Source organism: Conger conger, chromosome 9 (assembly GCF_963514075.1).
Source record: "Conger conger chromosome 9, fConCon1.1, whole genome shotgun sequence".
Lineage (NCBI taxonomy): Eukaryota > Metazoa > Chordata > Actinopteri > Anguilliformes > Congridae > Conger > Conger conger.
In genome coordinates, this window is record NC_083768.1 from 38,223,855 (window position 1) to 38,466,884 (window position 243,030).

Here is a 243,030-nt window from a genome sequence, read left to right on the forward strand (position 1 = left end):
ATAATTTTTTTTTTTTAAATCTCCCTGAAAACAACCTTCAGTACTCCTCATAGTATTTCTAATCGCCCGAGAGAAAAATCCAGATATCCATGCGAAGTGGAGACTGCCCTGGGAAAGCTTCACGCTTGTAAAAGCAGAGAGAAAAGAAAAGGAGGGGGGGAAGGAGAGAGAGATCACTGCTCAATGGGCCGTCTGGCTGTTTCGTGCAAAGGCTGTGTTGCCACGGGTTCACTGGAAGGGAGTTGCTAGTGCTCTTATCACGCATAGCCTTTTGTTGCTGCTGCTGCAAGGTGTTTGACGGTAACCCAAACAGGTTATGTAGTAACTGTGATATTATCTCAGCGAACCTCACCTGAGGGGGAAGAGCCTCACCATCAGGGAGCTTTCCTTGTCTCTGTACGAACATCGCCCGCGGCACCAACGCTCTCGCAAGCAAACAAGTGGAATACCCGTCAGGGCAGGCTAGGCCATGCTAACACCTTTTTTTCATTCTCTCTCTCTCTCTCTCTCTAAATAATATTTTTTTCATGTATGATGGCACACACATACCTTGGTCTTTTGTTTACATAGCAGACTCATCAGGTGTAACTACATAAATAGCTACCATTTGTTTATTTGCATGTGAGTATTAGAGTATTAGAAATATTTATTTTAAGTGATGCTAAGGCATACATGAAAGATTAAAAGATAGCAATTAAGGTTACCTCATTTTTCCCCTGAAAATTTGAGTTAGCTTAATCTGAAATGGAAGCAAGTGGAATTAAATCAATCCAGTACTCCGGTTTCCTCCCACAGTCCAAAGACATGCAGGATAGGCTGATTGGAGAGTCTAAATTGCCCTTAGGTATGAATGTGTGAGTGCATGGTGTGTGTGCCCTGCGATGGACTGGCGACCTGTCCAGGGTGTATTCCTGCCTTTCGCCCAATGTATGCTGGGATAGGCTCCAGCCCCCCTGTGACCCTGTTCAGGATAAGCGGGTTAGGATAATGGATGGATGGATGGATAGATGGTTGATTTATTGTATATTGATTGATCGGCTGATTGACTGAAAGTTTTTAAAAGCTTTAAAAATGCTGTGCCTTGTTTTGGCAGTATGGCTACAATGTTAAAATGATTTGTTTTATGGGAGTATAGTACAGGTATCTATTGGCTGAGAGATGCAATTGTGTGACGATTAATTTTTTTGGGTAGGGGGGTATGGTTCCAGGCCATGAGTAGCCTGACTTCAGAGAAACTAAACAGAAAACACATAAACATATTTTCAAGTGTTTCTTTCACTAATTATACAGTGAAAAGGATTCAAGTGTTTTTATATTTTTCTTGTGGAGTATTCAATTTCCAGGGTGGAATGTCCTCCAACTGTACATAGAGTAAATGTCTATTCACGCTTTATAAAGAGTTTATACTGTTGTAATAAAGGTGTTACACAGGATTGTCTATATAACAGTGATGGACATGAAGGTTTTAAGAATGCAGAATGTATGATGGAAGGTGAATTAACTATTATCACTGCAGCATTATTGGATGGATGGGGGTCCCTGAAAAGGTTTGAACCCCCTGATTTAGCCAATACCCGTACACAAAGCATCTTAGAAAGACTTTAACATGACTTGAAGGTTCCACATATTTTTGCTCATATCTGCAGTTGGGCTCATAAAGACTAGAACTACATACCGAAATGTAATGCACAACCTGGACACTATCAGCTCATGTAAGCAGAGTCCAAAAACCATAGAGCAAAAGAACTGGAGCCCATTAATCACCAAGTGAAAGAGGGCCCAACATGAGAGATTAATGATAATACTATCATTAGCCAATCAGTAGGCTGAATAGAGAGAAAGATTTATAGCTCCTTCAGTGTGTAATTTGTCAGTGCAGTGATTACAGACTCCTGACCTGCTACTGCATGTTTAAATAGAGACAGGTAATGCGGTTGGCAGGTCCAACTTATGTAGATTTATGATTTAGCACATGTAAGGTGTAAGCATTCTGCTCCTGAAACTCAGACACCTGGAGGGGTGGGGTGGGGTGGGGGATTGGGGGTGTTGTGAACATAATTGACAACAGACCCCCAGCAGGACCCCTGCTGAAGACCCCCACTGGCTCCATAAGCCATAAGTAAATAAAAGACAAATAGCTTCTTTGCTAGAACACACAGGTCTCCACTGCCTGTGTACTGGACTTAAGTCAAAATCCCATTGCGTGCTTAAATAAGCAGAGTTATGTTGAGGTTGTAGATTCCATTGCCAGGTGGGGCATGGCAGTTGTACCCGTGAGCTAATTACTTAACCTGAAGTGCTTCAGTAAATATGCCTCCATGTAAACGTACTGCATGTAAAGAACAAGAGTGCCTGTTAAATATCCAAATGTCTGTTAAATACTCAAATGTGAAACGTGTTCTTCGTTCTGAACTCAATGAACAGAGAAAACTTGATCTCAAAGATATATATTTAGCTTTGCATATATGGTCATGTTCCCTTTTGTGCTTACCTTACCTCCCCTCAACCAACCCCCAAATCCCATGTAATATTTGAACTTAAGTAAATTAAGTTGTGAGTGTTAGATCGAACATGCCCAGCAGGCAAACTGCAACAACGAATGATGAACTGCAGGAGGGCCAGGCATGTCCACAGACTCAAACCAACAGTATGTGCCCTGCTCTGAGACAGCAAAAGGGCCCTTTTGGTTGAGGCTTTTTAAAAACGCAAATGCCCTTTGCCACTCCAATGACTCCCATCCCATGGTCCATGAACACATAATAATTATACAGCTCTAAAGTTGACCGGTGATCTAAGGTTGACCCCATGGTCTGAATCTCCACTGCGTTTTTCCTGGGACTGGTGAGATGGGATTGGCTTGCATGCCTACAGATGTGACAGGGCCTGGCTGCTTTACAAGATCCATTTCTGGAACCTTCAGCGTGATATAAGGTAAACTCACCGTGTTCCAAACATCAAGTTAGCTCACCATGTCCCGAACACAAAGTTAGCTCACCATGTTCTGAACAGTGCAACTTTCACGACAAATAATTCAAAAATTACTTCCAGATCAGCTTTGTTTTTTGTGTGTGTGAAGTATAATTCCTTCTGTTTTCATAAAAACTTGGTACGGGTCACATATGTGATCCATTTTGGCATACAGTGACATGGTAATAGAGCTCCACTGTGACTTTGTGGTGGGGAAGCTGTTGCAACTTTCACTGGTAGAAGCCACCTCCCTGTGTTCTGTTCAAAACATAGTCAGTTTACATAACGTTACATCCCCCTTTCACCGGGATCAGAGCCTGTCTACTGACACCCACACTGTGTGGGACAGGCAGACTGACTGATCAGAGCCTGTCTACTGACACCCACACTGTGTGGGACAGGCAGACTGATTGAGGACACGCCTCCCTGATTCCCCTCTGGGGGCTGGGAGGGGGGCTGCTAAAAATACGGGCAGCTCTGTGGAGTCCTGGCAGTCAAGTATCTCGTGCAAGGGGTATGCGTGAGTAGGGCTTAGCTCCTCCTTCCAAAAGAATAGAGGGAAATGGTGCCAAGTAAACTGTGGTTTACAGGTATGCATGGGGACTGTGAAAAAAGAGTGGGATTTCACACAAGAAAAATTAATTACACACCTTTTATAGATCATTTTATAACTTTGACGTTGATCTTTTCTGCTTGCAACTATAGTGGGAAAATTAAAATGCTTATATTTTGCATTCTTTTCTTATTTAATACAAATCTTTCATTACTAATTATATTAACAGCATCACAATTTGAGTGAATTGTTGAATCTTTGCCTCACAGCATGAGGTCCTGGGTCGAAATCCCCGTCGGCCGGGACCTCTCTGTGCGGAGTTTGCATGTTCTCCCCGTGTCTGCGTGGGTTTCCTCCGGGTACTCCGGTTTCCTCCCACAGTCCAAAGACATGCAGGTTAGGCTGATTGGAGAGTCTAAATTGCCCGTAGGTATGAGTGTGTGAATGAATGGTGTGTGTGCCCTGCAATGGACTGGCGACCTGTTCAGGATAAGCAGGTTCAGATAATGGATGGATGGATGGATGTTGAATCTTTGAAAAAATTACATTAATTTCAGAATTTCTCTGTATTTAGTATGTCCACCTTTAATGCTTAAATTATTGTATTGGCTTTATTTAACAGTTTTTTGCGTTTTTTAATCATTTTAACCCCTTAAGTGTCGCCCATTTTCTTGACACACACAGTTAAACAAATGCAGAACCAGTACACACTCTCTCACACACACACAGACACACACACACACACACATCCTACACTAGCCATTTTGTTCACACCTATAAATGGCATAAGAATGCCAGCTCCTCCTTGTCACCTGTGGATAACCCTCATACCTCATTACTTTAATTGACAGCTTTGAAGCCTTTGCAACTCATTTGGAAGATTGTTTGCTGTGTTGCTAAGGTAAAGACTCAACAAAACTAAAATAGCAACATCTCAGAGCCAAAGACAGGTCGGAACACGTGCTCTCGCTCTCTCGTGCTGTTTAATGTTTATCACATTAAACATTAGCCAGCAGAAATATTGAATACAGAAGTATAGGACATTATTTATTATCATATTCGACATACTATAAATATGACAACACTGGTGCTATGAACAATGCCGCATTGTGGCATTTTCGTACTGCGGCTGTTTGGCATGTTGAATTTATGGTCGTTCCTTGATGAATCTCCTCAAACACTGACCATCCTCATATTATAAAAAGACTCAATACAAATAAGAAAAAGTGTATTTTTTTTATTTTTTCATTTAAAAATAACGTTGGTTTTATGGTGACTAAGAAATGACACATTTCACTCTAAACTATAAAGATAAGACTTGGAGTGGAGGTTCGCAAAAACTGTTTAAAGAGAATCGCAGAGCTGTAATGATGGTAATTATCGTCTGAGATGTAAGCTGAATGGAACGTGACCTACCTTGCAGGTAAATGTACTCTACTCATTGTAAGTTACACAAAGAAATGTCTGGTATTAGTGTGGAGTGCTTAACCTTCATATTTCCACAGGCTGACTCGGTCCGCGCTCCATAGCAGCTGAAGCGCTTCCATTATCGTACCGCTTTCAAAGGTGGAATCCTCAACAGAGAATTCAAAACATAACTACAGCCTCGCGTGCTTTTCGGTTCCTCCGTATTTCTGTGTTTATTTAGAACTCGAGAGGTGAAACCCTCAGCCCTAGTGAGAGACGTGTACCAACAGACACTGAACTGAATACAGACGTGTAGACAAGCCGTTTGACTTGTCAGTCAACAGATCTGAAAACGTTTATATTTTTAGACAGGGTGGGAAATTAACTACAACAGTTTATGTTATTAAAATACTTCAGAAGTCAACACTTAATCCATGTCTCTGCAATAGTATTTTACGATTTTAGCTGTTTTGAAGCAACACCAGACCGGTTTAGACATTCAGGCAGGTATGATTTACGTTTCCATTTATGCATAGAGCCAGATGAGGCCTTCTGAAGCAGTACAGGAAACGTATGCTGCTAAAAGAGATAAACACTGCATTCCACCTGGAATCTGAGCTGAAATAGCCTCACAGCTCTGTGAAAGTTACATTATGGCATGGCTTATATGGCTACTGCAGATATCATCTAAAAGATACACATCACATCATCAGGACAAGTCTACCATCAAAGGCAGGAGAATGGATGAATGCATTTCAAGGCAAGCAACCCAAACTATGGAATGCATTCTCTGTGGACTACTGATTTAGGTCTTTAGGTTTTTTAGTTTTTAGTTTTTTCATTGGAATGTTCCTTTGTCATTTCCAGAGGGTCCTGTTTACAATCAGTAGGGGAGCAACAGCAGCAATTCTTGACGTCAGACATTTTACTGAAGAGTGTCTGTCTATATGTGTGTGTGTGTGTGTGTGTGTGTGTGTGTACCAGCTTGAACCAGTCAGGTCTGACCAAGTCTCAGCTTCCTAGCAGAGGCAACCAGATTTTCTGCCAAGATTTCCTGCTTCTTTGTGAAATGTATGGTGCCGTTGATCTTAAACCCCTGGACCACTGGCAGCAAATCAATGGCCTCAACCTAAGTACATTGCAATTGACCCCTCGCATTTTTATTATTGCACTTACAGTGCTGAGTGGTATGTTTAACCATTTATGTATGTTTTTGTACCCATTATTTGTGATGGTCAATTACCATCTGTGTCTTCTGAATTGACAGTTCTTTCACTTTTTCCATGCTGATGTTTGACAAAGGAATTTTATATGTTTGTTACCTAAATTTTATACTCTAGTGAAACAGGAAGTGATGGAATGACACAATATAGTTATTTTTGACAGAGATTAACTAAATTAAAGTAAAATTGTATTGCCAATTTCACTTTGTTTGATTTTATTTATAATAAATGCTAGGGCAGCCAATCATTTAGGCACCTGTGGTTTTCAGAAAAAAGTAGTTTGCTAAATAAAAAACATTGGAACATGAGTGTAAATGTATTGAATGAAAATAATATTGTTTTCCTGTATGTTTGAACATAAAATATAGGGTTAGGGTTACGGTTAGGGTTATCGATGTTGTTTATTATGTGCAACCTTTTTTCTCCTTTAAGTTAAGGGTGCAATAATTCTGGAGCCCGCTGTATTATGTACATGTGTATGTTTGTGCATGTGCGTGCGTGTCTGTGCACATACCTGCAGTCATTGCACGCGATGCACCGTAATCTCCACACCCTGCGCCCTGTGTGTAAAAGGCCAGCGGTAAATATGTAGAGAGCCGTGGGCTCGACCGGGTCAGACCCCACAGGCCTGCGTCACCCCGCATCTCCTGTGTCAGTGCACTGCTGACGGATGACACACAAGAACTCTTATCAGATCAGCATTCTGGGAATACCTGCTTCTAATCTCCCAAACCGCCTGCTAGCAAACCAAATGCTGCTGGACTCCATGACATGGGGGGCGTTGGAGCCATGTTAATTGTTTATCTAAGATGAGAGAGCGCATTCCAGCTCTACCTGTCCATACTCTACTTCCTCTTGCCTGTTTCTAGGTCCAGGTGTTGTACAGCTGTTTAGCCATATCACTTGCTGTGAAGTTCTGTCCCCTACTAAACCCTGTCTGAAACTGCACCAATTATAATCTGCACATCTCCGCATGGGGACACATTCCTGTTTGTAATTCCTCAGGGTCTTTAACTGCCTTTTGTTTTCGTAATTGAAAAGTAAATTTACTGGATTAATGGTTAAACAGTGTGAGGAAAAGGGCTGTGGAAGCGTGTTTTGGGTGGGAAGAGGCTACAGGAGATTACATATAACGCGCAGATAATATGCTGACTCGGTTGGTATCAGGGTAGGTAAGGCAGAAGTGGGAAACCAAAGCCAGCGGTTTTCTCTGGTCCACAAAATTTACTTGAGTCCTTGGAAGCTGGCCTTGGAAGCTGGCCTTGGCAGCGGTGCTCTGCTGTCAGCTCTACAGAATGACAGCTCACCTTGTGGTGGTGACAGCAGTCATGACGTGTGCTATGCATTTGCTCTATGGGTTCCTTTAGAGAACTACATTTGGTATCAAAAGGCAAAACTAGCCTTTTTGTGAAGAGCTGTAAAAAGGTGAAGCAGAGTGTGATACGTAGGTGCCAGAGCATGTATGTTGCAAGGTGTAGGTAAAAAAAACCAAAACGGAAAATGTGGTGTCTTAACACCTGCAGTGCTCTGCCCTTTCTCACCCCAGACACAGCCGGAATTAAAGGATCAGCTGCTGAAAGCCTTAGCATGCGCACCGATGCAGCGCACGTATCATTTAAGCCTGAGTCATTGTCCCCTGGGATTAGAGCGAATCGGTAGTAAACATGGAGATCTTCAAAACAGTGACTTCATCTGGAGATATAGCCTGGCGTGTCACAAGAAGCGTAAACACACTATGGCATGGAAATCCTACACGTGAAATAACCGCACCTCCATATACAAAGGAAGCTGAGGAACCGGGGATCTGGTTCCAACATTTTTGGGTCCCTGCCCATGTGCAAGGGGCGGGGCTTTTTGCAAATTGGTACATATGAATATCAGTTTGATATTTTCCCCCCATTTTGCTGAAGGCCCCCTGTGATCCATCCTGAACCCCAGTGTGGGATCCGCTGCTAAAACAAAGCTCTCAAAGAGGCATCTTACTGCGCAAGTCATCTCAGATAATCCCCACCATATATATATCAGTTAAAAAAATATTACACACTAGACCAATCCTGCCAGTGCCAGGCTGATAATTGCCCTCATCTTGTCTCCTAGATTCCAGGGCACAGGTGTGCTTTGCTTCATGAGAAAAAAATGCAGAAGGACTTTGGATGGAATGTAGACAACCTGTGCTAGGACAACAGGTGCATACCATCACAAACGATTTTCCTGTGCGCTAATGACACGTTACTAAAACGGTGCTATTGACAGATCAACCCTTTCTCAAAGCACAATGGAAAGTGTGTAAACCAGAGTCAGACTGTACACTCCCTACGGAGCTCAGCGGAGCTGCAATAGAGCAGCATACTGTAGGACCTAAAGACCCTGCTTACAAAGGAGGAGGAAAGGAATAGGCCAGCGGGGGGAGGAGAAGTGCCGACATTGTATTGTGGGAAAGGCTGCACAACGGCAGCCAGACTGGGGCTGTGTAACAGTGTGTGGGTAAAATTTGCACATACCGTTCCGTTGATAATGTTAGCACACGGTACAATTATGACAATTATCACATAGAACATGTACATGAAGTAGTATTCATAAGATGAACAAACACAGGAGCCTCCTTTTTTAAAGTTAGCATGTACAGTGCCACCACAGTGCAAAATTATAATTTCTCTGAACACTGTGAACCAAGTAGATATTCATAAGTGCTTTCCTTTGAACATAAGACAGTTAATCACCTATCCATGGTTGGCACAAACTACAACAAAAATGTACTTCGGTCCCATTGGTGTTACTTTCTTTTTCTTGACATGTTCGTTTTGGATGCAATACTAATGGCATTAGAATGGAAAGGTATTTTATAAAAAATTTGGCATCATACAAGTGTCTTGGTTGACATGAAATTTTCAAAAATATATTTCATTTCATTTTAATTGAATGTCCCTTATGTTAAGAGAAATACTATAGAGCTTGGGGAAGCCAGAATTGAATGTTTTCGTGTAAAGATGCAGGGTCTAAGGAGGCTATATTAGGCACCTGTCCATTCTTTCACTCAGACGTTCTCAAATTATGTTTTCCTCTTGTATGAACTATTCCTCTAAAATCCTGTCACTCAGCTCAAGTAGAAAATGTTGTACATAGCCTGCAATGTAATTCGGGCCCAATTCACACCTGTATGTCTGTTCTCTTATTACCAGCTTCCTGAAGGTCATCCCACTCAACCTATTATTAATGTTTTAGTGTCACGTTGGTGTTGTCCCAGCATGAATTCCCTGTTACAAGAAACATCATGGAACGCAATTACATTTAACAGAAGAAAAAAATGGAAAGAAGTAAGTTCATTAGCAAACCAGCTATGGAAAGTACCTCAAAGAACATTGGTATCCTTCATGGTTATTGTGTTTCAGAGAAAACTTTCTTATGGCTACATTTATTTTCAAGTAGGCTAATTCTTCTTCTTTTTGTAGGTGAGGGAGAATACATTTTCCTTGGCTGCCACTGATGCTTACAAGCTGAAATAACCTTTTACGGTATCTTTGCATTTATGCAAAAAGTGAACTTGAACGTACTAGATTGCGTTTTTTAAATGTATTATCTTACAATTAGCACATAACATGTACGTCTTCTTTGGGACTTCTGATTAGCCTGATGTTTTCTGTAAAAAAAAAAGAAAATAAATACATTCCGCAGAATGCTTATGAAAATGTCATGTCATTTTACCCATCAAGTTTAAATTTCTTATGGTACAAAAGTTATACATGCTTGTGCAAGCAAACACTCCCTTAAACTTGTTTCTGTACGTGCTTAGGAGCGCTTTCAACTAAATCGGCCTAAGAATGCTAGACTTACCCCTCAATAGGATAAACATTCATATTTCATGAATATACCAATGGGAAGCTATCCAAGAATAATAGACTATCTCACGCGAAAGCGAACCTTTAGAAACTTTAGCTGTAAATAAATAAATAAAAAGCAGGTGTTTTAAATGAAAATAAAGACTTTGGATTATTAAGTCATGTATGATAAAATGTATAATTGTGTCAGAATGTTTATATACCCAAACATTCCAGCGTACCTTGGATTCCAACCATACAGATGGATTGCGTTTTGAACGGCAAGCAGTATTTCATTTTGTTCGTAGGCAAGCAGATTAACGTTAGGAAAGCTTTAATAAGACTGCCAGCGCGCAGGCAGTCTACGGGGGTATAGTCAATCCAACGGCAACGCACCTTATCATTTCAGAAACGAAGAGAAAATTATTGGACAACTTCCAGGTCTTTCTCGAGGTATCGAGGTATCATGAAATGATAAATAAAAGAATAGCCTTCATGAAGAAGCACAGCGTTTGGGTCTTGTAGTGTGTTTTAATGATTATCGAATGCATCTGTATTTATATTAAGGCTTATATAACCGGATTTACATAAACATAACCGTTAGTAGCTCAATTGCATGTTCTTAAACTCCACATAAACAGTTGTAAATATACAAGAGATTGGCAGCGAATACATTCGTTTTGTTTTTGTTTTTTAATTTTATTTAAAAAAATGTTGTGTGTGTTTAAATATGTGATTATAATTAATTATTTTCGAGAATTTAACCTAAACGTTGTAATCATACTTTGGTAAGTGACAATAAACATGCTTTCTAAGAAATGCGAGGGTTCCATATTTTCAGATTTCTTCAATATGTGATTCGTTCTTGAAAGAGACAATCCTTTGAATTCCAGCAGAAATGACAGGGTATAAACACAACCGGTGTCTGATAAATGTGCGCCACCTGGTTGTCTCGCACGAAGTCTCGCCGCCGGTTGCTCAGGTGGGACGTCTTGTTTTCAAACAGGTGAGTGGAGAATGGGGGGGGGGGGGGGGGGGGTTAGTAAGGAATCGCGCAGCCCTTAAACCCGTTCACTGAATTTAATTTAATTCAAGTTGGGAGGAGAGGACCCGCCTCCGTGGGCAGGTCTTCCTAGGTCATGATATTTTAACAGGGCGCTTGAGTCTCAGAAAACAGTTTGAGAATTAGCACTACTGCAGATATGACGCGAGTAGTTTGATTCAGCTGTAAATCGACAGAAGTGACAGCACCCACCACTTTCTTTCTGCGCTGGAAAAAGTTGTCTTCCCGTTTTCACTGGACTCTTCGGGCGATTGCGAACAGTGGGAACAGTACAGAGCTTGACTCGGACTGACAGTTAATAAAAACGACTGCAAGCATGAAACTGGAAGTATTCTGCGGAAATCACTTCACAGCCAAGCCACTGGAGGTGTGTAGCGATGGTGAGGGGAGCATGCTCTCTCCGCTCTCTGGCGAAGAGGAACTGGGTTCGGATGGGGATTGCGTCGCCAACAGCCCCGCACCTGCCACACTTGAAACTGACGGGAAGGGTAAGCCTTACACGAGGAGACCCAAACCACCCTATTCCTACATCGCCCTGATCGCCATGGCCATCCGTGACTCTTCAACTGGACGTCTTACTCTGGCGGAGATCAACGACTACCTGATGAAGAAATTCCCCTTTTTCAGGGGTAGCTACACCGGCTGGAGAAACTCGGTGCGTCACAACCTGTCACTGAACGACTGCTTTTTGAAAATTCTACGGGACCCTTCTAGACCCTGGGGTAAGGACAATTACTGGATGCTGAACCCACACAGCGAGTACACCTTTGCAGACGGGGTGTTCCGTCGCCGGAGGAAGCGCATTAATAAAAAGCCTGGAAAGGACGACGTTCCAGGACGCAGAGCCAGCGAAGCAATAACTGCCTCCATCACAACAGCACCCTCCAAGAAAGACGGCGTGAATGCCAAGTTTTCCAGCTCTTTCGCCATTGAAAGCATCCTTAGTTCGCCGTTTAAGGGAAAGGACGATAGCAAGGCCGAGACGAACATCATCTCCGGGGACAGAGCGCGGTGGTCCGGCATCGCCCACGTGATGCCTTACGTCATGAGCTATCCAAATGCTGGCCTGAGCCAAGTGCAGCCGGTGTTCCACGGCTATCCCAACGCTGCGCATTTTATGCAGTCATACAGGTGTGGCTACTCCGACCCGGCAAGTGGCGCGTATAAGCCCCAGGACAGTTTCACTCCCGTTCAGCTGACCTTGAAGGGCGTACCATTTTCTGAGACATGTTCTTCTGTTCGACTGGCTCCCGCTGTTAAAGAGCGCAGCTACTCCCCGTTCAAAATTGACTATTTGCTTTCATAACACATGTTACTGTACATGACTGTTGTCGTGAGCACTTATATATGCACTGTGTAGATATAACAATATTAATATATCAGCAGTGACTTCATTATTATGATGATAATTCGCTGAATATTGAAATGTTCTGTTGTGCCACTGGCAGGAATATATTTTATGTTCTGGGACTGTAAAGACATCGACGGCACTGTTATGTGTACAATGTTATTTGATTTATCGTGCAAACTGCAGCAGCATCCACGTGCTGAAATGTGGACAAATGCTGCCCAATAGCATATTTATGTCTTAGGCAACATTTGACTTGAACAGTTTAAGGTTTTAATACATGTCTGGTATTGTGACAATGCTCGAATCGAGCTGTACCAGAATGTAAACACAGGTTGCAGAAACTGACAATGTATGTACATTTGTATGTTTTCTTTTTAAAATATTGTTTTATAATAAAAATGATTAAAATATAAATGTGTGTAAAGCATCGAATTGATATGACATGTGTTTCGCAACAATTACGCATTTGTACACACCTCCTATATGCAGGGCTATATTGAACTCATTGTACAAATTACTCATGTGAGCACACACCACGCTCTCTCGCTCTCTCTCTCTCTCTCTCTCTCTCTCTCTTTGGAAATTGTATTTCCTTAGGCAAGTGCTAATGTGATATTTCCTTCGGTACGTGCTTATGTAGAAACTCTTCAGAGGCATGCAGTAAAGGATTAAACTCTGAACCATAAGGAGAAGATTACAGTCATATCCTTCAGCGTGTCCGTGTCTAGTTTTTCTATATACTGTATACTGTTCCAGCGGAAATCAAAGAGAAGCAATTGAAGAGCATCGAGGATTCCACCTGTATACGGGTTTTTTTCATGGCATCTGCAATAGGGCAATGCATGAACGCGTTTGAAGTCGTTTAAAGCTCATGGGAATACCATGACTTCGATGGCAAATAATGCCTAGACCAGAAATAATGCTGCATACAGTAACACTGTTTAAAATAATTTGTATGTATGTATGTATGTATGTATTGTCTGACTATATGTAATTTTATGAATTCTTGAGTAGTGTGACTGGGGTAATGTTCCACGATAATGTAGTATCATTTTAAAAAATAGAAATCAAAAATGAGTATTATAAAGGTTACACTATTAAAACATGATATTTCTATAGAACTCAATCGCTTACAAATGTGAGGCCTGGGTGCGATTTAATGAATGATGATATCGTCGTCATCGGTAGGTAAAAATTGAATAGATCGGTAATCCAACGATTAATGTAATATAAAACGAATGTAAAAGTATCAGTCCCCTGACTCCTAAAGCTGTCCCTTTTCTAAATAAACCATTGAGCTGTCCACGGTTCTGAAACCTTGACGTCTACGAACGACTTCAACACGTGTTCCTTCAGCTCACCGACCGCAAGGTGTAAGCATTGGCTATTTAGTATTGACAACAAGCCATTGGCTATTATAGGCCAACCCACGGTTGTAATATAATGATTCCAACTGACGAAGTCAAACAAATAAGACAGACATGCATACCTTCAGAAATGTATATTACATTTGATCTAACACACATGCAGAGACCAGAAGATATGGTCAATAGGAATTTATTATTAATATCCAACTGTTGACAAGATGGTTAAGGATTCGTGCTTGCAGACTGGAGTTGGCACAGTGTTCCCAAATTCCGGATCATACCATAAAAAAATCATCAAACAGAAAAAAAAGCGCAAAACACATTTATTTCAAACACATTCCTCGCAAATAACGTCACATTGCACTTACATGCTTCAGTTTTTGTGGTTTGCTTGTTTTACACCGAGAACCGGATTTTGTTGAAATACTTTTCATAAGATATTGACTGATGTGTCATGGCAGCTGAGATAGTGTAGATGCGCTGATCCATTCAGAGTGAAAATGCATCAGTGTTATCAAAACGCATTTATAACTTGCAACACTTAAAATTGAATAGAAGCCTATTGACTGGATGGGCGATTCTCATCATTTCGCAAAATGTCGCTCCTTAACATTCTTATTAAATTAATTAAAATATGACTATTCTTATATAATGAGCCAATCTAAACATTGACAAATAATTTTTGATTCACAATGATTTTGCAATCGTAAGCAATTAATGAGCGAAATATGTGTTCAAACAAACAAATTGTTGGGCTATGGACATATCATTCATTATTCAGTCAAATTAGGATAACACAAATAAGAATTAAATTAGGATAACACAAATAAGAATTAGAATATGACCTATTTAATTTACAAATATGTGTGTGTGTGTGTGTGTGTGTGTGTGTGTGTGTGTGTGTGTGTGTGTGTATGTGTGTGTGTGTGCGTGAGAAAATACAAAACGAAAACAGATTGTTCCAACAGATAAGTGCACTCTAAAAATACGAGATGTAACATAAAGCGAATTTCCTTAAAATTCGCGGAGGAATTTCCTGAGCCAGTAACACTAACACCCCCCGCTGGGCACGGGATGTATCATCCAGGGCTGAAACGGAAGCTTGACTGAATCAGGATGGTTTGAAGTCCCGGAAGAAAAAATACGTCCAGGTTCAGAGGAACCTATTTCAACATAACGCATTGTTATAATATTTCGTTCTCGTGTCATGGTGTATTATGGAAATGAACACGAGCCTCACGTTGTCATTTCAAACAAACTTAGTTGCATGTAAGGTTATGTTGTTCCGCATGCTTCGATATGTCAATATTAATTGGAAAGATATTACCGATTTTATGGATTTATGGAAACCCATCTCTTGTGACTGCCTCGTTAATTTGGATAGGATGTACGGGATTGTCTTTAATTACCCCTTTTAAAGCTTTACCGTGAATTAGAAGAAACATCCCTGTATGCTAATAAATAACATTTACTCACATCAAATTCTGAAAATTAGGCGAATCTTACAATTCATATGTGCCCAGCATACCGCAGACAATAATGCATTTAATGACGTAGTGTCCAACACATCATAAAGTACATAAAGTGCCCTCAACAAGTAGACTATGGGGACAGGAGAGATACATGTGTTATTCTTGCTAAATACTTAAGGCATGCATTCGATTTACATGCGTGCATGTCTTGCAGAAACTGGTTTTGTGTTGAGGCACCCCATTTTCTGCTACACAGACGTCGCTTTTACCTCAAAAGTAAATCAAAGCAATGAAGTCCATTTGGTTGGCATTTGGCTGCATCAAATCTGTCTATGACCCTTTGATTATCCAAATGTGTCCTACTGCTGCTATCCTCCAATAGGTCATTAATATTGACGTGTGAACCTGTTCCAGTAGCTGTTCATACTTTTCTCCACACTGTTGGTTGTCCATCATTTTGGTAAAGGTTTATTTTAGTCCAAAACTCTTCTTGCTTGTATTTCTGCTAATTCTAGTCTTGCCTTTTGATTCTTGCTGCGATGAGGTTTGCGTCTTGCAGCGTAGGCTCAATAATTCTGCTTTCTGCTTATGGTGGCTTGTAATATGTTCACCCCTGCCCTCTGGAGACTGCTTATGTCACTGCCTCTTATTTAAGGTTTTTTTTTTCCACAGCATTTGGAATTAATCTGTCATCAAACGGAGTTGTCTTCCTTGGCTGACCTGTTCCATGTTTATGTCCTTTTGTGATTTATTTATTTTTCAAAACTTTTCAAACTGCAGGGTTTGATATCCAATTTCTGTACTATCCTTCTTCATGAATTAGTCTGTCCTCTCAGCTTGCAGTCATAGCTAGACCGGGTTTGAGTCAGTCGTTAACTTATTATGCACAGCTGAAAATGGCGGACTCAACACAGAAACTGTTTCTGTAACAAGATAAAAATATATATGCGTGTAATTACCATGAAATAAAAACTGCTTGTCTGTACATTTCTGTCATAATCATCTTCTGATCTCAAATCCAGATTGTTTAAATATAAAACAAAAACAATATGTTTCACTCTACCATTCCCATAATTTTGGAGGACACAGTACAATAAAGATTGAGACTACTATTTGCATTCAATTGTATCATTGTTATATATTTGATTTCAAAAATATTATATTATATTAGTTTCAATTGTGTTTTTGTTTGTTGTTTTTGTTTAGTTTTTTCATATGGAGAAATTACCTTTGAATATACGCAGGCCTATTCAATAGCCTATTTGCGTGTGTGCAGTCCATTAAGGACGAGCTGTCGTCCCCCCGCCTAATTTAGGTTTTCTTTTCTCCAATTAATGTAGAGCTCAGGGAATTATATTCTTGCTCGGGACGGTAAACTGACACTCATACGCTGTGTGTGGTATCTAGGCAGCCTCTTCCACTCCAGACTAGACTACTTGCGCAAACCTACCCCCACACGTACGCCCTCTGAAAGTTCATCTTTTCACAATTACAGCTGTTTGTCTGTGCGTCGTTGAGCTGTTGTGAAGTCACGCGCGGTTGCGGTAGCGTTTTAGTCCACATGTTGTTTAGTGTTTACATTACATTAGCTTATAAAGTATTACATCAAGGCTACATTGAGGATACATTTTCACATTACGCAGACGCCCTTACTATAGAGCGTCGTACACACAAGGACAGCGCATCACAACACGGTGTGCACGTGGAAGAAAGATTCCAAGTTTAAACGCGTAGGATTGCGTTAGACATTGCTTGTATTGGAAATGCACCGGGGAGGGAAGAGTGTTGTCGGTCCTATTGTGTGACTGTGCGTAAGAGGATAACTGGACCGGGGCCAGAAATGGGAGGGCGAATTGTGTCTTTGGTTGCTGCTGATTTCTTTGGGGGGTTTAGAAGGGATCTACGGGAAAGAGAGATTTATGAATTGATAGGTGGTCGCGTTTTGTTTGGCGGAGTAGCTATACCCAAAAAGTCGAGGGGCTCTGTGTTTCCTCTACTTAAAAGGATTAAGTCGAGTGATGGACACCAGGTGGGGAGGAGAACAGCGCACCCAACAGCGCAGGGCAATTGTCTTGGAGTAAACTTTCCTGGCTGTGCATATTTTTCATGCCATGATAACGGATTTTTGTGCTGAGCGCATGTTCTCTCTCTATGTCATAATTCGTAAGCCACATCACGTAACCCACTTTTCGTAGGAAGCCGAATGCTTATTTATTTCTTTATTTATTTTTATTTGCTTTAAGTCCAGCGGTGGCGTTGATCAAGGCGTTTCTTCCTAAAGGGACCGTAGCTGAAACCTGAACTCTAAGCTTCTTCTTGCTCCAGTCAGCTGTCGATGCGAGCTCGCCCGGCACGAGATGACGACTGAAACTCCACAACAGCAGTTGGACCCGCCGCCAAATTTACGAACAAACCCGGAGACCGGTGTTTTAAATTCCGGTCTGATGAACCCACAATCCGATGCTGAGAGCGCAGCTACTACCGTCTGTACTAAAGGAAAAAAGACGAACTCTGGTCTAAGGAGACCAGAGAAGCCTCCTTATTCATACATTGCCCTCATTGTGATGGCTATACAAAGCTCCCCGATCAAGAGGTTGACACTGAGTGAGATTTATCAGTTCCTCCAGGCCAGGTTCTCGTTTTTTAGGGGATCTTACCAAGGTTGGAAGAATTCTGTCCGACACAATCTTTCTCTGAACGAATGTTTTATAAAATTACCAAAAGGCTTGGGGAGACCGGGCAAGGGCCACTACTGGACTATTGATCCAGGCAGCGAGTTTATGTTTGAGGAAGGGTCGTTTCGCCGCAGACCTCGCGGATTCCGCAGAAAATGTCAGGCTTTGAAACCCATGTATCGGATGATGAACGGAATTGGGTTCAGTACATCTATGTTATCGAAAAACTTCGATTTTCAGGCGCCCGCCACATCCATGGCTTGCCACACCAGTGGCTATAGCTTGGACATGATGGCGAATTTGCCACTGGGCTATGAGGGGCATAACGGTGGTCATCACGTTCCCCACTTGTCACCCAGTACAGGATCCACACAAATGGGAAGTTGTCCAGTAACGTCTAATGGAGACTATGGCCCTGACAGCAATAGTAGCCCAATGTATTCTTCCTTGTCCATGGGCAGGCGCTTAGACTGTCACACTCCCTATACAAGCACTACTACAAACTGGCCATCTCCCAGTGCTTCTCCGTATGTCAAGCAACAACCTCTGGTCTCTAGTAACCCACCAACATCCACCGGGTTACATTCCAGCGTGTCTAATTCGTTTGAACAAAGCTATCTCCATCAAAACGCAAGGGATACGGCTGATATTTCAGGTAACATATTTTTAAATGTATAACACTTGTGTTACACTTTTCTCATGTTATTTCTCATACACGATCGTTCATAGTTTCCGCACATAGTGTTGACATAATATATGCTACTAGTTATATACTGTTGTAAAGCGTAAGCCTGATTTTTCATTCAGTTAAAAGTAAATAAATAGGCTGCATTAATGTAATTCATCGGCATGCGGTTGAGAATTGCAAATTGTAAATGTTCTAAAGAATGAATTTAGTGCATGATACATAAACTCATACGATTGAGAAATAACAGCATACGATTTATCTGCGAAGCCAAAGAAGTTTTAATTTTTAAAAATCGTAAAAGATTATTTAAATCATATGCATCGTATTTGTTAAACCTTTTAAGATACTTGAAGTATTGAGATAGGCCTATAGCCATTTTTTCTTGGGCCATTTTAATTAATTGTTATTGCAGAAAATGAATATCATTTTTATTTTATTTTAGAAATAAGTCGTATTATTTTATTCCAAACACATTTTTATGTAGCGCGCGCGCGCGCGTGTGTGTGTGTGTGTGTGTGTGTGTGTGTGTGTGTGTGTGTGTGTGTGTGTGTGTGTGACGCAAATGCAACTTTGACAAAACGTCCCTGACGTTATAGGCCTATTTTGAAGATCCTTCTGAGGAGGTTAATTGAACAAAGACCTTCCTGGAGTTCTGTGAAAGGATTTCAGGCCCACGGGACACAATAGGTCTTATTAGTATTTGTTGGTTGGCATAGTTTGGATATTTGGACATATACGTGTGTTCCGTAATTCTGCATCTAAAAGGATTTTCCGTGGGAAAACATTTGAATCGACCCATCAAGCTTACGGTTGTTTTTAAAGGGCTATTCTGACCCCGTACTCCTGCACATTATCTGCAGATAATCATAATCAACAGGTGTTCCGATGTGCATAGTAACACAGTGTTTTTAGTGAAAGGTGACTAGAGTTTTATAATGAGTTTTATATTCGTGGTTTTGTAGACATTTCTCTAATTTTCTCTGAACAATGCGGTCAATCGCTTGCTTTTACGCATATTGCGGCACAGGAATGATTTTACATGCCATGTTATGAGATGCAGACTTCTTACTCTATGGATAATTCTAATCAGTCTATGTTTATAGGTTGTTCGTGTTAAATATTTTATATAATTCCGTTTCACGGTGCTCTGTGAAATATATTGGAAATTAATATTTCAAATTGTGTAAGCCTCAGAAATAATGAGAAGTCAACACGCATATGCATGCAAAACAATAATGAAACACATGAACGCATATGTAAATAGCATTGTCAATAATTATCAGAGTTTGCCGCCATCTAAATCAGCAAAACAAAATAGTTTCAAGAATAGCTACGCGTTTCATCGTACATTCTCGACACGTTATTCTTATTATGATGATGATGAGGATTATTATTATTATTATTATTATTATTATTATTATTATTATTATTATTATTATTATTATTGTTGTTGTTGTTGTTGTTGTTATTGTAGTTGTTGTTGTTGTTGTTGATGATGATGATGCTGTTGTTCAATTAATTTTTTTGTGGCTCATGGAAATTAATTTCCTATTTTTAACCTTTGTTTACAGAGGGAATATCTCAATACCAGACCCACTCCTCTCAAGTCCGTGACAGAAAAGACTTTGTTTTGAACTTTAACGGATTGTCTTCGTTTCATCCATCAACCGGTGGATCTTATTATCACCAGCAGTTACACCATCAGCAGCATCACTACCACAGCGTCTGTCAAGATGTCAAGCCTTGCGTTATGTGAGTCTGAGTCTTCGAGTATGAAAACGTAACGGAGAGTAATGGCGTATAATTATGTATACGCACAAATATTGGCGCCAACATATGAATCACTTCGCCTCCTATTCGTTCCAAAACTACATCCGTTATAGCCTACTTTAAATAGACGTATACGATTGTTAATTGTTCATAAATTGCGAATGTCTGTATCTGTACACCTGCACAAAGCTTTGACCAGAATTGTAGATTTTGCACTCTTGAAAATAAGAAAAATAAAGCTGATGGCTATATTTTAAATAAGTTACCTGTGTTTCACTTTGAGAGAGTGGAAACTCTTTCCAGTTTTATATACTTTTTTTTTGCATGGTCCTTTTTCGCGTAGTCCTGTAATTTATGTAAACGGTAATCTGGTGGACAATTTTGCACATCTGGTCACCTTGCAGCAGCGATTCTAGCTGTTTTTATACAGGGAAAAATATAAGACAATAATCTTTACATGTATTATATCATGCCCATGCAATATCATTTGTTTTCAGTTGTTAGCTGAAGATATTTGATATGATTTAATATGATATATACATAGTCAGTTGATTGAAATATGTCAATATTAGAAAATATCTGGTTTTAAGGGGAAGATGTGATATATTACAGACAATTTAACAATTTCACAGGATCCAAACATAGAAAATAATATAGGTGATGTGATTTATATGAACTGGTTAGGAAGAGAATAATTATAGCAAATTGTCTTTTTCAATAAGACTGCTGCTGCTGCTACTACTGCTACTACTACTACTATGAATAATAATGAAAAATAAGAATAAGAATAATTATAATCATAATTATAATACAAATATAGAAGACTATTCATTGCATATGCATGCAGTATTTTTTATTAAATATTATTTATTGACAGAATCTTTGACAGAAATTGTATTCAGTGTCTTTCATCCTGTGTTGCCGTACAATGAAACTCAAGTGACCATATTGTTTTGATTTTTTCTAATCAAGCAATGATGTACTGAGGAACAGTTAATGTTCATGATCATGTTAAACTATCACTTCCTGCCCCTTTATGCAAGTCATTGTTTACGTATTTATTCATTCGCAAGTCTTCAAATCAGTATTACATAATTTATCTATTTACGTATTGATTCTTAAAGTCTCAATTCCTTGGTTTTTCTTTGTACGGATAAGGTTCATGGCAAATTATACGCTCGGTATAACACACAGTCCTGCCATCTAGTGGTGATTTGAATGTACCAACATTGTTCCTTGACAAATTCATGAATACAATAAAACACATTTAGTTTCTAACCTTCATACAGTTAGCAGTAAAATGCCACCACATGTCTGCAAGATAATTCGAAAATTAATAAGACAAAGATTCGAGAAATATTTGGTTAGGGGAGTTGGGATATTTTAAAATTTGTAATATGAAGGATAATTCGCTTGAAAATTAGTAGGTTTTGATTATACTGTATTTCAATTCAGTGACCACACAATCCATGATGATGTGCATCTACAGAAAATATTTCAACCCTTAATTTAATGGCTCCAAATTAAATGTTATTAATAAAAACACATTTTAACCATGTTTTGCTTAAAGACACACACTTCAAGATTAATAGTTTATTCTTTTTAAATGTACAAATGAATTAAGCAGACATCTGCATTTAACAATTATAACACCAATGATATACATTACACAATTACCAGAGGATGGAAATAAATGAACTATGCAATATCATACATTTTCAGCAAGAAATCATCAAATATGTACTTGTATATTTAAAAGGAAAGTGTAAATAACAGGTATAAGAGATTCAAAGAGAAGGTTAGGTGAAGGACTGGATTTTATCAACCAAAGCTTCATAGAAACGGCATGCTAATCTGCCTTGATTATCACAAAATAGAAAAAAAATGTATTGCATATATATATGAATAATTCACTGATATATTAATGGTTATATTTGGCTATGTTCAGCCTTGTTCCCATGAACGATTTAATGCCATCGTGCATTGTCCGATTTTTTTTCTCCCTTTTTGAAGTGAAAGTGGAGTGTGTTTAAGAATAAGATAAATCCAAAACTGTATTCTCACTGAAAGGCTCTATACAAACCGTACCGTATGTGCCTCATTACTTGGCAATTTACAAACATCTATTGTGACAGAAACTATACAAATTAGCTGGAAGCTTTATTAGAATGGTCACATTTGTGCATGCAAGCTCTCTTCTTCTGTGGTTAAGATGCTGCTCGTGGCTGTATCTAAAAGCTTTGACCTAACTGAACACTGGTCAGTTAGGTCAAGTGGCGATGCGCACTTACAAACTGAGAATGAAGAAGGCAGGGAAGACTGACGTATAAGAGGAACCCTCTTCAGTTTCAAAGTTAAAATGGGTCTGTTTACGTTTTTACATGTGTATGACTGAGCCAGCACAAGTTGATCTTGGAAAGGGAAGCTAAGCAGTATCTTTTCAGCAGTGAAAATGCAGCACAGGATTAAGTAGGCACAGTGTTAATGCTGTATGTGTGATGGGACAGTGTTAATGCTGTATGTGTGATGGGACAGTGCTAATGCTGTATGTGGGATGAGACAGTGTTAATGCTGTATGTGTGATGGGACAGTGTTAATGCTGTATGTGGGATGAGACAGTGTTAATGATGTCGCTGTGATGGGACAGTGTTAATGCTGTATGTGTGAGTGTATGGTAATGGATATTTACACACAGGTAACAGTATCTCTGCACTGGCACACTGCAGTAGGATGCCCTCAGTGTGAACACTTTTATTTTGGACGCATCTTACCTCTTAGAAATGTTTACATCAGGTGATGTCACAGCTAACTTGGGAGCCCCCTTGTGGACAGTGTTGGCATATATAAATAAAAACACAAAAAACTTTGTACATATTTTACATGATCAAATGTCAAATACTGCAAACGGTGACCAAGGTCATGTAAAATGCAGTTTTAAAAAAGTGGGTTTCAAATAACAGGACACTACTACACTAAATAAGGATATCAAAAACACCCTACAGTTTTTTTTTCTATTTCCTTGGTAAAAAACAGAACCTGTTGGCAAAAAAACAAACAAAAACAGTGGCAGTCAATATACAGTAACAAACACACTACACACATTTTGTGAAGCCACATTTGATTAGCTTTTACAGCACTTTTGACAGGAAATCCGGCTGGAAGCAAGTTCTGGCAGTCAAGCCGCCTTAATCCACCTGGTGCCAACCGATGTCGCACCGACTAAACGTAAGATATAGAAAAACAGCTAGACCTACAACGGTGCGTTCCATCTGTCGAGGTGGCGACAACATGGAGGAAACGCCTGTGCTGTACCACTCCAAATGGCACACCTGCCCGCCCAAGCCATCTCAACCCAACGGATATCTCATTAAAACTCTATCCCTTCCCATGCTAAACTGCTGGGAGTGGGGAAACCCCACTCTGGTCTACGGAAAGCCTGAGAGCCCAAATCTCACTATCTGACTATCCAGCTCTGCTCTTTAGGCTATTGGTACAGCGGAAAAAGGCTCTCCCATAGTGCTGTGGAGCCCGGGGGCATGGTCAGTCCCTTTCAGCAGTCATTTAAAGACGCAGACGCAGCCCGCGGCAGCTGGCTGCGTAGACCGGGGGTCTAATCCCCGGGCCTTCCTGTGGGAGGGGCCGCAGGGGCCCGCAGACCCCATGGTCTTTGGGGGGGTCATGTTTTTAGTGGGTCCCCAGCCTGGGCAGTTTTGGCCACGGGGGGGGGGGAAGAGGAGAGAGGACAGGGAGGGGTGAGGACTGGGCAGAAACGCTGGGGAGGCAGCAAGGGCTCAGGTCAGCTGATTAACTGCCCCCTTCCTGTTTGCCCTCTTCTGACTCTGCTGGATCTGACGAACAGGCGTGGCTTTCCTCTGAGTCATTGCCTTCACCTGGTGGACATAAAAGGGAACACACACACACACACACAAGCCAATGAAATTGTGCCCTCATTATATAGGCCTAGTGCCAAACTGTCAACACAAAATGTCATTAAAATACTGACCAGTGAACTTAACTGTTAAAAAGTATATGGTAAACGCATATATTAACATATGAAAAAGACATATTTTGTCAATGTGTGAATACAGCAGGGGTGTAAATCGTCGGAACTAACCGGCTTTGCGTATGTTGAGTTGGGATAAGCTCAGGGATAACTCCCTCCCTTCTATATCGGTTGGACTCTCCAGAATATCGTGTAGTGCATTCCTTCTTCCGGTTCGACCAGAGGCGATGAAGTCCGCATACGTCGACTCCACATCAGTCATTGCTAACACGTTTCAACATAGCAGAGCCTGAAAACCAATCCATCCACAAAAATCAACGTCACAACTGTTGAATTAGTAAAAAAAAACAGGTCCTGCACATTGAAACTAAATGTAACACAAAAATGCACTAGCTCAAAAGTTTCCATCAATGTAAAGACTAAAAATTAAGAATATACACAATATATTAATATTTAGACTTATTAAGTGTTCTGCTGCTGTAGCCTATCTACTTGGAGGTTTTATACATTGGGTGTTCAGAGATGCTCTTCTGCATACCACTTTTGTAATGTGTGGTTATTTGCATTGCTGCCACCTTCCTGTCAGCTTTGACCAGTCTGACCCTTCTCCTCTGACCTCTCTCTGTCAGGTTTTTCTGTTATCTAAGTCCCCAGCGTTTTTGCCTTTTGTTAACCTCTGTGCTCACCGTAGTCTGTCTGTCAGTTCTCTCACTCCATTAATTTCACCTGTGCCCCATTTAGTGTCTCTGCCTCCCACACCATATATGGACTTCCTTCCTGTTTTCTCCCAGCTGTTTCTCATTATCTGTTCCCCAGTACTTACACCTGTTTATCGTTTAGTTAATTTGTTAGTCTATTTAAACCTGTCCTTTTCAGTTTCTTGTTGCTAGTTCGTCTTAGCTGTTATTCTGCTTCCTGCCCCAGTTCTAGCTTCCTCTACCCCACTCCTGTGCCCTGTTATATTCTGTCTGCTTTGTTGATTAAAAAAATTAAAAAAAATTCTGGTCTTGATCTCTGCCTGTTTTTTTTGCCTCTGCTTTGTATTTTCTGGATTTGTACCTTTGCTTGTCTGTCACCTCAGTTTCTGAACTCTGCTTGTCTCACGATTACACTCTGCCTGCCCCACCTGTACCTGTCTGCCTGGATCTCGACCATTGCCTGTTTGTGGATTACATTTTGGATCTGCCCTGTGTCAATAAAGCCTGCCGTAATCTTGTCCCTGAATCTGTGACTGGTTCCCTTTGTCTGATTCCTGACACTCTCATTAACAAGGCATTTCTGCCCACAGAACTGCTGCTCACTGTTTTTGTTTTTTTGTTTTTTGGCACCATTCTCTGCAAACTCAAAGTCAAAGTCACTTAGATCACATTTCCCCCCCATTCTGAAGGTTAATGTCAACATTAACTGAAACTCCTGACCTGAATCTGCATGATTTTTTGCATTGCACTGCTGCCACATGATTGGCTGACGAGATAATTGCATGAATAAGTAGGTGTACAGGTGTTTCTAATAAAGTGCTCAGTGAGTGTATGTGAGCCAATTGTTTTACCTTAAGCTTCTGTACTTGGATGAAGATAAAATACCCATCAGTTTCTAAATTCAGGGATCTGGGACCATGTTAAGTGCATCTTTAGCCAAATTCTAATCTAGTGTAATTTATTATTCAAGAATGATTTCTAAAAATTCTATTTAAATTCAAATGAGTCCAGTAAGGCTCTGTCTCATATATGTAGGGTGGCCTGTAGCGTAGTGGTTAAGGTAAATGACTGGGACACGCAAGGTTGGTGGTTCGATCCCCGGTGTAGTCACAATAAGTTCCACACAGCCCTTGAGCCCTTGAGGCCTTGAGCAAGGCCCTTAACCCTGCATTGCTCCAGGGGAGGATTTTCTCCTGCTTAGTCTAATCAACTGTACGTCGCTTTGGATAAAAGCATCAGCCAAAATGACACGTAATTTCATATCTTAAATTGGAATTGTTGAATAACTGGTCTGTAGGCCACCCTTGATCTGAAATATAAGGTGATGGAGCTATGCTGTTTTGCATTCTGAACATGATGAAAATTCTTATGCCAGTGAGAAGCTGAAAATATTTTTCTTTTCTTTTTTACAGATGTTAGTGAAGTGTGAACTGATGCACAATACATTTTGTATGAGTCTCTTTTGCCCTTCTCCTCTATAATTAATCTTGTGCTTGCATTTTAAATATGTCTATGTCCCTTCAAAACCATATACACTCAGTGAGGACTTTATTAGGTATTTATTAGACTTATTTTTTAGACTTATTGGTCTGCTACTGTACCCTATCCACTTAAGAGGTTTGACACATTGTGTGTTCAGAGACCAACCACTGTTGTAATGTGTGGTTATTTGCATTACTGTCACCTTCCTGTCAACTTTGGCCAGTCTGGCCCTTCTCCCCTGACCTCTCTCATTAATAAGGCGTTTTTGCCTGCAGGACTGCTGCTCACTGGATGTTTTTTGTTTTTCACACCATTCTCTGCAATCGCTAGAGACTGCTATGCGTGAAAATCCCAGGAGATCAGCAGTTTCTGAGATATTCAAACCACCCTGGCTGGCAATAATTTCAAGGTCAAAGTCACTTAGATCACATTTCATCCACATTCTGACATCTGAAAAATAGCTGAACCTTGACCATGTCTGCATGCTTTTATGCATTTAGTTTCTGCCAGATGATTGGATGATTAAATAGCTGGTGTACAGGTCTTCCTAATAAAATACCTCTATTTTTACACAGGGCACCACTTATGTAGAGAATATGCCTATATTCTCGCTCTTGGTACCACTTATGTTGGCAAAGCAGTTATACTGCACAATGACAAATCAGTCTCAACATTTCTATTACCTAGAATATCTAACCCCAAATTAACCATAAATCACAGGAAACAGTCCCAGTCGCAAAGACCTGAGCATGTCCCTGTCACAGCAACAGTCCCAGCCATGCTGGACCAGAGTATACCCCTGTCACATGAAATAGTCCCCCACAAATGACAGCCAGAGCATGTGCATGTCTGGGAGGAACTGACAGTTGACTGACACTGCCAAAGAGTGAAATCTGCTCTTGGAATGAATCATAGCAGATATACAGCACCTTTTATGGAGCTGTCAGAAGAGTAGGACGACAGTGACGATCCTTCCTGAACTCTCTCACATTCACACTAAGATTGGATTTGGGGTAACTAATTTCTATTTACAGTTAATTTCTACTTCTACTTACTAATGTAGTTACAGTGACTTCGGAAAGTATTCAGACCCTTTCACTTTTTGCAGACTTTATTGTGTTGTAGATTTAATTTTACCTGGATAAAATTGCCATTTTTGCCCATCAATTCAATAACCCATAATGACAAAGTGAAAACATGCTTTTATAAATGTTTATAAATATATTAAAAATGAAAAACTGTAATCTCTCATTTATAAAAGTATTCCTCTCTGTAATAGGCTGTATTCATCCTTCACTAAATTCTGCCCAGACTCCCTGTCCCTGCCTCTGAGAAGCACCCCCATAGCATGATGCTGCCACCACCATGGTTCACCGTAGGGACGGTATTATCCAGGTGATGAGCAGTGTCTTGTGTTCACCGTAGGGATGATATTAGCCAGGTGATGACCAGTGTCTTTTGTTCACTGTAGGGATGGTATTATCCAGGTGATGAGCAGTGCTTTGTGTTCACCGTAGGGACGATATTAGCCGGGTGATGACCAGTGTCTTTTGTTCACTGTAGGGATGGTATTATCCAGGTGATGAGCAGTGCTTGGTGTTCACCGTAGGGACGATATTAGCCGGGTGATGAGCAGTGTCTTTTGTTCACTGTAGGGATGGTATTAGCCAGGTGATGAGCAGTGCCTGGTGTTCACTGAAGGGATGATATTAGCCAACTGATGAGCAGTGTCTTGTGTTCACCGTAGGGATGATATTATCCAGGTGATGAGCAGTGTCTTGTGTTCACTGTAGGGATGATATTATCCAGGTGATGAGCAGTGTCTTGTGTTCGCCGTAGGGATGGTATTAGCCGGGTGATGAGCAGTGTCTTGTGTTCACTGTAGGGATGATATTATCCAGGTGATGAGCAGTGTCTTGTGTTCACTGTAGGGATGATATTATCCAGGTGATGAGCAGTGTCTTGTGTTCACTGTAGGGATGATATTAGCCGGGTGATGAGCAGTGTCTTGTGTTAAATTTTTGTCTCATCAGACCAGATAGTCTTTTTCCTCATGCGCTCAGAGTCCTTTAAATGCCGTTTGGCAAACCCCAAGTGAGCTGTCATATGCCTTTTACTCAAGAGTGGCTTCTGTCTAGCCATTCTACCATAAAGGCCTGCTTAACGGAGAGTTGCTGAGATAGCTGTCCTTCCGGCAGTTTGGCCGATGACCCTTGTTGTTTTCCAAACATCTTCCTTTTCACAATTATTTAGGCCACTGTGCTCCTGGGAACACTCAAAGCTTTAGAAATGTTTTTTTATACCCTTGCCCTGATCTATGCCTCCCCACAAATCTTTCGTGGAGGTCTTGACAAGAATTGTGAATTGTGGGACCTGAAATGCACAGGTGTGTGTTCTAAACTATGTACAATCAATTCAATTTGCCACAGGTGGGTTCTAAACACATCTCAAGGATAACGCAAACAGGATGCACCTGACCACAATTCGGAGTGCCACAGCAAAGTGTCTCAATAATTATGTAAATGAGATATTTGTTTTATTTTTCATAAATTAGCAAAAAAAATCTAAAAACATGTTTTTACTTTGTCATTATGGGTTATTGACTGTAGACTGATGAGAAAATGGACAATTATCTCCACTTAAATTTAAATCTACAACACAATAAAGTGTACCCCGCGATGGACTGGCAACCTGTCCAGGGTGTATTCCTGCCTTTTGCCCAATGTATGCTGGGATAGGCTCCAGCCCCCCTGCGACCCTGTTCTGGATAAGCGGGTTAGGATAATGAATGAATTAATGAATGAATGAACACAATAAAGTGTGCAAAAACTGGAGGGGTCTGAATACTTTCTAAAGCCACTGTATTTACATTAACTAACCCACTTATTCTTGGCCAGGGTTGCTGGGGTGCTGGGGCCTATCCCAGCATACATTAGGTGAGAGGCAAGAATACACCATGGACAGGCGGCCAATCCATTGCAGGGCACAGACACCATTCACTCACACACTCATATCTCGGGGCAATTTTGAGTAATATGCAATAGATACACTACAATATATTAAATGTACCTTAAGTATGGGGGTTTGTATTTCTAGGCATAGTTGTTAGAACTAAGGCGGTTCTCTGGGTGCTGGTACTGTAACTAATTCAAATTTAGATGTGGTGCACTCACATTACCCCACAGATTAAGACAGTATTCTTGATTAAGAGTTATTTAAAGCACACTCAATCTCTATCTTGAAGTGCTGTTGCGGCAAAACTGCAGTGCAAAGGAACCAGCTGACAGTGATATTCAGAAGTTCCTGAAACATGCCTGCCTGAAGTCAGAAACACCTGAGCCCACACATGCATTTTACATTTACAATTCAAACTGATTTTTCCTATGCATCTTCAATGTGGTTTTCTCTCTGCGTAGGCCTATATGATCCCATTTACAATAAATGTTTGACTGCTGCTCACTCACAGACACTATCCATAACTGAGCTCATTATTATTATAACGGAGCTTGTCTCCTGAAACGTCCCCAGCTTCACCACATTGTAAGTAATCATCTAGCTGCCATTTACTGTGTAAAGAAAAAGCTACAGCTCTAAGTATGAAATACCACAATAGAATTACAATTGGCTGCATGCACAATCTTTGATTGGACCCAGGGCACAGGCTAACTCTGGGCAGATTCCTTCGTTTCCAACATAGACTGGTTCTGAAACCTAGCTGTGGCTATATACAAACGGGGTTCTCCGTGTGTCTAATTACTGCTGCACGCTATGTCAACAAGGCATATGCACATAACGATTTTTTGTTTAATTTATTTTATTCAACCCAAATAACAAGCGTATTCGTATCCTACAGGCCCATCTCCAAACAGCTTTCAGCCATTGTTCCGAAATAGTATGCTGCAGTATCATCATAAAGAACACATAAAAACAATAGGCGCTGACAAACTGGCCCAATTCAAGCACCCACGATATACTCCCAAGTCCTGAACGAACAGCATTCATTTTTTTCAGCTATAATTTCTTATTCAAGAGCCTCCAAAAATGCATGCGGCAGACTCTCTTCCATAATATGATATGCATTAAATAATATGGCTAAAACTGAATAATAGCGACAAAGCCCTTACCCGTTACAAACTGTCACAATCACATTTTTAAAATATTCACAACCTAGATTTAAATCGGTTTGAGGAACGCAATGTTGAATCGCTGAAGGTTCCACTCATGCGAAAGAATGCTGCTACAGCACCATGGTTTGCGACATGACGTCTACTTAATCGAATCAATTTTTAACCTGGAATTGGGGCGATTCTGAATTACTTACCTCCAGTGTTATGACTGATGTCCACTGCTGTAAATGCAACATCTAAAGCGATTATACAACAAAGAGCACGTACATAGACTATGTAGTCTTTAACAGCAGTCGCGTCATGACAGGGTTTCCAGCATCTGCCATTTCGGCTCTGGTAATGATGTCATGTGGTATTCCAGTAGTTATTTATTTATTTTCCCCTACGGCAGGGGACGAGGGGGAGCTCGTCACTGTAGCTTATAACAATTTACCAGACGATACTGTAATAAATAAATAAATAAATAAATAAATAAAGCACAGGATAACAGTTTTATGATTGTGGTGATTGTTCTTGTTGATTATTATTATTATTATTATTATTATTATTATTATTATTATTATTATTATTATTTAATTTGTGATCCAAGCTTGCTAGATAAAATATTGAGTTATTTTGCATTTGAAATAACGCATCACAGACCATCTGTCAGAGGATTCTGCAGTACCCGGTTTTATCACATGGGAGCGGTAGTTTACCAAGTATTTGTATTCGCTACAGCCGTTGGCCAGCAGGCCTAACTTTGAGCCCTGTTTTGTGATTTTTTTTAAATATTCTGGTATCATTGTTAAACAATGTGGCTTTGTTCGATGACAGTACTCAATATTACAAATAATGCGTTATAATACAGTTGCCATAGCAGCATAAAGCAGTTTCCAAGGACAGACGATGGAAAGCCTTTGGGGTGAGCTGGCTAACCTTAATGTTAGCGATCTAAATATAACTTAGCTATAATTTAGACTTGCTAGCTATCTGTGTAAGTAACTTCTGCGAGCGTTGAATTGACGTTATACAATTATTGACTTCACATTCAACTATCTGTCTGACTTTGTTCTTTCTTCCTTTTTTTATTGCACTTAGAGACAATGAAATTGCTAAGATACTAGCTAGATAGCTAACGTTAGCTAGCTGAATCTAAACTGCGCAAGCTAGCTAGCTAACGTTAACTTAGCAATGTTAGCTACACAGTAGGGCACATTTTGTCATGCTATCAAACGAAATTGAGAAAGCCTAACGTTTACCTAGCAACCTAAACAAGTTACTCGCTTGACTCGAAGTAACTTAACTTGCTAGTCTAGCTAGCTAATTAGAACTACGTTGCAGCATCAGTCATTAGGTAACTGGTGTTCGCTTGCTACTGTGTTACTGAAATATAAGAGCAGGTAGATTTTATTGAAAAGTTTAAATGAACGTTTGGCTAAGTTAGCTAGCCTAGCTATTTTAGCTAGCTAATTTAGCTAACAATAACTGAGATTTATGTCCCATGGGGTTAGGTTAATCACAAAGCAGGATTAGTTCACAGAACCCGGAATACCAGTTTTGGAAGGGTTAATTGATTTACTTCGTGAACATCTAGTGTTAACTCGGTAATCCTTCATGATATCACTTTACCCACCTGTCCAAGCACCATGCAACAACGTTACATATAATCCAAATAAAATGCACTGCTGTTATTTGTTGGCAATGGTCAGCTGGAGAGTCATCGCATCAAAACGAGGTGCTGGAACCATGTGCAATATGCGGGAGAACTTTTCTGGCAAATGTACTGGTAAGTATATCATTATTATTATTAATTTAGATTATCTTGAATCTCCAAATGTTTGCCATGTTTAAAGCATAATGTGCCTACAGTCCATCACCTGATGGTTTTGAACTTCTTTAACCCCTTAAGTTTCTTGGGCTTGTGTGGTTTTTTGCATTTGCTTTTCGCGGCCAGGGTCCAGCAAACCAAAGGCATAATAATGCACTTCCAAAACGTGCTAATGTTCATTGTTTCTACTTAGAATTTCTCTGGAGGAATTATCATTGTTGCCTCTTTCACGGCTGCATACGTCTTCTACAAAAGTACTTGTACATATGAATGCTATTACGGTTTTTATAGGCTCTCCGCAACAAGAAGAGCCCACATACGAACTTCTCTGACCAGTATCAGTAATCCTGTTCCACAGTAAAGGGGCGTTATCCCCATCCGTAAGCAAAAAAATGCAATATAACCTCAGCTGAACCTAGAACCTAGTGGTAATTTGTGGTATTGAAGTAACGACTGAGAAGAATTATAGCAAATGACATTACGTTTCCAACGTGTATGGTTTGTTAGGCTTTCATAAAACAACGCAACTTTTCAATGAGACTGTTCCGCTTTGGCAAAAAATGTTCTTGAGATTTTATGGCTACAAAGGTCGACGTTTTGCAACAAATTAGCCTACGTCTAAATAGAGGACTTCCTTTGGGCGACTTCCAAGGAATCTCTAGCCTCTCGAGTATTCTGGAGTGAATATTTCTGAGGAAGGCAGTGAAAACACCTTTGGCATTATTATTCAGTATGCTTATAAGGAGCAAGCCTGCTTTTGAATAATAAATAGCATATTGAAATTGTGGAATGTGTTTGACTTGTTGATGGGGGTTGGGTATTTGACAAAAAAAACGTCAATCAGTGGACCTCAATGAATATATTAGTATACAAGATGTTATTATTGTGCTTATTTTTTTACAATCTCTTCGACCTGTTGCTATTTGAGGAGATCACATGGAGGGGGAGAGGTAGGGGGTGGGTGGCAGGCGGGGGAAGTACAAATGCTTTTTAGTAAGTTTAGTAAGCAAAATACAATATTCCACACATAAGACCATAATATAATTTAGTTTCCATGTGTCCATAATCCATGTGTCCATACTGAACATGGTTTGACCAGCTCATGCTATGTGTTCATAATCCATGTGTCCATACTGAACATGGTTTGACCAGCTCAAGCTATGGTTTGAAACAGCTGGTAGCTGTTCATTCCAAGCTGGTCAAAGCTGGAGTTTACGCCTGGGTATTGCCATGTAGCAATAGACAGGTGGGTAAAATGCCAGTGAAAAGTTTGGAGCACCAGTTAATATGTTTTATTTGAACATTGTCGACATAGGAGAAGCACACACCAATTTGCAAGAAAACAGCAGCTAAAAAGAGGAAAGTCTTCGACTCCAGTCAGCAGAGGTCAGAGGGAAGTGATTCGTTATTGTTTCGTAAATCTAAGGTAAGGGAGTGCTGTTTTTTCGGATGTTTCTCTCCTGCTCTACCAGTTTGGCTCAAGAGTGCTATGGAGATTTCCTGAGTTCTGCTTCATACCATGGCAGTTTAATCGCTGGGTGCTTCGGTTCGTTGCTGAGCTTCACCTTGGTGAAACGGTTCATTCCAGGGGCAGGAGCCGGTTCAGAAGCAGTCAAACTGGCGCTGGAAACACCAGGAATTGATCAGGACCATCCATGCCACGAAGGGTCTGGCTTGCGCAATGAAGGCTGGAGGCCCTCTGCCTCCACCTCCACCTCCTTTATCTAACCCAGGTACCTTCTCCTAATGTGCCGTTCTAATTCTTCTCTGGCAACGTTTCATAATATTCCAGTGTTCCTGGATACATTTTTCCCATGTCTTTTTGCAAAAAGTGGCCCCAAGTGCCTTTATCGGTTCGTATGAACTAGGCATAGCATAAGGAAAGTTGCCCCGTGTAAGTCCACGCTCAGAGCGGCTTTTCAGAAAGCTAACCTTGACTGATCGGTTCAGATTACATCCAGTGCCCGTGCTGTCTGCGGAAGTTCAATGAGGCTGCCGCAGAGAGGCACATCAACTTCTGCAAGCAGCAAGCCTTACGCCTGCAGAACCACAACAGAGGGAGATCCCCAGCCAAGCCACAGGTACACCACTACAGCGTTAGTGCGCTGGACACCAGAGGGTGGCAGGCTGAAGTCCCAGGCCACTGCAACAGCGGGCGCTTAACCCAAGCGGCTCCTGCAAATGTTTAGCTGTGTTAACGGATGTGTGACGAGGGTCTGCTATGTCAGCACTGTGTAAGGGCCATACGCGCAGGCACATTGTATTGCTAAGGTGAACAAAAATCTAATTAAATGGTTAACAGCAAGTTAGAGGCATGTAGGGTTTTTTCTTTCTCCTGCTGTTTGCTGAACTGTTTCTGAACTCTTTGTAAGGAAAGGGTTGTGTCTGTTTCTCTGTTAACAGTACAAACCTCCCCCAATTAAGAAGGCAAACTCTGGACAGAATGCTGGAGGTAAGAGTTTGGAAGGAGGCCAGCGCACTTCTGGTCCTGGTGGCCGCAGTGTCTGTTAGGCTACACAACCTGGGTTCTGGAAGGCTGCAGTGTTTATAAAGCTACTAAATCCTAGCCCTGAAAGGCCTCTCTGTTTATAAGGCTAATAAATCCTGGTTCTGGAGGACTGCAGTGTCTTAAAAACAAGCAAAACCTTGGTCCAGGTGGGCTGCAGTCTGCAAAAGTTGCATCTTTCTGCGACAAGTCGGTTCAAAAGCTTCAATACTGGATATTCAATTGATCACAAAGTGGCCAATGAGTGACTCTCCCCTTGTGGCATGACGTACGTCAGCATAGAGTACATATTAGCGGTGCCCAGTCTTATCCGAAAAAGCAGTTTTTGTTTTGACCTCACCTCATTTGACTATTTAATTAGATTGTATCAGGTGGTTTTGCAGCGATTCTCCTTTGTTGCTTTTTGTTTTTGACTTTTTATTGTTTCTGAACTGAAACGCACATTTCCATTGCTGCCTTTGCTTTAGCGTTTTGTGTTTGAAATTTGAATTCATTACTGGATTTGGAGGCCACCATAATTGCAGTACTCGCCATCACGGTGACGTATGCGTCCAAATAATTTAAGTCTCAAATATATTTAATTTCAAAAGGTAACTGTAAATATAATATGTTAAAGGTCATAACAGTAATGAACTGTAGGAGCTTTAGTTGTTGCAGCTCAGTGCTACAGTGTGGAGGGACAGTTTGTAGTGCTGAAGTGACAGGGCCTGTGCTCTCACTCTACACCTCTGTGTGTATGTGTACAGGGACCCCGGGAAGGAGGACGCCCTCTGCTGGATCGGTGAGGAGAAGTTTCTCCCCCTCCCAAAACGACTCCTCCATGACCAGCCCCACACCTGGGTGAGGCTGCTGTCACAACAAATTCTATCCCCCTTGCAAAACCTATCCCCTCCGGGGTCATGTTGTTGTGATGGCGTGTACTGGAGAATCACCACAGAAGGAGACCAGGAGAAAAGAATCACGGGAAACTGGTAGTGCAGGACAAGCCTTTCTATAATGAGAGAAAGAATACTTGTGATTTTAAAACATATTTGCTCATTTTATTCACTGTAAAGTGTGTTTTGATACTGAAAGGTTCAATGTAAATGCAATGCCCCCATATTCATTTATATTCATATGGTTCAGTTTATTTATATTCACTTTTACTTTACTTTTACTGTATGTGGGTAGCCTTTGACGCAATTACTAGTTATGCCAAGTCTATTTCTCATATTAAGCCAGTTGAATTCACTTCTGTCTCTCCTATATTGCAAGTGTCTCAGGATAAGATTTGATAAAGGAATGCAAAGTAATACATGTGAAGAGTGGAAGTATGATGAAATTGTCTGTCAGATGTAAAGGTACTCTGTCAGAGCTGATTTCACTGAACATTTTACCGTGTGTTTACTCTCAAAGTGCGGAAGCCAAGTGCCGCAGTTCTCCGGGGTCTGATCTGAACTTGCTGGAGGGGATTGGAGTGAAGATGACTCCGAAGGCCCACAATGCACAGCGCGCCACCCCCAGGTATGGAGCACAGCTTCTGTCCTCTGGCCCCGACGCAGGCATACATGGAGCAGCCTGTACAGTACTACTGTTCTCTGACAGCCTGGCAGGGTATTACTGTTCAACACGTTCATCTGACTGGATTCCAGTCTGTCGTTGAAAAAGGACTCCCAGGAAGTGCTTAGTTGGACATGGTGTTAACCAGCCCTTGTGAGGTTGATTGTGAAGCTCTTTACCTGGCCTGCTTTCTAATAGATATATGTGAGGTGCCATTTATTAGTGCACTTACTGTATGTTCTGAGAATAGGTGCCATTTTACACATTAAGATTCAGAAATGCAGAATCAGTGGGCTTATGTGGAATATTAAGTTATCTTAAAACACCATTACTCTTTGCTTCTGCCTTCATAATGTAATAATAAGTAAGAAAGTAAAAGTGACAACATTATCTGTACATATATGGGCAAGAAGGGCTTGGGTTCATCTCCTGGGGCTTGCCGGGTGTGATCTGAAGCCTGGAGGTTTAATAAGCTGGCCTTGGTAAAGGAGCATCTACTCGTCAGGCAAACAGTGTTCGTGTCAGACGTGCCTGACCCCGCCCTAATCTCCGCTCCCGCAGCGACGCGTGCTCAAAGCTGGCCAGGCCGGCCAACTTCTGCCAGGACTGCGGAAGCAGGTTCCCCTCAGCCCGGGCCCAGTTCTGCTGCGAGTGTGGACTGAAGAGGCTGTCCTTATGAGCCGGGAGGAGCAGCACTGAGTCCGTCTGTCTCAATGGCCACTTCCACCTCACCGGGTCCTCGCGTATTGTACATGTTGAGGCAAATTTGTTCTGAATAGTTTTAAAAGCTATTTTTGTTTTAACACCCACAAAAATGAATAGAAAACACAAAAAACTAAGGCACTGCCCTGTACATTAATCCAGCCTGGTCATTTAGGGAATGTAGAACATTGGCATGTCTCCAAGGTGTTCAGCCATAACAGCCCTGACCTTAGAAATATTATTTATGGTGCATTTCATTTCAGCTGAAAGGGTATTTCCCAATGACCGTACAGGAATATTAACGAGCGCGGCATTGTTCCCTGTAGAGTCCCATCGCTTGCAATTACTGTGTTGTATCCGATGACAGTGTAACATTCGGTGCTGACGTGAACATTTGTACCTATTACTTTGAAATCTATTAAATAATAAAATGGCCCTGAACAGACTGGGATCTGTATTCCGCCGAGCTGGGCTGCAGTCAGCCGATTAATAGAGTCTGCTCTTTTATTACATGCAATGTTTTTCATGAATTTCAAGGACAACCAAAATGATAAGTTGCCTTTCCTTCACCGTTTTATTTGAATTTAATTGCAATCTGCTCTGCAATGTGATTGAATACCCGTGGGGTTTTCTTTTTATTTATGTTTAAATGTCCATTTTTACATTAAAGTCGAAATTAGGTAGCTGGATTAGTATGAGGGAATTGCATTTGTTTGATTTAAGTACATTTCTTAATCTTTTTTTATGAGGACTACATTTAATAAGTATGATAGAACATTTATATTTATGGGTTGTTGAAATGCCATAATCTCCATTTCACGGTTTCTGTTTTTTGTACAAAGAAATCCCCCTTTGTATGGCCAAGTGGAGTCAAATTACCATATACATTTCTCTAGCTTGTATTCTGAGAGTACAGTACATATTCATATTTCATACAGAATGTTGCTTTGTGTTATTTCAGGGAGCTTGTAATTTATGCAGGATTGGATGCGTCTCAGTGAAATATCTTTGGAGCGAAAAGCACATTTCCTCAGTAAAAAGGCATGGAGGTGTCTGCTGTACCGAGGTTATTTTAGGTCATTCCCATGTTTTATTCTTCCTTTGATTCATTGTTATAATTGTACAAGGGGATTGTCTGTCTGTAATATGAGGAAATAAAGGAATTGAATTGTATCTTAACACCAGTGTTTGCCTAGGTGTCTCCGGTGTTAATCTAGCAGTTATGAAAAATATAAATCACAATCGGTAAACTGTCAACGAACGATTCAAATATTCCTCCAACATCAGTTGCGCAGTTTAAGGAGAGCGCTCTGGTTAAGCCAGATCGGAGCTTTGCAGTTAATTTCTTCCCCACTAGGTGGCAATCTATGCATAGCCACAGAACACCGCATCACCTCTTTCTCGGTGGCAAACAATGTCATTTCTTTTACTACTGATAAAACTGAAAGAATGTTTTAAAATATGATAGCATCTCCTTGGAAACCATTATTCCATTCGGGTGTCTAAAATGATTAATTACCTACATTATATTGTTTCTCAAAATATAATATAAAGAATTTAGAGATAACGAACTGGTAACACTTCTAAGTTTTTTTTTTTGTATTTAAGTTTCCACGTTTTAGTAAGATCACCTTTAAGCACCTTATTTTTATTTCATTGTGTTAAAGTGGTTCATGTTCCTCTATGAACTCTTCATTAAAGAAGTTAAATTCTATCAAAGACATCCGCTTACTTGAAATTAATTTGATTCTGAAAAATTGAAATTAGGTTTTAACTTCAAAAGTGAACTTTTATAAAATGCAAAGCCAGTGGATGGATGAATCAGCTGCCAATCCATGATTTGCATTTCAATTTCATACCTGTTCATTGTGCGTTGACAGAACGCAAAAAGAAGCAGTCAGGGGTGGTTCGAATCCGGTGAAGTACTCCGTCCCCACCAAACCCCATTAATTGTGCCTCACCAGCCCACCTCTCGCTGCTGTAGAGGAGTTAAATGCCAGGCCTCGGATCTTAATCTTTCGCTGAAGGTCACAAGCAAATGAGTTTCCCTGTGTCCTGCGAGAATGGGCCTTGATCTTCGCCGGAGACTCAGCTGTTCTGTCAGCAGGCTGATCCAGGATCTGCGGAAACGAGCGTGAAAGGGATTATAGAATTCCTCTGCTAGCAGGGGTGTCTCACATGATGTCTGGGCATCCCTGGCTGTGCATGCAGTCGTGTGGGAAACCCGCTTTCCCTTGTCTTATTCTATTTTCCCAGTTGAAAACAACTCATCTAACTGTTCTTGCTTGTGGGAATAAGAGACGCGGAACAAACAATCGATGCAGTGTATGAGAAGCTATAGTCATTGATTTTTTGTTTGTCGGTCTTCTGTTTGCAGTGGTTATCTTATGCAGGCGAGTAATGGTTGGATTAATTGTGCTGAACAAAACGAGCTTAGATCTATCTAAGAAGACTGTTGTTGTTTTACCACACACAGGTTTCTTGCTTCCTTTGTTCGTGGTCTGTGTCGTCACGCCTCCACCATTTTCATTGTACTTAAAAATTCCAGTACAATAGGACAGTATAACGGCAGGCAACGGCTGTCATATTTTATTAAAATTAAGTTTTAGGAAACAGAAATAGCTTCACGGTTTTACCTGTACTCCAGTACTTGTCTTCACAAAATATAACTACATTGACAAATTTATGTCTTGTTAATTGCGTCAGGCTCGCTACTTCTGCTGGGTTCACAAACATCAGAGAAATGTAAAAGAAAGCACAACGCTATCTCGTTACAACATTCGGCTAATGTTCCACATGGAATTACAGTTGCAATTTACGTGGTTTAGCTACGTGTTCCCCTACATACGTATTAGCAAGTTCCGCGTCTGAATTGTTTAACAGGTCATTCGGGCTGTTCATTGAAGTAGCCTACCGAAGACCGAAACCTGCAAAATAACAGGATAATAACCGGTAAATGCTGCGGTCGGTCAATTGAACGCATCCTGGAAACGCTGTGATGTCTTTGATTGACAGTTGGCAAACACAAAGGCGCACGGAAGACGGGTTTTCCCATTGCTTGTCGACAGCCTGACGTCTCCTTCTTGTTGACATTTAGCTTAGCGTCTGCTCAGAACATCTGCCTCAACTCTTAATCTTTACTGTTCTCCTGAGTCGGCAGCTGAATTAGTCCCCATCTCTGGCCCCGAGCCTTGTCACGTGACATTGAATTGCTCTGTACCGTAAGCACCACTCAAGCCTGTGCCCCTGTTCAGTGATCAGCGTTAAGAGCTCTTCTGAGGTCCTGGGCTAAGCCATAATGATTATAGTCCTCTGTTTTTCTCTCCTCCCAACAGATGATAAAACAATGAGCTTCTGTTTTCTAGACTTGCATTTGACCTTGCTGTTGTTCTTATCCTGACGGAATCAAAATGCATTTGCAGTGTTGGTCATTATGTCAATTTGTCAATGTGGGTCAGGGTATATACTATACAGTGTGTGTGTGTGTGTGTGTGTGTGTGCATGTCTATATATACGCACTTGGGGACACATGGAAACAGGAACTAAGCATTAATTTAATGTACAAGAATATATGATATGTCTTCAGTGTGACTTGTGACCACACTCATTATCCATCCATCGTTCATATAGTACTACAAATATGTTTGCTCTGTGCTATAGGAATAGCTATGATTATTTTAGTCCTATAGAAACTGAACACACAGCCCTGTGTATCTTCCGAGATCTGTGTCTTCTAGCATGGTATGTCTACGGAGTGGACAGAAAGATAGTCTGGATGCAGTGTTGAACTATTATTATTATTAGTTGTTGTAGTAGTAGTAGTAGTAGTAGTAGTAGTTATCACCAAGAATGTCCTGGCAGAATGCCTAATCTGGCTTTCTCAACCAGCCTCTTAAGCACAGCCCCCAGTTTAATTGGCTAAAAATGGTTCTCTCCCTCTCCAGATGGGTGCTACACATTGGTCGTCATTGGGTGGAACTTCACTCTCATCCCTGCAAAGCTATTTGAATGAAAGAAAAGGTGTTATGGTCATCGTAGTAGTAGTAGTAGTAGTAGTAGTAGTAGTAGTAGTAGTAGTAGTAGTAGTAGTAGCAGAATAATAAGTGGTGGTAGTTTATTACACAGTAAATCAAAGCATGATGACATGTATGTGACAATACTGTGGATATAGATATACTACCATGGTGACACACAGCATGATCTGTTTATTGCTGTCTCATATCTCATCTGTTGATCATTATTCTTATACTAAGACTCACATGCCTACTAGGTGGGTAGAATCAGCAACTGACAACACACAAACATAACAGCCACGCAGGATACCCCCCCCAACCCCTGACACATACGGTATGCGGACATGCGCTTTCATATTCTCTCCTGTCAGATGAACTGAAGCGAATACACCAACAATCCCAGCGAGCGGCAGAGCAAACGGCAGCGCAGCAGTGGACGGGCGGCAGGAGAGGAGCAGAGCCGCGCTCTGATCAACGGCACCGGAGAGGCCCTCTCTGTGAAGTCACATTTATCCCAGCTGTGAATAACAATGACCGAGAGCTTCAAGGAGCTGCCACGGGGGAACGCCACCTCATCTGTGCATACATGCTGTACTGTATATTACATATACATGTGCTACCGTACTGAAGATAATGACTGCACTATTATTTGAGCAGTGGGCTTTTATCAGCACATATTCCAGCAGCCCTAAACCAGGAAGCCTTGCTTTTCTGTATTGCATTGTCCATGTTTGTGACTACAGCAGTATGTAATTGCATATGATTCATAAACAAACTGATTGCAATCCAATATAGAATTTAAAAAAACACAATTTTACAGCAAAATCTGAAACTTAACAGAGGGACTTTAGCTAAAGTGAATAGCTGAACTTGAGTTTTATCCGGTACTTTAAATTGATGGGTAGCAAGAAACAATGCTATATCTCCAGTATTGAGAAGACATTAGAGGAAAGTATATTTCTACCACAGGGAAAGAATACAGGACACAGCGAACAGGCACCACCCCTCCTGCCCTCTGTCCTACTCCGAGAGTTAAATAGAGTGGTGCTAAACAGCCGGTCCGTAATCCACCATTTAATAGTGTGTTAAACATCGAAACAAATCTATAGATTATCAGGCTGGGAAGAGTTGCAATAGCACCCCTGCCCCCACCCCCCAATGATACAGCATACAGCACTGTAGCTGCTGTAAAAAGCACTGAGCTGTTTCGGAAAAAAGTAGGTCAGCTTCTAATGCTCTGGCTAATGCATTCACTTGTGCTGAGCAGCCCTCCTTGCCAGTACACATGCATTTATACAGCCCAGATACAGGACGGCACAGTGCCTTTCTGCACAAATGTGTCTTCTGCAACTCTCCTGCACGCGACACAAACACCAGCCATTTCACAATGCACACACCCTTCTGATTGACAAATGTTCAGCATGAATACAGCATGCAATGAAGAGGTTATATGTTGCTATTGTTTTGCTTTCACTAGCCTGGGTTGGCTGCAATTGGTACAGCTTGTTAATGGCTTCCCCAGGACCCCGATTCCAGGTCAGACGGTTGGGGGCATGCCATCTAGTAATGTTAGTACATGATTATCCAGCTGCAGCATTCAAAGAGGATTTGAAGCAGGACCCCACTGGAATATACTGTATAAAATATACTATAAAATCACGGTATACGATCTTGCTGACACATCACTCTGTAATCTACAACTAGGAAAATCCAAAAAAGAAGGAAAGGACAGGAAAGCTGAAGAGCATCAGGGGATCCATGGTTCAGACCTAAGAGCTGGGTCTTCAGAGGATGGCCAGGGTTTCCACAGTCCTGACCACAGTAGGAGTCTCATTCCACCACTGGCGGGGGGGGGAGTACAGGCAGGAGTCATGGCGACCATCACAGGCAGGAGACATGGCGACCATCACAGGCACACGGTGGGGAGGAGCCAGGCACCCAGAGCAGAGCTGGCAGAATGGAGAGGTCGCTATGACTACAAACCACAGCACAATTATGGCAGTAACCACAAACCACAATCTGTGGTTGTAATCCTGACACATAAGCAGGCTGTAACCATTAAATTGATGTAGACATAGCAATGTGACAAGGAAAGAAAAACAAACAAAAAATGAACGATTACTATTTATTCTTCTTACCAAGCCCTGACCCCCCTTCTAGCACCAACAGTTTGCATGCATTCCTTTGCATTAATTTTGAACTACAGTACTTATTTTTTCAGACACAAAATAATTTATTGTTGTAATGATTCAAAGGTTAATTTCATGGAACGGGCCCAGGTGCCCTTTAAAATGAGAGTGCATTCGGTCTGAACGTCTGCGTAACTGAGCAGCGTGGCCACTGTTGCGCCATGCTCGGGAGGGAGGTCAGCTGGGTACACCACATAATGTTCTGTTTATTAATCTTATTCATTAATTGGACGCTCATAAACTGTAGCCGTGACTGTTCTGCCTCAAGACGCGCTGCTTGGCACAATTGGCGTCTGAAAAGCGACAATTTGGGGATATTTGGAGTGACGTCACCACAACATAAGGTGTGGGAGGGAACGAGCACACCCGTGAGAGTCGAGAGCGTGCCTTGATTGAAAAATCAGCCAATAAACTTTCGCCTATTTGTTCTATTTTTCCGCTTAGTATCGAACGTTCATCTAATGGTGAGTTAAAACAACAATCTTAACGAATTTATGGCCAGTAATAATATTTTCGATAGTCCCTAGTTTGTTCCAGCAGAAGCTATTTTCAGTATTTTCAGTGTTTCCTACTTGCCCTTGGCACCCCAAGTTTGTATTTATTTTATTGTCACAGAGTGTTTTGACTTTAGGTTTGGTTTGAGATTTGATGGCTGACACATGACGCCACTGTTCCCATGGATTTGAAAGGATGGCAACCCGAGGAAAAAATTAAGGTCCGCCATTCTCCTTCGTAAACAATAACAGTTGCTTTATATATTTAGTTGCAATCATGTGTCTCAAAATGTTAACGTAAAATTTAGGCAGTCTAATTATGCGGATTCCGTCCTAGAACATGTGTTGACGTTACCTGGGTTGAAAATACTGTTCGAGCAACAGCAACTAGCCTACTACTATTTTAAATGTACCTATACAAAGCGAAGAATCTATAATAGAAAACAACACGAAGTAAAATAGTAAAATAGTATTGTTATAAATGTGGTTAGGCTGTTTTTGCATGGTATGTTTGCCAGTTATTGCACTGCTGTTGTTTATAAACATGAGCGAGAATGAATATTTTATTCAATTTTCGCTGAAGTAATGGCTGAAAATGAGCAAGAGAGAGATCCGTGCGTGGGATAGGGTCACTGTCCATCAGGCATTTTTGGTGAGAGGAGAGGAGGTGTCGATTTCTTTCGAGCATCTCCAGCAGATGTCGCTCTAGCCATCGTCGCGATGAAAGGCGCACACGGTCGGGCGCAGCGATGCTGCGTTTCCCTGGGAGCTGGGCTGGTACAGACCGGAGAGGAGCACGAGCGCCGCTGCTAACAGCTGCGCGCCGCAGTGATCCGGTCTCGCGTTCGCAAAGCTGTTCTTCTAGCGGATGCCTCCGTTTCCTCGCCCGCCCCTAACATCCAGCCAAAGGTGCATTTTCGACACCGACTGCGGGGCATGAGCAGACAATTCGGTTCTTTCTAAGCAACGGAAAGGAAACTAGGGGAGTCGCGCTGAGCGTTGTTTTCCCTACGATTGTATTCGGTAAGTGCAATGTCATTCCTTCTGCTTTATCGTGTCCCACCTTCCCTTATGATGTGCGAATTGATGCCTTTTCCGTTTATAAGAGGAGGAGAAAAAACAGCACCATTAGGCTATGCCTTCACAATGGTTATTTACACGTTATTTTAGTGCAATGTATATACGTTTGGCATTTAATTTCTTTTAAAAATGAGCTGTTTGCATGGATAGCGTTGGTCATTTTCTGAATATGGATCGGAGTAGGCGCTCCTTTGATGCCGAACCCCCCACCCCCCATCTCAAGCGGGTCTATTGGCGTAGCAAACGCTTACCACTTTTCCTGCCTGGTGACCTAAATTTTAATGGTGTATTTTTAAGCTTCTGTGCATATTCAGGGGTATGTTGAATACACCAAGGACTACCATCGCTTCCTCGCCCAGCACAATGCAGCCTATAAAATGGACTGTTGTTTTGTCGTTGGTAATGGTGTATATTATGCTTTTTATATAATCAATGCCGGGGAAGAGGAAGCATCTCCATTTCTTACGCGTAGACTTTCTGTAATGTGGTTGAATCGATCGCTTTTCGCATTGGCCAGACAGGCAGGTTCACAATGGAGGCGCAACATCCTTTTTAAGACTAGAATCGGAGCGCTTTCATGGCCAGCTACCGTCGGAGGGTTATTGTACGAGCCTCAAAACCTCTGCAACGGTAGAACACAGCTGTTGTGATTACGTTTATGGTTGGATTCATGTTGTAAATCTAGCGTCGCTTTTGGTCAACAGATACTGACTGCAAATTGGTTTGGACATTACAATAAATATATAATGCTGTGTAATGTAAAACATGTTTTATTGTGTATCGCTAGTTCCTAATATCTTCTGTTTTTCCCTGAGATTAAAGTCTACATGATACAGAATTGAAATATAGGAATATTTGTTGCATACAGTGAGCTACAGTATTACACAAATCTTTTCATTCGTGTTTGTTTGTCACATACTCACATATTTTAGTAGGGCACATAGCACATTGATTTAATTTTAAGGTGTAATATGAAGTGAAGTTACATCTTTACTGAAAAAAAAATGTCTAAAGTGTGCGCACTTTTAAGGACCATGGATGATGTCCAATGTTAGACCCCATTTCCAAGAGGATTTGCAAATGGCACTTTTTCTTCCTGCCAGGACATAAGGAAGTTATTTTGTCAGGGTGAGGTGCACCTTGTGCTGTGGGATGATGAACATGTTATGGTAGTAATGTTTTGGAAAAATCCTGTTATATGGTTGGAAATTCAAAGATGAATGGTGAATTTGTGTGCTGTGAGTTTATTGCCCATATGAATCATCATCTGTGTATCTGATTTTTGCACCTGTCATGCTCTTCACTACAATTGCAGGCCTCCTGAACTCTGAAGGACCATCCTAATGTTGCTTGCAGTGTCTCCCACATAACATGTCATTTCCTGTCTCCAGATTCTGTGTCAATTTCATATCGCTTGGAAAATCAGGAACCAAGTTTTAGTGTTTTTTTTAAACAACATGATGAACATGTTTCAGATATCAGTGATGACATTCTAAATTATGTCACGAGAAATTTTTGATGCAACGTGAGTGTAAGCTGCATTGTCAAACATTGCAGCGAGGGGCACTATAGCAGAGAGTCACAGGATGAAGCCATTTTCGTCCATTTGTGCTTTCTTCCTCTCAGTCTTTCACAGCTGTCCTGGTTCGCCCCCTTGAGGACCTAGGTTTATTACCTCCACAGGGACATAAGAATGCACGTTGAGCATGTGAAACCAGAACGTGCAATCACAGTGGGTCAGCCTGGTGTTGTCATTTGTGTTAACTTCTTGAATCTCTGCTCTGGAAAGGGGCTATATAAATTAAAGTATTTTTAATGATTATTTTTCATTTTATTAAAAAATTATTATTATTTGTATAATTTTTATTATTATTATTGTGTTTAAAAAAAACTACGGATTGCACTGCACACTGTTCCTGATAAGGTGCAATATTTTAAATCGGAATTGGGATGAAGACCTTTAACCTCCTATTTCATTTTGGAGTTTTCTACTTGATCTTTCACATGTGCTTATTGACATTTGATGAGGCAAGATTATAAATGCCATATCAAACAGTCCTGAATGAACTGGATGAACTGAAAACCAGCAGGCTTAATGGTGCTTCACTGGTGGGCTCTGGGGTGGGGCATTTCTGTTGGTGGCAGAGTAAGGCAGGGACTCTCATTTACCCCAGTAACTCTCCAACCCTGTAAAGGGACCAAAAACACCAACCTTTTGGCACCTAAAGCATAACCTCATTTTAAATCCAAAGATTGCACCTGTTTTACAACACTGTGGATTACCGCTGAGAATCTGGTGCTCCCCACGAGGGATTCGCAACACCTGGAAATGTGGATAGCTACTGTGTAGACGGCTATATTTCCCTTTGAATGGATGTTTGCCACTCAACATTCATTCTTAAAGCATATGGCAAGCAATATTGCAGGAAAAAAGTCTATTCAGTGGGAAAACGCAAGCCTCCATTCCAGCAGTCAATGCAAATGCAATGCAAACACTTGTATTTTTATTCTTCCGAAGTATGATCTTCTTCCAGTAAGCACACGGGAGTTGCTAGCCCTGAAATGTTGTATGTCAGAAACCATGGCGACCCTGGAGTATGCTCATTGGCTGTAGCCACTGAGGGCATAATGTGCATTATTTTTGAAGCTGCCTTTCTCACTCTCCAGAGTGTTCTAGTTTATGCCTCATGTGCACGCACAATAACATGTTGTCTGCTTGCGTTAGCCGAAACGAAATGCATAACAGTGGTTTGTGTTTCACTGGGCCTCAGATGATCTGTACATTTCTGTACTGTATTTAATTTTCATTATTTAGATCAGTACATAGTGTATACAGTCATACCATTTACTAGTTTATATGATAAGTATATTTTTATCATAACTGGTGAGAATTTAGCTGACTTTCTTTTTTTCCCTCTATAAGCAGTAATATATTAATATTTCACATAATGGCAGGGACCTGATGGCGCCATTTGGATCATATAGATGAACATTGGGGAGTTAACATAGACTTTTATGATAATAATAATAGTCACAATAATAATCATAATCATAATAATAACAATGTAAAAACATTGTTGTAGTGAGAAATTATTTATTGAAGAGAAAAACTATCGATCTTGTAATTTCATTCGATGACTGTTAAAGGCATACCATGCAGGATTTTCACCTTGAAAATATTATAAAACAATCATGCTCAGTTATTACTATGATACACTGGAAACCAGTGTCTGTGTTCACTTCTGCCCAGTACCTTGCTTGTCTACTTGTATTTGCTATTCAAAAAACACTCGTCGGGCCTCTTCTGGGTGTGGCCTTTTTATTTCTGTGTTGTATCTGAAAAGCATGTGCCCAATACCCTGAACTCATATGCTCTATGATCCAATAGAAGGAGGAGGGGGGCAAGAGGAGATGATTGCCTACTACAGTGGTGAGCTGGGTTTGCGAGAGATTAGCCTTGGTCGCTAACCATTAATCAAGTGGCAGGCCAGCTTTCAGTAACATTAATTAGCTGCCGCGTAAGCTAACTACTTTCAGTTTTGTGCATCAGCTGGCTGACCGTGATAGCTGGGTCCCACTCCACACTATTAATGTCACTGCTTATATTTTTGGGAGATTCTACCAGTGTATTTCCTCTCCGGGGCAGGGAGCTTATGCCTAAATCCAAAACCCCTGGACTTTCAGAAGACTTGAGTCTTGAAAACTATTTAAAGTGACAATCAATTTATGTTACAGAATTGTGTTGCAGGCTAGACAGCAGATTGAAATCCATGGTGTCTCCAACTTTTAGCTAAAGCTAGCTAACTAAATACAAACACACGTCAGTTAAATAGCTAGCTAATGTTTTATGAAACAGTTTTAGACTGCAGTTTCTTAGCTCATTGCTATTATGTCACATAGTCATCTGCAAAGGAGAGGCGGGGTTGAGAATGGGGCATATGCGTTTTTTGTGTACAAACACAGAAGCGAAGCAATAAATTTCAGCATAGCCTGCCTTTAAATAATAAGGTTATTGTTGTTATTCTACATATGTCTTTGATATTTAAAAAAAGAAAAACTGAAATCCTGAACATTTTAGTAGTAGTTGTACTAGTACAGCAGCAGCAGCAGTAGTATTAGTAGTAGTAGCAGCAGCAGCAGAAGTGCTAGCATTATAGCCTGTAGCATAGTGGTTAGGGTAAACTTTGAAATGGGGATTTCCATCCATTCTCCTACACCAGGGGTCTGCCGGCCTGTTCTGGAAGATCCATAGAACCATCGTTTTTTTATTTAAATGTTTCATGCTTGGCCTGTTGATTACATGCAGTTAACTCAACTTCCCTCACCTTGACTTTGAATTGGTCAATGCTTATAAGATGGATACGAAAGCCTGGAAACCCCGTTCTACAGGACCAGGGGTGTGGACCCTTGTCTTGCGCAGACCGTTGGGCAGTGATAGGCTCATCTAAAGGCATGCACAGCTGAGGTTGGTCCGTAATCGCCCCAGGTGTCTCCTTGTCACAGTAAATGGCAATACAGTCATAGGCCAGCTTCTGTCTTCCCATTTACCCACTGTCCTTCCAGCTCAGTGAACATGCCTACCCATGCAGTCCCTGAAACTGCAGGCACTTACTCCCCTACCACTTGCTCCTGTAATAGCTGTAGCACATGATGATCTTGACACGTTTGATATCCCCTTGTGGTTCACTCTCTGGCTGCACGATATGAGGATATGTGATATGTGATAACGTTGAGTATTGCGATGACTATATGACTTTTGATTTATAAACAAATATTGAAGCGTGTCTTTCAGCTTTAGGTACACAGCTAAAATAGACCCCAGACAACGAATAGCCTATGCCCACTGAATTAAAAACATAAGCATTTCCAACATTCTTTTATTGAACAACTTGCACATGAACAGCCAATCAATTGGCAGAACATCGATTTAAATGAGTACTATTCATCTCAGTTCAAGCAGTCTTTTGCGATATCGCATGTTCATATGCCACCGAGTTTTACTCTGTTATAAATTTGACTGTTTAATACCTCTTAGGCCTATATACAGCGTCCTGCTGTTGTTTTCTGTTGTTGTCTACAGTTCCATGTTAACTGATCCAGTTATAGCTCTCCCATTTCTGAATTGGGCCAGTGCATCTCTCAGCTGTCACCTCGTTAATTTATTTAGCTTCTGTTGACAGATTTTGCGAATGATTCATTTTTTTTAATGATGAGGTCTCAATGAGTATACTTCCCCCAGTGTATCCCATCTGTTTTTTTTCCAGAATATTCTGTGTTCGGTGTGAACATCCTGTTATGGTCTGTATCGTATCGTACTGTATCTACGATGAGAAACTCTTTGAGAGCAGAATTGCATGACTCGTACTTGAATTTGATTGGTTTCTCCTGGCCATTCCCCCATTTGTACTGGCGTTATTCTCCCCATTTGAAGAGGGTTGCTATGTTTTGTAAAGTTTGTAAAGTATTTTGAAGCTCAATATTACAGCTTGATATGAGATGTTATGTGGATTTTCCTAAACACTACAGACTGTTTTGCATGAAAATCTCAGGAAATCAGCAGTTTCTGAGACACTCAAACCACCCTGACTGGCACGAACAATCATTCATTTTCTTCTCAATTCTGACATTTCTTCTGAAAAACAGCTGAACCTCTTGACCACATCTACATGCTTTTATGCATTTAGTTGCTGCCACATGATTGGCTGATTAAATATTTGCATTAACAAGCTGGTGTGCAGGTCTACTTAATAAAGTGCTCACTGAGTGCACATGGACACACACACGAACACACACACTTGGTGTATAATTGAATTACATTTCAGATGAAATTGTAGCTACAGAGTGGTTAGGAGTGCTTTGGTAGCTCATGCATTATTCATTAAAGTCAGCTACAGTCAGCTCGTCTATTTTCTGAAGCAGAAATCTAAATATGAGCACATCCTTCCCCGTGATGCAAGCGTTATGCAACACTTGCATTTGACCCGGAACCATTTTCCTTCTAGAACCGTGCGGAACACGGATCAAGGTGCTTAAAATGGAGCCTTCCCGGGACTGTGCTTGATCAGGTCGTCCCGCTCACATGGCGTTCCTGTGGGATGGCGGTAATGATTCCAGAGCCTTGTCCATGAATGAGCTTTGTGCAGCTGTGTGTGCTTTCTATGGGATTGAGACACTGTTGAGAGAACCTGGGGCAGAAAAGACATTTTTGTATGTTCACAAAGATCTGTATTATAAGTATCGTATGTGGTAAAACTGTGTGTATACACACATGCTAACACGGGATCAAATCAGACTTGCATGTATATGCACACACATGTTTATGCACACAAATACATGCGTACACACACAGGGACACAAGTAGTGTGGACAAACACACGTGTACATACATGCATGCGTAAGCACACACAGATATGTGTTTTACTCCAAATTCAAGTTTCATTGTTTTGGATCATTTTAAAAGTGGGAATTGCTAGATCGTTCTTGTAATCCTTCCATAATTTGGATATTATCAATTACAATAATGGTATTGCAAAATGTAGGTATCGCATAATGATTAGTAGGCTATATTTTTAGCATTTGTCTTTCCATAATGTGTAATATCTATTAAACTGCAGCATCATTTAGATTTTGCAGTTCATTTGGCCATGGATACAGAGATGAACATGCCGCTGTTGTCACTTGACATTTTGTATTAACTGTTGAACATTTCTATTCGGTGCTGTCCATCACTGGCCTAATTGTGGTGTAGCATCCCGAGTTTTCTCATTTATTTATTTTATTACGCATTAATTGGTCCCCGCGCTGTGGTGGCGTTCCGAAGCTTTTCCGTCTGACGGTTCTCATGGCAACGATTGAATGTGGTCTCGGCAGTTGATTGGCTGAACGGGCGAGTGGACAGAATGGCTCAGCTGGGGCCGGCTGGCCCTTAACGAGGCGCTCTCTCCAGCCCCAGCAGTCGCATGCCTTTTGGACCAACCACGGTGAGAGTCACTGCGACTCTTGCCCAACCACGGTCAGCTCTGTTGCTTCTGATGACGGACGTCTGAGTAGGCAGTTCTGGGAAGGGACCTGATGTTGATGCTCACCTCTGTATATCTGGGCCTGATGATTCTGTCTGGTGGATGGCTGGATGCAGGGCAGAATATCCATCATTTGGAGCTGCTGTGTTATTCACTGTCCGAAGTGCATTTACATGCAGTTCAGCAGTTGTTAGAATATGATGTCAATATACATTCAGCCAAGATATACTTGATATACTCAGATATACTTGATTTACGGTTTTACACCTGAAAGATATTTCTACATTTGTGTTGCAAATTTTATGTTGTGGCTGAGTTAACTCCTTTCATAATTAGAAATGTCAGTTCATTTCCTAAACTAATTTCTCGAAATTCTTGGGGGATGATTTATTTCTATGTACTGTCATGTAATATTTTAATATCTGAAATACTCGTACAATGTACAATATTGCTTCTTTTCCTCAGAGTGAAATTAATTAACGTAATATTTTCAGGTTGTATTGGTTCGATTTGAGAACCCTGTTTTGGCATTGTCACCCTTTTGCATACTTTATTATAGTGGATCCTCGTTGCTCTTTCAAAAAACACCCTATCCTGCTGAAAATGACAACATAGTTTTGTTACATTTGCATGCTTTTTTGTCACCATGGTCATTTTCAATAATAATAATATATTTTGTGCTACACTTTTGTGCTCTGTGACACATCATTTGTCAGTTCAGTGGAAGGACATATGTTGGTCAGTGCTGTCCAACCAGAGCCAAGCAGACAGAAAACCAAGCCTTCTGTTAGCAGAGGTATTAGTCATGAGGTGAGGTCATCACCGCTTACAGGCTGCTGTAAAAAAAGTCGTAATGTCTTGTGCAGTGCAGTGATTGTCATTAATTATTTAAAGGGATGGTTTTGTGGCTACTTATGGAATGGAAAGCCCTGTTGTGTCGCACGCTAGTGTAAGCCTTGGAGCCAAAATGTCTGAGGTTTGCCCCTATGTGCTAATTAAACTGTTCAGTAAGAAGAAGATGAGTCTGACTGTGATATCTAGTGTGTAAGTTTCTTCCCACTGTGCAGCACTTGGTACGTTTCCTGTCCTCTGCACCTGGCCTGTTTTTATTTATGTTTTAACATTCTTGAGCGGAGCAGTGAAAATATGTTTTCAGTGACACTTTTCACAAAATGGTCTGTAACTTATATTGTTAGCGAAGACTTTGAGTGATGATGAAGCAGCCTCTTCCAGTCATGTGTCCTCTTCCCTTACACTTGTGCTCTGGTTTATGAGAGAGGGGCGCTTTAAGCCCCGCACAGGAAGCTGTAGTCTGGCTGCTCCGTGTCGGACGTGAGTGCCTTCATTGACGGGGAGGCAAACCTCGGCACTCATCACTAGCTATTCTAAAGGCTGTTATGACAGGGGCTAATCTCTCCCTTTCAGCCTGCCCGGTCCCTGGCTTTCCCAGCGCAGGGCGTGTGTGCGGGAGACGGGCGCGTGGGGCGGACTTATCCACGCATCATCAGCGCACCGCAGCAGAATTCGCAAACGAAACGATCGCTATCGGAGCGCTGCATCCTTCTATGTGAAGCCCCTTGCTGCCTTTGCCATTGTTTATCATGTGAACGTTTCAGAGATACTGTGGTTTAATAGTTAACGTTTACCATCAAAAAAGTTTGTAGAACATTATGCACAAAGTACAAAGTAGAAATATCTCTGTCTGTATGCTTTAATGTATCAATTAGGCCCTTGGGATGAAATAAAACCCCAAATAAAAACCGGACATAAACAAATAGCCGAGAATATTCCGCATCAAGGTTTTTGTTGTATGAGTATGAAGACTGTGATAAATGATAAATGATGAACCTGTTGTTTCTTTGTTATTAAATCTATAACGCAAATGTGAATCGTTTGCTTTTTTGAGTGGCTGTAATTTGCTGTGTGTGTGAGGAGACGGTACTGTAGATCCAGCCGGGTTGCATCAGGGATTATTGGACTGCGACGCGTCTCTCCGGCGAGCTGCCGCTCTCTCTGCCATTGTGGTAGGGCCCTGGAGTGGGCCTGCAGCATTAGCCTGAATGGAGTCTGCTCTCACCGGAGTCTCCATTAGCGAACGGAAATGCTCAAACCGTGCGTGACCTCATGTTCACAGGGGAGTTTCGGCCTGAATGCTGAAATAAAGAACCTGGAGGGTGCGTCAGAGATGGCCAACCAGCAGGCCCGCAGCCCTTTTGTGAAGGATTCAGCACAGACAGATTCTCTTTGGCAACCAGATAACCAACTCCTGAATTCCTTCAGACCTTTTTCCTCTTTACTTTGTGTGCTCCCGAACTACAGGGGATTCTGAGTTTCTGGAACAGAAGGACAGGGTAGCGGCATTCGCAAGGACAGCATCCATTGCCATTGGCTCTGGTCACACCTTTTTAGCAATATTTATAACGTGCATCAAACTGGAATATTGTAGCTGCAATGGATGTCCGTCTGGTCAGCCTATAGAACTCACTGATGTGTTTCATCTCTGTTATATATGAATGTTGACTTTGTGCATGCCACCTCATGAATATGGATAAGGAGAGAGTAAACTGGAATACTTTTAGCAACAGCAATGACAACAGGCAAAAGGCCTTTTCATCTTCAGTTGAGTTATACAGTGTGGGGCTCAGTGTGTCGTTCATTCATAATGTGCACTCAGAGTATTCTCATTAAAGATGAGGCTAAAGATGAAAATGTTTTGGTGCACTGCTTTCATCACTAAAATGACATCATAGAGTACATTGAGAGATCCAAGCCAACTATACAGTACATCTCTAAAATGTAATCTCAGAGTTATTAATCGGTGCTTAACTTGTCTATGCAAATCCAAAAAGGCATCTACATCTACAAAGTGAAGGAAATTGTGCTCTTATTTGAAAATATAGTCATTGGCAATTCCACTCCAATTAACCTATAGGCTTTGGTGGTGGTTTGGAGTTAGGAAATGTTGAGATTGTCATCGGCATATAACACCATTTTACCGATGATTCAATCTTTGGCTGTGTCTTCACTGAAAAGACATTGAGGGCTAATCTATTATGAATGTAACTGCTGAACCATAGATCCCAGCCTTACTTTTAATGAACAAAAAAAAACATTGTGTCTGATTCTTTTATGAAGGTAGTTGTATAATTATTTCTGTCTAAGCATGCCTGTTTTAACATAAAGCCTGAAAGCATAATCCATTAATACTTAAAATCAGCTATGGCCTCATTCTTTAAAGGCCCTTGTTTCTGATCATTTCTGTTCTGTTCTCTTCCAAGGAGAGTACTGCCTCTGCACTGGTGTGTGTGTATGTGTGTGTGTGTGTGTGTGTGTGTGTGTGCGTGTCTGTGTGTGTGTGTGTATGTGTGTGTACTTGTGCATGCGTGTGCATGTGCGTGTGTGTGGGACATTTGATTGTGTTTTATTTCTCCCTTTTGTTACAGTGATTTGTCTGGGCAATATCAGTTAGATCCTAGGACATAAACATCCATTGGCTTTGCTGGGTTTAAAGATGGAGGTCAGGAGAGAGGCTTTTTTTCTGAATAAAATGCTGAAATGTGAAATATGAGAGGAGCTGAGCTCCAGCAGCCTATTTATGGACGTCTTAAAGAAAAGAAGGAAGCCCTACACTGCAGTCGCCTGCGTGTTTCTCTCCCATTTTATTTTAACTTTCTTCATTCTTTGGTTTCCATAGAAAGAATTTGCTCGAGGTATAACAGTACATAACATTCTCTGTTTGGTATGTACCTTGGTTTTGAAATGCTTGGTTTTAGAAATCTAAAATTGCTTTTCATTATGAAAATATAAATGGTGCCCAAAATTTCTTGCTGAACAAAATAAGCCACATTAACACAATTATCAAGGGGACCTCGTATGTTTGTTTTTGTAGGTTTTGTTTCCCACAACTTACTTGTGGGACAGGTATATTTCAGTAAAATTGGAATTAATAATGATTATTTTTGCGGGATTTAGCCCTTGGGAGGTTATCCACTTCAGTTAAGTTATTCTTTACTCTGCATACAAAATACTTTCTCATGCACGATAACCTTGTTCTTTTTTCTGTTTCTCTGCATATGTTTAATCTGAATACGTTTTTCATAACATTGAATTATGAACCATTATTATATAGTCTCATTTTCAGTCTAGCCCGTGATAAGGACATTGAGTGGAGGTTCAATTCTTTTATTATCCCACGGAAATTAAAGGAATGAAACAAAGAGGCCGGCCTGCTATTGACGTGGGGAAATATGTCACTGTGATCCACTGTGAGCCTTGAAAAAGTGTGTGCAGAATAAAACCAGATGGACAGCTGGAGAGAGAGCTTGGGTTCGTACGTTCTGTACAGCGTATTCTACAGACAGTGACTCAGAGTATTCACATTAGAGTGTATATAATGGAAGGCACTGTGAGACACAATAACATAAGCAATTATATTGCCTATCCATGGAGTTTGGCCTTGAATGTTTCTGGAGTAGCTGGTTTCCAGGCAACATGCAATGATAAGGAGAAAAATTATTCCAGGCACCGGAAGGAGACACACCTGGGTCCCTGGAAAAATAATTTAGTTCTTTTTTTTTTTTTTTCAAGCTGGTGTACTGGTCTACCTAATAAAGTGCTCACTGAGTGTATGTATACACACTGCTCAGTCAGTCATCCATATCAAAGGTAAGGCTCTTGGCAAGTCATTCATGGGGTTCATGATCTGGTTATTGAGAGGGGCTGTCTGGAAAGATGCCTCCATACAACTTGGTTTAAAACCCCATTAGGCCTTAATGCACTTTCCTGTAATGTTTATTTGGCAATAACCAGTGGGAGAGAATTGGGATTCACCCCTCTTCAATAGGTACAGGATTATAGATGTATGGCTATGTGAAGGTGACTTTATGTTCCGCTCTTGGCTGGTATGAGAGAGTGCTGTAGGCATTAACTCAGTCCTTATTGAGAGACATATTCCCCTGCCACACATCCAGTTCCTGCAAAGGTTAAAGTTTACAGTTTGTCCGCCAGTCAAAATCAAGCTTAAGGTTAGTCTGAGCCGAGTGTCAATTATTTCCTGTTTTTTAAATGTTAGCTATAGCCCATTTCATTGGTTGCGACCTTACTGATTCCCAAATGGTTTGCACCTCAAGGCCTCCTGAATTGGCTGACAGGACAAATACATGTCTCCCACCTCAGGAAAATGGTTAACTTTGGACATCTGGATCCAACACCCACTACAGTCTGCAGTGTGGTGGGTATTTGACACACTAGTAAATGGCAATATGCCACAATCGTGATATCATTTGGCATTTGAAGGCTAGAGGGCAGGGATGCTGCCAAGTTATATCTGTGGTCCCTGGCCTTCTCTGATTCTGTATATTTCATTAAAGAAGTGCTTCGGTTTCAGGCCCAGACAGTTTTCTGTTCAATGTAAATAGGCTTAAATAAAAAAATATACACTTTCTATGCAAGATCAAGTCGTACAATATTTAATTACGATTCATTAGTAACGGCATATCAAATGTGGTGACATTTAAGTGTTTATTTAAACATAAATGCCATTTTACAACTACATATATTCATTTTTAACATTAAACATCAAAATTGCCATACATCAACAGTGGTTGGAAAAAATCCACTGAGCTGTAATTTCATATGCTGGCCGATAAATTTGCCCTACTTATTCCACTTTACCAGACAAGCAAAGGCTGGTAGATTAAACTACAGTAGATTAAAAAGAAGCCAGGATCTCAAGCCAGGATTTGCATAACTTGTTATTCAGTGGGACACACTTTTTCAGTGAGACCACCTCAAAGACTATCACTAGTCCACAATGAAGTCACCCAAGCCAGGATTCTCACTGAGAAGAGATGTGCTTAACTTGAGCACAAATCAAGTTAAGGCTGTGTAGCTCAAGCCAGGATCTGGCCTCAAGAGTTTCATGTCAAATTGGCATTAAATACACCGGCCCAATGATATATTTTTTGGATGGAGTTGTGATATTACGGTGGGGTCCTGTCTAACGGTACAGTAGTAAAGTGTATTGAAGACAGAATGGGGTGAGAAGCAGCAGGCTGCTTTGATCGCAGCGCGTGTTGAGTAATTTATTTTTATGACTTTTTATCATCAAGGTCACGCCTAGACGTCTTCTGAGGATGTTATTCTGGGATATATTTAATTGCCCCAGGCCCCTCGCTGTGTAAACCGAAACTGGGACTTTTGTGCTCTGCGGAATTCCCACAATGCCGTGCAGACCATGGACAAATTGACGGTGAATTGCTTGTCAACATCCCTCTTCGATATTTACTTTAAGAAAGTGAGTGAGTTTTAGCAATTGTCCTCATATTTTTGTTATTTTTCTCCTGATCATCCTAGGTCTTGTCGGCCTGTTGCACTGTTACGCTGTCACCCGTTATCTCAGGTGTCTTTATCGAGCCTGTATTCCGCCAGCTGAGCTGCGTGCTCGTGCAGTCAGAACAGCGCACTTCCTGTGTAGCGTGTGCCAGTTGATTAGGAGATCTGTGATTGGGGCCACCGCACCGACACAAAGATAATGGCCTTGGAAAAAACTGACTTCTTATTAGTATCTCCAAAAGAATCTTTTCCTCGCAGAACCAAAACCATAGCAGGAGCCTTTTTGAGCTGTCAGGACATGCAGCACACAAGTATCCACCTTTAGGCCATTTAGTAAATTGTGCTGTAATATCTTGGGAGATGGTGATTGTGTCAAAGAAGCCTCAAGATGTTTTCTGTTTTCCAGTGCGGGTCTTGGAGGCCCTGAGGCACATTTCTGTTCTTACTCAGCACTGACACACCTGACTCAACTAATCATTGAACCATCAAGCCACTGATTACTGGGCCTTCCCCGTGTGTTTGATGGACCAGGACTGGGAAACAAACTGGTCTACAGTATGGACAGCTCTTAAGCATGACCATACTCTGTTTCTGGAGATTAAAAAATCTTCTTCACTCCCTGATTTCATTCTGTATGTTCCGACATTGTTGAAGTGGTGACAAGTAGTAAACACACACACACACACACACACACACACACACACACTTGGTTCAACAACATTTTTCCAGGCCCATAGCCCCATTTTTCTTACAATCTGGGAAAGAGTCAAGAAACATACAACGGACATCTGCCAATGACATTTAGCCACACACACATTTTTCATAACTATACACTTTTAACAGACTCCCATCCTTTCTCATTTCCGCATACAGGATATTCATACCTTTGCTGAAATTTTTTAGCAAAATGGCCTCCGCACATTTCAGGATTTCAAATCACAATACGACCTACCTGGTACATCATTTTACTTTTACCGACGTTTGTGTGTGCCAATGAAAACCTATGCCCTTTACACATTTCTCCTTCTAGCCTATTACAATAAATTTGGGATAAAGATCGACAGTATCAACTAAGGATTGTGACATTCCTTGGGAAACCATTTGCAGCAATCTTTCATGCACTACAACTTTATTGAACATAAATAACACCTAGAAAACATCACAAAGCTTGATCACTAACTGATCTGTGAGTTTTGTCCTAAGGGGTCCGTCAGCACCTTCATGCATATGTCTGGTATTGCCCCACTGCAGATCAAGTGGCTGCAGTTTTATCCAACATTATTAACAGAGATATTTGATGTTGTCCCAGAGTACTAATTTTGAATTTTGAAACTTGATTTATGCCTACCTCAAAAATGCATATGGTTGGCTGGCCTCAGTGGGGCTAGAAAGATGCTTGCACAAAGGTGGAAGCCGCCACACTCCCTGTCTTGGTCTCCTTGGGTAAATAGCTTTCTGCAAATTATTTATATAGAAGCATTGAACACTCAAATTCACGGCGCTGGTCACAAGAAATGAAATGCCTGGCATTCAGTGGCTGCTGGTGTTGACTCTCTGTTGTGATTTCGGGTGTTTTGCTGTGCTATGTTCCGTGGCCTGGAGAGTGGGGGGTGTTGCAATGGAGGGTGGGGGTGGGGGTGTGGGGGGGGGGGGGGTTATAGGGGGGAATATAAGTAGTTTAGTTGAGATATTATGTATTGAAAATCTTTTTTGAACGAAAATAATTGAAAATAAACAGCAGGCAGACCTTATTTGATAAAAGAGAAATAACAGGTCTATTGGACGTGAAACACCACTGTCATGGATATATGTATATTACATTAAAATGTTTAAAAGGCATTTAAGAGATGCTCTTGTCCAGATATGCTCAACATAGTGTACAATTTATTTTTGCCTACAATGCATTCTGGCTGCTGGATATTTACTGAATTTCCTGGGCCTTGTTCAAGGGAACAGCATCTGTGCCCCACCTGGGAATGAAACCTGCAGCCCCTGAGCAACAAGCCCTGTTCCCTAACCTCTGCGCTACACTGCCGTAAACACTGTATTTGCATATTCGCGCATTCCTTTGAGAATAGTTAGCCTCCTCTACCAGCCCACCTGGGAGCCCTCTGCATTATGTAAACCCCTCTCTCTCAACAGCCCCGTAACCCATCCTCAGGTCTCCTGCTATAGCAGTGAGGTGATGACAGATTACTGTCTGCCCACTTTAGCCGTCACCGCGACAACCGATCATTGTCACTGGCATCTCGCCACTCACAACGACAAACATGGCAGCTACTTTACCAGTGCAGTGGAATAAAATGGTTACTTTACCCAGCGCATTGGAATACAATAGCTAGTTTACCCAGTGCAGTGGAATAAAATGGTTACTTTACCCAGCACATTGGAATACAATAGCTAGTTTACCCAGCGCATTGGAATACAATAGCTAGTTTACCCAGCGCATTGGAATACAATAGCTAGTTTACCCAGTGCAGTGGAATAAAATGGTTACTTTACCCAGCGCATTGGAATACAATAGCTAGTTTACCCAGCGCATTGGAATACAATAGCTAGTTTACCCAGCGCATTGGAATACAATAGCTAGTTTACCCAGCGCATTGGAATACAATATCTAGTTTACCCAGCGCATTGGAATACAATAGCTAGTTTACCCAGCGCAATGGAGTACAAGCCAAAAGCAGGTATACACATGAACAGACACATTCACATGCTTCTGTGTATTGCGTATGTTTTTTTCCCCACACAAGAATAAGAATGACCCTCCCATAATCTCATCTTTTATAAGGGTAGCTTGATATTTTTATAGAATACCATCTCAGTGTTGGGGTTCAGAAATTTTTCTATGTATTTTGAGACATAATAAATCTACAATTACTGTAGTAATTGCACGTTGTAGACCCACATAGCATTTTCATTGATAACACAGCAAAACTGTGCGGTAGAATGAAGTGGCAAAGTGCTTGCCTTAAAGTGCTGATTCACCATGCAGAGTTCACTGCTTAATATGATGATAGCTGTGCTGCCTCATATTCATGCGTTTAAAGCAACAACAGTGTGAATCATATTTGATGAATGCATAAACATTCATTTAATCTCTGACTGTTGCTCAGTTTGTACCAATAAACATAACTTGACATCTGACACCAATTTCTTAACCCTCATTTTAGTTGTTTCAGTTTCATTGAATCCACACACAATGGCAGCAAACAACAAAGAAAACACTGAATTTCAGGGCAGGTCTTGGAAAATAAACAGATTTCCCTACCAGAGACCCTTATTGACGCTGACATATATACATGACAGTTTATCCATTTATGTAAAGTTGTACCCTGTATCCTGAAAGCTTTGCCACAATATTGACTAGTATGCATGTAAGCTGGTATGTAATTGTTGCATAGGATTGCACCAGTGATTCAACCCCACTGTGTTCTCATTACAAGTCAGGTTCCCATTATGATCATAAGCACTTTGATTATTTTGCAAATAATTATTGCTGAAACATCTCTGTCACTCAAACTTGAGAACTACAGCACTGTGCTGGTGTCTTGGCTCCTCCATCACTATAGAGACCAAGGTAGCCCAGTATGTGGTCTCAATCTAAATTCACACATAGACGATGTTCCTTTGGGCTGAAATTGAAATTTCAGTGAGGTGTGCACCCATCAGCCCAGGTAATGTCAATCCAGCCAGTACTTCTGGCTGATAGGACCTTCATTTGCAGGTTGCACACCTGGTGTGTGTGTGTGTGTGTGTGTGTGTGCGTGTATGTGTGTGTGACAGTGTGTGTGTGTGTGTATGTGTGTGTGTGTGTGTGTGTGTGTGTGCATCTGTCTGCGAGTGCATTTTTGTGTGAGTGTGTGCATGTGTGTGTGTGTGTGTGTGTGTGAGAGAGAGTGAGAGAGGGAGAGAGAGATGGAGAGAAAGTGAGAGTCTGACTACAAATATGTTTTTATCATTTATGGGGGGAAAAAGATAGCAGTTTGGGAAGACAGAACTGTATCCCCAAATGAATAGCAAATGAATAGCCTCATGCTTTCTTCTATGTAAAACTGAGATTACCAGAATGTCTTAAAGAGAACAACAGAAAGTCACACACTGTAGAAAACTATTGGAGAGAGACTGAGGTAGAGTGTGTGACGTGTGTGTGTGCGTGTGTGTGTGTGCGCGCCTCTTTGTGCACCTGTCTGTGGGATACAATCTTGTGAATAATTTGTCTGCTGAAATCTCAGCCGTATACAGGGCAAGGCATCTATTTAATGGAAAAGAAAATTCATTAAAAATGAAAATCCCAGGGCTTGAAGTGGAGATAACGATAAATCTGATAAGCGCATGTGTGGCCATATGTGAAGGTTTTGTTAGAAACATGAAAGAGCAGCGACTTGAAAAAAAACCATCTCAGGTCTGTGTAAGTAGCTGGAGAAGCAGCTGACATCACAGGAATGGGTTTGTTCTGCAGGCAGAGTGTGATGTTGATTAACAAAATAAACCTATGTCATCCTGTACAAAAGAGACAGCGCCTCACTGATAAGATGGACATGTGCTACTCAGGATTGAGGAGAAGTTAGCTCTGTTATGCTCCACCATTTTGTTAGAACGTAACCAATCGTTTGCAAAGGCACTGCTCTGGGAGAATACTCGCACCTGTAGAAAAGAGGTGTGTTTTTGGGCTGCAATGCAGTTGAGCATGAAATGGCAGCCTTGATACGAGACGTGCTCACGTGCTGGGTGCCAGGCTGGGAGAGAACTGCGGTTCTAGCTGCCCACAAAATGCATCATGGGCGACGGTTGGGGAGGGGTCCCAAATAGTGCTTTGTCTGGAAGGCAAAATGATTAAAGGGGGAATTCTAGTCCCAGTGGCAGTCCTGTTCTCAGTGCACAACCGGTATATCCACTGCCATGGTCACTTCTGCAGGATTCAGTGTTCAACATGTCATCACTGATGGCCATGAGCACAAAGACATTAGTCTTTCAGTCTAATAGGTGTGGTTCCTAATGATATTTGTTTCAGGTAGCGGCTGTGTAGCACTGGAGACCTGTATTGACATTGCAGAGTTGTAGGTGTTGCTGTTGTTGCTGGTGTTGTAGGTGTGGCTGCTGTTGGACCCTGCGCAAGGTATCTAAACTATACTGCTTCAGTTAATGTTCAGCCGTACAGATAAAGTAAAAGACTGTAAGACACTGTTTGTACGTCACTCTAGATAAGAGCATTCGCTAAATTCTGTGTGTTTGACTGTTTGTTTGCCAGTTTTTTTTCTCACCCTAAGTGTGATTTTTTATTTATTTAGCTTCTTAGCCTAAAACAGGTGCAACTTCCAAATTTAATGAGTGTCATATTGTGTTTAAATGGATTTCTAGCACAACAGGATAATTGCATCTAAAATTACACACGACAGCAGTTATATATTCAAACCCTGCCCCCCCCCCCCGTTCTGTTATAGATATAGTTATGATGATTAATGTCAAAATCACAATAATAGCACGAATTGGCTGCATGAGACTAATCTCTGATGCGAGTCTGGACCACACAGACATTTTGAGAGTTGGAACTCATTTTTCCAGTTTTGAGCAGAAGTGTAGAAGCTCTACAGTCTTTCACATTCGTATAGTTCCATGCCATACTCTGCACGACAGCTTGGTAACTGTTATGGGGAAGTAAGCATGTATTCTCAGCGAGGGCCTGCTTGGCCAGGCTTGGTTCAGCTCAGCTTGGCATGGTTTAGCCAGCAGGAAAAGTTAGTGGCTCTAGTGTTTCATGGCCGGTGGCAGTAAACCTGCTGAAACCAGGATTGCATTGATGAGGGGGGCTTCATCAAGACTCTACAGAAGTACACTCCACTCTGACCCAGCATGGAGGAAGCGTCTGAAGGATGTGTAATGAGAGAGATTTTGCCAGCTCATGACAGGTCACATCTAGGCCCTGTAAGGAAACAGAAGAATGGCATGATGGGAATGTGTACTGTGGAACACGCAGCCTTGGGCAGTGCTGCCATGGAATCAGGGAGCTTGCTGCTGGTGACCATATTGTATTGTATGTGAGGGGGTCCAGTACCCTCCAGAAGAGATGAGAGGGAGATGCTGGAGCTGATTATAGATGTTGATGGAAAAATGAAGTTTGCCCCTGAGATGTAATTATCACGGAAATCAGATAAAAAATTTTACTTGCTAATATGAATTTGTGAATCCTATTCCCACTTATTTATATACAGTAGGTGATGTGCTTATGAGAAGAAAATGTTTACATTTAGGCTAAGTAGGCTAAACAATACAGTTGCGGTGCCTCTATCAACTCATTTACAAATTCGTTTTTTAATTAAAGTGAATATTTGTCACACCTATGATTGTGTTTATGAAGCAGTGATAGGTTATATAAAAGCAGTGCACCTGAGAGGTTCCGTGCACGTGTTCTGTAGCTCACAGCATTCACACATAATCTCCGCAGCGAAGGGAGCTCTCTCTGAGAGGAGAGAGGCCTGCTGGCAGGAGTGATTGAACTCTATAGGAGGTCCAGGGATTTGGCTGAGCCTTCACTGATTACACCACAAGGAGCTGTGCATAGGGTATCAAATACAACATGCGCACACACATACACACACACACACACACACAAACATACACATGCACACACACAAACATACACATACACACACACACAAACATACACATGCACACACACAAACATACACATACACATACACACACACAAACATGCACATGCACACACACACACATACACACACAAACATACACATGCGCACACACAAAGATACACATACACACACACACAAACATACACATACACACACACAAACATACACATGCACACATACAAACATACACACACACATAAACACACACACACAAACATACACATGCACACACACAAACATACACACACAAATACACAAACACACACGCAGATACATTCAGACACTCACATAGACACACATACACAAACACACACGCAGATACACACACACACAAACAAACATACACATACTTACTAATCCACAAATACACACACCCACATGTGCACACACACACACACACGCACAGACACTCACATATACACACTAACCCACAAACACACACACCACATGCACACACACATACACACATACACACACAAACACACAAGCAGATACATGCACACACTCACACATACGCTCTAACCCATAAACACACACACACCGACAACCACTCAAACACACAGACACATACACAACAAACAGGCATACACACACAGGAGAGAACGCAACACATTTTTAACCTGCCATAATAACAATGTAATTGCACATTTTTAACCTGCCATAATAACAATGTAATTGATGAACAGACAGGTTAAGGTTAGGTTTAGGTTTGGAGTTATTGAAAACCACTTGTTTGATATTTTGGGAGATATGCTCAGGTAATGGGCAGTTTGATAAACCACTATCTATTACCACATTACTAGCTGTGTGATTGTAGATATGTACCTTCTTTTCTTTATAGAAAATTGCAATTATTCACATAATTGCATATGTACAATAGATCTTCAGTTGTGAAGTGTTCTTCCACTTTCTGCTATTTCAGAGGAGCATACAAGTAAGCATTACCTTTTGTACCTCTGCAAACAAAATGATTGGGTGCATTGATGACCTGCCAGATGCTCAAACTCTTTGGAGAATTAGATGCTCATTTGGCCACGCTGTGAGTTTTTTAAAAAAGTGAAGAAAAGACAGAAAGCATTACAACAACCATGACAGTTGCCAGCGTTCTTGATTTCTGGCAGCTGGGCTGCCAGTCTTTTGAAAGGTTTCCCATTTGGGCGGTAATGGCAGATTTCCTGTCACTCATGGAGTACCGCAACCCCCATCAGTAGCCCATGGTGAGAGAGGAGAGGGTGTGGAGGTTCTGAGAGACATGGTTTATGTGTTTTCCCAGGGGTGTGTGCGTGTGCGTTGGGTGGACAGTGTGTGGTGCGAGCACTCAGTATTCAGGGACATCAGTTCACCTATAGGCCGCTGCGTTTGCGTGTGGCTGTCACCATGGAAACAGTCCCTGGAAGCATCTCCCCCGTTTTCCTTTAGCACAGTGTGGAGGTTTTTTTTTGTTTTTTTTTACTGTCTGCTTGTGATTATGAAAAAAAAAATATATATATATATATATATATATATATATATAAAGTTACACTTACTGCAGTTATTCTCATCAGGTTCTTCACACCTTATTCCTGGCAGAGGAGTACATTTTACAGGCCTTCCTGGTTATGCCTTTGCTTGACAGACGTGCGGTGCAACGAGCCTATTGGCAACTTCATCAGGTTATTAGCGCTAATTAAACTGTGCCTGTCTGAACTGCACGGGTAGTATTTGACCCTTTCCTGCCTTTTTTCATACACTTACCGCTGATCCTTTTTTGTAGGGATGTAAGATAACATCAGAGTTCTGTTTTATTGGCGATGGCTGCTAAACTAATGTGCTGGTACTGGCCTGATTCTAGGATTCTCGATGGGCACGATGGGTGGGCATGGTGCAGCAACATGAGTGCGTCAGAGTGATGTGTTTCATTCTCCGCTGATGCTGTGAATTAAGTGCAAACGTCATGCTCAAAAAGTAGCCTGTTCATATTCACCGGAACCTCTTTTACTTATTCTTTTATTTTCTATCCATCTGCTGTTTATCTGCCTTCTGAGCTACACATACATATAAACAATCATGGTATTTTAACCCCTTTATTAACCCCAGAGAGAGTGCTTGTCATTTCATTGGAGGGATAAGTAAATAAACCGAGCTGTTGAATAACTTGAGTTCATGCAAGGAGAAGGGAAATTGAGGACAAGCCAATTATAGTGGCCAACGATAGGGGAGATATTCTGTCTGAGAGGGCCTCCATCTGACAGGCAGTGAGACTCACACTGTTAAAGTCTGACAGCTATTCAGATGATGTCTGGATCTTGGTTGGTATCAACAGGATCTTGGTTGGTATTAACAGGCATTGGACAGGAGGTGTGGACAGTGTTTTTGACGCTGCAGTTGAAAAATGCATTACAGTATATTTAGTTAAAGTTCTGTGAACTAAACTTGCCATCTGCTTTTGGAGTGATTGCAATCTTTCAGTCTAGCTCCGCCTACTGCACAATTTAAAAAAATGCATTGTGGGATGGGTGGAGCAGATATGTCCATCATAAAGTATTCTTGAATCATTCAGGTGCCTGCAGTGTTCCATTCCATAGTAGTACTGATCTGTAACCGCTGGCTTTTCGACTTGTGTTAAAACGTGTGTTAAAAAGTAAATGGTAAACCATTTCTATTTGAAGTGGAGTTACATCCAAAGAGGAACCCTGACATCATAATTAAGGTTAGGCCAGAGGGGAAGAAAGTGTTTTTCAAACCTTAGAGGGTAGCAAAAAACAAAGATTTCCAGTTTTTTACTGCCAAAATGTTGAAACAATGGTGTGTGTTAAAATGTTTCATGATAAAGTTGGCATACAAGCATGTTTACAGCTAAACAAATGGGATCTCGAGTGTAATTACCTTTTAAACTGCTGGAATAACGAATTAGCTTTGTGTCAGCTGCGTTTTACACCGCTCTGTCTAAGCCATTTTGCATGCGCTTCAATGTTAATAGACCCTTCAGTTTCTGCGGTCTTTCGTGTAAAATCTTTAGCGTTAAATAAACTTGAGTATGTTTTACTTTGAAAGAGTATATTCCTCTTGGACTCATAAAATCCCTATTGGAGTTAAATTACTCTGTCAGTAGAATGGTAGGCCTATAGCTCATACTTAGAAAGGTAGTCTTTTTACTCAGAGTTTGGATACTCCTGGTAAAGCATTGCAGTTTCAAGTTTCTGGTACAGCAAGGGCTTGTGCACTATGTAATGTTTGAGGACTTTATCAGGGAACATTTAGTTTTAAAATACTTCTGCCACTCATTCTGATTTCTCACTGCCTGTCTGTCTGTGGCCCTTAGCTTGGCTACCGTCGCTCCGTTCCTGTTCTGGCGTGAATGTGCCATGGCGGGGTGGAATTAGGATTCGGTGTGGGCAGGAGACATTGGCGGCTGCCAGCCACGCTCTCCGGGTGGAGACATGGCGTCTGGCGGGAAATGAGTCAATTGCCGGGAAGACGCGGCGGTCAGGCTGAGAAGCTCTCGCGGGTCCCAAAAGCTGCCGAGCAACGAGCCTTACTCTGTAATTTCCCATCAGACCCTGCTGCCATATCTGAACGGTGGAATGGCGTGTCGGGTTTGATAGTTTTATCGGATGGTAATGCGGAAGCAGAGGGAGAGAGAGAGAGAGAGAGAGAGAGAGAGAGGGGGGTGAAGACTCTCGAGCACCTGCCTCGTTCCCCAGGACGTTGTTGCTTGTCTCTCTTTGAGGGATTTTGTTAGATTCATCCTGTCAGCTGGCAGTGACAGACATTTGACATAAACTCATCTCACATCACTCACCAGGACCAGGTCACTCCCTGGTGTGGGGAAAACAAAATCAGACAGACCTTAAACTGCAGCGAATCCCACATCAGATCATTTCCAATTATTTCTACACAGCGGATCGGGTGGAAATACTGGTTTGTTCTGGCATTTGACAACAAAAAGCGAGAACGCGGGCCTTTTTTTCCCAACAAGCTTCGGCTCATGGAATCCGTGCCTTCTCCCCGTGGTCATTACCGAGCGGAGAGGAGAGGAGGGCGGTTTTCGTGGAGGAATGCGGGCGTGACGTTCTCATCGATCCCTGTCGGAGCTCTGTGGATGAACATGACTGAGGCTTAGGGAGGAACCCGCTCTAAAACGCTCTGAAATGCCAGAGGCTTACAGCCGCCCGTGGCGGAATCGATGGAAATTCACACAGAACTGTCCTCCTCTCATCTGGCACTGGGGCCCTGTCAAACAGAGCCCAGCTCAAATCATTATTTCAAATGCTTCTGACACCCATTAGGCACCAGGAAACTCCTGCAGCCTCCCAACCACCTTAAAGTGAATGTTTGTTTTTCTATGGTTTTTCCCAGCTAAATTCTCTGCAGGAGCCTATTCAAATGTTACTGCCATGTAAGAAGTTTACATGCACATTTGGCCCAGGTCTGAGGTGGTGAAAGCTGTTGTTGTGCTCGTGTTGGCTCACTGTTGCTCCTGTTTTATACAGGCCCATTTAAGAAGCAGGGCCAGGAGCCGGAACCTTCTGCCACGACACAGATGTCATTTATGAGCAATTATGGAAAATTACATCCTGTTACATTGTCATAATATGAAAAAACACTATTCACCTGGAGCATATGTTTATGCATGAACATGTATTTTTCTAGATTAAGCATGATGGCAAGAATGCTATATAAATAGACACTCTGCTTTATCAGACATTGGCGTAGTGACGACCTGGTTGGACTATGTTGGTGTGCCCTGGTGCCTTGTTAATCTTTGATTAATTTGTTGCATTTGTCCTGTGCTGTTTGTTTTTGCTCTGTGGTCCGTCTGTGAAGCTGACAGTCCGACTGCTCGACAGACCTGATAGGTAAGAGAAGTCAAAATCAAGTTATTTTCATCAAAGGTGGAAAGTCCATTGGCCAGAAAGTAAAAGTCTGGCCATGTGTTCCTTTCACCCCTGAACTCGGCCAGCTGTTTTCACTAATTAGGTCTACCTCCAGGTGGAAGAATTGTGCTAATTAGCAAATCCAGGTGATTGGAAGAAAATCCTGGGAAGAACCTGGATTTTCCACCTCGGATTTTGACGGTTTAAGAGACATAGCTTCTGAGTGGTTTCATGTAACACCATATGAAACCAGGGACAGCACTGAATATGCTATCTGTGAGTCCCTTGGCAGCCCTCTTTATGACAATGTCTCATCGCACAACAGCACCTCCTCTGGCCGTTTGGATCCCTGCAGACCGCCCGTGCCAGCTGCATGTGACGGGTTCTCTTCCAAGCCGATAACTGCACAGCTTGGCTGGCGGAACGCAGAGCGGAACGCAGTGCCGGCTTGCTCTTTATTTCCGTCCGTGTGCGTGTCTGCGCTCCTGTGAAATGACAGCGGCTATTACTGTAATGAGACTGCCTTTTCATTGTGACTCACCAGTCAATATTATGAGAAAAAGCTCCTAAAATAGACAATATGAAGTGGAAACAGAGTTAGAATGTGCGATTAGAGTGGATCGATTAAAGAAAACCTCAGGAAAACTACAGTTTGCAGGGAACAAGCGTCTGTAAATCAGCCTCCTGAAGGCTAATGTGTGAATGGCTGCGTTTCCAGAATGTTCCTGTAAACTGTTACATGGGAGTTCACAATCAAATCTTATTGACCTTTTTCAGAAAGCTTTTTTCAAGGTTTAATGAGAAGCACACTCTAAAGTAGAACAGTGAGGTAAGAGCCTTAGGTGCTCTTTAACACAGCAATTAGTTGAATCAATTTGTCTGTTCAGGATGAAGCGAACCCACTCTCAAACACACACACACACGCACAGACACATACTCACACAAATACACATACAGACACTCACACACATGCACACATGTGTACACACACGCGTACACACACACACACACGCGTACACACAAGCTAAGAGCACAGAGTGCACACTGAGCTGTATGGGGCCAGTGTCTCAGTGGGGGCTAAGCTAGGGGCTAGGCAACTTGGCCAAGGGTGTTAGCTAAAGAAATAGCAGAGAGAATTTTAAGCGTGTGAAAACAGGGCATGGATTTCCTGTTTCTGAAAAAAGGAGGAACAATAAGCAGTCGTTGAGTTTCGGCGAAGTCCGTTTCAGAGAGGGGAGCAGTGGCGTGAAGGCTGTTCGGAGACGGATGGCGTGTCGCCTCAATTCTGCCTCCCCCAGCAGGTTCACACGCCCGCGTTTGCAGACTCTGCGTTTCTGATCTGCGGCGCCTGTTTGTGATGCGTTTGGCGATGCAGACCATGCATCACAGGAAGAACTGTGAGCAAGGAAAGAGCAAAGCCCCCCCTTTACAGCAGCTCTGACTGACATACGACCTGGTGCTTTTCGCTGCTCTGTGTGACACGGTCTATGAGTGACTGAAATGTCCACCTCTGAGAAGTCATATTCTATATACAGTACTGTACTGTAAGGTCAGAGACCACCCTTTTGTGTATTACATTTCCAGTCAAATCAGCCATTTGTATCAGTGTCAGGCAATAATGCAGGACACTTTCTTTTAAAAACAGATTTCTTTGAAAAACTCAATGCAAGTCTCCTGAAAAGAATGGGCGCTGTAATAAAGGATGGACATTAAATGCTGAAAGATTTGATATTGTACATCATTATGGAGATTGTTGTGTGTTTAATTTTGAGTTAAATATATGTTTTCTGATGCTGAAAAATAAATAACTTGCACATAATGGCTGTTTTAACTGGAAAGTAAATAAAAGAAGGGGGCGGTCTGTTGACTTTTGCACCGTAAACTTAAACTGTAATCCAGGGCTTTGAGAACTGCCTGGAAGTCGGCTCACTAGGATTCCCACACTTCTGCAGAAATCCATGAATGTCCTCAAATTTCGAAACCTCTTGAAAATAGAGTTTTGATGGTGATACTTTAAAGTGCTTGTGCTTTTGTTGAGATACTTTAAAGGGATTGTTCATTTTCTGGCTTGGGTATGCTTTCGATTGGCCCACTTTTGTGTGCGATCAGGCATATGGCTTTACAATGGCTGCAGGGGAATTGAAGGGTTTGGGGTCGAAAGCAAGAAAATTCACTTCCAAGTGACTGAAGTCACAAAGAAGTTTGTACAGTGACACTGCTTCCAGTGATTGTACATGTGTTTATTATGCAATTATGTTAAAAAAAAAGAAATTGTGGCATATATTTTGCCTGGAACTATTTCCAATAGCATGTCTAACCTAAGACCACTGCGTTAATGGGAAAAAAACATGAGCAGAATATAAACTATATCTATTGTGTTATACCTATGCATTTTCTGACTAAGTGTGTGCCCACTTACACACCAGCCATCTCCATTTAACTGGTCATTTTCTAAAGCAAAGCTAATTAAGTTCCTTGCTGTAGGGTAGGACAGTAATGTGTCACTCGGGATTCAGACAGCTTAATGTTATATTCCCAGATCTCAGAACCGTGCTCCACATTGCAGAGGAAGGCTGACCTAGCTGAGGTCTGTGAAAGCAGGCAGCAGTGCAGTGTTGCGGTGGCGAGACTGGGCCCATCGCTGTGTGGTTGCAGGTTTGAATCCCACAGGTAAATGGCTGCTTTGCCTTTGAGCAGGTATAGTCTACCTCAGTAGCCATGGTGAACATCTACCTTGGAACCATGTTAAAAATGTACTGCAGGCTATGACACAATAAATATTCCTTCTTTACTTTGACTTACTTTTACTTTTGTGTTGGTTTTATTTTCTGGCATAGTGTGGTTATTTTTGGCTCGTCTGTGAAAATGAGCAGCTAACTCCTGCTGGATGATAGTTACCTATTCAAGCCTTCAAAATGTCTGGGTCTGTGATTAACCTTACCAATTGCTGTGGTAACCTAAGTGATCACAGCATTTACCCCACTCACATACTGTAATAATGGAAATAAGAAAACTAAATGAATAATTAAATAATTAACTACAAAACCACATGGCACAATCGGCACTATTTCCTCAGTTGCTAGACGTGTGTTCTCCTTGCTGATAGGCACAAAATGTTGCGTGGGGTCTTGTGAATCTGTTCAGAAGTTGCATACCTTTTTGTGAGTAGCCACATCCACTTCCGAACAACCATTGGCCATCTGGTGTGAAAAGTTTATTGGTTCGTCCTTGCATCATGAGTCATGAGCAACACTTCCAGAAAGTTCTGTGGTGTTACGTGAGTCCATTCAGGAGTTACATGCCTTTTTGTGAGAATCCACTCCTACTGCCACTCTCCCCTTTGGCCTATTTGTGTGAAAAGTTATTTAAAGTGATTCTTCTTTGCCCTCTGACCAAGCTTTCCACACAATTTCATGCAAATCCGTTTGTGAATCTTGGAGATATTTTGCTAACAGTCAGACAGCCAAACACAGACAGAATCGGGTGAATCATAACCCCTGCCAGCTTTGATAATTTGATTGGAGACAGTTCCTCATTCTTTGCGAATAATTATAACAGGTGATTGTGAGCCTGATCTTCAAGCCCCAGTGAGCATTGAGCTTTACATAAACAGTTAGCGGTGTTTGTCTGAAGTATGTTGTTGCATCAGAGCTGGCTACCCATGGAAACCGTGACCTGGCTGTATTCCCTTTTATAAAGCCAAATTACTTCAGTGAAACCTTGCTGAACACACATCGTCACTGTTTCAGTATTTCCCGGTGGTGCACAGACCATGAAGAGAGAGAGCTGTGTCCAGACAGCTTCATGGATAATTAACGCTGGAATAAGCAGTGTGTTGCATTTTAATGAGGCTTCTGGGGACTGCTGTTTCCATGGCAACATATTGAAGTAATATGTGGTATGATCAGGCTGTCAGATTATGTACACTGCCATTTTTATGATGGTAAAATATAGCTTATATCTTAATATATTAAATCTAGGTATTGCTCTTTGAGGAAAGGCAAGAATGGTGTGAACAGGTGCACAAGTAGAATGCTTCTTTATTAGTTGTTATACTGTTTGTTATACTGTTGTTATAGTGCTGTACTAAGAACATGTTTATAAATGAATATTTCTTCTGCCAGTATCCTGTTTCATTTACTTTTTTATGCGATATTTTATCAACTTTGAGGATGGTTGGAAGGGTATCAAATTAAACAAAGTAATGATGTATAATATACTAGTACTGTAAAGTAGATAATAATCTCATAGTAACAAATCGGCTAATTGAGTTCAATAAAAAGTTTCTTGAAACGCTGTTTTGACCCCATCTAAATCTGTGCAAGTGTTCTTATGATGACCTCAGCATTGCAAAGGACACTCCATTGGGTAGGCTGGTGTCTAACTTTTAGTTGCCCACTAATGTGAGAAAGATAGATGAAACTACGTTAACACTCAGAGAATAGAGTCTTAAGTGGCTATAATTACATTTTCTCTGAAAGCACTTGTCTGCTGTGGCCTCTTGTCTTCTCCAATAATGCAAGTTGTCTTTATTAATGGTTGCACAGACTTGGCCGAGTCAGCCATTTTCATCTGCCCGGACATTGTGCCATGGACTCAGCTTGTCGTCCTTGTCAATTCAACACATTATTCCCTGTTTATGCTATATACCTATAGTAATGGCCAGGGTGTTTGACGTGTAATCAATAAAAAATGGTCTGAATTTGTTAAATGTACAGTAACTTTGTTCATGTAAAACTCATTATGGCATACTTTTTGAGATTATGTTTGCACCTGAGTAATTGCTTTGGCTGAACGTCAGCTCACAGTACTTTTTTATGTTAAAGGTTCCTGTAATATAACGGTCAGACATAAATCTTTTTTTTTTTTTTAGACACATTAAAATCTGTGTGAAAAATACGAGGTCTATGGACACTGCAATTGAGTACCTGCAAGAATGTCAGAATGGAGAAGAAATGTGATTTAAGTTACTTTGACCGTGGAATGATTGTTGTTGCCAGACAGGGTGGTTTGAGTGTCTCCTGTGATTTACATGCACAACAGTCACTAGAGTTTGCAGAGAATGGTGTGAAAAAAGAAAAGACATCCAGTTAGCAGCAGTTCTGCAAGCAGAAATGCGTTGTTAATGAGAGCGGTCAGAGGAGAAGGGTGGTACAAGCACAAATAACTACGCATTACAACAGTGGTATGCAGAAGAACTCTCTCTTTAAACACACAATGCATCAAACCTCTTAAGTAGATACACTACAGCAGCAGACCAATAAGTCTAAAAAAGTCTAATAAATACCTAATAAAGTGCTCACTGAGTGTATAACACAACATGCGTATCATACTGGGCCCTGTAGACTTAATTCACACCTGTGTTAACCATGGATTCTTCCAGCCAGATGTGAGGGTTAATTTTGACCGTGGTTGCTTGGGTTACCACTACATTAGATGTTATCCAATTCTGCTTTCAGATGTAAGATACACACCACTCCTCCAAGTGATAGCTTTCTCCTGGGGCTTGTTCTGTCTCTAGAATGTTCTGTGCCATTTTGAACATTCTGACTGTAGAGTGGGAAGGGAACGGAACAGTCTGTTTTTGCAAGGAGTGAGAGTTTTGAGTTATTTTCTCAAAGATGTACGCCTGCAGATAATTGGCTGCCGTTGTTTGGGAGTTATTAATTGCTCTAATTAGCTTTGCAGGTTAATTGGTAACAGTTTGCTTTGAGAAATCTGTCTATCCATCTGTAAAAGAAAATGCACGTACAAAACTTTACAGAATTAGCACAAGCCCTGTCTACTCGAGAAAGGCATGTACATGGGATTCATAGGTTGTTGCTAATTGAGCTGTTACTTCTGTGAAGTCGACAGAGGACATTTTGCTTCGCATTCTTTAACAGACTTTTTTTATTTTCTTTTCTTCCTCTTCAGGAGCTATGCCAGTTCCTGACCAGCCGTCTGAGCAGGAAAAGACCGGCATGTTGAGCCCCGTTTTGAACGCCTCCAACGGCGACGGGTCCGAGACAGAGACCACGTCCGCCATCCTGGCCTCCGTCAAAGAGCAGGTAGGCCCCCACAGTCCTGAGCGGTCCACACCAGTCTCATGGTGACGGGTGCAAAAGTGCCCTCTTCATTTCTTGTTCTTATTGTCATTTGTTTTGACTACCAAATTTGTTTTGTAATATTCAATATTGTCTTTAGTTTTCGGGGGTGGGGTCAAATGACTGCAGAATCACGGTTACCCTAGTATCACTAAAGACTACTTCAATGCTTCACTGCTTGAGTGCTGAAGTCAGTCATTAAAACATGTAAATATGTAAAAGTAAAAAATTAAAAAATTAAAAATAATAATAATAATAATCAGTGCTTCAGTGGTGTTGCATATTTGTGTGAGTAATTTTACCCCATTCCAGAAAAACAAATAGCATGTACTGTATATGGAACTAGTTGGCAGAAGCTTTTAGCTGAAGTGACTTACAAGTGGGGAAAGTGTCAGTGGGCAAAAAAAGATTTCTGCAGTGTAAAATGGGTGTGATATTTCTGGGAAAACAAATTGGCCTGGTAATCTATGGCAGGCTAAACAGAAAATACCATGTGGCAATAATGCTCTGGAACATCCTGTGTTTGCTAACTTTAATACAATTTAAATAAAATAACATGTCTCTCACTCTACCTGTGTTTTCACACCACTCCTAATGTTCCGGCACATTCCCATAGTGTCTGTGCACATTCCTCACTTTAATGTTAGCATCTCACAGAGCAGCAGCCTGATTATGAACAGAATGACTACAGAAAAATTGGGCCTTTCTGCCATTCTGTGGGTCCAATCTGTTTCCAAGATGCTTTCAGTCCCACAAAATAAAGCTCAAGATTGTGAGAGAATCAGATGTGTATAGTCACCTCAGAATACCAGATTGTTGCAGACAAAAAACCATGAATATGAAGGGGTTTTGCTAATTTGCAATATGGAGGCAGACATCTTCTCTTCAGCCATAATGAGTACTGGCTTGTTCTGACCAGTATCACAAATTCTGGGTTGGACTAGTAGTCTGGATTTTCCAGCAGAATCAGACACATCCACTTTCAGTAGCTAGGTGGCATTTGCGCTATTATTAGCCACATCATATAAATAACTGGCTTTCTATTTCTTGAAATATATGGGGTTAGCTTGGTATTTAAGGGGATAAAAGGATGGAGAGGAAGGATTTTCTTTTTTCTGACCTGTGTGATAAAATCTGCTCTATGATAAGTATCCTGGTGTATATAATTTCACAAATCCATCAGATGCACATAAATCGGATGGATATAATTCCAGCCCTGTGGCCTTCTGAATACATACATATTTACACACCAAATACAGATGGCTCTCTCCTTTACCCCAGTAAAATAAAAATAAATGAAAAACATTTATATTGTTCATGTTGTTTAATAAAATCACATATATTGCATATATCATATCAATTCAGCCATATGTGTTAGTTTTTTTATGTAGGTAAACAGTATATTTGCCTCTCAGTAGTCATGTTTAACATTAAATGTACTTTGCGGTGATAAATGTCACTGAAGACTGCAAATGTTTCCATAATTGTGATTGTGTTGCCAAGTCTAGAGACTTTTGCAGTGACCTAAAGACATCGGCATTGACAAGCTGACCAATTATAATGATTTTCTAAGTTAAAAGAAAAACTACATTGTACATTGTGACTACATTGCAAATGAGAAATTAACTCTGTGAAACACACGCACACACACACACGCACACACACACACACTGCATACAGTATCATCCCAATGTCTACACACGGGGCCTTATAGAGGTTCCGGCAGAGTTGGTGCCTTTCCCATGTAGATCTGGCGAGCAAGTGCCAGCAGGGTCTGTGCCAAACTCTACGGGCCTTGGCGGTTCCACTCCACAGTTCAGCGACGCCCCGCGTGCGGAAACCGCGCTCTCCAAAACGTGGCAGCAGGTTCATAAATTCACCCCAGAGCTCCGTTCGCTGTGAAATGGGCCGTTTGCCCCGTGAAATACTAAAGTGCAGACCGCCGGCTTTCCACATCCGACAGCGCAGCTGAAGAATTTCAGACTTTACATACTTTCCTCATAAATGTTCACGTGTGATTTTCCATATGAATGAATGATAATTCATCAGTTTGTGAGCTATATTGTGAGTTATCTAACCACTGTAATTTCACGGTCTTAAAAAACTATTCTTGTTATATTCTTTGTCAGAGACTGGCAGCTATTGATGAGTGAACAATTTTAGATGGCCACGCTCAAGGGGTTGGCTTATCCTGTGTGCTGAGTGACAGGGCACATTTGAAAATTTCATAGAGCATACAAGCAACATCATATGGTTGGACCTCCTTACTGCAGCGTTAAACCTGACCACCACACTAACTATGATAAATAGCAACACTGTCTAAACAAAGCAATGATACCGGTTGAAAACAGTCATTTGTGTCTACACATTTCAAACATAGCTCATTGTATACAGCGTACAGTGGTATATTCCCTCTGGGAATGTTGTAATATACCTGTAATATACAGGCCTGTAATAGTCAGAATATGAATGATGAGGTTGCTAGCTTGTTAAAGTCAGAAAGCGTGGTCACATCCAGAGATGGAAAATTGCATCAACACTTACAGAATCATGCAGTTTGCCACAGTCGTGTTAACACACCATTGTATTTTCATCTTTTCATTATGGACGTTTGCCAAAATGACTCACTAACCTGGATTCAATCTATATAACATTTTTCTTTAATTCTGACTTGCAAGTAAAAACAGGAGTCTCTTCCCCTACAGTTTGCCAATGTTAGTGATGGCCACAACTAAATTACAAACTTTTCCTGTGAAGAATAAACAGCGTGAGAAGTTTTGAGGAGTGTGAACACTTGTACTTACCTTGCGGACACTGAATAGAGATGTAGAAGGGATTCAAGGTTGTTCATGCGGGTGGGCAGATAGGCTTTACAGTTCTGTGAATTCATTTTGCGGATGGCAAGGATTTTGTCTAAACTGATAAACGGCTTTGAACCTGCGGTCAGAAGGTAACGGGTTTGAATCATGGGGGGGAACTCGTTGAGCGAGTTTCAGCCTGAGCTGTTTCAGTAGACGCACACTGAATGTGGTATATTTTATGCAAGTTGACGCAGATAAAGCTGCCTTCTGGGCATGCGGGATTCTCACACATTGATTTGTTCTTCTTCTTTGTTTGTTTGTTTTTCCTGCTCTCTCCTTTTTTCCTGCATCCGTGTGACCTGTTGTTAAGAGATTAGAATGGGTCTGCACTGTCGGTGTTGAGGAATCCTTAAACAAACACCATATGCTGTGCAAATATTATATCTGGGACTGCAGCTAGTATTTATGGCACACTGCTTTTGGGATTACATTAATTTTGTGCTCTGATTTACAGCCCCGGTCAATAGACATTTCGGAAAGTAAAAAAAAAAGAACGCTTGGATCAAATGAAATATGATCAGAGCTACAAAATGTGACATTTCAAATCAGTAAAAACATGTTTTCCAACATATTTATTGACAAGTAAATATAGATTAATTTAGGCTCCTGAGTGCAGAGATGAGAATAGGATTACAGGGAATTGATATGTACTGATATATAAGATGCAAATGACAACCTAATTTATACAAAGGTCTCTGAGGTTTAGAACTCCTTGAAAGTACGATTATACAGTCATCAGTGGAATGTTTAACCTTGAGAAATTAAATAAATTCAAGCCTAGAGCATAATAAATCATATGTATATTTTTTATTTCACTTCAAAATGGGGTCCTCAAATCCCAGAGGGTGACAGTGCTCAACACAAATCTAGTCCCTAGGGGCCACAAGTACCTGCAGGGCTGCTCCAACCTGGTCCCTGAGGGCCCCAGTACCTGCAAGGCTGCTCCAACCTGGTCCCTGAGGGCCACAGTACCTGCAGGGCTGCTCCATAATTGTCCCTGAGGGCCCCAGTGCCTGCAGGGCTGCTCAGATCTTACCTGAATGATGCCCATGCTACTAACCCTGGTCCAGTAGGTGTGCAAGGTCCCCAGGCTTCCAGTCCTGTGAAGCAGTGACACAATCACCTAAATTAAATGTAGTACTATTTAAACAAATTGAGCTTTGTTGCACCTTGAGCATGGTTTAAATAAATCTGGAAAGCCAAATTGGAGAGTTAGAGTGTTGCTTTCAAATTGGCGACTTGCTGGCTAGAGGAAAGTTATTTGTTTCAAAATCTGGTCCAAATGAAACCTGTTAAAAATATAAATATAAAGAAAATGGAGCCCACTAAGCAGACGGAAGCATAGAGCATACAGTTTTTCATTCGCTGATTAAAGCTTACCTGCTAGGGCCCACTCACTTTCTCACCGACCGCTGAGAAATGATTCAGACTGACACCACACATCACTCCACACTGACCCTCACTTTCATGATTACCCCCACATTTCCACCTCACTCAATGGAGACGGTCACGCAATTTTGCCCCGAGTGTGCCTTCTGCCGGTTTGTGTGAGCATTTGAATAAAGATCAGTGTAAAACTAATCGGAAATGAAAAGTTGACGGGGCCGTGTCCTGCAGGCGTAGCTAAAGGTGTTCCTGATGGGTGCTCGCCCTGCACCCAGCCGCATCCTGGGGGCCCGCCGTGGGAGGGCTGTGGGGCCCAGTGTTCGGGGGCGGGGGCCTGGGAACACGTGTCGATGTGAACAAGGGCTGACAGGCCGTGCAGTTCGTATGGCCTCTGCGGCCAGCTCTGCTGACTTTAAGCAAGGAGAATAAAGAAGCTCTTTCAGGGAGGAAATGCGACAGTGTGCAGGGATATAAGATTAAGCCAGAATGACCCGGAGTAGTGGCCTGGCTGTCAACCTGCTCCCGGCCAACCCCAAGCCAACCTGTTGTGGACTGCTTGCTTTCACTGCTCGAATGCTGTTGGGAGGTTAAAGTCAGGAGGCTAAAATGGCCGATCCAGGGGACTACCTCTTAGTGGTCTTCAGTGTTTTTGGTGTATATCAGCCCCAATCAAGACTGCACGTGACTGTCAATAGAACAACCACAAAGATTCTGTATCACTCGTATGAACAGATGAATCCCTGTTAACGTTTCTGCTCTGAAAGTTCTATCCCTACATTGTTAAGCTGGTCCTGGAGCTACTACACTGCAAAAATCAACTGGGACTGTAGCTTGTTAACTATAACAGGAAAGAACACCATGTATATATTCTCAGCAGTGATAAACAGTTTCTGGTCACCGCTTCTGAACTCTTGTGCTTGTGCTCCCTGGAATTGTGTGCATTTTGCCATCGTGGGAAAGGGCCCTGGTGTAAAATCCAGCTGTGACCAGCTTGAAATGACCAGTTACCAGCTGTTACAAAACCTAGCTTGAGCTGGTCAAACCATGTTGAGTATGGAGCTGGTCTAAACTGGTCAACCGGCTACCAGCTGTTTCAAAACCTAGCTTGCGCTGTTTTTTTTAGCAGGGGGCTTTTCTACAAATGTTCCAGCTGAACCAGGTCACATTTACCAGGGACAACAGAAATAAGAAAGGCTATTTCATCAATAATATAAGCAAATGCTTACCCTTGGGCTGTTCTTATCTTTTATTATTTTTATCTCTTGTGTACTTAGCTCAGCCAATGTCAAATACCAGGTCAGGAAAACCGCAATCCTTGTAATGGGTCTTCCACACCATTGTGTAATCACAAATAGAGATCTAGTTGAATTCATTCAGAATGCGGATGAGGAGTTTCTACAGAAATGCAATTATTGGAGAAAATATTCAATCAGCTGTATGGCCTGCTTTGAATCAATTAGAGCAGAGCTGGACCAAAGAGCTCCATACTCATACATTTGTGCACCCCCGGACATGGATGGAAACAGGCAGAGACCAAATCTTCTGGGCCCAGGAAGCCTGTATGTTTTACCATTTAAACATGAGGAAATAGAAAGCATTGACTTTGTTTTATGGAAATGAACTCTTGGCTTTCTCAAGATCTGACTGATTGATTAGGGAAATCGGCCTGGATTCGTTCAAGGATTATCCTTAACCTTGACTTGCAAATGACTACAAATTAAAATGATAATTTGAAGAGTTAGGCACTAAAATTAACATGGAGTTTAAATTGGAGTTTTTCAAGAAATAAAGGGACACTTGCATTTATTTATCGAAGACGTAGGTTGAGGTCAAAATAACAAATGTTGATTTTAGCAACAACAAACAACATCAGACTGTCCCTCTCCAAGGAACATCAAAGCAGTATGCTGGGTGTGCAGATGCTTCCTGTACGGCATACTGTATGAATAATCCTCACCAACCTACTCAGATCAGCTCTTAGTCTGGTCATCTCCCATCTGGACTGCTGCACCTCCATCCTCGCTGGACTCCCAGCCTCCACCATTGAACCTGCGCTTCTCATCCAGAACACTGTTTCTCGCCCGATCCACATTTCTCCCCAGGCTCAGTCAGTGAGCTCACCCTACATTAGCTACTTTCATAGTCTTGCAGACATTCGCAACCATACTACTAACCTGTGGGCTGATCTTTATTATATATTCCAAGGATCACCAGCCCCTACACATCGACCAGGCCTCTCTGTTCTCCTGCCCCTTGGCACCTGGCCCCTCCCTCCTAGTCTGGTGTCAGTTCTGGACCCCTGGTGGTGAGTGAGGTGCCTCCCATTTGGGTGAGGAGAGCAGACTGAGCACCATGGTCCACCATGGTTCCTCCCTTCTTATAAGTGGAAAGGGGAAGTGTCTGTGACAATGTCCAGGCCTTTCCTCTAACCTCTCTTACCCTATCTACCAAGTGTCAACTTAAAGTATGATGTTGCGGCTACTTTGGAACTATATACTTTCATTGTTATTTCCTTTTTTTTAAACTGATAAATGCTGACATTTGTTTTACAGTCTTGTAAGCTGTTTCTCAAATAAATCAATCACCATTTGTCCTCATTTTACCTGCAAAGGTAAGGGTTACGTTTCTCACAGCAACCACATTTTTTCATTAATATTAGTGTTCGCTGCTGGTGTCAAACTCTATTTGTAAAGTTTATTTTTCTTTTCACTTGCAGCTACATGTTTCAGAGTTTACGACACAAGATTGATTCTAGCCCAAAGCTACAAAAGCCTTTTCTTTCCTGTGAATTAAGATGCTAGCTTTAGCCCCAAATGAGAAATTCACATTTTCGTGGCCATGTGAATATGTAGAAAATCATTTAGAGATTTGTTATAGGGGAGGGTTAGTAATCATATAGTAATAGGCAATAGCCAGACAACTTGTGGTAATTAGGGTGAAAGGATTAGGTGGGTAGAGGGGGAGGGGGGTGGCAGGGTTGGCAAGCTGTTTACAATGGCAAAAAGACAAAACAGCCCCCCCCTGTTCTCTGTTCCAGAAGGTTAATAGATTTGATGTGTATCTTGGTTGTAAACTGTCAGCGTGCACGTGCTCCTCCAGTGCTAACAGCGAGCAGCCTGCTGTCCTTTCATGATAAGGAGGGACGACACAGGCAGAATGATGTGTATTCGAGGGGGGGGCGGGGGTTTGGGGCCCCCCTCCGCCTGTGACAGAATACAGCCAGCTGCAGGAGACAGTCTCTTTGCCAGAAGCATCTTATATGCTACATGCATAGCGCTTAGCGTTCCCATCCAGGAAACAGTCCATCATCCTCTGCTCAGATGTCATTTATTGGTACTCCTTCGACTCCTTTCGCTGCTCTTATCAAAGGAGTCGAAGTAGCCTGTACAAGGTTAACATCAGGGAATACTGCTTGGACAATGTTATACTCACACTCTTACTCCCTCTCTATGTTAATATATTTTTTCCTCTCTCTCGTGCACACACACACACACACACACACACACACACACACACACACAAACATTCTCTCTCAATCTCTGACTCTCTCTCTTCCTGTCGCTGTCTCTCTCAATTTGTTTTCATTCATACTGTGAGTTTGTGCAAAAGTATTCGGACAGTGATTATGTCTCAATGGGGACATAAAAAGGCCTGTAATTCCTATGTGCATCACTGGATATGGATTTTGTGCCACTGTCCCAATACTTTTGCATTTAACTGTATATGATGATGATACAGTAGCACAAGTCTGAAATGTAATCAAAGGTTAAAGAAAAAAATCTGACAATTAAAATAATAATTAAATGAAGGAGACACATTGGCAAAGTGCTCATCATGCTATCCTGTTCTGTATGGCAGGGAATCATAACTTTATCTGCATTATTGTGGGAGAGTACACGTCTCCTACGTCCCTGTACACAGTTTTTGATGGAGTGTGGCTGTACTGCAGCACCTTCATAGCTGCAGTGTAGGCAGCACATGTCCTCTCGGGCCAGCCATGGTTTGTGCTGTCAGCCGTGTCTGCAGGCTACTCTCCTGCAGTCTGATCCTATTTCTTACCTTAATATTTTTCACCACTGACGGGTCATCGGTCATAGTGCAGTGTATTTTAAGGGCTTGGTAGCACTGACGTATCTCTCTCTCTCCTCTGTTCTTTCATGTTCTACCGTGCCTCCTCTATTTTCTCTGCTCTGCATGTATTTTATAAAACCTTTTGTAGGAATAAAATGAGTAATTTCTAATTGTGCCTCTGGAGTTGCTGCTCTGACAGCTGTTCAGACAGTAGCGCTGTGCACTATGCTAATGCGCTGTCAGGATAGTTAGCACCAGTGAGACCAATGTTTCTGACTAGAAGCAACAGACTTTACCTAGACATGTTATCTTAGTACAGTGGAATTAGGAAAATAGAAATAGAAAATAGAAAAATAGAAAATTCAAAAATATAATTGCACTCACTGAGCACTGTATTAGGTAGACCTGTACACCAGATTGCAAACATTTAATCAGCCAATCATGTAGCAGCAAAAAAATGTATAAACGCGTGCATGTGGTCAAGAGGTTTTTTCAGACCAAATGACAGAATGGGGAAGAAATGTGATCTAAGTGACTTTGACCATGGAATGATTGTTGGTGCTAGACAGGGTTGTTTGGGTATCTCAGAAACTTTTGATCTCAGAAACTATTCTCTAGAGTTTGCAAAGAATGCTGCAAAAAACATTATGTAAAAAAAACACATAAATGAATCAATATATACTGTAGCTATACTTTGTTTAGTGTTAGTCTGGTTTCTTTGGCAGACAACATTTCTGATATGGTGTGTTGGCATTGATTTTCATTACTCTATGACAGTGAGACAGTGTAATTAGCACACCTATTTTTTAAAATCACTAATGCGCAATCACCCCTGCCTTATGTATGTGGGTCATGAAGAATGAAAATGGCAGAAGGGGACAGAGTCATTCCCCTCTTGGGTGATACGGTGGCAAACGATGTCATCATCACTACTGAGAGGCTCCTGTCGTACAGTAGCCTGTAATTACAGCAGGCAGGGGTGACCGTGTTTAGCCACGTTATTTTACTGGGCTCAGGATGAACTCTGACTTGGTCAGGTCATGTATGTGACCCTTATTTACAGCACAGTTGAACCGGACTTCTGCCTTAATTCCGTGCTAGTTATAACAGTGGCTATATATAAGGTTTTCAGCCCGCAGTTGCTCTCCACGTAATTGATTCCAAAAGAAGCCAAATTAGCCACCTGGATGGAGGGCCAGTGAAAGCGTGCCTGCTATGTTATTGCTGTGTAAGGATATTTTGCAAATGTAAATTGATATCAAAGCATATGAAGCAAGGGTTTAATTTTTCTCCCAAAATGTGAGAGTTCATAAAAAAAAAAAACAGCAAAGCTTTCTCTTTACAAAACACAAAAGGCTGTGGTTCAGTTGAATGCCTACATTTTGAAGTGACATTTTGATTATGTTCAGAAAGCATGTAAGATATCTTACGATACCTTAAATCAAGGATATATGACATTGCTTGATGAAGCCTAATAACTTTTGCAATAGCCTTTAAAATACATGTAGTATTCATTTTTTTGTAAATGATTAAGTAATATCAAATAACAGTTTGCATCTCTTATGATTAGGGCTGAACTGATGTGATGTTTTAAACAACTCCAGCTCACATGTACTGTACAGAGCCCCCCTGGTCACCCTTGTTTAAAAAAAAAATCTGTACCCTCAGTTTTGCAAACTGTGCACTCGATTAGCTAATCTATACCCTAAAACACACAATGTAGGTTTACTCGGGAGCATTCGTACAAATGCAGTTTTACATCTAAAGGAAAAAGAATCCAAACACAGTCCTTGTCAGGCTAATAATAAAACAACTGATTTCATTTTGCAGGCAGCCTTTTCTCCCAGGTGAATTCCTTTATAAATGCCAGTACATATTGTCTCTGTTTGCTATAGTATAACTCACCAGGTAGGATGCAGTGCCATATCATGTTGAGATGGACTTTATCAGCTGAAGTCAATAAATGAATACTGTTGTGTCCTGCCAAGTGTGGTTCATCAACTCTTGGTCTGGCCCTTACAAACCTCTATTTTAGTATAGAAGATTATTTTAAGGGAGTCAGAATTGCTTAGGTTTGTATGCTATAGCCCAACTCCATCACAGACTGACCTGTTTCCTGAGGTAATACATCATTACAGAACCGCAGCTGTATCCAGCAGGGTGTTTTGATTGTTTTTTTTTTTTTAAGTTCTGAATATTGTGCTGCGAACGGGCGTTCATAGATGGTATTTATTTTAACCTCACCTTCGCTTGCCTGAGGTCCACCAGGTCGCCGGCGAGCAATAATGCACTCCTAATACTCTCCAAATCAAATGTTAATCAAACCTTTCAATCCGCAAATGCATTTAAAAGCTGAGATTTTCATGGAGCCGATGGTTACACTATCAAGTTTTTTCTAGTAAAGCAAACCAGTCCTTTAGGCATGGTAATGGTGGTGGGGTTTACAATACATCTACCAATACAAAGCAAAGCTGCTTCTAAACCACTCAGAGCTGTAGATACCCTATCAAGAATGTAGGCAGTCCAGCTGCTAAGAGTCTCCTCTGCCAAAGGAGTTTGTGGAGTGAGGGATGTTTTAGGAGTATATATTGCGTGTATAGTACTATTGCGCATATATTTGGGGAGTTACGCTAGTTGTACATGGTTTAATACTTGCCACAGTTTTGTTTTCCAATTTCAGCTTTTAATTATAGGAATATTTTATGCTTTCTGGGATGTGTGATATTGCTTTTGGTTCTTTTCTCACGGCAAGACCTTGGAGTGACAGATATATGAATAAAAAGCCTAGGAACACATTGTGTTGGCTGTATGTCATTAAAACCAAGAAATTCACTTTCATTTTTCACTTTTTGGGTCTTTCATTGCAGTTCACAGACACATAATACAACAGAACGGCTGTTTCATGGTTTGTTCATGTAAGTGAGCCTGTTCTGAAAGAAATGAGGAATGGCTTGATGCTGAAGGTAAAGGCAGGCTAACAATATGAGTTAAAAACTAAGAAAGGGGGAAAATATCCTTAGGTCTTAGAGTTAACAAGATTAGTATGCAGTAGATGACGTCTAGTTTGACGTGTAGTGGCATGGTTTTATTTTCACTAAATTGTGATTTGTGATTCACTGTGGATAGAGAATTAATTCATGCATTTCTACGTGTGAGGTTGTTCCTAAAATGATAAAGACATGCCCAAACAGCGCTACAATGTATATTCAGTGCTGTATGGGTGTGAACCTATCACTTGTTTAAAATTCATGGGTTACTGTATTGTGTCGACAAATCTATCCTGTTTTAAATGCATATCAATTCTGTTGAGAATCACAAAAAAAAGTTATATCACTAAATAATAAATTTTACCACTAGTAGACAAAGAAGGTGCACTCTAGCCCCCTTTCACATTTTTTGAAAAGATTTTGAGAAAGTTTTATGTTTTTAATTCAATTCAGCAAATGGCAAAATGACAGTCTTTCATAAGAAATGGCAGTAAAATTTGAACATTTAAATTCTTCAGTAACTTCAGTAGGAAGATAAACTGTCTGGTTTGCGATACTTGCTCTTACAGCAAATCCTCTGCTTTTGGAAGCATTTATGAGGCTCCTCAGGGCCTCTTTAAAAATAGTTTTATGTTTCTCTATGCTCTCTAATGAAAAACTTGGCTGGCCGCAAGGCTTGCTCGTGCTATCGACTACAGGAAGAGGATCAAATTGGAAACAGGAAGTTCATATCATGGATTGTGAATGTCATGGATACAGGAACTTGATCCCTGTCGTAAAATGCATCAAATTCAAACTTGACATACAATATCCAGGCTACAGAGGATGGCCATTCTGGGAAAAAATATGAAACTATCTCTATTGCAACCTTTTGTTTTTATTTGGGGCATGGTTTCGACAAAAGTTTCAATAAAATATTGTCATTGTTTTCTGTGACATACGTTTGAAAGGCCTCTATTTTTCATGAAATCTGCTTCATTAAAGCTGTCAGGAGAGCCGTCAATTCCATTATCCTCGGCTGATGAGTGAAAAGTACATGCGTCGCTCAGCTGTCAATCAACACAGGAAAGAGATAATGGAGGGTGCAGTATTTACAAGATCCTCAGGTTTATAAATTAACTTTTACCTTGTCCCTCGGAACATATTTATGCAAGTTTTTATTTATTTAATTCTAAGCACTTTTTTCACTATTTGTTTTGGTGACCACTAAATGCTTATTGTACAAAGATTGATTTGTCACTTAAAATGGAGGACAGAGTGGTTTGTGGATAGGTGGTGTACAGGCCTAGGTGTTAATGGCTTGCAGCCCTGTCGGGGGCATGATAAATTCAGCCAAGTGGAAGAGGTATGGAATAAAAAATGAACCGACTCCTGCTCTGCTCTGGGCGTATAGACCCGTCTGTTCTCTAATTGCTTTCATTAGGTGTGAAAAAATAGGATAATTTAATACTCATAGTAAAATGGACCTTATTTGATAGGAGTAGATGCACTTTTACTTCCATTAAAGTAAAGTGCTAAAAGGCTGATTTTATTTCTTAGGTCCTTGGTGAATTATATTAGCTGTTGAGTGACTCAGTTACTCTTGTTTGCACTCATGTCTGGCAGATTCCAGACACTTTCATTGTTTTTTGTTCAAAAAAAAAAGAAAAATTGTTTTCTTAAGCCTACCCCTTTCTGGTATAATTAAATAAATAGACTGGAGTGAAGCACAATTTCAAACAGAATGTTTACGTACTCGAGCAGTCTAATTGTGGATATCAAACCGTGGACAAATGGAGCAGGAATTTGGGAGGGCAGAGGTTCTGGGAATCATGCAGAAATGCACCGTGTTTACCCCCCTGTGTGCACTGGCAGCAGTCGCTAACGCCATTTTCCACACATCTCTCCTCCCCTCTTATCTGCTTTCGGAAGGAGGTGTCAGTGTCGTGTCCAATTTTAAACAAGAAAGGCACAGCAGCAGGCTAGCATCACTCGGTTAAATTAAAACTGCCACGGGCCACCTATCAGTGTCATGCTTTCATTGATGAATTAGTCTTTGTGGGTATGAGCGGATCCCACAGTGACAGATTTTGGGAGGAAGCAATGCGTTCTACTGCCTTTTGGCTTAAGTGATGATCCCAGTCTGATTTGCAATGAGACTGCTCAAATGCCTGTTTGCTTAAGTGGTTTTTATGCTCAAAAAATAAATAAATATGAGATTCAAATTAATAAATGATAAATATGCATTAACATTGAGTGTGCAAATATAATTTTAAGTTTCGAAAAATAAACTTTTAGCTTTGAAGGCAACTATCCAAGATTGTGTGCAGTGTTCGGAACATCTCAATCTAAACAGGTCTGGATTCAGTTCAATATTTGTTGTGGACTTCAATATATTAATTTTGAAGGTACAATAGGTAAGATTTTTGTATTAAGACCATTGTAAATCCCTTCCTATCACTGAAAAAGGCTCACTGACTTGTTGACTCAACATCTGCCTGTGTTTATAGTCCTTAAATTCGGGTTTCAAGGTGTACATTTGTCACTCTGTATTAAAACATTGTACAGCTGTACAACAATTCAAGCTCATTGGTTGAAAATTGGTTCTAACTGCAACAGCCAATGGCGTGGGGGCTTATTGTGATTGTTCGTGGAGCTGCCCAAATTGCACTCCAGACAAGCGATCACTGAAACTCTGTATACGATTGCTTAGTATTCAAGCAAATACTATATATCTAGTTATAAAGCAATACCAGTTTGTTATTGATAGCAACAAGCTAATTAGCTGTAGTAAGCTTGATGAATTTACAAATATTCACTCACTATAAGATATAGGCAATACGAACATAGTAGTGATTGCACAAGCGTTGTGCTTCAGGTGGATATTTGTAAATTTGGGAAGCTAACTAGTAATAGCTTGTCATATTTGCTTGTCGTTACTGATAGCGAACTGGTATTGTTTTCTAATTTGATAAGCAATAGTATACAGAGTTTCAGTGATCGCTTATCTGGAGTGCAATTTGGGGAGCTACACGTTCCTTTTATCTCTTTACGTGTTCAATCATCCGTGTTTAGCCAAACCTTTATTTCTCTCAAAACTAAGTTACAGTTGCATAGTTTTTGGTAGACTATCATATCTTAGATATATAGCCAGCTAGTTACGTAGCCAAATAACTTGCTCACAATATAGTTGGTTAGCTTTTTTTTTTCAAAAAGACAAAAAATATAAATAGTGTTCTATAGCACACCAAAGTCAAGATTTCATAGTCACCTGTTTGGCAAACATTTTATTACTAGAACACTACGAAAAGACAGCAGGTTCTGCTGTGTTTGTCACTGTCAGATTTCCAAAACAGTGCAGGAGAACATTTAACTGTATAATAACGCTTTATATTATGTGTTATATTCATAGATTATGGGAAGCGTAAACAGTGTTGTGAGTTTTTTTGTTGTTGCAAATCCGTTAGGAGTCCAAAATTACCTATTGTCCCTTTAAATGTACAAATAAATAAGTATCAATTTATTCTCTTCACAAATAGTTGGATGCGATACATGTCTGCATCAACAAAATTGCCAGTGCTGCTCTGTGTATGTGAAAAGAGCTTGACCCTTACAGTCAGGTTTGAAGATGATTGTTGTTGAATACTTATAAGGTGATGGTGAATGCAAATGAACTCAGAACATCTGAATTCTCTCCTGCAATGAAACAGTGCTAGCACAGTGGGCCATTGATACGTTTGGACAGTGGGGAGTGACTGTGGTATGACTTTGCACTGTGCATTTCGTTGAGTTTGCTGTCAATGAGTAGTGCCTATTCCCTACACCAGCCATTCCGTCCATGACCATCCATTAATCCCTTATTCAAATATTAAATGACCTTACAAGTGTTTTTGCTAATGACTTCCTAATTACAGATAAAGGTAAATCCATTGATGTTTTATTCAGCAGGTATCATGAGGTGAATTGATGCTGTTATACAGTGCTGCTATATGTCTGCTAATTTATTAACTCCCCCCCTTTAAAAATAATGAACATGTAAGCCATTGCGAATGTGTGCCCTTTGAAATGAAATATTTTTAAAATCTGAGCTATTCCATATAAATGCCATTCTGTGTTTCATATGTGGACTGTCAACTTCAAGGTCAGAAACACTAATGTGACCGTATTGGCAAGGCAGGCTCAACTTATTCCTGTATTCAATCTTTCTGGTTGAAGATAACTCTGCTTAAATCAGACTGTAGATCCAGGTGCTCTGAAGTCATCTGTGAGGTATTCTGTGGAGTTTCTAACAAAGTAAAGATTTTGTGGAGGTAATTCGGGGCTCTTGCCTCTTGTGTCACCGTGTGTGGAAGACATCTTCACTTAAAGTGGAATTAATAGTGCCTCCGCTTGTTGCCGTGGATCTTGACACTGTCTATCAGGTTGTGACAGTTTATCGATTCGCTTAAATTTTCCCTGGCTGAGCGTGGTGATTGCAGGGCTGCATTAAAGCAATTGATTGATCGCAGACGGGCTTGAGATAAATTGGCTGATTACACGGCGGGCATCAGACTGCTCATTTCTCCGTGTCTGTGGAGTGCTCCGTTTACAAACCCTGCAGTGTCTGTGGCAGTGTGAGCAGAGAGCAGGATATTTCGCTATTACTGCCCCGTGCTGCTTTTACACGGTCCCGCCCTGTTCCCAGCAGATGTTTGAGGCCATTAATCAGCGTGCCCCATGTTAGCGTCACACCTCCGTACGAATAATCCAGCCTCCGTCACGCCCGCTAAGTACCAGCGCCTCTCCCAAATACAGATACAGCCTTGCTAGATGCATTGATCATCGCCACTGTCTTCTGTGGAAAGAAGACTCCAGTGGGAGTTTTGCAGGACTTTTTCAAATTGGAAAACCCATTACTAAAGTTGATAGTTCTGCAAGCTGAACAAAAATGCTTAGGCAATATGTTGCAAATGGCACCCGGGCACACAGTATACCTGTATATACAATATAATAAATGAATAAATAACAAACAGTATTTTCCTGTTTACTAGTGTATATGCATTTATAGGAATACCTATTGGTAATACACATGTCCAATGCATTGGTAGAGACCAATAACTGCCCGCACGGCTGTTTACAGTATGTTCTATGATGTCTAGCATACAGGGCACAGAGCAAGCCAAAATAATGAGCTGGAAAGGTATTTGTTAGGTCTGTGGGTAGATACCCTGTTCTTAGACTGACTGAAAAATGGGATGCAGACAGTTTCAGTGAGTGTTTGAGATATTTTGTTGATATTTATTAATAATTTACAATTTCAGTAATATGCTTAAAATATAAGAATGGACTAATTTTGAAAAATTCTGGCAATAACAGTTATCTTTACTTTAGTTTTTTCATATTTTGTCACTGAACTTAATACATTGACTTTTCTCACACATTGTAAGGCTCAATAAAGCAACGGTTGAGATGTGTACAAAAGGCAGAGAGAGTCCTTAAAAAATTTAACCGAAAGCATTAAGGGAGATGCAGTACAAAGCACAATGTTTTGAAATGTGTTCAACAATCTCCAGACTCCATCTCCCATCAGCCCCTCGCTGAAGCCCCCTGTGGCACACTGCCTGTCTAAACAGTACCTGTCTAAATAACCAAAGTTATTTTCAGTGCATAGTTTGAATAAACTTTTTCACCCCATTATTATATGCCTTTTTTGAGTTTCGGTTCAAAGCATGATTATTTTTGACTGTATGGAAGTACATTGTTCATATTTACAGTGAAAATAGTGCCTGTAACTGGAATTATATATGATTGATGGTGATTGAGTATGGGAAATGGCAGCTATACCCTGTGCTGGATACCTCATACTGCTTAGCTTGCCTCCCAGAGGGGGAGAGCTCTTCAGCTGGCTGTGTTGCAAGCTCTCATCTTCACACATGGGAAAGTGAAAGTCTTTCCAAAGAATCATTGCTCCCTTCTCCAAACTCTGCTTCCTTTCTACTTCAGTTGATGTGTGGAGTTCTGGCACAAAATGGCTGCCATGCATCACCAGTGTATTTTGCTGTGTTCATAGGGAACTTTTCCTTTCTATTTTATGGTTGCTATCTTGGCCATGAAAAATTGATTTTTATCTTAAGAGACTTCCTGTTTTTAATCAATAAATAAATGAAAAACAAAAATAAAAAAACACATTGGCGGTGAAGGTCAGTTCACTCTCTTCACTGTGAATCACTCTTGAAAAGTGACATATTAATGCGAGTTCAGGATATATAGAAAACAAGATGGAAGTGAAGGGGAAAAGCCTTTGTATCATCCACCGGGGTGGGTCGGAAGGGGCAGTGGACTGTACCATGTCTCTGAGTGGGGGTGCGTGTGTGGTCGGGGGGCTCAAGAAGCAGGAAAATAAACGCATGCCCATGAGATTTCTTTTGGTAAAGCAGAGACTGATTTTTGTTTCTTGTTATGCCCATTCACGAAAAAGGAATATGGGTAGATGGGTATTTATCAAATATAAAAGATGAAATACGGGTTATATGTCATATGTAATTGCCAATTATTTTAAATTAAACAGTTAAGAGAACATGGAAAGTACAGCATAGGGTTTACAATATGGTATATTCACTCTAAAGGTGAAACAAGCAATTTTATACACATTCTGTATATACAGGAGCATTTACAGTATAAGGAATATGATTATTATATAATTATCAGTAATTATTGTGTAATTATCAGTCTAATACATTCCATTCAGTACACACATATTGGCCAGTCAGTATACTGTACATTCACAGATTTTTGCAATGATACTATATCAACCATGAATACCAAATCAATCTCCTCAACCACAGCTACACTATAGTTTCTTTAAGATTGAATATGTCAGAGTCATGTAGGAAACTCTTACGCAACAGCATACTATTTTGCTAATGTGTCATTAAAAAGTAACCCCCACAGCTGAATAAAGTTAACATTAGTATTCCGTCCCACGTTCTCTTTGTGAATAGTAAATTATTCATCGATTATCAATAACATCTTGTTTACTATCAGCTCCCTTGAAGAATTACTAAGGAAAGCAGGGCCTGTCGTATAAATCTTCCCCTTCAACCACACGACCGAGCATGCAGATGAGCTTAAATGAGCAACACACGGTAAACATGGAGGTGGACTCCGCTCTCTGTGTGAGTCTCCTGCCTCTCTGCTCCTCTCTCCCTCTCCCTTATATCACTTCATCTTTTCCCCTCATCTCCAGTTCCCCCCCCCCTCCTTCCTCTTTCTCGCTGTTCCTCACAAATTCATATCCAAACCCTGTTGTGGTAAAATGTCTTCCCACTAACACATGCCTGCACACACACGGCACATGCACACGTTTGCCTGTGTCTCAGAACACACACACACACACACACACACACACTCTTGCCGGTCCCAGAAGAGCATGCATTCCTTCTCCCAAAAGGACGGGCTAAACACAATCCTGTGATGTTATATTGAGGAATTAAGCTCTTTTTCACTCATGTCCTATATTTCTTTGCATTTGGAGTAGGCAGCAAGGCCTCCCAGTCACCGCCAGTTCACGCAGAATTCACCGCACTTCCCCGACAATTCTCAGCTCTCCTACTTTTCTTCTGATACCGTAAAGCTGAAGCCACTTACCCGGCACTCTCGCTGTGAGATCCCCCCCCTTCCTCTCTGTGAGACACATCTCAAGCACACTCCTCTGATGTCGGCCATCTCATGTATGGGTGGGTGCTAGAGCTGTTTATTAGCTTCTGTTTCTTGTTTTCGGTGAAAATAAATAAATAAAATTAAAAGTGGCTTTTGTGATGAAAGGGAATATGTTATTTCTCACCCTCTTGTGGTACTCTACTGGACCCAGTTGCAGTGGGCTGAGTGTGTAAGCATTCGTTTGATCTGCGGGAGTGTGTTCGGAGTTGTGTTGTGTGCGGAGGCGGAGAAGGCTCGTGGAGGCATCCACTCGAGCGGAGAGGCAGCCTGTGAAGTGCCGGTCTGCGGATGTGTTTCCATTCTTCAGCGTGCTGTCGCACTTCCGGAAATTACCCCTTCAATGAAGATTCAAATCAAATCTCATTTATTAGCAAAGCACATTTCATCAAACATTGGTGATGTACTTTTTACGACAGACCTTCAAAATCCCGGTGGACCACTCCTCACACTGAGTTACTCAACTTGGGCTGCTTCATTGAATATCCTGCGGTATCAAAATGAAAAATATATGACATGATACGTATAATTTGCACAGCATACTCATATGTTGTGTACTGTGGTCACTCAGATCACTGTGTGCCATTGGATTATTAATCCAGTGAATCATTTGTTATTTGGTGATCTGAGGAGTGCTTGCGAGACAGAGGCATTTTTCTCTGAGGTTAGTCTACTCCCGTCAAACCCACTCCGATTGCACCCCCTCAAAACCTCTGGCCATTAATGTTCTGAAGGTTCATCAGCCCGATCTTCTGCACAAATGTATATTTTTTATACAAAGCATATAGTCATAGGCATTTCTATTGGACTGCTGACTATTCAGCAATCATATATCCTTCATCTTTTATGTAGAGCCAGTTAGAGAATCCCCATGACTGCTTTTTACGTGGGCTAGTCTCTACTGTTCCTGACATTTAGTGTTTAAAACAATGCACTGTTGATCTACATGGAGGTTGAAAAGGTATCCTTCAAATGTTGCCAGTTTAATTTTCACTGCTATTACAGTTTTCCTGATGAAGCGTTACAGTGGTTGAGTGGAGGTTGTTCTCTCTGCTCTGCTTACTATTTTTAGTAAAATCTGGGTAGTTACACATTTGTGTGTGTTTTTTGTTTTGTTTTGTTTTGCATGTTTGGGCATGTATACTGTGTAACCCTGCTGGGTAACTTAAGACTGCAATAATACAGAGAGCTCACATATTTCTCCCTTATTATGTTTTGGAACATTATTATTGAGTTATCTCTGCTTCTTATATCCCTGTACCCCTTGCTGTGCAATTAGACATATGCAAATACAGTACTTATACAACGAGTACAAGTACATCCACACATACACACACACACACACACACACATACGTATACACACATGCACACAAGCATCAGAGGTGCAGTTATGATGACGGTAACTCCTGCATAAGTTCCATCTAATGTCAGTCACATGTGACATGGCCCAGTCAGCTAAACAGCATTGGACCAGTATATGTGATGTAGTGTTCATATCCATAGCCACTGATGCTTTTCACTTTCATGCACTGTTCTATCCTTTCTGCCAAATATTTAATGGTCAGTGCTTCAGAACATTTTTTCAGGGTGTGGTTTGTTGAACCGATAAGATACAGTCACAGCCTTTAATAACCTTTGAGGAAATGGAACTACAGCCAAACTGACTACCATTGCTTTCGAAAAAGGAATTTACTTTATTTTAATGACATTTAGGTGACGCAGTGCAAAGATCAGCGATTAAAGTGCAGCAGCTCAGCTTGGGCGGGGAAATCTTGACCCATAATAGGCAGTAAGAAGTGCGGACTTGGTTCACAATTCAAAATATCCTACTGAACATAAATTGTTAAAATTGCATTAAGTTTAATTGCATTAAAGAGCTACCACAATTACCATCTACATGAAACACATTTAAAAAAAGAATGTGGTTAATGTAAAAAAAAAGATTTTAAAAAGAAAAAAGAACATTCAATCTGGTGTGAAAAGACACAATCCATTTTCCAATCCAATCCTTGTGCTGTCTATACTGATGCAGACCGAGCAAAATTGTATTGTGACTGATGGCGCCTGATAAGAATGAAGAAATATTACAATACAGTGTTATTTATTTAGAAACTCGGACAGCACAGAGGTTATACCAGCATGCCTGAACACAGTCATTAATCAATGGACATGCTTTCTGTGTGTGTGTACGTGGGTGTGTATGTGCGTGTGTGTGCATGTGTGCGTGCGTGTTTCTATAATGCGCATGTTTGCGTGCTCAGGTGCATGCATGTGTGAGTATATGCATCGTGTGTGGGTGGCACGGACATGCATTATGTACCATCATTTCAGATTGCAGCTCTTTCCATTGCATTCACTGGGGTATTCAGAAATGAGAATGAACAGTTCAGATCAGGCCCATGTTACACGGTGGTTATACATTATAATGTTACAATGGAACAAAATGAAAAGAGGCTCAGCTTGTCCTCAATGCTGAAAGCAGCCTTATATAATCCGCACGTCCGATGATATCTTTATTCGAAATTTGAACCACAATCACGAAATACAGTGTGAATCTCCTCTCAAATTAATAATAATAATAATAATAATAATAATAATAATAGTATTTCATTGCATGCATGTGCACATTTCATCAGAGGACCTCAATGGCAGTTCTGTCACCTGCCACATAAGTGTGGCCCTACTGTGTGACACACGGCTCTCGTTCTGGGGGAGAAGTCATAACTCATACACTGATGTGGACAGGGATGGTTTGCTCCGCCAGTTACACTGCAGCCTAATTAGATGACCAGGATGAGAGAGCCAGGTTGGCGGGATATACCGCGCACTGGGGAACCCCTAACTCTTCGCAATTAGTGCCAGGGGATCATTAAAGAGCGCAGTAAGGGCCTTTGATTTAACATGTCGTCTGGAAAACCAAGTGTCCTACAGCACAGTGTCCCCATCAGTCTTTTTTTTTTAGAAAGTTTGATTCTTTTTTTTTCTTTTTCTGTGTCATCCTTGAAGTGGTTCTGGCTCATCCATCTTTTTAAAACAATACATTTCTGGCTTCCATTTCCAAAACTCCCCCTTGGGCCATTTTAAGGGGAATTGGGGCCCAAAAATAACTTCATCTGCGCACAGCGTGACATTCATCTAATAAAATGTACACCCACTGCCTCATGAGAAGAGAAATGTCAATCTATGTCTGCAGGCAAACTAGACTACTTCTGAAGAGGAAAAAATGCATTTGTTTGTTGTTGAATTTTTTCTTCTTTGTTTTAATTAAAATCACTGTCTGTGCCCGTATTCCTGTTCATAGTCACAGTTTAGTGATGTTGACTGAAGCGTCGGAAAAGCCGCTTCACTTCGCCGGGGCTCAGAGCACTTCTCATATGGCACAGATTCAGTTCTCAGTCCTCAGCCTCCTTTATAACCTCTAATAGCAATTACTCCAACTGTTCCCCTTTTCTCCCACCCTTACAGTCCACATTGTTTAACTGTCACTGTGAGTAACAAACAGCATCATTTACCCTAAATGGCATGAACCAGTAAACTCCTGAACTGTTAAGGACAAACCCCAGTGTGGCTGGGGTGATTCCTGGCCCCAAATGAACAATGTATGTGTTAAAATTACAGGAACTGCAGGGAATTTAACAGCCAAAATTACATGTGCTTTAATACCTCTGTAAAATCAACATTTTGAAAAACCTTTTAATAGAACTTTACTTCTTACACTCTCAGAAAGGTTCTTTGGCTTGACTCTGTAGGGGGGCCCTTTTTAGTTCTGGAACCCTCTATGGTAGGTGTGAAAAGTGTGAAAACTCCCATATTGAACCATTTTACCAAACAAAGAACCCGTGAACGAGACACAGAGGAGCCTTTTGGAACCCTTTCTTCTGGGAGTGTAGGTCCTGCTGTACGGAAGAAGAAAAGGACTTGCTTAATTTGGCAGCTGAGTCCCATGACCACGTGAACAGTAAGCTACTTACACGTACAATACCACAAGCAGACGGACCCAATAACCGTATTGCCAAAATGAATTACAATGAAATGCCAGCATCAAAGAGAATAGTGTATGTGGAGGTACGTATCCAGGAAAGCTTGGTGGATCAGAGGATACTGACCTTGTACTTAACTAGTCTGTTTTTTATCTCTCAATCTGTCATTCAATACCATTCCACTTGCAAAATATGTAATGTATCATTTTGTGTAGAACTGATAAAACATTGCAATATTATTATTATTATTATTATTATTATTATTATTATTATTATTGACTACTTATTATTATTAACTGGTGGTGAATCAACAGCTGTGGCATTTAAAGCTTAAAGAGTACCTTTTTAATGACTGCAATTGAGTCCCATTCTACAGTATAGTATTACAATGCCTCACCCGGACTCTTTTAAGGCTATTGTAATGTGCCAAATAACAGTCAAATAGCTGGGAACAATACAGACAGTGCTTTCGATTGCTGTGCTTGAACACAGTAGTTAACTATTAATTTGCCTGTAGTTGTCTCTCTGTGGCTTAGTCTGGTCTTTATATCTTTAAAAAAGGGAGTGAGATGAAAATGCAATAAAATGAATTTTATCTTCTGAGGGAGTAGGCAGAGTCATTCAATCAATCAAACTGATCACCTTTGAACAGCAGTGGCCTCACAACACAACTGTAGGAGGATATATCCTTTCCCTGCCATCATGGAAGCAATTTCCTGTCCAGTAGACCAGGGGCCACATCTGAAAATGACTAAAAATGTTAATTTCTCAAGTAAATTACCTTTTTTATTTTTAATCTGGAGTGGCCAGCCATTTTTGTGAGTCATGTAATTTGCTCTCTAAATTCAAGAGTGCATACCAGCACACTCATGACTCATCTATAGATCAACACTCCTTTTTGAAACTGGACTTGCAACTCCATGGTTTTAGGGTTTACTCTCAGTTGGGACTCAACCTTAATTGCTCTATAAATGGGCATTTACCCTCCTTTAAAACCTCTGTTTTCTGCAGTGTCGTGAGCTGTGCTACTTTCGCTGTGAGAGGGAGAACACATCCACGGATCGTTTAACTGGAAGTGGATGCCCAGACTGATCTGACCAGAAGGTCAAACGCTGTTGTTTCACTGTTATCAATAACCCAGCACACTGTCACCATGTGGCGTTTTCAGAAATGTGAAGGGAAGCTAAACTCAATTAATCAAGACTGTGATTAGTAGAGCCAGAATGATTGGTTCAGAATGAAGGCTGAAAGGCACTGTGGGTTTGTAGGACCAGGGTTGAGTGTGCCTGCAGGCATTGGATTTAGTTATTCACAAATTAGTTAGAAACCACGTCTGGAAATGGCTGTCCTACTGCTGCATTATTTCACATTATCGTGTACAACGAGACTACTGCATGCTACAGGGCATTCAATAACATTGTGTCCTGGTAAGGAGCCTTAGGCAAAGGAGAAGGAAAGCAATTTGGGTTTCATGAATTCACTCTGAATTGATTCCAGCTACTCTGGAACTCCTGTCCTCACGTTTTAACATAAAGAAAAAGTCATCTTTCTTAGCAGAATTCATCGTTCACGGTTATGGACAGTGCACTTTGAGGATAGATTGAATAGGTCTGAGAATTGAGTCTCTCTCCAATGTGTATGGGTGAACAATCAGGGGCTGGTGGTTACCGTGGCAGCCGAGGCATCCTGTTCCTTTGCGACTGGCCGATCTCAGTGGCTTTCAAGCTGAAGGTCAGTTCCATTTTCAATTAGTGTTGTTATTTGTTGCCTGTATCTAAAGCCCAGGCGCCCAGTTCTGTTCCATTTGGATCGTACTCCGGCAGCTCCCCATTCCAGGGAAGTCTAATTGGATCCCTGAAATGCTTAATTCCCAGCCGAGAGGATGAATAGCAGGGTGTTTGGTGAGATCTCTGTCAGGGTGGAGATTGTTGCTCTTGGCAGAAATGGCATCTGCGATTCTTTCTCCTTTCAGTTCATCTCGATTTAATCCAAATTCTGTTTTATTGGCAGAACAAACCAAAGCAGTAATGCCAATTTTGTCATATACAATATCAAATATTCAATATGGAACTACTCTCTCTCTCTCTGTATCTCTCTCTCACTCTCTCTCTGTTTCTGTCTGTCTCTCTCTGTCTCTCTCCCTCTCTCTGTCTCTCTGTCTGTCTCTATCTCCCTCTCTCCCTCTCTCTCTCTCTTTCTCCCTCTCTCTCCAGTTCTTTCTCTCTGGCTGCCTCTTTCCTGTCAGTCGCTCACTTTTTCTGAATCTCTTTTTTATTTTTTTCTATTTCAAGCTGCTTTGATAAAATGAACCCCATATAAGCTTGTTGGCAAAAAGGTAGGGAAAACTAAATTTGTGCATTTAGCTAGAGACCTGTTTATGAAATATTTTTCATTAGCTGAAACTGTTAACCCCTCTGTAGGAAAGACATCTAATAAAATATGGTGAAGACAATGCACACATATGTACATTTATATATTTACACACAAACACACACACACACACACAAACACACGGGCACACACACACACATTTTAAAACATGTTTCACTCTCTCTCATGGCTGACACCTCCTTGTCATTCTCTCTGTATGAGCTATATATAAACACTTCCATTATATGGGCACATCAGTGGTCCGAGCCTCAGCCTCTCAGGCGGGTGAAGCCATACAGCATCGCTGGAGCAGAAGAGTTACCCAGCATCCCTTGGGTGAAACCCGCACAGACGCATCGCCAGCCAAGGGGAACACAGTCACTGTTTCAATCCCAAAAAAATAACACTTGCCATTCTCAGCCAGTCTCGTGGCTTTTCCCCTCCCCTCTATTCCTGCAGAGCGCAGATGGCTTTTGAAACAGGAGAAGGGGGGGTGGGGGGGGAGGACAGAGGAGCGATTGGAAAGGGAGGCAGCGGATTTGGCAGGCAGGCAGTGGGGCAGGCTGGTGGGAGGGGCCTTTTTTGTGATGAAATGTTGCATAGATAATGCCAAAGAGGGTCTAAGTTCTCCGTTTCCATGGAGACCTTTGTGCCTGGCTGAGCTTCTGTTCTCTGCAGCGTGATTGAGGGCAGTTGCTCCCAGGCTCCAGCGCAGAAATACTCTCAGAGACGACCAGGCAAACCAAGGTGGTGGAGTGGTAGAAAGGGAGGGATGGTAAAGTCGCGCAAAGTGGACTATTCTCAAAGCGGTTGTGGTCTGGAGCATGGTTCATGTGCCGGTAAATATAACTCGTCTCCTAGCGTACTTGAGAGCGGGGTTTGGTAACAGGTGTTTTTCTGGAAATCGTTGAAAACAGGTTGTAGATCTGGAGTATTGTCTTTCACTGGCTTTCTGTGTGACAGAGGCCTACTCCCTTGGGCTTGTGAGAGAGAACTTGTGACCAGCTGGTTGACTCAATATTTTTGTGTTTTCTACATTGTACTCCAGGTTTTCTATAGTTTTATTATATTTTTTATAATCTAATCTACAAAGTTTGATATAATATAAGATAATATCATTTCCAGAGTACAATAAAGATATATGTAATATGTTTTATAAATTCAAAAGTTTGGAGCTCCTTGAAAGTCTAAAGGTTTTTTGCTGGCTTAGTCAGTTGGGCCCAAACTTCCATATTGTCATCCTGCAGTGGGGGATTGATTTTGCCTCAGTCCAGAGAGTTTTAAACAGTCACAGAGAGTGCCGGCTTCTCTTATGGGGGGTAGGGATTGTGGGACTGTGGGCCACGATCATTTCATTCAGTCCGTGACTGGATTTCTGAAGAGATCGATAATCCTGGCAACTTGGGGAAAGTCAAAATTGGCAGAGATCAGTCCTGCTATCGACCTGTTTGACACTCATTAATTACCAAATTAATCCAAATCTGAGGGAAAATATCGTCCGAGACAAATTCCCTTCGGGGAAAGTCCATCTTATCTTTTTCTGAACTCACCTACTTCCTTATTTAAATGACAGATATACTTTTTGTAGCAAACGCATATACATTTATATGGGTAAGCTTTTCATAAAACTGCTCAATATGGGTTAGCAGCTCAGTTGTAGCTGTGGCTGGGCATCTCCGCAGTGTGGTCCTTTATTTATAATCGCGTTGGCCAGGCATGCCTGTGGCATCCATCATCTGGTCCCTTGCCCAAAATGACATGCGATGTGTCTGGGATCCAGATTTCAGGTTAACTGCCCCACAGAGTCTCTTTGACCCCTGGGGCTGAGAGAGCTAATTCCAGTCCTGTCACATTTGGGTTTTAATTGACAGGTGTCGTCCTGGGTGCTGCGGACCCTTCTGTCGCTAGCTCGGCCTGCATATTAACGCTGATTACCGCCGCTGAGTGCTGGTCGCCGGATTAATCGTCGGATTTATTGCCACTGCTGCTCTTACACTTTGACTTCATGCAGCGTTTTCTATCAGCCTGAATTTATCTTGACGATACAGGCATTAAAAGTTATATATTTTTTCTGCTTTTGCTACCATTGTAATATAATTTTAATTTACATGCAAAAATCAAGTACAATGAACCATTGATGTATGTATTATGTTCCTGGACATTGGGAGTTATTAACTCTTTGATTAATGTACATGTGGTCTACCTGAGAATGTGTTGTTATCACTTTGGATTAATCCCTGTTTTTGATTGGTAAGGACGCTGCATAATTTGATTCGTCTATAAGATGACAAAAGTTAGCTCCAGCAGGAATGGTGACGGTGTATAACTACAGTTCTGACTGTTCTGTTGTGTCAGTGTTTTGGGAACCCCTGTTCGCAGATATAGCTACAAAACAGACATACTGGGTCCAGTATCTAGCAACCTTCTTCCATCGACACCAACTGTGCAGTGGACTATTGAGTGTCTCATTTCACAGTGAATGGGAATGCTCCATTTAACTTTAATAAGTTACTAGGTGGGGTCCTGTTGCTTGGTTAATGATTAGTGACTCGCCTACAACCTTGGTGTCTTAAAAAGTGACTGTTTGGTTTAAAACCTGCATGTGCTTGTAGGTACTGCATGTAAGGATGTTTTTATGGATGTAGATGTCATGTGCCGAGACATTTCAGAGGCTTCATCTTGCCCTCCCACCAGCTAGTTTACTGTATAATGTCAATCAATATATAATGCTATATTTTATGTAACACTAAATACATTCCTACAGGGTTGTCTACAGGGTAACCATTCCACTGGAACGTGTGGTTGTGCTATTGTACCTTTTTCTTTTTGCTTGTGAACAGTCGCTTTGTCAAATTAAGATTTTAAATTTGGACTCTGCGTGCGCCTCTTGAATCAGCAGAGTGCACTTAGCAGAGACGTAGCCGTGCATTGTCTTTGCTCAGTCCTGCTGTGTGCTGATGGGGGTTCCTGGTGCTTTCTGTGGAGGAATGCTGGCTGTGGACGTTCTGTCTCTGACCACAGCTCTGCTGGAGTTTTCAGGATAGGAAAATAAGTAGCACCATCTATCATAACGCAGGACTAGGGCTGGGCCACAAATGGTGGAAGGAAGCAGGATCATCTCCCAACCTCACACGTTTTAGTTTAAAATAGTTTTCACCTATATGTTATTTACAGGCCTGTTATTTAAGGTATTTTGTAGATGCATATGACAGAGTTGTATTGATAGTAAGTAGTTAATGGAACTTCATTAGTCTTAGTAAGAATCATTTACTCCAGACAGAGAACATTTCCTTGGTGGAGTTTGTTCAAACCTTAACAGCGCTTCAATGGCAAACATGTTCTTTCCTATGTCAGAAGCGGTTTTGCTTCGACGGTGGCTCTAAACGCAGAGCTCCGTGTTGAGTAAATGTCGTGCGTCTCTCTGTTTGCCCACAGGAGCTGCAGTTTGAGAGACTGACCCGCGAACTGGAGGCTGAACGCCAGATCGTCGCCAGCCAACTGGAGCGATGCAAGCTGGGATCTGAGACCGGCAGCATGAGTAGCATTAGGTACGTCTGCTGCTCCCTGCCCCCACCCAAAATGGCCCCCTCCCACCACTCAGTCTGTTTCCCCTTCTCCCGCTATCCGAGTCCAACACCATACATCCAGGCATTATGTCACACGCCAGGCCACATATGTGATTTCTCCCAAACCTGGAGCAAGAAGCCGGTGCCCTGGACCAATTTGTGCAGTGTTGTGCTCAATTCAATAACTGTAATAAAGTTGTTCAGTTCATCCAGGAAGGTCTGAAGGGTGCAGGTTTTTTTCGCTAATGAGTAATAGAACACCTGTTGGAATATAGTAATGAACTAATCATAGTCTAATCAAATCTACAGCTTAATTAGATCAACCAGGTGTTTAGTGCTGGGCAGGAACAAAACCATGCACCCACAATGGCCCTTCTTGGACAAAATTGGGCAGCATGGTAAAAAGGTTATATTATTAATGTGTGGGAGTGTTTGCGAGTATTTGAGTGTGTATGTGTAGCAACATGAGGGGAGCAGGTGGCTTCCTCAGTGGTAGAGATTATAGGCATGAGTGGACCACACCTGGGACCTCATTCATCTCCCCTGGAGACAGGGAGAGAGAGTATCTGCACAATATTTATTCATGAATGCCTTAGCTTTCATTTATCCAGGTTATCCAATTAACATGGAAATCCTTTTACCTGAGACACCATAGCTAAATAGTAGCAGAACAAATGGTGATGGACAACTGACATCTTGTTTATTTTCTGGATTTGAATGAATTTCCGACATTAAAATTCAAAACATACAGACTCATTTGAAATTTGGTAATTTAATAGATAGAAACGTAAACAAAATATAATTACATAGTATAATTGATAGCCAATGGGCAGAATTAAGTGCTTTCCCCCCTCTTTATCCAGGAAGAACCAGTGCAAAGTCACTCTTGTGCAAGACTGAGTGTTTTATTTTCGCATTGGTAAAGTAGATGAATGTGGTTCACACTCCATACACCTATACAGTATGACAATTTGTGTTCTTAGCAAGCATCCAGATGTGCATAACCTATGTTGATAATCTTATGTGTTTCCTGGTGAAATTCAAGTAGTTTGGAAGAGAGTAAGGAAACATTAAAATATGTTTGATTTTGAGTCATTGTCCCAAATGTCTGGTTCAGGAGTTCAGTTCCTTTACTCTCAACAACAGTTAACCTCAGTGGAACTAACCAACAAAATAGTTGCATTACATGTTTTGGTAGAGTTCCTGAATTTAACTTTTGACTAACCAGAAAAAGTAAACATACTAGCAACTACTGTAATATTCGAACAAATTACTTTCACCGTCGATGCTAATCTACGGCTAAGCATTGCAGGCATTTTTTGTTTAGTCTAGTAGTGTTGTAATTGGGAGTTTGCTGACTGACTTTGGACAGTGAAAGGCAGTGAAAGTGGCATTTACAGTGGAAATGTACATCTTGGGAATGTTTGTTTGACAGGTGGTAGTTTCGGCTTGACTGAGACAGGGGCAGGATCCTTGCACTTTTTTTAGCGTCTTGGGTCAGAGGGAGGCCCAGAATCTTGTGTGGAAATAGTTTGGTAAGTCTGTAGGAGCCAGTAATTGCATTAGCTCATTTAATCAACTATCCCCTGGGTTTAGTCGACATTTGTCCTTTAGTTTGACTTGCAAATAAGGTTTACTTTTCTCATTAAACAGCAAACACGCTCTTCCATTCATGTTGGCAATTTCTGAAATCGCCAGACTGGGTTGTGAAGAAAAATAGAACAATTACATTTAATTTTGAGTGAGGGTGAAGGACAGATGGGATCATGGGAATTGTACAAAGTGGTATTTGTGTACGTACACCATCAGTGATGATTAGACATACTGGGCTATATGTCATTCTGATGGAGTCAACAACAGTCTTTCGCTTTGGAGGCATGGTACTGGGATTAATCGTACCGATTAGATTTAACTCGTTAAGCATTCTTGACAGTGCGAACAGTGGAGAGTCTGCCATTTTGATTACCCTTAATACAGGCCCACTTAGATATGCACAGTGTGAATTATCAGGAGAAACTCAGCAGAAAGAGGCATTCAGCATGGAAATGATTGCCAAGGGTGAAAAGCAATTACGCTTTGCATGATTTACTGTGCTTTTTCTGTTATTAAAAATATGACTGATAGCCACGTGATTTATGTTTTTTCCAATGGTGAGATTGATGTGATGAAGAGGATGTTGATTCTCAGTTTTTAACTGGCTCATATGGCAAAAAATTTTCCCACAATTTTTCCCAAAGTGTAAAATCTCAAACTGTGAATTATGCACAAACATGAACATTTTCACATTTAACTGTTTTACATTTTATTTCCAAATAGAAAATTGGATAATTAAGCTATTGCTACTATCAGCTACTGATAAGCAAAAATGTTTTGTTAGAAATAAAGAGCAATGTATATACCTACCTGAGGCAGAAGTTCATAAATTACTTTTATTCTGTGTACTAGATTTAGGGGAACGTCTGGGTACAGGCCTGGTCTGGAATGCTATAAAACATGAACTGCCTCTTGCAATTGTGTAAGTAATAAAACACGAATGTGCTATTTATTATCTCAGCCCAGGCATATCAAGAATGCTCCAAGACTGTGCATCCAATCATGCGCTTGCTCATGGTTTAATGAAGCAGAGAAAAACTAAAGGTAGGGCACGTACCTCCATGGGGCATGTGCCACAGAGCACTGGAACAAGCCTGAATTGTGACTTTCGATCTGGTCTTGGCTGGGTGGAGGTTTGACCTCAGGCGGTGGCAGTGCGCACCTGGTTCCTCTCTGAGTCGCTCTTACAGTGGAGTGGCCCCGGGTATTTCATTACCCTGACTGACAGCTTTCAGTTTGGGTTGTGCCCACTGTCGTCTGCTGAGTTTGTGGGCTGCCAGTGACCGCGCACTTTCACATAGTGTAAATATCAAGACATTAATTCTCTCCCTGCGTCTGTGTCGTTGATAGATCTGGCTGAAATATTCGGGGTGATTGAATGACCTTTAAAAGTCATGCATCAGAGCAGAATAGGCCTTGTTATTCAACAGCCCTTAGAGACGATCACGACCATCCTGTCTGAAATGCAGGTTAGCTAATGACACTTCTACCAGATGAGGCAGCTATGGAAACAAGGAGCCTACATACCTCACTGGTTCACTCGCTCACACAGTCACCAGTAAGCTTAGTCTCTCACTTTATTTCTTCCACACTCACTTCTTCAATCATTCATTTCCCCTTGCTCACTCACTCACCCACTCAGTCGCTTGCTCGCTCACTCACTCGCTCACTCACTCACCCACTCACTCGCTTGCTCACTCACTTGCTTACTCACTCACTCGCTCACTCGCTCACCCATGCCCTCACTGACTGACTGATGGAGAGAGTGAGATACAGAGAGTGAGAGCATCCTTGCGTATGAGCGAATAAGTGACTGAGCCAGTGATTGAGTGAGTTAATATCACTGATTCACTGACTCACTCTCCCTCACATTGACAAACTGACTGTACCACTGACCAGGAGACCATGCAACATGTGACCCAGATGAGCCAGTGATTGAGTGAGTTAATATCACTGATTCACTGACTCACGATCCCTCACATAGATAAACTGACTGGACCACTGACCAGGAGACCATGCAACATGTGAGCCAGATGAGCCAGTGATTGAGTGAGTTAATATCACTGATTCACTGACTCACTCTCCCTCACATTGACAAACTGACTGTACCACTGACCAGGAGACCATGCAACATGTGAGCCAGATGAGCCAGTGATTGAGTGAGTTAATATCACTGATTCACTGACTCACTCTCCCTCACATTGACAAACTGACTGTACCACTGACCAGGAGACCATGCAACATGTGAGCCAGATGAGCCAGTGATTGAGTGAGTTAATATCACTGATTCACTGACTCACTCTCCCTCACATTGTCAACCTCTGAACCCATAACTATGATTTGCATTTGAGCTCCTGTTTCTCTTCTAGACATGCACACTCAGAATTTTGTGATACTGAAGCATTCAATAGTTTCCAAGAATTAATATATAAATAATCAACCACTTTTTTGTCAGTTTATATATTCATTTTGAAGAAAAATCTCCTGTTCTGAGGAAACAGTGAATCACTGCAAAGACATCTGTGTTCAATCACTCTTGCAGGCAGGGAAATTAAAATATCAATCAAGTGTGTGTTTTGAGAGGGTTGTCATCAAAATGAAAGTCACCATGTCAAACAGATGGTTGCTGCTCACAAGTTTATTATAAGTTCAAGCAAATATTATAACTAAACAAATATACAGGCGTGCGTTTCCCGATAATGGTCTCTCTTAGCGCTTTACGAAGACTCTCTAAGGTATACCTTACTAAAGTTGTTTACTTTTCTAAGTGTGTTCCCTGAACTATCACTTAGGGATAGCTTCTATGTGCGACCTTACTAGGCCCATCGACTTGCTCTAAGATCGATTATTCACTCCATGCAGCGACTGTTTGACTGTGTTATGAGAGAAAGTAGTGTTATTTATGAATAGAATACTGCAGGAATACTAAAAATATTGTATTTATCATGACTGGTGGGAACGTAGTAATAGAATTTAAAAAATACAAACAAAATTATCCGTCCGTATATATAAGAAATAAGCAGTCCAACAGCTTCACAGCAAATGAATTGGAGATATTGTTAGATTTGGCGCTGAATAAAGAAACATTATTTTCCAGTTTTAGGACTACGGTCTCCAACTAAACAAAGAAAGAACTATGGTTAAACATCGCTCCAGCCCACAGAGAGAGTAAGTCAGTCGTCAAGTAAATCGTCCGTTTATGAATTTCATTTAAAAGGCAATTAGGCAACATGTTCAATAAAGTGCAACATGCATCCTTCGTAATGTACAATTTTATTCTTTGCATAAAAACAGTCCCATTAATGTGGTATTTTAGTAATATTATTAGCCAACTACAACTGTAGAATTATTTGTGTAGATATTGGTTAACAGATAGAAATGTAACTAAGTGCAACAGCTGATTTTAGAGGCTTGCAGTTGTAACAGTGGTGGCCACTAGCGGAGTGAGCTGACAACATCGCTAAGGTAGAGCGAAGAGTGGTCCAGACCAGCCTTACGAAAGTACGATGTACAGAAGGTATACTTAGCTAAGAACGTTTCGAGAAACACGCTGAAGCGTTAAGGTAGAGCTTAAAGTACAAATTACGAACAACGTAGCGTAAAGAAGGCTTCGGGAAACGCACCCCAGACTTCTAGCCATAATCAGTGCAGTCAAATTTTGCGCAAAATGTCTGTCTGTGGGGTATGTTCTTGATCTTTGAGGAAGCTGAGAGCGCACTATGTAATATGATTAACTTGTTCTATGTCATTTATGCTGAATTGGAAGTGTCTTTTGATATCCTAAACTTGGTTCAGAATCACAGAGGTTTCAATTGTGGTAGCACTCTCTCAAGGTAAGCTTTGACAGACTGCTCTGCTTTCCGTGCTTTTTGGCTCCAGGTGGTCACTGTAGCACACGTGCTCACGCGGCGTGGGGATCTGCGGCTAATCGTGTGTAACAGAGCCGCTGTACGCTACGCCTGGGGTGTCGCCCGGAACATCTGCTCGCGCAGCGAGCTAAACGCAGGGCGTGTGGTGAAGTGCGAGTCGCTCCCTGGTGATGCCCCCCCCCCCCCCTTTAAACGCTGACTGCAGAGCACGGCGAGGGGGCATTAAAGAAAAGCTGTCAGACAGTCCTCGCACTGCCAATTTGGCTTCCCCCGTTAGCCGTATGTTAAGTTTGTAAATGTAGTGCCAGCACTGCTATGATGCATTATTACTCACATGGCTTGAGCGAGCGGCTGCGGCCGGTTCTGGCGTGATGTCTGGCAAGGACATTTGTTTCCGTGGCGATACCGGTGCGGTTACCATGGGCACGATGAATGCCACTGCCGATGTCACTACAAAACTACAAAACTACAATGCCCTGCAGCCCTCCAACGTTGGTCATCCCGCTTCCATAAAATGGCTGCATTTTCCTCCTGTATCTGATGTCATTTTCACAGAAAGTGTGTGTGTCTCTTAAAGCTTCCATGTCGGCTGATATGCCAATAAGTCATGAAACAGCAAGCAGACAAAAAATAGTGAAAGGATATGAGAAGACTTCCCTTTTAAACCGTGAGAAGCCTCTTAAATGCCTGGCTATTTGGCTGTCATAATGAGCATGTGTGGCTTTACGTTCAGATGAACAATGGCATTACCAGATTATATTAAACCCCTTTGCTATTTTGCTTCCTCGGTGATGAACAGAGGCCATGATTTTTAATTATGCATATTCCAGACACAGTGTGATATAAAGACTAGGCATTCAATAAGATAATAAGCATGAGACTTTAAATCAAGCTACATCTTTTATGGCACGTAGACTATATTATGTAAATATATCGTTTCCTATTTCCATTAAGATTACAGAATGTGTAAAATTATGACTCAATTAAATTCTCCTGCGCTTTGCTGATAATATACATTATAGCTTTCAGGTCAGAATTACTGTAATAATGTAGCTGTAATAAATAATGAAATGTAACATAGCTAAATTTCACCCCCAACAGGAGAAACACATAATTGTGGGCTTAATTTGCTCACCTATGCTCATGTCTGTTAAGAGAACCAATCAAAAATGGCCTTGTCTGCTGACATATACATCTCCCCCATCATGCTCCACCCCGAGTGCCCCATCGGACAGGATTAGTGACAGTATCAGATAAAAGTCTACAGTATATGGTCTGACCTGTCTATCCAAGCAAGGGGCAAGGTCATGACCTTTAGCCAACAGTACGTTCATACTTGAGCAAGTAAATGTTTTTGAATAAGACTTTTTCTCAGCACACAGTAACACTCCTGAATGCATGAGCTGTGCTCTCGTCTCTGATGCTATCTGATGTATCAGCTGTCGTGAGAGGGTGTGGCCATTTCCCAATGTGCTACAAGAGGAGAGGGAATGCTGATTGGTTAGCCTATCTGTCACCATGACAACTCAATATCAATGTCAATGTCAAGGCATGTAGCCTTGTGGCTAAGGTGCATGACTGGGGCCCAGAAGATTTGGCCCCGGTATAGACATGCTGTTGGGCCCTTGAGCAGGCCCTTAACCCCATATTGCTCCAGGGGGGATTGTCCCCTGCTTGGTCTAATCAGCTGTAAGTCGCTTTGGATAAAAGCGTCAGCTAAATAACAAATTATTATTATTATTGTTATTATTATTATTATTATTATTATGTACAAAAGCACCGAAAACTAGCAATGGGAAAGCAAGGTTTCATGAAACCCACACATAGAATTTTCATAGACTCTCTCCTTCTGATTAACACCACCATAATATGAGCTTCATCAAGCCCCATCGCTACCACAAACTCTCTGCTGGTTTTTGTCACTTTAAATAATAGTTGCTAGTTTGCATCACACTGATTATTATAATTAAGCGCAGGGTATAATAAAATGTGACAAAAAGTCCTGAAACTGAACAAGGTGAGCTGTGAATAATTACCAAGTAGTTTTAGGCCCATTCTCTTAACTGTTCTACTCAGAAGCCCCCTGCTTCTCCTGAGAATGTCGTGTCCGTCACTGGCTTCCATTCTGGTTCCCCTGAAGGAACTCAGTGTGCCTTGTGCCCAATCACTGTGCACATGGTTGTTGCGTATGCAGCAGTGTGTATAAAAGGGCTCTGTTGGACACATTTGGGGTAATGTGTTATTTTACAGCCTGTCAATTGCCTAGTATTTACTGGGCAAATACCAGGTATTTACTGTATTACGTAACTATTTCACAGGTAAGTACTATGAAACGGGCTGTAAAACATATTTACATAGTACTTGCACTTACCAACTGTGTTTCATAGTCTGTGATACTGAAATCAGAGCAGTTACCTCATAGCTACACAAGTAGCTGTGTATTTACCCTGTAAATACTAAGTAATTAACTGGCTGTAAAATAAAGCTTTACCAGAATTGGCACAGTATATTTCTTGAGGCGAGATGTATATATATGTATATATATATATATATATATATATATATATATATATTTGTCTGGCCTAGGGTTGTGTACTTTATTGTTCTTCAGACATAATGCTTGCGACACACGTAGTAGTATATGACTCATAAACCAATATGAATTTTGGTGGTGGGTGGAATTCTTGCATTTTGTTCCTTGTGCTTTTCATAATCTGACAAGAATGGCTGTCTGATGTAAGCGCATTTATGCTTGACTTTCTGCTCTGGGGCTTTTGTTTAAATAAGACAAGTAAGCTGCATTGAGAGGCAGACGAGCAAGACATCGCTACGGGCAGAGCACCAGGCCAATGCGTCACACACACTAACTGCCTCAGTTAGTCTTCCTCTTTATGGCCCATGACTGAAACAGAAAGGCGCCATTTTGCTCACACCTCATGCTAGGACAGTTCCTTCTTACCCGGGGGCAGTTTTCTTTACCCTGTGAAATGTTCTGTTTGTACGGCGTTCACTGGCCAGCCAAGGACAGGAAAAAAGAGGAAAAAATATAGCCTCTGTTTAAGTCAATTATACCGATCGATTGTGACCCAGAGTTGCCCTCGCAAGCGGAAAGCAAAGTGGCCATAATCACGCGTTCCCGGGTTCTGAAAGATGCTGACAGTTTGTGTACACATTGTCCACTTAGTAATTGAGGAAGGGAACCAGAGTCTCAAACTAGTTTTTTTTCTTTCAATTTAGTGTGATCTCTGTGTCTCTCTCTTTCATTCTCAATTCAGTTGCATGCAATTATGCTATTTGCCAAGACATTCAATACCAATGTAACATTGCCAAAGCATCTATGTACAGTACCATTTCTGAGCCAGAAAACATAAAGAGATGTTAGAGGTGAGTGTAATATTTGCATAATCTCATCACAAAGAACCCTGCAACCCCCTACACCCCCACCACAGGCGATCCAAATGCATGCAATTGCATTTGGATTTCCGAAATGTCATGTTTTTGGGGAATAATTGTGTAATATACACACATAAAACCTCAGGAGGTTTGTAATGTTACTGTACACACTTTTTCTGCCAGGATAATGAGTTTGTGTAAATTGCGTAATGAAGTGAAAAGCAGCAAGAACAGCTGTATAAATAATATGCTGCTGATGGGACTTACCTTGTGAAAGGCAAAACAGAGTGAGATGATGAAAACCTGGAATAATATCAAAACACCCAAGAAGGTGAAGTATCGCTCTAAGTGAAATCATTGGCAATGTGTATGAGCAAAGGATTGTTGTTCCTGGACTGAAGTACCTCATGTATGTTTCTGAATTATTTATCACCTGTCAGAACAACACAGTGAAAAAGACATGTCAACTGCTATATAAAGAAACTAGTTTGAAATACATTGTGCTGTGTAAAATATGAATGTTACTTATGTATGTTATGCGGATGTCATGGCTGCAGTCAGGTTTAGGCTTATCCCAGTGCATTGATTGGCTCCCGGCTGGCGTTCACCATGGTGTGATTTTCATTGTAATGGCAGGCCATCCCAAAGTTACCACCTCAGCAATCCATCAGGAAGCAGGTCATCTGCGGGTGATGTGGGGGGAGGGCAGAACAGCCCACCGGAGGAGACGTTCATTATATCTGTCAAACGGGCAGGGCTATGGAGGTCAGCGCGCTGACCCTGATTGTGAATGCAAATACAAGAGCTTATCTCCTCCAAACACTGCACATGTACTGAGCCCTGATAACTGCTCTGCCAGACTGTGTGTGTGTGTGTGTGTGTGTGTGTGTGTGCGTGTGTGTGTGTGTATGTGCTTGCATGAGAGGGAGCCTGGTTGTGTATGTGCTGTATGAGGCGTGTGTGTGTGTCTGTATGTGTCTGCGTGTGTGTGTGTGTGTGTGTGTATGTGCGTGTGTGTGTGCTTCTGTCTGTGCTTGCATGGGAGGGAGCCTGTGTGGGCCCATGTGCGTGTTGTGTTGTGTGTGCATGCTGTATGAGGCTCTGTGTGTTTCTCTGTGTGTGTGTGTGTGTGTTTCTGTGTGCATGCATGAGCGTGAGTATGTGAAAGTATATCTGTGTGTGTGTGTGTGCTTCTGTGTGTGTGTGTGTGTGTGTGTGTGTGTGTGTGTGAGGGTATGGACAGCACCTGCGTGAATGTGAGAGTGTATGTGCATGTGTGTGGTGTGTATATGTGTTTCTGTGAGGGTATATCTGTGTGTTGTGTGTGAGTGTGTGTGAGTGTGTGTTAATCTCACTGCAGTAGCTGATGTGAGCAGCAGTCCCTGTCTCCTTGGCTTGCACTGCCTGTGACCAGGCAGCAGGGCAGCCTATCAGTCTTAGGGTGGGCTACTGAAGGTCTGTGGGGTATGAGATTTGAGGAGATGTTGTGTTGTGCTTTTGAAAGTTTTGTTTTGTGATTTTATGAGGTGCAGAGTATTGGCTTTTGGTGATCTGTGGTGATGGTCCGTTATGTTGGTTGTATCATATCGTGTTGAGTTGTGTTGTGTTGTGCTGTGTTGTGTAGCATACTATAGCCTGGTCCCCTCTGTCCTGATGGACTCAGGTTCCAGCACACAGCATTAAATCCACCCTGCACTATTTTAACAGGCACTTCTCTGATTCCTTCCATCACAAAGCTCACACAGTACCAGAGCAGAGATGTCGCGCTGCTCGTAGGAGAGCGTGGAAAGTGTAACTCCGGGAGCCCTGGAAACCCATTCTACCACTGGCTGAACAAAACCAATTGTGCCGCACCAGTGATTAGATCAGGGATCTCCTGTCCCAGTCCTGGGGGGCCACAGTGTCTGATGGCTTTTGCGCTTTTCTGTCAATCAGAGGCCGGGTCAGGTCTTTGAAATGCGGCGTCCAACACTGTGTCGAGCGGCGAGTAATCACATCGATGCTGAAACGTGCCGAGAACCAGCGGACGGCGCGGCGAAAACCAGCACGCCCCCCCTCCCCCCCGGGACAGGAGCCCGTTCCCCCCGGATTGGACGGCCGGCGGCTGATTACATGGGCGGCGTGAAGCCCGCGGCGGCAGCGGCAAGCCCACACTCGCTCCGAGCCTCTTCTGCCAGCCGCTCGGGAATCAGGGATTGCAATCAGGAGGCCGCGGCTTTGATTTCCAGACGGCGTGGAGGGGTCAGGGCACACCTACGCTCTCTCTGCCTCCGCGCTCCGTGCTGCCCGGCTGTTTAAATGGACGGGATTGTAAGGAAGAGGTGGGCTGCAGCCCCTAAATGAGCTTTTAAATGTGACATCCATCCAGCCTGCACTAATTACAGACCGGACCAAAGGGAACACGGTACAGACTTAAGCTCTGGCAGTTATTTATTAAGGAGAGCACATTTAAGGCTTACATCACAGATTTAAAGGTTCGTAATGAAGCGAAGTCAATTACCGACTCCGTGTTGCGCATTTAAGTATTTTACTCGACTTCCAATTTGGAACGGCCGCCTCTGTTCCTAAGTCTGTGACGTCATCGCTTCCATTCCAGTGCTGTCAGACGAGTGCTTCCTTCCCTCCGGAACATTCCACCAGACGCCACTCAACGCCCCCTCAGTAGCTGCGCAGTCGCTGCAGCTGAGGACTATGCTTTCTGAGCATGTCGCAGAGAGACTCCAGCCATACCGACAGCTGATAAGAGCTGCCAGTGCATGAGGAGTCAAGGAAATCCCACCAGTAGAATGGTAAAGTGCAGTACATATGATGCTTTTCATTCACCTATTCATACGCACACCAATGGCGATTGGCTGCCATGCAAGGCACCAACCAGCTCCTCAGGAGCATTTGGGGGTTAGGTGTCTTGCTCAGGGACACTTCGACATACCCTGGGCGGGATCGAACCTGCAACCCTCCGACTGCCAGACGACCGCTCTTACCGCCTGAGCCAATGTCGTCCCGAAATCCTCCCTCCATGACGACCAACCATGTGCCGATCCCAGCTGCATGGCCGAGGATGGATACCAAAGCACAAAGCTGCTCTGGAAGGCAGTGTTTGAGCTGACCGGCCGCGTGTGGCTGCCTGCTGTTGTTCCTCTGTACAGGGAACGCACTGTAACCATGTTTGTGTCGCTGTTTTACCACCGTTTAGATCAGCCATGGGAGCTGTATCTGCATGCCTCAAACTTCACGCTGGGTGAGTGACTCTGACATTAATCAATTAATCAGTTAATTAATTAATGTCAACCCAATGACCCCCTTCACCTGATAACACAGATTGGCCTGGTGTCGGACTTCAGTTTGACCCATTGCTTCCAGAACATGACTAATTTTAGCTGAAAATTTAATAATTTCAGTTTTATTAATATAACAATTGCTATGATTTATGGTCCTCTGCGCAGTATGACATATATACTGTATCTGTTTGACAGCTCTTCTCTAATTAGCCAGAACATGTATGAGGAGCCTAATGAGCCCTCTTTAACCATCATAACATTCAGGGTTTTTAATTTTACATTTTTATCATGTATGGGTATGCTGTTATACCCATGGACTACTCTACCGGTTGAGGTAGTAAAGTCTGTACAGTATGTTTTAAAACCTCTCACAAAAGGTTGACCATTGATTTGTTCTAGGCCAATGCGAGCTATTTCTGGCTAATGTTGTCGTTGAAAACGACTGCTTGTAACCTTCTGACCTGGGAATCTTCTGGTCCTTATTCGTTAACCAGCTCCATCCTTAATTTAATAAACATAATTTAATGTTGTTTACCGGATCTTTCAATTCCAGTCTGCGCATGGTTCACACATCACGTCATCTTCATTGTGTTTCTGTGGTCCCTGCTTTGTGCACATACGTATGCCCGCTTGTCTCTGCGAAACATACTTTTCTTCTGTAAAAAGGAGGAAGAGCGTGAATCTGCATCTCTCGTTCTTATTCTGGTCTGTGACCTTCTCCCCCACCTTCAGACAGAAACCTTTCTTCCTCTGTTTGAAAACCGCATGAAGAGAGTATCAAGGATGTGTTTCTCCTTTGTACCTCTGTTGCTTCTCCTCTGAGTGAAAGACTGTAGACCTCCTGGTCCCCTACCCCCCTGCCTCCACTCTTCCTTTCCAGACCAAGTTTCATAAGGACTTTGAGCTTCTTGCCAGCCCCACATCCTTTCGGCCATTTTGGAGAAGGTTTTATTCATTCATGCTGGTGCCAGGCCTGGCTGGTGCCTTCCTGGAGGTGGTTTGATATTGTACAACAATAACAACAATGATGACATCAGCAGCACCTGCAATGCAACTGGGGGAAAAGCAAGTGTGTGACTTGCTGATTGGACCTATCTTTGAGGGGGCAGGGCTCGGAGGGTATTTGGCGTGTGGACTAGTAACGTGCATGTATTATTATATTAGTGATTTCAATGTCTTTTTTTATTGCAATTTCAATTGTTGTTCAGGCCCAATGTAAGGAAGTTTGGATTCAGTCCTGTTTCTGACAAGATACTGAATACAGACAAAATAAATGAGTGAGTTTAAATTCTTATACTTACTCTATAAAGTGCATATTATTTCAAAGTAGAAGGCTCTATGTGATTTCAAAGCCGTATTATTTTTTCTAATTTATTTCATCTTGTGTCTTAATATATATAAAAGCAACAGTGAGGGATGTCTTCTTTACATATTATCGTGCATATTCTGTTTTATTTTCAGTCCAAACCCCCCTCCCCTTATATCAAAATATAATTTTTCCCATAATGGGCAGCAGATTTGTGTGGGAGAATTGAATTACCTGGGTCAGTCCATGACTCTGCCTTTGCATATTTAAATAGGGGTCCTCTTTGCCTCCGTTGTGAGGATATGAAAATGCATATCCGCGGGGGAAATATCAAGCTCTGCCGCTTTTATTTTCTCTAATCTAGCTCTAACAGTCTGACAGCTCCCCAGATGGGCCGCGCTGAACCGCCAGTCTACTGGGAATCCGGTGGAGAGCACGCATGAATGGGGCTGTCAATCACAGGGAAGTGACACATGAGGAAGAAGCGTTCTGGGAGAGCGGGCTGTCCAGCCGTAGAATTAAAAGAACCCTCCCTTGTGATGTAATAAAGAGAGATGAAGGACACACAGTCCCCTCTGTTAAGGAGCCGGACAGTTTCAAAATAAGAGCGCAGAGCCGCTCTGTGGCTTGGCGTACCTCTCTGTACGTTCCTGAAGGGTTTTGAGTCTCAGGATCAATCGAGAGGCATTTCATCAGCATCTGTTTTACCTGAAACCTGGACGCAGATTAATCCCTGTTATCCGTCTGCACACAACACACTTTTTTCCTTGAATTTGAGGAAGGAATTAAAGCAAGCTCTGTGTTTGGTCATTTCCTGCAGGGCTATGCACTGTTGTCTGTATCCAACGGTTGTGATCTTTGAAGTAAAATGTTGTTAGATATAAAATATGTAGTGCTCACTGAAATTGGAAAAGGGACTTGAATACAGGCCTTTTTTCCTCCCCAAGGTTGTTATGAACATCATTCAGATATTCCATTTCTATCAACTGTAGCATTTTAAAATTCTGGATTTAAACATGAGGAGCTCACCAGATCCCATATTATTCATGAAAATAGTAATGTTGCCAGATTTGGAAATGTTGTAAATGTGCATTACAGATGGAATAATTACCTAGTGCCAGTATACCTTGATATTATTCTTTGTTATTTTTCAGTTAACATCACTATCGCCTGTGGGCACCTTGCATTCGGCTCCATGTAGCCTGTCTGTCCTTCTGTCTGACTGACTGAACTAAAGGAATGAAGTAGCACTTGTGTGTAATGGTTGCTGTTGCAGTAAAGAACAGAGACATTGCAAAAAGGTTTTCAGTTGGATGGACTGAGCCTAAGGCTCTCACTGTGTTTCTCTCTTGTGCGCCCAATCAAACACTGTATTCCTTGTAATATAAGGGTGGGTGTTTTATAAAATCTCTTAGATTCACACAGACTGGTCTTTCCCCTGTACCCACATAAACCGTGGTACACCCATTCTAAGCAGATTTACAAACCTGCATAGCTTTGATGTGCTGAGCAATGGCTAATACCCCATTGTCGTACACCAAAAGGCTTGGCTAGATTAAAGTGCTTTTTGTACGCCAATTATTGTCTTTTAACTGGAGGAGTCATTAGGGGGACTCTGAGCACTCTTGTGACAGCAGGGTAGAACTCCAACAGGCTGGCGGCAGCCTCCTCTGGGGCCCAATGATTGGCTCATATTTCTGGCTTCCAGCACTATATCTGACCTTCGTCGTTCTGCTTGAGACCAGCTCTGCTGCAGCGAATCGCCTGGCTCTCCGAGCCATCATTATTTTATGCCGGTGACTTGCTTTTCTTTTTCATAATTCATGTGGTGACCAGGATTGATGCATTCTTAACCGTGGACACTTGAGAGTAAACTTTTAAAGGGACACAGCCTTTGTACCAGAAATACACACACAGAGAGTAGTACACGACTAATATGTAGACTGAATGAGAAATAGCACAACTCACATATTGCAGGGTGTTAACACACAGCTGCCAGCCTAACTGCAAGTTTGTCCTCTGCAAATAATAGTTAATTAAAGTTTTGACTTTAGTCTTAACTTGCTCAGATTTCTTCAATATAAATCAGTAATTCAGCTATGGGGATTTCCACCATGACATTTTATTTGTGTAAATGTAAATACCATTGCCCTCCCCACTGTTTCTAACATCTGCTGGAGTAAAGGCACTGTTTATTATAATTCATTGTCACAGCCATAAGCATGCTGACTCTTGTTTAAATGTTATTAGCTCAACAGCTGGATGGTTATGACTCACGATAAGCCCCTTGCTCAAGGGTAACAGGAAAGAGTCCCACATACAGTTTGACCAGTGCCCTAAACTCTGCTCGATGACCTAGCCTCTGCTGTATACCCATGGCTGCATGGCTATCTTACTGCTCCGGTCCATGTACTGCATCATCCATGTACTTTTCACAGTTAAAGTGCTTTATTGGCATGACAAATATTGTATTTGTATTGCCAAAGCATGGCAGGGAACATGCGAAACAGCAGGTCTCTCACCCTCTCTTTCTCTCTCTCACACACATATACACATACGCAATACGGACACACGCACACACCCACACACACACACAGAAAGCTGAACAGTTCCACCCAGAGGGAATGCAAGGGAAAGTGAGTCTCAGGAGCACAGCAGCACACATCTTGGGGGAGGGATCCACTGTCAGCTGTTTGTTTTCTTGTTGATTCTCAGAAACTGGGGATGGATGCAATGGGAAGCAAGGAGGAGCATGGTTGTGGAGGCAGTTGCCATGGAGACCATTTAATGGGCCTCCCTCTGGTACTTCGCAGAAGTGCTGTTGTTTCTGTGTGTGTGCGTGTGTGTGTGTGTGTGTGTCAGAGTTTGTGCGTACGCACACTGCACTTGTGTGACCATTTGAAGTGGACACTCCAGAACCTCTTTTCTCAGTGCAGTTTAGTCAGCAGTTTGTCCTTGTGTTTCTCATATCACACAGTAACCTGCCTTTTATTGGTTTGCTGCATCAAGCAAACACACAGGCTCAGAAAGAACCCGTCGAGTGTGTCAGAGGAATCGCTCCCTGTTGAGACGTCACCATGGTAACCTCCTACAGTTCTTTCCAGTGCAGGGGGAGAGCCCATCCTGCCCAGAACCCTTCATTCCCTCACCTGCAGTGTTCTGCCTCGTCTAATCCCGCCAATTAAACTGACTTGTTTTGTTTTGTTCTGAAGACGATGCCCCTATAATTAGTTGCTTGGGGTGAAAGCCTACTTGAGTTCATTTCAGCAATCCATTGAATGCAGGCCTGGTAATCTCCCTAGTTTCACAGAAAAAAATCTCACCGTGGCATTGTTGTGGCCTTTTGTTTGGTAATCCGTATTAACCCTGCAATAACAATCAGTAACAAAAGCACAGGACAGGCCTGAAACAGGACATACATTACAGTACAGAATATTGAATCTCTCTGTCTCTGAACACTCAGTAGCTGAATTTAATCAACATATTTTGACGGTTGACAGGCATCAAGGTTGTAGCCAGTGGGAAGTGTTCTCTAAGGAAGGTTTGAAATGAAAAGCTACACCGTAAGTTTGTGGGAAAATACAGTAGGTGTAGGTATGCAAGGCATCTCTGACTGTGATACAGTAGTTCCCTAGCTGAAACATTAGGGTTGTGTTAGGGAAGTTTGATGTGGTCTGACGTGGAAGAAACTTGAACAGAAATAGTGGGCCAGTTTTGAAATACCCAACTGTTCCTGTGGGCTGTAGATCAGACTCAGTGAAAGCTGCATTGGTGTGTCTGCCGTGGCATATGTTACAAAAGATTTGTATTCCTCTGTGCAACATAAAAAGAAACCTTTGACAAAGAGATACAAAGATGCTATGGGCATGTGCTTTATCATTCGTCTTATTCCATTTTGTAAACTTTCTGAAGCAGAATTTAAATGGCAGCATGCAATTCTGTTTTCTCCTGAACCAGCTTTTCTCATTTGTGGATTACAGAATATTAACTAAAAATAAGGGCTGGAGTACTGAAATACATGAATATAACATAATGTGAATGTTATATTGTTATATTGAATGTTTTCGATAAATGTTTTCAGAGGATTAAGAGTTTTCAGATATAATGAGTGGATTAAAATATTCAGCTGAGATTTTCAGCTGAAAAGTATATGGCTGCTATATAAAAATGTATTAGTGATCATAAGAGCAGTGGAATGCATGGTTAAGGTTAGCTAAACTATTAGAATGGCTCTCCATGAGAGCATAGGATGCATTCATAAGCAGTAAATAAACTGCAAATTTGTCAATAAATCGTTAATCGTTACCACTTCTGTTTTCAAAATATGGCTATATCACCCTCGAGCCAAAATGGTAAGCATGTAAAATAAGTGCCACGTGACACACACCATATGCCTATTTGGAGTAATTGACATCGGCATTTGTGAATATTGTGAATTGTGAATGTACAGTATGTATTTAGTAATGGCTATGAACGTCCAGTGTTTGTTCTATAGCTTGTGCAAAGGATAATTGTTGGAAAGCGCCCAACATTTGAAATGCGGTGGTGCAGATGCAGATTACATTAATCAGTCTCTACGCCGAATGTTGTGCTGCACTGTTTATCTGATTTGTCCTCCGCATCATTGCTCCCGGCTCTGTGGAGTCACGCTGAATTCAGCAGCAGGCCCGGAGACAGGACCTCTGCACTTCTGCTCCACTTAAGGCTGATGACGTAGCTTGCGGCTACCCTCTCCACCGTGCGCAGGCAGCGAACTGACAGTCTCTCCCCGTTTCTTTTTCCGCCCGGCGTCCGTCATCAGCGGCGCAGCCAGCTTCGCTTTCTCAGGCATGCTTCTCAATCGCGAGTCTAATTAAGCAAAGCGCTTGAGCTCACGGTAATCTCCCAGGCAACGATTACGAGTCAAACTGTACGGCGCCATTTCACACGGAGGTGTGGATCTTCATCGCACGTTGGGGTGTGATGTCATTACCACCTGCGCCTTAGCCGCGCAGCGTTTACGGAATCTGACTTCCTGTACGTGGGCAGAATTTGACTTTGAAGAGTAGCCTACGCTGGGACCGTCGATGGAGGTTGAAGAACATGGAGTAAATCGAGAGAGGGCGATAGAGGGAGATAGAGAGCGGTGGATAGGGACTCCTCCTGTCTTTCTGTGGGCTCCCCCATAAGGCCCCGCTCCTCGGTCGCTCCCTAAAGAGCGGGTGATGAACGAGCACTCCGGGAAAAATGCGTTACGCCGCCGTTAGCATGCAGAGCTGGGTTTTCCCTGGCCATCCGTCACTGCCCCATGACCAGGGAGCAGGGACGGGGGTGAATCTGGGCATTCCGCACACATTGGGTAGAGGAGCAGGGGACAGGGGAAATCGATGATAGCCACTGGGATGATGAAGAGGCCAGCAGCCGGTCCTACAGGGCAGCTGGAAAGGCCCCTCTGCCTTTCTCACACTTCGGCCATTTTGTTGGGCAACTGCCACGCAGAAACACATCTGGAATTAACAACTGTAAGGCACTGAACCTGGGTGTTCCTGAATTTCTAGCTTGGACAATCTCTTAACTGCTCATGCTAGGTTTTGAAACTGATGGTTTTTTGTCATTGATACTGTACAGAGTTTTGTGTTTGCTGGATTACATGGTTGTTTGTGTGAGAGCATCTGCCTCATTGCTATTCAGAGGAATTTTGGTTCTTTCATTTAAGGCAGTGAGAGAATATGTTATTTATATTGAATTATTATAAATGAATGATAAAGTACTTTCGCAAATTATAATGATGGCAGTGCATCATGGGCAAATTTGCTGTCAGTTTTGGTCTTGTGGTCGTGCCAGATACATGCAGGCCAAAAGGGTGAATACAACTGGTGGCTGGCAGCATACTGTATGTGCTTGTTCCACTGTAAAATGAAAATTATTATTTTATTACTGAGTGAGCTCTCTGAAATACACTGGGGAGTTTGCAGAAATACAATTACACATTTCAGATTTGGAGAAAAATGTAATCTGTTTTAGAAATGGTTAAAAGAAGATTTAAACCCACAACGCATTTACATTCTTGGCACATGCAACCGAACAAATTTATTGGGATTTGATTTCTCATTGAACCCCCGAAAGAGCCTTTTAAGTGCTTTTATCTTCTGCTTATGATTTTTATAGCTGTGATTATGTCTTGGATGGTGTGCGTTGTTCTGTGCAAGGCGCTTACTAACGGGAATTGTTTTTTTCATGTCTTGCAGTTCAGCAGACGAGCAGTTTCGCTGGAATAACCAAGGTATGTGTGTTTGTTATCTCTTTTTTATGTGTTGAGATATTACTACTTGTCTGTTGTTGTTTTTCCTGTTGTTTGGGATGAAAAGCTGCAGCACACTTGACCACAACTGCACAAACTGCTGCACTGAATGCCTGACCTCACAGCTTAGTAAAGTACTCCATGACTGGTCCATTTAGCTGCACTCCACAAATAAGACAGTCAGTGACTGGCTGAGCCAAGAACACTCTGTAGGAATAATCATCTTCAATACCAGTGCTTAAACAATGCACTGGATTTCTGATTTGATATCTGAGTTGATATTTTTCTTGGAGATTTTCATGCCTCCGAGAACTAACCACAAGCAGTTTAATTAAGCAACGCATTTTAATTAAATTGAGGATTTGTGGTTGTGATATGGTGCAATTGGATTTCTTAGCAGTTAAGGAGTAGGCTGAACATCAGGTGTTGTGTAGTATATGGACCTACAGTATATCATACATATCTTATGTGTATTATAATTGGTTTTCAGTTACTGTGTGCAGTGTGCATAGTAATTCTCTTCATTCCCAGTTATTACAAATTTTTGATTTATGAATGTTAATAATGACAAGACTTCCCCATCATTTATTAGCAATGTAAGGTTGTCTTCTGTCACGCATTGTTCTTATGACCCAAGCATGTCTGCTTTTAATAACAATGATTTAATTTCACTTTCATGAAAGGTGGTTTACATTGATAATTTGCACTTTTAAACCGTTTGTTCCTAAAAGTGAAATCTTCATCATCATTCATAATCTGGCATTTGTAAAATAATAAGGGCTGGGTTGTGAAGGTGGTGGGCACCGCCACACTGTTCTCTGACAGCCGTCAGCATCAGGCAGACCCCGAACGGCATCAGACCCGACCCTGTCACACACACAGTATGAAAGAGTTCAAACGGATTGACTGTTAAAGGGTAAAACATGACCTGAGAAACCCCCACTGGCTCCCTTAAACATCAAACGGCAGCGCTAAATGCGAGGATAAAGTGTGTGTCGCAGAGCGGCTAAAAAGACCTGCGGAACCATGGAGCTAATGCGCACTTCAGTCTCCAGCAGGCCAACAGAACTGTGAAGGAGAACATTTTAAAATGTCTATTTATTTACCTACTTTATCTCAGGGGGAAATGCATATCACAGGAATGGCGAAGACAAGCACAGACCTACGAATAACACAGCAGATTACAATAAAAAAACACGCTTCATGCACAAAGTGTGAACATGCAAATGCACGGCGCTGAATTTGTAGTTCTAATTTATATCTTGTATTCCTTTGATTTAGGTTCATATGCTTTGGCTTTTAAGCCAGAATGGATACATCGGGGACAGGGCGTGGGTGTACGCAAACAGCTGTTACTAGCTTGAGTTCCCTGACCATTCTCAGAGACGTGCCAGAATGCTGCCGGCTATTTTTGTCTCTTGATGCGCATAATTTAATTCTAAAATTACATTTCAAACATGATTATTGCACGGATTTGACCAACATTTCCTCATTCAACTTGTATGTACTGCATTCCATGGTCATTTCTATTGACTCTCGAACGATTACTAAAGATGAAAAAGACTATTATACCGAATTCTGCTGTTAGCTACGTATATCTGAGGAGAGTCTGTGCCAAGCTACTCACCGCTATACAAAGTGTGGGTAATTCCTGACTCCACACCCTTCTCCTGTGTTAACAGATGGAGGACAGAAAGACATTGAGGATGAACTGACCACTGGCCTGGAACTGGTGGATTCCTGCATCCGCTCTTTGCAGGAGTCTGGAATACTGGACCCCCAGGAATTTTCTGCAGGCGACAGTAAGGACAGAGTTTTTTTTATCTGGGGAGTCGGTACTGTTTGTGCAGGGAGGGGGCAGGCTTTAAGGACAAACATCGTCAACACTGGCTTTATTCCCTCTTTTGGTCTTTCCTCAAAGTGCCTCTAGTGGTAGAATGCTCTTACTGCACTGCAATAGCTACACATGCCAGTGACTAGTCTATTATTTTTTGTAACATTTTTGTAATGTTTCCTTAGAACCTAGGAAGTATAATCACACTGAATATTGTATATGTGGTATAAAATGTCATAGATGCACGCATCATCCAAATTGAAACCCTGGAACGATTTTGGTGAAGAATGAAAAACATGAATACACCAGTCCTACATTAAAAGATATATATCTGCCAAATTCATGGATGTGCAGAATTACACATTGGAAGTAAATTCCTGCAAATTGTGTCTGATTGAATATCAGGTGCATTAGATGCTCAAAAATCCTCAGTATTCAATGTCCTTGTTTATAGGGTTCCTCTCATTTCAAAAATGAAAAGATGCAGCTTTATAACTTTTTTGAATGGATTTCTTTGGCAGAATCCATTTGCGCACGTACCTGTCAAGACACATCAAGTGTCTGTCAAGGACCCTTTATGTAAATTATAGCTCACAATAGGCCAAGGTTTCTTTCATCCTCTCTAAAGTGCATCAAAGTAGGAAGAATAAAATCTCAAATAATTGCAACGAGGTAATCAAGTTTATATTCAGTCAGCTGAAAGGAGTGGGATAGTTTACTTGGAAATGGGCAAAAAATCTGAGGATTCTGAAAGAAAGATTTTGAAGCTGCCGTTTCTTCTGGGGATATTGGAAGGGATTCATGATAGCAGTCAGAACGCTCTGAACTTCTGAACAGCTCATTTGAATACAGCTACAGAGGATGCCAAATGTCTCATATATATGTTTTTCTGAAATTGATGATAAATGATAAAACGCATTTTTGGCAAATTTATGAGCCCATTTGTAGCTTCATGAACGGTTATACAGAGCCATACTCAGGGGTACAAAAAAAGGACGTGTTTAATCAGTCGTTTCCCATCTGGACTGATGGTACAGGCCATCACACTGTACACCAGAGCGTCTTTGGGGAAACGTTGTCTGACTCCATCAAATCAGACCTCTCTTCTCCTGGTGTAAGGTGGCCGTACCCCGCTCCCTGAAAGAGTGGCTGTATTTCTGCTGTTGACAGACTCATACATGCAGCGCCTTCCCATCAGGACGTGAAAATGAGGAGCTCGTTCCCAGGCCGGCGTTAGTGTTTAGCGGTTAGCGCCAGGTGTAAATCCAGTGAGAGGTGTGACCGCAGCCGGGCGGGGGGGTTGGTGTGGGTGACCGGGGGGGGGTGGGGGCTGTGTGCCGCGGGCTGCTATCCAGCGCTCAATTCCCTCCGTCACAAAAGGAGGTCATATGGGCAGCCTTGGTCTAATGCCAGTGTCATTCCCACACGGATATCTCACAGACGGCTTTAAAGGCACCAAAAGGTGCTTCTGGGAGTAAATAAAAGGCGGGAAAAGTGTGTGTGTGGATGAATCAAGTATTCACAGACGAGCCTCCCTGGGCCCACTGACCTACAGGAGTGTGTGTTTGACATTATTATGGATGGATGTATATATTGTACACTCAGTGAGCACTTAGGAATTCATTAGACTTATTTTTTTGACTTATTGGTCTTCTGCTGCTGTAGCTGCATACCACTGTTGTAATGTATCATTATTTGCATTTATGTCACCTGCCAGCTTTGACCAGTCTGGCCCTTCTCCTCTGACCTCTCTCATTAACAAGCCGTTTCTGTCTGCAGAACTGCTGCTCACTGGATGTTTTGTTTTTTTCTCACTATTCTAGAGACTAGAGACTGTTGTGCATAAAAACCCATGAGATCAGCAGTCAAATACTCAAACCACCCTGTCTGGCACCAACAATTATTCCACGATCAAAGTCACTTAGATCACATTTGTTCCCCATTCTGACATTTGGACTGAAGAACAGCAGTTTTGATGATTAAATATTTGCATTAACAAACTGGTGTACAGGTCTGCCTAATAAAGTGCTCACTGAGTGTATATACACACACATGCACACACACACACACACATACACATACACACACATACAAATCTCTGGGGACTCTACCAAGACTTGGTGGTTTTCATTATTTATCAAGGATTAATGGGAATATTGCAATTATGATAGTCCAATTACACATCTTTTTCAAGAGTACATTATTCAGAAGGGGAGCTCATTAGGATGACATTCCCACCACAGTCACCAGACCTGAACCCAATCGAACATCTGTGGGAGAAATGAATCTATGGGATGTGATGAGAAAGTGCAGGGTTGAAACAGAAGATGGCGTGTTGCAGAAGCTGTCTGACTCAATGACAAAATGAAGGTGGTAATCAAAGCGAAAGGCAGACACACCACATGCTAACAATTTCTGAGCTTACACATTTTTTTGGGATTATGACAAATTAATGTATTTTTAAGTATAAACATAGTATCATAATTGTATTAGCCCGTGGCCTTGATATACAGTATAATGAAAACAATAAATTCTTGGCAGTTTCCTGTGACCTTTGCTACCCACTGTATAGTCTCTATGTGTGTCTGTTATGTGTAGCAATGCCCTGTCCCTGGGTTTTATTAGCAAAGACCTTTTTTTACTTATGATGATGTCTAAAAAAAACTGAATTGAATGTCAGTATTTAATTAGGTGGCTATTTTCCAAGAGCGGCACGAGGTGCCCTTTAAGTAGGAGTGCACTGCGCTGTGAATTAATTGAGTGCTTTGATGAGGGCGGCCATTGCTGGGCTTGCACACTCCGCAGTGGGGAAACCATTATGAGCGTGTGAACTAATAGTGCAAGGCTTTCCCTGGGAGAGTAAGTGGTGTTAATTCTCACTTGGCACTGGGGTAAGCGATGGAAAGGGGCTGATATGAAATGGAAACTTTTTTGGCAGCAGCCAGTGATTTCTGATTGCCTTCATTGTCAGACTCGTTTGGACAACACGTGAGCGCTCTAAAAGTCTGTCTTTTGTCTTTGCTCCTTCTTCATTGCAGGGCCCAGCCTGCTATCCCAGAGTGCGCTGCAGCTGAACTCCAACCCGGACGGCTCGTTCCCGTACACAGCCAGCTACCACAGCAGCCAGACCCTGGCTCTGAGTGACTCATCCACCTCACAGGCCCCAGCGCGGAGCGGTCAGGCAGGCGGAGCGGTCCACAGCTACAACCAGGTCAGATCCGCGGTTCTGCTGCGGTCTCTCTGTGTGAACGGCTGTGGATGTTCTCAGCATGCAGCAGTGGGAGAGAGGGAGGAGGGGTGGAGGGCGAGTGAGGGGGGAGAGGGGGGAGAGGGAGAGTGAGTGGGAGATGGAGGGGGGGGAGAGAGAAAGAGGGGAGGGGAGAGAAAGTGAGAGGAGGGGAGGAGATGAAGGGAGAGAGGGGGTGGAGAGAGAGGGACAGAGAGAGAGAGAGAAAAAGAGACCTGAGTGTTACCTGGTGTTTCATATTTTCCTTGCCATGCTTTGGCAATACAAATGTTAATTTTGTCATGCCAATGAAGCAGTTTGAATTACAGTTTTGAGAGAGCAAGAGGGTGGGGGTTTGTGGGCACTTTGAGAGAGAGAGAGAAAGCGAGAGAGGAGGGCAACAGAGAGGGAGGAGAGAGTGACAGCGCAGAGACCCACTGGTGGGAGAGAAGGAGAAAGAGAGAGCTTTATAGATACTCATGGGAATGAGAGAAATATAGAGGCAGAGGGAGAGTGAGAGAGAGAGAGAGATACCAGGTGAGTGAGTGATAGGGAAAGAGAGAAAATTTGAATATCTTTCACGGGTAAATAAGCGAATCATAGCGAGAGGTTTCATTTATCAGCATGCAGTAGAGAGATAGCGTACTCATAAATCTAACGGACGAGGACTTTATTGGTTTATTTGAGTTTGGCTGTCAGATGCTGTTCAGTATTCCAGCAATTCAGCATGCATCAGTGAACGCCTGTGCTGTATTTTGTGTGTGTGTGCGTGCATGCGTGTGCGTGTGTGCGTGTCTGTGCGCATGCATGGAAGTCATTTTATACATTTCGTTTGTGACTTTTCATTGTTTTCTTTACACCCAGATACAGACTGTATTAGCTTTTGTATATTTTTGTAAGTTGGATAAGCTAAGCCTTTTGGAATCATAGTCATTGAAAAGCCATTAGAAAGGAGGTAGCTGTGGGTCAGTTATCATTTCCCTAACAGAGTATACAGACAGGCTGAGTCTAGAAAGAATTCAACAGTCAGCAAGATTCAATTCAGTATCCTGCCATATACATAGATCTTCCTCCTATCGTCCATCTGCCCTACACACATACAGTACACACCCACCCACACACACACACACACACACATACAGTACACACACACACCCACACACACCCACACACACACATACAGTACACACACACCCACACACACACACACACACACACACACATACAGTACACACACCCACCCACCCACACACACACATACACATACACACACACATACAGTACACACACACATACACACATATATACAGTACACACACACTAAAACACATGCACACATGCTCATACTAATGTGTTGCTGAATTGCCATTGCACATTTAGAAACACTGTAAGAATTAGCTCCAAATTTCATCAGCAAATAAATGATGAATGTGTTTTTAAAAATGTATTAATTCATCCACGGTTAGACAAATTGAATTTCAGGGTTTTTTTCCAATGTGAATTAGTGAAAATCATGTACTTTATAGGCTATATTTTTGTTGTCGAAAGTGCACCAAGTAACATTAATTTCAATTAAGAATTGTTATCACAATTTGATGCAATTTGACACTTTAATAAATCCATGCATCGGTGTGTGCAGGTGTGTGTGTGTTCTCTGAGTTATTTGGCATGATCTATTCCTCTCTCTCATAGTGTTCTGCCTGCAGTTTTGGAGACAGTAAGAAGCTGCTGACAGTCCATAGAGACTCCATGCCTCAGAGAGACTTGAAACATGTATTTTTATAATAAGGAAACATTAAGCTCAAGATTACCACAGCCGGAAAGGGGTGTGACTCATTTTTTCAGAGTTTCTCATAACGTTCTACATGCCACATCAAAAAACAGAGCAAAACAATGCATAACCACCCTGCAAGAAAAATATCATCTGACCCAGATATTCAAATTGAGCAGAGAAAAACAAAACCAACTTGACCTCTATAGCATTATAGAGTCTTCACATTAATTTCACCAGAAACGCATTTGCATATAAATACACGCTCTGAGGATTCCATGTTTATAAATGCATGCCTTCTATTCAGTGTTTTTGGGTATTCTGCTCCTCAATAGGATCAGAGTGGCATTACATTTTACTCCAGTGATGTCATCATATATCAGGGGGCAATAACCTTGGCATCATCAAGTCATTCCTCATTTTTTTGTCTGTTTCTTTTCGCATTCAGTCCACATTCATTCCAGAAACATCAACCCCTCGAAGTCAGAGACCTTGACATTTTTACTCAATAGGAATGTCGTTGAATTAGGAATACATGCTTTGTACTGCTCTGCTCTGCTCATTCGGGAATGTAAAGCGATACCAAAGGCATTCACTTCTTTGTAACCTCTGCTATAATGCGAAGCAGACCTTTTGAATCAGGGACGTGGTCGCCGCTTGTTTCCTAGGTGACGTCTAACCGAGCGGCCCAGCTGGCGGGCGGTGGCGACCCCCAGTCGCGCGACTCGTTCGCGCCCAGCCACGGGAGCGCCTTCCACATGCCGGACACGCAGCCCACGTCCACGCCCTACTACTCCTGCGCCACCCTGCCGGCCCAGCGCGTCAGCTCCCCCCTGTCCCTGCAGGCCACCGGCTCCCCCACCAAACTGCACCGGCTGGGCTCGGCCTCGGACGCCCCCGGCTACGCCACGCTGGGCCGCGTCTCCTCCTCCTCCCCCAAGCAGTCTCCCGGCCGGCTGGCCAAGTCCTACAGCACCAGCTCCCCCATCAACATGGCAGCCTCCTCGTCCCCGCCCGCCTGCGTCGCCTCCCCCCTGCACCAGATGAGCTCGGCTGTGGGCAGCTACGCCACGCTGTCCCCCACCAAGCGCCTGGTGCACTCCTCCGACCAGTACAAGATCTCCCACGAGCTGTACGCCAACGCCACCCTGCAGAGGCCCGGCAGCCTGGCAGGTGAGTGAAACTGAGCACCATTCCTGCTGCTGATCACCTGTACTCCAAGGATTCTGTGCTAACTGCACTTTCATACCATGCGTCTTATAGCAGAGCCATGAACAGGGGCTTCATTATAACAGAGCCAGGATCACAGGCTAAAGCATGTTGTTATAGCACAGCCATGAAGAGGGGCTAAAGTGTTATAGCAAAGTCATGAACAGATGCTAAAGTGTTATAGCAGAGCCATGGACAGAGGCTAAATTGGTTTAGCAGAGCCATGAACAGAGGCTAATGTGTTATAGCAGAGTCATAAACAGAGGCTAAAGTGTTATAGCAGAGACATGAACAGAGGCTAAAGTGTTACAGCAGTGAGCTGAGAGCACTGACCAGTCTCTAGTAAAACCTTGACTGTGGGTTGAGTATCTTTTTCTCTCTTTGTCTGCTTGTACTGATGTCTGCTGGCACAGAGTTAATGTGGGTCACGTATTGTAGATGACAAAGAAAATGAACGATAGATAGAAATACATGGAGGAATGGAAAGGAAGAGGCAGGCAAAGATGGCAGAGGAGACAAAAGCAAGGAGAGCCAGCAAGACGGTAACACAAGAGCAAGAGTGTGAGAGAAAGAGAGAGTTATAGAGAGAGAGAGATACAGACTGAGAGAGAAAAAGAGATGTATCGTATGGTTTCAGTGAGCTCTTAATTATCCCAAAGGATCTCCGCAATGCCAGAGGCTTGCGGTGAGTCTCCAGGAGGACTCTGCTGGCTGGCTCTGATAAGCTTATTAAAGGGAGAAAGGGGGTCCGTTTCCCACTGTGTGTAAATGGAGGAAATTACATTATGCTGAAAACAAATAGGTCCCGCAAGAAAGAGAGGGAAAAAAATCTCCTTCCTGGTGCAGAACACTTGCCGACAAGAGTCTCATTTGCTGCTTCTGTTGACTGCTGGTTCCCCCCCCGAAACAGAGCTCAGTGGTTTGTTCTCGTTTATCATAACCTGCAGTTGAGGGTCCCCGTGGTCTGTCACATTTTCAAGGTGAACTTTGACCTGTGTCTCAATGGGAAATGTCTGCAGTAAATGGTTTTGGAAAGCTCCGGTGTGGTATAGAGGTCCAGCGATCTCCTGTGGTTTCGCCGGTCCTTAATCTTGTGTGGGTGGAGAATCCATATGACCTGAATTCCTCTGAACTGCAGCAGAATTGGAAAAAAGTTAAATAAGAGTGAAACATTTCAAACTGAGATGAGTACATGTTTTCCCCAGCGTTGTGGTAAATACATACACATGGTAGTAAGGTTTTTTGTAGGTGCAATAATGATGAAATTCTATTTTCTATCCATTTTTCTTTATTATAAATAAAGCATATTTTGAAAGAAAAAAACATACCATTTTGTTATTCTATGTTGTTCAGAATTGAAGCATTAATATGGCATTTGGTTGTTTAGACTGTGAACGAACGCAGGGTGATTTAAAAAACTGACAGCACATATCCGCCTGGGGCCCCTGCTTGGGATACAGTATCTGTGCCCGGGATTTGAACTGGCAGCCTCCTGGTTATCTGCGATGTGGATACATGCTGCTGCTCTTTTCTCCGAACAGGGTCCAGGGGCTCGTACAGCAGCCAGCACAGTCACCTGGGGTCGGAGCTGCGACCCCTGCAGTCCCCCGAACACCACATCGACCCCATCTACGAGGACCGGGTGTACCAGAAACCCCCCCTCAGGAGCCTGAGCCAGAGCCAGGGTGAGCCACTGCCCCCAGGGCACCCCGGGGTCTACCGCACCAACACGGGTATAAGCACAGCTCATTTAACACCAGTGTGTACAGCACATTTAACACCAGTGTGTACAGCACATTTAACACCAGTGTGTACAGCTCATTTAACACCAGTGTGTACAGCACATTTAACACCAGTGTGTACAGCACATTTAACACCAGTGTGTACAGCACAGTGTGTACAGCTCATTTAACACCAGTGTGTACAGCACATTTAACACCAGTGTGTACAGCACATTTAACACCAGTGTGTACAGCACATTTAACACCAGTGTGTACAGCTCATTTAACACCAGTGTGTACGGTGTATTTAACACCAGTGTGTACGGTGTATTTAACACCAGTGTGTACAGCACATTTAACACCATTGTGTTCAGCACATTTAACACCAGTGTGTACAGTGTATTTAGCACGTAGGAGTTTTATTTATTGGTGTTCTGAGGGCAGCATTACATGTGATTGGTTCTATCAGGCAGCGAACGTATTATTCAACGGCTGGTTGGGGGCATTCAGGGATCTGTCAGGGATAATATCCTGGTTGCTTGAAATTAGTGCAATCTAGTGCCAAATGCAGAATTACGTAGAGAAAAGAACTGAAGTCGGTACACTTGCATTATGTTTCTAAATTACGTTAATGTATTTCTGTCACTATATATTACATTTCCTAATGCCTGAGGTAATTCTCCCAAAAACATAGTGCGTAATATATCTAGTGCACTGAACTTATTTGTGTTGAATAAATTGGTGCATTAGGCAAAAGATTTGGCCCTCACATCAGGGCCTGTTTTTATGTATTTAACACATTTATCCACTCTCTTGAAATTGGGTGGATACTGGGCGGTGAAGATCTCCTCTTCCTAACAGAAAGTCACACATTGCACTTTGGCAGGAGATTTTGAGCTGAGTGACGGTGTGAGGGCATTCCTGAGGGAGAGGCAGAGTGCTCTCTTACAGCTTAAATACAGGCCATCATTCAGTGGCCTTTTCTGAAGGCACAGGCAAACGCACACCCTGGAGACTCCATTTTGTTTCACATTTGCAGTTTCCTACCTGGAAATTCTGCTACCGTCAGGAAATCTGCTGTGGAGAGGCACTTTAGGTCTGCGTGGAGGCTCCAGTGTCTCCAGCCTGCCTGCATCCTGCCGTCCCGATGAGCTCGGATACTGACTCAACAACCTATTTTACAGACTTACTGCAATTAATCTTTCAGCTCTCAGTTACCCCGGCCTGCCCTTTTTGTGTCATTAAAAACAGAACAGCTTAGAGATTTTTCTTCGCTTGCTTTTGGTGTGACTTCATCTGCTGGCAGTAACAAGAATGTTTGATTGCTTTCCCAAAAGTGAAGGTCTTTTATTTTGATGGCCATGCTTAAAGCTAGACCCAGACAAATCAATGGTTGAATTACATAGCATTTAAGTAAGCATGGCTGGAATGTGCACCCAGACAAACGAGGTCGAGACTGATGGAAAACAGGATAAAAAAAAAAGAAAGTTGCACACTGCACTCTCCAGCGGAGATTATATTATTGGAATTGGAAAATCACCAGCTTTCCTTCGTCAGGGTGAAAAGAGCAAGTCTGTGTTATGAACAGACAAATGGCTCCTAGTAGAGAGCTGTCGATGTCAGTCACATGCGCAAATTAGTAGCAGGTGCTGAAATTGCTAACAGGTGCTCGTTAACATGATTGGCATGCTTTAGTCGCGCTCTCTTCAGGTAGAAACATCATCGATCACATCACACCACAAGTTCCTTCAACTGTACATACATGACGCGAGAATGCCCAGCCAGCGAACGCATGCAGCACGCTGCGATTTCATATACAGTGTGGCTCGCACTTCCAGGGCAGCCAGTGTGCTCTGATACATGAAGTGTGTTCGCACATTAAGTCGAAGCAGTGTGCTTTGATGCACAGTGCATTCGCACATCAAGTGCACACAGTTTGCTTTGGTGAGCGAAACGTGTTCACACAGCAAGTCTGTTATGCTTCAGTAGACTATGTGTGATAACGAGTTGAGTCATTTAGTTGCCGGATGCTTGTTGTTGCTTGTTGTTTGGGTTCACTGAATGTTTTTCATATAATTATTTTTGGCCCAAGGCAAGCCCTTGTTCAGAATTGTTTTTCTTCACCAACCACCAGTTTTTTCCACAAGATTAAAAACATTGAAATATGTTAGTCTGTTGAGTAAGACTAATTACCAATTCTTTAGGTTCATCAGATCCTCTCCTGGACGTTCCACCCTCTCTGTCTCTTAGTGACAGCAGGTTTCTTCTGTTGACAGGAGTTTACAGTGCTATATTACATTACAGAAATGAATTGTTATGGTACTGTACTTGGTCAAATTGTGCTTTGGTACTTTACAATTTGATGCATTTTCATTCTATTTGGCTTCAGTGGTAGAGAGACAGAACTTTAAATGGTAAGAATATGGAGCTGATTATGTGGTGAGCCACAAACTATCTGTGGTCTGAGCTCTGCGGAGTCATTGGGGAATAATATGTGAAAAGGTCTCCCAGAATCCCCTGTTCTTCCCGTGCCATCTTTGTACCTTTATACGCTCAATCCCTGAGAGCAAATGAAGGTGGTGTCTGCTGTCAAGCTATGGGAGTCAGCTGCAGAACTGTAAGTTACAGTGCGCTCCATAAGTATTTGGACAGTGGTACAATTTCTGTTCTTTTCGCTCTGTACTCCAGCACATCGGATTTTAAATGAAACTATGAATAATGAGGTTGAAGTAGAGACTGTTACCTTTAATTTGAGGGCATTTATATCCATATCATATAATTTGTGAAGTGATTAAATACATCTGACTATTCATAAATAGCTGAGAAGCCAACTGTCCCAATGCTTTTGGTCCCCTTATATGGGGGAACTATGTATTGTAAAAGGGATGTAATTCCTACACAAATCTCCTGATATGGATGTAAATAGCCTCAAATTAAAGGTGACAGTCTGCACTTTAACCTCGTTTATTGTTTCTCATTCAATTCATTGTTTCATTTCAAATCCGATGTGCTGGAGCACAGAGCCAAAAGAACAGAAATTGTACCACTGTCCAAATACATATGTACTGCACTGTACAAAAGACATAAGTCATATAAAATAAGAACCTTGCAGCATTGATCACAATGATAATGCTTTGTTTCTTCAGAGGGTGCGTATCATAATTTAAATTATGAATGAGTAATCAAAATTGTGTGACAGTTTGTTTTGGTTTTGTTCAGACGGTTAGGACTGATGGATTTCAAACTCTTCGCTTAGACTATATTAAACCCTCACAGTAAAATTGAAAGTGTTAAATCAACACTTACATGGTGCATACTATTGTACTACGTATATACTATTTACTGTTATACATTGTGCTGTGCTGTCAGTAGTTGTACAGCCTGTCGCATATGGTATGATGTTTTTCCTTTAGTTCTGTGTTCTGCTTTGTGAGGTAACTGAAGGTGTGGCACTCATGTAGGCTTAAAAATTAACGGTGAGTGGACTATTGGTCTGTTGGCTCAGACTGAAGAAACAAACCACCTTCTCATTCCTTTCAAGCACGTCTCTAAATTGCATGTGTACTTTGCTTTAAAACCCCACTTATACCAACACGGTATTCCAACAAAGTCGAGCCAGTCTGCGTGTGGATGCCAGTGAAAGTGAAAGGGTTTTTTTAAGTAAAGGGATTAAGACAGATTTTAAGTATATGAGGCTGTGGAGAATTACTAAATTAAGTGAGCTCTGTGGAGCAGCATATTGTCTGAAGACAGCTCTTTAAGGCACGTATTTATTGAGAATGACTGAATTAAGACGGCTTTGTAGAATGCTGTCCTGGAAGATGACTGGATTAAGACGGGTCTATAGGGCAGGCTATCTTGGACAATAACTGAATTAGGACAAATCTTAACCCTTCTGCCAAAGTCAAACTGTTTATCTGCAGCCTGACTCTGTCAATGCCTTTCCCAAGGGCTGTGTATCAAAGCTGTCCCACGCTTAGCTGTCTGAACAGGAATGAATAAAACATTCTCACACTGTACCTCCCTCTCTGCCGGGCAGCTGTTGTCAGACCTACTACAATATTTGTCTTTTATTTTAAAGGGTGTTTGTTTTTTTGTTTGTTTTTGTCAAAGATTGTGCTGTGAATGACAGATTTGGGAAACCTAGCCCAGTGCATGTTGCATGTTGTTCTTATCATGCATAGTTTAATATTTTTGGATCATGAAGAGGAAGAGAAGGAATTAGTGACTGCAAAGATACGGAACAAAGTTTATTTTTCTGATTAATGTGAAGCAGATTTTTGAGAATTGTCTACCATTTGAGCAAGCCTCAGTTCTATTTTGCTCTATTTTTCTCCAGAAATAACACGCTTACAGGCTTCCCTTGTGATTGGATTAGACTGACTGGCTGGGCCCAGTAGTAACAATTTATATTTTTCTCTCAGTTCTTTTGCACTGTTATTTGCTATATATGGCTATATATAAATCCATAACAATCAGCTAAATGTTGTTTCCCAAATCTACACAAAGACAAGCTGAATTTGGATTATTGGGCCTTTACCAGGTGAAGAATTGTTGTCCCTATTGGTTTATAGTCCTAAGGATTGGCCAATGATAAATGGCCCCGGTCTGAAATGGGCCAATGTTACAGCTTCATGGGTAGGGAACTGGACTTACAGCTCTGAGGTTGTAGCTTCAGGTCCCCGGGGGATAGTGCTGTTAAAGCCATCAACACATACAAATAGTGAATAGTGTCAGTGGTTTGTAAAAAAGAATGTCAGGTTGATCCGGATAAGAGTAACTGCTCTATTCCTAAAATGTAAATGCAACAGTGATGCTGTTTTTGGTCACATTTACTGAGCAGTTTCTTTGGAACTATTTTACCAACTGTTTTTAACAGATATTTTTCCATGAAAGATCTGAGAAATGAATGTAGTACAGTGATTTATATAAGTCGATAGAAGTAACTTCCTAATGGAGAAATGAGACATCAATGAGACATGTTTTAATGGCCCACAAAGTCATAAAACATAATGAAATGTTTTCAGCCCTGAACATGCACAAATGTGCCTTTTCTAATACATGATTGTTTAAAGGGGGTGCGTAGCCGTATGAAGAGTCCATCTAGACAAATCAATTTGTAAAAGTATTCTTTTTCTTGAGTACACCTCTTCAAATGCCAAAGAAAATGTTTTTTATGGGATTTATCAATTCCTAAATCTTCCTTCAAAGGACTTACCTGACTTTCTGTGAAGTTCATTTTCTGAGAATGTCCAGTATGGAAACAATTTCAAGGTTAGTGCTGATAATATTTCAGTATTATCATATTTCAGTATTGCCGCGTACCCTTTTGGCAGACTGCAGACAGCTTAGCTTGGAAGCTGTACTGTGGGTGAAGTCTGTCACAGAATATGTAGGATGGTGGATACAGGAGCTAGAATAACTGAGAGACCCTATATAATCCTATCATGTTTGAATGCAGTCACTGTTCACTGCAAAATTGAGAAAGTATGAATTTCTTTTGGCTTTTTTCAAGCAGGGAGGGGAAAGTAACACTGTGACTCCAATTTGGCATCAAATACACAATATATTTACTTCTTACTTTTTCTTTAATGAAATACATTGAGTTATTATCATTTATTATTATTTCCATGACACCATAAACCTTGTGTGTGAAATGTATTCACGACAGCAGACCTAGCTTAGCACAGCATTTTAGAAGGTCAGTAAAATGTAATGACATGACACAGCAGCCAAAAAATAACTATGGTAACCTAATTAAAACAATGGGAATTAGGCTTGTGAACTTTTGTAATGACAAGCCATCAGCTCTGTACGTGTAATGCAGCTGAATCTGCAGCAGTAAAATTGGAACTGATAAATATCTTGTTCCATAAACTGTGCACTTCCTTTCGGTGTTTTGGAAAACCTGCTGTCGAAGCACTATGCTGTTGTTGCCTCTTCTTTTGTGGGCATGCTCAGACAGATCTTCCCGATTGGACTGATTGGAGTTAAACATACAAATGTGTGTGTCATATTGCACCATATATAGTTTTACCTTACATGAAAGTACTTTTTGTTGAACTGCTGCATGGCAAATTGTTACTACAGCAACAGTGTCAAGTAGTGTGACTTGACAGGAAGCAGGAAGTGACATCGCACCAAGGCTCCCACTCAGCAGTAAATAAGCCCATTTGTAAAACAAACTATAAAAAGGTGATGTGATTCAGACTCATTTAGTGGTGTGAACTGTTGTAACCCCACTTCACTGAGGCGTGCATCTTAGCAATCAGTTGCAAATTCGGCTGCAAACACACACACACGCGCATGAACACACTCATGGGGATGACAGATTGAGGTGGTAAGACGATGTGAGGGCTCCTGGTGAGTCATTTGGGGGGGGGGGGATGCTGTAACTGTGTTTAGATTTATGGGGATGGTCCTTTCTCACAGCCAGCCTATCAGACGCGAGAGATGAGACATGGGTGCGCGGCATCCATCAGCGCTACTACAAAATCAGTGGCTAACAGCCCAGACTTTATTAGACTTCTCTGTGTTTAATTAGGGTGAATAAACCATTCCAATTGAAGTGTTTTATTTATTAATACTTTAATATATTTCTATTCTGATAAGAGCATGTGCATGTTAGCAACATAAATAGTATTGGAAATAGAGGCTCTAACTGGCAGTACCTTTCTAATTAATTGCACACCTGTGGTGATTTTTTTATAGTTAAGTAGGGATGTGATAGCTGCTGACAACAACCCCATTTTGCAGATGGAGGTGGCATGCGATGTCAGTGTATGCATTAAATCAGTGAAGAAGCTAAGGAGACAGACCTTTGATGTGCACAAGTACACTGTTCAGTGTAGGAGCAGTGTGCTTTGTCAAAATTTCTTAGACTACCGTTTCTGTTAGTGTCAGAGACTGCAGAATATATTACCTGCAGTAGCCTCTGCATGAATTAATCTCGTAAATTAATACAGTCCTCTTTTGGTGCATTCTTTTTCTACAGTCTCTCCAAAAGAAATACAGTTCTGAGCTTTATTTATTTCTTGTATGGTACATCATCACTGCAGTAAACACAGTCGAGTGTGTGTGTTTGTGTGTGTTTGTGTGTGTGTGTGTTTTTGGTGCGCTCACTGTACAGTGAATACGGCCCTGGGTTTGTGTGTGTGTGTGTGTGTGTGTGTGTGTGTGTGTGTTTGTGTGTGTGTGTGTGTGGATTTTCGGTGCACTCGCTGTCCAGTGAATACGGCCCTGTGTTTGTTTGTGTGTGTGTGTGTGTGTGTGTGTGTTTTTGGTACGCTCGCTGTACAGTGAATACGGTCCTGTGTGTGTGTGTTTGTGTGTGTGTGTGTGTATATTTTCGGTGCACTCGCTGTACAGTGAATACGGCCCTGTGTTTGTATGCAGTGAGCAGCGCAGGGTTGCTGTGGATGTGCTTGTGCGGCGTTATTGAGCAGTCTCCTGGTGTGGGAGATGCAGGGGGGTCAGATGGCAGTGACTCCTGGAGATGAGATGGCCTAATAGTGTCTGAAGGTCAACAGAAATATGCTCTGCTCTGGGCTGTCCCACACAAGAAGCTCTCGCTTAGGGACTCTTCCAGTCTCTGCAAACCCTACAAACCCTACAAACCCATCGGCCCTTGTTAAACCAAACCACAGTTGTGTCATTCCTTAAGAGGAAGTAGTGTACAGCATGTCAATACATGATTAAATATGCCTTGCTGAAGTATAAGGAATTTTCTTTGGGCTATTCAGTGCCTTCCAAAATGTCCTTGTCTTTGGCATTCTACTGTATAACATTAAACCCTGCATGGTCTGAACTCATTTACAGATTGTTATTATATATTGCTCACTAATATTAATAGATATGCCATGGAAGGGTCACGTGCTGTTGTGGCAGAATTACATTTTCAGGATTTTTCAGTTATCTGCCCCCATGTGTTCAGCTATCACCCTTTCCCTTTCATGCTCTTTTCCGTGTGCGATGAATTGGTCTTAATCATATAATTTTAATATCAATCTGAGCATCTCTGCATATCACACTCGCTTGAGTTCATACTCCTGATGGCTGCCATTTGTAAATGTCTTCTTCTGCAGTTTTAGGCATTCAGAGCTCTGACTGACAGTCCTATTGATCTGTCCAGGACTGAATTTATTCAACGTCCAAATCAGCCTCAACCTTGTCTCTGCACAAGCGTACCGTCCGGCTAACATTGTTGCTTTCTGTACACTATGTACAAAATGCACGCTGTTGAGCGAATTTGCATTTATATTGACACGGCATGCAGCCTTCCCTATCCAGAACAAATGGCGTGGCTTCATGGTTCCGTTTATACAGCCAACAGCTGGGTGTTTACAGGGGCTGCTCAGGTTAAGCAATTTACCCCGCCTGTCGGCCATACCCCGCACGACGGTGAAATGTTCAAACAAACGGAGAACGGACAGCACCCGATAAGATATTTCACATTTCCACTTTTACTGATGCGTGGGCTCAATATGCGTATGCGTCAATACATAACCGTGATCACCATGAGTATTTCTGCGGCCAGACTTAGTGAGCTCATCCATCACCACTGCATCTCTGTTAAATGTACCTTATTACAGTGTAGGGGTCAATTCAGTTTCACCTTATTACAGTGTAGGGGTCAATTCAGTTTCACCTTATTACAGTGTAGGGGTCAATTCAGTTTCACCTTATTACAGTGTAGGGGTAAATTCAGTTTCACCTTATTACAGTGAAGGGGTCAATTCAGTTTCACCTTATTACAGTGTGGGGGTCAATTCAGTTTCACCTTATTACAGTGTAGGGGTCAATTCAGTTTCACTTCATTCAATCCAGCAAGCAAATTGAGATACAGTTCATGACCTGAAACATGGCCAGGAAGATTGTATTGGGATTTCTCAATTAAGTAATTGAATTACAATGTATTTACTGCCTTGACTGAATTGGAATTGAGGCCACAACCCTGCTTGGTAACTATTCATTCCTTTAAGGGAATAATAATGGAATGGCTATTCTGGTGCATTTTGCTGGACACAATCGAGTCAATCATTTGTCCGTACCGGACTGACCAATATACAGTATGCTTTGAATACCCCGCCTAGCCACCTTTATATGTCATGACCTTTACATCTCATAACCTGTGTTAATGACTGCATTTAGGAGGAAATTGTTTAATCAATCATCAACTAATGTAGTCACTGAATAATTAATCCATGGAAGCACAAAGACAAATTAGTATTATTTATTTGTCTGCCTGCGTATATTTATGTTGCCGAATAAAAGAACAAAAGGATTCCTTTGTTGATTGTTGGGTTTTACAGCATAAAAGGCATCAATGGCAGTTCCCAGGGAAGGAAAGTCAATGTAAACTGTGGTTGTTTAATGTGTTCACGTGCTGATGGAGTTTGGGGTAGAAGCTGTGGGAAGGCTGCCAGACTGCTGCCTCACAGAGCTGATGTTCAGAGACACGCTGCATCCAGCCAGTGCAGTCCCAGGGTTTTATGATCTCATATAAGCACCTTATGTGCGTGTTAATGGACCTTTAAGCAAGCAGAAGCAGGCTTTAATTCCTGGTTAAATGTGGCTCCCGTGTTTAAAGGTGATGGAGGTGTTCTGCAGTGTACTGCTCTGTGATTGTGTGTTATGTGTCTGTGTGCTCTGTGCTGTGCTCTGTGCTCTGACTGTGTTTCTGCACCTGTTCTCTTCCCCTCTTATGCCACCATTTCCCTTATGTTTGGTGCGCCTCTGTGTGCCTGGGTGTGCCTGTGTGTGTGTGTGTGTGTGTGTGTGTGTGTTTGTGGATGCTTGTGTATGTATGTGTGTGTGTGTGTGTGTGTGTTTACACCTGCATGCCTGTGTGTGTATTTTTGTGGATGCGCGTGTGTTATATGTCTGTGTGTGTGTGTGTGTGTGTGTGTGTGTATACACCTATGTGCCTGTGTGTGTATTTTTGTGGATGTGCGTGTGTTATGTGTGTGTGTGTGTGTGTGTGTGTCTGTGTTTGTGTGTACACCTGTGTGCCTGTGTGTATTTTTATGGATGCGCGTGTGTTATGTGTCTGTGTGTGTGTGTGTACACCTGCGTGCCTGTGTGTGTATTTTTGTGGATTCGCGTGTGTTATGTGTCTGTGTATTGTGTATTATTGTGTACACCTGCATGTGTGTTGTGTGTAGCCTCTCCTCCAGCTCCAGACCCAGTAAAGCAGTTCTGTGAACAGGTCCTCAACTTTCTGCTCTGTCCCCATTTTCCTCCCGTAGCCCCGCCCTCCCCTGGTGTTGACCCCGTCCCGTTGCAGCGCACAGGAAGTCAGAACGCCACGGGAACGTACCAGAGGGCCAGCTACGCCTCCGGCCCCGCGGCAAACTACGCCGACCCCTACCGCACCCTCCAGTTCTGCCCATCTGTGGACTCCCCCTACAGCAAGTCAGGCCCCGCCCTGCCCCCAGAGGCCGCCCTGGCCCGCTCTCCCTCCATCGACAGCATCCAGAAGGACCCCAGGTGAGCGGGAATGCTGTTTACACACCAGCTCTCTCTCTCTCTCTCTCTCTCTCTGTATATCTACCTTTTCCTTGCTCTCTCTCTCTCTCTCTCTCTCTCTCCTGTTGAGACACGTGTCACTCTGTTGCCCTTGTTTTATTATGTGTCCTACTCACCAATCACCCGCCCCATCACTGGCACTGGCTTCGTTTTTTGTTGTTTTGTTTTTGTTTGTTTGTTTTTTTGGAGGGACGCACCGTTAATAACATTAATTATAATTATCATAATAATATTAACCACAATAAAAGCATGCCTTAGTTCTTTATGCCTTTTGGTTGTGCAGAATGCCTAGGATTATGACTGTAGAAGTGTTTTTACTGATGAAAGGGTGTTATCGGCATGGTTCCATACATGGTTATTGCATATTTATTCTATTTTGTTTGATTTAATTTGGATTTCATTATTATTTATGTAGGTTTAAAACAGAAAATAACATTTCTGTTTTAAAATGATTCCATTCATCATCTTCAAGCCTAAATGTTTTGACCACTTTTGTAACGTAATACTTTTTTGTTGTTAATATTTTTTTGACTGTGTTATTTTACTTTTGGAAAGTGCAATTAGAATGTTAAGTTAAAGAAAAAACATGAGCCACAACAAGGTGCAACACTTTTATTAGTAAATCTAGCTCAGGCTAAAATATTTCAGATGGCTAAAGGAAATTATTGGTTCCATAATTCAAACACATGTGAAGGGATTGTTCACTTCCTGTGGTGTTTTTAATATTATTTCAGTTTTATTGTATGGACAGTTATGGTATGTGATGAAGGATGTTTTATGTATTTACAGAAGTTTCTGCTAGCTTTGCAAGTGCTGATTTTGGGGTTATCATCCACTAATAAGGGGTTTAATACAAAAATAATTAAACAAATAAATACTTGTCAAGTGACTCCAGCTTGTACAGTGAAGTTATGCTTGCAGAGGCTGTACATGTGCATAATACCTGATTAAATTAGGAATAAAATAGCATTCATCTTATTTCTGGTTGGAGCGATTTGCTACGGCACATGCAGCCTGAGCCCAACACACTGAATGGCAGAAGTGGCTTCCTGTATCATCAGCGCTGCATGTGGAGAAAAGCACATTACTGCTCCAGAGAGAAGAGAGAAGAAGTGTGCGTCTGTGCAATTCCAAAAACAATGAAACCATCCTCATGACATTTTCGCGAACTACTACTTTAGACAACCTAGTTGTCCTCAAAAGGAATTTCACAATGCCGATATACTGTAAATTCCCTCTTCAAACTCACCGCCTTCATCTGTTGCAAGGCCTTACAGAAAATTGAATTGGGAGGGAGAGTAGTACTACAGGGGTGGCCAACTCTGGTCCCGGAGAGCCGTAGGGTGTGCTGGCTTTCATTGTTACTCGGCAGTTAATTGATCAATTAAAGCAGTTGATTACACAGTTAACTCACCTCACCTGGTACTTGGGTCTGAATTTGTTGCTGAGTTTAGGGTGAAAACAAAAGCTAGCACACCCTGTGGCTCTCCGGGACCAGAGCTGGCCACCCTGTACTGGCTTGATTTAAGAACCGATGTTTCTAATTCTGAATAAATTCTACTAGTATATGTATATAGGCTCATATGGTCATATGTATAGCTGCTGGAGTCATAATTTTGCTGTACAAGCTGCTAAGGAGTTAAATGATGTATACATGTTTTGCTATAAACCTCAAGCCTGCAGTTGTCCCAATAGCAGCCATTTAAAATCAGGCAGATCAGGAAAAACATCTTGGAACTGAAAATGACCTAAAATATCCTTCACTGGTCATACATCTGTCCATGCTGATCACTAGAACTGAAATAGACTTAAAAACTGAACTATCCCTTTCAATAACATGTTTTGGCACAGATAATGATTCACATTTACTTACATACTATACTATTATTAAATGTGAGCTCATCAGTACCCTTGCATTACATTTTTTTTAAATGAAACTTTCTCTTTACATTAGAATTTTTGCCAGGAAATTCATAAAAAAAGCATTTATTTTCCTTGCTAAATTTGCAGTTATGTTTAATTGACACAGTGAAATGACTGATGTTTTTATTTTATTTATACACGACATTAGGGAGCATGTCCCCCATCCTGAGCCTGTGTTGATCAGTGTTGAAGCACCAGAGAGAGCAGCCTTTTCTGTCCCTCCTTCTGTTTATCCATGTATTCTTTTTTCTTTACTCCACATTGCTTCCTGCACATTTCGCTCACATTGGCATCCAGTAGTGTTCAGTCAGCTGGGTGCTGTGCACTAAGCATGCTAATGAGAAAAGGCCTGCAATTAACACCTTAAACCCTGGCCCTGCTTCCAAATCCGCTGGCTGCCCCATATTTCACAACCAGCGCAGTTAATTATATATGAATTCATTTATTAATCATTGATTGGTTAGTTAATTAATATAGCTCATTAATTATATGTTAATTTCTATTTATCGCACCTACAGATTTCATAATGCATAATGCATGTCCAAAATCAAGTGTAATAAGAGCAGGAAAAAAGATATCTATAAAATCATTAATAAGTATTTTATGTTCAATCTCCTTCATGCGAGACACCTACCTTTTTCTTTCTGCCTGTCTCTCGATAGGTACGACCCTGAATTCCTTGTCTGGAATCAAAATCAAGCCGAACACAGAATGACAAAGTAATCAAACATTTATTTTTACATTCTATTCTGATCTTTTTTTTTCACTGTTGCTAGTCAGCTCAGCCATGTTGGAGCCCTACCTCTTTTCTAACTGCTGCTTTGAGTGATTGTATTGTAGATGGCCTAGCATGTTATTGCAGTGCTTAGCAGTGCTTCATTTGAAAGATGGACTGGTGAATTATGGGGTGTGTTGTGTCTGACTGGAGGTGGTCCAGGTGTCGGAACATAAAGGGCCTTCTGCTTCATACAGAAGGAAGGTCTTTGCAATTGAGTGCCTCTCTTTAATTCTTAAATATAGTCTATCTTTAACTTCAGCTGTGTTTCATCACTGTCAAACACTTTAATGTCTAATAATGGCAATGCTTTTTATGCACCTATCCAATACTTGTGACAAATTTTCTTAAAGAGACAGTTCACCCTAAAAATAGACTAAAACTGTTTCCTCTTACCTGGAGTGAGACATCTAGATTTTCACTGTAGCCTGACAATAGACCTCAACGGGGCCCGTGTTCGTGGCACTGACAGTGCAAGGTCCATTGTATCAGGGTGAGCTGCAGCCAATATCTAGAAAACTCGTCAAATCCCAGTGAAACTATCTGGAATCGAGAGATAGCACTCTGAGTAATATCGCTTTATGGGTGAACTGCCCCAGAAAATTAGTCACAAACATTACTGCCCATTACTAGACATGAATGTGTTTGAATGCGATAAAACAAAAAGCTTGAGCTAAAGATAGTACTTCAGAGTAAAATGTATTGAAGAATGTTACCCATAAGCCTCAGCGTTTAAGGGCCAGCAGCATTGCTCTCTGAAATACTCTTTCCATACGAACCACAGATCTTTCTGGAAGGGAGCCTGTAAATTACTGCTCTACAATACAATCACTACAGTCTTTGCTTTTTGGAATGAGAAGTATGTTCCGGTGTGTCTGTGGAATTAGGTGGAAGTTTACCCTGTGGGAATAGAGTGACCGAGTGCTTTTGGAACTATGTGGAAGTTTTGTGTGTGGATTTGTGGAATTAGATGGTGCTTGTTAGATTCAAAGTTTCAGTGTTTCTGGGAATAGATGCGATTTCAAGTGTTTTTTTGGAGATTGCCGGATATTCTGAGTAGATATAGCTGGTGCAGAACTCTGTTTTTCTATAGGGCTGTTGATAATATTGGTTTGTTTTCTTCTTTTTTTGGGACATGCAGAAATGTCATGCGTCTCTGTTCCATTTTCACATTATTATTTTACATAATTCATTGTCATTTCATAATATTCATTTGGGCAATGTGAATCATGCTTCTGTCTGTCATATTCATGAAACACTCAGGAATATGGAACATACTCTGGAAAATGTTGAGTTTTGTCTGTGAAAGGAAGAATGGGTTACCTGTGCCCATCTGAAAATTCATTGAACCATTTCAGGTCTTAGTTATCTTGACTTAAAACATTCTCTATGTACTGTAATCTCTAGAAACGGTTCTATTTCATTTAAAACAGAATAGTGTTTCACACTTGATGAGTTACAGAAATCTCCAGTGTAAACTGCATACTGTAATTAATTACGTTCTCATTGATATAAATACGCATCTTAACAAGGCTGAAGCATATATTACTGTGCATTTTATTTGTGGTAGTGTCATTACAATGGCTAATCCATTTGTAGACACAGACACACTAAGCTATATTTACATTGTAAATACCAGTATGTTGTATAATGCATAAAAGGAAACTATATATTTAGATGTGTGATACAGATACGGCACCACTGTTCAGCTGAAATGTGTAGACTGCCTTTGCCGAGCATATATAAATTGTAAAAAAACAGTAATTGAGGGTGTGAATTTCAGGATAAGTTTAAAGTGGGCTTTGTATCTCAATGCGTCCAGTGCTTGCAACTCATCAACCCATCCTCCCCATGCACCAAATAAAACAAGAGGCTAAGAGCTCTGCAAATCTCAACCATTCACACCTCTGCAATGTTGCTGCCTGAAGTCTAACGCCAGCTTGTTTTCATGAACAGATTTTCTCTGCTTGTCAGTAATCATCTGTGTTGTGCAGTGGCTCATCGGATTTTCTGAATTTTTCACTGTGGGAAATGCTCGCTTCTGTCTGAAGGCCTGCGTGCTTATTGGCTCAACTGTTGGTTCTACTTTTAATCCACCTGAGGCATGTTCTGCTGGCTGAGGTGGTTAGGAAACTGCCGATTTTATTGGAGTCAAAATGGAGGCTCCCCCAGAGCAACTTGAGGCAAGAGGGGGAGATATTTCTGGATATTTTGCAGCCAGCAGACAGCGCACGACGGCCCATGCAGTCATGTGACCAAGCGCGGATAAATGGTCCACTCACGGAGAAGGCTTGCTCGTGCTTTGTCATGGCCGGTTAATTTCTGCAATATCCAGCAGGTGAAGCAGACTTCCTGCGCAGATTAGGCACTTTCTCCCCCCCATAAAACAGCACATGTAGGGCTGGTTCGTTTCTTCTTCTCTTGATTAACTTTGCATGGCACACGCCCATAGCCTGGGTGACTTACAGTTTCCATCGTTCCCATTAATACAAACAGGCATGCTGTGGTAGGCAGTGTAGCACACTGCTTTGTACCCTTGAGCAAGGCACTCTACCTGAATTGCTTCATTAAACTATCCAGCTGCATGAAGGATTTTTCCGTATGTAAAAAATAGAATCTGTGTAAATTGCTCTGTATGAGACTGCTTAATGCTGATCTGTAAATATAAAACAGCTTACTCAGGGGTGTCTCACAAAAGTTTAAAACCTATGACCTTCTGGTTGCAAGCTCAGATCCCCGACGACTGATCTGTGCCACTAGTTCATGCTTATGTGGATTAACCTTTTTTACGGCATGGTAATACCAGTACGTCTGTGCATACAGTAAGGGTGGCGATACAGGCTGGCAACGTTTTGGGAAACTATATCAGCAACTGATAAAAAGCTTCATTAAATTGTTCTGTCAGCAGGAGGGTATCTCTGTATTCTGTGCCAGTCTTGGCCTGTGTTGCCAACCAAGTTGCCCTAAAAGCCCTAACATCGCATGAGAAACAGCGTTCAATGGAGCCTAGATGGAAATTTCAGTGCAAAATGTTCATTTTTAAATCAAATATTAACTCATATTAACTAGAGTTCAATTAATACCGCTGTTAGAGTGTGCTCATAGCTACCACTGTTTTTGAGACTGGAGAATGCTGGGACAATTGACTTCACTTCAGCCTATTGTGAGCGATGAATAGAGGGCTGTCGTTTGAAAGACAAGTTAAAGTTGACGATATAAATTGTGCCACAAAGTCTCTTGTGACTGAAGAGAGAATTTTAGTGAATGTGTTTGATTCAGTGTTTTCATTTGGGCTGAGATGCTACATGCTGCTTCTGTTAGCGTCTGTTATCTGAGTGACTAAGACACGGGTCTAAAATAAGAAAAATGCCAGTATCACGGGGCTAATGTCTCACATCACTGGATTTACACATGCTGTATGTTAAGCCCTCATATCCACAGGAATTGTTTCTGTATCAGATGGGTTCCTATTCAAACAGATTGGACGGAAAATTAATGAGAAGCAAATCACCATTTTAATGTCCTGGCATGAGTCAACAAATGTGCCATTAATTAGAAACACAAAGTCAAAATGGCAGTTTTTAGAAACGCTTTGATGTGCTGAAAAAAGGAAGTGATTAATCCGTAGCAAATGAATGGTAGGATTGGCTGAGCCACTGGCTGCACAGGAGAGACACACTAATTTTGATCCCCGCCCCCCCCTGTTACAGGTGTGACATGCTAGCCAAAGCCATGGGCCACCTCATTGGTCACCACAGTGTCACTTGGGGCAGCCTGATTGGTAACCAGTGTTGGTTGGGGCAGCCTGATTGGTAACCAGTGTCACTTGGGCAGCCTGATTGGTAATCAGTGTCACTCGGGGCAGTCTGATTGGTAATCAGTGTTGGTTGGGGCAGCCTGATTGGTAATCAGTGTTGGTTGGGGCAGCCTGATTGGTAATCAGTGTCACTTGGGGCAGCCTGATTGGTAATCAGTGTTGGTTTGGGCAGCCTGATTGGTAACCTGTGTTGGTTGGGGCAGCCTGATTGGTAATCAGTGTTGGTTGGGGCAGCCTGATTGGTAACCAGTGTTGGTTGGGGCAGCCTGATTGGTAACCAGTGTCACTTGGGGCAGCCTGATTGGTAATCAGTGTTGGTTGGGGCAGCTTGATTGGTAATCAGTGTTGGTTGGGGCAGCCTGATTGGTAACCAGTGTTGGTTGGGGCAGCCTGATTGGTAACCAGTGTTGGTTGGGGCAGCCTGATTGGTAATCAGTGTTGGTTGGGGAAGCCTGATTGGTAACCAGTGTTGGTTGGGGCAGCCTAATTGGTAACCAGTGTCACTTGGGGCAGCCTGATTGGTAACCAGTGTTGGTTGGGGCAGCCTGATTGGTAATCAGTGTTGGTTAGGGCAGCTTGATTGATAATCAGTGTTGGTTGGGGCAGCCTGATTGCCCCAACCAACACTGGTTACCAATCAGACTGCCCCAACCAACACTGGTTACCAGTCTGATTGGTAACCAGTGTTGGTTGGGGCAGCCTGATTGGTAACCAGTGTTGGTTGGGGCAGCCTGATTGGTAACCAGTGTCACTTGGGGCAGCCTGATTGGTAACCAGTGTTGGTTGGGGCAGCCTGATTGGTAACCAGTGTTGGTTGGGGCAGCCTGATTGGTAACCAGTGTCACTTGGGGCAGCCTGATTGGTAACCACAGTGTCGCTTGGGCTATGAAGACTGGGGCTCGGACCATGGCTCTGTGTGTGAAAATTGGTGATGGGCAGATTATCCGTCACTGTTCTGACTGCAGACAACAGCCACTCTCTGCCTGAGGTTCTCAGCTTAGCATGAACCCTGTCTCTCAGAGCAGTACTGTGGAAAATCCAGACTGTGTAAAGTCAAGTATCAAATGTACTCTTTCCCTCTCTACCTGCATGTCTCACTGTTAGTATTTTTCTCTCACACTATATACAGTGGATTGTATATGTTTTGAAAGATCAGATTTTATCATGCATGCCTATATATGCATAACGCATAAAATGAGCTCTTCGAGATGTCATTTGTTATTTAGATCTACTGTAGCCTGTCAAACTCATGAACCAGGGCAACATGCCTTCGATGTGCATTTCCACTCTGTTTCGAATCCAGAGCGTACTCTCTGGAATCGTCATGGCAACTCAGCCATGGAAAATGTAGGTACGGGAGGGCATGATTGAGCACACTGTACCTTTGGAAGTGATGCCTTCAGTATTGCATTAACTACAGTTCAACCGTCAGTATAAATGTGCCTTAAGTCATCATGAATACGGTTTTATTTTATAGAAATAACGATTATGTCAATATGCCATAGGAATAATATGCCATTTTATGAATTATGACCAACATGAGTGATTAAAATCTGGAGAAAAAAAGTATTATCAATGGATTATTTGATAAATGAGTTACTGTTTAGCTGCTGAGACTGTAACTCAGAGAGGGGGTACTTTTTAATTTGGTTTCATAACTGCTATCGTGCCCTTACTCTCACCGATCAGTGCAGTTTCACAGTTGTGTTTTACCCAGGTGATGGTCTTTTAATAATGAAGTTTTCGATTTATAGATGTAACTCTCAGAAACTTGCATGTAATTAATACACCACCATCTGCCGCCTGCTGTAGATGCACATTGTCAGAATGTACGAAGATTCAATGGCGTTAGACTATCCATCTAACTGCGTGTTTAAACGATGTCTGGATTGTCTTATCTTTGCTTTTACAGTAGCTCTGACTATCAAACTGTACTTGCAGTACTTATCTGTGGTAAAATACTTTTAGAATGGCTACTAATCAGTTTTCTGCACTACTTATTTGTGCCCTGTTCTTACATCATTGTATTAATCTTCTGTATGATGACATAAAAAATGAAATGGCTGTCAACCCTGAGGATAATACAATGTCCTGCCTGTTATGAAAGCACTCAAGCAACACTTGGCCCATTGGGCTCTGTTTGGACTCCAGTGAAGTCCTGGAGAAATATGGGAAGGTATTGGAGGACCCTTGCTTGCACTAGGCATTGGAGGCATCAGTACCAGTTTGTTACTGACTGACTGTTCGCTGTATCACTATTAAATAAGTAACAAAAATGGTGGCTGTAAGTTGTTTTTTAGTCGAAAAATAACTTGGTCATGCCCCATTGCACACCTGTATTTGCACAAAATAAATACATAGAACATACATTACTTTGAATATTAGTTGGCTATGATGATGATTATGATGATGATGATTAGTATTATTATTATTGTTATTATTGTTATTGTTATTATTATTATTATTATTAGTAGTAGTAGTAGTAGTAGTAGTAGTAGTAGTAGCAGCAGCAGCTGTAATCTTTATATGGATTTATTTTCATAAAAGCTGCATACTTCTGCACTTTATTTTGTAGTATAAATGTTCATGTTCAATGTATATTTTTAATGCCACAGATTTCATTTGCATATGTTATGTTGCATATTTCGTTTTCTGTTGAAAGTAACAGTGATGAAGGAAAAAATGATTAATTTGTAAAATCATCATAAATACAGATAAGCATAATTGCATGTTTAGGCAAATTTCTATATTTTTTCCCCCTGTCTAATGAATCAAATCTGATAAGAAATAGTATGTAGATTTTGGCTCTTACTTAAAAAAAAGAGTAAAAATGATTGACTTGGGTGAGCATGCTTTTTAAAATCATAGTTTAATTACCAGCCTTTCTTTTGGCCATGTGGTGTTGAACATTTTATTCTCTCCAGTATTTTTAGTACCCATAATTCCCCTTATTAAAATATGTTAATCTACAAATCACCTCAGTCATCAACTGTTTTTATTCTGTATTTATTAAATACATGTAAATTGTCTTTTTTATTAGTCTTGAAACTTTGGTTTGCCAGTTTAGGCTGACTGCCAACAACCACAACTCTTCTCTAATTGTAATTACCATGATAAAAGGCATTATTTCATTAATTAGTTAACTGCAACAAAAAATGTCCATTGTTTATGAACAGAATAGTATGCATAGTATGGGTCTCTGGTTCCACTGACTTCATGAAATGAATGTGAACAGTTTTAGAAGTGCGTGTTTGTCTGTGCCTGTTCATTCTTTCATGGTATCCTCATTCACTGGGATAATCTTGGAATGCTTTGTGTGTCCCCTTTATGGGGAATCTTGAATATTCTAGAATATTCTATTAGAAAGTATTATTCTATGGTCAGAATGACATATGCACTGTGCTTACTGCATTGTAATAGGAATTGTTTTCTCAGGTGTTGAGGTTGGGCCTCAGTGTACCATGGGTAATCAATAGCAGAAGGAAAGAACATTTGCACCATGCAGGCTGGTCTTTTAGCTTGACCTTTTACAAAGTCATGTAAGAAATCACGCAGTGACAATCAATTATTTCACTCACTGGGCTTGATGATACGCTGGGATTAAAAACGCAGAATGCAGGGCAAGGGTAAAATATGGTGCTTAGTGCTAAATTGTGTGTATGTGTGTGTGCGTACTTGCCTGTGTGTGTGTGTTGGCATGCACGTGCATGTCAGTAATGTGATAAATGGGGCCCTCGTTGTTCAGTACTCACCTGTGACCATTGTCATTGAAATCAAAGAAATATGTTGTGCCAGAAAACAGCTTGCTTCAGCTGGTTTCTTTAAGTTAAGCACAAAAGTGTGTCTAAGTGTTTCTTCCACCTATGAACCCAGCCAGATGATTTCACAAATTAGTTCCTACCTCCTGGCTAAAGAATTGTGCTAATTAGCAAATCCAATGCAGTGTAGTATGATGGCAGCAGTGCAGTGTAGTATAATGGCTGCAGTGCAGTGTAGTATAATGGCAGCAGTGCAGTGTAGTATAGTGGCAGCAGTGCAGTGTACTATGATGGCAGCAGTGCAGTGTAGTATAATGGCAGCAGTGAAGTGTAGTATGATGGCAGCATTGCAGTGCAGTATAGTGATAGCAGTGCAGTGTAGTATAATGGCTGCAGTGCAGTGTAGTATAATGGCAGCAGTGCAGTGTAGTATACTGGCAGCAGTGCAGTGTAGTATAGTGGCAGCTATGCAGTGTAGTATAGTGGCAGCTGTGCAGTGTAGTATAGTGGCAGCAGTGCAGTGTAGTATAGTGGCAGCTGTGCAGTGTAGTATAGTGGCAGCTGTGCAGTGTAGTATGATGGCAACAGTGCAGTGTACTATAGTGGCAGCAGTGCAGTGTAGTATAGTGGCAGCTGTGCAGTGTAGTATGATGGCAGCAGTGCAGTGTAGTATGATGGCAACAGTGCAGTGTAGTGTGATGGCAACAGTGCAGTGTACTATAGTGGCAGCAGTGCAGTGTAGTATAGTGGCTGCAGTGTAGTGTAGTTTAATGGCAGCATTGCAGTGTAGTTTAAAGAGGAGAATTGGAATTTTGGTAGAGAGGAGATGGAGAAGATGGGGATTCAGATGGAGTCCGTTGTTGCAAGATTTTCTTCCACCAAAATACTGTCAGCTCTTGTTTTCTATGTGCTACAAGCTGAGAGCTACAAACTGATCTGCTGAGTAAAAATCACTTAAAATCAGGCATCTGGTTGACTCTCCCTTTTTGGAGTGTGCAGCACAGAGAGAGCTGCTGGGTGCGTGGTTGGAGAGGAGGGTGTCTGTGCCTTCATTAGCGTGTTTATTATGAGCCCCGTCCGCACCTTGGCGACTGCTCTGTGAATGCACTGACAGTTTGTTGTAATTACATGGCCTGCAGCGTGTTCAACAACACTTTCCCTGTATGATGCTCAGTGCCCACGAGCCTCTCTCTCTCTCTCTCTCTCTCTCTCTCTCTCTCTCTCTTTCTCTCTATCTCTTTCACATTCTCTATCTCTTTCTCTATCTCACGGCACTGAAAAGGCAGAGCGGAATAACACATTTTAGCTGTTTGCTGACCTGTTTGTCTCAATTCACACTCACCCCCCTCTGAAAAGGTGAAATGGCAGCACACAGTAAGTCTTGGGAACAGAACTTGTTAACCGAAAGGTTAAAGGTTTGATTCCCCTGTGGGGAACTGAGCCTAAATTGCCTAAGTGAATGTCCAGTGAGATTCAGATGTTGGATGATAAGCGTGCTGTGTAAGCCGTTTGGAATAGAGGTGCCTGCAACCTGTGCCTCTGAACTAGTTATTGTCATTAATGGTAGGTATCATTTGGCCTGTTCTGCGTTGCAAGAATGAACACCCCCGGGACCCTCATGACCATCTTGGTTCCAAGGTCTGACTTGACAAGGTCCGGCATGACTCATCTCTCTTGTCTTTTTTTTGTTAATAATAATCTCCCCATGAACAAGGAACATGGGACATAGCATATTTAATATTTTATATTTCACCATGTGGAACAGTTCCTCCTGAGAGAGTATTGCATGATTATTACTATTGTTATATGATTTTATTTTTCATTACGGCTGCCTGGAGGAGGTTGGACTGCTTGGTTCCTGTGGATCTAATTATCAGGCATATCTGTGCATTCCGCAGGGATGGCGTTGGTCCCTGGAATGACTATTAACCTAGAGTGAGTCATGTAGCCGCATCAATATGGCACTAACCACTGTCTGAAGAAAAGCCGCTCCATGGAATTTGTCTGGGAGAATAAAACCCATTGCAATGGTTTGGTTGGATGCACAAAGAGTTTTTTGCCTGGAATAGAAACCAAAACTTAGTATGTTTCATTCGGTCAGGTTTCAACTAACATTTGTCCTGAAGTTTGATATACAAATATATGTAAGTGTTTATTTTTATTTTCTTCGCAAGCACAGGTTTGTAAGTTCAACAAGCACCAACTGTCTATTAACTCACCACACTGTGTTTGCAGAGGGAAAAAGTAACACTTCCTTTTAGTTTCTAGTGAAAATTAAGGACAACTGTTGATTGAATGCGAGCCAATGTTTCCTCTTTTAGCAGTACAATGCATTGCCAGTTCTCACTGAGAAGCAGTACATACACTAGTGAAGGATGTGTGGCATATTTATGCTTCAATTCCAACTCTTGTTCTCTTGTTCTTGCTCAAGTTCTCTCTCTGGAGTTTATCTCTGGAAACATGTGTGGAGTGACACAGAGGGGTGCCAGGATGGTCTCTCTTCCTGTATAGTCAAAGTCCTCTGTATTCACTTTCTGAAAGAGAAGGGATTTGATTGATTTCATTTCAGACTGAGTCTTTCTACTTGTGAATGACTATAGAAGGAGGATGGAGGCAATCTGCAGGAAACGCTGCAGAAATAATTTAATATTGCTTTATTAAATATTAAACACAGACAGGCTGGCCAGGTGTCAAACAGTGTGTGATTACATAATTGTTTGATAATGCAATAGGGCTGAAGTGAAAAATTGCTGCTCTTGGTGATCTGGTCACTGTAGGAAAAGGGCTCTGGATAGTGCACTTCCCCAAAACTGGAGACATTTTTTGTTGATTAATTGATATGTCAAATATATGGGCATCACTGGAAATTACCTAGAAGCAACTGTATAGAATTGTATGAGCACATTTGCGTTCAGAACTAGCTTCCTGAATCTGACCAATGCCAGTTCTGCCTGTGCATTTCCCATCAATGGTTCAACATTGTATCAAAATAACTATGCATATATTCATACATTTCAACTCTATTTATAAAGCACTTTAAATGGAAAAAAGTTCAACAACGCATACAAAATCAAAGCAAACAATGTGTTAATTCAGTGCCAAATTGGAGGATGAAATCAGTGAAAATAATATATAGTAAAAACAAGAGCAGAATACCATATGTTTTCAAGGAGTACGCCATAAGGGATGTGGTATACTGTTGCGTATAAGGGACACAGCACCAGAAGGAGGTAGTGTGTCTAATGAAGGCATTCTAATTCAGTTATCCTGGGGTCTGCACAGAAATAATAAATCACATCTGTCCATAGTTGCGACAAACCGAAGCATTGTTTTCATGGTGTGCTTTCTCTTTCTGTGAGGTTGATGTATTTCACTTCAATTTCAGTTGTATTTGTCTGCCTCTTTTTACTGACACAAAGATTCTTTTCAGGAAATAGGAAAATAGAAGAATTATGAAAGATGAAAACAAAATATGAAGCAAAAAATATCAAACTGTGGCAAGAAAGAACTCCCCAGTGGGAGGAAATCTCAGGAGGAAGCCAGCTTAGAGGGGGAGAGCGTCCTCCAATGGCTGGTGTGACCTCAGTGCTTCCAGTCAGCCTGCATGGTAACAGCCTGCTAATGGGAAATCCACAGGGAGCATAGGCAGAGTGGCTGGGGAGACTACAGGCCAGGGTTTGGCTGCATGGGTGCCGCTGAGCCATGCCTGTGCCTCTGAAAGAGCCGAAGGCGGTTGGGAAAGTTGGGACAGCCATTTGAAAAGATAAGAAAGAGAGAGCGGGTTTTTGCTGATTCCCATCCATTGTTAATGAGCAAGAATTCAACTTGTGTCACACACTTACATGGTGCGGGTGTGAATGAGCAAAGTGATAAATCCGTCTTAGCTTTCCGCGGAAAGCAGGAAAAAAATATTACTCTACACGCCTGCGGCTTGTTATACTTTTATGGACGGAGGAGACAGAGACGGGAGGAAAAGTGCTTCGTAGGTGTGACAGGAAAGCATTTGGCACTAAAATCCTCTCACCGGCTGCTGCTGGACTGTGGGTAATGCCTCACAGCGTCCCTCGATGTGAAGTAAATGTTTTTGGGGATGGAGGGTAAGAGCAGGCAGGCCCCACGCGAGGCAGTAACGACAGAACACGCCTTGTTTTCGCTCTTCTCCTTTTCTCTCCACCGCGGGAACCCAAAGTGTCAGATTACATCTGGGCTGAAGGTACGCGACCCTCCTCGCACACCCGCCCGTCCGCCCAGGCAGACCCCCCACCCAGGTAACAAAAACAGAGAAGATGACCTTGAAAAAATAAGTGTTGTTTTCCTCCTCTTCTTCCGCCACAAATCAACAGTGATGAAGTTGAGGAGGTGGATCGGTGTGTCTGGAGGGAGGGGTGGGGAAAAGCAGAAGAGCTACAGCCCGGGGGCGGTGGCATCGGTCCGTAAAGCAGCAACAAGCGAATACCAAACAGGAAACACACACGTGGGCTGTAAAAGTACATCTGGAGCCTGTCAGAAGTTAGCATGGAGGGTCACTCCTGAGCAGACACAATAGCGGCCCCCGGGGAAATATCTCCCCTCTCCAGATGCTGTGGCAGCTTCAGCTCTCCGCAGGCTTTGCTAGTGCACTGGGCTCCATAACCCAGCTGCAGCGCTAAGAAGGATGGCATTCTCATGTTTAACATTTCCTCTGTGGGCAATAGGGGCTACTGAAGTACTTCTGTTTGTAGACAGTGTTACTGGGAAAACATGCAATCCGTTTGTCACCCAGCACAAGGTTTTTTTAAATCACAAATAAGCAAATATGTAAAGTGTATATTAAGTAAGCTTTATATTACAATATCCAAAGCTATGTGTGCTAAGAAAATATGTGAATACATAATGTAATATTTGCTAGAACTGATCCAAGCATCAGGCATGCCTTGTGCTGCATGTGCACCTTAAGTAATTGTGAATGAGTAGCTGAGGTAGATTTTGTTTGTTTGAAAATGCACCTGCTCGGGGGTTGGAAAGCTCCTTGAACATATTGAGTGCTGAAACCCATTCACACGCTTATGTGTAGAGCAGGAACACACCATATGGTCCGAGTTGTTCTTGGACCACGCCGGGGTCATGTGGGGTATTCTGTAAAATCCATAGAGATGAAAGTCTTAAAGAGGCCTCATTGGTCCACAACCTGTCATCTCCACCAGCCAATCACAGACACCTGTGATCAGCCTGTGCAGCTGCACCTCTGATGAGTGAAGAATATGTGCCTCTCCTGTGGGTGCCTTGCGGCCGTAGCCAAAATGGTTTCTGTCTCTTCTGTCTCTTCTGTTTTCACAAATGGTGCCCCAGTAATTGGAAGTTCACATCTGAGAGACAAAGGTTTCAGTCCAATCGCTTATTCTCACTCCTTGCACCTTTTTCACTTGTTCTCCATTGAGTGGAGCTAAAGAGTGAGGAACGGATTCCAGGAAGAGGTGCAAGGAGGGAAAATGAGAAATTGGAATGAATCCTGTGTCGTGCCCGTGAACCTCCAATTACTGTGCGCCTTTTCTAAAACAGAAGAAAAGGAATCAGCCAGAACTCTTTTGGGTAGCACCACAGTGCTGCACACAGGAGGAGATGCAAGGATGAGACATGAGGATGATAGACTCCAGGCAGAATTTATTTGGCAAATGGAATGCCCTTGCTCAGCCAAGTGCCAGTTCAAAGCAATGCTAGTTACAGACTGCAGATGTGGAGTAGTGGATCCGTAGCAGGATCATTTATACGTCATGCGTTCCAAAAGAAGGCTTACACAAATGCTGCACTCCTGTACCCTCACTGAAGTCCCCTCTGGGAGTCTCCTCGCTTTAACGAGTTTGAATGTCCTTAAAGATGCCGAACTGCCATCGATTTTCAGGTCAGGCGAGGACCGAGGAGAGGAGTACGGATACAATAAGCGATTGGAAGGAGCTCTAAGGTTGACATTGTGGTCCCTGTCTGCCAGTCACCCAGGAGTTGAGCCAAAATGTCCTACACTGCAGTCAGGTGTACTGAAACACAGAGATCTGAGGACACTCAACTCTGAGCCAGGGGTGTTTGGTGTGTGGTTAAGGAACTGGGCTTTAAATCCAAACAGGGCGCAGGTTGATTTCCCAGGTTTGGCAGCAGCAAATGAGCCAGCGAGCCTGAGTTTCCCCAGCAGACTCCCCCTGTAGGAACGGATAACCTGTAGAACACAGGCCCGGCGAGTCAGCCCAGATAGAGCTGTCTGCCACACACACAGCAGGGTGTGCCTTCAAGGCCTGTTTATTAGTCTGGCTGTCTCACAGAGCTGTCTGAGCCAACGGTGTCTGTACGCCGTTTAGAGCCAACTCACGCAACGGCCCGTTGCCCATGGAGACGCTAACGTCCTGTCTGCAGGATCACCTGATGAAATTAGACAAGGATGGGGTACACAAGCATAAAAGATATTTGCAGATTGCACCAAAAAAAAAAAGTAGAAATTTCAAAAAGTGATTGCAGACCCATTCGTCCTTACAGATAAATTGCAGGATAACATTGTAGTGTTTGATCAGACAGGGAATTAGGGTGACTGGATCTGTTTACATGGCACCAGGGGGACTGTGATTGTTTTCAGCCTAAGTGGTGTGAGTGAGTCCCTAATGGGACAGTGAAAAATAATTCTAGTCCCCCCTTCTGGTCCATAATGGATGGAATTGTACTTTTCTTTACAATTTGAATATTCTTTTCTTAGTAATTGTCCCATTTGTGTTTTTAATGCACTTTCAGTCTTTTTGCTCCCCAATTAGGAAAGTGCTATATGTATATGCGCTCATTGCTGGAACTGTTGCTATCATTTTAGAAGGGTGCAGACAAGCATGCACTCTCCTCCGTTTCTCATGTCGGCTTGTGGGACTGGTGTAGAGATGAGTTCTCTGTCACCCTGAGGGGCAGCCAGCCACAGTGTGCGCTGGTGAAGTGGAGATTCCTCCGCCATGGTCCCATCCAGGTACTAGAAGTAGAATGGTGCCTTAACTGTGTGAGCCTCCCAGCACTGTTTTGTTTTGCTCTTTTGTCAGATATTTTGAGAGAGGATGAGTAATGCTGTTAATATCTTTGTGTATTTTGAAAAAACGAATTTCTTCATTTTGTTTCGTTTTGGACAGACCCAATATATATTTTTTTCTTTTAGAATAATTTAGCATCCAGGTTTTGTTGAGTGATGGGCTTTCGAATGTCATTTCTGAAAATGTAAGGTTTTGCACCAACTACTATAATGCATTTGCACCAGCCCCTTACGTGGCAGGCTGAATGTGCCCATCTCTCCCGTGACGTGCCTCTTTTCCTGGAGATGGAGGTTTTCTGCGAGGCGGGGTTCCAGGAGAAGCGGGCTCCGCGTGATTAATCTACTCCGTCCTGCCACTCCGTGGCTCTGCTATCGATTGATGCCCCTGACAGGCTTCCCGTTCGGGGCTGTGGTGTCAGCCCGTAAATAAGAATCTTAGCCTTAATTCAGGGAGCAGTGTGTCCGCTGCCTGCCACGCTGTTTGTGTCCACTTAATTAAGAAGATAAAGTGCCATTTGCGCTGTCTGCCGCTGATTGAATTGCCGGTTTTTGCCGAAACGTCTCCCGCTCTTAGGCCCGCTCGCGGGAAACGCACTGTCACGCTGAGATTGGACTGACTGTGCCCATGGGGACTGCGTTGCGTGGAACTGTGGGACTGACCTTTCTCGCAAGCCTGCGGTGTGGTGACTGGGGAAATGGGAATGTAGGCCAGAGGTCGCGAGTTTTAATTCCCGGAGAGGCGTTACCACTGAATAATGGGATGGTCTGTAACATACTGCATTCTGTATCCCAGGATCTGGTTAAGGGGAGTTTGCTAAGCTGTGAAAAAGAAAACATGTCTGACTCGGTCAGTAAAGGTGTTTGTGCAGAGTGTATGAGAAGCATAAGTGCATAAGCGCCTGATTCACACAAAGAACACAGGTGCCTGACCTGGTTCACAATATCTCCAGACCAGTGTCCCCACAGGTTACTAGTTGTCATCATTGAGAGACTGGCCTGTGACAGCTCTCCTGTGGTACTGTTTGGTCTGTGATTTGGGAAATAGTGATTGACTATGCAGGAGATTACATCTAAGGAGGGTACATATATCCGCTAAAGTGTAGGTGGCACATTATCAGCTCTAGACTTTCACATTTTAAATTTGGGAGAAAATTTGTGTCCAAAACATTAATAAATAAAATATTGAATACATTATTCAAAATAAACTCTGTGATGAGTCTCCCAGTGCCTTGATCCAGGTCTATGCAAATAGACAGATGTTCTTGTGTTTCACACACTTAAAAAAAAATAATGAGCATGAATTAGCATTCATAGCATGGCCTACAGTTATAGTCAGCCCTGCTGCAATGTGATCTGTCCTTGCCTTTTTATGACAAATTTTTACAGAGATTCTTCCTTCACAGCTTTATTTTCAATGAAGTGGTCAGTGCAGGATCGAGGGGTGCATTGCATTGTTCCTACAATGTTCCTTGAGGCATTATGTAAATAGAAGCATGTTCAAGGGACAGCCAGAAATCTATACTAATGTAGTTTATTTGTAATTTTTCTGGAATGTTCTGGAACTGTCAGCAGGGCTTCTGACGCGTGTCATCCGGCATTGTGACATCACATGTCCCCAGCTCCAATGGCCTTCTCAGAAGCGGCCTCATTAGAATGCTGGCTGATCACTGTTCTGCATGTCTGAGATGGCTGGCTGCCACTTAAGGTTCTGAAATGATGTGCCCAAGAACACTGTCTGGCTCTCCTTGACAATCAGGCCTTTACTTTACATTGGCTCATTATTAATTTAATCTTTCATAGTTTATTTCAAGAAAGCTGTTCAGATTCTTCAGTTCATCTATGGGCCAGGTAATATACTGCAGTCCTGGGTTTCCAATTGCCTTTCAGTGAGAAGCAGCAGACAGCCTGTAAAGGAGTTATATTGATTATGTGGTCAAATTTTGAGAAGAATTTGCAAGTCACACTGTATGTCAAATTTGTCACATATTTCAACTTCTAAATTCATACATACACAGCTTATTTTGCTTTGATTCAAATGTAATTTTGAGAATATTATATCATATCCCCATCTTCTGATGTCTAGCATGAACCCCTGTGAAACTAATGTTAAAGGTGCTATTGTATTATATTCAACACTTATGCCTATAATAAATAAAAAGCTTAAACCAGATTGATATAATTACTGACCAGGAAACATCTCAGCAGAAGATTAGTTCACCATGATCATCATTCTGATTACAACATGCTGTCCTGACTGTTTGGTGGTGTACCTTCACCATGACAATCAATAGGATTTCATGATTACCTTGAAGAGTTATAGCAGATGGATGGGGTTGATAGGAGAGGTGTTAATTTTTATGCTGAAACCATTCCACATTGCTGAAATTCAGTGCTTGTGCCCTGCGCTTCTGTAATTGCTGAATATATACATTACAGTATGTGCCTTGGCATGCATACATACGTATGTAAATTTGCCGTTCTGATTGAACCTGTATTCTTGATGATTCATCGTGAAGAGCGTTGTGTTCTGTGTTCATATGTGAATTTACAGCAACATATGCCCAACACTGTTAGTCAAGCTTTGTCTGTTCCTTCAGATAATTAAGGGGAATTTTGCCGTCTCCCCATACGCCCACTGCAGCTGCACACAGAATCCAAACCCTCTGTTTTCCCTTTCTTCCGCTGGCCTCAGAACACCAGAAAAATCAATGCAGGCTCTAGTTTATTTACTTATGCATTCATTAACTCAAACCCAGATGTGATTATTACCTGATGGGTTACTTTCCTGGTGGGAAAGTAACCCATGTTGACCTTTATATAACTGGGAGACCCCTTAAATTAAGCCTGTAATTAAGTGATATGATTATGAAAACATGATCAGCTTTCATTGCCATGTCTGTTTCGAAGCGCTAAAAAGGCCTTCAGGATGGCAGATTTACCAGCATCCATAAGTCACGTAAGGACTTTCTTTCTTGGCATGTAAGGATGCTAGGGAGGGTAGAGAGAAAGAGAGGAAGATAGACAAACTAGAGAACAAAGACATAGCTGTATCTTTGCAATCAAATGGCCACAAAAAGAGGATCAACAGGTATGGGTGGCAAACAGCACAGTAGCTGTTTGAGGGATGCTTAATATTAGGCTTCTATGTCCATGAATGTATTTGGCTAAGGAGAAGCAGAACATTTTTTGAAAAAAGATTCAGTCTAACTAGCTGAACTTAACACTTTCTGGGGTCCACAATGTTTTTCTGTTGTCCTCATAGAGGTGATAATGAAAGCATAGCATAGATTTGCTGTTGCCATATTCACCTTTTTGTCAGTGGTTCTCCAGGTGGCCCACACAGCGACCAAGCGGCAGACAGTTTTTTGTACAATTTGTGCAGCCATGTTAAAGGTCACAGCTGATAGACTAATGAGTTCCATGGTGGTGTGAGAACAACAGTAATGGCTTCCTTCTTCCTGTTGTGGTTTGTAAGTACTGTTGAGACAAACTACATTCCCTCTGCATAGAAAGCGTGCGTTTTCTGAGCCCTGATAAAACTCATAGAGGCGTAAATATTGTAGGACACATTCCCATTAAGATTATGAGACAAGTACCTCTTAAAAGTCTGTAAGTACTTAATCAAAAATGTAAACCAGCAAATGACTAACAAACCTTCCAGGCATACAAAAGTGTCAGTTTTTATAAATAGGTTGATTGTAAGTAAGCCAGTCATTTTTTCAAAAGCGTAGGTATATTTGCTAGTACACTGCTGTTTTAATGCTAAAATAGACATGGTCTTACATGTAATGAATAACAAGACCAATGTAGTCAAAAAATCTGATCTGACACTGAAAAGAACAGAATCTGTTTTCGGGTAACGCAAGTAGAAGTTGTAGAGTAAATCGTAGGCCTTTAACCTGATCCCAGGGTCATCTGGCCTCACTCCAAAATGGCCCCATAAATTAGAGAAGAAGATTTGTGCATCAGGGGCCTGTGTTTCCATGGCTGGTACAGGTGCACTCTTTCACAATGAGGGGATTGAATCAACATTAGCCTTACAGTGTTTACTTACAGTATGTTTATTAGTAAATGCAAACATTACACTTCTTCTTTGCAAACTCGGTGTGGCATGTTAGGTTTAGTGATTGCTGAACTTGAAGAGGAGCTCTTGCTCTTGCAAAGTTATGGACAAAAAAAACTGAATCCCAGCCAATGTTTCATGAAGAAGAAAAAAATAGCTATTCCTTTTACTGTAATTATTAGTCAAAGTTATGGACAAATTCAGTTCCAGCCAAGGAAGCAGGTAGTACCCTGCCTACTGAAGTCCTACCTACCCGGAGTTGGCAGTGCTAAAAGGCATGCACCACCCTGTAGGGCGGGAGGCTCGATCAGGATTCCAGGCCAGAATGTACTGTAGATCACCGCAGTGAGAACAAGGACAGACGGGCTGCTCTGCTGTTTTATTAATGCCGTTATCGATCGAAAAGTCCTCAGAAATTATTTCTGGAGAGTGATTTATGCGTGGCCGTCACCTGGAGCTGCACAGTTCACCGTGGGGCCACGCCCACGCCAGGCAGGTTCGGCTGTTTGAGTGGGCGAGAGGGCCGGGGGGACCAGTGGGAGATTAAGAAGTCTTCCAGAGCGGTATTAGAATTTTAAAATGCAAAAGGCTACAGACATACAGCTGAGAACCTGCTGCCTGTTTCTGAGCTGAGATTTCCGAAAAATATTTTAGTTCTTCAGACAGAAAGGAGTGGGATTTTAGTTTGGTATGATGTTGATGTTGTGATGGGAGAGGGTGAGGCTTCATTCCTGCTAACACGAAACTTTCTCACGATGCTACCACATAGTGCCAAGTGCAAATAACACTGACAAAATTTTCCAGTAACATTGTGAGAATATTTTGTGTTCTGAAATGGGACGTTGCACAATCAAACTAAATATGTTGGCTGCTGATTAGCTCTGCCCGTTTTTTGGGTTCATTTGGGTTAATTTTCCCATCATTGGGGAAGCTGGTAGACTTCAAAAACCAAAATTTTCTTTTGATAAACTCTCACTTCTCACAGCTTTCTTTTTCTTCTGTTTTTCCCCCTTCTGTACAATTTCAGTGTATGAGTTGGAATGCATAACAGACAGGAGAGATAGCGTAATGGATGCTAATAAGGTCTTTTGCCTCTTGACAGAATGGCTACATATATACCGAAACTAATGGCACACGATTCAGGATTCAGCTGGCATGTGCTATAAATAGGATGATGATAAATTACGAGGTGGCACGTCCAATCAGCTCTCCCGATGGGGCTTGTCCACTCTCATTATCCGCTGCGCATCTCTCCAATCAGCATCTTCCTGTGTGGAGCTGTCACTCTCAGTACGCCAGGGTTGCCAGATGACTGTGGTTGCCAAATTTGCATGGCTGATGAACAGTCCAGTGCAACTGAATGGGTTGGGTTGTGTAACGATTTCGACACACTGCTGCAAAGCCTCACTTACACTCACTGAGCACTTTATTAGGTATTTATTAGACTGTACTTATTGGCTTTCTGCTGCTGTAGCCTATCCACTTTGAGGTTTGATGCGTTGTGTGTTCAGAGATGCTCTTCTGCATACCACTGTTGTAATGTGTGGTTACTGTGACCTTCCTGTCAGCTCTGACCAGTCCGGCCTCTCTTCCCTGACCTCTCATTAACGACGCGTTTCTGCCTGCAGAACTGCTGCTCACTGGTTTTTGGTTTTTCGCACCATTCTCTGCAAGAGAGTTGAGCATGAAAATCCCAGGATCAGCCGTTTCTGAGATACTCAAACAACCCTGTCTGGCACCAACAATCATTCCACAGTGGAAGTCACTTAAATTACATTTCTTCCCTATTCTGACATTTGGTCTAAAAAACAGCGGAACCTTTTGACAATGTCTGCACACTTTTATGCATTTAGTTGGTGCCTCATATTTGCATTAACAAGCTGCTGTACAAGTCTCCCTAATAAAGTGCTCACTGAGCGTATTTCCACATCCTGGAGATACATAACACAGGGATTAGCATGAGCAGTAGGGGGTCTTCACATGTGTGTGAGAAAGGATCAGTCACAACTTAAAAGGCTATTCAGGAGTCAGGAAATACTTGTCACATATAACTTTTGTGTCACAGTATTTCCTGTTTGCATAAAGTTTATTGAATAGTGGATTATTGAACCTTGTTTTGTGTTTTATGTTTCCTTTGGAATAGTAACTGTAATATATTAAATCCTCTAGAGAATTCAATAAAAGTTAGCTGGTGCCAGGGGTTGAAAGTTGTCAGTTACATCTGTATTAAAAGCAAGGAGACCACATATGCTTGGAGCACGTTGTTACTAAAGGAACATATGTTCAGGTCCTGACTGTGATAGGTCTCTGTATCAAATACATGTAGTTTTTCATCCAAGCAAAAGCAAAACAAAAACTACATGTACACATAAGGGAGATAGCAGATGCTCTTTTCCACAAAAATAATAATAAGAATAAAAGCATTAAACAAGATTGCTGAGTCATGAAGGTAATGACCTAAAGTTATAACATAAAGTTTTGCCATAGTAGGTGCAAGAGAGAAATAGAATGTTGTCATGGTTTTCACTGTCTACTTCTGGAAATTCCAGGATTTACCGCTCTAGACCTCTAGAGGGCTTGCCGGCTTAGTTCAGCAGGAAAAATTACCTCCCGCATGTGGAATGCGGGTGTAATCATGGCCGATTGCAGTCAGCTGCTTGGAATGCTATTTAAGTCTCTTCCTGGCACTGCTCTGAGCTTTGGTGTTTCAGTTTGACACGTGCACAGAGCCGGTGTAGAGGGAGAGGGAGAGGGAGAGGGAGAGGGAGAGGGAGAGGGAGCGGGAGCGGGAGAGGGAGAGGGAGAGGGTGAGGGAGAGGGTGAGGAAGAGAAAGAGGTAGAGGTAGAGGTAGAGATAGAGATAGAGATAGAGGTAGAGGTAGAGAGAGAGTTGTTTGAAGACTGAATTGCTTTTAGTCCTGAAAAGCATTCAGTTAGAAATTAGAAATAGAGAAGTTTAGGGACCTATTTTGTTTCCCTTTGGGTCGGTTAGTTCCCTAGTTTTGTTTTTGGTTCCGTCTCTGTGTTGAGGAGCAAGTGGCAGAGTTTGGTGCTTACGGTTTAGCCCGTTCGAGACTGCCGGCAATATCTTGTTTTGTTTTTCCTCACAATTAGAGGTCAGGTCAGATTTTCGCTTGGCGTATCGCCGGGGAGTTTGGTTCCCTTTTTCCGTTCGTTGCTCACAAAACTCGCCCACTTCTTTAGAGATTTTGTGTTAGTTTGCACTTTCACGGTTTTGTTTCAGTGGGTAGTTCGCCAGGGAGTCTCTCCCGTTTTCTGTTATTTTCCTCACCTATTTTAGTGGTTATCCAACTTATCGTTGGTAACTTTGTGATCCCTTCCCGGTCGCTCTTGGTCTCCCGCCCCTGCTCCCTTACAAATGTTGTGTAAGGTATCAGAAATATAGTTTCAGTTTCAGCAGAGGTATGGCATTAAATGCATGTTTAGCATTAGGTGAACCAAGGTATAGTTTAAATGATATACTAGGTAATGAATTATGTGCTAATTGACAAAGAACACATCTGGAAGTAAAATTAATAAAACAGGACCTCCATTGCCATAGACGTGCAGTTCTGTTTGAATTGGCCTTGTTGATCCGATCTGGATGGAAAGCCTTGTGACTTGCACAACCCCAGAGAACTGCATAATCTCCATGGAAACATTGTGCTGATTTGCATATATGGTCATGCTACCTCTGCCATTAGGATCAGAACTAAATCACTATGCAGTCTCACTGTATATGGTTTTATATATCAACAGGGTGTTCATTTGAGCAAATTTGTATTCATAAGCATAATTCACTTCATTATCTCACATATCACCTGCACTGATAAATATACATGTAAATCACAAAATTAAGCTCACAGGAACGAGGATTTAGCTAAGATTGTAGCTGGAGAAGTGAGATGGCATGATTTCTTTGAGTCTTCACTAACACTATCAGTAAAAAATACCATTTGAATTATCGTTCAGATTAAGATTAAGATTTTCTGATGTGATTTTAGGGAACCTAGTCCTGAGGCACCATATCTTACACCTGTCACTTAACGTTCACAAGAAAATGACCATTTTATGCTGGAAACATACAGTTTAAAGATCAACTATCAAATGCATTTACATTTTAGGCATTCAGGAGACACTTTTATCCAGAGTGACTTACAGCGCTTACATTATTTTATGTACGGCCCATTTTTATTGCTGGATAGTTACCAAAGCAATTCAGGTTCAGTACCTCGCCCAAGGGTGCAATTCCACAACTCCACCTGGCAATCAAAGCTACAGCCTCAGAGTTACAAAGCCACAGTTCCAAAACCTTTATGGCACATTGTCACCCATGTGACATTATCACTTAGAAAAAGGAAATTTTTAATGTGTTAACATTTTTTAAAATATTTGCATGTATTTGACATATTGTCATGGTACTATGTTTCCACAGAACATCAGTGCTTTATAACTATTTTTCATTGGTCAGAGAGTATTCTTAGTCATTCTGTATACCTGTAGCTTGGATAATTCAAGAGGATGCACTTTTGCGCTCTGGCCTTATACAGACCATAATTCTGCTAAATGAGTGTAGTGTGATGCAGTATGAACAATTAACAGACCAATGGATGTGCAATAGTTGGCAGTGTGCATCTAACCAGACACTCTTCTGGGTTTAATAATTTAACCCCACAGTTCAATCACCATGCAGGAGGAGTCTTTTGATGCAACATTCAGTTCCCCATATGAGTACCTGTCTTCAAGGCTTCTGCAAAAGTAAATGACTCCAAAGAAGAATGATGAAATTGTGGATAGCTTTGATACTTAACAATACGCGTGGCAAGGCCTCCTTGAAATCCATATGCCCATGTTATTTCTCAGCTTGCACAAACACACTCACTCTTAAGTTCCTAATAATAATAATAAACTCATTTCCCACTAATGGTATATGCAAGAATGGAAAAGGGTGTGGGGGGGTGCATATTTCATATTTCATATTTTGTGTTGCAATTTTCAAACGCTGTTTAAAATTGCACCCTGTCATCTGTGAGGAGAAAGAATTGTGGGACTGAAATAGACCAGTCCAGTCTGTGTAGCCCCTTCCAGTTTTAGACTGTTCCAGAACGATGAAAGCACATGCCAAACAAGCGCTTGGCACCTTGGCCTGCGCCCAGTCTAACCAACTCAATGCTCTTCAGCTTCGACTAACACATTTCAATAGGTCTTCTTTCATTTCCTTTCTAAACTCAACATTCTCCTTTCTTTGAAGTGGCAGCTCTCAAACTCTCATTCTTTTGGTTGAATGTAGTTTTTGGCATAGGAATGTGACAGTTTTTTGGAAATATGTTAGCTTTTTTTCCCGTTTGTTTCTTACTTGACATCTGTGTGTCTGGAATTCAATAGGAATAAAACAAAAAATTAACTTTGGTGATGTTCTATACATTGCTGTATGTATAGAGTGTTTTTGGGGTTAGGTTGAACGGGCCCTCTCCCTGTCTGTGTCTGTGCAGGGAGTTTGGATGGCGGGACCCGGAGCTGCCAGAGGTGATCCAGATGCTCCAGCACCAGTTCCCCTCGGTCCAGTCCAACGCGGCGGCCTACCTGCAGCACCTGTGCTTCGGAGACAACAAGATCAAGTCTGAGGTAAAGACAGCTCTGCCACACGGCCATAATGTGGGCAATAGAGGGTTTGTGGGTGCCTGATCCTCGAGAGGTGGGCAGTAGAGGCGATAGAGAGGGATTCTGGGTGCCTGATCCTCTGGGGGTGGGCAGTAGAGGCGATAGAGAGGGATTCTGGGTGCCTGATCCTCTGGGGGTGGGCAGTAGAGGCGATAGAGAGGGATTCTGGGTGCCTGATCCTCTGGGGGTGGGCAGTAGAGGCGATAGAGAGGGATTCTGGGTGCCTGATCCTCTGGGGGGGGGGGGCAGTAGAGGCGATAGAGAGGGATTCTGGGTGCTCATCCTTCAGGGGTAACACAGTCTGTGGAGCACCCTGTGAAGCGGTACTGAATCCACCAGCCCCTCGTGGTGACACGTTATTGGGTTGCTTCCCAGTGTAAGGTGATTGGGTGCCTGCGTTATGCCCGCACCAGCTACACTGAAATGTGTTTTTGTAATGTGGTGAGCTCAGTTTACAGAGTAAAAAATGCTGGAGACTGTTAGAAACCTGGAATCGCAATGCTTTGATGTAGGAATGTAGTCTGAAATATAGTTGGGCCTGCCTATAACTAGGTGGGCCAGAACTAATTAGGTTTATCTTTGGGCTTTCCAAACATGGATAATTAAAATGTTGGATCTAAAAGATGGTTCACATATAGAAAAATTGCCTGGCCTGTTAAGCTCTGAAATGATCAAAGCTACAGTAACTGTAAACCATGCTGTCAGTTGGCTTCCATAGATTAATCATGTATTTACTTTCAGTTCGAAAGCACTATGATTGGTTCACATCAAAAGCACTGATACAACACATAATGGTTGGTTAGGATGGTTCTCTCCAAGGAATCGCCACCTTAACGTGATGGAGGGGTTTTGTGTCCCTGTGATCCTCGGGGCCATGTTGTTGGGGGCACTAGCGTTAGCCCCCAGTAGGGTCTCCCAAGGCGAATTGGTCCCGGGGGAGGGGCCAGACTAAGAGCGATTCAAAGACTCCATGACACGGCCTCACAAGTGCAAAGATACCTCGCCCGGAAAAGGGAAACCAGGGCCCCCTTCTGGAGCCAGACCCGGGAGGGGAGCTCGTCGGCGAGGGTCTGGTAGCCAGGCCCGGCCGGGCACAGGCCGAATTGGTAACGTGGGGTCGCCGCCCTGTGGGCTCACCACCTGCAGGGGTCGGCATCGGAGTCGGGTGCTCACGCTCAGGCGTGGGGATACTCGCAAGCCACCGGCTGAGTGCTACTGTGATAGAGCTCCACCCAGGGAACGAGAGGGTCGCCTCTCTGCGACTATGTGTCGCTGGGGGTAAAGCTCTGACTGTCGTTTGTGCTTATGCACCAAACGGCAGTTCAGAGTATCCGGCCTTCTTGGAGTCACTGGGCAGCATCCTGGAAAGGATATAGTTCATAGTTCATAGTGCATAGTTCTGCTGGGCGACTTCAACGCTTACGTGGGCAATGACGGAGAAACCTGGAAGGGGGTGATTGGGAGGAATGGCCTGCCTGATCTTAACCCGAGCGGTGTCTTGTTATTGGACTTCTGTGCTGGTCATGGATTGTCGATAACAAACACCATGTTTGAGCATAGGGTAGCTCATAAGTGTACTTTGTACCAGAGCACCTTTGGCCAAAGATCGATGACCGACTTTGTGGTCGTATCATCAGACCTGTGGTCATATGTCTTGGACACTCGGGTGAAGAGAGGAGCAGAGCTGTCAACTGAGTTGGATCAAGTGGCCAGGGAGGCTGCCGGACAGACCCGGTAAACCCAAACGTGTAGTGAGGGTGAACTGGGAATGTCTGGCGGAGGCGCCTGTCCGCGAGGTCTTCAACTCCCACGCATCTCGGGGGAGGCTGGGGACATGCTGTCCGAGTGGGTGGACATGTGGGAGTTGCGGAGTGGGTGTGCTCCAATTATCGGGGTATCACACTCCTCAGCCTCCCTGGGAAAGCTTACTCTAGGGTGCTGGAAAGGAGGCTCCAACCGATGGTCGAACCTTGGATTCAGGAGGAGCAATGTGGTTTCCGTCCTGGTCGTGGAACAGTGGACCAGCTCTTTACCTTGGCGGGGTTGCTGGCAGGGTCATGGGAGTTTGCCCATCCAGTCCACATGTGCTTTGTGAACTTGGAGAAGCCTTTCGACCGTGTCCCCCGGGTACCCTGTGGGGGGGTACTGCGGGAGTATGGGGTACCGGGGCCGTTGTTATGAGCCATCCGGTCCCTGTATAACCAAATGAGAGCAAATGAGAGAAATGTCCGCATCCTCGGCGCAAAGTCAAGCATGTTTCCAGTGGGTGTTGGACTCTTGTCACCGGTCAAGGTTGCCCCTTGTCACTGGTCCTGTTTGTGATATTCATGGACAGGATCTCAAGGCACAGCCAAGGTGAGGAGAGTGTCCGGTTCGGTGACCTCAGTCCGAGGCCATGGTTCTCTGCCGGAAAACGGTGGATTGCTCCCTCCGGGTTGGGAACGAGTCATTGCCCCAAGTGAAGGAGTTCAAGTATCTCGGGGTCTTGTTCACAAGTGAGGGTAGAAGGGAGCGTGAGATCAGTGCAGCGTCAGCAGTAATGTGGGCATTGCACTGGACCGTCGTGGGGAAGAGGGAGCTGAGTCGGAAGGCAAAGCTCTCGATTTACCGGTCGATCTACTTCCCAACCCTCATCTATGGTCACAAGCTTTGGGTAGTGACCGAAAGAACGAGATCGCGTATACAAGCGGCCGAAATGAGCTTCCTCCGTAGGGTGGCTGGGCTCAGCCTTAGAGATAGGGTGAGGAGCTCCGACATCCGGAGGGAGCTTGGAGTAGAGCCGCTGCTCCTTCACGTCGAAAGGAGCCAATTGAGGTGGTTCGGGCATCTGATCAGGATGCCTCCCGGGCGCCTCCCTTTGGAGGTTTTCCGGGCTCGTCCAACTGGGCGGAGACCCCAAGGTAGACCCAGAACCCGCTGGAGAGATTATATATCTCTCCTGGCCTGGGAATGCCTCGGGATCCCCCAGGAGGAGCTGGAATGCGTTGCTGGGGAGAGGGACGCCTGGAATCCAGCTTAGCCTACTGCCACCGTGACCCGACTCCAGATAAGCGGGTGAAAATGGATGGATGGATGGAGTATGGTTCTGTAACAGTTAAATCCTATTAATTTATTTGTACCAGCACACCTGCAATTACAAAGTAGCATTGTAACAGCTGGAGGATTTTTAATATTCACTAGATATAGTTGGTTTTGTTTGTTGCTGGAACTTTCTAGTTACTAGTTTTTAAGATACAACATTATATCTAAGCATGCACATGTCTTTTTGTTGGATATTATCTGAAGATGAAAGATTGTATTTCATGATTGAAAGAAAACAATAACATAAAAAATGATTTCATGGGAATGTGTTACAGTGTTTTCTAAGTGCCATTTTCTCTGGAGTAATCATTGAATATAAATTTGCTTTCTCTGAGTATTTGCAATTATCGTCTAATTGTACAGCTGGAATTAATGAGAAAAAAGTTGGAGGAACACCAAACCAATAACGTTTTCCTCCCGAGGGCTTATACTGTTTGATAAGGCCCAGAATATTAATATAAAAAGATCAAATTTGGAGATAAAAAAACGGGAAATTGAGCCAAGAGTAAGAGGCAACAGTATCTGGCATTTAAACATAACCCAATGAAAAGAACACGGCAGAATATTAGCACTGGGGATGGAGGAGTATGATCTGAAACAGCTGTCCTCCATATTCTCTTATCGCTCTTATTGTTTATTATTGGAGGAATGCTAGTTTCAGCTTTTGTGTTTAGCCATTTTGTGTTTATACAGTTTTTATATATTATATTGAGATGCATGAAATGCATGTGTATTACAGTGAGTTGCTGTAAATTAGTTATGTGTAGTGTAACCTGATCTGGACAGAATTGCTGTCAAGCATTTCATGTTTTGACAGGTCCAACAAAGTCAGAGCATGGACTGCATATTCTATCACTGTATTAATTAGGACCTGACCTTTCGGTGGGTTTTAGGATTACAGACATTTTGATTTGTAGTAAAAGGAGGATTAGAAATTCAGACTTGGGAGTAAAAATGGAAGCATAGATTAAGTATTGGTATTTGGGTTGTGTCAGTTGTTTGCACCTGTTCCATTGCATCTTTTCACACCAACGTAATTGGTGTGCTGTTTCATAAAAACAAATATAAACATGTGCTCTGCGGCCATTTTCTGAGGGCCCTTCAGGAACAGACAGAACAGACGGCACCTTCGCCTTGTAAGAAGCATTTAAACAAAAAATGGCACCCAGGAGAAGTCAATTAAAAGTTTGTTTATAGCCATTGTAGGTACATGTTCAATTAGCATTTCTCACATATTTAATAGCCGTTATGTTTTCTAATTTACCTTCTGTTTGAAGAGAGAGGTTAGAAAAACCAGGACAACAATGCAAAGTCAAATTAAAAATGCAATGAAGATAAAGATATATTTTAAAAAATTGGTTTAATTGAAGAGGTAGTGTAACTTGTGTTGATTGTAATTCTTGAGATTGAATTAATCAAATATGTCCAAAAAACAGACTTGCACCTTTATTGACTAAAGCAGGTTTGATGATGCATAAAAGTGCTTCAGCAAGCCATGGGGAGCCACCAGCAGCAGGATGACTCATCCGTAGACATTGGGCTCCCTGTGGCCTGGCTGTGCCAGGGCTGTTTGAAGCTGGCGTATTCAGCTGCTATGAATGCGCTGCCGCATAAGAGGATGTTTAAGAAGCACTGTTTCGTGGCTAAGCCAGCTAACACACTGAACCACGAACAAGAGACCTAGTATTACCAGCATGTTTGGGTGTAGCCTCAGACATGGTGGGTGGGGGGGTTGGTCAGTCAGATTGTTCTTGTCTGACTGTCTGGGAATGAGTTCTCTGGATGAACCTTCTTTGTTGGTACAGCCGGTTCAGAACTGGCCAAAGAATGCAATTAGATATCGGAAAATCTCAGGAACAAAATGTTGATTCTCAAATCTAGACCACAGTGAGTGGTAGACAAAATGTGCTCAAACAGCAAGACAGTTAAAAAAAGAAAAAAGAGAGCAAATGTTGTGTATTAATAAATCTGAATATATTTAATTTAATGTAGTAGGATCCCCATTGGCTCCAGTGGAAGCAGCAGCTATTCGTTATGTGGCCTATTGATGTGAAACACATCGCTGACAGCACCGTTTCCTCTATGGCTCGTAGTCTATCCGTCCGCACGTAATAAGAGTTACTCTAGTTTAAAAATACTGTTTTCCTAATATAGCCTACCAGGCTGGCTTTCTTTTTCCCTTCTTGAGATTCAAAATATAGAACAGCAGAGAACATGGTTCTGTGAATTCAGCCATCATAAATACCAGTATATGACTTGTGTTTTGTGCTTGTGCATGGCTTTAAAGATAAAACGCATTTACAAAAGCACACAGACACCTACATCCATACACCTTCTCTGATACTCACACACAGGTTCTATTCCTTAACCGTAGTATGATAATCATCTTTACATCAACGTGATATTACTTTCTTGTCACATTTTGTTTTTCCGCCCATATTTTACTCTGACAGAATTAGACTGTAAACCTATGATTCACTCCATGTCAAATCTCACGGGAAGAGCTGTCTGGAGCCTCAGAAATCATCACGCTCAACCAGGCTGTGAGCTGATTAATCTTCACAAAGTGTCACAATCAAATTGGAATATGGACAGAAATTCCATTTGGAATGATGCAGCACATGTGTGATAGAGAATTCATAGCTTAGTCCGGGATATCTATTAATTATTTTCCCATGAAAATATGTGCAAATTCCAGTTTAAAGTCATCATCCACTCCCTCTAAAGAAACTGAAAAGCAACCATTAGACATCGTCTAGGCTTTTATTACCTTTCTCTGTCGTTTCCCCCCAAGCAAACTCCATCAGATGAGCTCTGAGTGGTGAGTGGCTTTTCACTCACTAACCCAGTGAGTGTCACATACACTTACCGCCAAAAGACAACCCTCACCCTCTTTCCTAGTACATCTCCAAATCCAAGACTTTCATGAAATGCTGGATACGTTGCTACAATATATATATATATATATATATATATATATATATATATATATATATATATATATATATATATATATATACTCTGCTAGCACTTTATTTAGTATCTATGAGTATCTTGTTTTTTTAGACTTATTAAGTCTTCTGTTGCTGTAGCCTGTCCACTTAGAGGTTTGACACGTTGCGTGTTCAGAGATATTCTTCTGCATACCATTGTTGTAATGCGTGGTTATTTGCTTTACTGTCACCTTCCTGTCAGCTTTGACCAGTTTGACCCTTCTCCTCTGACCGCTCTCATGAACAGAGATTTTTGTTTTTCGCACCATTCTCTGCAAACACGGTTTGCCACCCTTATAATAGGCATGAAGCCCTGTACATCGATCCTTACTCAGCAATATGAGGATATTGTGGGTTATTGCTCTGTTCCACACTGGGGTCCGGTCCAGGGTTTACTCAGCACTGTAATGGTTTTGTGGGTTATTGCTCTGTTCCACACTGGGGTCCGGTCCAGGGTTTACTCAGCACTGTAATGGTATTGTGGGTTATTGCTCTGTTCCACACTGGGGTCCGGTCCAGGGTTTACTCAGCACTGTAATGGTTTTGTGGGTTATTGCTCTGTTCCTCACTGGGGTCCGGTCCAGGGTTTACCCAGCACAGGGTTCTCGGTCGCCCACCTCAGAAACAGGAGTGACTGTGACCCAGCGAGCCAGACAGAGCTTACGCCACGTCTAGACTGCCAGCAGCACTGCAGAGTCCACCCAGCGCTGTTTAGGGAAGAGATGAATTCTACCCAAATTGAATCTGCAGCAGTTCCTCTGGGGCGTGACTGGCGATGCGAGCTAGATTACAGCTCAGTGACATTTAAAGAGTTAATTGCTTTTTTTTTTTCTTATTTTATTTTTTGAAATGCTGCGAAGCCGAGACTGCAGTATGCATTGCTCACCGTGTCTCCTGAGCTCTTGAAATTGTCTGATGCGTTTGCGTGATATTCACATCTCTCGCTCAAGCCTCAGTGTCCTCCATCTTAACATAACACAAGCGATACTCTGCCGTGCAGCGGAGGTAATGTCAGAACTTAACCTCCGCCATGTTTCATACATAAAGAATCTTTTATTTTTAATCAGTCACTCTCCTCTCTGTGATGCACCATGTTTTGAAAGATTAAGCTCCAGGCATTGTGTGTGTACACGTTATGTTCAGATAGGGGTTTTGTGTATGTGTGTGTGACCATTCTACCAGCAGAACACCTTGTCTGAACACTGTGATTGCAGTCCAGTGTGAGTGGTCCCACAGATCCTATAGACAAACTTGGTGGTCAACTCTTGTGTTTCTTCTATCCTGCCTCTTTCTGTTACACAGGAGCTTGTTAATGGGAGTTCTTGGTGCTTCTAAATTTCCGTTGTGTATTATACATGGTTATATATTATACATGGCTGTGGATTATACATGGTTTTGTATTATACATGGTTGTGTTCCTGAATGTTTCAGTGTCAATAATTTTGAGGTAACCATCTGCTTCATCTATAATATCTGTGGTCATGCCTTCTGCTCTTTGACTGACATATCTATCAGGACATGTCCTGATTGACACTATTTTTTTATAGAAAACATTTGCCTTTATGTGTTAGCCCACATTGATGTGCGGGCATCGTGCTCTGAGAGGGGACGGAGTGTGTTTGTTTAGCCTGCGTGCGAATCGCCTCTCTGAACAGCAGTCGCCGAGCCACTGACTTCCCCTCTGCTCTGGTTTGCAGACGGGGGAGGGGTGGCAGTTCAAACACGAGACAACAAAAAGACCTGACAAAGCTGCAGCCGGGCCGGCTGTCAGAACTGCGCGTGTGTTTATCGCGGGGACAGCAAATTGTTCTGACAGTTTTATAGCCTTTCTCTCTGTGAGGGTGAGAGGGAGTGGACACCTCTGCAGCAGAAGCAGGTGATGCGCTTGTTTCCCTGCTCTTCTGCTGGCAAACGGCGACCTCATCAGCCCTTTTCACAGGCCTCTAACATTAATCTTTCTTTTTAACATGTTGTATCGCACTTTTTGAATCTAGTTATCACAGCCCACACCCCGAGCTAGCCGGAGGGGGATGGGCTTCCTCTTAGGTTTGTGCCCACTTAAGCTTTCTACCTATTTTCCGGCCAGGTAGCTGTTTCTTGCCACTGTTGTCCCTTGCTTGGTTGATTGCTCTGTGGGGGTTTAGGCTAGTGTATGCTGAGAAACATATTGTAACAGAAGATTCTCAAACTGTGCATAGTTTGTTCTTTCATCCAAAAAATAACTTGTCTGGTGTTAATTCATGTCGATTAAATATGCTGTCAGAGGTAATTTCACACAGATTTTGCTGTGTTGATCTATTATTCTCTTTACTGGTGATGCCTGTTTATTGTTCATTCATTAAATTCAGAAATAAAGCACAGAACCAACAGGGATGTGGTTCAAGACAAAAATACAGCACATTATTTCATTAATGTTTCTGCTCTTGGTACAAGTTTTTTAAATAGTGCTAATGTTTATTCTCGCACACAATTTGGAACACTTACTGGTATCTCAGGTCTACAGAATCCTCCCGAAATTCAGGAATACTCTCCTCCAAACTGCTGTGTTCACGGTAATAAACAGAATATATTTCACACGTGGACTGACCCTTTGTTCCCCTCTCCCCTTTGTGTGTGTGTGCGTGCGTGTGTGTTTGTGTATGTGCGTGTCTGTGCATGTCTGTGCGTGTGTGTGTGCAACAGATCCGGAGGCAGGGAGGGATCCAGCTGCTGGTGGATCTGCTGGATCACCGCATGGCGGAGGTTCACCGCAGTGCCTGCGGGGCCCTGAGGAACCTGGTGTACGGCAAGGCCAACGACGACAACAAGATCGCCCTGAAGAACTGCGGTGGGATCCCCGCCCTGGTGCGTCTGCTCCGGAAAACCACCGACGTGGAGATCCGTGAACTCCTCACAGGTAGAGCTTATTACATGTAATTAACATTTAATAGCTGGGGTATTACTACAGTGTGTGCTCTATGCTTGGATTCAGTCTGTAATTATGTGTAATTAATATTTGGTAGCTATGACATTGTTACAATGTGTGTTGTATGCTTGAATGTCACCTGTAATTACATGTAATTAACCTTAGTAGCTGTGCTACAGTGTGTGCAGTATGGCACATTTCTAGGTTTTGCTTTTGCTTGTATTAAATTACACATATTTGTTATGTTAGGCCCTGACTATTTACAAATTATTAGTATTTTCTCACAATACTATTTTATTAAAGCTTAATAATGCTTATTATTGCGATTGTGCGGTTTAGCGTACTGTTTTGTAGGGCTATTTTTATTTTTGATAATGTGATTTAACAATAATGGCAGACCAGAAGATTGCTGGTTCAGTTAGCAGACTGGGGAGTGGCATCGTAGCATTTGAGCTGTACTGTGTGACTGACCTGACCACTGCAGCCACACGCATCGCGCCGGGCGAGAGCTTTCCAGCAAGCACGCAAATAACGTAGCGCTGTGATGAGCCAGCATGGTTAATGCCTCCTGCCTCTTCTGCGTTGTACTTTTCAGGAGAGAATTCTGCGTTCGTCTGCAGAGCCAAACATAGATGTCTGGCAGAAACACCTGCTTTAGCACAGGCTGTGTTGATTGTCTTGTTGGCAGGGCGAGTGTACTGAACTCATTTGTTTTGCTCAGCGATGCAAGCCCCCAAACATTTCCAGGCAGTCGAACATTTCCAACATTCACAGAGCCAGTTGCTATGATACCTTGTTGGTCTTCGGTTACAGCTTTCAGAACTAACCAGTAATGCAGAAGCTATTAAGTAGTACTGGATTTAATTTTGTACTTGCTGACAGGCAAGGGAAGTGCCTTGTAGTTTAAATCGGTTGAAATATACAGTAATTGATTAAAAGTACCAGAGAACCAAAGCATGTTTAGCAGTTCTATTTAAAACAACTATTATTTTTCCTTTGTTATTGGCTGGAGACAAGCAATTTTGTGCACTCTTCTGAACTAATCGAGGATTTTTCCAGACAGGGAAGTTGTTTGTTCTTTCTTTCTTTGACAAGATCTGTGTGGGTTTTGTCATTGAGTTCTGCACCTACTCTGCAAGTGAGAGCTCTCATGTCAAATATTCCTCTCTTCCACTCATGACAAGATGCTTTAGAGGAAACACTATTTCCATAGGTCACACCTTCCCAATGAAGCGCTTCGGGGTTTTTACAGCTTCCTATCGCAGCATGCATAGTACCAACTTCTGGTTAAACTGCTCTGGGGCAGCTTATAGCTTAGGTGCTTGGCACAGACTTGGAAGGTTGGTGGTTCAAGCCAACCCCAGTTTAGGCACAATAAGATCAGTGCAGTTGCTAGGCCCTTGAGCAAGACCCTTAACCCCACATTGCTCCAGAGGGAATTGGCCCCTGCTTAGTCTAATCAAATGTTACTTGCTTTGGATTAAATAATCAGCTAAATAACTGCAATGGAATTAAACAAAATGGTGGCTCACTTTTGTTCAATAGAAGCGGCAGTCTTGTCATAGGTGGTTGGTTATGTCTATGGCATGGAAATATAACTTAAGCTTATTTTCCACAGTTGTTTGTTACCTGATTTAGAAACTGAATTGTTTTGGGTGAGTGTCACCATAGCTTTTTCAAAAGTAAATGCCTTTCATTGCGTAAATGAGCACTGGTATCAGTCTGTATGTCACATTCACTGTGATCTGACATTGTGAGTGCATCTTAGCGAGTCAGATACTTTAGTGAGAGTTTTGTCAGAAAGTTTCAGCTTCAAAGAAATATCCAACCCCAGAATCCCCAGAATGTCAGAGGAATATCTTCTGAGACGTTGGATTATGCTGAAAAACAGTACAAAGTAAATACTTTCATCTATTTCTCATCACTTGCTGCAGTTTTGAGTTTTCATGCATATATTCTTAAATCCAATTTCTATTTTGTCATGTGCACACTGTATTTGAAGTATATACATGCAAAAAAAAGAAATACCTGGAGACAGGAGACAGGGAAAGCTTGTCTTTACACTTATCAGTCGCGTGTATTATGAAAGTTATGCTGCCAGTTCAGCCTCGCTGAGTCGTTGTGGCTGTGCTAAGATTACCCAGAGGGAGCATTAGCCTGTGAGACCTGTGCTGGTACCAGCCTGCAGGGATCCAGAAGGACAGTGGGCAGAGAGGAACGAGGCTTGCTAGCAGCTTTCTAACTCTGTTGGAAGTCCAGCTGGCTGCCAGCTTCACTTTCACTGCTATTTCTTTTCAATTATTAAAAACTGAAATGATTTTAAATGGGCTGAGCATTTCAAGAGTAATGCATAGAGCTCTGATAACTAGTCTGCTATTCTCCTGCTTCAGGAGTGCCTGTGGTGTTCACTGATAAGCAATGACTGCTGTCTCTTGCAGTCATTATTTAGCATAAGTAAGTATAGTATGTGTTTGGAGCTAAAGTGTGAAAACATCAATGAGAGTTTGTGGAAAAATTTGGGTCATTTTTGTGTGCAGTCCCATCGTGTAATAACGGAAAGGTGTTGAGTACTAGACACATGCACATGCACATGCACACACACACACACAGGTACACTCACAAAGTCATGAATCCTGTGCAAAGCAGGCACATTCATGCTAATGTGTGTCCCACTGCTAAGGTTCTCTGGGTTTGTATTTGAGAATTGAATTGAGAATAGCGGTGCCTTTTGAGCCCATTATTTCACAGAAGGCCAGGGTTTCAACAACACACTCCTACTCACACGCTTGTTTATTACCCTCGACCCCCGGGTGGATATTCCCGCTGAGAATGAAGCCTTATGAAGTCAGCACTTGTGTTTACAGGGTTAGCCAGGGCCTCTCGTTCCCGCTGTCACCTCGAAAAAACCTCTAAACGGCCCCCGAACCAGCTCCCCTGCTGCCCCCGCAGAGTTCATTTGGGTCCGCCCCGGCGGGCCACCTAACACTCCACCTCGTCGTGCGAACGCGCTCGCACAGACGCACCCGTCCCGCGCGTCAGACCCAAGCAATTAACCTCCTTCATCTCCGGAGCGAGAGCCGCGCCGCGCGGCGGACCGCAGGAAGCCAGGACAGGATGCAGATTAGATAGCGGGCGCGAGATGCTAATGCCTTCTTGTAATGCGGTCGCACACCAGCCGCACACCAGCCGCACGGCCACCCAGGTGAGCCAGACGCCGGTGCTGGGGGGAAACAGCTTTGTACTCTGATCGCTCGCCAGCAAATCGTGTGCGGAATGAAGATACAAGCTAGAAGGTAGACGGCTGCGTGAGTCTGTAAACCGAACCTGTTGGGGAGATTAAGATGAGCAGCACTGAGAGCAGAAGTGAAATAAATAGAGTTTTACAGAAGGAAGTAAGCAAAGACAATCTAGCCGGGCAGTTTCAGTCAGAGAAAGTTTTAGGTTGGAGATAGATGCTATTTACTCTCCAGAGAGGATATTCTTCCCACAGGTGGTAGCATACAGTCAACAGATGGATAGAGTTTTAACAGTTATGCCTTACTTACAATATCTGAATTACACCAATGACCTACTGACAAACACAGACTTGCTTACTGTCTTAGAAACCATGCGTTTGTATTAATTCAGAATTATAATGAGTCCGGAGTGCCTTGGCAGTGATAACCAACAGCGAACCAGAGACCTCTGTTCAACTGAACACTTTCCCTGGACCATTGCCTAATATTGCTGAATAGTGTGTGTTCTCTTCTCTGAAATGCCATGTCTGGTCTGGTATTATTCTTAGTTTCTTATTCTTAGTTTTGAATTGTAAAAAAAAAAATGGAAATAATGTGATAATAATTTGTAACCCTGCCTCATGGACAATAACTATTTTAAGTTGATGTTATAAATATGACCTGCCCCTCAGGAGTGGGCACAGAGGGCATCAGAGTGGGCACGGAGGGCCAGTCTGTGGATTTCATGTAAAGTTTTGTTCTTATATAGTTGGCCAAGTCTTATCTGTGAGCTGACATGTTAGACAAAGTTATTGACAAGCTTGTATATTGCAGTTGGTAACTCTTTTTGAGTGTCGATGTGGAACATTTTGCTGTGGTTTAACTCTAACCTACGACTGAACCGGTGTTGCTCAACTATAGCCCTCCAAGAATGGACTTGCCCTCCCCTGGCCTCTGTGACCCATGTGTCCTAGCCCAAAATGGAGGGTCCTCACCTCTGTCCAGGCCTTCAAGACATGGTTTACTGACTTTTTTGCCACATATACTTTTTCACCACTGCTGGGCAGTGTCAGGGTTTCTTCCTGCCTACAGATGATTTTGAGCAAAATCACACATTCAACTGTGAAACAATTTAAGTTGATTAAATTGCAAATGAACTACAATGAGCAATTGTTCGGGTGCAGCAGTGTTCAAGCTTAAGGGATGGTCTGTACATTGATGTTATTATTGCATACTGTTCTATGAACAAGACTGCCTGTCTCAGCATTGCTTCAGTAATAAGCAATCCATCACAAATGCTGTATATCATTCTTCTTTAATAACACAAATCACAAATCAAATGTATATTTAATTCAGCAATGCTCGGCCCACAACTATACCTCATCATTTGTAGTCATTTGAATCTATACTTAATTTTTCACATACTGCACATACTGTTAGCTAAACGAAACTTAAGAAAATTAAATCAATTTCTGCCATAGCACAGAACACATTTTCACTGCAGTGTCCTTCAGAAGCAAATTCATGTGACATTTTGCTGTAAACAAGATGAAGCTCGTGACTTTCTCTTTAGATCCCTGGTTGCCTCTGACATTAAAGTGTTTTATTTCTATTCATTATTTTATATTTATACAAGGCATGTAGTCATCACAGCATTTCTTTAAATCAGATGGCACTCTGGACTCAGTCCCAGTATCTCATAGCACATCTGTATGTCCATTGGACTGTAATGTCTGTCGTCCCAGAGTGCATTGGGGTGGCACGGGTCCTCAGGTCCTCTGGGAGTGCTGCAAGGCCTTATCCGTTGCTCCCCCTCCCCCCATGGAAATATGCTGCTGTCAATCACTCCCCATCCAGAAGTCTGATGCACTGCATGCTGGTTTACTGTTACTGAAATGCATGCGATTTCTGTGGAACGCTGGCTGGATTCTGTCTGCCTGTCCCCTTGGTTCTGAGCTAGTCTGATGACAAAATGGCAGGTCTGAGAAACAAGGCGATGCTGCATGAAGGTTTTTACAGTGCTGTTGACATGCTGGAGTATCTGCCAGAGACAGAAACATTCTCACTGTTTTAATTGCATGAGGCTTGAACATTACACTCATGCACAGAGTTTGCCCCTCACAGGTGCTGCTTGGTATTCTCTATGTCTCTTAGTGTGACCAGTTCACACCAGATCCCAGCTTGACAAGGTTTAGCTGGTTGGCCATTTCACACCAACTCCCAGCTTGACATGGTTATACCAGCTCAAGCTATGTTTTGTAAGAACCTCAGACAAGCTGTCGAGGACCTGGCCCTAGGCCCGCCTGATGAGAGATTGACGGAGGATGGGTTAGGCAGGAATGCATTGGTAACCCCTTGCACACGCCATTGAGGTGGTAGCAAGAAGAGGAAAAATATGTGGTTCAGAGCTAATGAGCAAAGCTACCAGCACTAGCAGGTTGACCAGCTCAAACCCATCTAGACCAGCTTTGCCATGCTGGTTGACCAGCTCATGCCCAGCTACAGTAGACCAGCTTATGACCAGCTTGACAAGTTCAATTTTCAAGCTGGCATAGCTGGATTTTCCAGCAGGGAAATCAACTCTATCAAACATTCAGGAGAGACCACGTCTCCTCTGTACTCACTCAGTGTTTTGTTGTCCTGTGAGGTCCTGTCCCTCAAAAAAATAAGACTAATAAATACACAATGAACTGCTCACTGAGTGTATAATATGATGTTAGCATTGTTATGAATAGTGAGGTGGAATTTCATGTCAAAGCGATATAGATCTTGTTATATAACTATCATATGCAATTTGGGAGATCAGGGCTTTAGATCTGCATTAATACCCAGGGCACTGGAGAACAGTGATTTCAGGTAATCAGGAAAACTGCTTCCTCTTGCAGAAATAAATTATACCAAATCTCCATCTCTCCCAGGAAGGTGCACTTATGTCTTCCTATGAAGCCCGACATGGTGTTTTGTTTCAATAAAGTAGGCCACTCCAGGAGAAATTAGATTTCATTTCTAACACTGCTACAATATTCTGCAGTGCAGGCTTTTCGATTCCTGCATTCTCTTGTCTATGTAATCTCTCTCTCTCTCTCTCTCTCTCTCTCTCTCTCTCTCTCGCATGGACTCAAGATTCATAACTGATTTAAGAAATAGATGAATACGCTGAGTCATTTATTTTGACAGTGTTTCTGTCCGCTTAGACATAGCAAAAATGTTCCTTCATTTCTTTTACATTTTTAGTTTAAATCGATTTTGCACTCGCAACTTTGCCTGTGCCGGCTGTGGCTGGCAGAACCCGTGGTGGCATCGTAAGCTTCAGAGAACGTGCCTGTCTTCAACCCTCCCAAATCAACGGCAGAGATTGCTATGAGTGTTGCAGTGTGACCATAAGGCATCTCCATAAGTGTGCCCTGCAAAGAGAGTTGTGTCCGTGCAGTGAAACTGAGGGTTGGGGGGAGACTTGCACTGGTGGCTACTGGTTGACATTTGGAAGATGTGGCAGTTTGCTTCTGAGTCTCTAACCATGTCCCGCGGAATTGTGTTTGCACTGTGAGCTAATGCTACGAGCCCTGCTACATTCCTGCGGCTCTTCCGTGGCTCAAAGCTATTACTTGTTATCTGGATCCCCCGGCCAATCGTTTTTCTCACAGTATCTCGGCCAATCATGCCTGCCCTCGCTGACATCTGCCGTGTTTGCCTGGCAGACAGCTTGATGTTCCAAACTGTGCTACAGATGCTAATCTGGAATGTATCCCAAATGCTCCCTGAAAAAGATATCATGGATTCTTTTTTTAAATACTCATCTTTCCCTTCAGATAATTTGTCAAACTGACGCTCACTCCTTATTAAGATGCTATTACTTTTCATTTATTGATGTCATTTACATTATGAGGAATTTTACAGAAGTATTCAATGCCTAAGGTTATGGGATTGTTGAGACATCATGTCTAGGAAGGCAATTAAAGCTATGCCATTTCTGGCATGTTTTTTTAATTAATTGTGACTGGTTTAATCAATTGCACCTCCCAGACACGTTAGCTGTAAAAGCGTTATTAGTTTATTTCCTGAAAAGGCTTTACCGCAGACAGTCTGCTCTTTTGTGACTCAAGATATTTTCATGCCATGGGCGATCAATGTTGTATTATGATTTGCACATCAACTGTGTGAATACATCATAATTAGCAAACATGTCTTACACATGCATGTTTGCTGTAACATGCTGTAATGTAATTTAGATTAAGCACTTTTCTCAATAACGACAGTGTTTCAGCCAAGACTCAAGCCTGCAGCTTTTTTTCGCAATCCCATTTCCCAAACCGCTCCTCTACACACTCGAAAGAATGGTTCCAAAAGGAACCCTGTGATTCTTTGTTGGGTTCTTTGTTGGGAAAAATGGCTCTTTGTCTGGGATAGAGGGTTCCATAAAGAACTAAAAAGGGTTCCTCTATGGAGACAACCCAAATAACCTGTTTTTGAGCTGGCCCTTAACCCCACATTGTTCCAGGGGAATTGGCCCCTTTCCGGTCTAATCAACCGTATGTTGCTTTGGATAAAAGCGTTAGTTAAATAACTAATGTAATGTAAATTAAAGTGTACCCGGCCAGTCTTTCCACACTTTAGCATGGTCCTCTCTGGCTCCCCCTGCAGGCGTGCTGTGGAACCTGTCCTCCTGTGATGCCCTGAAGATGCCCATCATCCAGGACGCCCTGGCGGTGCTGACCAACACCGTGATCATCCCCCACTCCGGCTGGGAGGCCTCGCCCCACCGGGAGGACCGGAAACTGCACCTGCACTCCTCCCAGGTCCTGCGCAACGCCACGGGGTGCCTGAGGTGAGCCCTACCACTCTCTCTCTCTTTCTATCTCTATCACTTTCTGCCTCTACCACTCTCTATTTCTATTTCTGTCTCTATCACTCTCTCTGTCTCTATCATTCTCTCTCTACTTCTATCTCTGTCACTCTATCTCTATTTCTATCTCTATCACTATATCTCTATCACACACACTATCACTCTACCAGCCTCTCTGTCACTCTTTAACTCTCTCTCTATCACACACTCTCTCTCTATCACTCTATCAGTCTCTCTCTGTCACTCGCTTCCCTTCTTCTTACTGTAAGAAACTGCCTTTATTCATCTTTTCTCTTCCTTTCTCTGGATCTTTTCTCCATCTCTGCTTTTTGACCCACACGCTCTCTCCGTCCTGTCTGTTTTACTGTCTCTCTGCACTTGCCCCGCCCCTACCCCATGGCCCCGTCCACCCTGTAATGCACTGCTCCTCTCTTCTCTCTGGCTGTGTTGGCCTACCCACCACTTCTCTACCACAACTGTAATCGTTTGCTCCGGCCTTTAAGCTGGTGCCCCGCCCCTTACTAGTGTACTGCTCTAGTAACAGAACAGAACTTCCACCAGAATTTGATGTCCGTTCAATGGTAGTTCTTCTCTTGAGGAATGTGGTTTGTGATTATTGGACCAATATTTATAGAGAAAATGACATATAACAAGACAATGTTCCTGTGTTCAGAAGACCGTGTTAGCTCACGATGGTCTGAACACCTATTCACTCTGTTATGCTGGCTGAGCTGTATAAGCCTGCTCAATTCGTAGTCTCTGGTTAGCAACAGCTTCTCCACCACAATGTTACAGCGGATCCACATTACCATGTCACTGTATGCTGAAATGGATTGTGTATGTGACTCATACCAAGTGTTTATGAAAACGATAGGAATTATACTTCACAAACACACAAAAAACTAAGCCGATCTGGAAGTAATTTTTTATTTATTTGCCATGAAAGTTGCGCTGTTCGGAACATAGTGAGCTAACTTGGTGTTGGGAACACGGTGTGTTTATGTTATGCCTTCGCTAGTGCATTGTAGCAAATTTTAGCGAAAGCGCAGCAGAGAGGCAGCCGTGGCATTCATGTTGCCGTGTGTGTGCGCATTGCCAAAGCCCTTCCTGTGCTGTGGGGATTTTAGCGAGAGCAGTGACACTTTTGGCAGAGTGGAAATTCCTTTAAACTCTTAGACCTGTTTTTAACAAGGATACTCTCCCGGTCCTGCGATGCCTGCCATGGAGACGGGCCTGGTGTTTCTGTAGTGGTTTTGATGTGGCATATCACCGATTCAGCTCAGGAACGGCTGCGTGTGCTGTTCGCTGATCCCCAGCGCTCGGAGCGCGCTCAATAACTCATTGAGAATCACTGAAGCGTTGTTTCTGGAGTTCTGACTCCACCCCCTCCCTGCTCTCTCTTCCACACAACCCCCCTCCCCCCCACTCCCTCCCTGCGTACCGTACGTGTGGACAGTGCAGGTGCGCTGCCTGGAAGAAAATTATTCACGTTTAATAATCGTTTAAGGCCCCAATGGAGAAAAATATCCCCTCGTATTCACTCACAATACCGAACATCCAAATACCCAAACTGTGACCACGGTACTTTAGCACCAATTATGCGAACAAAATGGCCCAGTACAACTTGCTAGAGGGAACCTCAGAAGGCTGTTTAATGTAAAACAATCAGTAGTTTCATTTTAATGAGAACTGAACACGCATTTCCTCTTTCAGGCTTTAAAGTAATTCAGTAATGTTTCTGGATGGTAGTTTAAAAGCACCGGAAAATAAGCCCAAGTTAAAGTGCTCGCCGAAGAACAGATCGAGTGCGCACTCAAGCATATGCATTCCCATGTTTGTGTCTTCTGCGACTTCCCTCAGTCGGCTCTTTAACGGTTGCTGTGTACACTTTCCATAATCGTACACAGTATGTAGCAGAGTTGTGAGCCCCTTTCCCCACACCCTGGTGACGTGTGTTTGGCAGAGATGACTGATGAGGCAGCGGAGTTTAACACGTCCCTGAGGGGCGGGGGGTGTTGGGTTGGATCAGAGGGGTGAGGTAGTTCTGGGGGTACTGCTCTGGGGGGAGGAATGTGGGGGAGTGCTGCTCACATCTGTACAGGAATGTGTTCAGTGAAACTGCCCCCCAGGTGCACTGGGGTCGGTTCATGCGCTGCAAAAAATGTTTTGCTATGATCCATAATTATTTATTAATTTTACCATAAATGTAACCAAATTCTGGCCCGGTGTGAGTCAGTACACTCTCCGGTAGTCGGAAGCTTGGTGAAGCATGAATCCATGTGTGTGGAGTCATGGCATGGGTGTGAACTGAAGAATAACCTCTCAGTTTGACAATAGTACTGTATCTATCGGTCTAGAGAACAGTGCAGATACAGAACAATTAAACACAGTAATAGTTGTTTTTCATCTTCACCAAAACATTCTGATGAATTCAGTGACCACAAAAACACAAAGATTAAGTACCCACTTTCCATTGTATTTTTAAGATCCCAGTCCCAGCCAAATGTAGACCGAATTTGTGCTTCACTGTAATAAAACAGTACCTCGCTAGAGCCACAACCAGGGATTCCCAGAGGTAGGGGGTACATCCAAAAAACTGTAGCACACAAGATTGGTGTCAAACTTTCTTTTCTCCTGAGGGAAGATCACCAGACCAAATCGGCTGAAATTCTTTGGGAGGTACCGCTGCAGGGTGTTAAGGAAAGGCCCGCTTGTCTGGAGTGAATCCCTTGGTGTTTTGTTTGTCACATTACTCATACAGGACTTGAGGAAATGCACTGGTGTGGAAATGAGCATAATTAATGACATTACTGCCATGGTACAGTCAGGCTGTGAGTCAGCGAGTCTCCCATTGGTTCCTGTCTCCCAGGCTGACCTCAGAGAAACTCCGGCTTAAACCCCTATCGGAGAAAAAGTTAGAAGAAGAAAGCTGATCTAATAGGCTACAGAGAAAAAAACCTTGAGACATGCATGACTGCATCCCATTTTAATTATGTTCAAGAGATAACTTGAAAAGTAAGTAAATTCATGGGATCAAATTCATTTAGAATGAATGAAAATAGAAAATAGAGTCTTTTTTTTCAAACATTTCTCAAGGTAATATAGCATATTCTCATTTGAATTCTGTTTAATTTCCATCCAGCTCAGGATTCAACCTTGACTGCATCCCTTGAAATTTCAGAAAAATGTCAAAAGTCCTGCCATGTCAAAAGCTTTCCTTCCTACCACTCTACACAAAATACTTTTTATCATCAAAATTTAGTTTTTAGACAATCGGCAAAGCCTGGGATAACTCATTAATGCAATGTGATTATTGTTTTTGCCATTCAATAGAGATGGCAAGACGCTCTAATCCAGGGGTCGGCAACCCTGGTCCTGGAGAGCCGCAGGGTGTGCTGGCTTTTGTCGTTACTCAGCACTTAACTGATCGATTAAAGCAGTGGATTACACAGTTAACTCGCCTCACCTGGTTTCTTGGGTATGAATCAGTTGCTGGTATTAAGGCGAAAACAAAAACCAACACACCTTGCGGCTCTCCAGGACCAGGGTTGCCGACCCCTGCTCTAATCTATAGCTGCTTTTCTTAGGTCTTATCCAACCCTATGTCCAATTAAACCTGGACTAGCTCAATCCACTATGCATTATGAGCTATGAGGCTATCTGAGAGCTGTTACACTTAGCACTCTCAGCAGTCATGTTCCTTATTCCTTCCCTGCTGTTTGCACCACCCAGTACATTAATTGTGCCATTTTCACGCTTATTTTTGGTGTAATTATTGTATTTTGAAAGGTATGCCATTTTCATAAAGCTATATTCAAGAAAGTGAGGAAATAATGGATTCAAGCCTATTTAAAATGAATTCCCCCGATTTTACATAATACCCCTTTGAGCTCTCTATACGTACCCTGTTCAATTTGTGAAGGTCTTCAGAAAAAGCTCACGGTTTTATTTTATTCTTAGCTCAGCACAGAGGAAACTTTGCAGGGAAGGTAAAGGAAGAGGAGAGGGGGGTAATGTGCTGATTTATGCCAGACTCTTTATGAGAGAAGGCTGAACAGGACTCTCAGGCCCCAGAATGATAATTAATGGCTTTCACGGGTCGTTAGTAGAACAGGAAGCGGGGCTGAATATTAATGGGGCAGACGCCGGCTCCCCATCGCACACCGCGTCTCCGTTACCAGCGTCAGGGCCCTGGTCCCTCATAGGCAGCGCTGCGGGGGCGGGGCCCTCTCCTGGAGGGCTGAGCTCTGTCATGACTGACAGCTGAGTGTGTTCACCTCGACGCCTGCGTGTGCTACAGGACCGGCAATTGTGTTTACTGGTAAATCAGCTCTGCTAAATGCAGACAGTTCTGCCTCTGGCAGCGCTGAAGCTAAAATGACTCTTGTTGACACCCCTTGTTAATATTCATGAAGTGGTATAGTCTGACAGATCATCCACACTTGCTACGCTAGCACCACGGGACTTCCTATTACCACAGCCTTCAAGACTAGACTGAGGTTCAGAAAATACCATTAAGGTATATGACATATATGCCATATATGCCAAGCAACTCAGTGCTGTTACACGTGATCATACCAGAGTGGCATAGTGAGTAGATACAACGCAGTTTGGCTTCACTCTACTTGCATTGGTACGGCAGAGTATCATGCTATGGAAAGCACTGTCAAGTAAAAGTGCCATCCCCTTCATAACATTAGTTTTAACCTGGTAAATTGTGGTGTAAAACCCAGTGAACATGGTTGAATGGGTCTAATAAAGATGCCTTCTTGCTAAAAATAGGTAAATAGATAGATAAATAAATAATAAACTATGAAGAAATACACAAAAAAGTTTATCAGCCCAGACACATTTATGTGATTTAAAAACGAGGACCAACTGGGCGAGCCATAACCACTGTAAGGCAGGTGCAGTAACGCACAGCAGATATATTATTTAGATATCATATAAGGTACATATCTGATATAGTGTAGCTACAGTGGATCAGCTTCCAAACCAACACTTCCCAGCTAATGTTTTTATCAATCCTGAGTGTTCTGAAATTAAATCAGTCCGAAATAGAGTGTGAAGATAAGGCAAACGCACAGTGCGAGGGAAATATTATATCTCATGATGTCATTGTAATGCCATTAATAGAGAGGGAGGGATGGAGGGAGGGAGAGAGGGCGTGAGCGAGAGGGAGGGAAATGTGTGAGCTGAAATGTGTATGATTATGCTTTAATAGCCCACTTCCCCACACATGAGTACTGCTTATTTGTACTATCAGTATTGGCGTTATTGATTTGCTGTATAAACTGAATTGCTTTGGTAAATATCCAGCTGCAGATGAATAATATAGGTAATTAAGCCTATGCGTGTGCTGCTGGATCAGGGTGTCTTCCGAGCAATTAAATTAGCTAATGTATTCTGGTCCTGCTCAGTATTCTGCTCGGAGGTCAGATGACAGATGATGAACTCTGATAAGTTGCCGCCGTGCACAGTGCAGTGAGCATGGTGCGTGTCGGAGCAGGACTGTTGTCTTCACAAATTTATAAATATGATTAAGGAGCACCAAAGCATACTTATTAAAAGGACGGAAATTTCACAAGATTAATTGTACCAATATACTGTAGCTTCAAAGGGCACGAAGTCTGTAGAACAAAAAGAACATTCCGCCATTCAGTAGACAGAAAAAAGACATCTATTGTGTTACAAACAATATGTCCCGTGAAAAGAAGTGCCTTTGAAATTCAGCGGTTGTGATCAATAACATTTCTGACACAGAATTCTTGAGCGCGCGCGGAACTCTATAAATCTTTTAAAGAAAGTAATTTAAGGGGGAAAAAACAATATCACAAAATAATAAAAGAAATAGATTTTTTTTTTCATTGAGGAATATTGGTGTCCCATTTCATAAGCAGCGCAATATGTGCAAACCGGGTTTCCCATTCATAAGGTAATGCAATAAAGAGCAGGCTGAGCGCAGACTTATTACCTTTCTATCAGCAAGGTGAGTGCTTCTCCCCCCGCACGGACCTATTACTCCTAATAAATGGAGCTCTGCCATCGATCTGCCATGTCTCTCCTGAAGAGAAATCACAGTTAGATTTTGTATGCGGCACGTTCCAGTCCACCTCAGCAGCCCACCGTACCCACAATGCCAAGCTGTCCTGACCGCTTCTTCTGTTCTTGTGTCAATGTAAACGTTAAAAGTTCCGCAGGTCGAGAGCTTTGCTGTGAGAATACAAAATACCAAATACAAATAGTTTGAAAATAAGCATTCTTTATGTACTTGGCAGATGTTTTATTTTATTTCAAAAGTACTTTCAAGGCCGATATGACCACAAACCCCCAGAGCAAACAACCGGGCGAGCTCCAGGTGGCAGAACGGGGTGAGCGGTGACACCACGTTCAGCGCCGGCTGAAAGGAGTGCCACCTCGGTGGGCTGGAGACGACGGCTGCGCTGACCTTTGCTCCCCCTGCCTCCTCCTCTGTCACAGGAACGTCAGCTCGGCAGGAGAGGAGGCGCGGAGGCGCATGCGGGAGTGCGAGGGCCTCACCGACGCGCTGCTGTACGTCATCCAGACCGCGCTGGGGAGCAGCGAGATCGACAGCAAGGTGAGACACCTCCTCCGTCTCCGTGTCTGCCTGCCGTAAAGCAGGCCCTGCTGGACCTCAGACCAGTCCTGACTCAAGCGCAGACACCTTAGCACACAGGCGTATTGACCTGCAGTGGCGGCCATTTTGTTGCATTATGTATTTACTAGGTGCTGTAGCAAATATGTGTACAATGGCTCATAGCTAGTTTTTACACATTATTAATTTTTGCAGCTGCATGTTATTCCTAAGCCATTCAACTTCAATGCTGTACCGACAGAGGCCCTCCTGGGCAGTGGCCTTTGTGGGAATCAAACCCTATGTTGAGCATTTCTCTGTGTAGACCCAGGTCCTGTTCCTCTGCAGCACACAGAGAGGCTCTCATCGCATGAAGAGTGTTGCTTTCTTCAGAGCTCTGCTTCAAGGTCCTTATTCAAACATAGAGTCTCAGCAGGCCTTAAAGAAGGCTTTGGGCCTTGAAACTAGTCCAACTCTGTAACTGTTCTTGAGCTTCACACAGAAATAAAAACAAAGAAATAGAGTGCTTTTGAGTGTGCTGTGCAGCCTGTGTACACAGCGCAAGCACCTCCACCATATATTACCCACAATCCCCTGCCACTAAAGGGTTCATGGTGACAGATAGATAGATAGATAGATAGATAGATAGATAGATAGATAGATACAGGTAGATAGATGGATGGATGGATAGATAGATAGATAGATAGATAGATAGATAGATAGATAGATAGATAGATAGATAGAAGAAACCTCTAAGAAAGCTAATCTCTCTGTGGCCTCTTTTGTACACAGCCCCACCTCTCTTTAAAAGACTTAATTCTTGCCTTATCTGCCTGATGCCTGGGTGTTTCCCCGGATTATCCGGTTGCTCTCTGGCCTCTGTCCAGCAGAACAATGCTCTTAGTGAAGGAGGATAATATATGGCCCGGAGGGCACATTTCTTCACTTTCATTTCTTTCAGGGCTGTATTCAAACTGTCTGCTCTGAGTTTTCTTTGGAAAGCAGATTTGAAAGCTCAGGCTCACTGCAACATACCTCAGGGAAAATGCTGTATGCTGATAACCTGCTATGTGAATGAAGCTATTTAGCTAATTGGCTAGTTGGGTATTTCCAACATCATTTGAATTTTTTCAGTTTTTAGCCATGTATATTAAAAATCACAGTGCAAAAAAGAATAAGTAAATCTAAATAAGTATTTTAGTCGTATTTATTCAATACAAATATAAATACAATGTGCAATGTGCAAAAGTTTTAGGCGGGTGTGAAAAAATGCTGTAAAGTAAGAATGCTTTCAGAAATTGAAATGTTTATAGTTTATTTTTATCAATTAACAAAATGTTGAACAGAACAGAAGAAAAATCTAAATCAAATCAATATTTGGTGTGACCACCCTTTGCCTTCAAACCAGCATCAATTCTTCTTGGTACACTTGGACAAAGTCAGAGATTTTGTAGGCATATAGTCAGGTGTGTGATTAGCCAATTATACCAAACATGAGCTAATGGTCATCAATTTAATATGTAGGTTGAAACGCAATCATTAACTGAAACAGAAACAGCTGTATAGGAGGGTTAAAACTGGATGAGGAACAGCCAAACTCTGCTTCCAAGGTGAGGTTGCTGAAGACAGTTTAATGTCTGAAGTCATACACCATGGCAAGACTGAGCACAGCAATAAGGCACAAGGTAGTTATATTGCATCAGCAAGGTCTCTCCCAGGCAGAAATTTCAAGGCAGAAAGGGGTTTCCAGTTGTGTTGAAGAAGCACAAAGAAACGGGCAACGTTGAGGACCGTAGATGCAGTGGTCAGCCAAGGAAGCTTAGTGCAGCAGATGAAAGACACATCCTGCTTACTTCCCTTCACAATCGGAAGATGTCCAGCAATGCCATCAGCTCAGAATTGGTACACCCAGCTAAACCCATCTACTGTGCGGAGAAATCTAGTCAGAAGTGGTCTTCATGGAAGAATTGCGGCCAAAAAGGCCAAGCAACTGCACAAAAACTCAGAAAAATGGCAGCAGGACTGATGAGTCAAAATATTTGGCTGTAGCAGAAGGCAGTTTGTTCGCCAAAAGGGCTGGAGAGCGGTACAAGAATGAAAGTCTGCAGGCAACAATGAAGCATGGTGGAGGTTCCTTGCAAGTTTGGAGCTGCATTTCTGCAAATGTTGAGTTGGGGATTTGGTCAGAATTAATGGTCTCCTTAATGCTGAGAAGTACAGGCAGATACTTATCCATCATGCAATACCATCAGGGAGGCATCTGATTGGCCCCAAATGTATTCTACAGCAGGACAACGACCCCAAACATACAGGCAATGTCATTAAGAACTATCTTCAGCGTAAAGAAGAACAAGGAGTCCTGGAAGTGATGGTATGGCTCCCACAGAGTCCCCACTGGGATTACATGAAGAGATAGAAGCATTTGAGGCTTCCTAAATCCACCGAAGAACTGTGGCTAGTTCTCCAAGATGTTTGGATCAACCTACCTACCGAGTTCCTTCAAAAACTGCAAGTATACCTAGAAGAATTGATTCCATTTTATTTTTTCTTTTATAAACACCAAATATTGATTTGATTTAGATTTTTCTTCTGTTCATTCACATCTTCTGTTCATGCATTTTGTTAATTGCTAAAAAATAAACTTAACATTTCTATTTTTGAAAGCATTCTTATTTCACAGCATTTTTTCACACCTGCCTAAAACCTTTGCACAGTACTATATATATATATAGTGCATCCGGAAAGTATTCACAGCGCTTCACTTTTCCCACATTTTGTTATGTTACAGCCTTATTCCAAAATGGAATAAATTATTTTTTGTACTCAGAATTCTACACACAACACCCCATAATGACAACATGAAAGAAGTTTTTTTGAAATTTTTGCAAATTTATTAAAAATAAAAAACTAAGAAATCACATGTTACATATGTCACGTTTCAGGTCTGTCTCGCCATGTTTTATGTTTATTCATGTCGTCTTAGTCACGTAGTGTCTTATCATGTATTATGTTAGTCTAGGTTCGTCATGTTGTTTAGTTATGTTTCGTTACGATTTATTTTCTTGTCATGTTTAGTTATGTCTCGTTACGATTTATTTTCTTGTCATGTCTAGTTATGATTCGTACGATTATATTACCTTGTTATGTTGAGTGGTTATCGTCTTAGTTTCGTTTTGTGTCATGTTTTGATTTATGTTTATTGTTACGTTAACTGGTCGTTGTTTATGCATACACTTTTACATGTCTTTCCGCAAACCTTGCGTTCCGCCTTTTCTCTCTCTCTCTTTCTGTCATTCACTCCCTAATTGTTTCCAATTGTCTATTTACTAAAACTACTAATGCTAGATCAGGATTGGGTAGAAACTAACAAACTAATCATGTGTTCATGTTACCTTACGTTTCTCGTGCATGTCATTTACTAATTTACTAATGCTAGGGCAGGATAGGTTTATTACTAACGATTACTAATCTCCTTGTTAAACTTGTCATCCATCGCACCTGTTTTCCATTTCCTTGCTACGCTCTAACTAATTGTCTACACCTGTCTACACCCGCATTTATAGCCCAGTCGCGCTACTGTTCACAGCGAAATTGTCTGCCTCTGTTTACCAATCAACTCTTGAGCATTTACTACTATTGATTACACGTTACGATCCAAGCCTGTTTACCGACCATTGATTATTGATTTCTGTTTTGTGACCATCGTTTGTTTTTTGACTACGTCCTCGCCTACCGTTTTTGTACTTTTACTTCGCTGATTGTTTCATGGTTTCGACTCCCGCTTCGCCCACGACTACGCCTCTGCCTGCCGTCCGTCTGTTCATCTGCCCCGCTGACAGCTCTCCTGCTACCGGACCTCCCTGCACGTCTACCGACTACGAGTTTGCCTCTTCCCTCGGCACCGTGCTTTTTGTTTGTTTACTATTTGTTTGGCTGGATCTACATGTATGGACTTTGCTTGTTTTGACTACGCTCCTGGGATTCGTCCCGAATAAAGCCCTGAGGGGTCTTTATATAACTATTGTTTCTGAGTCGTGCATTTTGGGTCCAACCCCCACGCACCCGTCTCAACATAAGTATTCACAGCAAAACACATTTGCTCAAAACTTTGTTGATGCACCTTTGGCAGCAATTACAGCCTCAAGTCTTTTTTAATATGATGCCACAAGCTTGGCACACCTATCTTTGGGCAGTTTCGCCCATTCCTCTTTGCAGCACCTCTCAAGCTCCATCAGGTTGGATGAGGAGCATCAGCTAACAGCCATTTTCAGATCTCTCCAGAGATGTTCAATCGGATTCAAGTCTGGGCTCTGGCTGAGCCACTCAAGGACATTCACAGAGTTCTCCTGAAGCCACTCCTTTGATATCTTGGCTGTGTGCTTAGGGTCGTTGTCCTGCTGAAAGATGAACCGTCGCCCAAGTCTGAGGTCAAGAGCTCTTTGGAGCAGGTTTTCATCCAGGATGTCTTTGTACATTGCTGCATTCATCTTTCCCTCAATCCTGACTAGTCTCCCAGTTCCTACCGCTGAAAAACATCCCCACAGCATGATGCTGCCACCCCCATGCTTCACTGTAGGGATGGTATTGGCCAGGTGATGAGCGGCGGTGCCTGGTTTCCTCCAAACATTACGCCTGGCATTCACGCCAAAGAGTTCAATCTTTGTCTCATCAGACCAGAGAATTTTGTTTCTCATGGTCTAAGAGTCCTTCAGGTGCCTTTTGGCAAACTCCAGGTGGGCTGCCATATGCCTTTTACCAAGGAGTGGCTTCCGTCTGGCAACTCTACCATACAGGCCTGATTGGTGGATTGCTGCAGATGGTTGTCCTTCTGGAAGGTTCTCCTCTCTCCACAGAGGAACGCTGGAGCTCTGACAGAGTGACCATCGGGTTCTTGGTCACCTCCCTGACTAAGGCCCTTCTCCCCCAAGTGCTCAGTTTAGATGGGCGGCCATCTCTAGGAAGAGTCCTGGTGGTTCCAAACTTCTTCCATTTACGGATGATGGAGGCCACTGTGCTCATTGGGACCTTCAAAGCAGCAGAAATTTTTCTGTACCCTTCCCCAGATTTGTGCCTCGAGACAATCCTGTCTCGGAGGTCTACAGACGATTCCTTTGACTTCATGCTTGGTTTGTGCTCCGACATGCACTGTCAACTGTGGGACCTTATATAGACAGGTGTGTGCCTTTCCAAATCATGTCCAATCAACTGAATTTTCCACAGGTGGACTCCAATTAAGATGTAGAAACATCTTAAGGTTGATCAGTGGAAACAGGATGCACCTGAGCTCAATTTTGAGCTTCATGGCAAAGGCTGTGAATACTTATGTACATGTGATTTCGTGTTTTTTATTTTTAATAAATTTGCAAAAATTTCAAAAAAACTTCTTTCATGTTGTCATTATGGGGTGTTGTGTGTAGAATTTTGAGGAAAAAAATGAATTTATTCCATTTTGGAATAAGGCTGTAACATAACAAAATGTGGGAAAAGTGAAGCGCTGTGAATAATTTCTGGATGCCCTGTATATATGATTATTTCTATTCATTTTCTTGCTAAATAACACAAAAATATTGCCAATTGGGTGAGAAAGTATGACTCATTTCAAGATTGAATAAGAAACTGTCAAGCAAACGGTAACTTAAAACAAGCTAATATTTTCACCTTCCGAGAAAATTGCAAGACTAAAACATTTGTTAAGACAGAGTTATGCTCTGAAAATTGAATAAGAACATACTTTCACTTTGGTGGGAACAGACAGATGTAGTCTTGTGAAAGGTGAAAGGTCATTGCTATCCCTCTGCAGACCACAGAGAACTGAATGTCCATCCTGCAGACAGATAGAGACTAATGCAGTCCTGTGAAAGGTGAAAGGTCACAGCTCTCTCGCTCTCTCTCTAGAGACCATAGAAAACTGAGTGTCCATCCTGCAGACAGACAGATACTAATGCGGTCTTGTGAAAGGTGAAAGGTCATGTCCCTCTCTCTCCGCAGACCATAGAGAACTGCGTGTGCATCCTGAGGAACCTGTCGTACCGCCTGGCCGCTGAGACGTCCCAGGGCCAGCAGATGGGGACGGACGAGCTGGACGGGCTGCTCTGCGGGGATGCCGGGGCCAAGGACGGAGAGAGCTCGGGCTGCTGGGGCAAGAAGAAGAAGAAGAAGAAGACGCAGGATCAGGTGGGGGCCCTGGGGGGGGCGGAACAGGGTGCGGCAGAGTGGGGAAGACATTACAATGTGTCTGACTGATATCTAATGTTCCTCTTCAAATTGAACTCTGTAGTTTTTGACAAATTGATGCAAATGAACTAAACTGTGGTAAGACAGAAAGAGGGCCCTGGCGAGGCAGATTAAAACTTGTGGTGCTGCACTCTGAAAAAACAAGATGTAAGAACAGAAGGACAGCTGGGTGTACGCACTGTTCTAGGACAAGGACGAGCCCCACGGTTTGATACCAAATCTGGACCAGCTGTGGCCAGCAGGCAGCGAGTGGTTGTAGTGTCCCCCAGGATGAGTGGGGTTTCATCACGAACCAGTGACCCCTGCTGGTCAGGAAGGCACCTGCACGTTCATTTGTGCAGCTGCGCATGAGTCTACCTGCGTGTGAGCAAACTTGTCTGCACCCTCCAAATCAACACCAGCAGTTGTGTTGAGCATTGCAGCATGAACCTAATTGGTTATTCAAAACTTATGGAAAAGGGGGTGCATAGCATGAAAAAGAAGTAATGCAGGCCTTGGGGCCTTTTCAGTAATCTCAGGGGCGTAAGTTATCTCAAATTCAGAGACTCAAAGCAAAGCAATCAAAGTCTCTCCCTCTAAAACTCAGCAAAGAACTCAGGAAAAAAGTGGAGTTAGGGAAATGGCAAAAGTTTTAATTGGACATAAATGTCCGTGCAAAGCAATACTGCGTGTTACAAACAAGACAGTTTTTTATCGCTGGTTTTACTGCTTCAGAGAATCGTCCTTAGGGACCTCAGGTGAAGTCTCAGGTGAGCCCCGCTGAAGATTTTGGGGAGGGGATGGAATGTTTCAGCGACCCAGACGAGCGTGACGGCGATTAGGCGCCGTTATGCGGCGACAACTGGGTCTGGAGTCAGAGGCTACTAAAGCGCTCCTCCTAAAACATTCATCAGCTCTAACCCCTGGGCACTGACTGCCGCCACACTTCTGTATGGGAGGGGAAGGCGTTTAGCAACCGTAATAGACTGGTGGAGAAATCATACAACCCACTCCTCCCTCCATCCCACCCCCCGCTCCCCAATCCCTCAATCTGCTTCCAAAAGGGAAAAGAATAAAACGACTTATCTCCTGCCAAAGTGCAACACCTAAAATATTAAACACCCCAGACGCTGCTATTGTTTCTGGTTTTCAGTTTTTTTGTTTGTTTTTTGTTTCTTAGCAGTGCAGTGTAAAGTGCATGGGAAGGAATCAGCCAATCAGGAGAATCCTGTGGCGTCATAAGGGCGCAGCTTTAATGGCCGATGTTATAATATGCTGTTTCAGGGGAATGAGGCTTCGATTACCCACGCCGTAATCTTCCTCTCCTGAAGATGCAAGAGTAAATTATTGACTCAAAATTCACACATCCTGCAAGAATAAACTGATGCATAAATAAGCAAAGAGAAGATAAAAGGCATTGTACCGACTGTGGAAAGCGGGGTTTTGCTGTTATCAGGGTGGAACAGTCTTACTTTGGGAGCCACTCTTTCGGCAGTAGGCTGATATCATTCGGCAGCGGCCTCCGCTAGCCTAAATTGCACGGCACGTCAGTGCCATTGCTGCTGAAGAGACGTTTGAGATTACATGGAGACAGTGATCTCGCTGGTCCCCATGCAGGAGCAGGCACCATGCAGTTTAACTTTAAAAAACAGCAAGCTCTCTGTTCCTTTACGACTGAACTGGGCCATTTCTTATGGTTAGAAGCAAGTACTTGTGGTGTTTTTTTATATACTCTGTGAATAGCAGGCCTATATTTTCCATCCAGCCAACACCAAATGAGTCATTAATGTTGTGTTTTCATGAAAAATGCATTTTTATTTACCCTGGGAGAGAAGGAGTGAAATCTTCTTTCATGGATATTTCAGGAGATGGAAAGGGAAGGATTTTGAGCGTACCGTGTTGAGAGGGTGTTCAGAGACAGCTCTGTGGAAGCGGTCTGCTGTTCTCCCCGCTCTGTGTGTCAGAGGCAGAAACTGGCGTCTCTGAAACTCAGACCGTCCTATCACGCTGAGCCGTCGCTCCGTCAAATGCTCTCCAGCGTACCCGCCCTGATGCGGGGACAGGAGGATTGTGGGACGTCTGGAGTTCAAGCAGCTGCAGTGGCAGAGCTTGGTTGTTCTGATGTGCTGATGGGCTGTTGGGCAGAAACAGGGAACATGACAGACCTTGAGAACACTCTGTGACCTGCACAGATTTGTACAGTTTCTCGTCGACTTTGATTGTTGTATTTACATGAGCGCTACTTCCTTCTTTCTTAAAATAAGAAAGAAAATAATTGTTTCAAATGCTGATTGAACACAGGCCAATGAGTCATAGTTAAAGAGGAAATTCATAATGAGAGGATGATTGGGTCCCTTTTATACCTGTCCAAAACAGAGGCATACAGATTCATATTCTTTATCTTTAGCTCTGAGTTTGGCTCTCCTCTGCTCCCCAGTGGGATGGTGTGGGGCCCCTCCCTGAGTCTGCAGACCCCCCCAAAGGAATCCAGATGCTGTGGCACCCCTCCATCGTCAAACCCTACCTCATCCTCCTCTCCGAGTGCTCCAACCCGGACACGCTGGAGGGAGCAGCCGGAGCCCTGCAGAACCTGGCAGCCGGCAGCTGGAAGGTAGGCCCTGGTCACATTGTGCAGTCACATGACTTTCTGAAAACGTCACATGGGTCTCTGAGAGTCACATGGTCCAGTCACATGCATCCCTGAAAGAGTCACATGGTGCAGTCACATGGGTCCCTGAAAGAGTCACATGCTACAGTCACATGACTTTCTGAAAAGGTCACATGGGTCTCTGAGAGTCACATGGTACAGTCACATGGGTCCCTGAAAGAGTCACATGGTGCAGTCACATGACTTTCTGAAAAGGTCACATGGGTCTCTGAGAGTCACATGGTACAGTCACATGAGTCCCTTCGAGTCAGGTGGTATAGTTACGAGTCACTGAAAGAGTCACATGGTTATTTTCCATCCTCATGACAGTATATGAATCCACTCACACGTAAACAGCTTTCTCTACTGTCTGAACCTCCAGAGAGAAGCCTGGCCAAGTCAACCCTCCCCCTTTCCTCCACCTCAGTCTAGGCTCCTGTCATTTTTGGTGGGGGATTGGCCAGGGAGGGATAAGGCCAGCCCAGGTAGCGATAAGTCAACAGAGCCATTATAGCCATTATATTGAATTGGCTATTAGCAAAATCCCTAGCAATATCAGAAGGATGTGGACCCGGTGCTGATACCTTATTGAGGGCATTCAAGAGCAGGCATACTCTTTGGACATCTGTTAGCGTGTTAGCATGTTCTAATCTGTGTGCATGTGTTTTATCCATCTCATTAGTTCATCCTAAAGGCTAGTTTATGACCGAAGGCATCATGTGAGCGTCTTGGGGCAAGGCGGCAGTAGGACTAAAGCATACGATATGACCACCCAATTTGTGAATGTAGTTAGCTCAGCTTAAAACCCACATTCCAAGCACACGCTCATAATACAGTCTCAGGCTTGTCCCTTCTCGCGCACTGACGTCACCCCAGAAAACAGGCCTGCAGGTGCTCCTCGGCCCTGCTGTGTCTGCACGCTGCTGCTCACAATTCCTCCGTGCCGCGCGCGATAGAGTTATAGATTCTTATCGCTCCGAGGTGAATTTAAATGAGTTTTCTCTACCTGCAAAGAGCCTTGCTTACAAGGCTGTTCTTCAGTAGCGGTCAAATGCAGACAGGCCGAGGAGGGCCGTTCCTTTGCTTTCTTTCCCAAATTTAGTGCCCCTCTGCCTCACGTCCACGCCGGGTGTTAAACCACGCTTTCGGAGGAAGCCGCGTGTCAGGCTGACCTTCGCGCCGGACCGCTGTGTCAGGGAAACTTTGGGAAACACCACTCTCTCCCTCCTTAAATGTTAGAAGGAGCGAAGAGGGCGCCAAGTGTATGTTAATTATTCAGCTTTCTTATTCTGTAGCCGCAAAACCTAATTAACTTCATAAAATTAGCTTTATCTATTTATGCAGCACTAATGCAGAGGCTGTCTATAGCCCAAGGCCTGCTTGAGTACTCTTTGCCCTGTCGTACATTAAGTGAAGCATGGTAGCTATTTAAAGGCTTATGCAATAATTTGCTTGGAATAGTAATCTTTTATTTTATATTTGAATTATTTTTAATTTGAAGACTGGATGGGTCCATTTTTATTTACAAACCCTTCATTTTTATTTAATTGAAGAAAAAAACTTGGGAAATTGAGGAAAGCTTTGATGCCCCACTAGAAAGCAAGTAAACACATAGCAACCAATCTGGGTCTCAGACTTGCTTTAGTACAGTGTAACCAACCCTGTTCCTGAAGATTTACCATTCTCTTGGCTTTCATTTCAACCGTAATGTGGCACACCTGACTATCCTAATAACCAGCTCAATGAGATCTCTAGCTGTTGAATGAGGTGTGTTTTTTGGGGGTGGAGAGGAAACTGACTAGACCTCCTGGTAGATCTCCAGCTTACCACCAATTTAGAAGGAATGACGGTCACTTCAGAAAAGGCCTAAATCCTGGGCTACTCAACTCCAGGTCCTGGGGCCTGCAGATATTTGCACCAGCCATAAACTACACTGCCTGATTTCACTACTGCTATTACTTCCTGAGCCAAGCAGGTAAAATAATTAGTGAAATCTGGTGGTGTAGTGCATGTTTGGAGTGAATACCTGCCGACACCTCATGACGTGGAGTTGAGTAGCCCTGGCCTAAACCATGCTTCTGCTCAATGAAGTTACTACTTTCTAGACCAGCAACAATGTTATTCAATGTCATCAGACAGTGAACCTGAAACACCCTTTCTTTTCCTCCCTCTCCCTCTCTCTTTCTCTCTCACACATACACACTATCTCTTTCTCACTCTCCTTTTCTCTCTTCTCTCGTGCTCTCTTTCTCACTTTCTCTCTTTATTGCTATCACTCTATCTTTCTCTCCTCCACAGTGGTCACACAAACATGTACGGAGAGAATTAAACTGAACTTTAGGATCTAGAGTTTAATTCATTACTAATCATAAAAAAAACTTTTAATTAGTAGTGTGAGCACTGGAAGAGGACAGATAGTTTTACTTTTTAGATTTATGAAGATTTTTACGTTTATTCTTAGTTATTCATTTGTTTGTTTTCTTTTTAATACGATGATAAATACTGCTTGTTGATTTGATGATTTGACTTAATAAAGTCAGTTTAGAAATAAACAGTTAACTTTTAAAAAGCCCCCTCTTCTTATCCTGTCTCTTTCTGTCTCTCATACATTCTCTCTGTCCCTGTCTCTGTCCTGCTCAAACTCTTACTTCTCTCCCCTCTATCTCTCTCCCTCACTCTCTCACTCTCCCTGCCTCTCTACCCCCTCTCTCCTTCCTTTCCTCCCTCTCTCTTCCTCTCCCTCCCTCTCTCATCCCTCTCTCTGTCTCTCTCTCCCTCTCTCTCTCTCCCTCTCTCCCTCTCTCCCTCCTCCTCTCTCTCTCTCTCTCTCGCTCTCTCCCTCTCTCCCTCCTCTTCTCTCTCCTTGTCTTCCTCTCTCTCTCTCCCTCTCTTCCTCTCTCTCTTCCTCTCCCTCTCTCCCTCGCTTCCTCTCTCTCTCTGACTCTTTTCCTCTCTCTCTCCCTCTCTTGCTCTTTCTCTCTCTCCCTCTCTCGCTCTCTCTCTCCCTCCCTCTCTTTCTCTCTCTCTCTTCCTTTCTCTCTCTCCCTCTCTTCCCCCCTCTCTCTCTCTCTCTCTCTCTCTCTCTCCCCAGTGGTCGGTGTATATCCGTGCGGCGGTGCGTAAGGAGAAGGGCCTGCCCATTCTGGTGGAGCTGTTACGGATAGACAACGACCGGGTGGTGTGCGCCGTGGCGACAGCTTTGCGGAACATGGCCTTAGACGTGAGGAACAAGGAGCTCATCGGTACGCTTCCCTTTCTCTCTTCAGGATAATCTCTATCAGAGCTCCAGCTCTCTGGCCTGGCCTAACGCAATGCTCAGGAATGTGTGACCTGGCCTAACGCAGTGCTCAGGAATGTGTGACCTGGCCTAACACAGTGTTCAGGAATGTGTGACCTGGCCTGACACAGTGTTCAAGAATGTGTGGGCCTTCTTTGGCTTCCCCCAGGAACACTGCAGTCATGGCCAGATTAGGGTAGTGGCATTATGGGGAGAATACAGTATGTGCCTTTTGGATTTTACACTCTGTGTTTTGTGTGAAATATGTCATTGCTTTTGAGGAATTTTCTCCAGTGCCAGGGAGGATTATCAAAGCCGATAAGGTATTTTTAGGATTTAATTAGAGTGTGTCTGTGTGACAAGCGGTTGAATTCAGCCCTCTAAAGCAATCTGTGACCACAAGTCTTTTCTTCATCTCTCACAGTCTTGGCACAGTGTGTAGCCAAAATGCCATCGTCCCCTCTGTATATTTTATGTCACAAGGACTTTCAAGATTACTGTAAACTTCTTCTGTTCCTTTTTAAATTTGTTTTTAGCACAGTTCTAGAGGTTTTTTTTTTTTTTGCACAGCTTGTCTGTTTGAAATGTTCTTTTTATGACACTGCTAACAGGCTTATTGATCTTTTTTTTTGCTCATAAACTTGGTTTCCTGGTGGGCCATTGCCGTTTCCTTGGCAACTACATTTTCCTTTCTCTGTTTGCTGGTTTGGGTGCCAATGGGAAACTTGAAGAAGGCGCAGCGTTATTGCAAGTTTTGGGATTATAAATAGGGCTGGTAATGCTACTGGTAATTAGATGATGCTGGCACTATGGAGCATAATTACACAAGCAGCACCTCCCCCCAACCAGCTGAAATGAAAAGTGTCACATGACACAGAAAGTTAATGCTACCCACAGTAATGGATGTTGGTGTACTGTTTTTAAAGTCAAAGCTGATGGCTGTAGCAGGAGTCGGTGGGAGACATATTCACTCAGGAAAACTGCTTTTCTTTTCTTTTCATCATATGGCCCTTTTATCTATCATAAAAGGTCTCTTTTTGGATTCAAGATTACCACTTGTAATTACATTTAGATTTTTTCTTAATTAGATTTTTTAAATGTTGTTTTTAATGGGGCTACATTAGCTCAGGAAGTAAGAGCAGTCGTCTGGCAGTCGGGAGGTTTGCCACCCTGGGTGTCTCGAAGCAAGACACCTAACCCCTAATTGCTCGCGAGGAGCTTTGGTGTGTGAGTGTGTGGTGTGTGTGCGTGTGTCTGAATGACAGGCAATGTAAAGCACTTTGGATACATTTCTCCTTTTCCTCTGCCAGCGCAGTAAGGCCCTGTGACACAGAGCCCAGATAGCCATCACCATGTCGGCCCTGGGCTGGGTGGAGTAAACAGGTCTGGGGTGTGCTGAACCAGCCGCTGCAGCTGCAGCTGGATGACTGTGGGGCCTGGGGTCAGAGCGGGGTCAGAGCGGGGTCAGAGCGGGGGATAGCCCTCCCGCTGAGCGCTGGTCTGAACCCCGCCGCTGTGTTTCTGCGAGCGCTGTCACTCAGCACGCGCACCCCTCTCTGAAGCACAGCTTCCAGAGGACGCACAATTTCTCCCCGGGAGATGGGATCTGGCAATCTCTCTCCTCATCCGCCTCCACCGGCATTAAAGGAATTAATTGATACACATATTAGAGCATTGAATTCTGCACGGCGACCTGCCAGGAGCACGTACGTCTGCTAATGGAATTTCACACAATCTTACCGCCATTTTTCATCCAATTACTCTTTATTTATTTAATTTTATTGTATTTGTTGTTCTCCGTTCTTTTTCTTTTTTCCTTGATTCTTGTCTGAATTTTTAATGGGAAGCGTTATGAGAAAGTGGAGATTGCCTGAGAGTAACTGAGGTGCTCTTAATGGCCATTTAAAGTGCCATCAGTCCATTAAAACCCTATTGGCTGTCAGGACCCCAGGAGCATGGTCTGTGGGGGTTGGGGTGGAAGTAACTAGCAGTAAAGGTCATACCAGCAGTAAAGGTCATTGACTCCATTGAGCTTAAGCTGGTGGTAATAACCTCTTCAGCCTTAAGAGTCTAATATTGAGCCTGAAACTCAATTTTGTCATTGACAATCCTAAATGGTAAACTCTATATCCCTAATTGTTGGTTTATGTTGAAAGACAGGCACTGTTTTCTCAGAGAAACATACCATATAAGTGTGAATATACAAAAACTTGTAAATAAATTCATGGCTTTTGGATTGTCGATTTTACCATTTGCATTTTGCATTTTGATAGTGCCCGTTGATTAAGTCACAGATTTGTAAAACATCTGTTGTGAGTTATTTGGAGGGGCTGAGTTTGGAAAAAGGCTTGTAAGCAGTGCTGATATTTTGAAAGGCCTTATGTGTACAAATGTCTACAAACAAAATAGTACAGTACATCTCAAATCTTAGCTGCAACCACAAATTCAAGCGGAGCAGTTATGTACGTCCTATTTTATTGTTGTTGTTGTATATTTTGGAACATTTGGATGCAGTTTGGATGATCTTTGATCCAGATAACTCTGGTCTTCTGGGCTGCCAGGTTCATTTAAAAATTCCTCAGCCAATGACATCTGTGAGCTGAAGTACCATAACCAAAGTCATGGAAAGTTCCGTAGACTAAACTCCAGAATGCTGGAAAAGATGAATAATCAAAGTTTCTTAGATCAAACCTATTCTCAGTTCTTTTGTCACAAAAACTTATTCTGAAAAAGGAAACTTCAATTTGTGTGTGTAAGGGCTTCAATAGTGTTCTCTCAGGAATGAAAAACATCAATCAGTCTTATTGATGATATAAAAGTACATATTTTTAGCAGGACTGGATTAGCCTCATCCTGTTAAGTGTTAAGTGGGTTTATACTGGGATCAGGGCTCCTTTGATTTCCACTGCATTACATCACACAGTGATACAGAAGGAGCGCACAGTTCCCAGTCAGTGAGCGATAAAAAATACCTTTAAAAGACGCTAGCTCTCTCCTGCAGAACTGTGTGGACTGAGTTGTGTGAGTGTCTCACAGTTGAGTGCGCACCCTGTAGCTACATTTCTTGTGGCATGAGTGGTGTTGCAGCAGGGACTTCAGAGACTGCACTTGCAATGCCAAACTGTAGAGAAATAAAGGAATGTTTAAGTAAACTGCGTGTTTCAGCTGAATTTCAGTATCCTTAAACTGACATAAAACATTTATATTTTGTTTTTGGCTTTTTGGTCATATTTTCAGATACGAATTTACTAAAGATGTGATGGTGATTGTGATAGGAACCTGGTAAACATGCGGGGGTGTTACTGTTATGGCTACCTGGTAATGCTGTTCTTTATGCCCCGGTAAGGGACTGCATAAAAAGAGAATCACCATCGAACAGCAGGCGTTTCTGCGGCACGGTGAATCTGTCCTGAACAGGAGGGTTGATACTCAGTTTCTCACCACGTCTGAGAAGGCCCATTCAGAATAATATAAATAAACAAAGGCCACTGGCATTCAGTGTGCTGTATCACATCCTAAGCAGTAAACAGAAAAATGGCCAATACATCTTTGGGGACAGAGGTGTTTGTAGAGAAAAGTCTGTTTATATTTCTCCCGTTTTTTGTAATGGACGAGGCCGGCCGTTTTTCCTCTGCAGGTTAGCGCTGTGCTCGCCCTGTTTCACCCGTCGCTCAGTGCCTCTCGCTCACACACTCCATCATCTTCAGACCACATGCCCATCATGCACCGTCAGCACCAGGCCTTTTACCTCCAGCCACTGCTACCAAATGGAATGGAAATGGAGATGTTTATGTTTGGAGAAACGCGGTTCTGTTCTGCCAATGCGGTGGCTGAGCAACCGTGTGTGTGTGCACGCGCGTGTGTGTGTGTGTGTGTGTGTGCGTGCATACATGTATGTCCATATGAAAGCTAATATTAAATGTGGCACATACATCAAATACTAATTGGACCTTTCATAAAATATATATATATATATATATATATTGCACTATACATGTTATGGTGGATAAATATCATTGTATATATGGATACTTATATTTTGTAGAATATACAGTGTAGTACATGACAATATGTCTTTATATAATATAAGACGTAAAACATCCATCCATCCATCCATTATCTTAACCCGCTTATCCTGAACAGGGTCGCAGGGGGGCTGGAGCCTATCCCAGCATACATTGGGCGAAAGGCAGGAATACACCCTGGACAGGTTGCCAGTCCATCGCAGGGCACACACACCATTCACTCACACATTCATACCTACAGGCAATTTAGACTCTCCAATCAGCCTAACCTGCAAGTCTTTGGACTGTGGGAGGAAACCGGAGTACCCGGAGGAAACCCACGCAGACACGGGGAGAACATGCAAACTCCGCACAGAGAGGCCCCGGCCGACGGGGATTCAAACCCAGGACCTCCTTGCTGTGAGGCGGCAGTGCTACCCACTGCACCATCCGTGCCGCCGACGTAAAACATATGTCTTAATATAAGATTGTTATGGGCGAGGGTGGTTTAAACTTTAAACGTATGTCATTTGCTCTGTAGTGTAATTCCTGTGTGACTGGACTGCAGTCTATGGTTCTGTGAGGGAGCAGGAAGAATATGGCCGCCTCGACAGGGTGCTGGCCATGGTGCTGAGTGTGCAGAACTCTGTTCCCCGTACGATTGGGACGCTGTCCTTGGTGCTGATTGTTTTAGTTCACCATGACAAGGTAGTTCATGCTAATCTGGTAGCCTGCTCTTCATAACAATTCATGAGCTGAGAACTAGAAGGTTCTATCTGAGTGCTGAGTAGTTTTGAAGTATTGAGCTTCAAAGACTCCAAAGTGAATGGGCCCCAAGCAGATATGACCTTTTAAAATTTCACACGCATATGTATTGCCCTATAAATAACATGTATTACTCATTTTTGTCAAAAGCGTCATTTAAAACCTTCTAATTCTCAGCTGACAAATTCAGGATTTCAAAAAATGTGAACGATGGTGGTAAAGTGACGTTTTACCTTGTGCACAATGATACCTATTTTTTAGAGGTTTTTTTTTTGTTTAATTAGAGTGCTCTCACATCATATTTACCATCAACCAAGAACATGAAAAATGCATAGAATGGGTGAACACACAAGAGAAATACTGAAATACTTATGTACTTCAGCTAGGTCTAGAACATTCTCTAGAGGCTGCTCAGGCTCTGTCACTTTTTTGAGAAAAAAAAATTGTTCAATAACTTTCCCTCATATAATTCAAAAATCACTCTTATTCAACCCAGCAAACCGTAGACTGATAAAAATGTGTGTTTTTTCACTTCAGAAAGTTCAGGAATTGTTAGAAATTGTCTGTTACCAGTGAGGCAGTTTATAAAACTTCCCCAAACAATCTTTCACTTTGAGTACAGAATTTAACTACCTTTGACTTTCAGGATTTTTTCACCTTTTTCCTTTTTCTGCAAATTTGCAATCCCCAATTGACACTATTTGCCATCAACATCCCCTCAAGAAGATGTATAGACATACAATTGCAACATACAAAAGAGAGCAATTGTAAACAGAACCCGTAGAATAATAAAAATGATAAAATGAGGTACTGAAGTACTGAAGAATTGTAGCCTCTGGGCAATATAACTGGGTTGAATCAGTATACCTGTTATCAGAGAATCCTGGTTCAGATAACCCCACCCTAGCCCTGCTGGGTAGCAGCCTACCATGTCTTATTTCCATGGTATCATAAACAACATAGTCAGCTGTGGACAAAGTCGAGGCTCGAACCTGCAGCCCCTGGAACCAGTCTGCACTCATCTTCAACGCCTTTCATAACCTGCAGCTAGAGTTAGGAACTGCGTTTTGAACCTTGCCCTCGGTAATGAGATTTTATTTTTGAGTTATGAATTCATAATTAAATCAAGCTATGCAGCAGAATCGAAAAACAAGTACAGTAATTGCTGGAGTGTGCGGACTGAATTAATGCTTAAATTGCTTTTGCATCTTCCATATTCATTTCCAATCAACTGTAACGGTTTGCTGTTGTGGTCCTCTCTCTGTGAGAATGCACAAGAGTAGATTGGTTATGGAATTTACACTCCTTTAATTGGTGATACGCAGATGTAAAATAAGCAAACATTTTTATCAAGTCTGGATCTTCCTCAGGTCTAAATGACTTAGCTTTTCCACGTGTACATAGCACCAATTAAAGGTGTTGGAGTTTCAAAGTGGCTTTTCTATCATTATGAATTATTTCAGCCCTGCACCCTGTTGCAGATGTGCGTATGATTATTTATATACAGCATGCTCCATCTCCCCACTGTTCCCAACCTGCCCCGCCCTGACCTTTCAACTCTGACCTTTCACAGGCAAGTACGCCATGCGCGACCTGGTGCACCGCCTGCCCGGGACCAACAACAACAACAGCAGCAGCAGCAGCAGCAACGCGGCTGCCACCACCAACGGCACCCCCAGCAAGGCCATGTCCGACGACACAGTGACCGCCATCTGCTGCGCCCTGCATGAGGTCATCACCAAAAACATGGAGAACACCAAGGCCCTCCGCGACGCCGGCGGCATCGAGAAGCTCATCGGCATCGCCCGCAGCAAAGGAGACAAGTGAGTGACTCTCTCCTGCCGTCCCTGCTAACACAAACCTGAGTCTGAGGTTCCTACTGCTAAGACAAACCTGTGTCTGAGGTTCCTACTGCTAACACAAACCTGTGTCTGAGGTTCCTACTGCTAACACAAACCTGTGTCTGAGGGTTCTACTGCTAACACAAACCAGTGTCTGAGGTTCCTACTGCTAACACAAACCTGTGTCTGAGGGTCCTACTGCTAACACAAACCTGTGTCTGAGGGTCCTACTGCTAACACAAACCAGTGTCTGAGGGTCCTACTGCTAACACAAACCAGTGTCTGAGGGTCCTACTGCTAACACAAACCTGTGTCTGAGGTCCCTACTGCTAACACAAACCTGTGTCTGAGGGTCCTACTGCTAACACAAACCTGTGTCTGAGGGTCCTACTGCTAACACAAACCAGTGTTATATAAATAAATAAATGATCTTAGATCCACATAAAGGAGCAATCAGCAATCATCTACCTGGTGCTCCCAGGGGACTTTCCCACAATGCATTTCAAGATGTCACTAGCCGATCGATTCCTTAGATTAGAGTCATGTTAAAGGGTGTTGGGTTCAGAAAAGTTCGATTCGAGGTACTTCACGGATTGATGGAAAAAGTACCCTTTTTTCATCTGATTTGATGTTTTCATAAATACCACTTTTCTTGCAGACCCATGTAATAGACATGCACATATCAGATCAGCTTCTCTTCAAACCTCTTTTCCCCATGTCTGCGTCTGCTGTAATTGGGCCAGTAATTATAAGATGCTTGTCAAAGCCGACTGGTCTAAGTGCACTCCACTGCGATTGATTGCCAAGTGAAAGAGTGTCTGGGCCAATCAGACGCAGGGGTAGAGCAGTGGGCGGAGATGACTCAAAGGCTCCTGTACAGAAGGCTTTCTGTTAAATGGCCGAGCTGATGATAATAGCCCTTCTTTCAGGAATTGGCACTGATTTCCTTTTAAGAGGTGGTGAGTGTGCTGCAGCCGACCTGATACTGTGTGTGTGTGTGTGTGTGTGTGTGTGTGTGTGTGTGTGTCTGCGTGTGTGGCTGCCAACAATAAGAGTGGAGAATCCCAAGGTCAGCCCAGTATCTTTCTTGGAGGATGATGTGTACGGCAGAGTAATATGGAGGTTTTAAAGCGCTTAATGCTGATGGATTGCCGGTTTATGCTGCGGTGCCAACAAAAGCATTCTGTGGACCTTGGGAATTAGAAGAGAGGTTTGTTGCCTGCAGTCTTCGGTGATAGAGGCTCGTCTTTGTACTAAAGAAGCATGAACACATACTGTACAATTTATTATTAGGTGTGCCCATGGACTGAGAGAGAGAGAGAGAGAGGAGTGAGTGAGTGAGTGAGAGAGAGAGAGAGAGAGTGAGTGAATGAGTGTGTGAGTGAGTGAGTGTGAGTGTGAGTGAGAGAGAATAATAGACAGATTTATAGATGTTGGAATTAAGTTGGGTCGCCTGAACATTTCCACCCAGTCCAGTACAAGCAGTAGCTACATAGAACAAGCATCTTAACCTTTGAGTTATGAATCATGTGTCATGGAGTCATCAAAATGGAAGATGAAAAATGAAAAATAATGGTCTTCTAAATTGATAGCAAAGGTTACAGCTATGAGCACAGAGGGGTGAATATAAATGGCATGCTGCCTTGGCAGAAAAGGGCTTCTCTGTCGAAGTTACTGAGGGGAGAATATCCTGTTAGTTAATTTCCTTATTTTTTAATTGAATCCTGGAGAGCCAGACTGCGGTTCTTAACAATGTTTTTATAAATAAGTCGCCAGTAATTGTTTTGTAATAACTAATATTTTTCTCCAATATTAATTCACCTTGTATTGCATCTGATTTGTACAGTTAAACTACTTTCATTTCCACAGCATCTATTGCTCCTTCATGCCTGGTCTCTGTCAGTGCGCTTTGCGCAGTGTGTTATTATCGAGGGGTTTTCTGCCGGAAAGGGGGGTTTAAGGGTGTCACTGGTAGGACCTGCAGCCCTGATGAAGGGTATAATGGGTTTGTGGATCACATGACACAGGGGAGGGGTTTCTATGCAAGAAGGGGCGTGGCCACACCGGGCGACGACAACAGTGCCCGTTTGAAACTGTAATTACCTCTGAGCGTCCTTAATAGAGCCGAATACAGAGGCCGGGGTGTTAAACGCTTCAGACAGCCCTATTTATCCCCAGCTAATTGCATTTCACCGCGTCTATTGTATTTTAATTAGCAGCATCTTGATGCTGTTGGGTCAGATCCCGACCCCGAATCCGCTTTGTTTTCCGCGCAGTGACTGACACGGTTGTGAAACATTGCTCCTTCACTCCCCTCCTTTACTTAATATAGCGCTGAACAAAGGAGCTGTCGGAGACTGCTCTGCACAGCACATTACAGAGAAACAATGCAGGTTATTACAGACACGGCAGGAAATCACAAGGAGAAGCCGGGCAATTAATCAATGACAGCGCAGAACAAATGGGCTAGAATGATAGCACTGAAAACAGTGAGATATATTTCAGCTGCTCTGGTTGGCAAACAATGTGAGGCCTTCACGTGGCATGGTATACTGTAGTAAGGTATCAGAGAGGAGCATACGTGGTCTACTCAAACATGTTTGAACCCGTTTCATTTTATGGTGGAATGAGTTGTATATCAATCTGTGTTTTAAACAATATTTTGGTTTACTCAAGAGTGTTTACAGTCAATGTGAGAAATGCAGCTATTAAATACCTTTTGATATTCCATCACTATATTTACTTACATGTATACTTCTTTTATATATTCAGTATATTTAAAGTTAAGGAAAAATGTTGATTGCCTCCAAGCCTGAATTGAACATGTCTACAAGACCAGAGTCTGTGACAGTTCTGTGATGGTGGCAGCAGTCCCTGGGATGTGCCCACACCAGGATCACCTGTGAGTGATTTAAGGGTGTGCAGACTGCTCCTTCCAGCCATGATGAATTAATACACCGGTGAAGTGGAAAGCACGTGACAGAATAGTGGTCGAGACTCACCACGTGCAGGAAAAAGTTGTGCAGATTGCCAGTGGATTTATCTCTTCATAAATCTGCAGCCCTCTTAAAAAACACAATCCATTTGTTCCTGCCGTTTTGTTGCCTTTTCTCCGGCCTACAAATTAAATGGCAGTTAAATCTGAGATTTGCAGCATTGTAAACTGCCGATTGTCATTTAGTTTGACAGATCATCTGCAACCATGCAAGACCTGGCCCTGTGTGTTACAGCCCCTCTGTAATGCCTTGTACCTGACCCTGTGTAATGTCTTGTAACTGACCCTGTGTAATGTCTTGTACCTGACCCTGTATAATGTCTTGTACCTGACCCTGTATAATGTCTTGTACCTGACCCTGTATAATGTATTGTAACTGACCCTGTGTAATGTCTTGTACCTGACCCTGTGTAATGTCCTGTACCTGACCCTGTATAATGTCTTGTAACTGACCCTGTGTAATGTCTTGTACCTGACCCTGTATAATGTCTTGTAACTGACCCTGTGTAATGTCTTGTACCTGACTCTGTGTAATGTCTTGTACCTGACCCTGTGTAATGTCTTGTACCTGGTCCTATGTTTCAGGCACTCTCCGAAAGTGGTGAAAGCCGCCTCCCAGGTGCTCAGCAGTATGTGGCAGTACAGAGACCTGCGGAGCCTCTACAAAAAGGTAAGGTCCAGACAGCCTTCACCACCCGGCTGGCCTGCTCCACTCCAGATCCACTGCAGTCCGGCCGGTTTGACTCCACTCTTTACCGCAAACCACAGAGCCATGCTAAAGGGTGAAGCTGAACAGGTTTAGTCAGGGCAATGAAGAAGCTGTTGGTGTATGAACTGTGTCCCTCCAGGGCCAGTGTTGAGTGCTACTCATGCACAAATGAATCTATTTAATATGAGATTGCCTCATACACAATAATATATTTATACAAGCATACAGTCAGGGTGAATGGAAATGACTCAGAGGGAGTCTTTCTCACTCCCGGTGTGGTCTCCATGGCGATAAAGCGCAGTAGGACCACAGGACACGATGACGGAGTGACCACGGCTCGGCTCCTCCTGTGGGCGGTAAAAACCAGGAGCTGCCGCTGCTTCACTTCACACCAGCACAGACCCGCTGTCCCCCGTCACCAGAGAAACCGTCAAAGCCTTCCTGGCATCATCTCACATGAACAAGCCCAGGTCTGAGTCATCGCTTTCAGTTGCTGCCTGCCACTTAACCACCAAGACGAAGGGCTTCCCTCACTGTCCTTACACAGGGTGGCTGTCTCAGCTGTCCGTCTGGTACCACACGGGTGCGACGGGCTGTGAAAAGTCACTGAGAGTATGCTAACACAACGGGAATACTAACAAGCACACAGTGGGCAGGGAAGTCTCCTTCCACACGCCGTGTTGCCCAGCACAGAGCAGAGTTTCAAAAGTTTCAAAAAGTAACAGATCCAAATCGAGGTAGATTTGCCTGCCAACAAAGATGAGTTAGTATCTAGATTATTAAATATATACATTACTGCAGTAATTATGTAAACTTGGCATAACCTCTGAAAAGAAAGGAAGTGTTTTAAATGTTTGTAAACGCAAAAATGAAACTGAAAGAAAAAACAGAATGTGGAGAAGTATGTATGAAAAATGCATATTTTACTTTATTTGAATCGGTCTGCACTTTGCTTTGCTTTGACATGAGTGAGTAATGGTGTGTTTGAGCAGCCATGGAGATATTTACAGAAAATGGCTGATCAATAAGGAATTGTTGTGCAGCATGCTTTCAGTCATTCGGTTCAATTCTTTGTCAAGCCACTCTCTTTTGTGTGATTGCGTACACAAACCTCAGGCAATTTCAGCAACCTGCGCTTCTGAACGATTATTGAGTTAAACTTCGTTATTTCTGATGTCTCTCCTCATGGCAACAGCAGACAGTGCCAAAGCGCATTGATTTCTTAATTTACTTATTTTAAAGTAATATAAACCGCAAATCAGCCTGTTTTTACTGTATTCACAGAGAAATTAAGTGTAATTTATGCTTTCTAGTTTCAGGAAATAGTATTATTTACAGAAAAGATGTCAAGTGAAAAAGACAAAATCAGAGAAATATCACAAAAAGTAGGTCACATTAAACTGGCCGTTTCTGTTAAAACGTATATACCTCCTGACAGCTGCCTGGAAGCAAGTTCCTGTTCAGCTGCTTTGTATAGTGAATCCCCACTACTGCACCTTGGGATTTTTTACTCTTGGTTTTTAATAATTTGAATAAAACAGTAAAGGCTGCTTTATACTCAGGCGACCGTCACTGCAATCAGAGACATCGTTGGTCACAGCGACATTCGGTTTATACTTCATAAATTAAATATTTTTTTAATTAAACAACGACCGTAGTCAATGTCGGGTGAGGTTAGGACGTTCATGAACAATCTGGGATTTCAGTCCCACAACAGAGCTTTAACCAGCCTTAAGAATTTCACAGTAAGTGTTGAGTTTACTCTGAAGGAAATAATTTTACTCTCGCAGAGTACATGTATATGTAAATGAACATTGGGAATTTTACTGTGCGAGTCTTCTGATTTCTCAAGGTTATAGACAAATGTCACTGAGATGCCGCCATGACATGTTACAGTTCATCATGCACAGGCCCATCTAGCCCTCTGTATGTCTCCATATTAAAAGAATGTGGGTCATGTCCTCCCATGTCCCAGGATGCCCTGGGGTCTGTTTCCACTCACCCCAAATACCCACTGGCTTTGGTTCTGAGAAATGCCATTGTGCAGTTATGTAAAATCAGCTTGTTAACATGTCCCGGCGGGGTTTGGTAAAGGTGACTTTGAGCTGCGCTATAAGAAGAGATACTATAAAACGGAGACAGGGAGTGACAGAGGGAGGGAGGGAGAGAGGGAAACGGCACGCGCTTAGATGCGGACGGGCGTCGGCCGCGGTGATACAATCGGTGCCAGCGCGCATGTCACGGGATTGATAGAATGAGTTTATCCCCATTCCTCCGGGCGAGGGATTAATGAACTAAAGGATCTTTTTCTGCACTGGCCGCTGGAGACCTCCAGTGGAGGCAGGCAAGGCGTGATGGAATCAGACACTTTGGGATTGGGGGCTCTGAGAGTTTGGTGGGGGCAGGGGGAGGGGCGTCTGTTCCCATGTGGACAGGAGCATGTACACGCTAACTGGGAGGAGGTAGGGATGAGGGGCGAAGACAAACACACAGGCAACATCGTTAGGTTACAGGGCTTTGTAACCTGTGAGGAACCAGAACCCCTGGAGCTTACACTACATGGAAAACAATTCCTGCTGAAAAACATGGAGCTCCCCTCTCTCTGGGGACAGACCAGTCACAGACCTGCCTTTTACACTCATCTTCCTCATACTTTTCACAAGTAAGACACCCCCAGCTGTGTGACTTATAAATCATCATCATTATATGCGCATTATACTGTCACCATTTTACACGCATTATGTCTATTTACAGTAAACAGCCAGATTTACAGTGCCAAAGTGGGTTAGGGTTACTACTGTATTTTTCACTAGCTACATGTGGAGATCCACTGTGAATCAGCAAGATGGAAGAGTTTGAGCAAGGTTTTTATGTTCATATTTGATAAATTACATATTTTGGTCTTAAAAGCAAGACTTTATCTTAGGTAATATTATAATACTGTTAAGATACCCTCAAGTTTTTTTGTTTTTTTTTCAGTTCTCAGATGAGTTATGTATCAAAAATGATGCTTGCTATTTGAGTGGAAGTTCTCAGAAAAACTGGTGGGGAGGGTTTTTTGGGGGGGGTAAGATGCTTGGGAAACCCTGAGTGAGAAGCGGTAGCTGGCCCCGGATTCGAACAGCTTCACAGTACGTCTGAAACGAGCGCGAGTCTCTGGCTTTCTGGGAAGGTTACGTCTCCGCTAACGTGCGCCTCACGACAAGTTGTAACTGATGCGCGCCTTCAGTCGCGCAAAATGAAAATGTCAGTTCTGCTTAATTTGATACGGAATGACTCAGAAATGATAATCCATCACTGCTTCACTTTTAAATGCAGCAGAAGTTAATTAGATTATCTCTAATTAGAGCCTATTTATTATATTGAGCCTCTGTGTTTAAAGCTCCCTTTCTTTCTTTAATGTGAACCTCTGGCACTAGGACAGCCACGCTCCAGATGTGTACTAAAGCAGGCAGGATGCAAAATACAGACAGGCAATTAGTTTATGATGATGTAGCAGTAGATATGGCAGAGAGCCATGTTGGGTGGTATAAATGGGCACTGGAGGTATATAATTCATCTTCAAATTCATCGAGAGCACTGAGAGGAGAAATAAAATGAAATTCAGATTTGGTTGGTTGGATAGAACATTTAGAACACAAGGTTAATACTTTCAAATTTAACTACAGTATGTCCTTTCTTTGGTATTTGTTTTTGAATATAGAAATTTTAGTTAATGTCACATTTCTAACCGATTTCTCTAATATAGGTTCTTTTTTCTGAGCACATTTAAAATGCAATGCTGTGCTGGCATTATGTGTGTTTTGCATGGTGATAACATGGCTTTCAATATGTATGTGAATGGGTATTGCATTATAATAGCATGGATTATAATACGTGTGAATAATGTAATGTAGCAATCACAATATTTATGTATATTGCATTATAATGGTATGGCTTGCATTGCAATATGCATGTGTATTACTTCATCACACAGTAGGGGTATATATTACAGTCTGCAGAATAGCTGCAGTGTGGGGCTTCTCTGGCTGGCAGAATGAGGAACATGGAACACCTTCACTACTATGGGGAGGTTATTCTACAAAGGGCCAAACATGTTACAACTGGGGCTCTCAAACTGACAGATTAAAAGTGACATCAATGACAGAGTAAATGCACATCAACACATACCAATAATCCATTAGGAATTATTAAAGGGGACCACAGAAGCAAAGACTCCCAAGATAACCCTGGTACATACCATAGATTCATTCTGTATTTCTGTAAGGACAGCGCACTACACAGACTTGTACAGGCAGGATCTATGGGACCTCATAGTGAGTGCTGCTACAGTTACACAAATAAGATTCTAACTGGCTTACAGTTTAACATCCTTCCTTTAGCTGGGGTTCGTGGATCATTTTCACTACACAAAATATGAAACGGTCCCTTAGTTCCTTTTGGTAATATACTGTATGTTGGTCTTGATTTCTTCACATTTCGTCCAGATGGTTACTCCTTTGGCAGATCTCCATGTCTTATATAATAAGCTCGCGCTTGCAAATGGGCTGCACTTTTTCATCCATATTTGAGTTAGTCTAGCACACTGTAATGTAATGCTGGTGATATATGTGGAGGATAAGCACACAGGGAGAGGGAAATGGCCTGCCTGCCATCGACGCTGGCATTTATCACCTGTGGAGCTCTGTGTAATTAACCTTGTGGCCATATTCGGGTTATAATCAGTCACTCAAATTCCCCTCATATATTTCTGCACAGTCAGAGCCTTCCAATTACAGCCTAGTGCTTAAGCCAATATTTAAGTCAAGACTTAAGCATATTTTGGTTGCACCTAGACCTCCTTTAGAAATCATTTATTAAATATTTTACTACTTCACTGTTATATTAGTTAGTATAAGTAGTACTTCTTTTTTTAAAAGTTTGATCAAAGAACTAGTCATATCTTTATATAATAAGATTTCCAGTTTGGTTATTGGTTGCACTTCTTTGGTTTTATTCACTATTTTCTCAAAGTAAGCTTGTGTTAGGACTGTAATTTTCTCAGTTAGTTTGGCAGGTATGCACTAGCTCTTGAACCCTTTGAAACACATGAAATGAGAATGAATATAAAACACATAGACTGCACATTCTGTGCCAGAAATAAGAAGAATTCATAAAATAGAGGCAAAAGAAATCACACAGGAGCTGTCACTAAAAGCTGTCATCACACCATCAGGAAATGAGCACTGGTTCTGGCACCCACGCTAACTGGCTGCATACGCCACTCTTTAGTGCCGCGTTTCACCGCCAGTTCAGAGTACCTGCCCATCGTCATTATTCCCCACATGCCTGCAGGTTGCTTAGCAACGGCAGTCTCCCCTCACCGTCGGCCTCCTGGCAGTGCCGCCGGTGCCTAGCTGCAGAGAGAGTCTGAGAGAGTCTGAGAGTCTGAGCTGCAGAGAGAGTCTGAGACTCTGAGCTGCAGAGAGAGTCTGATATTCTGAGCTGCAGAGAGAGTCTGAGAGTCTGAGCTGCAGAGAGAGTCTGAGACTCTGAGCTGCAGAGAGAGTCTGAGAGAGTCTGAGAGTCTGAGCTGCAGAGAGAGTCTGAGAGTCTGAGCTGCAGAGAGAGTCTGAGACTCTGAGCTGCAGAGAGAGTCTGATATTCTGAGCTGCAGAGAGGGTCTGAGAGTCTGAGCTGCAGAGAGAGTCTGAGACTCTGAGCTGCAGAGAGAGTCTGAGAGAGTCTGAGAGTCTGAGAGTCTGAGCTGCAGAGAGAGTCTGAGAGTCTGAGCTGCAGAGAGAGTCTGAGACTCTGAGCTGCAGAGAGAGTCTGAGACTCTGAGCTGCAGAGAGAGTCTGAGACTCTGAGCTGCAGTGAGAGTCTGAGAGAGTCTGAGAGTCTGAGCTGCAGAGAGAGTCTGAGAGTCTGAGAGTCTGAGCTGCAGAGAGAGTCTGAGAGTCTGAGCTCTGTGGCCACTAACCCCAACAGACCCTCTTGTTCCTCCCGAGACAGAACACAGAGAATTCCACCTAAAATATCTCTGCTATGTGAATAAGAGTGCCTACTGAGTTGCATGACCAAAAACAAAATGTCAATGGCCATTATCTCTGTATTGTCCTAACTGCACCCCCTTAGCCACACAAGTAGAAGCGCCATGACAGAAATAGTCCCCAGTGTAGCCGATAGTTAGCAGTACTGCTAACGGTGTGATTGCCGGGTCTCTGTATCAGATGTTAAAGGAGTTATTGTCAGAGACTGGTGAGTCCTGTCAGGCTGTCTCAACCTCAGGCATCACAAGCTGTGATGACTTCTTTTACACCTGTAACTCCCACTGAGAGGGCAGACTCACTGTCCGTATCTGTCACTTCACAATGTACATCAAACGTAATGTTCCTGGGTACTTTCGTATGGCCACCGTAATGTTTTATTTTATTTTTTTGACATACTGATTGACATTGGAGATTGACCCCCCTTTTATAGTTCATGACAAGTTTTGACTTGGTGAAGAAAATGTTCTGTCGACGTGTTCAGTGAAGGGATTAATGCTTTGATAGATAGTTGTAAGAAAATGAAACAAAATCTTCTTTAGCATGGACATTGATCAGTTATTTTGATTTTATATTCTGAGTCATGCTGCTAAACCAAGAAAAGGCATTCCTAATTATCACCTCTATTTCTGAATTTTCAACCCCAGTTGAATTCTCAAGCAGTGCACAAAAACAGTCTGAACCTGTGGTGTGCTATAATTAATTTAATAAACGCTTGTTTGTTTATGTGCATTTTTGATGACAGCACATGTACAGCTTAGCATGCCATTGGCATCCATTCCACTTTTAATTAGCCTTCATCTTTCATTGTGATTATTTTATGAGTTATTTTGATGAATTTATTATGATTCATTATTTTCTTCATGGTCGCTTACCAGTTTTTCTGTCTTACAGTATTCACTGAAAGTTCAAAGCCTTTGTTTAAGTTAGTAGTGCATTATGTGTACTGTATCTGTGGCCTTCAACTGATTTTATTGATTCTGGTATATCATATATTACTAGGATGTGTGATGATAGATTGTGCAATGGTTTGGTGTTGGAATGGAGTAAATACTACCACAACATAGCTTGATTGCATTTTTTCTGTTATCTAGTATATTTACTTTAGTAGATATCTTAGTTCTCTATTGATTGATTTTCATGAGCACAGGAAAGGGTACAGGAAAGCTGACTAGTGCACATATTGCACTTTAAGGGCTTATATGAAAGGTGGCTGTGCCCTTTTTCAACTGTTATCTCAGGAAATTAAGCTTTGGCGACTGAAATTGCATTTCCCTTATTTAGATCCAAGGTCGCTGAGCGAGTTCTGCCAAGCTTAAATGAAGCAAACGGACTTTTTGTGTGCAAATAAGCAGAGGGGAAAAGGTTCCCTGAAACTAATTGGAATTATCAGAGAGAGGAACTGTGGGACCTTTTTCCCTGACCTGGATCTGAGATGAGTCCTGAGAAGAACATCACGACGAGCTCCCGTCTGTGACTGTTAATGTGCTGTCATTAGAGAACAGGAGGCCACGCCCCACCCATACAGACGCAGCATGCTGATTGGCTATGTGGCTGTTGTGGTGTGAAACTGCAGCAACTGAGCCTGGTCCCTGGTGGACTCTGGAGGCTCTTTGGAGCTGCAGCTCCACCATGAGGCTGGGCATACTCACTGCTGGTAGGAAGTGAGGGAGAGCTAGAAGAGGAGGGACCAGCAGAAGTTATGTGATTTGTATCTCTTTATGTGGTATGACAGAGCATGGTTTCTGTGCTGAAGCCACCTTTTCTTGCCACAGTGTCTACCGGTGTGGTCTCTAACCCTGGTCGTGGAGAGCTACAGGGTCTGCTGGTTTTCCTTTTTCCTTTTAGTTAATTAATTAGAGCAATTTATTACACAGTTAACTGGCCTCACCTAGTTAGCTGGGTCTCAACAGGGTGGTGAAAACAAAAGTCAGCAGACCCAGTCGGGGTGAATGCTAACTCACCGGCCTAGAACTGCTGCCTTCCTCTCCTGGCACTCCTCACCTCTCACTGCAGCATACAGTAGTACACCAGTATGGCTCAGTCCACAAAAGCCGGAGGCCCTTTTTCAATGACAGTGGTTGAGGCACACAATCTGGATTCATTTTTAATGACTGCACAGTTGGTTTTTGCCTTCAAGTTGTTGTGTGTCTATGTGTGTGTGAGTCTCACACACACTCTGCTGGTATGGTTCTTTAATGAGAAACTGTCCAGTCAAGGGGAACACTCAGAACTTTTTGAGAGTGCTGCCTTTTGTCTTTCTGTCGTTTGTGCTCCCCCAAGATTAGAAAGGCTCCACACAGCCATCGCTGTGGAGTTTTCAGAGCGATAAGTGGGATGAAAGTGTAGATATTGCCAGTGAGTCAGACGTACTGCCGAGTTTCATATGGTGTTTTGGAGAAGCGGTTTGCAGATGTTACCTGTATGTGAATGAGAAATAACTGTGGACCGTGTGCATACAGCAAGATATTTCATGCATCCATGAAGATTATTTACATGTGCATTCATTTTGATAATTCAATGTAATGTATTGCATTCATGCAGAGCATGTACACATTCATACTGCAAGCATTTATACATGCATTCATGCAGATCATCTACGCATGCATACTGCAGGCTTTTAGACATGCATTCAGGCAGATCATCTATGCATGCATACTGCAGGCCTTTTTACACGCATGCATGCAGATCAGTTACACGTGCATAGTGCAGGATCTCATACATTCATTCATTCATGCAAATCATCTACACAAGCATACTGCAAGACTTTTTATATGCATATGATAATGTTTGGTGCTGTAATTCTGCTGGTGGTCTGATATCAGGTCTTGCTTCTTGTTTGTTTTGCAGGACGGGTATTCGCAGTATCACTTCGTGGGCTCTTCCTCCACAATAGAGAGGGACAGGCAAAGGCCCTACTCTTCCTCCCGAACCCCCTCCATTTCGCCCGTCCGGACCTCCCCGAACAATCGATCAGGTGAGTCACCCTTTTGCACCTCTGCAGTCATCTGTCACACAGACAAGACTCTGGCCTTGGGTTCCACAAGGTCTTAAAAAAATACCTTGAGCCGTGGAAACAGAGAGAGAGAGTCTGCTACCCAGCGCCATCCACAATAACAGCCCAGGGCCACTTTCCAGACAAGTCGTATATTTTGCCCGAATAAAAAAAACTAAAAAAACTTCTTATCGACTTTTCCCAAAGATTTTTCTTCAGGGTAGCCTGGAAATCTCTGGTTGGGTTTGGACGGCCGGTTTTGAGGCTGGCTGCGGGGCTCCTCTGGAGCTGCGCCGTGTTTTGTGGAAGAACGTGTCTCCGAGCGGCACACCACTCCGGCGAGCGCTAATGGAAGCACGCCCCGGGGGGGAGAGAAGAGCGTGAGCTCTGCTGCAATAATGCCTTTCCAGAGCAGTTCACCCGCATCATGAGCGGAAAAGCACTTTTTCCTCAAGGTCACCTTCAGGCGAGGCTCTTCAGGAGCTCATTGGTCCGTGAAGCAGTCAGATGGTGATTTAAAGGGCCGGAGCGCACGGCTCGCGCCGGGTTTTTACGCCACGTGGCGGGAAGCAGAGTAGCCCGCTCGTTTATCCAGGGAAACCAGGTTGATCATACACACATACACACATACTAATATACGCACATACACACACGTACACACAACACACACATACGTACATACACATGTACACAAACATACATACACATACTACTGTACACACATACACACACGTACACACACACATACTACTGTACACACACACGCATACTCACACACACACATACAGACACACACATACAAATACATACACACTCACACATACACGCACACACACATCCTAATATACACACATACACACACACACACACACACACATACAGACACATACATACACACACACACACACACACACACACACACACACACACACTTCCCCTCCACCGCTCCTGACACGGAGTTCCCGTTTTCACCCCCGGAGAGAGAGATGAAAGCAGAAATATCCGGGGGAGATTCCGTCACGGTGGTGCCTGGGAGCCTCAGCTGCGTCGGTAGGACATCACAGGAGAGCCGTCTCCACGCAGTGGCACGCTTCCGCACGCGCACGCTCACGCCCGGGGCCCAACGTGCCCGGCCCACTGATGTTTCCATCCCGTCCAATAACGCTCGCCAGCTTGATCATGTGTCGACCTTGAATTGCTCTCCTCGGTGGGAGCTGCCTTCTATAGCACCGGGTGCATCTCTTTAGTGATACAGTACATACATATGTGCATCCTCCCATCATCCTTTGCTTCAACTCTCCCAGCTACTGACTAATTATAGTGTGGTGCAGGAGTTAGGGAATTTGTCTTGTACTCAAACTACAGCTGCTTTTGCCAACCTACCTAACAAGCCCCTACTTATCCCGAGGAGATTCTCAGTAATATTCTCCTGAAAGTAATGTTAATTACCTCAATGATAATCAAGTTTAAACTTTCAGATATCTGCCCTCAATATAAGTAATGTTAATCTCTTCAACTGAAAATAAGTTTAAACTTTCAGAATCCGACCGCAAATGTAATTTAAGTCATGGTAATTTCTTTAATGGGATACAAATTCACATAAGGCATTACGAAATCTGCCCTGAATTTAATTTGAGCAAATGTTACCTTCACTCATAGAAATTAAGTTTTCAGTACTGAGAAAAAATGAATATGGTCGTGCATCAACATTAGAGCTTCCATGTTATACCATGTCAAATAAAAATTATCAGCCAAGGGCTAATCCGCGTGAACAAGCGGCTGAAATGTTTCATCTCCTGCCGCTGACTGTAGTACAAACACTGCGGCTGCTGATGTTCTTTGCGGGATGGAAGTGCATTTTGGAGTTGGCAGTGCAGTGCAGGCTGTGGAGTTAAAACGCTGCTTTGTTCCCCCACTGTCCCTCTCCCAATATCAATCAGTTCCAATTAAACCCAGCCACAGATAAACCGCCGCGGCCATGTCTCACGCTGAACTGAAGTGCACCAACAATGCCATGTCTCACACTGAACTGAAGTGCACCAACAATGCCATGTCTCACACTGAACTGAAGAGTGGACCAACACAGCCATGTCTCACACTGAACCGAAGAGCACCAACAGGCTCTGTGAAGACCTGCAAACTCGCTGCTATTTTCTTGACTCTAAAGAGAGAGGGGGGGAGAGGAAGGGCAAGGGAGGGGTAGAGAGAGATGCAGAGAGAAAGAAAGGGAGAAATAAGGAAGGAAAGAGGGAGAGATAGATGAAGGGGGAAAGAGAGAGGGGGAGATACACGATGGTAGTTAGAGACAGGGAGAAACAGAAGGAGAGATAAATGAAGAGAGAGAGGGGCACACCGAAAGAGAGAGGGAGATAGAATGAAGGAGAGAAATAGACAGGGGGAAGGGAGAGTACTCTACATGTCACCAGATCCATATCTACCCTGAAGCTAGCCATTTTCACAGCAACTCCAAAGCTGTGCTTTGCACCAGGGCTCAGTGCCTGTGGTACTGACCACAGAGCGAGGCCCACGGACTGTGAGTCTCTGGGTCCGGCCTGTGTACCCAGCCTTATCAAAGGCAGACAATGCACGTCTGCTTCCTGGGAGTCACACCGTACAAAAGGGGGATGTTTAGTAAATACATGTAGTACCTCCAAAACTGAGCTTTCCTTTTACTTAATGTTTTACTTTTTGCTTAATGTACCCAAAGAATCTGCCTACCACTGGCTTCCAACCTGCATGCAAACCTGTTTCTGCTAAGACCTAGAATGACTCAAGCCCATATGGATTCAGAGCCCTGACTGTAGGTTCGTGCAGATACACAAATCTTCATGGACTGAAGCCCAGAGCATCCTGCATAGCTCCCATTGCATTATTGCCCTTTTATACCTCAGAATATTTTGCCTCAGAGCAAGGCTCCAGGGTACTCCAGCAGTGTCCCAGCAGCCAGCGCTTTGATTGTGAGTTCAGGAAAAGGTACCCTGCCCTGCGTAGCACACCAGCCCCGGTGCCCACACAGCCTGCTCACTGCACTTATTTCCCATGAGTGGAGTACCCTCTCTCTGACCCTACAGGAGAGCTGAATTAAGTGGCGTAGCAGGAACTAGGTTAGTAGCCCGGGAGGTCTTGGGTTTAATTCCCCTGTGGGTCCTTGTGTGGTTGTACCCGGGGCATGGTTCCTAACCTCAATTGTTTTGGAAAAAAAAATTGAGGCACATTAATGAAAAATGTCTCAGCATATGTAAATGTATGAATGTAATCTGTTGGTTGGTTCCCCTGGATAATGAATGTATGTGGAGAATAATAAAATCTGATATTAAATCTGGGTTTTTTATAGAGAGCGGCCAGCCTTTTGAAGTGAGGGTGATGTAGATGATGGGAATGGCTTGGGACAGTTACGGAGCAGACAGCTATAAATACTATCCCTCCATTGGATGCTGTTTCAGCCAATCAGACACAAGGCTTCCTGTCCCCACTGACAGTGTGTCTTCATGTTGAAGCTAGCTGCACTTATCCACTCAGCACACAGTCTTATAGCTGAACGCTAATGTGCTGCACACCTGCAGAAATCCATAAGGCAAATACATTAACTGCACACCTGTTCAAATTCATGAAACTACTGATAATTAGCTGAATACATGTGTCAAATCATGATGCTAATGACTGAAATGTGCTAACTTTACTGTGTGCTGTACTGTATCTTATTAAAAGAAAGGGAATCTGAGAGATTGTGTGGCAGGTGGATTTGGATAGCAGATGTGTTGTTTATTTTGGTTTATTGTAATATCTAACTTTTCAATATTTGGTTATCTTTTGCATAAGTTTGCTTATCTTTCTGTCTGTCATTTGAGGGTGGGCACAATGCCATGGTTTTCCTCCAAGGGAGTGCACGTGTGTGTGTGTGTGTGTGTGTGTGTGTGTGTGTGCGCGCATAGCTCTAGCTTTATGATCGATAATGTCCGTATTGGTGGATAAATGTCAGTGCATAAAATATTCCTGACAATGTGTGTGTGTTTTGTGTGTGTGTGTATGTGTGTGTGTGTGTGTGTGTATGCGTGCAGGCCAGACAAGCAAAGTAATCTGCAATCTGGTTTTTGCAGCGATGGAAGCAAGTGCAGTGTTTGCGTGGCAGATGTAGTCTCACAGGTCCCAGATGGTGCTCAAGCGTATCACAAAAACAAACTCGTACACCGTCAGGTAGACACAAAGACATTCATCACAGAGTGCCCCTCTCCCTCCCTCCCTCCATCTCTCTCCCTCTCTTACTCTCACTCTCCCTCCCTCCATCTCTCTCTCCTTCTCTCTCTCTCTGTCCCTCCCCTTCTCTCTCTCACTCTCCCTCCCTCCCTCTCTCCCTCTCTCCTTGTCTCTCCCTCTCTCCGTCTATCTCTGTCCCTCCCTTTCTCTCTCTCATTCTCCCTCCCTCTCTCCCTCTCACTCCCTCCCCCTCTCTCTCTCTCTCTCTCTCTCTCTCTCGCTTTTTTTCAGTAATGCAATATCACAATGGCATCAGAAGCATGGAATCAATTAGCCAGTTCATTGTCATCAGTCTGTCGTTGGTTCTGGGTGGAAAGGAGGCTGCTCAGTTCTGAGAATGGTGTGAAGTCTGTCTGAAATGTTACGGTTCACAATATTAATAGAAGGCTTTTTTCAAAACAAATACAAAGATCAGGATCTGGGTGTGTATCTGTGTTATATGTGCACGCATGAGTGTGTGTGTGTTTGTGTGTGTGTGAGAGTGACTGAGTGAGAGAGATAGGGAGTGAGAGAGTGAGAGAGAAAGAATGACCATTGGTGTGTGTGCTCTTATGGAAGTGTGTGTGTGTGTGTGTGTGTGCATGCATTCGCGTTTGTGTAAGACAGACTATTTGTGTTTCATGTACATACATGAGTGTGTGCATGTGTGTGTTAGAGAGAGATAGAGATAGAGAGATAGAGAGAGATAGAGAGAGAGTGAGGGCCCCATGTGTGTCCACTGCTCCAGTACCAGACCCAGCATGGTGAACAGAGCCCTTCCCACACATCAAAGCACAAACCTGCCCAAGGGAGCCTGTCTGTAAAATCAGCCGCAGAGACCTTAGCTGTTTGTCTTTGAGCTCAATCTTTATGACTGCAGTCCGCCCACACTTGTAATAAATAGAGCGTTATGCCAATCCATTTTTTTTCTTTCATTTCCCAATTTGGATGTTCAGTCATGTTTGTAGGCCAGTCTCATCAGTACAGAGCCCTGCGTCCACTCAGGACCTGACAGCGATATTTGATGAATTTCTGCAGGTGCTAATAGAGAGCCAGTGAAGGATCACAGCAAGAAGATAATTGCAGGTTTTTACTAAAGGTCACAATTTAAACGTTGTGTTGCTGATTTCATTTTCAAAGACTTGAGCTATCAGTTTCCAGAGACGCACATTAATTAGTAAAATAAGCTGCAGAAAGTGCGTCGTCTGAACCGCCTCAAACTTAAACATATGCAAACGCAACATTTTCTGGCATACTCATATTTAAATTGGGTGAAAGGGTTGGACATTAGAATAAAGGTTGTGTACATCAGTGCTGTCCTAGGCTGCTGTCTGTGCAGGGTACAGGGGGCTTGGTTTTGGCTCTATCACTGCCTTCCACTCAAAAAAATGTTCCACTACTGCTCAAGCTATGTTTTGAAACTGCTGATAGCTGGTTGACCAGTTCAGATCAGCTCCATACCCAACATGGTTTTAGCTCAAGCTATGTTTTGAAACTGCTGATAGCTGGTTGACCAGTTCAGAAAGAGCTGGTAGCTGGTCATAGCTGGATTTTACAGCAGGGTCTCCGTTCCACAGCCAGTGCCCCGGCCTCTCCACGGGAGATGATCAGTCTCAAGGAGAGGAAACCGGACTACGAGTCCACCGGGACCAACGCCAGTTACCAGGGAAACAAAGGGGAGCACCTGTCTAGGAAAGACACCATGGCAGGTTGGTGGTTTAGAGTTCAGGCCATAACATTAATAATAAGATTTTACTTTCAATGTTTCTGATATTGCATTACTTTTAGCAAGCACTAAGAAATACAAAGCATCATAATACACATTTGGGTATATTTCTGAAATATAGCAGGATAAGCATTTTTTTTTTTTAAGATATTTTTTAGGCCTTTTTCAGCTTTATTGGACAGTATATAGTATAGAGAGACAGGAAGAATGGGAGCGAGAGAGAGGGGAAGACATGCGACAAATGTCGGACGGTCGGATTCGAACCGCCGACGTCGCAGCTCGCAATGAACCCCAAGCGTTTTGTTTAAGGATAGCAGCAGCACCTCGGGCAAGAATCAAACCCACAATCTCTGAGTTGCAAGTCGAGTTCCCTTACCTTAATACTACACTCCATTTCCCTAATCAGTAACAGTGTTATCCAAAGAATAATACAGGCGGGATTCCTCCTGTCAATGTGGCAAATATTAATTAGCATTCTTATGGGATAAACTGAGGTTTTATTTTTTAATTTTCAGAATGTTGTTTCCTAATCCTGTTTTGATTACAAAATGTTTGGCACATTTGTAAGTCATTTGAGCGGAACGGACGCCCACAGTACATGCACATCCTCATATAATTCTAAACCTCCACTGCCTCAGAGCTGAACACAGTGCTCCAACACTCCCCCTGACTCCCCTCCACTACTCCAAGCACACAGAGAGCGCCCCCTAGGGGTTCATGCGTCAGTATCTGTCAGAGTGTTTGGATAGGAGCAGTTCAAATTGAACAATAACCAACATACATCTCAACCCGTCTTGCAACTAAACAATAATCATCCTTCGAATGTAGCCTACATCATTGACTGTAGTGACTCTAGTGACTTTTTTTTGTGAAAGTCTGCCCTCATTTTAAAATGGGACTTTGAGATGTCTCCTGAAGGCACTCATTTTCACCGTTACTTTTTACAAGCTACAGATTTACCCATCAACAGGAGGGCTCTTCCACACTTTTATGGAAGTAACCTTTACTGACACACACACTCATACACACACACTGCATGCGCACACACACACACGCACACACATAGGGACACACACATGCTCTAATTCCCACATTTCCCACCTTTTTATGTGTTCCTCCATTAGCTCAAGTGTCGAGCGGAACCTCAACCCTGTTCCGGAATTCGTATGTGACCCCTAATGAGGACCTCAAACACATCCAGGTAATGCGCGCTCACTGATCCTGATAAAACACAGATTAAATGTGTAAGATTAAGACACAGATTAAATGTGTAAACATAGTTGCCGTGCAACTATGTCCCAAGAGGTGATAAAAAAGGTTATCACTGGGACTGGGGTTCTTGTCAGAAGTTAAAAAATAAAGTGAGTTCATGACATTTGTTGTTTAGAAAAGCCTTTATCAGTTTTAGATGGTAGTATAATTAAATCCATTAACACTGCTGTTGTGAAGGTAAACCTTGGGTTGGTGAGGGTAGATTTGCTTCATAATGTACTGTCTGACAAGTTGGAGAATCCTCTTGATACATATTTGTTTCAGTTGGCTTTCAATGTTTTCTTAGATGAGTCAGGATTTATGCAGTGTTCTTTCTGTGAAAACATTAGCGAGCACACACTCTTTTATTCTTTTATTACATCGGTATTTTATTCTACTTCCAACAGCCTTCCCAGAACTGTGCATACATGTATGAGCGTGTGTAGGTGTGTCTGTCTTGCTTAAAAATAAAAAAAAGCATACCTTTGAATGGTTAGCGGTAGTGTGGGCTGTATACTGGCTGACTCTTTGAATGTATACTTAAGAACTGAAAAGTACCTTCTGTTTTTGTTGAGCATGCCAAAATACTTATCACCGTCAGAGCAGTGATGTAGGCTGTTATTTGGTTCTCAGTGAGGTGGCAGATTATATAAAGATGAAATGGACTGAAAGAGACTGAAGAGTGGCTTTCTAAAGTAAAAAATGGCTGGAGCTCTTACATGTTACCAGTGGCTCATGCTGTTTTAGCATGACACGCAGACTGTTGATTGGTTAAAAGGCAGTGGGGAACGTCCTGACTGGGTTGTCAGAAGCTTCACTTTCCCATCAGCTGTTCACGAGCACTACTGCTGATCCTGAAAAACCTGAGAACTTTCTCAAACATACTCCTCACACCCTGAAAATAACCTCTTATAATCTTCTCATCTCTCCACACAAACCTGAAAATCTATTCGCACCTTATCTCCTTTCTACCTGGGAAACTCTGTACCAGAGGTGGAAAATCCTGGTTTTGCTTATTAGCACTTCAACCTGAGGGTACAACTAATTAGTGAAATCAGCTGGTTGAGTTCATGAGTGGAAGATAGGCATGGCAGGACTTATACTGAGAGGCGGACTGTAGTGTAGTGGTTAAGGTACATGACTGCGTCCCGCAAGGTGGTTCGATCCCCGGTGTAGCCACAATAAGATCCGCACAGCCGTTGGGCCCTTGAGCAAGGCCCTTAACCCTGCATTGCTCCAGGGGAGGATTGTCTCCTGCTTAGTCTGATAAACTGTATGTCGCTCTGGATAAGAGCGTCTGCCAAATGGCACTAATGTAATGTAAATACTTTCTGACCCCGGGACATTCCACCTCTGCTCAGTACCTCTTAACTCCTCAGTACCTGAAACCCAAAGAGCTGCTCTAACCTCCTCCTGTGGCCCCCAGGTCTCCGCCCAGCCTGTTCCTCAGGACAGTGCCCGGAAGGACTACGAGCCGTACCCAGTCTTTCAGAACGCCAACAGGAACTTTGAGGAGGCGTTCTTTGAAGACCAGGTGCACCAGCGCCCCCCGGCTGCCACCGACGTGAACATGCACCTGGGGCTGAAGTCCACCGGCAACTACGTGGACTTCTACTCGGCGTCCCGGCCCTACAGCGAACTCAACTACGAGACGAGTCACTACCCAGCCTCTCCAGACTCCTGGGTCTAGGGGGGCAGGGGGGAGGAAGAGCTCTATCTGCAGAGTGGTACAAGGTGATCTAGGGGGCAGGGCAGGGCGTGCATGTGCATGCGTTACCACATGGTTTTTATTTATTTTTTTATGGTGAGTTTACTTATGGTGAGCTGGTTCTTATGAGCGAGTCTACCGAGTGAGCCTGGGAAGAGGATGTGGACAGAGAGGATTCTGGGTAAAGCAGTAAGAGACGATGGTGGGTCACTGTGACGAGTAAGAGAGTGCGAACCTTGACCTGCTGGAGTCGAGAGAGATTTTTGCGGAGGGAATCTTGAATGTTGGGAAGTGGAAAGAGACTAACTGTAAATAAAGCAGGATAGTAACAGGGCTGAGTGTGCCAAGCACAAGAAAACAAACATGTCGTTTCGTTTCCACGGTTGAAAAGAACAGCTTTTCACACACCGTTTGTACCATTTTTTTATTTTCCTTTTTTTTTACGTCATTGTGAGTCAAAGCTTAAACTTGCATTTATTTGGAGAGTACTCTGATGAAAAGAAGATGCCTCCAGCCTTTGTCTTTTTTTAAAAACATGTTTATCGTTCTTTTTTAATTTCTTTTCTAAATTCTCTGTTGTAAAGTATTTGATGTACAGTAAAGAGATAGGAGGAGGGAGTTGTGTATATTACACAAAGTCCACTGCAGCCCCCTTGGCAGTGGATAACAATATTGTTTTTAATGTTACATTTAAAAAAAAAATCCTTGGAAGGTGTATGAATTACCAGCGTATCCTATCCAAGCAAAGTATGTTTTCTCAGCAAGAAGGAAGTATTTAGCAGTATTGTTCATTCCTAATAATGTGAATTTGTTTGTGGCAAACTAAAACAAACATTTTAAGCAGTTCGACACAGTTAACAGCCCATCATTCCACACTCCTTGTCTTTGAAGTGCTTTCACTGCCTACAGAAAAAGTTGTTGATGTACAGTAGATATTTGAAATAGATTTTTTTTGCTTTTTAATTTTCATGTTTATTTTTATTTTTTTGGTTTTCACTGAAACAAGGTTTTACTTTATAATGATACGGTGTTAAAACAAAAATAAATTCCAACTTTGTTTGTCGGCCATATTTGCATAAAACCTGTCTGTCCAATGGCATCTGAGTTATCTGTAAGAAGCAAGGTCAAAATGTGCCAAACATCATGGGCTCCTGACAAGGAGATAACGGTTAGCTTTGGTTTACGGTCTATGGCTAGTCACTGGTTCTCCTGACAACCATTTGTAAATGCTTTTTTTAATGTGTTTTGATGGAATTAAGCTATACATAGTTAAGCCTGGAAAATTACCCGGAGGGCGAAACCTTTGAGAAGCCTGACAACCTCCGAAAATGTACAAACATGTCAACGTTAGTCGAGCGTGTGTTGTGTGTTGATCAGTATTTGAGAAGAAGGCACTCTCTCCGAAGGGGTGGCTGTTAACTGTTAGATTCAACATTGCAAAACAAGTTCGTCTTTAGACTTAAAATGTGAATAGAGTATGATGAATATATATTATATATAGAAATATAAATATATATAATTTTTATGTGCAGATGTGAGTGTCACCTAAAAGCAACAACATTATGAAGAAGAGGGGGGAAAAAGACCTGTAAAAGAAGTGTAGGATTCTGGTCACTTTCATGTCCTGATACCAGTGTACACTTGAAGCTGTTGAATTCCTGGTCCAAGACATATAGGATTATCGTTTTGAAACCTATATGATGCTCTGACAGCAGGAAAATAAATAGCTTATGTGGTGCAGTCTGGGGAACCCTACTATTAACACTGCATTGGATCACACATTCAGAAGCTGATGTGGGGGGATGCGTCTTTACCTGATAAATGGTATTGAAAACTGTGCACATGATTTTTTTCTTTCTTTTTTTAATTATTTTATTATTGTTGCCTCAGATGGGGTGTTTGGAAAAAAATTGTGGATCTTTTTAAATTGCAACCTCTACGATATATAAACTGACCACCGAGGACACACAAAGGGTTTGAGATGGTTTTTTCTTTGACTCTGCTGTGTAGTTCATATGAAAACATACATACGTGTGAATACACAAGCATGGACACACACACACACATACTCTCTGTATGCATTAGTTCTTAATAAATGTATTGCATTTACCAAATTTTAGGTGAGGGTGAAGATGTCAATGCTTGGGCCTGCCCGCCTATCAATGCATTTTTATAGCATCTTTCAGGAATCTTGGGTTTTCTTTGATCGTCACAACAAAGGGGGTAAACTCACCTCAAGGGATTATGGAAAACAAACACACACCAAAGATGCTCCAAAAAAAATTATTTCTTTCTTGTCCACATGGTTAAAAAAAAAACATGTTTTTAGAGCATCAAGCAAGTGTGTGAATTTTCTCTGAGGTAAACTCAGCAGCAGTAAACACTAATGAAGGGCTTTGTGTTATTAATGAAAAGCCTGCTTGTGCATATGAGGATCTAACTGGGACACACAATTATAACTAAAAACTAATGCATAGAAGCCACTGTCAATCGTTCCATTATGAAACCTTGAATTAGTATTTACCATTACTGTACTGTACATTTTCTATTCAGAAGAGGGGCAAAAAAGGTGCACAGATGTAATAAAAATAAATACATTTTGACATACACGAGCAAATAAGATGTTATGGGCAGTGAGGCCCACTAATGCAACTGGGCACTGCAAACTGGGATGAAAGCACACTGGGGATACAGATGGTAAACAGCTGTAAAAAAGTGTTCATCAGTAAATATTGGAATGAATATTTACATTACAGCATTTTAGTCAATGCTCCTATCCAGAGGGACTTGGACAGATTAGATTTTACATACAATCAATTTAAACAGCTGGAGAGTTGTTCCAGAGCGATTCAGGTTAAGCAGCCCACACAGGGGCACAACGGCAGCAGCCCAGCTGGCCAGTCAGTCCAGGTCGTAATATAAAAACATAACAGTATAACTTTGTTATTATTGAGTGTGCAGTTGATATTTCTGCAGTGTGAATACCTTTAGTGACACTTGCTCTGGAACTGCTCCAGATTCACATTTGTGTGCACTGTGTGCTGTCTGTATGTGTGCAGTGAAGATGTTGATCCAGTCATGTAGGGTCGACAGGGTCTGTCCATGTTGGCTCTACTCCAGTGCAGCTGGACAGGAAGTCACCTGGCAGGATGTACTAGATTTCCACTCTAATTGACTGACGAACGTTGTCCTGCTCTATAGGAATGAACCATCCTGGGCAGGACAGTCAGAAAAGATCGCTGGGATAAAAATAATAATTAAAAAACTCTTTAATTTAAAACATAATCCCCACCTCAACCACACTCTCAGCACGGAACATTTAATAGCGTGTCTCCGCAGAGAGCTGAATGATTTAAGACTGGAGAGCCGCGTCGGCAGCTATGCGGGGCTCGCTGAGGGGAGGTGGATGGAGACATCAGACGTGAGTTATCCCGTTCTACTCTCGGGCGTGGAGGCTTTACGACGACGCACGGCGAGTTTCCCTGAGGACCGAGCTGACGGGGTTTGAAAATACAGCCCTGCGGAGGAGGAATACCTCAGCCGCCATCTACCGGGGCGTGGATTACAGTAACCGCGCATCAAATAAATCACCGCTTTTACATCGCGCACATTATGTGGCTTATTTTCTTTGCAGAAACTCTTGTCTGCGGCCACTTAGCACAGCTTAAATCTAACATATGATCGTTTTTACTGCTGGCTATTTAGTCAGCGATTCATGTTGGGTGTCATGCCATGCTCGAGTGGTATGACTAAAGCCACATTGCATACTGCCACCTTCTGATTGCACTACACCACGGTGCAGATGTTTGATGTTGAGCACTCGCTCCTAGTCTCTTTGTTTTCAGCCTGTGAGGCTGGCCCAGAAGACTGGAGCACTCTTTAGAGCTGTATGGTATTACAAATAAAGTAATGTACTTGGGTGCCAGACCATGTAATGCCTTAGGTATCCAATACAATTTTTAAATCAATTCTAAACTGTATTGAGAACCACTGTAGAGACACTAAAATTGGAGTCATATGCCATCTCATACTTTTTCTGTTCAACAGACTTGCTGCTGAATTTCGCAGAACTTGAAGCTGGGCGAAAACTTTATGATTCAAATAAAGATAATAAAGACAAAGTAAGGCATTACAACAATATTCTCATTGTGATGATAGAGAAGCAAAATTATTTTCAGTGTACTGAAAAGGTGAGGATGTCATTTAAGCTGTTTTTGAGTTGGTGATAGCATGCTGGTATCTATGCTAAAGGTTAGGGTTTTTTAATGGATACGCCATTCAGACATTTAAATGCCATTGCACCTCTGAAGCATTTCAAAACCTAGAGTTCCATCTAATTGGTGCACCTCAAAGAACCTCAAAGGGAACCCAGGAAAAGTGATACTGTCATCAGACTTCAGCCACGTCAAGCAGGCTCAAACCCAAAGCCACTTAGAGGGAACAACACAGAGCTTTCACAGAAAACTGCAACCCAACCAGAGGGTGAGATGCATCTTCTCTCGCTTGTGCCATTGGTCACTGCCAAACCAAACTGAAGAAGTGAAGATCAAAACAATGGATGATGAAATAAATGTAAAATTACAAGGCATTTCAATTCATCATTTTAGAAAAAAACCTGACTACAACTACTGACAAACCAAAGGCAAGCAATTATATGCACCTCTTTTTATCCCAGTAATGGGAGACTGCAAAATGCTTGTTCATAATGCCCTGACCCTTTGCTTATTTATATCCCTGTATGTATATGGGGGGTTTCTCTTACGCTTTACAGTGTAAGATCACAAATGCTGTACGTCATTAGAATTGTAGTAACTGACATAAAATATCACTACTGGTAATTCAAAGCAGCGGAGTTCTAGAACACTGTCTCAGAATTCTGAGGATAAAAAAAATCCCCAAAAAACCTGCTCTTCAAAGGGTTTGAGCATGACATATGCCTGTCTGTCAAGCAGTATGGTCTGCTTTGAAGCCATCCAGCTGCTCCGCTTCAAACCACCATTTTAATGTGCACCTTTTGTACATGGACATCACGACTGTGCTGGTACTGATCCACTAATCTTCATATCAATGGGATGAGACTGATGATTAGGTTAAAGCATGTACAAAGATTGGCAGAGCTACTCAGTACCTGCTTTAAACTTTTGTTCTTTTAATTTCTTGACACCATTCCATATCTCCCTGGGGTACATTACATTACATTATTGGCATTTAGCAGATGCTCTTATCCAGAGCGACATACAGTTGATCAGACTAAGCAGGAGACAATCCTCCCCTGAAGCAATGCAGGGTTAAGGGCCTTGCTCAAGGGCCCAATGGCTGTGCTGATCTTATTGTGGCTACACTGGGATTAGAGCCACTGACCTTGCGTGTCCCAGTCATTTACCTTAACCACTACGCTGCAGGCCACCCTCTATAGTAAGTATCTTCAGCGAATGTCAAAACTGAAAACCACTTGAGATACCAGCTCTTGTGACAGGTCTGGTGTAGTTGTAATAAAAGTGACTCCCGGTTACGTAATGCTATATTAGATAATTAAAACAAAAACCACAAAGTTGTATAGATATGTTCCAGCATGAGTATATTACACAGTAACATGAGCTTAATCTGATATCATCAGATCAGTGATAATATATGGTACAAGATCAATAGACTGTATCCAGACAGACACTAACAACAGATTCTGCTTCATTTGTATATACTGTATATCATATTATAATAATTCTTAAATTATCTATAATTCTAATTCATAATTCATAATAGTTATTAACTTTTCAAAATATGTATCTCACCTTGCGGTCTTTCCTTCTTTGTCTTTTGGTTTGATTGTCCTCAGAGTCAGTTTACAGGGGATTCTCTCTCTCTCTCTCTCTCTCTCTCTCTCTCTCTCTCTCTCACACACACACACACACACACACACACACACAGAGTAAATACAGAATATAGCACAAATATGTACAACCTCAGATATAATATCACTTTGGTGCCATGGATCATTGGAATTCGGAAGGTCACCTGACTAAATGAATTTGCACGAGAAGGCCCAGCACCTTCATAATTATTGTAATTCCTTACCAATTTCAACTGCCAAAGCTGATTGTACGTGTGGTGAGCCACATTAAAATATGAAAATTGTGCGACATGCAATATGCAACAGCTTTAAAAAAGTAATTTACATAATATCTACATTTATAATTACATACAGCTATTAAGAGACCTTCAGCTAATGCTAATGTATCAATGATATGATAGATATACCCACTGAAGCACCCATCATAATTTCACCTGACTTCTGATAATACATCTCTAGCGAGCTAATGATTGCTTTGTGGAACACTTTGCCCTTTTGCTCTGGATATATTATTGGCCAAGTGCCCAATAAAAAAATCTACATATCTCTTTCATTTGCATAATTATTGAAGTATTGTATAATTTTGGGAATAATTAAAAAAGAGGTTTGGAGGCTAATTGATTTGCACCCTATGACAGAGGGATGTTGGCCATGTATGCTGCTGACATCTACTGTATGTGTGTAAAATGAGCTTGTGTCAGTGATATCAGCTATATACAGTGCCAAGATTCAAGGTGTATCCAATGTAGTCACTTCCTATTACAGACATCTTAGAGCTGAATTGTTTATAAGATATACTATGATGCATTTCCTCACATCACTTTTGTTGAATGCTACAGATAATATTTTGTATTGATTGACTAAAGTTTGTGGAAACTATGCATAATTTTTTCAGCAAAATAAAAACACTAAAATCCCAATAAAAAAATAATATTTTTCAGCACCTAAAAAAAGTTTAGCATTTTATTATTCAATTTGCAACTCAACAATTTAACCTCATCAAATGTAAAAGGTAAGTCTTTTGTGAATAGAATTGCTGCAATATTTAGGCCAAAACAAGATCACAGGCAATTTATATTTTTTATTAATTTAGGATTACTTCGCAATAGCATAATACAGTTTCTGACCAGCGGTTCTTTTCAAATTAACCTGTACACCTGTGGTTTTAAAGAGGTCTATTAACATACAGCACACATGCACAGGTATTGGACTGATATATCAGCAATAAAATTTGAGATTTTATAAGTTTTATAAGTAAGCCAAAGTTTTTGAAGCCAAACCGTAACTG

The 243,030-nt window shown here is 42.4% G+C and overlaps 4 protein-coding genes across 11 annotated transcripts; all 4 read left to right on the forward strand.

The window, feature by feature from the left end:
* Window positions 1-11,147: 11,147 nt before the first annotated feature.
* Window positions 11,148-12,743, forward strand: LOC133137798 (forkhead box protein Q1-like). The gene has a single exon (XM_061256144.1). It carries the CDS (start codon window positions 11,345-11,347, stop codon window positions 12,332-12,334), a length of 990 nt encoding a protein of 329 aa, XP_061112128.1. The 5' UTR covers window positions 11,148-11,344; the 3' UTR covers window positions 12,335-12,743.
* A 4,501-nt stretch (window positions 12,744-17,244) lies between these two features.
* LOC133137799 (forkhead box protein F2-like) lies at window positions 17,245-20,687 on the forward strand. The gene is made up of 2 exons (XM_061256146.1): window positions 17,245-18,548; window positions 20,153-20,687. Exons 1-2 carry the CDS (start codon window positions 17,576-17,578, stop codon window positions 20,335-20,337), a joined length of 1,158 nt encoding a protein of 385 aa, XP_061112130.1. The 5' UTR covers window positions 17,245-17,575; the 3' UTR covers window positions 20,338-20,687.
* Window positions 20,688-31,457: 10,770 nt separating this feature from the next.
* On the forward strand, window positions 31,458-38,295 carry LOC133137919 (zinc finger C2HC domain-containing protein 1A-like). The gene is made up of 9 exons (XM_061256333.1): window positions 31,458-31,565; window positions 32,353-32,429; window positions 33,787-33,897; window positions 34,060-34,204; window positions 34,422-34,552; window positions 34,875-34,923; window positions 35,724-35,817; window positions 36,373-36,480; window positions 37,078-38,295. Exons 1-9 carry the CDS (start codon window positions 31,550-31,552, stop codon window positions 37,193-37,195), a joined length of 849 nt encoding a protein of 282 aa, XP_061112317.1. The 5' UTR covers window positions 31,458-31,549; the 3' UTR covers window positions 37,196-38,295.
* A 6,401-nt stretch (window positions 38,296-44,696) lies between these two features.
* LOC133136751 (catenin delta-2-like) lies at window positions 44,697-237,866 on the forward strand. 8 transcript variants are annotated; one of them, XM_061254459.1, is made up of 24 exons: window positions 44,697-44,937; window positions 75,772-75,905; window positions 104,708-104,820; window positions 124,505-124,539; window positions 126,240-126,359; window positions 129,430-129,602; window positions 132,057-132,561; window positions 134,139-134,330; window positions 144,566-144,806; window positions 147,431-147,487; window positions 171,701-171,833; window positions 180,626-180,839; window positions 188,705-188,888; window positions 195,387-195,504; window positions 201,490-201,675; window positions 204,152-204,325; window positions 206,660-206,674; window positions 207,453-207,603; window positions 213,981-214,230; window positions 217,829-217,913; window positions 226,832-226,958; window positions 232,787-232,918; window positions 234,060-234,136; window positions 235,613-237,866. In XM_061254459.1, the coding sequence occupies exons 2-24, from the start codon at window positions 75,777-75,779 to the stop codon at window positions 235,874-235,876; spliced, it is 3,675 nt and encodes a 1,224-aa protein (XP_061110443.1). In that variant the 5' UTR covers window positions 44,697-44,937; window positions 75,772-75,776; the 3' UTR covers window positions 235,877-237,866. The 8 variants fall into 8 exon arrangements, with proteins under 8 accessions (XP_061110443.1, XP_061110445.1, XP_061110444.1 ...); XM_061254461.1 differs by having other exon boundaries at window positions 134,139-134,282; XM_061254460.1 differs by lacking the exon at window positions 206,660-206,674.
* The last annotated feature ends 5,164 nt before the right edge of the window (window positions 237,867-243,030 follow it).

Excerpts from the sequence above, each read along its gene's own strand:
- LOC133137798 (XM_061256144.1), top strand. The coding sequence starts at position 11,345 with ATGAAACTGGAAGTATTCTGCGGAAATCACTTCACAGCCAAGCCACTG.
- LOC133137799 (XM_061256146.1), top strand. The coding sequence starts at position 17,576 with ATGACGACTGAAACTCCACAACAGCAGTTGGACCCGCCGCCAAATTTA. Across the intron at positions 18,549-20,152 it reads GGATACGGCTGATATTTCAG|AGGGAATATCTCAATACCAG; the intron begins GTAACATATTTT and ends CTTTGTTTACAG.
- LOC133137919 (XM_061256333.1), top strand. Across the intron at positions 33,898-34,059 it reads TATTGTTTCGTAAATCTAAG|GGGCAGGAGCCGGTTCAGAA; the intron begins GTAAGGGAGTGC and ends GGTTCATTCCAG. Across the intron at positions 34,553-34,874 it reads GATCCCCAGCCAAGCCACAG|TACAAACCTCCCCCAATTAA; the intron begins GTACACCACTAC and ends CTCTGTTAACAG.
- LOC133136751 (XM_061254459.1), top strand. The coding sequence starts at position 75,777 with ATGCCAGTTCCTGACCAGCCGTCTGAGCAGGAAAAGACCGGCATGTTG. Across the intron at positions 134,331-144,565 it reads GGTCTACCGCACCAACACGG|CCCCGCCCTCCCCTGGTGTT; the intron begins GTATAAGCACAG and ends TTCCTCCCGTAG. Across the intron at positions 180,840-188,704 it reads GATCCGTGAACTCCTCACAG|GCGTGCTGTGGAACCTGTCC; the intron begins GTAGAGCTTATT and ends CTCCCCCTGCAG.